The 288,358-nt window shown below is 29.0% G+C and overlaps 1 protein-coding gene across 4 annotated transcripts; it reads right to left on the reverse strand.

Moving 5' to 3' along the window:
* Positions 1-26,164: 26,164 nt before the first annotated feature.
* LOC129958936 (leucine-rich repeat-containing protein 24-like) lies at positions 26,165-240,961 on the reverse strand. Of its 4 annotated transcripts, XM_056071685.1 has the most exons (5): positions 240,714-240,961; positions 177,888-177,968; positions 94,386-94,457; positions 33,690-33,791; positions 26,165-30,492 (listed from the first exon to the last, which is right to left on the reverse strand). In XM_056071685.1, exon 5 carries the CDS (start codon positions 30,361-30,363, stop codon positions 28,438-28,440), a length of 1,926 nt encoding a protein of 641 aa, XP_055927660.1. In that variant the 5' UTR covers positions 30,364-30,492; positions 33,690-33,791; positions 94,386-94,457; positions 177,888-177,968; positions 240,714-240,961; the 3' UTR covers positions 26,165-28,437. The 4 variants fall into 4 exon arrangements, with proteins under 4 accessions (XP_055927660.1, XP_055927661.1, XP_055927659.1 ...); XM_056071686.1 differs by lacking the exon at positions 177,888-177,968; XM_056071684.1 differs by lacking the exon at positions 33,690-33,791.
* Between the last annotated feature and the right edge of the window lie 47,397 nt (positions 240,962-288,358).

The raw sequence follows: 288,358 nt of genomic DNA on the forward strand, positions 1-288,358 counted from the left end.
CGGATTCTCCTATTAAAACGAAAAGAATCACCAATACGGAAACCATTTCAAAAGTTTATAACACCTAGTCTAGCACAGCGAAAGAACGTTTCAACAATGAAGCAAGCATTGAAAGCTACAACATTTATCCTTGCTCACATTAAAGTACCTCTTTCTACTGGACTCTTCCTTAAGCCATGGTTGTTAACTGAAAAAAAAATAGACATTTTTCCGATGAAATATAAAAACATGCAACAGCTTTGCTTTCATTTTCTTCAACATGGTTTGTTTTCCTTTTTTCATTATTTGTCTCCAAAATACCCTAAATCTTTTCAGATTTAAAACTGACTTTTTCATTTGTTTATTCATGCATTTGTTTCAGCATTTTATACTTGGTTTACTTTCTTGTTACTAAACTTGTCTTTTGCACCAGAACCAGCATTTTAGATAGGTTTTACATCTAACATTTTAACTTGTGTTAACCTTCTTTAACCGTTTATTCCCTTTCATTTTGACAACATGCGTTTATACACTTTATGCGTCACTATGAGCAATTGCAAAATAATCTTAATCACATTTTATAACTCTATCCCTACATATTTTATCACAGTCCTTCTCTTTACTCACATAAGTTTGGTGATGCAAAGGAAAACATGGCATTTGTTATTATTAAAGCAAGCAAACAACTTTTGTAAAATTGTAGCTAACTGTCTTAACCCCTTAACTGTTTTATTTTCTTTACTATCTAATAAGATGACACCTTCTATTTTTTGAATATTTTCTTATTTTGATTCAAATGGAAATCCATTGAATACTTGACTTATCTATGTATTCTAAGTAATTTTAATATTGAATTATAATCGTTATGAATGGTTTATTTTTTGCTTACAACTATCAAAATTCGATAAATCGATGCACGTATGGCACTCGGGCAAAACAGTTAAGCGGTTAATAATGAAATGTAGATGAAATAATTAACTGATCAATTAAAAACAAATCATGAAAATTCTACCCTAATTTGTAGAATTCGGATGGAATTTTCAAAGGAAGAATAACTGTTATATTCAAAAGCTGCATGTCTTCTGGAGTTTGTAATTTTTTTATACATTTTTCTTCAATGTATTTTTGTTAGTTTTTAAAATACTCTTTTAAAACCTGCTAAAAGTGTGCTAGAAAGTAGAATTTATTTAATGATTTTAGCTATGTTACATATAAAATTTGCATTCATACATATACAACCATTCTATGCATATGAGATATTGAATTGCATTGAAAGTTATTAATATAAGTTATTAATATAAAAAGTTAATTAAAGTTAAAGTTATTAATATAAAATTCATTATGAAAAATAAGATGAAGTATTGAAGCCAATTTTTCTCAAACTATGCCACTAATAAGAAATCAAAATTTAACTAATTATTAATATGGTTCTGAAAATACTAAAATGGCGCTTTTTCATCTAGAATACATAAATTTAGCATACCAGGAGCTGAGTGAAAAATTATTACAAAATTTCCCTTTTATAAATATTAAAAAAGATTATTTAAAAAAATAATTTATTCATAATACTAGAAACAAAAATGAAACTCTTTTGTACACACAAGAATGTAAAATGACAATAGTCACGAAGCTGCGAGGAACCGATTTTAAAGGTCCATATTAACTAACATGATGCATGAGAAGTTAAATAAAAGTAAATAAAAATATCTTAGTAAACTTAGTATACGTTATATTCGAGCCATTTACAGTCAGCTTTCCAAATGAAGCCTTTTTAAGATATTCTATTGCAAAAATTTAATGTGAGGACACACAAAAAAAGTTAATGTATCAAAGCATAAAAAATCCTCGAAACAATTCTAATTTTCATGATGTGCCATGGGTGAATAACTAATTGGATTTTAAAATTTGAAAAATAAAAATGAAATAATTACTGACAAACGTGGAAACCATTTTTTTTTATTTAAAACCTAAATCCAAAGTGTCTGCTGCAGACAAAAATAATGCTTCAAAACTTCATTTTAGTGCACAGGAACATGCTATTGTTTTGGTGTTGCTTACGTATTGTTATGAATCTTTAATACCATTTGCGTTCAATATGAGTCTTATCTTTCGGAAGATAGCGAATTTCGCTACAAAAATGAAGTTTCAGGAAAATGGAAGTATTATGGATCTTTCTCTATGAAGAACCGAGGTGTGATGATCCTTCAGTCTGACATCGTGGCCTTTCAGTTGACTACATAAAGGAATGCACTCACACGAGGAATAATTCTCTCGCTGGCATGTTGATCGCAGAGGGAACTCTATTGTTCTCACTGAGCACTATTATTACTTCTATATGTCTGTATTTCTGTTAATTGTGCTCTGTGATTTCTGAATTATTTATGGAATAAAGTGCCATTTCTCATGATGCGGCGTGTTGAACTTCCTTAAACTTACATCCACAGGATTATTTACGTAACAATATATGCGTATATGCAAGTCAGCATAAAAAATGAAATTAATTAATATTGAAGAAAATCTTGTATTTTTTTTAATTATGTAATATATACAATTTCGTTTGAAGAATTCTGTTTCAAAGATTTAATTTACTGCAATTCTCAAAATTATGATTTATTTTCTTCACAAATGTAACTCTTTAGGTGATTCTCGTAGAGATGAAAGCATTATTAGTCTTCCAGTTTTGAGGAATTATAAATATAAATAAGAAATTATAAATTTGCAAGTATGCATCACATTTATCTATTCAGAATAATCAATAAATCTACTTCTGGAATTGTAGTTTTTAGAATTAATTTATTTAATTCCTTGTTAAATCAATGGTTAGTTGACAAAATCTTTAATTAATAATATAAGTGAGTAGCAATCTGTAATTACTTTCCAACTTCAGCAAACGAATAGAAATTTAGTGGCGAAAACGTAATGAATCATTTTCACAAAGGGTCAGACTACGTATTCGTCTCGAAACTGCTATCGCCGCATTAATATCAATATTGCAAGCTCTATGCAGCTCTCTTAGTAGAAACTATTCGGATAATTATATATGTGTTCGCATAAATGAAAATTGGAAGATATTGATTAATTTCGAAATGTGAGCAATAACTGGAAGCATGTGACATCAAACCATTATTCTCGATATTAAAATTCCGTTTTCTAGATACAATTTGACAAAAAGATCATAAAATTTTGTGGCTACCTGTCGAACAGAAAATCGATCCTTTTGCTGATATTCATTATAGAAGACGAATTTAACAAACGCAATTTCTTCGTTGTTTTAAATATTGTTTAAAGTTTAGTCCAAGAAAATCTATGACGTTAAATAATAATTTTTTAAGGACAGTTGTGATTTAATAACATATAATTATTACAGTTGTTAGGATGAACTTCTCGTTTTTAAACTATTATCCAGTTTTGAAAGAAAAAATAAACTTTTTAGATATGAGCTTTTAATATTTCCCAAGATTTCCTAATTTGATGTTTGCCCTAAACTTTAATAATTTCAAAAATAAACCAGTACAGAAAAAAAATCGAAGATCTGAAACCTGTTTTCTAGCAGTAATATTAATTTACTTAGATTTTTTAAAATAATAATGATACATTTTATTTTTTTTTTTAATTTCAGATGATCATACCAGTTCTATCAGAGAACCAAAGTTCAACAAAACTAAATTTGGTATATGACGATACGTCTAATGATATATTATTTTGAATAATATATCATCATTCAATCAATTTCTTATCCTTAACCGTGCAGAAAAGAAACATTAATTATATCATACATAAATAGGGATAGAGTAAAATCTTCCATGGATAGTAAAGAAATATACTATAAAGATGTTTACATTTTCTCCATTGATAGCTAGGATTTTCTGTAAGAATTTATTACAATGCCTTACTTACAGAGATTAATTTTATTTATAAATGCGCCTAATTTTAAGCCACAGGATAACTTTTAAGGTATGAATAGTGTAATTGTGAGAAACAGTGAGATACCGGGAGTAACAATAGAACCACGCGTTCCAAACTACTACGCCATAATAACGGGAGGACTTTTGATCGGAATTAACGCACAACGACATGCATCAGATCTTCGACTGCAGTGAGTTTGCTTGAATTTTCGTCTTTCTTTCCTTGTCTTCTGATGCCAAGGACCTATTATAATACTGCCACAAAATTTACAGAAAAGACACTAATGTGTTATTTGCAAACCAAATTCTTAAAAGAAAATATTATTTTTTTTATTTTCTGAAGGAGGATACATGATAACATGCGTTCGAATGATAAATCGTTTCCTTCAAGGGAAAGTAAAATTTTAATGATTTCCTTTCTATTCAATGTGATTTATATCTTTCATTCTGTTAATGTTACTTCAGCATTTTGAATCGCTGTTCACTAATATGATAACTAAATCTTTTCAGAAGATTGCTTGAATTTTCACTATTTCTTTCATTTTTTTTGTGTTAAAATAAAGTTGCTGAAAGGTGGAGCTATAAAGTTTTGATTAAAACTTAAAAATTCTAATTCATAATCTTATAATCAAATTCATATTGCCGATTAAACTATAATTTAACTAATTACTTTAAGCCAGACATTATGAACATGCTTAGAGGGAACATCATTCCTTAAGATGTTGAATAATACCTCCATTTCTTAAAATGGTTTACCCCTTCATGCGGGAACAACAACTTCCCATTCTGCATTCCAAATATTCATGAAAATCCAAATTCGCTCAGATATTTGCTTGTTTCTCATTCTTGTAATATAACTCCGAATCATTAAGAATGTTTAATGAACGTTTCGGATTTAAATAAAGAACCAGAATTCGAAAATATATTAATCGAGATGAGAATTCAACCTCATAAAAACTAGCGGATTTTCAAATTACTTTACAAGCCTCAACCAATCGATCCCTTTTGGAAATATAAATTCAGCGATCACATAAATACATGCAGTTCAAACTTAATTTTTACCTTCCATAAGTCCAGAAATTGAGGTTATTCCAATGCTCTTACGACGTACTTCAATATCTTTTGATCAGTGGGGAAATTGCCTCACAATTGAACAAGAAAATTTCTCCACTCTTCAAACATCAATGCAATATATATGAAAATAGGCTTCATTACATTAACACATTCAACTATGCAAAAAGGTACGGAATATTCGTTCATTTCAACTGAGCATTTTAACACGTTCATCTTCGCATGTTACATAATTAATAAAAAATAATTTATTCATTTACTAAGTTATTCATTTTTAATAATTTTACGGCAAGATTCAACTTTCATCATATTTTCATGGCATCAGCACCAAATTCTATTCTTTGTTCCAAGAAGAATGTATTTTTAGTTGTTAAAGTGGGACGAATTTTAGAAAACATAATCAATATGTAAAATGATGGTCCCTTTACATTAGCAATAAGTATGTTAATAATAAGTAATTGCAATATTAGTATCTGTGATTCTCTTCGGGAAGCTGCAAGAGAATTTAAGAATGTAGGGTATAATTTAGCCTGAATATAACAAAATAACAATCATGGTGTCACAATTTAATGGATAGTTAATACAAGTGGATTATTTCGCAGACCACATAATGTATATTAGAGTGTTGAAGTGAAAAGTGACTAACGAATGAATAACAAAGTAATACATAATAGCTAGCATTAATTTACGTTGATTATTGAGAATGCGCTCATTTTGATCTCACAATTTCTGTTTGGTTCAAAGAGTTTAAAGGAATAATACGGAGTATTATCAGCTGTACCTTCAGGAATGCTCTAGAAGAAGATACAGAAAATAAGATTCTTTTTTTTTTCAGTGGAAGCGAGGGGAGTACACTGGCATTTTAGATATATTTTACATAATGGCTATTACAGACTGCGGAAGCCTACAGCAGTGCTTGTCTTGCGAGAGTTCCCGCGGGTGGCGAAAACGATGATTTCTCAATTTGAACAAATCGCATTTTGTATTTGAGGAACAATTTATTGGTATGAGAAAAATATTCATGTATTAAGGGTGACATTGTTTTTTATTCGGAAGGAAAGCAATATAAAGAGAACCAAGGGGCATTCTGACCCAAATTATTAGACATTTTTGGGTCAGAAGGCTTCTGCAAGCGTTAATGTGCCAAAAATGAATGCATATGCTGAAAGACTGAATAATAAGATTTAGAATAAATTTTTGGGCTCATTAATCAAAAGGGTTTCTATTTTAAAGTAACGCAAAGAAATCTTAAATTAAATTCATTGAATCAAATATGCTGTATTAAATACAAAACTTAAGACTGGACAAAAACTTCACTTTTTCCTATATTTGAGCCATTCGTGCACTAAATTTTGATTGGAACAAATTGGAAGATTATTCGTATTATGCTGGAGACTGTTTTCACAAAGTTTTTATGATATTAATTAAATCACTCTTCTTGTAGATACTCTATGGAATCTAATTCAAGGAATTTCAAAAATTGGTTTAATTATATTCCCTAATTGTGAAATTAAAAAAAATTTCAAGAATTTATCCTATACATGAATACACTTTTTAGTAAAGAGCTCAAGGCTTTCACTACTAATCAAAAGGAAACAAAATTTATTCTAATGTATTGTTAAACCTTTCAAGTTGATTAGCATCCTTAAATTCATGCACTAAAATACAATTTTATTCCTCTAAACTTAATAAAAGTAAGCAGGAAAATAAATTAATTAAAAAGATTTTTGCTACTTGTAAGATCATACTAGAGTTTATACGCAAAAGACCTTGCAGGGAATTTTAAACAATGCAATGCAATAATGATTGCGCAATTTTTGCCACTTCAATAAAACACATAATTAGTCATTCGGTTGGCATCATGGAAGTTACATTCTTTTCTACACAGTTCTGCTTTTAATTTCAGCTTGAAAGAACCCAGATGGCAACATAAATAATTACAATTTGTTAATGAAAAAATTATCAATGGAAATTTCGAAGTATTTCTAAGCATTTTTTCATTTTTATAAAAAATAATAATTTGAGACAGAAAAGATTAAAACGGTTCTTTTTTTACAATAATTATTTCTACCGATTTTCAGTCTTAAGTTGCCATTAAAAATTATGCTTTAATTACAAATAACATTTGTATTTATAATTTGTAGAAGGCTATTATTTTAAATTTTCTGAAAATGAATTTTCTATTTCGTGAACTATTTCTATTAATGAACGTGGGAAAAACTAAGAAATCGATACATTAAAGACAAAATAAATATCATTATTGATACTAAAGGAAAACACTTAAAATTATGATGTCTACTGAAAAGGGAACTTTCGGAAACGTATTTAAATGTAGTAAAAAATATGTTTATTAACGTAAGGGAGATGAAAAAATGCAAAACTTTGAGTAGATGAATTTTACGAATTTGATCAATGGTTGTTGACGATTTCCCTTATAAATGGAAAATTAAACACTTGGAGATAAAAATTGTATAAATAAATTCAATTTCTAAAAAAATCAAATTTTTTAATATTGTAAAAAAAAATATCAACTTTTCATCTGCACTCCATCAAACAGTGAATTACAATAAAAGAAAGCGATAACGATATAACAAAATCCAACGTCAAATTATTGAGAAAAAAAAGTAAAACTAGAAACTGGTATCAATACTGTAAATTTTATTTACATTACTGCTAAATCACTTGATGGATTTTTCTTCTTTCTGCCCTATTCCAAAGAGCAATGAAAAAACGCAAACCTAAAACCATTAATGGAGTAGGTGGAAGCTCAGGGATGTGAATATAGAGAAACAACGTACGTTAGATTTGAAGAAAAAGCAATATTACTCTGGAAATTCTTTATCAGAATGATAAAAAAGAATAACAGTAATTAGATAAAAGATTCAAAGCGCAAGAATTTGTTTTTAAATATCTGATGCAAAGTTTATGATAATATGCAGTCTTTAAAAATTCTTGAAATAGACTTCACATATCGTTATTCAGGACTTTTTATAAATTATGAACTATCACGTGTAATACAAACAACAAAAATTCTTCTAACCGTAGTTGATATATAGATATGGGAAAAATCGCTTTTTGGAAATATAATCTCTTTATTACTAAAGTGTATTCAAAATAATATATTTTGAAAAGAAGTCGATTCATAAGATACTTAAGTCATACCAGATTTAAATATAATTATCCCTTAAAAAGTTTATATGACCGAAAGGAAGACAATGTTTCGTGTGTCACTATTCTGTTTAATTATGGGATACTTATCGAATTCCTCATGTTTATGAGAAAATTTTATTGACTTATTGAAGTGTAATCGAATAAATTACCCTAGTATTTTAAAAGTAATATCTTCTATGGGCAAGAATTAAATAAAGCCTTAAAACCCTATTAGCCTAAATTTTAATTGCACTATTTAATTCTGTTTTACTGTAAAGTAATTTTTGAAGAATATTTAAATGATTATTATTATTCACATTATTAGTTATTCTTTTTTTCAATCATTTCTTTGAATCTTTATTTCTATAATTTGTTATTTCATCTGTTTTTAATTGCCGAACAGTCTCACAATTAAAATTCATTTTATATTTAATGTAATTGTAGGTTCTATTCATTTTTAAAGTAATGGATACTTTTAAAATAATGGAAAATAAATAACATTTTTATTTTTCATGAGTTGAGAAGCAAGCGAACAATTAAGACTCAACTTGGCATTAGATAATATAAAAATAATCAAATTTCCACTTGAGCTGGAAGTAAAGGAAAACATGCATGGTAATATTATATACCCATCCAAATATTTGTAATTAGAAAATTATCGGAGCATAAGTATTTTATAAAAAAACTTTGTTTTCAATTTATAGGTGATTTAAAATTTACGCATTATGCGAACTTAGCAATATATCTATATTATGCAATTGTAATCATTCTTATTAAATTATTCTTTTATAACCGTTCATTTTGTATGGAACCACTTTTTGAATGAATTTTATGATCTGAACTATTTCTTTAATGTAAAACGAAAATAACTGTTCATTTTTTCTTCAAAATACAATTTTAAAAGGTAATTCTTATTCTCTAAATTCACAGAAAAGTAGAAAAATACTAAATGTATATCCCCGTTGCTTTAGTTCTCCATTCCAAATTATTTTAAAATATTTTTTTTTAAATTCCTATATGATCATAATTGCAATTTAAAAAAAAAAAAAACCTTTATGGAGACTTTATGTAACAAAAAGCTGTGAGAAGCTTGCGAATGATATCTTAGCTACGAAAATCTTATAGAATTTAACGTAATCAATTTTTATAGCTCGGAATTTTCGGTTCAAAAAGCCTTCACTAATGCTTAAGTTCGTTTCCTATTGCGCGGTCTTCAATCAAACACCAATGAAGGAACACTGAAAGATGAATCACATTTACAGTAAGAAGTTGCAGAATGCATTATTAGTGCGCAAAACGTGATGCTTTCTCACAACAAGCATAATCCAAATTATTCCAAGTGAATTTTTTAAGATTCTATCAGTAATGTAGCCATCATTGAAAGTTCATGAAATTTACGATTTGAATTATATCAATCAAAGTACAGCTTCATATAAAACAAGAATTATTTATAAATGTCTTTGACGGTGCAAAGAAAAGAAATTTCAATGGGAAAAAAATGTTTAGAGAGGGTCGAAAGCAAAACCCTCTTTACTCAGTGTAATATTTAATTTGTATGAATGTTGTGAGTACCCTAGCTATCTTCAGACTTCCCTCTCCCTAAAACCTTATAAGTGGAAAAATCTCAGCTTATATTACAGGTGTATAAAAACTCCAAATAAAACCTGGATTGTAGGAGAGGATTAAGAAGATTGTTTTGCCCAGAAAGTAAGAACCGAGTCGCTTTCGTTCGTCCGTGTAATTATTTCTTTGTACTCTCACATTATTATTGCATCTGGTAATCAAACAGCACATGAAACCGTCCATATGATTAAAACAGTATGTTTTGTGCTTAAAAGAACAATAGATTGAATCGGCAGGAAGTGGCAGAAATTCTGGAATTCTAATAGGCAGAGGCTCTCTGCCAGTGCAGTAGTAGCACCAGTAATTAGATAAAAACTAACGACTAGAAGACCGGTGAGAGTAAATTGAACTCTAGTTTTAACGTTCTTTATTAAGTAAAGAAGTTCCTTAACTGTGAACACAAATGTAACTCCCTTAGAAGAAAACCATCTATTGTCTTTTACGCTTTCCATATCCCTCAGCATCAGGTCATTAGATTAGACAACGAAACATGTCTTATTTAATTGAAATTAAATAATTAATGATGCAGGTTAATAATGAAATATTAATTCTGCTCATTTAAAGTATTAATTTTGTATGTTAATAATATTATGTAAATAATTATTAATATACTTACTTCGATTTCAGTTTTACCTGAAAGACTATATAATGCACTACGACTTCCACAAAGTAAGCTGCAATTATTTAAATAAATAAAGAAATAATAATAAATTCGTTATCTTTTGAATAATTTCTCATATTCTCTCGAATTCGTGACGAAACTCTAGTTGATTCATAGTTAATTTATTTGTAACGAAGGTATTCCTATACATATGTATTACTTTCAATGAAAGGTTAGCAAGGCAAAAAAGAAAGAAAACTCATGGATGTCATTTAAATTCAGAATCACAAATTATCTCTAAGATTACCCAATGAAGCAGAAATGCAAAAATACATGAAAAATGATAACTATGTTTTGAATTAAAAATCGGTTAAAATTTTGTGTGACTTTTTAAAATAGCACTTTCTAATTAAATTATATTCTCAATGATAGCCTATATCTCATCCGGCTGCTTCACAATAAAAAAAAACATAAGTAGAAAAATATAGATGTTAAGTTGAAAAACGGATTTCTAGGTTTTATTATACGAAACATTCCTATAAAGATCCCACCTTCCAAAATGTAACATTAAATTTACTTTTTCAATCTAAATTTTAAGACTTCGAGATTTTAAAATTTCCGACTATAGAAATTGTACTTTTGTTTATTGCATATCTCTACAGTTAAAATAAATTTACAATCAGTGAATTCTTATGGTTTTTCCTACTCTGCTTTCCTGTACACTCCTCCCTTCAGAGGTATGGAGTATTCTCAGCGAAAGAGTCAGGAATATTTTGAAAAGCTACGTCCCCTGAAGCCCTTTTCAACATATCAACTTCATTTGCCGCCAATACTTGGGATGTATAAAGGAAGTTCTTAACCCCATAATTCTATAAACACCACCTTTTCCGGGGTAGAATACTAAAACAAATCCCTTTAACCCATCGGTCATTGCGATGTCCTTGCCCGTGGCACAGAAAGAGCACGAGACTAATTTCAAAATTTAATTTCAGATTTCACGCAATTTTTGAAAATATTTGAGCATGAGCACTGCAAGCATGGGAAGTACGCAATTAATTTCGATCATTTTGTATATTATATACTATGTGGTCTTCAGTATCAGGATATTTTCATATTTTTTCGAGCATCTTTATAAATGCAGGATGAACTGTCTTTGAAATTCAAATAAGTAAAAAAAAACATGCTCGAACTTATATTTTACCATAATATTTCGGTCACGGTGCATTTAGGAGACACATCAGGAAATGACGAAGAAAAAAAAGTATTTTTCCTGAAACCCGTTTTACAGAAAGCAGATAATGATTTGATACTTGAAAAATTTTTTTTTTTGGAGTGAGCAAAGTTTACGTATACGCTTTGTAAAACGCTTGTTTGTAGGCTTTGTATGTTCAGGAAGATAAAAAGTTTTTTTTTTTTTTTTTTTTTACGCGAATATTTTTCCGAATGTTTCTTTTTTATAAAATTAAAAGATGTGCCCATCCAGATAAGCTTTTATCTCTGAATTGACGAGAACTGTAATAGGAAATCACGTGGATATTTGGAGAATCAAACAAAAAAGGAAAAAAATACAGCATATGTGTATAATATGTATAAAATTTATATTTGTAGTACACTTCAGTTGTAAATATACACTAATATGAAAATCCAACAATAAAAATATGGAATTCTATGAATTAAATAACTTCATTATAAACAACATTCTTTGTTAAATATCTGCTGTCATTTACCAATATTCCTTGCTGTGTGGATTTCGTAATTCGATCTTTAACGTACGTTATCTACAGAAAGAAATTCTGTTTAATGCCTCTTAATTTTGGCTCGCCTTTCATCCTGCAATTCTCTCTCTGTCTAACCTTTGAGATCATCTGGTTTTGCATTGTGATCATCTGTATACATACTGTTCAGTTAATTAAATTAAATTAAAACTAATAACTTCAATTGAATTGAAACAAATGGCAATTCATTAATAGAAAATATAATGCATTATGAAATTCAGAATCAATACAGTTGATGTGTGGAAGAAAAGAAAGAAATATCTTCCAACTGTCCTGCGAAAAAAGAATCGAATGTAAATTGCAGTTCATTGATCTTTAATAAATTCCGACATCAAAAGGCTAATTAAACATGAAGCAATAACTAATTATTATTCATGCTTTGTTTCATTCACATGCATAAAAAAACTTGCTTGATGTTAAAATAGAAGTCGGTTAGAAGCCCAAATAGCATTACAGATTTCGGCAGGCAATTTTATGTACTCATGTTAAGTTTTCAACCAAATTAGAATGGATATAACAAGAGCTTGTTTTTTTTTATAGTAGTTTTATTTTCAAGGGTTGAAGGAGCATCCTTGGGATGTAAGTGTTGTTCAGATACTTATTTCAGAAACGGGCATTTTCCAACGTACCAAATACTCTAAAAAGTAAATGTCTAAAAGTTTGCAGTTGTGAGTTGCATGCCGTGAAATCGTATACATTAAACAAAACTGTTCATTTTTCTAAATACACCGTTTCTAAACTCAACTCATCATTCGAACAGAATAATATGTACATTTTTTTTAAACAACATACTTTTATCAGAGAATTAAAAAGCAAATATATATATATATTTAATGAAAAAGATGGATGTAAAACAAATGCGAGATTGATACTAAGATGCTTTAAGTCAATTAAATAGCAATGACATTTATATGTATTTTTGTATAATAAATGTTTATTAATATTTTTTTTTAATATTCATTGGGCTATATATCGTTCTACTATTGTTTTCTATTTTTCCCACTCTTACTAATTTTGTTTTCATACCCAGACTTTTAATAAAAATAATATTTTTACTTCCCAATATGCTGCTGAAAGTGTTTTTGCCGATTTGATTTTTACGGAGACCACTTAATAAAAGCCGCTAAAAGAGATAGTAGTTTCCTATTTCGAGCTTCCTAACAACATAATTATTTACTCTTATAATTATTTATTAATACTCTAACAAAAACTACTATGGCTGTACTGGATGTAGGCAGCAATGGAATCCACTTCCATCAAATTCGCATAGCTCCTTGTTTGGGCAGTCATTTTGTTGTTTGTTTACCATCTGAGAAACTATTATCGATATCTGCATTCAGTGCATGAACTATTTGCAGGACTCGGATACTGTCCTATTGTATACAAAGTTTTCATTATTGTGCAGACTCATTTTTGTGAATTTTTTGCAAATTTTAAATTCAAATTTATGGAAATTATCCATAATCGTGTTGAATACTAAATGATAACAAAATTGTTTGGAAATTTTTAGTTCTCGTAGGTGCATCAATTTAGAAGAAATTCTTCTTATACTTAGATAGTTTTATGTTTTAAAAATGATTCAGATATTATTTGGACATTTTTAAAATGTATTTTAAATTATTCAAATCTGAAATTGGGAAAGCTTCCCAAATATTTCGCTAAAGGCTTGTTAAAGCTTTACTTTCTGTTGCACTAGAAATTTTGACTTTGTGAATAAAAAAATGGAATCAGACAAAACAAGACGAATAGGGAAAACTATGCGGATGATAGGACATTTTAACTGATGAGGAGAGTTTATTTCACTTGCCAAAAGGAGCGGAAATGACTGTCTCTGGTACATCATTAAAAGGATTTAAAGAAATGACGTATAAAGACTTTTTAAAAATGAACGGTTTCTGATTCAAATAAGAAAATTGAACCTTCAATTCAGACGGAAAGCAAAGTACAAATGGCTGAAAAACAGAAAAAAAAAAAAAAAAAAAAAAACCTGAAAATTGAAAACAGGGGAAAATCGCCCTAAAGAAAAAAGACCGTGTATTCCTAGTAAGGACAAGGTGAAAGAAATGAGTGACAGGATTGCAAATGTTAAGAAGGCGAAAAATGTAGGTGCATGTGATAACGAAATAATACGAGAAGAAAATAAACAACCTTTTGGATCATTGGGAATAATGGAAACATTTGAAAATATTATTAATAAATATAGGATTGAGGGTAACGCGGTTGAAGATCTGAGAGACTCAGTTTTGAATATTTTGTCAAATTTTTCAGGAGACAAAATAAATTCAACCGATGATAATAATGTACCAACGTTCGAAAATGTGGTTTAAAAGCAAAACAGTGATGGTATAAAGGAAGATAAAAACTAATAACCTAGTTTTAATTCCATTAAAACCAGGTCTAACTTTTATTAGAAGAAACTAAGTCTCCAAAAATTTTTGATTCGGCCACAACAAATCCTGTCAATACTGCTACGTTCAGTGGTGGCGGGGTGGTCGGCTGTACGTAAGAAGAAGAAGAAGTCTAAAAAAAATTTCGATGGGGAAAGAAAGGAATCAAATACAACAAAAAATGATAAACCCGAATGGAAAAGATAATAAATAAAACTAAAGATAATAATAAATAACACTATTGCTAAGACCTAAAGCAAATCTGCCTACACTGGTGGTTAGACCCATTACGGGGACAATATTTCTGATGCTACAGGAACCATATGCAATGAGAGGGAAAATAATGGGACTTCCCCTGGGATGTAGAATAATTACTTATCCTTACGGGAAAGTGATAATAGCAGTAAGAAATCAGAATATTTCCGTATTGAAAGTGGCTGAAAAGTATGCAAATATAAAATAAATAATGCAAAGGATAGAAACCAAGAAGGATTTAGAATCATAGGTTAAAGAATTTACGGAATTCATCCAAGGACGTAGCCAAAGATCAAACATGTAAAGAGACACATCACCTCAGGGTCCCTTGGTGAAACGTAGATCTGGAGAAAGAACGAATATTGACAACAACCTTGCGTCATAGATACCAATGATGTAAAAGCACTGAAGAAAGAATGAAGAGAAGACACATTTATAAAAAAAAGAATTAATAAGCAGAGGAATGTTTAGAAAGAAAAGTAGAGAAGGCTTTGAAAAGTTATACAGAGAAATAACGAGAGTGAACCCTTTTGAGCTCCCATATAAATTAGCGGCAGATAAAATGAAAAGGAAAACATTATTGTATGGTGTCTAGTAATAAGATGGGGGGAAAAAATAAAAATACAAAATAAACTATTGAAACTATTGTGAGATGCCTTTTCAAAGAGGAACAATCCCAACAAGAAAATAAAACACGGAAGAAAATAATTAAAAGTATATAAGTTATACAACAAATGCTTAGAATTAGGTGCGTTTCCAAATAGTGGAAGGTAGTAAAATTGATTTTAATTTCTAAAACTAATAGAGGTCTAGAGGACCCTTAATCCTATAGACCAATTAGTTTGTTTACAGCAGCAAGTAAACTCCTGGATAAATTGATAACTCAAAGAATACAACACTTATTAAATGCACAAAATAGACTATATCATGATCAACATGGTTTTAGATACAATCACTCTTGTGAAACTTCCCCAAAGGCACTCTGGTGTAAAATAAAAGGTGGGATGAATGAAAAACTAAAAAGAACAATTATATCTTTCAATATAACTGGATCATTTGATTCAGTATGGAGAAACGCGTTTTATATGTCCTAATAAAAATGAATTGCCCGAGGAACCTTTTTGAAGTGCTTAAATATTACGTGCTTGAAGTGCTTAAATATAAAGTGAAATATTATGTATTTACCAAGATGGAGAGAATAATTGGGAATTTAGAATAGATAGAGGAGTGCCACAGGGCGCATGTAGCGGGAAGTTATTCTGGAACTTGGTTATGAATTCTGCATTTAAAATCAATCTTCCAGAGAACTGCTTTATACAGTCTTATGTCGATTATGTGTTAATAATAATCTCGGGAAGAACAATGGGCAATAACAATATAAATGTGCATAATCAGATTAAATACTTGGGAATTACATGGGATAGTAAATTTGCATTTACGTCGTATTTTAGTATGGTCAAGAAAAAAAGTGGATTTATTAACTTATAAAATAGTGACAGTTGCTGATAAATTTTATAGAAAGAGGAAATACCATTTTAGAAGAATCTATACTGGGTCATTGGGTCATTTGTTCTCTTCAGGCCCGGTGCATGGGGACATAGACTAAATCTGAAGAAAATCAACGAAGCGTTAAATGCAATCCAAAGGCGCCGTCTCATGATTATGTCTGGGGTATATAAAACAATTTCTATCGAAATCCTTCAAGTGATAACCGGATTTTGCCAATGGGTCTCAGAGAAACAGAAATGTTCAATAAATTTCAAATAAGAAGTACTAGTAATAAAGTAAGAATAGGAAACAAATGCGGCGGCAGTAATGATTATGAGAGGTATTTTGACAAGTTCGAACAACATCCTGCAGAATGGTTTATTTTCACAGGTGGCTCGAAAGATGATAATAAAGTAGGAGCTGCAATAGTAGTTTACTTCTATGGGAAAAAGATCGATAAAAGTCTTCTGAAATTATCGAACCATACCACAAGTTTCCAGACAAAAGTGCAAGATGGCCGTTGAATATTTTGAAAGGACGGAGGATGGATAGGAATGCTCAATTTTTTCAGATTCTCAGTCTTCTACAAGCTATACAATCATCTTACAATTGTAATAGAGAAATATGGACGATAAAAGACGAAAGAAAAAGAAGTAAAAATTAACAAGTGGATGGAGTTGAATTCGGTTAAGGCCCATATTGGAATATATAGTAATGAAAAGACGGATCAATGTGCAAAGTTGGCGGCACAGAAAGAGAGTGCTGATATAACTGCCCCCCCCAAATCAAGTAGTGCCTTAAAATAGGAATTAAGAGAATAAATAGATTTACAATGCTTTGACAAATGGTGTATGTCGAAAAAAGTAAGAGTACCTTATGAATTTATTCCTAACCCAGAAATAAAAATAAGAAAATACCATCCACTGATAATCCAAATTATATCCGGACATGGGGGATTTCTCGCATATTTCCAAAGATTTGGAATTGAAGATTGGAATAATGCATGAAAATAAATGCATCTGTGGAGGAATCGGTAATAAGAAATAATCTAAAAATAGAAAATAATGACTCAGTACTAATGGTGCAAGAAATACTTAAAATACTGAAAGACATGATGTTGAAAATTGACATTTTTTTGCCAAAAATTTAAAGTTTAAAAGTGCTTACCTTTCTTCTGTTATGGGACGCACATTTGGAGAAATGTAAAGAATTTTGAGAAGGTTTTCTGAAAGTGTTGACCTGCTGCTTGTAAAGCAGGATGTCAAATGTAGGGGAAGATGAGGAGGAAGGTCAGAGATTGACCACCTGTGGTTTAGGGTAAATCGTCTCGGATGCCAGTTCGGAGAATTTGTCAGTAATATGGATGGATTAGGTTAAAAACAGCAGTCGGCCACAGCAAATCTTGTCGATACTGCCTTATTCAATGGTGGCGGGGTGGTCGGCTGTACAGAAGAAGAAAAAGTTTCCTAATGCTTTATGAAACATAACTGATTCGTTTTTGTTAAAACTGTTCCGATTTTTAATTTTATGAACAATACTTCAACAGCAGTTAAGTGTACGTTTAGCGCGATTTGTATGTATCGTAGGTTTTTTTCTAAGCAATATTGCAATGTCTTCTATATACACGCAGAGGAGAGTGTTGAACTGTTTGGGAATATCATTTGTGAAACAGCAGAAAAGTACTGTTTCTATTTGGTGCCTGAAGGGATTCTTGATTTTATTGCTTTGATTTGTAACAACTAAAATTTGTTGTTTGAAAATTTCAATTTGGTAGATATGAATTAAAAATTTTATTGAGATATGCTGATTGAAGGAATTTTTAACTCATCAATTTGCGAATCTATCTTGAAATCATCTACCAATTCTTTTCAGACTCTGTTGAATGCTTTCTGAACAGCGAGGGGGGGAAGTTACTGTTTTTTGTCAATTATTTAATTTTTCTGAAATATATTGTTACTCTAAAAAGTTGATGGGAAGTGTATAGAATGAACCAGAAGTTCAACTGTTGGCATATCATGTTAATAATATCAAGATTTTTACTAAACCTTGTTAAAATAATGTTTTATCAATTTTGAGAGAAATGAGATTGGACCAAAGCTTGTTAAGTCATTAAGATATTTTTTTGCAATAGAATAATAACAGCAGTAGTTGTTTCCTATCTTCTAGAAAAGTGACGAATTAATGATATTTTATTTATAAAGACGTTCAAATGAACTATTATGGTTTTCATCAATTTGTTTGAAACATTATTAGTAGCAATATTTAATCGTAGGTTTGATATAACAGCAAAGGCAGTATCAGCCATGACAATTCTTTCATGAAAGATGTCTAAAAGCAAGGTGTGCTTTCGGCTTACCTTCTCCCACAGAAAGAGGCAATTCAATTGAGAACGTAGTCGTCTAAAATGATCTGAAAGGCATTGGAGGTCTATTCTGTTCACTGATGAGTTACGATTTACTTTATAAAGTTATTTTCAAAGTATCTACATATGGAGAGAAGCCCTTACTTGATATTTTTCATGTAACATACGGGAAAAGGATATCTGTGTAGGAGGTATTACTTTTGTTTAGGAAGATCTTTAGGTGGGTGTACTGTTGTACCCTACCTAATGTGTTGTACCCTACTTAATGTTGGGGTATTTGTTGCCACATGGAACTGCCTGTGTTCGAATGTATGAAGATGGCATATGTACTGGATCTTGCTGTCCGTCTGTATGCTATATATTCATATGTTTAAATTTGTAAGCGGATAATATTTGAACATGCATTGTTCGCCTTGTGTAAAGATTTCCTGAAGAAAAACTATAGTTTTAATGGAATAACCAGCCCTCCTTTCTGATCATAATCTCTTTGAGCATATATGTGACGTTCTCGGACTGGATCTTGCTGGCTTTCAGCTCCTCCTCAAATCCTATATGTGTTTATAAATGCTTTACGTGAAGAATGGGCATTTCTAATCATGCAACTCATTAACGACATCATAAAAAATATGAGATACTGCTGCCTGACCTGTATTACTTTACAGAGTAACCAGACTCTCTTTTTAGAAATTTCTTTGTATTTCATTTTATCTCCGAATTTTAGTCTTTTAATTTTCTTGATTGATATCACAAAACGTAACAACCATGTATAACAGCGATTCTCAACCTGTGGGGCACGCCCCCTTAGGGGGGCGCGAGCACACTAGAGGGAGGGCGCGAGAATATCCAAGAGAAAATATTATTAAAAAAAAATTGATTAACTGACTGAAAGGAAAGCACATATACACATAGAAAACAAAATACATTTCGACATATTTAATAACATATTATAGTAAAACAACTTACTAAATCAAAACTTACTTAATCAAAACATACTAAATTAAAACAAATTTAATAATTATTAGTGACTTCCTGGGACTATTAGTGACTTCCATTTCGGCAGAGCAAAGTTATTCGAAGGAAGGCTTAATTTTAGAAATAGCCACTCTCAATTCTGCCGAGGTTTATATTTTGTCTTCACGTAGCCACAGCAGAAAATCCAGTTTCACAAAGGTAGAATGTTGAAAATGGTAATAGAATGGGAAATGCCTTGTCTTTAGTGCAATTAAAATCATCCTCTACTCCTGCCCAAAATTCAAAGAGTGATTTGTTACTAAATTTTCTTCTAGTTTCTCCACTTGTCGTGAGGTCTATGAATTTTTCTTCCTCATCAATTGAGAGTCCTTCAGGAATCTTATGAAATGGATTCCTAACTCACACGTAACTTGCTATCAGTTTGTCGTTAGCAAGAAAATACATTTTAAAATTCTTTGCCAGCATGGCTAAATGATTTTCAGTGGTTACAAAAGCAACTTTTAAGTGTTCTTCTTCAGCCTTGTAAGTTTCAGTACAATCATCCACATTTGCAAACATTGTTAGATTTCTTTGCTTAAAATTTTTGCTCCCTAATTCCACTTTTCCACAAAAAGCATTAACTTTATCACTCGTATATAATTTATGTGTATTTGCTCCTTGGAGTTGAAGATTCAAGTTTATTGAAATTGAGCTATTTGGTAAGTCGACCAAGTAGCTCAATTTAATCACAAATACACCATCGCGAAAATTCTTGGCCTCAGGTCTGTTTTCTTATAGGAAAATGGCGATTTCTTCTCTTAATTCATAAACACGTTGAAAAAATTTTCCACGTGATAACCATCTTGCCTCGCAATAAAATAGTAAAGCTGAATGTACTGAACCCATGTCTTTATAAAGTGCGGAAAAGATTCTCGGAAAGGTCTCATTTTTATATAATTTACTATGGTTACAACCGTAGTTAACACAATATTCAGAGCAGGACTCATTTCTTTCGAAGCCAAAGCTTCTCTGTGAATCATGCAATGTGTCCAGACGCACTGAGGCGATTTTTGTTTTACAAGTGCTTGCATTTCTTGGAATCTTCCGGACATTGAACGAGCACCATCGGTGCATATTACGACGCAATTTTTCCATTCTAAGTTTGCCTAGTTCATAAAATTATTTAAAATAGCAAATAATGCGAGGGGACTTTTCTTTTGAGTTCTATGGTTTGCAGAAAAGTAGTTCTTCTACTACTGACACATCACAAAATCGAACATAGGCAATTAAATGAGCATCTTTATTACTATCTGCTGTTTCATCAAGCTGTATTGAAAACAATTTATCGAAACTTCGAGAAAAGCTGACACTGTACATCTTCAGCTATATCACCAATTTGACGAGCAGTACTATCATTTGAAACAGGTATGGACTGCAATTGTTTTGAAAAATTATCTCCAAACATTTCTACCAAACATTATCATAGTTTCTACAATCTCAATTGCTGTAGGCAAAATAAGCTCTTCACCAATGGTGTGAGGTTTTTTACATCTAGCTATTTTATATGAAACTTTGTAAGATGCAATTAAAGCTTTTTTATTCACAGACAAAATTTCTTTAAAACGTTATTTTTGCTTTTTATATGATTTTAATTTCAATTTGAAGAATTCTCTGGGTTTATTGACGTACTCACTATGAAACGTTTCCAAATGTCGTTTAAGTTTATTAGGTTTCATGCTGTCTGCGGCCAAAATTTTGAGCAAATGATACACATGGGCCGTTCTGCTTCATTTACTTCAGTACTGGTAAACCCAAAATTTAAGCATTCTTGAGAATATTTTCTTGATTTTATTTTTAGAACTATGCTCGTCTGTGTACTTGTTGATGCTTGACTGTCGTCTAATGCTCGCTTACTTCTGCTAAAAAAATTTATCCATGAGTCTGCATAAATCTGCTGCCGTAAATATTTAATATGGTGAATTGCAATTAACACAAAAACATATATAACATACACATTCACGACATATTCGATAGAGATAGAAGGATCGACTCGAATGAGACTGGCTGGAATTGAAACTTGCGTTATCAAACATTTTCCTTCTTCCTGTGAGAAAACATCTGCGCATGCTCTAGACGGTATCGGTCGTGTGGATTCTCTTCCACAAACATTATTTATTTTTTTCTCTTTTGTTTAGTCATGCTTCTGTTTTATTTCTTTTATTATTCGAAAAAATGTATTTCCAGTTTCTAAATTTAGCTCACCCCGTCTAAGTTAACTTTAACTTAACGAACTTAACTAAGTAAGTTAACTTAACGAATTTTCCTACTTTCTTATTCTTTTAACGTTGTTACTCCCTGTTTGGCTGTCATTTCAAATATAATATTTAAATTTTCCCAGCTTTCATTCGCTTTGTCTGTTCACTGCCCGCTATGCAAAATGCCAGATGTGGTTTCTCGCCAATGCTGGCTCGCTTTTACTCTTTTTTTGGCAGTTAGTTAAAAATAATTTAAAAACAGAATACAAAATACACAATATACATTATTGTTGTATACTTTTTATTGTAAGCGGGGGGGGGGGCAAATGAAAATTATGACTGAAAACTGGGCCACGAATACTGAAAGGTTGAGAAACGCTGGTGTATAATATTTTTTTGTGTTTCAGTTACGCGTGATATAATAAATAATGTCACCAAATTTCGTTCAATTTGATTGCATACTTTTTGAGTTACTAACAGCTTTCAATTCGTTATTTAACTTTTTTATGAATGTCCAGAATTGTTTCCCATGTTTTCATTGTGTTTTAATTTCTTTATAATAGAAATTTTTTGTTTCCTACTTTTTACAACGCTAATAAAGGCATGCGTGAAACTTTATTATTATTATATTTTACGTTTCAGTCTTTAATATATTTTTTTTAATTTTAACATTATGAATTTAAAAACCGACATTTCTCAAAGTAATTTCTAGATGGTTCCACATCTGTGAATTAAATTTTTAGCTAAATAATATGTTAATTCAGACTTTAGTTCTAAAAAGATAAAAATATTCTATAATCATTGAGTGCAAATTATACAAAATTTACCAATACAGATATATGAAGAAATGAATGAAAAACCGATTATAAAATTCTATGCTTAAAAACATGAAACATGCAAAGGTCAGCAAAAACTTTTAAAAATACTTCATTCAATGAATTCAAGGGCCTTTAAGAATAAAAAGCAACAGCAATAACACAAAAACACAATTTTTTGTATCCTTGAACGTTATAGCTAATAAAATGAGAAGTGTATTCACTCTCACCGGAGGGAAATTTATTTCCTTCTTTTTTTTTCTTAAATAATAATCGATTTTCACCAGCACTAACCTAAAACTAACATAGCTAACATGATTCCTTTTCTTCAGTTTTTGGCTTAAGTAAAACTATCAATTCTCTGTTCTTAGTATCCTTTGATGTTATTAAAAAAACACTTGTTTTCCAGGTTTTCAAGAACTCTTCTTGAAAACAAAACTACTCTTTGGGGTTTGAATCGAAGTACATCCGTCTCTAATCACCCCTAACATTTCTAATGCTCAGATGAGATTCGAGTTTATCATGGAAAAATGTCATTGATATTCTTTAATGATTCTAAACTGAAATTAACAGTTTTAATAACTCCTTAAATCATGCTTCCGCCAAATGGTGATTTCTTTCGAATCGTGTTTTTAAGTTACTAACCGCCTTAATTGGCTGGGAGATTTATCATACCAAAGATTTATTTATACAGTCGCATGAAGAAAGTATTGAAATTAATTTTCAGGTGCAATGTATTCGCGATTAAGAATGTGCTGAAACTGATTTCAAAACAGGGAACAATAATCACTTCTAAATTCCAATTTTCGGTAGATATCTTTCAGCACTTAAGGGACTCATTTATTTAAATCTCGGTAGTGTCACTTAAATACAAGTCGTTAGCTTACTTTCCCCTATTATTATACTGTCTTATTTACTTTCAAATTGTCTTAGTTCCTCCTGATGTTTACATTTTCTTTGAGTTAGCATTTCATCTTGTTTTTGTTTCCATTTAATGATAGCCATTGCCATAATACTTGCAACAGATAATGGATCACTCAAATATCCCTTCCTCTTTAGAATGTTTTCTTTAAATTCTGAAATTTCGCAGTAATGTCTTACCAATGTCTTCGATGACGAACAATGTCTTGTTTTTAATCTTCTTGCTCCTTAAATCATATTTACGATTTGAAGTAATGACCTGATAATAGACATAAGAAATGTAAAAACAAACAAAAAATCAAGGACGTCTTTTGATTTTAGAAACATTCAAATGATTTAAAAGTTCTCAAGATGAATGAGAAGTAGAAATTCTAGATTTAAAAAGAACACGGTTTAAGTTTAATAATGTTAAATATTAAATAATGCCAACCGATTGCATTAAAAGTTTCTACAGTACATCACAAAAGATTCTCAATTGAAATGAAATAAAAAATTGATTTGAAACAAGATTTCTAAAAAAACCAGCATAATGTTTAGAATTCTATAAAACACATTTTAGGAAAATAAACGATTGTGGAGAAAGATGTAAATTATATAAAGGAAGGTACGGTACCATGTAACTAAACATCTCTGCACAGTTTCGTTGTATTAATGTAGATATATTTACCTTCGAACCTCTCAAGTAGAACTAATTAAATGTGCAACAAGGACCTATAATTAATGGAAAACGGTCTTCGCGCCGTTACAATCAAATATGCAAAATCGGGTTGAAAGACTAGTTAATGAACCGCGATTTACGGAACTAATTAACTAGAGAATGAACTTCATTTGAAAAGTTCACGTGCTAACTAAAGATGTTCATTTTTCGAAGAAATAGGGCATCAACTTTTTACTTCCTTAAAGCGTTTTTTGAAGTTAAAATGCAATTTCTCTCCAATAATTTCACTATAAAAGTTACTTGTCTTCTATCTAAATCCTATCATTCGAATTTAATAAGAAATACATATATTTCAAACAGTGAATTTAATGCTACTATTGTTATCATTTCACTGAATGTAGAAACATTACTGAAAACAATTACATAATTAAATCCATGAAAAGCTAGTATTCTATGCGTCCAGCATTAAAAAAAATGTTTTGCATTCATGTTCGTATGCAATTGTAGCTAAAATATAACTGCTAAATTTTCCGTAAGTTCTATAATGCACGAATTTATATTCAGCGAGCATGCACGCACACTTCCAAATGAAACATAGAATAAATAATGAGAAATACATAATTAATTGTTGAACTGACACTTTACTTTTATGCGTCGATTTCGATACTATTCTAAAAAGGAAAAAGCGCATTTCACATTTATAATGTTATGCAGTACTTTTAATTTTGGTTTAAAGTTTATTTTGAAATCAAATGTGTTTATTAAAGGACGAGAACAAAACTTTAAATACAAATTACTTGCAGTAAACAATCTTCTATCTTTTATAATAGAAAGAAAAATACCAGAAAATTCTATGAAGTCTTAAATGAGGCTTTCATTTTCATTTTCGGATTAATATTAATTGTAAGATTTGAAATGTAACATAATCCATCAAGAAAATGTAATGTAATCTCAAATCTCTCTTCATTGTCTGATAAAAAAATGTATTTTAAAGTAAAAATTCAAGATTAAAAAGGGGAAACATAGTAAGTGTCAAAATGTAAATTTTATGGGAAATTGAAAAATAAGTTCAGAATAATTTTGCCATTTATGCCGTGTTCCAGGTCAGTATACTTACTTTTAGATACATTTTCTTCCTCACCATCCCATTTTTTTATCGTCTAAGAATAAATTAAACCTACCTTCTTTTAATAAGATTCATATTCATTCATATCCTTTGAATCAGATTCATATTCATTCATATCCTTTGAATCAGATTCATATTCATTCATATCCTTTGAATCAGATTCATATTCATTCATATCCTTTGAATCAGATTCATATTCATTCATATCCTTTGAATCAGATTCATATTCATTCATATCCTTTGAATCAGATTCATATTCATTCATATCCTTTGAATAAGATTCATATTCATTCATATCCTTTGAATAATATTCATATTCAGGCATATCCTTTCAATAAGAATCTTATTCATTCATCTTAATTCATATGCATTGTAAGTATTTGAAGATACATTTTGAAATATACTGGACGAACAATAAAAGAAAATAACAAACTAAGAAATGATAATGGTCCCCAATCTTACTACATTCTGAAAGCACTCATCGTGGAAATGATAATAGCGTAGCAAAGCTTTTTTTCAAGTAGTGTGTTTGACATATCGTTTTCCAAGTTTATGCTTTCACGGAAAATTTTATCAATTCGTTTTCTATTTCAATCTGTGCATAATAATTTTTTCTCTGTCTTTTTTGACATAATCTGTTTAGAGTAAGAATCAGTTCTCACATTTGGTATATGCTTATTTTGAAAATCAAAATTCTTTGAATTTTTAGGTAAGATGACGCTGATCAAAATAAAGATGAACCATCTAAATTATTTGGCACTTCCACTGCAAGGCATTAATTCTATATAGAAAATGTTTGTATTAAAATGAAGAAGCAATAATAAAAATTCAAGAACTGAGACTCAGCTTGAGCATTTTTGTATTTCAGTTACCAATCACTTGTACACATTAACAAAATGATTTCGTTCGACAGACACTTAAACATACATAAATATAATGCGATTAATCATGATTCAGCAATACAAGTGGAGTACAACTACTACAAGTTTCTTCTCAAAATGCTCTAAAAATGAAATCGCTACATGGATTGATAGAACCAAATGAATATCTTGTCACAGGAATAAGAATATTCATTAAAACAGGCAAAGATAACCACTCTGTTAGTGTCTTTACATTGAAATCGGCATATACACAGAAAGACACCATAAAAAGATTTTTACAAATGAAGAATATTTCACATGTAAGATTAAAGTAGGGACTCGGAAATTAATTTACTACATACACTGGAACGTAAGATTCATGAAAATGACGCTTGGTTACTGAGAACACTCCAAACTGGTAATTCCGATTAATAGTAAAATCTCAAATACGATATAAGCTCCGTGTGTAGAATTTCAAATATTATTTTTAATATCTCAACAGTTAATAAGAATCAAACAGGAAACGCTTATTTAAATCTAGAAATTATTTTTCTTGTATGGATATAGATGTACTTTCAAAAATATTAGCAAAATTCAAGGAACGTTATGATCCAAATGCCGTTCCCTAAGAACATAAAAGTTACAATGAGTTTCAAGACAGCGCTTCATTAATGTACAATTAAAACAATTCATAGTAACTGAGAGTAACTTAAACTCCAAGTACAAATGAGAATTTGATGTTAATAATTTATTATTTTGTGCATTATATAGACATTAGTTCGTGCGTAGTTTTTATTTAAATAATTAAGTTATATTTGGCTTCAGTTTAAATAAACTTTGCTTTGCCAAGTAATTTTTTTTACTCTTAGAATGCAGATAAATGAATGATAAAAATTAAGATTAAGCTGAACTTCGCATGATTTGAACTTCAGAATTTAGAACTGCAACTTGAACGTTAGCTGACAAAACATAAAATATGAACTTTAAATAAATGAGGGAAATAAATTCTCAGCACCAATTTTTTAAGCAGAAGCTTATATAACTCAGTGATCAGGAAATACAAGGAAAATCACAAAAGGAAGTTCAAATAAAAATGTACAGAAATAACAATGAGTTTTAAAAAGTATAAATAAAATATCATGAATGTTCAATTAATTTAGCACCATGGGTAAAGGCATTTTAAATGTCCATAAAATAAATATTTATAGTTTCTTGTTGCAAATATAAAAATCTGTTTGTATTATAAAATAGAAAAAACAAACAAACATAAACAGTGATAAATTAATATCATCAAAACACAGAAAAAGTATAAAAGACAAAACTGATTGAAATTCATTTAAAATTTACATAAAGTACAAAACAAACAAATTAATGGTGATCTATTTGTATTTAAAAAAACTGAGTCCATTCAACTAAGCAAACTCCATTCAACTGATCAATTAAAATTTGAAATAACACAAACTGTTTTTTCAAGGTATTGGTCAAGAATTTCTTTATTGAAAAATTTTGATCTTCTTTCCTATAATTGTTTCTTTTTTCAAAAGTGTTTATTTAATAAAAAACTGCAGTGGAAATCAAAATTTATCACTTTTTTGCTCTTGTTCTCAGATTTCAAATGAAGTTTCTAGATAGCATCACTTAACATTTCCGGCCATAAAAATATCTTTACAGAGCATTACTGCTTGATACATGAAGAATATTGGGCTGTTTCTACAAATTTTTACATAGCAAACAACAAATATATTTTTATGCCACTTTCCATACAAAATATCAATGATTTTTCATGAAAACAATGCTTTAGTTTCAAGGGGAGGAAAAGGTTCACAGTGAAAACACCAATCAACAAAACCACGACTACACAATTAATATTTTTATTCACTTGCATTATTAGAAATGCATCAGTTACGTTCTCGGGGGAAAACGAAATTTCTTTCCGCTTAGTTCAGGGATGTTCTGATCAGGTTGTAATGGAATAATTTCGAGGTATAAATATTTTGGAATATTTTCCATGGTTTTATCAAAGTAAAAATGATGCATGCACAAAGGGTTTTAAAATTCCTCCATTATTTTGATTAAAAAAAATCTGTATTGAAATTTCTGCTTCAGACTACTTTTCAAATTCAGAGCAATGGAGGTTAATACTGCGAAAAATGTTATTTGTCTTTCAAGGGCAAGGAATTTTCACCATAACGTATCATATATGGAATAATGTTTCGGATTTTCACATGAAAGAAAATGAAGAAAATTGTACGAATTTATACCTCGGTGCCTTCCAAGCCTTCTTCAGCATAACCTTCATCAGGTGAAAATCTAACCTTTGCTGGCAGAGTGTAGTGACCACTAGAATTTGCGACAACCAAAGGATATCTCTTCGACGATTCATCGTGACCAGAATTAGAGAACAGCTCATCTCTGCTAGAATCTCCAGAAGCGCAATTGTAGCCTCCTCGCAAGGTTCGCACTCTATCGTTTTGAGGTATATATCTGTCTCCAGGGCAATCAGGTAACTGGTGTATTCCAGATGACTGCAGAGCATAGTTGTAAGGATCCTCATCTTTACCATAGCAAGGATTCAAATAGATTTCCGAATAGATATTATTCCGAATAGGAGATCCATCGTATCTTATAGCCTTAGATTTCCCAAGCGGCCAGTGGTCGATTGTTGATCCATAGCCATCAATAAGAACCGGATTGTCGGAATCAAGATGATTGCAGCTGACTGTGGAGGTCGATAACGATGGCCCATTATTCATATCTGCTATTTTGCTCACCAGATCGGGTGTCAGTTGATCAGATCCATATCCGCTGCTGCCAGTCTCGTGACGGGGTTGTTTATCAGTAGTTTTGAGATCTTTCTCTTCTTTCTCTTCGCCTAAGTCGTTCATTTCCACGGCATCTTGTTTCTTGGATGACAGGTGCTGTATCACATTACTTCGATTTATCTTTGATCCAAAAGGAAGCGAAACAGGATGATAGACCAGAAAGCATATTGCGGCAGCAGCTAATAAAATAACAAAGATAACTCCAACAAGAAGCAATGTTATTGATGCTCCACTCCATGCTCCACCTAAATGGTTCGGACATACAACTAGTAAGGTGAAATTAATTGATGAGATCCCAGCTTTATTTTCGGCCACGCACACATATGTATCGCTATCACTTTCAATAGCATTGTAGATGGTTAAAATACTCGACTGTTTCGACGAATCTTCTGTTTCGACATTATATTTTGCCCGTAGTTCTGGAATACTGCTTATATTCTTTAAACTTTTGCCAGTCATTTCCCAATAAATTGAAGCTTTGGGTGTAGCATCGACTTGACAAAGGATGGATGCGTTGTGATCGACAATGACAGTAGTTTCGGCGGAGACGCGAATCATAACAGGAGGGCAGGCAAAATCATCTAAAGACATAGCTTTCCATGACATACCCTTTACTACAGATGGTGCCTCACAGTATGGAGGTATCGATAGAGGTATTTTTCGCTCAATCATCCATAACCTGATTTCCTGAATTTTGCAATCACAATACCAAGGATTATTATGAAGATTAAGTTCGTGCAGCTCAGTAAGAGGTTTCAAAACCTCAGTGGACAAAGTAGTGAGCTGATTACCATTTAGCTCAATCGATTCGAGATTGCTCAATCCATCTAAAGCCCCAGGTTGCAAATGCTTAATACGACAGTTCGCAAGACCCAGGTTAGTTAAATGCGGCAGAGACGGGAATACACCACTCCCTATTTGACCAATAGGGTTTTGCGCAAGTTGCAGACGTCGTAAATTTGGGCAATCTTGAAGAGCAGCAGTTGGGATAGTTTTTAATTTATTACCACTCAAATCCAACTCTACCAAATTTCGAAGTTGGAAAAATGCACCAGAAACAATATTCTTTATTCCACACTCTGATATAAATATCTTTTGCAGATTGACTAATCCTTTTTGTTGGAAAGATCGGCTTGGAATTTCGGTGAAACTGTTTCTACTAATATCAATTACCTGCGTCGCCGCATTCAAATCCGAAGGTATGACTGTCAATCCTTTTCCAGTGCATTCTGCTGTCTGTTTTCCATTTTTCCATTTACAGGAACAAACACTTGGACATTCAGAGTAGCTGTAAACAGATACCATGAGAGCAAAGGTGACGCATATTACGGCTCGTAAAATAATGACTGAATTCATCATATTTCAAATTAGCGGAAATTCAATGCACACACATGCTACTTGTAGTTAAGTATGCAATGTCGTGTACGACAGGGCTCAACTCCGCTTCAAACAGGTCACCTTCAGCTGCAAACAACTAGAATCTGGAACCTAGAATAGAATTTTAAAAAGCATTTCAGATTATTTTTGAAATTAAAATTTAGATTTAAAATACATACACATTGTTATTTGATATAGTGCGAAATTATGTTGAACATAAAAATGCACTAAACACATATGAACTATTTTAAAGAAATTAGTAAAGGTAAGAAATAAAACAAGTGTTGAAAACTCGTATAAAAAGAATTTTTTTTTTTTTTTTTTTTTTTTTTTTTTTTTTTTTTTTTTGCAATTTAAAAAACATCAGTCGATAAGAATTTGTCATAGAAAAATGATATATTTATAATAAACATTTCAAAACTTTAAAGATTGAAAAGTTGAGTTATTAATATAGTAGATTAAAAATATTAAAATGTAACATATTATTAAAACGTAGCACTTTACTTACAATGTAACAAAAGAAATCACAGTTTAATATATATTAAGACTAAAATATTGATTATTAATTAAAGCATATTTCCTACAAATAATCATTTAGTATCACATTTAAATAGTGTACCATTTAGAAAATAATTATGATTGAAAAATAAAATCCACAATCCTTATTAGGATGATAACTAGTAAGTTAGGCGAAAGCGTTATGTATCTTACTGTTAGCAATCTAAAGTTTATAACATATATCTTGCCATTGAAAGGAAAGATAAAAGACCCGGAGTCAACAAAAGCACGATGTTTACGTTACTCGAAAGTTTGTGACAAAATGCACGAAAATGAGTTTATTTCTTTTGTTGCTTCTTAAAAGTAATCTTATCGAATGTTAAAAAAAATGAACGAAATAGTATTGTGTGATAACGGAGAGAAAAAAAGAAAGCGCATGAATTGTCCATTAATTTATAATAATAACAATCATTATCTTCTTCACATATAAAATTAAATCATTAGAAATACCATTGTTCTATTTATACAAAGAGGCTAACGTGTTAGCCCTCATGATACTTCATAAATCTGAAATGACAATCTTCATTTTAGAAAAAGAAACCCACAACTTGAATCGTCAGTATTCTTTTTTTTTTAATGCGATAGAAGCAGAAACTGCTCGTGCAATATGAATCCTAGGATATTCGTGCAAAAATGCATGTAAGTTACCCGAGAATATAATTTCCAAAATGCGTAGTGCTTATTGCATTAGCCTCTTTATCGATGTTGCTAAGATTTATCATTCACTAGAATTTTTCATAGGCATGGTATTTCTGTAGGGTATCTAGGAATGCATCGAGACGACACAGCCACCATTTGATTCATTCGACAAAGTTTGTCTATCAGTGTTTTCACTATAAATTCCAAGCGCTCATGAATCGAGAGATGTTTATTCATTTACATTAAAATAAACACTGATGTGCTCTGTTCCTTAATGATGGGGACAATTCATTCCTTAAATATATACTTGTAATTTATCCATTAAATCGACAATGATTATCATTTCTCCACAAATAATTAACTAATAAGCATTTCTTTTCCTGTTTAGCTTAATGCTTTTATATCTCCCTTGAATTTGCATATTACAAACGGACACATTTTCCTCATTAGGTTTTTATTGAAATGAAATATTCTGAAACTACAGGAGGTGAAAATAAATGGCAAAATCCAAAGTGGATTTACCCATGTTGTTGACATGCAACAATGTCAGAAATATATTATACTGTTCTGCATCAAATAAATGTAAGCTATCATAAACGTTGGGAGATATACTGTACATCTGAAAGTATTCGTACACATTCGGATTTCCACATTTTTTAGAATTTCCCCTGAATAGCTGAACCAACTGCCCTTGAATTTCGATCATGTGCAGATATACATTTTGCAATGAATATTCGGTTAAGAGGGTACTTAGGGGAGTGGTCAAAAATTCATGAAAAAGAAAAGAAAAGAATTTCAGTTCATGAGCATATTCTGAACATGACCGAAGTTTAAGGGCATTTCATCAAGCCTTTCATGAGAAATTCGAAACACACAGATTCCAAATGTCCGGATACAATTGGATTTATAGTGTAACTCAGAATGAGAAAACTCTACTTATTTTTCTTCTCCTTAACATACTTAACATATCCCCCCCCCCTCCATCCATCAACTTATATCAATAGGTAGTTCTTCAGAAATTAAAAGTCAAGGAAATGAAAATCAAACAAAAACTATTGCGTTATACTTATTAAGATTCGTTGCTTATTTTATATATACATAATTCATTCTGATTTGTGCTACAGTACTAAGCGCGTAGTTCCAAAATTTGTGGATTTAATTTCTTTTCCATCTCGTTTTTTCAGCTAATTCTAATTTTAAATATAAATGCTCATAAAATTATGCAAGAAAATAATTTGATGCAGTTTCACAGGGTAGAAAGTACACCTTATAAGTAGAGAACAGAACAAAACAAATTGTAAATTTTTTTAATTTCTTCCTTTTATCTTAATATTAGAATTTTATGATTTCAAAATGAAAAATTTCTGCTCTTTAAGTCATAAAGTGTTTATTTTCGATAATTAAAATGAAAGAAATTGCATATAAAGTTTAAAAGCTTATCTATTTTGATAAATTTGGAAATTTTAAATAAATATTTAAACATTTAATATTGTACTTCATATATTAATAAAGGAGAAAAATAATAGTCGTGAATACACAATAATTCTACTAAAAATAAATAAGAAAAGATTAATGAAAAGCAAAATATATTGTAATTTAGATTTCTTTGAAAACCAATTCACTGATAGAGTTTTGAATTTATTTTAGTAATAAGATTGTGTCTCAATTTTTACTTCTTCCGTTAACGAAATTTGGAAAAAAAATCACTATAAAAGAAACTTGGTGAATGACATTAGTTTTTAAATACATATTCAAACTCAGAATAAAATAAATGAAGTGAAATTAAAAATACATTCGCTTCATATAATGTCAAATGCAGAACAATCCAGAAAAATGATTATTCTGTAACTGCATTTTCCGCCGATTTTCTTTATTATTTCTTCAGCTAAAATTATGTTTTTCTTTTATTGCTACTATTTACATACGGATACAACCTACGAAGGAAATATCATTACTTTAATGCAATATAGAATGGCCTTGCTTAACATTCTGAACGAACCATTTCCTTTCTGGAATAGGTTCATTACGGTGATTGTTCATTAAAAAAAAATAGATTTCATGATACGAATTTCTGACAGAAACATATGATTATATTTTAAATTTAAACATACCTGTATTATCTTGTGAAAATGTAAGTAAACAGGAAGAATAATTCACAATTTCAATTCAAGTAGAAATGTTATGCAGCAGATATTATGATCATTTTTAGAAAACTGAAAAAAAAAAAAAAAAAAAATAGAGCTTAATCGTAACTCTACAAACGTTTCCTTTAAGAAACATTTTTCATCAAAATTGATCCTTTCACATTAATAGGGAATTTATAATGCGGTATTGATAAAGCAAGAATAAAAATGAAACGAGAGTCATTAACCGTCACAACTTTCAAGTCACGCACGGATCATACAAAATCATCAGAAGAATTTGTAAATGAGCATGTTAACGGAAGATGTTTCGTAAATTTATCGGATTCCTTACTTTGCCACATTTATCATATCAAGAAAGTAAAACGGTCATTAATTTTGGATGGATGCAGCAAAACATGTTTGTAAACATAAATATTAACCAGGATTTCTGCATTGTTTTTCATTTCAGTGTTCTGATAAAATTTAAATTTAACAGAGTGATGCAAAGATTATTTGCATGCTAATATAATTTAGATTAAGAAAGTCTCAGTTTATGGAAATGTGAGTGAGATATGGCGAGATAAAGTTTTGAACTGACACTTCAATATAAAAATAAATTTAATAAAAATGTATTTTAGAAGTACAATAAGCAATTAAATCACGCTTATCATTAAAAAATATACATTTCCTTTAATTTAATTATTTTTCACTTTTAATTTTTAAATTTATAATTCATTTATGAAAACATTATCAACTCATTTCCCCCAAGATTCACTATCAACTGTCACCAATAGTTTGGTATTGAAATTTAATACGAATTGAAAATTTTCGAAAATTTCAAAATTGCATAGTGACATCAAAAACACAGAAAAAAGCTAATCTGAAAATTATATCACATAAAGAATTGAGTAAAATATATCTAAAAAATTTCATATATACAAACATAAAAAAAGACAATTTAAAAAAAATGTGTTAGAAAATATTTTTGAGTTCTTTAAAAAAGTGGTAATAACACGTGTATAAGGTTTATTTCTAAATTGCTAAATTGTTCATAAGCTCATTCGTAAATACAGAGATAATATACGACGGAAATATTTTTACCGCCATAATTACATATATATATAATTGTCGAAGAAAGGGTATTAAAAATCACATAACTCTTGGGTTTCAAACTTTAACACAAAAAGAAAATGAATTGTTATTTATCATCGTAATCATGTGTTGCTTCTAGTAGAATCCTTTGCGTATCTGAACTAATTCTGCATTTCTTTGCCTACCCTTTGTTATTAAGAATGCATTAATGTACCAATTTTCTTATAGTAACATCTCACTGTGAAAATCTGTCCTAAAATCGTGTTATTTCTATTTGTTTTATTCATATTATATAAGCAGGGTGTTGTCGAATCCGATCGACAGATTCAGAGGGGTGATAATAGACATCAAAAGGATAAAAAAAATACCATACAACATAAAAAAAATATAGGGATAATTCGGGAAAATATAGGGAGTACAAGAATATAGGGTGTACAAGAAATATAGGGTGTTTCGAAACTGTAAAAAATGAATAAAAAAATAACAACTGATGTTTCAACTATGAATATTTTTTCAAGTGAAAGCACACTCTTAAAAGTTTTGTTTTTCATGTGGTTGGCATGAGAATTTGATGAAACAGTAGGGTGTAAATTATAGAAAACGAAAAATTAATTTGGAACCCTTATCTGCAAAAATATTAAAACTTGAAGAAAAATAAAATCATGAAAATATAAGGAATTTTATACTCTTTCATTTGATATAAGAATACAATGTAGAAACTGAAGATTTTTCAAGATATACAAGAAAAACTAAAACGGCCACGAGAAAAAATTGCTGCAACATTGATGCCGATGCTTGCAGAAGGTGTTGTCAAATTCGAAAGATAATTGATATTAGGGAGTTTATAGTAGACATTAAGGAGATGAAATATTACCATAGAATTTAAGATCGCAGATGAGGTTTATTTAGTGAAAATCGTCCAAAAGACAAAGAGCTTGACGAACAGGATGACCCTATGAATACGATGATTAGGAACAAGGTAGTCGAGAAGAAGTCTTCTCGTATGTACATTTTCCATGAGTTCGAGGAATATGAAAGCAGCGAACAAGTATTTATTAATGAGCATTGCATAATTGATGGTCGCTAAACTTCATTCGCAAACAACATGTCAGATTTCACGAATGCAACTAAAATGTGCCGGTGCACCATCATGCATTAACCAAATGTTCTGCAGTAAAATGTTCGGTATTCCCTGCAATAAAGAGACGGAGGAACATGCTGGAAGAAAACAGGGAGTTGCGTAACTTTGTGCCATTGAGGCAGAAGATACTCCAAATAGATGATATCCGAGAATCCGTGCCATGTTAATATTAAACTTGTGTTGTACGTTCGACGAAATAGTGATGAGGGGATTTTCGAATGACCAAATATGTTCATTGTATGTGTTCAAGATGCTTCCTCTCGTAAAGCAGGCTTCGTCTGAGAATAAAGTCTCTACTTTTTTAGTCTCTCGCAGAAATGTGTATCTTATAGTGTGGTATCAAGCATACAGCATGCGAACTTCATCCGACGTGAGTAATCACCTTCGCATAGGAGTTGGACTTTCTGCAAGTAGAAGGGATACATTTTTCAGCATCCATAACCTCACCGTTTCGTGTCGAATACCCAGTTCAGCTACAACTGATCGTGTGCTTGTTGATAGAGTATCGACAAATCTCTGCAAATCTCTGTTTTCTGTGCCAGGTGTGCGCACACTACGTTCGAACCTTGTATTTGGCCTCATTATTTTTATGATCTTGTCTTTCGCAGCCATCAATCGATGTTTAAAAAAAAGGTATAATGCGAACAATGCCTCTCGGATATTGCTCTTGGTACATTCTTTGTGCTAGGCGTCCATTGCTATCCACTCGGCCGTGAGATAAATGCATGTCCGCATATTCAACATTCGTGATATTGGACATATTGTTTGCGAATGAAGTTTAACGACCATCAATTCTGAAATGCTCATTCATAAATACTTGTTCGCTGCTCTTATCTTCCTCAAACGCATGGAAAATTTACATAAGAGAAGGCTTCTTCTTCCCGGCTACCTTGTTCCTAATCCTCGCATTCATAGGGCCATTGTCTTCGCCAGGCTCATTGATTTCTCGATGTCTGTTTTTGCGATTTTCACTAAATGAACGCCACCTGCGACCCTATATTTTATGGTAATTTTTAATCTCCAGAATGCTTACTATAAACTCTCTGAATTTATCTTTCGAAGTTGGCAACACCCTCTGCAAACATCGGTACCGATTATGCAGCGATATTTTCTGGTTCCCGTTTTAGTTTTTCTTGAATATCTTAAAAATTCTTCAGTTTTTACACTGCATTCTTATATCAAATTAAAGTGTACAAAATCCCTTGCATTTTTATGTTTTTATTTTTCATCAAGTTTTAATATTTTTGCAGACAAGGATTCCATGCTACTTTTTCGTTTTCGATAATTTACGCCCCACTGTTTCATCGAATTATCATGTTACCTACATGAAAAAAAAAAATGTTATGAATGTGCTTTCACTTAGAAAAAAATCACAGTTGAAGTATTATTTGTCATTTTTTTATTAATTTTTTAACGTTTCCAACAATTATCGTACACCCTATATTTTTGCAATTTTCACCTACTAAACGATATTTGGGATCCTATATTATATGGTCATTTTTTATTCTCTTAATGTCTACTATCATCTCTCTGAATTTGTCGGTCGAATTCGGCAACATCTTGTATACATATGTGTGTGTGTATAAATGCCTAGGTTTTTTTTTTATAATGCTGAGCTAAGTTGAAAAATATATCAGGTGAAATCCTAATTTTTTTTTTTTTTTGGATTTCAGAGATTCGGAAAGGTTTTCTTTTTATGAGTAACACTAAGTATAAATAAAAAGTATAGGATCGTAAACTTAATATTTAATTTACATTTTTATGGTGGATTGTACCAAAGATCTATGTGCTAAGGCCTGCAATTTTTATCATGCTCATTCCTTATGTTCTCCTTTCACATGACAGTTGGAAGACATTTCTATTATTTTATTTCATTTTGAATTTGAAGACTCATTTTTTTTTCTACTAGTGAATCATTATTTCCATAGTTCCAATTTTAATGATTAGTTTTGATTTGAGTGTTTGTGAAGCTTCTAAGTTCATAGAATAGCGGGCCTTTATTTCTTACTTTTAATATTACAGTAAATTAACATCTAAACTACATAACAAATTATATAATTTTTATTTTATAAGCATTCTACTGATGTGAAGGAAATTTTCTATAGCACAATTCATTAGTTAATCAGATCTGAGATATTGTTAACACCCCGTGTAGACAGGCACATCTTGTAGCGTTTGCACATAATTGCACGCCCGCGTTCTTTATAAAAATGGAAATTCATTGCTCTATTGATAAGAGATTTGGACGAAATATTTTTCATATGCTTTGATATAACAACTGAATTATATGGAAAGTTTTTTTTCTCAGTTCTTCTGTTTTAGGAGAAGGCAACGTCATTTCCACACAAAATTTTCAAATATATATTATATAAAATATAATCAATGATGCATTAAAAATATTATTTAATTGAAGGAGTGTTTATCTGGTTCCAATATTATTTAATTGAATGAGTGTTTATTTGGTTCCTTAGAATTCATTGCACACTCTCTAAATGCACTGTCTCATTTCAATAATTTCTCAACAGACGATCTGAAACAAGGCTTGAAATCCAAATTTATAATAACAAATTCTTAAAAAGAAGCAATTTATCTTCTGAAGTAGTGAAAATGTTGATTATAAATATTGTATGCTCATTTTGCATGTTACACCCATAAAGAGATACTTCACGATATTCGCAAGTTTTTTACCGAAAAAAAAAGAGATTTGTTTCTAAGAAAATAATCAAATGCAAGAACCACTGCCTGATTGATGTCTAGAAAGAAAATATCTTTCGCAAGACTGAAAACTAACTCCCTGGCGGCACGTGAATCTCATACTGTTTTCTGAACACGTAAAATAAATACGCCTTTGTCTAAAAGTTAAAAAAGTTGAGCAATAGCTTTCAGTGCCTTATGGATTTTTAGGTTGAGAAAAGTCCTTACTTGACCATTTCTTGCCGTTTCTTTTTATGCATTAGCTAATATATTGATACTGCAGAGCAAGAAAAACTTGTATACGATATTCTGTCACCACAAGGTAAGTAGACAAGGAATGGAATGAACTTTCATTACATGACAGGAGATTTTACGCCAGGAAAAGATTATCCTCATGTTAAGGATTGTTTAAGACTAAAATCTAGTCATGTTGATAACATTTTATGTTATGTTCACAAAATAAAACTTTTCGGGAAAACTGATGCAATTTCACAAGTATAGATTATTGGCATTCAGAAATAATTCAAATAGTTAATGAATTTTATATAGTGTCCCTTATCAAATTCACGTGATTATATAAATATTAGCTTCTCCCTGTCATTTGAATAGGTGTCCGTGGCGTTTTGTATTAATGGCCTGAAGCAGTGAAAGAGCACCAGCCAGTTCAATTATATGCCCGAAACTTTAGTCTAATTAATAATATATTCAATTATTTAAATTATTTTTAAAACACTCTTTTATTAAGCTTGAAAGTCAATTTTTGAAATAAAAAAATACGGAGATCAAAATAAAATCAGAGAAGTTTCATGTTCTCATAGAAATATTGTTGCAATCACATTCCTAAGTTTCATTCATAAGTTTTAATCACACTGATAAAACATTTTTAAATTTTTAATGATTATTTAAAAATTTTCTTTTATTTCAAATTTATTACAGCATATTGTTCTCAAAGTATTGCTTTTCAGTTTTTATGGCTTTGTTGACCTCTAAATATTTTAAAAAATATCCATTTTAAATGATGAATGCAGTAATAAAATCGTGTATTTAAAATATCATTTATGTTTTGTTTTTTTTTTTAAATATGAAGCGCATTTCATAAATTATTATAAATTTTATGGTACTTTGGGGCAAATTTCTGAAATTCACTTCAAGATGGCGCCTGCAATATGGCATGAAAATTCAAATTATATTAATCAACAAATTGATGCTTATGTTCTGAAAATATTAATAAATTGCTCTCTCACCAAGAACACAGAAAACTAGAGCAGAACTTCAGAAAGCTAATACATAAGAAACTGAGATAAATATCGATTACAAAAAATTGATATTTATAAATATGAAACGAGTCAAGTTAAATAAAAGCTTATAAATACAATAATAATTACAAAAATGAAAACGGCCGAAAAAAAAACTTCAGTTTGTGATGACAAGCAGGATAACATCCTCATGAATGCAACCCATTCAATTTAGTAGAGCATTTTTGCAGTTGGTGAACGCAAATCAAAATGCATTATTTATAAAAATTTTAGTTCAAAGGTTTTGTTTTTCATTATTTACAAAACAACAAATTAAAGTATATATTATTATTCCTTACAAATAATTTCATAAGTGCTGAATGATTCGAAGTTACTTTAAACATTACAAATATTCGGAATTTATGAACACATTAAATACAATGACTTACATTAAGTATTTTTCATTTCGACTTACATTTCTAATTTCTAAGAAAAAATAATACATATCAGAACAAAATTCTAGTGCTTTTCTTTATGGTAGCTTTTTCATAGTGCATTAAATACTTGCATGCTTCTTGACAAAAAAATCATTATGTTGCAAAATATTCTTGCATTGAAAAATGAAATTTCATAGAAGAATTTAAAATCTTTTGCTACTTAAATATTAGTCTTTCAGACATTTTGCCCAACTAAAGCGAAAGTTATCCTTTCCGAGTTATATGGAGACTGCGCTAATGAAAGCCAATATGCTTGACACAATTGAAACAGGGAAGGTGTTAATTCTTTCAGAATATCGTTTTGCCCGTAGATGTACGAAATTTCAAACTGTCATATATGGAAAACTTGTTATTAGAACACAGCAATGTGAAAAAAAGATAGGTTGTTTTGATATAAAATTTGCTAATTTGAGGAAAATAGTCAGCAATTTTCTGTTAATAAGCTGGTACACTTTGCTTTTCGTTTTACGATCTATGCATAAAGACTATTAATTGTCAAAAATATACAATTTTAGTCCACCCAAACTGAGCCATTTTACTTCGAAGAAACGTGCATGAAGAAGTAGCGCTGATGTATATCTGAAATAAATTTTTCATGCCTTTTATGCAAAAAATATTGTTAATTTCGACAAGAGATTATAAGTAATAAAATGAAATAGATTAATTGTCAACTAATTAAATATTATGCATTCTTTAAAAATGCATTTTGTACAAAACATTAATTAATTAAGATCCAAAATTATTCAACCGCCACTTTATAATACGCTGGAAGAATTAATTACCGATTTACTAAAAATTTAGTGAATATTATTTTAATATTAACCACTTAAACGAAAATTTAATGATACCTCCGAATACCTTTATAGAGTATTTGTAAAATAATTAAGTATTTTTCTGATTATCAATTAAAAAAACATAATTATTTACTAAGTCACCAATGATCTCAAACAAAGACATTTTATATTTCTGAGATAAGGATATCAACTCTTTAGACAAAAACCTTGCTTCCCAGAAGTTGCTTTTGCCAATGATGATGATAATTATAGTGAAAGGAAGTATTGTCTTTTCGTTCTTAGAAAAGGAGATTAATTGAATAATTTAGAGCCCATAACAATTATGCTTATTTTTTATTGTAAGGGATTTTGTTAGTTATGAAATTTATTGACGTTTTTCAACATATCAACATTCAAACAACATTTTCTATGAAATGCACTCATTTTGTTGACTAGCCCAGTGTTGTATTTGACGATGCAATAGAATAAAGATGGAAAATGAAAATCCATTAGTAAAAAAAAATCAGAAAAAGTCATGCTAAGAGAGGAGAAGTTTAAACATAATCCCCTTTCCTCCAAATAAAAATAATAACTGTCGTTTGTAAGGACAATGATTTTAAATTATATTAATGATAACTGTATTTATTACATTTGGTGAAGATAAAGTTAACATCATCTCTTATTTTGAAATGAATAGTTTTTTATATTCATTTCAATAAGGTTAAGGTTATTTAGGTTCTAGAAAATATAAAGTTTGCAAAATTATATGTTTTAATAAATTTTTGTCAATATTTACTATAAATGTTTAAATGGAAGAAACGATTCTGACATTTGTTTCTAAGGCAGAGTAATAATTTACATTATAGGCATTCAGTATTTTTTTAAAGAAAGCCTTTATACATATATCAGGTTTATAAGGCAGTAATTTAATCTGGAAACATAATATTTCAAAATGTTACATCCTTAAAAACTTGAGGATGAAGTATGAAAGTAAGTTCATTACAAATGGGCAACATTTGAACAGCTCCAAAAAATTTTTTCGAATTCCAGGTATTTATTATTTAAATATGAAATATATTTGTCTTATTAAAAATGAATGATTAAATGTTTTAAATAAAACTGAAAGTATTTGCAATTTTATATAACATTAATCTTAGTTCATACTGGTTTTAAAAAAAGAGAGTATTGAAAATTAATTTTTGGTTCATACATCTTAATGATGAAAAAATGTATCTTATTCTCTAAGACTAGAAAGCTGATTTGCATTAACACCCAGAAATCAACATTATACCATTGAGTACTAAAAATATTCATAGAAATCTACGTTGAGGTGTAAACGAATAGAGTTCAGAAATACATGTGGCTGTGCTCTTCCATTTTCGCTCATTAATACCGGGTGACTAAAGAGGGAAATTTGAGTGTTTCTTAAATTCATCCAGGAACAACTAACTTTTAGAACGATTGGAAAACTTGAGAAGCGGAGTTTAAACGCCTTTGAGGACGTATCGACAGGAGGAAATGGTCTAATTATAATTCCTCTAAGTTCTGGTAATTCTTTTTTGGCTTCATAAACATCCCGATTAATGACACATTTTTGGTCACTGCCAAAAAACTATTTCGAGATAGGATATAAATCAATTAAATATGAATAATTGAATTTTGCAGAGTTTTCATGTAATAGATTGATAATAAAAACGAGTATTAGAAATATAAAGAAAATCTAAATTATATTTGAAAAATGTAAGAAATTTATACATCATTAAATACGATAAAATTTAAAATAAATCGCTCTCAATGAAGGTTTGCAAAAAATACTATAACTATTGTATATTAATCGGAATACGAACAGAATTATTTGATATATGGAAGCTGACGAATGTTCCACGTTGCTTTTATACACGCATTTATTAAGTTTTCTTTTTCAAACTCTAAAAATAATAAAACTCTTTATCAATTATTATCTTTCGTGCTACATACTAATTAATCCACAGTACTTTACATATTAACGAAATTTATCTCAGTTTCTAGGAAATAAAAAGAACGAAGCATGATTAATTACAATTTCCGTTACATATTTCGTTTTCATCAAAGTTTTGCATCTATCGCTAAGCATTTAAATGTATTCAGAAAGCTACTTTTCTTGGCCAAAGCCATTAAGATGGTTGCTTTACATCGTAAACAAATGCACTGTCACAAGAACGATTCATGATAAAACCTTTTGACACGAGGGCCATCACAACACTATCAGAAATGCATCAAACCAGAGTGAGAAATGTCAGGCACACGAATGTAATTAACGCATTTTATTCAATTACAAAACAAAATATTCGTTTCTCGAGGATAAGTGAGACAAGACAGTATCGCGTGTAGCGATACTGTAAAGAGGGAAACAAAAACCGATCCGTCACGAAGACGTCCCTTCCCCCAGTTGGGCAAACTTTCTGCTCAGAAGCTGATAAATGGGAAATGCTGCCTTGAAGTAGTAGCGTGTTCGAAAGAACCCCACCAAATCGATCAGTACATTGGCCAAACTATCAATATATCGACAAATACCCAACACTCGAAGCAAAAAGAAAATTCAGTCTACATCTCATTATTCTTTCGATCAATGTATTTTCTAAATGACATAGTGAACACTCATTCCAACAGCGTGTCGTGGACGCACGCTAACAGGAGGCCCTCCCCATAGGAAGACATGGACCTATTTCATTTGGAAGAGATCCGTGAAAAAGGGGTTGTTTTGATTTGTATGTTGTCAAAAGAAGTGTTAGAACAAAATGTATTACTTATAATCTTGTAAACACATTCGAAAGCATTAGCGAAGTGTACATAATCATATGCTTAAAAAGTAAAACGCTGTCTTCTGAAGCAAAGATACTTTCATATGCAAGTATCAATAATTTATGCCCAGAATTTAAGCAATCAATTAACTTCTAAGATGAATATTAACATCGTCAATCTAACTTTAATTTATTCTTAAAATATACCAGGACTGAATTAAATGTCTCTTTTTAAGGAAGATATTACACAATAGAAATTATAGACCAGCTGGCTTATTCTATTTTTTGCTGATTATCTAGAATTCATAAATCAGGATTTTTTAAATTTATACATGAAAAATGACATGATTCAATAGGTTCCTTTATTACAGCGAAAAGTTAAGTCAGCAGCTGTAAAAATATGGAAAGATAACTATTAGTATATTGAACTAGAAAATAGAGCTTTAAATCGAATTCTTTCCGAAAAAGTCTTGAATTGTCACACGGAACAAATAAAAATGTTTTTTTTGTTATCTTACTCATGCTAAAAAGATAAAAATTCCATTATCCAAAAAAAAAAAAAAAAGTGAAATTTCAGTCTAATTGCCATTTTCTATCCCCATTCCTTTCTTTTAAAAGGAATATTAACATGCTATGTTTATACTTCTTTGTTCCTGAAAAACAGAACAGTGTTGTTCGAAAAAAATTATTATTGATAGTTATATATCTATGAAATTTTTTAAGATAAAACACATTGAAACTGTTAAAGGCTCTATAAAAGTATTACATAGTGAAATAATAAAATGATACAAAAATGGCCAAAATGGTAAATGAACAAAATATTTCTTACAAAACAAGGGAAAAAACCAATTGAAAATGTTCCCAATTTTTGAAAAACAACTTAATTGGAAATAAAAGGAAAAATAAAATTTCAACAAAACCTTTTTCTTTTGTGTTGGTACTATTGACGTGATACCCAAGCAGCAAAAGATCGTTGGCCAACCATTGGCCAAGCATCGCCCCACGGAACGAGCGAGATTGGAGGCGATCTCGCCCCGACATTGGTCATGTCCCTCGGCGGTTCGCCGCGCGATGGTCGCCCCGACTTGTTTTCGACGAATTTGCCGATCCTTTGGCGACTTGTTATTATCACGGGCGACGTTATACCAAGCATTTCGCGACCTGTTTTATCAATGGGCGACCCAATACCAATCATTTCCCGATGTATTTTAACAATCGGCGACCCAATACCAATCATTTCCCCATGTGTTTTAACAATCGGCGACCCAATACCAATCATTTCCCCATGTGTTTTAACAATGGGCGACCCAATACCAATCATTTCCCCATGTGTTTTAGCAATGGGCGACCCAATACCAATCATTTCCCCATGTATTTTAGCAATGGGCAACCAAATGCCAATCATTAGGCAATTTATTTCTGAACACTTGCTGGTGTCAAATTGAAATATTAGTTTAATGGTTATTCAATTTTCTCAAACTCTAGAAACTAGTGTCATAATATTTAAAACTATCATACTTTCAAAATTTTGTCAAAAGACTGAAAATACGAGATATTTTGAATAGTTTACTTTTCTTTTTTACCTATTAATAATAGTGTTTGTTATTTATTTTGATAAATTTAAAATTCCATAAAATACTTGTTTTCGTTAAAAATTCAAGGAAAATGTCATTCTAACAATTCTTCCAACTTTTTTTAACTATTATTATAGCATAGATTTTACCACAATCTTACCCTATAAAATGTTTAAATGACATTTTTTTACTGCTCTTTAAAAAAAATAAACAAATGTTAAAATTATCTGAAATAATTTTAAATTTGATCCCCTGAACATCTATCTACATATAAGATTTATTTCCTTCATTGATATTTCCTATTTATTTTCATTGTTTAATGCATGGGAAGAAATGTTAACATAATCATAGTTTCAATTATATAATTAATCAGTATGATTTTAATTGATATTAGAAATTTAAAAGTAGATGTATTATATATATTGCCTATATCATTTGTTTTTAAAAGCTATTTTATAAAAATTCGAAACAAAAAAATATATAATTCTTATTAAAAAAAATTTTTTTTTTACTATTCACACTTTTATATTGCTTAATGTGAGCAATAAACAAATAATTCCTAAAGAATAATGAATAAAACACAAACTCCTATTTTAACACCCTAAAATTTAATGCATTGGTTAAAAATAGTTTCAAACACTAAATTATATAATTCCTATTATATGTTTCTTCAATAGAAAATATTTTACAAGCACAAATTAATAAGTTACTTCAAATTTCTAATATTTTCATAATTTATGTTTAGTGAGGTTTAGATTCGTAGCAAAATAACCAAATTTGATCAATGTTAAACCCCGAATATTTCACAAATATGTTTCATAAAAATTCCATATACAAAAATGTAACGCTTCTTTCAATTTTACTGATTCTATTTACTATTGATTTTACAAAATTACTTCATGAAGAAATTTTATACCTCATTATAAATTTTAGTGTTAGCTAATGTCCAATTGATAACATTTTACAAGCTCAAATTAACAATTTACTTCAAATTTCTACTTTTTTTAAAAATCTATGATTAGTTTGGTTTTGTTTCATGGCACAAGAACCAAATTTGATCTATGATTAACTCTGAATATTTCACAAAAACTCCATACCTAAAAATGTAAACACTACTTTCAATTATACAAAATTTCTTTAGACAAATATTTTTTTAATTATTATTTTCCCCTCTTTATTTTTAGGAGAAAAGAAAAACAACTATGCAAAACAATTTATTTACAAAGACCTTCATTAAATAATATTTTAGAAATACAAAGTAAAATAATAATTTACTTGAAATCTTTTACTGAATTTTCTGTAATGACTTATACACCCAAGCAAAATCCTGAAACTATGACTTATAATTTAGAAGAATAAATAATATTGACACAAAGTAATTTATAAAAAATTTATTTAAACTTTATTTATTATGTAATACTTGAAGAGTTTGAAATTTCTAAAAATCCACACACATTTATATAAATATTATATATATGTATAACTGAATCTTCAGCTACAAAAAAATATACATTTCCTTTTTGCTGAACCTAGAAAACAATTATAATAGTAATTGAGATTTCACTTCATTTAAAAGTACAAATAAAACATTTGTTGACAATTGGAGATGAGTAATTAACAAGCAAAAGTCTTATAGAACTTCATAAGCATAATATTTTTGTTCTGATACTGGACTGAGTAAGCAAACTTTATAATAATGTTTAGGATAATAATAAAAAAAAAAAAAACTCAAACTAATAGGAGTAAAATTTATGTTACTGAAATGTGAAATACTTTGAAACTATTCATATAAGAGAACTCAAAAGTGCCTGCATAATCTCAAGTTTTAAAGATTTTTTTTTTTTTTGAAGTTTAAAATAAATACATTCTGCTAAACTTTTTTTTAGCCTCATGTCAAAATAAAAATAATTACACAAATGTTATTTCAATACCAAAATATAAAAATGTTATTTAATACTTTATTAAACTTCTTTCATAGAAAAATTGTAAATGAAAAGGAAAATTAACTAAGCTAAATAGAATTAAAATCACTTGAATTGTCAGTCTGAAAAATTAATGAGGTTGCCATTAAAAAAAATTATTCAAATTATATAGAAAAATAAAATTTGTACAAAACAAAATTTATGCCTTTCTAATTAAGGCAAATAAGTTTTCAGATAAAAAAATCAGAAATTAAAATTTACCTACTTGTCATTCAAGCCTATCACATTGCAACATTTTGAAGTTTTACTACATTTTTCACGAAAAGACATTACATATTTTGGCACTTAAACACATACATCTGATAAATCCTTGATTGCTTCCACTGCTCTGAGTAATTGCAACTGAACAGAGAGAAATTTTGTGATTTGGAATATCTTCAATTCTAAACAAGTTCTTAGGATATTAAGTGAATTGGGACATATAATTGTCTCGCATATAATTGTTTTAAATTTCCTTCTGATGTTCCAAGTCGGTAGAAACCATACTCCGTCACATTAATTGTAACTTCCAATATTTTGCTCTTTTTTGAAGTCAGGAATAGAAACTTGCACAGTAGTTTCCAAACAAATAGTGATAAATTTTTTTTTGTTTATATTTATAGATCAATTTTAAAATTTATTTTATCTTTAATTGCATTTTCAGTTTTGAAACAAAGGTTGCATAAAATTTTTATTTCATTGAATGAGAGATGTATTTCATACTTTGCCAGGTTGTCATTTGGCATTCTATAGAATGCTTAGAAAATGTATGAAATACAAATTGTTTCATGCATTACTGGCTTGTTTTAGGCATTATATACAATGCTTGGCCATTCTATAGAATACTGGATTTCATATTTTGCTGGTAATACATATAAAGAATTATACATATACTTTTCTTCAAGTTCACTCTTCTTTTTGCAGATTTGATGAACCTAAAAAACATATTCCTTAATTAGAATAATAATTGAGCTTTCACTTCTTTTAAAAGTACAAATAAAATATTTGTTGACAATTGGAGATATATAATTAAGGAGTAAAATAGATATATAGAACTTCATAAGCTTGATAATGTTTTCAATCTGATAATGAAGTATATAGGCAAATATTATAATAATGTTTAGAACAATAGAGAAAAATAATATAAACTAATGGGTGTAAAATTTATGTTACTATTTTATGAAAGGTGAAATAATTATAAACTATTCACATAAGAGTATTGAAATATAACTACATAATTGCAAGTTTTAAAGATTTTTTTTTTTTTTTTTTTGAAATTTACAATAAATATATTCTGCCAATCTATTTTTTTAGCCTTATGTCGAAATAAAAATAATAACACAAATGTTAGTGCAAAACCAAAACATAAGAACGCAATTTAATATTTTTTAAAAAACTTTTTTCATTAGAAATTGTTGTTAACAAAAGGAAAGGCATTGTAAATGAAATGGAAAAATATCTGCAATAATTTAAGAACAGACACACAAAAAAAAGATAGGAAATAAAATCACTTGAAAAGAATACAAACAAGAAAAGAAATGATAATCGTCGCTTACGCCTAACGCTAATAATACCACGTGCAACTCCATGTTAAGCAATGAGTTCGAACGGCTTCAACAAAAATAATCTTTTTTATTCACTATTTAGAATAAATAATATATTATTTACAAATATATAATAATAAAAACTTTACACTTACCAAGTTTCTTGAAATGACAGTATGCGTTGCTGGTTGAATTTCAAAATCCAATACACGCCAGGTGATTCATGGGAAATTTCTAAAATATGTTCGCATAGCGCCACCTAGGAAAAGCAACTTTCTCGACATCGAGGCGACTACGGGCCGATTGCTTTGAGCCGGTCTTTTTCACTAAGTCGCCGTAGGAGTTCGCCCCGATGAAAAAGCGATCTTCAGAGGCGACAGAAAAAAATATGGTCAAAATCCGATGTCGCGCCAATGCAAAGGTGACATTGGCAAAATACGGGCGGCGTATATCAGATGGCTGCGATGCTTGGCCAATCGTTTAGCGACTTCAATTGCTGCTTGGGTATCCTACAACTAAATTTTAAAATAGCAATGAAAGCGAAAAATCACTATTTTTATATCGTCACCATCTTCTAAACAAACGTATATTGACGAAAAATTCAAATAATTATAATGTACAAAATGTCAACCATTCGAAAGATTGAAAACAAGGAAAGATGGCAAATTAATCATGTTGCTAGTTAAAGCCAACCGCAAATAACTGTATAAATTTTAACCTTTACCAAAGAACGCTAAAGAATATCATCCAGTATAATATATTTGATGATATTTTTTATATATATATATAATTATTTCATAAGTGTCATTTCGCAACAAATACTTTTTATGATGAAAATCAATCTCCTATATAATTGTACTTCTAGGATGAACTTTTGGCAAATGTTTCAGAATACTTTTTAACGCCGATTGAAACCTCTAAAGGAGAAAAACGATATGAAATCAATTATTCAAGGGTTAAAGAAACAACAAAATATGAGCATCTTTTATATGACTAATAAGGAGGAGTTGAGTTTGAAGAATTCAGAACTCGCTAATTAAGTTGAATAATCCACTAGACAAAAGCTTAATCAGTGGACCTTGCGTTTTAATCACTTGGACACAATGGAAAGTTTCAAGAGAAAGGACTCCGTATGATTTTAAGAAATGTCTTCAGAAAACAATGACACTAGCTATTCCGTTGTTTCTCGAAGATTTTCCGACGTAGCAGCCTTGTTAAGCAATCCCATAATAACAGAGGCTCCCTTGATCTCTGGTTGCCCGAGGTAACATAATTAAGAGACATTTTTTCCCCGTCCTTTTCTAAGTATATACCCTGTTCTGGATTGTTTAACACCAGAGATATTTCGTCCTTCTTTTCGTTGTTGCGCTTGCTTTCACGGTCGATAAACAAGCTGAGATTGTTATAATGAAAAAATAAACACTAGACAAAACACGCTTCGGTAACTTCTTTTGTTGCAACAGCTATTGGGATGGTGTCTCATTCAGTATTCGCTACGGTTTCTGAAAAAAAGACTCTTACTTTGTTCATTTATGTCTAAAAGTATATACAAAACAAGTACTTTTTTGAGGCAGTAGGAAAATAAAAGTGAAGTGAAACGTAAAATGCTCATCTTACCAAACAAAAGATCTCTCATTTCGACTCATATTTTTATCTATTTATAAAATATTTTTTGTCCTTCAATGAACGCTGATATGAATAATCTAAAATAGATCCATTTTAGAGAAACAAAATTTCCCATGCACCAAATTCCACGAAAGCAACTTAAGTGAAAAGTTTAAACAACTGACGATAATGTGCTTTGGCCAAATACTAGTAAAACAGTTAACATACAAATTGAAACAATATTAGTTTTATCGTTAGAAATAATCTTAAGTAAATAAATACGCAAACGTTTTAATTTTCAATCGAAGCTCTTTTTATTTTAATACACTTCTCAATAATTGAACTAAATATTTACAACTGACTTTACGAAGCGGAAAGCAGACATCCTAAATAATCTTCTAAATGCCAATAAAATAAAACTAGAACTGAAAATAAAAAGATGAACAACTTAATTTTATTCAAATTCATATCAAATTAGCCAGAGTAAGTATAAGAATTATTATCGAAATTGCAGTTGGTATTGAAATCAGTTACTATATCAGAAAAACATTTAATTTTATAGGAAGCAAATTACAGAATAGTACATAGTAAAGATTAGTTCTGCTTAACTTTGTTAAAATCCGTTTTGATGCACCTACAAGGTGGTCAAAATTAAAACACCCCTACTCTGAGCTCTCTATACAGCGAACTATTCAGTATAAACGCTCCAAAATTGTTGGAGCGTTTATACTGAAAGCGTTTATACTAGACATGGGTAAAAGGATCACGGGGGGGGGGGGGAATAGTTCCAGAAACATCGGCAGATGGCGCTGTACAACCGATATGCTGAAAAGACAAAAAATATATATTTGTAACTCGTTTTGTTCGAACGTATCAAACATTGAATCATAAAAGCCTTACCGATGCAGGGGAAATTGCTCAATATAGTTCCCTTCTTCAAGATGTAAAATCTGCATTCTGTAGACAACATGTTCTAATGTAGACCGTAATTGTTAGATCGAGATGCTTCCCACATGCAGAGTGGTACTGTCTTTCAAATCTGCCGATATTACCGTAAAGAAGATTTTTTAAGTGTCTCCAAAGCCCAAAATCACAAAATCAAGTTTAAGATGTGTAGAACAAGATGGTTAGGTTGCAAGAAACGTGCGACTAATTACTCTATCATTAATAAAATGTTGCCGCAAGAACTGCTGAACACAAAGTTCAATGAGTGGAGGGGCTCCATCTTGCATGAAGGTAATTGATCAAGGCACTGGCGCTGTTGCATTCAGACTACAAAATAATTTTCGAGCATGTTTTGGTACCTCCTGGTCCTTTAAAAAAATTTCAAGTCGACGAAACTCTCGAAGTGCAGCTGCAGCATTTCCTTTGTTTTCATAAAATAACTTTACAAGTAAAGCACGAATCTATCGCTGATAAGAATTTTCCCAGCTTTATCCCATTTTATGCTAAGAACAGTTGCAGCAAAACAAGGGTTTATGCAAATGTTTGAGCTTACAGTGCTAAATTGCAGTTACAATGACAGTTTAAGTTTCCTCACTTTTTTTTTCATATCTGCAACAGAAATTAGAAAGGAAAAAAATCCATATATATATATTTTTTTTTTGTGATTATTTGTGTCTTTTCAACATATTTTCTGTTGTACAGCGCCATCTATTGATGTTTCCGGAACTAGCTGTTTTTTTCTCCTAATCCGTTTCCCCATGTCTTGAATAATATGTTCAATAATTTTGGAGCTTTTACACTGAGTAGCTCGCTGTATAAAGAGCTCAGAGTAAGGGTGTTTTAATTTTGACCACCTTGTATTTTAGGATAACCTTCAGGCCACTCTAATCTTCAAACTCCCCCAGCGAACCAGTTAGAGAGACAAACATTCCAGATAATTTAGTTTCGTTTCTGTTGGAGTAAGAAGTTTTAAGTAATGGAAATGTAGTGCAATCAAGTGTATGTAGACGACGCACGTGAAGCAGAAGAAAAGACTTTCAACCAGGAATATCTTATACCTCGCATGGACTCGCAGTTTTCTTCATAAAAAGGGATTATGTGCCATTTTGCGAACCGTATAATTTTGGAAATTGAGATTGCTAATGGAGTCTTATAATGCCGTATATTATTTATTATTAGGAACCAAAAATATGAAATACTTGTAAATGTAATCGTTTGGATTTATTTAACATATATAAATTCCATGGTCATAAGCAAGTACAAATAGTTTATATAAGTATATATAATTTATATAATAGTTTGTTAAAAATTATAAAAAAAAATACTTTATTTATTTTCATACAAATACCCCATTGTTGGTTAGATAAAGTGGAAAGAATTAGAGTAACATCTGTAAAATATTCTTTAAATCGAAAACCATATTGTATAATTTATAAAAAAGATTTGGTTATTATTTTTTAATTTTACAGTTTTTTTGATGGAATAAAGAAAAATAAAAAGCAGAAATTCATTGTTGAGAACGAAATGAAAAGGTTAGGAACTGAACTTGCACTTAACCAAGAGCACTTTATCAGACAGGAATTGGAATGATTTGAATGAATAAATGTAACAAATAATAAAAAGAATGCCTAGTTATGATTTGATTTTTATTATCATATCATTTTTCATTTAAATCATATTTCAAATTTTCAGACAATAAAAAATATATAGATTATAAAGTAACAATAAAATGTATTTGTAAGACATACATATCTATATCTATGCCTAAGAAAATGGATTTGGAAATACATTTCGGTTTAATTAACAAGCTGACTTTACTGCAATCTTTGGAGCTGTTACAGCGCAATTAAAATTGAATAATTAATCAGAATCTCATTTATTAGTTTATATTAGTTTTTAGAATATCATGAATGACATGCGATAGAAACTTTTAATGAAAAAAATAATATTTGAATCTTCATGAATGGAATATAAAAAAGGCAAACAGCAGAAATGAAATAGGGTGAAATATCTAAGAATCTAAGAAAATCTTACAAACAGAAATAAAAGAACATATATATCGCAAGAAACATACGTTTTAAAACCATGTATTCTAAGTTTCAAATCAATTATAAAGTTATAAGGATGGCTTACAAAAAGAAATCAATTTGGAGTGTTAAAAGTTTAAATTCCAAAAATTTCGTTCATCCGAAAAGCAAATAAGAAAGATCAAAAAGCGTGACGACTACAAATCGAACTACATATTAGTCATTAAGAAAAAGTTTGTCGTGAAAACAAAAAGGTCGATTAATAACTATTTCTAATGGACTGGACGTGGGTGTATGGCAATTAAGTAAAGTGGAAAATTTCTGTCTGTCAAACAAAAACGACAGATTGCCATAAGGGAAACATTGCTTAGAAATACAAATGACAGGGTGACTTATAAAGCTCGCAGGCTTTTCGGGGCGTTTTCATTTACTTTACTGAAAATTCTTTAAATATACAAACGAGCTTTATTTTCTAAATATTATATTGAGGAATATTAGAAGTGCTTTTGTGAACAACCCATTGAAGAAAATATACGAAGTTTCTTTCTCTTTCTATTCTAAAATGAGAGGCTTCGTAACGTCAGCTATAAAATGCATAAAAATTGTCAAAAGGAAAAGGTGAAATAAAAAAAATAATCATTTTGGTGTGATATTTATTAAAATTTATCAATTCACATCCTTTTATTATTCAATATATAAATAAAAAAAATCTTGATTCTGGTTGCTCTGATTTTTATCATAGTACACCAGAGACGAATGGAAATTTATCGGTTACATACATACAAGATGTTTGACTGGAAAAATTATTAAGATTTATGAGATATACAATTTGCATAGGATAATCAATAACATCTTTCATTTTTGGAATGAAATGTTAAAGACGCTGAAGGTGTTCTGAATTTGAGATTCTAAGCGAGTCTCCTAAAAATCTAGTTTCCATTCCAATCTATAATGCTGAAAATGAAAGACAATTTGTCACAAATCATATCAAAAATAAATTATTCAAAATCCCAATCATTACGAAAGAACCGATCTCATAATGGATTTAATAATGATTCTGTACATCGATACAGAAAAATAAACTTAAGACAGAGAGCCAACATTCATCGAAGTTTGCTTCCAGCATGGCATCGATTCAATTTAGAGTGAAGAATGAAGCATTCCTCATTTGTTATCCAAATAAGAATATATTTTATAAGTTAGGAAACAATATCGTTCACTCTCCATTTAAACATTCATAGCTCATTCTCAAGGAAACCGAGTAGTAATCAACACGAAAATCAACTGAATGACTCAAAAAAACAGCTTGCAGAATAAACTATGTAGCAAGGAAAGAGTAAGGGAAAAACTCCCCACTCCTGGGATCTAGGATATTTCAAATACTACACAGAAAGGAGAATAAAGCTTTATACATGTGTAGTACCTACTCTTTTTTTATAACTGTTTGAAACGAGATGGATATATTAAATCTTTCACAAGTAGGAAAAACAGAAACGCAATTTTTCCTCTTTCGGAATGAAAGGGTTTCCAACACAAAGCCCGCTTTTCTTCTCTATGTCTATGATTAATAACTTTTCATAACCTGAGTCTTCAGGGAAAAGTAAAAGGAAGATTAGAATGCCATCAAAAAGTCGAATAAAAAATGTGTTAGGAAATATTTGAAATGGTTTTACTTCAAAAAACCCATCTTTAATATATATATATATATATATATATATATATATATATATATATATATATATATATATATACTAAGGATACACAATTCTGATAAAAGAGAACTTTCTTTACTTCCGAAGTATTTTTGTAGAGTGAATTCAGTTTTTTTTCATTAATTATAAATATATGCTAATTAATAACTGTTAATTAAAAGTATTTTTAACTAAGATTTTTTTGCTTAAATTATATGATTTTTTTTTTATTTGGAGTTATGAGAATTCTGTATATATTTCATTTTAAATAAAAAAAAGTTCGAATATTAAAAGAAAAAGAAGGATTATGCCTGTATTTGAACATTTTACGAAGGAGCTTTCGTTTCATTAGAATGTTTTATTATCTGAAAATGCTCGGAAATACATTTAATCTATGTGGAATTTTTCCGCTTTTCATAACTTTTTATATATGTATGTTAAATATTTTTTTTTTAAACTTTTGAGGATTTTTAAGACTTAAGCCAAATTCTTTTAACAGTATAAGGCAACGAAATCTAATTTTAAAGTTTCTCTCCCCCATCTATAAATGATTCATGCATGCAGATATTTTATTAAAATAGACTCATGGTTATTCTCATATCACCTTTATGATGTAGGGACTTAAAATAAAAACGAAAATGAGATGCGACGATTCAAACTCAGTTTTCGAATTTTGTGACGGAAATAGGTGAAACTGAATAAAATAATAACGAAACATGAGTGTATTCTTATTATTTTACCTCTTTCACTTCTAGATACAGTGTTTTTCTGCCGTTTTATATTTGTCTTTAATGCATATGAGACCGCTATTAATACATTCGTATTTTTATCTTATCTTGAAATAATGGGTTTACAGTTATTTGATCTGTACAGTACGCAAGAGCGGCACGTGGGTTACTTAAGTAAATACGGATAAAAAATAACAGTATTTAAAACAAAATGTTCCTTTTTTTCAGTCATAATAATATCTACGTAATTAGAGAACTTCTAGAGCCTTCTGTTTTCTTATCATTTGATATAACTTCAAATCTATTTAGAGTGATCTCCCACTTCGGTAAGATTTACGGTTACCGTCCATGTGATCTAATTGGGATAGGTGCATAACTTTCGATACGGGTGATATTGATCAAGTGATATTACAAACAAGAAGGAATGCAGAACCAAACAATTTATTTCAAGATATTCTTTGACGGTTACTTTCCTCACATAAATTAATATTTAAATCTATGCCGCTAATGGGTTCAAAATTCCATATTCACTTTCTTTGTTGATGTTTAATGAGTTGGTTATGTGAAAGTCATTTGAAAATCAATAATAATTTGAAAATATACTGACTTAAAGTTAGGTTTGAATGATAGATTAATCTCCCCAGTTAACTTTGAAAATCAGACCGACTTATGCAAATAAATTACTTATAAATAAATAAATTACATAAATTTCTAGCTAATAAGCGTCAACTTCATTTTAGTTGTTCACTAACCCTTGCAAAATTGAATAATTTTTACAGACTAAGAAAAACACTGAGTAATAAATTTTAAAAACAATGAAATTTATTTTGTAAATATAAAATATTCGGCCCAATTGCGAAAAAAGAGTGAACAATCTAATTATGATCAAACAGATGATTTTTAAACTATCAGAGATAAGCATATATTTCCAATTGAAAAAACATTTTCAAATGATATAAACAATTATATTTTATTCAGTTTTACCAATAAATGCACAATTGAAGAATTACGAATTCTTCATTTGTAAACATTCTCACGGTTCTTTTGGCCATAGTTTTCAGTCCTTTGTGAGTAGTGAAAAGGACAAGAAAAAAAAGCGACTCAGGATGAATCAATTCATATCCCAATGAAATATCCAATAATTTTATTTATGTGACTGTGAATTCAGGTGAATTGATTCGATCATAATTATATTCGTATACAACTAATTTATCCTGAATCGCCGGAAAAATTGTATAATGAAGAAAAAACACCATTTAGTAATATAGTCTCTAATACAATTTTTGTTGCATTTAATCAAAATAATCATTCCTCTTGATTTTAATATAGTTGAGAATTGAAATGAATTTTTCTATTATTACTTAAATTTTTCAAAGAAATATAATTAATTGCCTACTTTATACTATTGAATTTAAAACCTACTATTTTCGAATATACTGGGAAAAAAATTGTTCGAAATGTTTCACTCCGAATGTTTGCAAACAAATCAAAACCTTTTTTGCCATATATGCTACCTTAAAAAGAAAAACGGAGTTGTATCTGAGGTATTTGGGTTATTTAAAAATTTTTAACTGATAAACCACTTTTTCTTACATTTTTATCAATACAAGCTATTACAATAGTGTTAAAATATTGGAAACAGCTCCTTTATTTTTAAATATATAATGAAAAACATCAACATTATTCAACAAACAACTCATTTATTCAAACAAGACAAAGTGGGGAAAGGGCCATTCGCGGTTAATTTTGTTCAATTCTTAAAAATGATACTAAACAGAAAGCTTAAACTAATAACAGAAAGCTATCATTTCATATTTTATGAATTTTGGAATGTGAATATCATGCTCCCACTTGAGCCCCAAAATATTTTTCAACAAAAAATTCACTAAATATGGAATATAAAATGAATAATGAATAAAATGAATGAATTTTAATGAAATTAAATTAACAAGTCACTTAAAGGAACAAACAAAATTTATAAAGGGATTGAATATTTTGAATAATATCTGATTATCTCTGCTTCCTTCATCAAGTTGGCTTCATTATAAATAATGCCAACAAAAGCTTTCATTCAGCCCATTCCACTTTTAGAAAAAATTAAGAAGTTTCTTTTTGCCTTTAAAACACGTATTTTTTAAGAATTCATTAAAAATCAAATGTTGAAAATATATAAAAGATGTTAGATATAAAACATGTCACATTATTATAATGTTTGCAACATATGTCACTAACATAATTCTCTGAATTCTTCAGTCAACAATAACTCCAAATTCCCATCAATGACTCTACTTTAGAGGGTCAATAACTGCGCATGTTATTAATTTTGATGGCAACGCCTCAGTTGCAGCAAAAAAATTATTCTTTCCACTTTAACTGATCTTATCATGTTAGCAATAAAATTAAAAGGCATAAATAAAAATTATTGAATATGCGAAATCTATGAAAATTTACTTAAATTCTCATAGATTCCCTGTTGTGAGATAATTTTAAAAATTTGAAACAAATATTGTTGGAAAACCCGTTTATCTCCATTTAAAAATACAAACTTCTACGAAAAGTAGAGCTTAATCATTTTTAAAAAAATCAGAAAATAAGCCCTACACAAAAATTAACTATTTCTCAATGCTTTTTCTGAATACTTATAAATTAGATAATATTAATTCGATAAGTAGATATATCAATGGAAGGAAACTATTATTCTCATTACTGCTCTTTCTTAATAAAAATACAATATAAACTACATGAAATGGAAAGTAAATATATTAAAAGAAACTAACGCATTTTGCCGTGACAAACAAATTCAGAAATTTATGAGCACACCGTTAAGGGAAATAGAGGATCCAGAACATTTTAACATAAATACCCTGAACTGAAAAGGGAGAAGAAAAATTCTTTTTCTGATTTAGAAAAAAACATTCATTCAAATCCAAGGAGAAATAAGTGGCAGAAGAGTAATTTCTATTATATATTTTGCTCTCTGAAGCATTATTATGTTACAAAAAGTATGATGAACATGGAAATTATGTTTCCTGTTCAACATTTAATAATGAAAAAGCATGAATTCAGATAAAATCGAATTCAGAAATAGTTTATAATAATAATAGCAGAAAACTATCCTTTTTAATGCTATCTTTTGAAAAAAGGAATTTTAAGTATTGTTCTGTTGATATTAAAGTGTTACAGTGAGATACAGTGTCATTCATTTCGGTTTCAATGATGAATTCAAAGGGCTAATTCTGAACTGTAAACTATTTTATTATTTTCTATATAAATTATTTTATTTATTATTTTTTAAACTATTTTATTTGGAGCATTTGAATTCTGCCCGTTCCATCTCTCATTCTAAAACAGCGTGTATTTGTGCTGATTCGCAATGTTTTGAAATCGATCAAAATTAAAAATAAAACAATAAATTGTATTAAAGCCTTCATCAAAACTGATTTTTTTTTTAAAAAAAATATTCAAATCTTAGAAAAGAAATGAACACAGACAGTTTAGTCAGATTATAAAAAATCACGAATAAACTGCGAGTAAGACAAAAAAGTTTTCAATAAAGTCTTTTGCTTCACTTCCTATTCAAAAATGAGATTGTTTACCAGTTCAATCGTAAAGTAAACAGTCGAAAAGAGTATGACTCGTGTCTGTAAAAATGACTTCGGATCTCTCAAAATATTTCACCTATCATTTTAAAACTTTCAGAGAAATTAATCAAATGCTCAGATATAATTTTCATCTTATAATCCAGGAATATATATTTTTATCGGTTTTAAGGTACCAAGTTCCTTTGATTAATCTTAAGAGAAAGGGTATAAGCTGTGTTTAGTTGATGCAGTCTTGAAAGGATGCCTTGTATATTGATTCACAAAATCCAACAAATTAAGTAACAACAATTAACAAGAAATTTATTATTCATGCATATGCTTATAAACTGAAATCCTTTAAACACAGAATTACTTCAATTTTTTGCAGCACAAATGATTTGCTGCGAAAACTTCGTGGTTTAGCAGCTCATTTTTAACATGCCTTTATGTTATTTAAAGCATTTTTCGAATTGGAAATATACATATTTTAAACCATTTAGAAGATCGCGATTAGAATGGACACTTTGTATATAACGCACTAAAGAACCATACATACAAATAGAATTAAAAAAATGCTAAATATAACCAATTTTCTTTTGATTTATGCTGTATTACATATTTATTTTTTACTGACATTTGCATCCATTTTAAAATTTTAAAGATAAATTATATATGCAATGAATTTCAGTGTAACGGATAACGCAAATAATGCATTTCAGCGCAACAATTTTCTATAGCGAATTCAGCATTTTCTAAGTACTATTTCTAAAATTAAAGAGAACAAAGAAAATGGAAATAGGATAAAATTTCACAGCAAGGAAATGAATTACAAGAGACCATGTCGTCCAGACAGATGTTTTTCACAACAGTGAAAAGGCAACAACAAGGGCATTTAGAACACTTTTCATTTTTAAGAATGTAAAAAAAAAAAAAAAAAAAAAAAAAAATCTTTTAGAAATTGGCCAACAAATTCCGAAAGGCAAATAGTTTCACAGAATTTAAGATTTTTGTACCCTCTAGTTTAGTAAGTTTGGAAAACAAATCCAGATAACTTCAGAAAAAAACCTAGACTGTGAAAATTGTAAGTTTTGTGCTTGTTTTTTACTCTCTGAGATGATATCCTCCTTCAAATACTTTTCCGTTTTTGAAGGCGAGTTCATTCTAGACTCTGAGAAATGTCGACTTTTCTACATGACACATTTCACTGAGATGTTGACGTGTTTTAAAGTAACAATGGAGGAAACTGAAAGTGGTTGGATAAAAAATTAAATGACAACTGAAGACACAGATGTTCAGAAATAGCCCTTTCAGATTTCATTTTATTTCACTTTCTACAGAAAGACCTTTTTGTTGCAGATATAGAATAAATTTATCGGAGACAAAGTAAATTCTATTGAAGAGAGAATTATATAAAAAGGAATAAATAAATAATAAAAAAAAATACGAAATCTCTCTTCACCAGATTTAGTCTCCAAAAGTTTTAAAAACCAATTAACTGCTGTAGTGAGCTTTAAAAGAAGTTTTCAATTCCTTTTAAAGAGCAAAATTGACCTAAGGAAGATAAAATAATATCGTAGAAAATAATTCCTGACAAACAGAGCATCTAAATTTAATTCATCTGCGAGGAACTAAAAGGGGAAAGATAGATTAAGTATAATAGAGAATTTCAAAACACGCAAGACTGATTTGGATATTCTAACGCCAAGATAATCAGAAACAAGAATGGTTTTTTTCTCCTAACGAAAAGAGGAATTTTTACATAAAAATTCAAACAGTTCGTTTTGATTTGTTGTGCTAAAAGATTTTTAATATTTTTACAGAAAATACTTGCCCAAGTAAATTTTTATTATTAATTTTGGAATTCTAAAATTGCATATTTTAGACGAACATATTAATTTAAGACAAAAGATTGTTTTTCTTATTAAATTCCTATGAAAGTTGTAAAAACGGGTTTCACTCATTAAGAATCTTTATATAAAATGTAAAAAATAAATAAATAAAAAGTGTTTAAAAATAAAAACTGAAGTTTCGAAGTTTGAAATTGAAACAATTTTTAAAGGAAATGAATATAATAGTGTAAAATAAAATATAATAGTGCTTTTATAGGAAAATTGGGAAACACATTTTGAATAAAAATAAAATAAAATAAAGATTTTTCAGAAAAGTTGTTGCTGAAAAACTAAAAGTAAAAGTTCAAGTTCCCAGGAAATAAAAGAAAAAAAACCCACCATTCTTAAAGTTTGATAAATATGTTTAATTTATGCCGTATTGATAATGAATGTAAGTGTTGAAATTTTTGGTCTAAGGGAATAATTCAATGAATATTGCACAGTATTAAACTGACTTTCAAGGCATGTTTACACATTAAAACTTTTTAATGCATAGTTTAGAATTAAGATTAAATAGGTGATATTAATTCTAACTGTCTAAATAGTGACGTTAAAAGAGATATCAAAAGATATTCCTTACGATTCAATAATCAGATATTTTGCATGATATAGAGTCTTTAGGTAAATAGGTATTTGGTTAAACAAATAAATAATAATAATAATATATAAAGGTTATTCACGTGCAGATTTGAACTATGATAATGACTTGAATGCAATCGAGTTTCGTTATTTTGATACTTTAGAATACTGTAATTCTTTAATTCAAGTGGTTATTTCAAACAAGAAGAAAAAGAATGAAAAAAATACTTTATTTTCAAGCAAGAAAAATTATTCTACTTCTATTCCTATTAACTTTGATAGAATTTAATAATTATCTTTTCAGATAATTTATATTTACAGCAGAATGATTCCTTTTAATCTTCGCATATTAATGAAAACATCGAGAACATCGACACTATGGAGGGAATATCAGAGATCCGATTTCACTAAATATTTGCTATGCGCATATATATATATATATATATATATATATATATATATATATATATATATATATATATATAACTGCTTGACATTTACCTGAAATGAAGTTTTTATCCATGACCTTTCGCTATTATGTTATTAAAGCCATACACGACAAATGCCCAAGCCCAATTGTGCAAAGGTTTGAAGTGATCATGCATCTTTGTTATTTGAGCTCCTTTAAAAATTTAGGCAATCGATATGGAATGTTAGATCAAATTACCGGAATAGACATCGATGAGTCTATTGAATCTGTGCCCAATGGCCTTCTGTCTGTTACTAAGAGCTTTGCGTTTCATAAAAGCCACTATTGTTCAGACGAGCAAAATACTATCAATCATGTCTGTAAAAACGATAATTTAAAAATGAAAAAAGTCAAATGAATGACTTTGATGAATGACAAATGAATGATGTTTTGTAACCTTAATATCAATATTATCGATTTCGGCATAATCCGCCAGCAGAAAATCTGGTTGATGGTCAGTCCATATCCATATGAACACGAGAACTCAAAAACGCAAATAACAAGATAGATGAAATTTAGCATAACAACTTAACAATAAAGTTACAATTTAATACAAAATTTCGGTGACAAAGCCATCAAAGGATTGATATTTGCGTTCAGTATATCGTCTGTAGCCAACGATGTGCTTCGTGCACGGTGTTGGGGTGGAGTGCCGTATTAAAAGTATATCGTCTGCACGTGGTCCGTATATTTGCGTAAATGGGAGACGGCGATAGCTTGGGGATGGGAATGATACAAGTAAAATGAATTCTTATTCTGTCTTCCACCTAAACTGTTGATATGAAATTAATCCATGAAAAGGAAAAATCCCAAAATCCATACACGAGTTTTTCTTTTATTCTATATTCTATGAGCACAAAACTCGCCATATCATGATAACATACGAATTAATAGAGAGGAGAACATTCCAATTGGTTTGCTGAAGCTGTTTCTTGGTTATTTTGTCCTTTAATTATTCATTGCACATAAAATACAATAATGCAGTTCTCAAGACGTTACAGCATTTCATTGCCTGCTTTCCGAAAAGCGTTTTGTCCAGCAGGTTTTCGCCGTAACTGGCATGATGGCATGTGCAAAAGGATTTTAATGAAACAATGAAGAAAAAAGGTGCCAATAGTAAGACCTGGATACCTTGACGGTCACCAAAAAAGGGTATTCACTATATCGGTCAATACAGCCTGAAAACGAGGTTGAAATCTGAACCTGTGACTACTGTTGAAAGGTGAAAGTATGAGAATAAAACATCTGCTTCTTCTTATTTCAAAGCACGAGAAGAGTTTCGTAAATTTCGGGAAGAGCAGTTTTAAATTTTCGAAACATTCTAAAAAATTAAAGAATAAAATGAAAATAAAAAACAAATTTTAACATTGTAATTTTCACAGTATTTTCAATTCTGTCTAATTTCAATCCAGGCAACATAAAATCAAATGGGTCTTATAAATAAGCATGCGCGTAAGCTGCAATGGATATATTTCTTCTGCCACCGAATGTGTAGGAAACGAACTCGTGATACATGAGAAAATATTTCTCTCGATGCAGCCACACATAACTGCTAACTAGTCAGATGACAAACAGAGAAACGATACAAGCGGAAATTTCTTAAAAATCAAGTGTTAAATATGCAATTAGTGTCAGAAAGATCGAAAACAAAGCGAAGGTACTAGCACAAAATAATTATTTTTCGGTTGGAAGTGCAAACAAATAAAAAATAAACATGAGACGAAGATCGGATTTGGCAAAGATTTATAATACCTCTTGCCGACGTCAGATTAAAGCAAAATGGAACAAATCTCGCCTTATTTTGACGGGAAGAAACTCTTCATATTTAATTTCCGTGAGCAATTGATATACGACATTTGCGATTTAAATTATACATTTAACGTAATATTTTCTTTTCCCTGAAATTCCGCATCATTAACGCAAGGGATAAATTTTAATTTCCCCAAAGGATTACACTTTAAATGATGAAATAACGGAATTGGCAATTACCTCTCTTCCTTTGGCCATAACTCATGCACTAAGGTATTCTAAAGTTTCCAAATAAGCTTATTAAAGCAGTTTCTCATCCTTTCCCGCAGTTATAAATCTTAAAAATATTAGCCGTACCAAGCTCAGCAATGTTAAGATGCAAAGTATACTGTTGCTCTTTCTTATTCTTGAGCTTCAGTAGTTTTCTTAGCTATTTAGCAAAGTCATTCTACTATATTTATTTTCTATACTTAAGATAGTTTTCCCTTTAAATATCGATAAACTATGCATTTTTATGGAAAATATGAGATGAATGAATTAATGTCACAATTTTCTTTACTGTTATTTCATTTTAATGCATTAACAGTCTTTAATCTTAGTATCACGATCCAATAATCTGCTGGATCAAATATGAAATGAAATATGAAAAATTCTCAGAAGAAATGAATAATATTATATTCCACTTTTTTAACGAAAATCAAAGAAAAAAATTATTTTTAATCTGCTACATAATGTCTCAAAAGTGAGAGGGAGAGATATAGATATTCTTGACTTGACACGAAGCCAACCAACTATGTTTGTAAATACATGTACAAGCAGAATCATCTTGTAAGACATGACAGTCTGAGTACGATGAAAGTAATAACGTTTCGGTCAGGAATCATCAAATATGTTGCACTCCAGAACATATTTTTTTAATAATATGAAATATAAAAAAAACGACTCCATGTTAGGATAATATGGAGACATAAATGATTTCATAAAAGGATGAAAAGGATTAGAATGACAGTCAATATTTTTCACTTGTTTCAGTTCAAGGGTATTTTTAAGCTTCCGATGAGAGAAAAAAGAGATTATGAATGGAAATTCTAAACATGAAACAATTTTATATTTTTGTATTACAAATCATTCCCATCTCGCGGCAAATAGGTTCTTTAAAAATAATTATATTTATGCTATTTTTTCGCTTTGCTAATATAAAACGCTTTGTTTGCGAGGTTTCATTCATTCCATTAGGGGTTATTTTATATTAATTCCTTTCTTAGAATTGTTTCAAAAGCACCAGCAAATCATATCAGACATAAAGAAACTTTCATAAATCTGTAACTAAAAATTGGAATTTATATGTGCTTATGGATATGTAAAGAAGCTTTTATAAATTAGAAATTTTTCTTTAAAAGTGGGATTTATAAGTGCATGAATGTAAATGAAATTTGTCACCTGATGAAAGGCCCATAGGACTCAATTTCTCAAATAAATGTATTCGTTTACACCCAATCTATGGTAATCAAAATCACAATGCATATTAATTTTAAAGTTAATGGAACATTTTCTCATGTAAGAAAAGTACCAAGAAATTAAAATATTTTTTACGAGAATTTTAATTTTATTCCTTAAAATCAATCTCCTTTGGAGACTTAAAATGTATATTTAGTTATTATTCCTGGATGTTTCGGTAGGAAATAAACGTTAAGAAATCACCTTTTAAAACGGGTATTATAGAATTAAAGTTAATCATACCTAAGCTGTGTTTTTTTAATAATTGGCAAAATAAAATGCAAATGATGATATAAAAGAAATTGCAGGATTGCATTAATAAAATAAATGTTTTGCAATAAAAACAGAATATAACAAAAGAAATTTATTTTCTATAAAAAAACACACTTCAAAATAAAGGATTCAGTAATTTGTACCAAATATAATTCTTGAAACAAAAATTGCAGCAGTACAGAATATTTGCAATAAAATGTTTTGTTAAAGAAAGACATATTTAAAAAAAGAGATAAAAAATGCTGTTGAAAAAACAAAATTTAGCAATTTTTATTTGAGTAGTACAAATTCTAGGGTTTATTTACCACTCTTAAGGATAAAATTAATGGATTTCGCTTTTTATACTGGCCACGCAGTTTGCAGCTTAATTCATAAAAGTTGAATAAAAATTTAACCTTTTACCAATTTGAGATAAGTAAAGATTGTAAAAAAATGAAAGTTTCAGAAAAGGTAGAAGATTAGGATCTATTTGAGAAATATGAATAGCTAAAAATTCGCATTTTCATACAATTTCCCTTGAAAAAAATGCATTCGAAAGAAATTTCCATTTTAAACTTTTTATTAGAAATTTGTACTTGCATTTTTTACTGCCTCCCTAGACAAAAATGTATTTTGAAATAAATTTTAAACTATTTTCGATAATAATATTATCAGTAATATTATAAATTTAATTGTATTTTAGACTATCCTTTTTGAATAAAATTTTTAAAAAATTAAATTTAAAAAAAACGCAAAGGAAATACAGGAATAACAGAAAATGATAATCATATAGTTTATACTCCTATCCATTTCAAATATTTTTCTTAGGTTTATCTATCACTAAACAACATGCAAAAAATGGAACAAAAGGAACAATTAATTCTTCCCGACAATCTCCCTTTTAGGAAACCTTATTTGTTTAATCAAAATTTCCAGAAAAGCCAGATGGTTCCCATCTCGGGAAGCACTTTAGTGGGAACAAAAAAGTAAAGCAAGTTGACTGAAATCGAATGAAATTTAAAATCTGGCATAAAAACACATACGACACAGAAAAAAAAAAAGACGAAAAATTTGCAAAAATTGAAGGCCGTGATGAAATTGAAACGGCAATTCGTTTCCTCTTTTTCATGCATGGGACTTGTGACTGCAATTAAAAGAGATCTGGAGGAGAGAAAGTGGAAAGAAGAAAAAGATATCTCTTTTCCGCCACATTTTCAGATATTTTTTCCTCTCACGATCTCAGCTCACTTCACGCATCTGTAGACTTTACCACTCTTACTGCATCCTATCAGACGATTCATTAATTAAAGAACGCGGAAAGTAATACTGTGTTTAAACGCTTATCCTCTTTCAATATGTGTTGAATTTAAAAGGAGGAAAAAAGAACCCCAAAAGAAATCTTTCATCAACTTCGGGGAAAAAAAGGAAACTTTTAGTTCCTTTAAGACAGACAAATTTAGATTTCGGTCGAAAAAACGAATAAAAGGTTTTGTAATATAAATAAATTTGGACTTCCTAAGGATTTGATACCGAAGGATTAAGGAAAGATTTTTTTAAAAACGTAAGCTTAGTAAAATAGCTGGATCTTATAAAAGTTATTTATTAAAGAAATATTTCCCAATTTTGAGTATTCAGAAGTTACTAAATGCATCATGCAAATTTAATAAGAATAAAAAAAGAATCCGCAAAACATAATTTTATACTTTCTCTCTTTTTTTTCGATTTAAAATGGATCCCAATTATTGATATCCAAATCTCATAATGATTTTTTTTTCTCGTAATCAATACCAAATTTTGCAAGTTCTCTGTTTTTTCGGTTTCATACGGATCATAATTATTGATATCATGAAATCTCATAATGAATTTTTTCTCGTAATCATTACCAAATGGCAATTTTACATACAATTAAATTCCAATTAGAGTTAATCAATTTACAAAATATAACTGTACACCAATTCTGAACAGTTGTAGTTGAATGAAAAATCGGTGATAAAATTCCTTAAAATCCGACTCGTTAATTAAAAGTATATAAAATTTATGCCAGTTGATATGCAGTGAAGAATGATATCGAACACAGAACTCTATAAAATATTCCCCGAAACATAGTTCATATGTTATGCACATTCAAACATTAATGTATAATGCTTGATCTTTGCAGACAGTAGGATAAACTGAAATTGCAGAAGACACTTCCTGCAAACACATTTTCACCTGATACAATCATCATGATCATTACCTGTTTGATAATGAGACATTTTCATTTGTGCGAAACACCCCTCCAATAATTCATGCAAAGAAATCAATTGAAAAATGCTTTTCATCTCTTTGAACAGATGGAGTCGAGCAGATTGACACAAAGTAACCGTTTACAAAAAAAAGCAATTTTAAAATCAGTCAAAGTGATTATGTTATTAAACAAGCAAAAATCTATGAACCGTTTAAAAATAATGCAATTATATCAATAACCTCAACCTTATCTAGCATGAAGATGCAATTGTCGGCACTTCATGAATGGTTGATTGGTTTTAAAGACAATTTATCACCAAGTATCTTGCAGAATTTACCTCGTAAGCCTAATAACATTCTCTGTATTTCTCTTAAGCATAGGTAACATGTATTACGCAATCATACCGCAGTTTCTTCCTAATTACAAGGAAATATTCTCCGAAAATAAAAGTATGAAATAAAGGCAAATTATGAATTTTTCATTACACCTCTTCTTTTAAACTAGAATGCAAGAATAGAAACTAACCATATCCAGCGACCATGTCATTATCAAAATAAGGAATAATTTACGTAAAGGAAATGAATATTATGTGTCAGTTTTAAAGCAGATTGTTGGACATGACCACAGGATAAATATATTCCTATCTTTCTTCATATCTGTTTCAGTAGAACAGTGCATTGTTTGCAAAAGTGAGCTTTTTCTAAACGGATATTTTAAAACAAAATATTGAAAAATAGTATTATATCAAATATTTGAAAATAGATGCTATATTTATATTTTCTCTCGGGGCAAATACCACTGCTAAAAAAAATTCTTTGCCTTACCAAATATTTTCAAAATGTATTCGATCAAATTTCAGCATAACATAAAAAAAGAGAGAATTTTCATCTCTGCTGCCCCCTTCCTTAAAAATATAGTCCAATAAATCTCAATGGGAAGTTAGAACATTTCTAGCTAGAAAATTTTAGAAAGATTAAAAATTTTGGAAAGAAAAATAAGCGATTGAATATTGTAGAGTTTATGAGCTACTAAAGAACATTATTCTAAATTTTTTATAACCCTCAATAACAGTTTAGAACTCTCAATAACTGTAAAAAATATTCCTTTAAAAAATAAATTTTGCAAAATATTTAGGTGAGAAAAATCAGATGACACTTTTAGTACTAAAAGATTTAATTGAAACTATCTAAAATCCTTAATATTAAAAAAAACACAGCGAAACTATAAATCAAAATATAATGTATACTATATTGTACTGTATGTCAATGTGCATTTTAGGAATTTGTAGTTTGAAAGTAAAAATGAGGGTGCTTTGTTGATATTATAGCTGAAAATATAAATGTATTTTATACTTTAAAAAGTATTCATATTTTGTTTATGCTAATGAAATGACAAGCGAATTTAGATATTTATTTTTAAGTGTTTCTTAGGGATTCATTGCAGGAAACAATGAATCTAATTTTGAAACGTAAGTACCAAAAATTGTACCAGATAAATCGTCATATTTTTAGGCATTAATATTTTACTCTCAATTATTCTATTTAAAATCATTTCAAAAAACTTGCTCCCTGATTTCAAAAGAAAATTCTTTCGACGAAGATGAGAAATCTCCAATAATTTTCATTTAAGAGATTACAAAATTTTTTACGAAGCTCATATTCTTTAATAAGCAAAGTAAAAAAAAAAAGACTTTCACTTCATTAATCAAGTTATTATAATCTCACAAATTTTAACAATAACTCGATTGAAATTAAAAGTTTAATAAACCAGGTGTTTGACAGAAAACTCTGGAAAGAAGCGAGGAAAATAGCCTCATTATGAGCCAAGGAAATTGAAGATTAAAATCGCAAACTTAATGGAATTAATATTAAAAGACTCGTTTTTTTCAGTGCCCTTAAATTTAAAAGAAACATTAATTGATGCGGTATCATTAAAGAACGCGCTCAAGTGCCCAATTGTCTAAAGGTTCAAAAAATTCCTGGGTAATAAAATTTATTGAATCGTAAATTTTACGAAACGGGATACTGATTCCTATCATTGGACGGGAAGAGAAAAACGTTTCATTACAGTTAGTCGGAAGTGCTTACAAAATTGGATAGAAAATATTTTATCACATGTTTCAAAGTTAAGAATACAGAAATAGAATGTAAAAACTCAATTTCAAGAGCCCACAGTTTATAATGACTTTTGTGTTTTAAAGCAATCCAAAAGTAAAATCTAAATAGGAATTTTTGTTCTCAATGTTTACTTTATCAGCAAAATAACTAGTTCTATCACAATTCAGAGTGCAACAATCTTCTAACACCGAATCATTACAAGCCTGGTTATCTAATAAATAATTAGAGACGGATTGAACATAGATTAGATGAAGATTTTATTGTACACCTGTTTTTTTTTATATGAATTCGATTAAAAATAATAACTGATAAATGTTAACGACATTTGCAAAATTGAAAATTCACAAAGTTTGGGCTATTTTTTCCAATTAGACTTTAAGACCTTTTTATTTAGTTATATACTTAAAGGATGCATTACTATTATGAATGAGTGAAAATTGTTGAAGAACATAAAATGTAAAATTAAAATATAAATTAATTAAAATGTTCAAACTCAGCTGAGCAAATTTTTTATAATATTAAATAGCTACAATAACTCTTTTTCAGAAATAGTCTGTAATATAACTGGTAATTATATTTTCATTTTGTTTAAATTCGATCCAAAAAATCTGGTGAAAATGAATCAATAACTCTTATATTCCTATTTAGATGGGAACTACAATTCCCTAATAAAACCTTCATTTAGATGGAAACAGGGTATCTTTTTTCTACACTATGCATGATGTGCAATGAAATAACTTTGATAATAGAAACTTGCAACGATAATTTTATAAAAATTCCAAGGGAAGGAATGATGAATAGTTTTAAAAGCTTAAAACAGTTTGTTGTTGCTATGGATTGTTGTAGCATTATTTTAATAAATATAAAAGTTATTCCTTTTGATATAAAATAAGAATTAAATTATATGTATTAGGAGATTAGTTTACAACTGATATCGCATTTTTCAAGAAAAAAGATAAATTAACAAAATTAGTTTGTTTATGATTGGGTGATTTTGTAATTTATTCAAATAATTTTTGATAAAGATTGATTTCCATATCATATTTGTTTCACAAGAAATTTTTTCTGAAACTATTATAAATGGAGCTTATTTCCCGATACTTTTAACTGACGTCTATTTTTAAATATGAATTGCATTTATATATACACAAATGAGTGTTGGAGTGACCATTACCATGATAAATACCCAAGTGAGATGGTCAAAGGGAGTGACCATTACCATGATAAATACCCAAGTGAGATGGTCAAAAGGAGTGACCATTACCATGATAAATACCCAAGTGAGATGGTCAAAGGGAGTGACCATTACCATGATAAATACCCAAGTGAGATGGTCAAAGGGAATGACCATTACCATGATAAATACCCAAGTGAGATGGTCAAAGGGAGTGACCATTACCATGGAAATAAATTCGCAATTCTTCTTGACCTCTGAAAACCTATGCTACAAAAGATATCCAAGAATCTAAGTATTTATATTTTTGGTGAAAACATCAAATCCTTGCATAACATTAAAATTTCAATAAAGAATAGCAAAAATATGTCTAAAGACCTCATAAAATATTAATATAACTATCTATTCTAATATATATATATATTTCTTCCGAAAAACAAGCTCCAAAAATGGTTGTCTGAATCAAATGCCGAATTGTCACTGTGAGAAAAAGTAGTTTATCAAAACAAATCAAAATAAAAATGCCAATTTTATAACTCTTCCATGAAAAAATAAATGCCTGATTCCAATGCCAATTATGAAATTTCATTTCCATACTTTGAAATCCGCATCAATGATCAACTTCCTGCGTTTAATGAGCTAAATGCGACTACAATGTACGGAAATGAAAGTTTTGATTCAAATTCTTTCCCTGATGTCACTTTTTAAAACAATCTAATTTGACAAGATGGTGAAAAAAAATTTCAGAAAACGTGGCATAAACAAATGCACCATTACTGTTTAAGACCAGACATTTGGAGTCGATTTCTCGAAAGCTCAGAAAAGTTTGAGAGAAACAAAGAATGAAAGAATGATATTCCATAGTAGATCACCAGCTTGGAAACAAATAGAAATATCCTAGTAAATCAAAACCGATGGAAATTTACGTTGAAATCTTATATATTTGTGAGTTTCGAGAAGCATTGAAGATGTGATTAATCCTTACGTCTTTTCTGCTTTCCCTTTTCAGCTCTATCTCTGTATACATATTACTTTTGTTTTTCCTCTCAATTTAGATATTTTGTCCTTTTTTCATCTCACTCGAGATCTTGTTGATCCCCCACAAAGTGTGCCACGTGAAAAGGTGTAAGATGAGCACTCGTGTTGCTATGACGACCGAGAGAAAATCCGCACCTCAATATCCTATGTCAAGTTCTAGTAAGAGATAATCAAGTAGGGAATTTCACGTAGGGACATGTCACCAGATACTGGCCAGAGGTTTTGTTTATTCCGTAGCAGAAGTGCTAATCCTCTTGTCAGCGTTCTACGAAGCTCTACTGTAATTTCAAAAGAAGAGCTAAATCCAGAGTATCTAAAAAATAATCTAGAAAACAACATGATGCATGAAACAAAATAGTTCTCGGCTTCGATTTCATATCGGGAAAGAAAGTAATTACGTAAACAAAGAACAAAAAATTTTCAATATCTTTTTGACGGAAAATATTTTTTTAAGACTAAAGAGAATTTAAATCTCAGAATTTTCTATTTATACTTATGTCCAGTATTAAAGTGGTTGTAAGAATTCGTTAAAAGACTTGTTATATTTTAAAAACAATACTTTTAACATGGCTGTATACGGAAAAAATTTCAACTTTTAATTAGTTTACTTAATTTAATATAATCAAATTACACAAGTTATCTTAATGTTAGCTAATATTTTCTAATAATTAAAATATACATTTTTATATATTACTATATAATTAATTTTGTTAAGGGAAATTTCTGTTCAGTTACTGAGGGTTAAATATTTGCCGAAGATTTAATTACATTTGACATTTTTAAATTTAAAGGGTAAAAAGGAAGAAATTAAATAATATTATAGGCAAACAATTAGTTCTCATTAATAAGTTAAATGCACTTATGTTAGGAAAGAGAACATATAAGAGATCTCAAAGATCTAATTTTTTTCATCGTTCATGTCTTTTTCACAACTATATAAACATGAATATGTAAACGAAACTTTTAGGATAATTAATATTTACTTGGAAAATAATAATAATGAAGTTAAGAAAGTGGTTCTGATATATTTAAATTTATAGTTAAATGTAGTAAATATTAAAGTTTAAGAATGAATAATAAATGAAAGGTCTTCATAGTCTACATAAACATTATTTCTTCTTTCTCATACACTTCAAATTCTTTAATCCGTAAGAACCCAAAAAAATGAGATGAAATTAAAGAATCAGACATCATATCTATTAATTTATTCAAATAAAGAGGAAAAAACGTTATTTTTGAGAAATACAAAAAAACATTTCTATAACAAAGCGAACAATTTTATTTCTGAACCATCTATTCCATAACTTGAAATGTACGTCTGAACTTCAGATGAAAAAATTCGTCCCTTTTTTTTGTAGACAAAAAATGTAGTCCAATAAAAATGAATGAGGATGTAAACACGTAAAAAATTGACATTTAAGCAAAATAGGGAGAATATCACTATTTTTTGCATGAGACGTTTGAATAAATATATTGCTGTTAGATGAAAGGCACAAGCTTTTTCACCATCTAAAGCATATCAAGAATATATTTTGGTGAAGACCTCCCACTTTAAAAGTTTTCAAAAGATTAAGGTAATACCGAAAAATGCTACGTAGCATTATATGGTGAAACTAAATCAAGATATCTGCAAGGCTACCGATAAAAATACACTATATTTCTTACTGCGTAGGGCAGACAAATACAAATTTTAGGAAACTGCAACTTAAAAAAGCCCACAGCAAAGAGAATTTCATATTTTCTTATCTAGAAAACACTAGATATCGATCCTATGTAAATAAGCAGTAATCAAAAAAATTCCTACATTTTATTTATGAACTTTAGTATACAAGGAGAGAAATGATGAATAAAAATAGAGACTCTTGGAAAGTGGTAAAAGAATCAAATTTACAACACACATAAATGTTTCATTAAGTCATTGATGATCACATTTTATCCTTTATGCAGCAGAAAATAAGAAACGTCTTAAATGTTGCCCACGTTCATTTAAAGTTCACTTTTTAAATTCTTCTTGATTCAAAAATTATGCGAAAGAAGTAAAATCGAATGCTTACCAAACAAAAAGCAAGCTGAAAAAGAAGGCAAAATATGATATTTCAATGCAAAAAAAAATGTTATGACAACTGAAAATTTTTTCATTAAAAATGCAAAAATAAAATAATATATTCATCTTCACGTTAGCTTAAGAAGGAACAAAAATTGAATTTGAAAACGCATCTGTAATGCGACCAGAAATATGAAAATATTTTTCTACGAAATTTATATTACATAAAAAAATATCTACCTAAATACTCACAACTACTTAACATTTCTACTAATACTAATTCAGAGGAAAATTCAAATGCTGCGTATAATTTGTTTTTACTCCAAACCATATTAAGCTGCTTATATATATCTCTAGAACTAAAACAATAAGAAACAGCCTCCCTGAGTTATAAATATTCATTAAACCAGCCACTCATGACAATACTTCTTGCCTAATGTCTGCCCATTACGCAGTTGATCCATTGAGAGTCGAGTCACACATAGAAATATATTTGAAGCCTAGTTTATATATTTAAAACGGTAAGTATTGCAGTCGAAACCATATACTATTCAAAATATATATAAAATTATTTCTTTCAAAATGATAGAAGTAAATGAATTTCGGAAAGTAGGATGCATATTTCAGCTTCGGAATGCAAAAGACAAGTAAGATTCATTTAAAATTATTTATCGCCATTGCTGCTTAATACCGGCATTTTTCAGTATATTCGTGATACATCCTATTAAGAACTTTCTATTTATTAAACTAATTCGAATAAAAATATAGTTCTACATTTTTCAGAAAATAATATTTATTTGAAAAGTAATTTATAAAATACAGTTTATAAGTTGAGAAAAAATATTTTTCTAAAATAATAAAAGCTAATTGTAGATTAAAGAAAAAAACATCCGCGTTCAGCTGGCGCAGTTCTATCTAATTTTATGTATAAAGGAATAACAACCCAGATTACAAATTTCTATTCTTTGTTCTCTCCTTTCGAAGAAAATTTGGATATTGACACAAAATTAAATTTTACAATGTTATTGAAATATCTGATGAAAAAATGATCACTTGCAGACAGTAAACTAATAATCCCAGATCGAATGTTGTTCCACAATATTCAGTCTATTTAATTTTATTTTCGAAAATTTATTTCTGTAATCAGTTATGAATACGAATTACTATATTCTAAACATATTATTTGTATATTAGATTATTTGTATTGCACTTATTTTCATTATTAAAGCACATATTTTGAATTAATATTATAGAAAACGGTGATTCATGTTGCGATTATAGTAATTAATAAAATTCATAGTTTTTTCCAGTATTTTTTACTAGAGGACTGCATAAAAAATGTGAATACTTTGCATTATTATATTTTTAATAAGTCTGTCAAGCATATAAAATTTACTATATAAGATTAAATTACAGAAGACAGGTAAAAAAATTGGATTGAAACAGAAAACGAAGATTTCTGTTTCTGGAGTAGAGCTGCTCGATGGTACTAACGAATTCTGTAACAGCTAAATGTGTCAGAATATCCAAAAGAGTCACTGATGAGACACAATTTAAAAGAAATGCATGGATTTTTCAACATTCGGTTTATTAGTACTTACACTTAGCTTCATACATTGGAGTGCCACACTTACAAAGAAATAAAAGTCATTTATGTTTTTGTGGTATGCAGGTAGATCACATACAAATTAGTTTAATTATATGAAAAATTCATTTTGAACCAAGGCAATATGATGGGAACGACTACAGAGGCACTTTCCTAGCAATAATCTCGAAGGATGATTTAAAAACACCCTCAAAACCATTTAATATATCTATGTTTATGCAATTTGATGTTTTATTGTCTCTTATCCCAGAGTTTATAAGTAATATAAATAAAATATCGTCTGTAAAAAATGTACATAGGCTTTTCTTTTGCTTAAAAATTATTTTAAGAAATGAAATTCGAAATTCTGTTTCCTAAGTGTTTATTTCAAAAAATTGGAAATTGAAATTCCTGATTATTTTTTGAAATAAAACATATAAACTATATAAGTATTTTTTAAATACCATCTTATACCATTTATGTAGCAGATAGATAAATTATATCATTAATTACATGCATAAGACAATAACGAAACCAAATAAAACTGATTAGTTCATAGGTAACAAAATAACTTTCTTTTTTAATTCTTTAAAACAATTTTCTCTACAATTTAGAAATACAGAACTTAGAATTTTAGATCTGCCAACAGAAAAAATTATAAGTTTAATTGATTTTGGTTGCTTCCTTATGAAAGAAATAGATTTTTCAGAGTTATAATTCATAAGTAATTAAAATAATAAAAAGTATTTTAATTGAATTGCACAAAATATAAGAGAAATTGTTCAGCTACATGCACAGAAATGCTTCTGTGGTCGCTTACATATTTAAAGTAAAGATAAGGAAAGAAAAGCTCTCCTCTGTGGAAAAATTTGGGTCGGTTAGAGGGGAGGGGAGTTTGAAAAGTAGGCAATTAAATTATTTAACCATCACGAGAATTGTAGAGAGATAACATATAAGCATAAAACATAAAGAGGTTATCTTTTAACTTTTCTCATTTTTAATTAAAATAAACATTTGATATCAGTTGTAGTTAGTTTGTAATCAGATAAACCTGATTAAATTAAAAAAAATAATGTATCATAAATTGATGCAAAAATCCCGCGTGAAGAGCTGCTTTAATACATGTTTTCTTGAAAAATATTATGCTAAATAACAAAAGAACCCATTTTAGGAAGAATACGAAGCAACGAAGAGTATTCATACTTCTTTCACTTTCAATGTTTCATCTCATAGATAACATCTAATCAGACAAAGTACGGAATCCTGGCAAAACAATTTTGTTTACAATCATCTTTTGCCACATAAACACACATTATTACAGAATATTTATTTATTCCCTCATCGAAAAAATAAAAACTCTCTCATTTAATCTCGGAGGCTAAAATCATGAGGCAAGAGCCTGATAACTTCAATGTAATCTTCATTTGCTGTAAAAAAACCTACCCGCAGATCGATGTGATCCTCCATGTTCTTGCCTATATTAAAGACAGCCTTCCATGCAGAACATCTAAGAAAGTGCAATCAATTAGGCAGTATCCGAAGTTTCGTGATGACTGGCGAATTTATTTCAGTTCCTGCTCATTTGTTGGCCATAGTAAATAACATGGAACATTTATTCATTAGCACAACTAATTAGCTCGGATGGCATTCAAAGGTCATTAACAAGCGCAATTTTCTATCAAACGGGTAAGTTTTAAAACTGCCCCAATAATTGGCATCTCTTCCAGAATGCAAATTTGATTCCTCAGGAAAGTGTTGGAAATTTCAAATCAAAATATTTAAACGGAAGAAATGTATTTTACAGATAATTTCCGCTTTACCTTTCAAAATAGAATGTCCAATGGCATTGCTTTGGATTTTTTAATTAATATTCATTTTCTCATTAGATGATTGATAACAATGCAAAAGGATTTAAAAATGAAAAATTATTATCGTTGGAGAACATTAATCATAGCATTTTCTTAAGTAAAGCATTGCTAATTAAATCCGATAAAAGAATTTACATCTCTATTATTTTGATAACTGCTTTAACTGAGGCATTACAAGGCTAAAACATGATATACATCGAAATAATAATGGGTCTCAAAGATTACACAGTGGCAAAATAATTTAAATTGATTTGTAGGATTTATAGAGTCCTTTTTAACTTCTAAATGATTTCAATATAAAAATTCAGATACAATGCATTATCTATGTATATGAATGTTAAAATATCATTATACTTTTGCAAGGAATCTGAGCGAAACAGAGGAATTGAGAAATACCAAGATTTTCAATTAGGAAGTAAGGCCTGTGATTGGCGCCAAGGACACTTTCAAGAAGATTGTTATGCATCCTGAAGTGGTTGATGACAACAGAAAAAATATAGAAGTAATTGAAACTAAATTTTTATGAATATTTCATTTTTAAACAAATTCCCTTCCTATCATTGCTTTGTATTTAATAATAAGACACCCCAGTAAACACTACACAATTACTTTTTCTTAATCTTAACAAATTCGAAAATGTATGCATTTGGAATGTACTAAATTAGAGTCCATGGTTGTAAACATAATTTTTTTCCACAAAATTACACGACAGTAGAAATATGAAATATCCAATTAACATATTATAAGAATTTTATAAACACACTTTTGGAACAAAAGACAGATAACTCTTAGTTGCTATTCATTTGTGCTTCGCTTTATGCCTACTTTGACTGTGGAACAAAAATGTTGAGTTGTCTGAAATATAATCTGAATTTAACAAATAATTCACAGTATGTATCAAACCGAAACTTGAACATTCAGTTGGCTCATTCCGTCTAGAGTTATTTGATAATGATGAATTTTAGCAGTTAGTTCAGTGCGTCACAACTGAAGAATATTAGTTACAAATATAATACAATAAGAAGAAATCACACTCAAAATCCAAATTTGTAAACAGCTTTTCTGAGAACCGCAAAAAAAAAAAAATATAGAAGATGATACAGTTCTGCAAAATAATAAAACATGTACAAGCTATGACAGATATAGTATAATAAAAAATATTCGGAATAAAACAAAATGAATGAATTGTACAAACATTTTACGCATTAGCAAACGCATTATAAATAAGCATAACGAATAACAAAATTAGAGAATTCAGCTCATTACTTGAGCAATTTAATATCCATTTCCATATCATTCCAAATGCAGAACAATCAGTTTGATTTCCGAGAAATTTATAGTAACAGTTACAAAAGAGTTATCAATTGAAAACGAAGTGAAATAGAGTAATAATGATTAATATTAGAAATTCATTACGAAATAAAATTTAGAAAATATATATCACGTAATTATCAGTCGAATGAAAAAGCAGTAAACAAAGATTAAAAAAGAAATTCAAACTATGGCCGACAAAAGAGCGTTTAAAGTTTCCACAGCAAAAGATGTTATAACCGAAGGATTCCGAATTGAGGGCATTCATCTCACCCTTTTCATCACTGCACTTAGAATCTACAAGACAATACAGCTGGGGCGCTGAGAAAAGTTTTAAAAAGTAAAAAAGGTAAGGGAAAAAAGCATGTTAAAAGGGAAAAATGCTTGGGGAAGAAAAGACGACAGCTGAAGATTTCCCGTGATTGCTGCATTTCTCTATCCGGAACTGCCATTCTCAGATCCCATAAGACCTTAATTCAAACGGAGAGGAAAGGGGAAAAAATATATTTCTTTCTTTTGAAGTGAAACTTCAAGTGCTGTTGAACTAAGCGGGCATAAATTATGCTAAAGAATTTCTTTTCTAAAGCTTAAGCAGGGAAAAGACAAAACTTCGAGCAATATTTACGAATCTGTAGGTCCAAGTATGTGCTTCAAAGATCACCAAAAGAAAAATATGCACATAATTTTGCTTATTGTAAATAGTAACCAGTTTATACATTCGTAGGATAATTTAAACAAATGTTCTATTCCGAATGTGAAGGAAAAAATAAAATAGAAATTGCTTTTAAAGCTACAAGTCTTCAGAATGGTATGCTTTAAATGGAGTTTAATATCTTGGTAAAATGATTCACTATCGAAAGAAACACTTCGTTCACAAAAAATAAATATATGAAATAAAGTAAAAGGTCTTTCCAAATCGATGATTTTTATTTTATCAAGGTTATTTGCAAGCAAACGTATCTTTCAAACGTAAATTGCTCTTTAAAAACTCAAATCATTGCCAATATTCCAAGATTCTTTGGATAAATTCCCCTGCTTTCCAATTTTTCACAAAGATATATAGCATTCGAATTGTTTGCATGGACATTATTTGTTATATTTTCAACATATTGTTCCCGATACTACTCATTGCAAGAAATACGTATCCTGAAATTCGTTACTAGAGATTTTTTTCAGCAAAAAGGAGCCTAGCTAAAGCAGAAAATATAATGTTATGAATACTTTATGCACTGAAAATAAATACATGGTATTCTCCTGTTCACTTGTAGTTAAAACGAGTTTTCTTAGTTTGAATAAGACGAATCAAATGAAGCTGGGAGAAGAACAAATCAGCTTATTCAATAAGCATGAATTCAACAAACACAAAATTTAAAGAATAAACTAAAGCTATCCTAACATTATTTTAAGAGTATCGTGAAAATTGCTTTGTTAAGTATACACGAATTCTTTCGAAATGTAAATGTACTCGAAAATAAAGTATAGAAAGTAATGCGATATAACGAAATAATCGTAACACTTTAAATAATAAAAATTCTACCAATATGTTTGAAAATTTACAATCGACATATATAAGTTAACACGGAGCATTGAAATTTCTTCCGGTTTACTTTCAGAAATTTATGTATATTTACAGTTATGTTTTGAGAATACAGGTTGAAAAAGAATTCTATAATAACTCCTAATAAGCAGGAAAATTTTGCAATATCCGTTACTATGATCGTAGTGCACATGTGCCCTCTCATAAAGATTTAGGTAGAAATGCTAAAAACTTTGAATTCATTCAGTATTATATTAAAGAATATCATACTTATAGGCTGTAACATTATTTTAACGTCGAGAATGTCTCAAGTTGCACGAAATTTGAAATGATTCATCATATAATACACCTCATGAATATTTTTACCCTATATGCTGAACATTGAATGACTGAGAGGGTAAAAAAAATCCAAGAATCTCCGAAGAGTATAAATGCGCGGATCATGTAACATATTTCGGAAAAGTTTCATCTCAACTGCTCATGAGTTCATTTTTTGCCCATTTGGGAAAACAGTTTAGTTAAAAGGATGGCCATTCCAGTTGATGGAAGAAGTGTTTTCAGATGATTGATTATGATGATGATAAGTAGGTGACCAGCAAGAGTTGAAACCATCTAATTTAACAATGGTAAATCTAGCTACAGTTAATAGCCTGATTCAGACGCAACATTTATCGAAAATAGTTAATTATGAAATAGAATAGAAACTATGTAGATTGTGAAAATGGGCATCTTTGACATACTGAAGATTTTAAAAACGCGTCATTGCCATTCAGATTCAAAATTACAAAATAGACTGTAAAAAGAAATCTCAAGACTCAATATATCTAACGTCAAGAGATTTGATCCCATTAATGTTACTATTAATCCATTCAAAATAGGTTATTATACTAAAACAGTTTTTTTAATAATTTAAATAAAATTGTAATTACTAGGCCAATGTCTGCAGTTACAGCAGATTCAAAGAATGTTAAACACACTATCATATTTATATTTGGTGAAGAGAACCCTGCACTTTCACAAAATGCCCTTCAGTGAACTTCAGCTAATTAAAGTCATAGTTTTTGAATAATAGACTCCCTTAATGATTCCTAGCAACAACGAATTCAAACAAACAATATTAATGAATATGCACAAAATCATATACAAGCATAGAGATCTGAAATCCTATGATGATCTGCCATAACCACATTAAGAAATAGTGCAAACCATTTCTTGAAGGCTCAGGCATCAGGATAATACTAATATTATGCAAAAAAAAAAATCAATTCATGTGATAATAAATTTCAAAATAAATCAACCTTTCTTACGAAGAAAATTATCAGTAGGTGATAATGAATTTCCCTCTAATGGAAATTCAGAATAACAACCATGAGCACATATACACAATTACTTCTTTTTAAATGTGCTCCAGAATTTTAGACAATCGCTCCACAAAACTATTAGCTATTTAAATTGTGCCATGGCAGAGTTTGAAAGGTAGATAAATTGAATGTTTTCTCATCATCTTGCTTATTGCTCTTTGCATTCAATCAGAAGTATAAGGTTAAAAATTAAAATATATTTCTTATGAAGGAATTATGAAAATGCAAAACCAAATTTCAATAATTAATTAATATTATGAATTGAATTCAACAAAAATCGTTGAATGAAGAATGGTATTATATCAAATATCATATTTCGCCTTTACCTCACGGATTTTAATGCGTTCTATTCTGCTAAAAAAAAAAAAAAAAAAACACTTAAGAATTTTTGATACTTCTGATTTAGACAAAAAGAAGTTCCACAGGGAAACACGATTTCGAAGTCTCAGTTAATAACTAATCAGACGAACTCTAGAAGAATCAGGTTTCTACATTGATATATAGAAATATATAAAATACTAAAAATACAAACTATTAATGCTGTGATAATCTAAAGAACTAAAGTTAAAAAAAAAAAAAAAAAAAAAAAAAAGCTGCATTTTATTCAATCAAACCTTATGAAACCTGCAGAAGTCCTTTTTAATTCCTGAGGCAAGACAAAAATTAATTCCATCTCTTCTGATATTTATTTAACGGCACAATTCAATTTCGATCTAGAATTAAGATAAGAAAAACAAAGACGGTAATTAAACTCGGGATGGACGATGAGAATTTGACGCGAAAGTACGTTAATCGACGTCTTTTCGCATTCAGTTGTCTTTTAATTAAAATTCAGACTGACGAGCTGTCCAAGCTGATTTTTCGCTAAACTTATTTTTCAGTAACAAAGCTGACAGCGTGCTGCAAGAGACCAAAAGGTGCATACCTCTTTGGGCCAATACTTGTCACTTGACTGCGCAAAAAGAAATTGCAATTGCAAACAACGCTCGGTTTTCAAAATGGCAAAAGAGTTTTACTAAGAAAAGTGACCATGAATTTTCCAAATTTTATACAGAGCCTGAAAAAAATTGCATCACTGACATCTGAAGTATTTCAATTTTAACGAAAATATTCCGAAATGAATGCATTTTTTTCCTAGACGTGTTTAACGAATTATAATTTATGGATAGAATTTTTCCTTAAAAATTTCGAGAATTTATTTGGAAACAAACAAAAAAAAAATAATAAAGCGCAAATGTTTCATAAAGAATAAGAATGAATATATATATATATATATATATATATTCTAAATGAAGGTTCCGTGTGCAGAAATTTATTAAAATTTGCTATTAATTTATTTAATCTTTTTTACAAACTAACATTAAAATATTTTTAGAAAAAAATTTTTTTTATGAAGTGTCTCATTTAAGTTCAGGAAAATAATTGGAATAAGTTAAATAATTCATATCAGCTCAATCGATAAAATTCAGTGTTTAAAATACAGGTGATAGTCCAAATGATGGAAATATCATAAAAAAGTATCACATAACTTTATTAATAAGGCGTGGGAATACCATTCAAATGGAAAATGATTTAAGTGAGTTTTTGAATTGAAAACACAAATCTTTTGCGACGTTTAAAGCTACATTATGCCACGGCTGACTGAGGAATCCGATTAGTTTAATTTAGTCATGTTTACATTCCGTGCTAATGCAACACAAGAGATATTTTAGGATGGACCTCGAAATTCTGAACCATGCTCAGATGACGTGGACGACACCGGAGCCAGTATCCCCACTCTCCAAATTTCCTCGCCATATTGGCGGAGGAAAAATCTAAAATAATGCCGTAGAAATGGTGGTTGAGGATTCTTAACAGGTAAACAAACGATAATAACTCAATAATATTAAGAACGAGGAAACATCCATAGCGAAAGGAGATGAATGATTTCCTCTTCAAAATCTTCAAATGATGCTCAGATAGTTCTAACTCAATGGATTGAGAGCTATCGACTTGGAGGTTGGCATCTTTTGAAGAAAACAGCAATATGTTATAATAAAGCATTTGGAAGACTCAAAATTTCTTACAGTCATTCTTAATGACTATTTTCACTCATTTGAAACAGCGGTCAGCAGAAAACCAAGAGATCGCTGCGCATCACAGAGGGGCATCATACTTCTCAATTGAACGGATGCAATTTCTATATAAGCTAGGCAAAGTATTATTCATACGTTCACATAATCAGTTGTGGGGAGCAAGATGAAAGACAATTCTTCTGATCCAATTCCTTTCTAACATGTATCGTTTCACCAAACTTTATTATCGTGACATCAATTGAAAGGAAAAAGCCTTGGAATTGCTGCTCTAGATTTGTTGTTTTGTTACGCAGTATTATTCAAAGTGATTTCATGGATATCTAAGTTTGCGATGTGATTTGGGTTTCCTTCCTCATTTGGATATTTACTTTTCTTTCTTTTTTTACTTCTTGTCTTTAAATAATAATCAATTGGCATGTCGTTCTTACTCCGTACTGGAAGTCTGAGAAGACTCATTACTTCAGCGGTTTCAGCAACAGATCTTACGACCAACCAATTATCAAAACTCCGATTTCTCGAAAGTCTGCGGTATCAAACATTCTATACTGCAAATAGTAAACTCCAGGGGAATCTATCACTGATAAAATTTAAAATACCACTTTTCTATGATCATATATAAAGCCGTTTCGAAAAGAAATTTATATTAGCTGTTCCCATGATAACGGATTTCAGACAATCCTTTAGATTTGGCATAAATGTACAACAAGAAACAAATGTTCCAGTGCGTATGTACATAAACTTTCCATTTATATATTAATGAACTCCGATAATTAATACTATGTATTATTAATACTATTATTATTTTATTCACAATCAAGTATTTTTTTCTTATTTCTTCAAATTATTCTGTTTTATTTGTGCTGAATGAAGTATGATGGTTTCTAAAGGATATCATTATTCAGTCTCTTCAACTTACTTCGATGTCATGCTAAGCAAATTAATTTTTCTAAAAATCAAGGAATTATCGCTTCTCATTTTTGTTTAGTTGAATGGATGTTTTTAGTTTGTTTAGTAACGAGTTGTGCTGTAAGAAATGCTTCTAAAAGGCATTAAATATAAACTCGCACAAAAAAAATAATCTTTCAGTTTTTTTTTTTTTTTTAATTATTTATTGAAATGAGATGAACACGAATCACAAATCTAGTCAAGTGATGAGCCTATATCATCAGGCTGCTCAAATTTTCGTTTCAGTATGACTTTCTGGTGGCTTCAAGCCTTTTGCTTGCTATTCGATGATCGAATCATAATTTATCTAAAGTACAATAGCTGAAAATCTTCTGTATACAAACCTTGGTTGATTAACATTATAATTATAAATTCGCGTATTCGGCTAAACTAGAGTTTTCTTCTGAATGATTTCTATTTATTTGAAAAATAGAATGTCAAGCCTATTGTTTTCAAAAACCTATCAGTAATTTAGTGTAATTCTTTGTAACAAAAATCATCTAATAACTAATTGCTGATCTGCTTAATAACTTCAACTTATGAATGAAGTATACCAATAGGCAAACTTCTTCACAGCATATTGGACATGCTGTTTCAAAGTTTATTTCATTTAAGTTTGTAACACAACGTAAACGCAAATTTCATATAATCGTGAACTCTTTTCATGACAGGCAGTTTATGAATGTGATACAAAAAAATCGAGAAAAAAGAATCATGCGTTGAATCTCCGATGTTTAGTTCCAAAATTTTCCAATGTCGACATTTAATTTGTTTTTTCCTAATACTTTTTTTCACAATTGCACAGATGATTTTTGGATACCCTGTACATGTACAAGCAATTATTATTTGATTTTAATGGACTTAATGTACTAATTAAAATCTTGCTTGATATATAAAAATGAATGAGATGTGAAAATTCGCAGTGTACACTCAGAGAATCAAATTTTGCCATCGGTTAAAATAATTAATGCACTTCATAAAATGCTTTATATTATTTCAAATCGCTGCATATAAATTCCAGAGCTTACTTGATGCTCACATTTATTTTTGAATTTCTACATTTTGGACTGCACACTGAGATACACAGGAAGTACGTCAATCCAATTTCGGAATTTTATTCCCCGAAAGAGTATTGGAATATCTCGTAATAGCACAGCGTAATAATTTGAAAGTCTACAGGGAAATAAGATGAGAGTGTTAACCATGTGACTTTGCCTTCGCAAGAGTCGACATCATCTTGTAAACAGTACAATTTATTTTTAAATTGCCTCGAAATTAATCAATTTTGAAATAAATCTTCATTTAATTTCCGCATTATATTATAATGTAATCATATCATTCAGCCGTATGCTTTAGATAGTTAGTCAGCTGTCTTTCTAGTCTATTGAGGCAGAAAAAAAAATAAATTAAGTATCTGAATGGCCGAACTCCCTTTTATGCTTTTCATATTCAGTTATAAAATATTCGAATGTTTCTATCAATACTTTCTGGCAACTCCAGCAATAGTCTTCAGATTTCAGATATTTGATTGAATACAAATTAACTGAACGACTAGAGAGTTAAAAATTATTTTAAGTAAGATCAGAAGTTTCACGGCTTCGGGATATTTTATTACATTATTTCTTGCAGAGAAGGGTTTTGTCAAAGTTAAAATGACCTATGATTAGCATTAAAACTTATGATTAATATGCTAATTCAAAAATTTTCAAGTAAAAACAGATTTAAAAAAATTATGCCAAAGAAAGAATACCAAAAGAGATATAATCGTTTTTTATTGATCAGTAGATCTGCGTGTTTTTCAAACTTTTTATTCACTTTCCTGATGAAATGAAACAAAAAGGAAAGGATAAAATACCCTTTCACTTGCTGGCAATCTGATAAATAACAAAACTGAAAGCCCAAAGAATAATACCCCATGAATGAATTTTATACAATGTGTACTTTTAAAAAGATTTCGAGAGCATTCTCTGTTATGTCTGGATGAATCTTTTATTACGTTGTAAATTTTTCGTCGGCATTAAGGGAGTCTCTGAAATTAATGAAGTCATTTGGATTCAGTTTAAACGCGTGCTATTCATTTCCCCATTGTTATTTTCATTTAAATTCACCTTAGTGAATCAGCTTTGAATCTATGCATGCTAATTCAAATACCGTCTTAAAATCTTCTCTTTTGCATTGTTCAGAAATCAATATACATGAAAATAAACTTAGTAAAAGTAAAATAAGAATATTTCTAAATCTAAATTTCTTTATTTATGCAAATATAAATAACTTTAAGTTTTTAAAGAAGAATTTCTATATATGTTATTGAATCTTAATTGCAATTGAGACTTTTTAACTATTAAATTTAGTTTATGAGAAACAATAACATGATTTTCAGAAAACTTTAAAAACATAATTTTTTTTTTAATTTTATGAATATAGGGCGTGAAAGTTTAATAAACTTAATTTTGAGCAAATAAATTTATATTTAATAACGTCGAAGGATTGTAAACCAGGACAAAGAAATTAGTTTATGGAGTGGAAGACTACGAAAATTATCCTTCTCAAATTCTAATTTGCTGTCAACGGAGAAAAAAATTGAAATGAAAATAAGAAATATATTAAATGATCATAATTTTTTAGCTTATAAATATCTAGAGAAACAATTTCATAATTATTAGCCGTGTCATTTGACGAGTCAATATGCAAGGATGTAAATACTAAGAGAATAGCTTTGCATCATTACTTTCTGATTCCGGATTGACGCGCCTCTTAGAATAAGTTGTTCACTTCGACGAACTGCTTTTTTTCATTATAAATTGTCTAGTTTTCGTTAAAATGTCGTTCTTTGTTTTCAACAACATTTAATGAAGCAATCTGCCGCAACAACATAATTATTATTTGTTTTATTTTTGATTAGAGAAAGAATAAATTTTTTTAAACGGAGACTTTCTTTATCTTCAGACACTCAAAGATTCATATTCATAGTACGACTGTAATACAGCTAACTTTGAAAACAGAACTGTCGTTTTAAAACAATTTTTCAAAATGCAGAAGGAATTGCAAATAGTTTTTATATCTGATACCAACTGGTATAATTTTCAGAGAAGAAATTCTTAATTATATCACTTGTAGCGATTTGCAATAAACGTACATTTCGAGGACACTGAATGGATAAAATAGAATGTTGTTCTTCTGGGTTTCAGTATTAAATGAAGCTTCAATAAATCAATAAAAGTGAATCCTCGTTTCCAATTTTTTTTCAGCAATGGTATTTCTTAAATAAGTAAATTAATTTTTTTTTTAAATTCTTGTTTCCATCAAACACACACGAAATTATTTACTTACCAAAAGCTAGCAAAATATTGCCTTTTATGAACTTTTCACCTCTTAGAGAGCCGCGATATCAAATGTTGGGAAACGGATAAATACGAGAAAAGAAATTGCGACCGAAAGGGAAAGAATGGCTCCATAATATTGCACTTTAATGTGAAATAGAAATTCTATTTTAAAGCCCAAAAGAAATTGTTTCCCTCCAGAATCGCTGTTTTTTTTTTTTTTTTTTTTTTTTTTGCTAACTTATTCTGTATTTACCCAGATAATCACTTGAAACTCAATACATAGTGGCGGACACACGATCAAATAAACTGAACCTCCCCTGGCTTCAATAAGCTAAAAAGATCATTGCTAATTCATTTATCATTCTTCCAATTAATAATACTACTAAATAATTCCTTCTCTAATCTTCAGGTGTGTGTGTGTGTTGGCGCTCTACAGGCCAGATCGTTCGACCTACAGCTACCAAATTTGACACATGCATACCTTGGAAGTTGGGAATGTGCACCTGGGGTCCCTTTTTTGAGTTTTTAATTAGAATTTTAATTATTAATTAAAAACTAACTTTCCCGCCAAAAAAGCTTTTCATTTCCCCACCGCCAAATGAGTAAGGCGTCAGTTTTTTCCCCACGCTAATGAGGATAGGCTTAACATATTTCCGGTCGATTATTTCAAACGATTCTGTTTAATTCCTTAGTGTTTGATGCATTTAAAATTAAAAATTGTTAATTAATGGATCTTTCCTATTCATTCTGAAGTACTTTTGAATTAAAATAAAACAGAATAAAGGAAATTAAAAATTTCTAATCTGCGTAGCGTTATCCCAACTGGCGTAGAAAATTCACGCATTTGCGTTACCATAGCTTGCGTTGAAAATTAACGCATGCGCATTGTGTTCTGATTGTTGACAACTATTTTCAACGGATGCTGACTTGATTAAAATTATTTTTAGGTTAGTTTTATGCTTTTGTAATTAAATTCTATTTATGTTAGTCATATATTTTTGTATATGCTTATAGTTTCAAGTATATCGTTTTTTAAGTAGTTTTTTAGCCTGTTTTCGACCGATTATTTTAAACGATTCTGCTTATTTTCTTATTGTTTGATGCATTTAAAATTAAACATTGTTAATTAATCGATCTGCTCATGATGAATCTGAGAAAATTTTGTTGACAAATTCTTTAGATATTACATAAATCAAGAAAGATATTCTTTAGTGTTCATAAGGTTTAAATGCTCAGTGACTCTGTTTTCAGTAATCATATTAAAAAAAAATGCCTTGTTTCAGTAAAAAATATTATTATATTTATTGAAGATTCATCATTTCCACTTTAGTTGAAAGCATACATTCTACGGGAGCTAACAGAAAGTTAGAGAGATACATATTACGTTATGACTGAAGGCCTATATAATATTATGACTGAATTATATGACTATCAAAATTTGAAGTTTTGAAAATGAAGAAGAATATTATAGAAGGAATTGCATAAAATATTTAATTATTAAAATTTTAACGAGCATTAAGATTGGCGAACCGGCTAGTCGCCAAATGCGGCTAGTAAATAATAAATTCTAAATATGAATTTTAAAATGATGCAATATAATCCATTGTTAAGAGAAGAAGATTCGCGTTCATGTAACGATAATGCTAAAAATAATGTAATAAGAATACGCTCGTACAAAATCAAAATCGATTAATAATAATGAAAAGCCTGGATTAAAAGTTCAAGCAAATCTTTCATTTTTTTATTATTTTTTTTTTAAATTTCAAGCTGAACTTAACCATGACCAAACCAAACGAATATTTTTCAAGCATTCGTATTCACACAAATAAAGCTTTTCACACATGTCAAGAATTTTTATTAGTTTTTAGAAATTTCTGGTAAAGCATATATTTAAGATCTGACGCCACTTTGACAAATTTCTTTTGTGATAAAAGATAGATGACTGAAACGGAAACATACCGTGCAAGCATTCTTACTGATTTTTCGATAACGAAATTAATTTTTCCTCGTGAAACATTCCATGTGTTGAAAAATATTTTTTTCTGAAAAATCTACATTTTCAAATATTACGAATATATTTTACCAAACAATTCAAGAAGAAAGAGCGATCCTGGAATTTTAGATGAAAATGATAACGCTTATAAACGATTCCCATCATTTATCATAAATAAAACTTCTTTCAAAAAATTCTACCCTATATTCTTATTATATTTGTTTTTATATATATAATCATATATAAGGAATTAACGAAAATATCACATATCAATAGCATAATAAATGGCAGTTTAAATTGGAAATGAAAAATACTTCACGAAGAATCGATAAATCTTTAAAATGTCAGCTTCATAGAAATAAACTCAACTTTTTATAAAATATCATACTGATATTCAGGCAGTTAGAGAATTTTCATAATATATATAATAAAATATTTTCTAAAAGAATATTGCATCTCCAGCTGAAACATTTTTATTAGTGTTTATTAGTGTAAAAAAAACTTATAGCATTATTTAATAACTATATGCCAAAGAAAGTTCCAGTTTCTAGCAATTATCTTAAATGTAGCCATCGATTACGAAAAACTGATTATTGTACAGCAAATTACCACTTAAGTTTTGGTGCATCAACACAAAATATTGGAAACATTATCATGAATACGTATTTGGTGTAAAATGAAGTGGTTAAAGACGTTGTTGGAGTGTTCGTCGTCATGGATAAAATAAGATTTCTTCAGAAAGCAGAAAGACTCTTTAGTACTGAATCAACTCAGTTAAACATACTACTGAGAGAATGAATATGCGATTCCAGCGTAGTAAAATTTGGGATATTCAATGCAATTTACGAATTGCATCAATGAAGAAAATTAATTATATCGCAGATAAAAGACAAACAGAAGTATTAAGATACTCCTTTAAAAAGCGTTAGAGGAAAAATGTTATTTTACTAAACCGTAGTAACAAAATTTCCGTTTTAAGAATAATTTGATATTTTATAAAAATTTAGCCGCAATTTTATCATTCTTGACCAAAATTTTATTTGGTATAAAGGATGTGTGCTTGATTGTGAGGATCCAGATTCCAATTTCTTTGAAAAACAGTTCAGGAGTATTATAATATTAAAGTTTTTTTTATCATTAAATACTATACTTAAACGTCTTTAGGTAATAAAGAAATAATTTCAACATTAAAAAAGCAATAGGCAAATGAATGTCTTATATATATATATATATGCCTTATATATATATAAGACTTAAATAATTTAATTTAAATACTGAAGAAAATCAATAGTTACGCAAAAATAAATGCATAATTTTGTACCAGAAAATTCAAGATATTTGCAAATATAAAATTTCATTCTTAAAAAAAGGGAATCAAGTAGTAATAATAGGTTTAAATATTATCGAATTTTATATTATTTGGTGGCTGCCTTCGGCGATTAACTGGTTAATTGGAATAAATTGTCGCTAAAATTTTCAGTTATAAATTTCAAATTTTGTAGTCATATATTTCAAACCATTTTAAAAACCTTACAGCGTACTATGCATCTCGCTATTTTTTTTTAATTTTTTTTTTTTTTTTTTTTTTTTTTTTGTTGTCAGCGCTAAAATTTGAACCTAAATTTGAAACGGAAATAATTATACTTCAACCAATACAAAAAGCTTTTTTTCTTCTTTTTCTAAAATTAAACATGTGTTTTAAAGATGTTTGATTGCAGAAAAGGGAATCATTCAGCCCTGAAATCTTATATGTACTAAAGATTATTATTATGTTGTTGTTTTTAATTTATGCACTTTCTCAAAAGAGTACGATTTCTATATGAGGAGTCACAAATTTCTCTGACTCACCCTAAAATTCAGCTTTCATTTCAAAAGGATTTAAATGAACGTAAATAATAATAATTTATTTTGTTTCAGTCAATAAATATACTTCTAAAGAAATAATGTAGATTCAATTTTAAGCAGTCCATCTGTCCTTTGAAACATATACAGTAAAATATTCTCGACACAAAACTTTTAAATCAAAAAAAGCTTCAGTCTTTTCGACCAATTCAGATCAAGTTATGAGGAATATCATTAATTTAGGACAATTAAGATTTTCATTATTTTAGGCTAATCAGACTTGGGGAAACTCTGGGAGCCTATCGGCTTATCTGCTTGAAAACTGTCAATGGAGTGGTTTAAAATCGCGCGCTTTTATAAACTAATGATATCCAGGTTTCATAATTCAAATAAATTTTTGTCACGAAAAACAGAAGCTTTTTTTTCTTATTAGAGTCTCAAGATCATTTCATTAAATATGACTCATAGAGCCTGTATAAAAAATGGAATTCTGTAATTCATCAAAATAATTATTGATTTAAACTACATAAAATATAATAATTTAGATGGCATATTAAATACCAAAATCCTTCAGATATTCTGGTGTCTACTACTAACGGTTCAGAAGTTCGATGTTGAATCCTGATGAACGTGGATATCCTTTACATATTAAACCATGCTTGCCAGGAATAACACTGAATTATTTAAGTATTATACAAATGTTTTAAAAGTCACAAGAACTTTTTTTCTCTTTTTAAGAAAATATCATGCTTCATATTTATTACTATTTCATACACACGTGTGCTAAAAATCAAACGTTTTTAGGTTTAGTATACAGTAAGAATTAACTTTTTAATCTTTTAATTTTAGCTTCATCAGCGTAATGACAACATGTTTATAAAAGCCAATTCTTTCATGTAAATATAACGTGCTCCTTTAGGTTAATTTTTATAATTTCGTGTGAAATATATTTTGCAGAATTATACTTAAAATATTTTTAAGAATTTAATTAAACATTAAAAACATAAATTACAGCGCATAATGATAGATATCATTAAAAATTCAATTTCTTGAAATTTAAGGTGATATAAATTCATCGTCATACTGTAATGATTTTGGAACTTACCTCGGAAAAACGCCAACATTTTATTTATTTTTTAATTAAATTTCTAATGAGAATTTCCGAAATAAAATTCCTTGATGCACATTTCTAAAATATATATGTGCCAAGTTTGGTAGCTCTAGCTGAAACGGTCAAACGCCAAAAACACGTTAACTTAAATATGTCTTCAGATTTCTTATAAGCGAATCGGCTTACTTTTGAGTAATCGTGCTAAAATAAAATTGCAATCCTCACTCAATTTTGCTGATTGTTGTGAGGTTAAGAATTAAATTCCTCCAGCCACGACAACTTTAAGGCGCTTTCGACGAATTTCAATAAATTGAAAAGACAATTAGAATAGGGTTTACAGTTTCTTCTCCTTCTAATTGTTTACAGAAAATAAATTTCTCAGTACTAAGACTACAACTACAAACGTAAATTTCTTAAACTTAAGTTCCTTGAACTCTTTTTTCAACAATGTGTATTTTGATATAATCAATTAATCCTTTACAAAACGAGTTTTATTACCTCGTAAAATAATGTATTATTTTACGAGCAAGTAATTTGTAAAAGCAAGTATTTTTTTTTTTTATTGAAATATGCATGATTATTGAGATATGTGGTTTCTGAAAAAAATATATATATATATTGATCTAAAAGGTTATAGAGCCTAACTTATATTCTTAGTAAAGCAAATAAATAATCAAATATAAAACATTGATTTTCAATAAATACTTGAAAACTTTTTCAGAAATGGTTTTTTAATGAAAAGAAAATAACCACACACACTTCGAGAAAAGGAGAGATAATATATAAATAATTTTAATTTTTTGAAGAAAATAATTTTAAACTTTACTTACGTCAAACAACGATGTATTTGCGACGACGCCTGCCAGGCGATTCTTATTTATCACTTGTTCCCGAAATGTCACCTGTAAAAAATAAAATACAAGTTTAATGTTTTTTGTAACAATAAGTAGGTAAACACCTTTAAGCATGCAAATTTTTATAACAGTAAACCGATTCTACTTTTTAGCACACAGATAAAAGTGTGTATAAAAGTACATACACGCACATTGAAAAAAGTGTGTTATGAATTTTTTTTAGAAAACAGCCTAGTTAATTAGAGATAGTTTTTCTAATACAAAAGATGATGAATTTTTATGCTAGATAATACTCAACTTTTTCAGGTAATTCTTAGACAATGGTGTAAAAATTCTCAGAGAGATTTCAATGATTAAAATCAGAAGGTAACAAAACTGGTACATAACAAACATTTAAATTAAAAAGGAACCGCAGGTGAATATAACCACTCTAATTCTAGACACAGCTGGGAAAAACCTCTAATAATAATTTTTAAAAAAAGCTTTAGAAGAAAAGAGGTGCATAAGATCGCTTGTTCATCTTTGGGACGTTTACTCCAGCCAGTATTACTAAATTTGTGTCGAAAATTTCAATACCTTGAAGATTTGGATATCTGAGAGAAGAATTAGTTAATGTGTAAATACTGCTCAATGAGGTGTTTCTTGACATAACCAGAACAAAAAAAAAAAAAAAAAAAAAAAAAAAACCCTTCTATTCAGAAGAGAATAATGTAAAAGATGAATAGAGGTAGGTGTAATTAATCACTACTTAGTCAAATGAGATCATTTGTCAGCAACTGTTTCCAAAAGTATAAAAATAAAAATCTCTTAAAAGTTAGTTTTATTATGATAGTCTGTATTTGCATGAAAAGGAAACAATGTGAACCCAACTAATATACAAAGCACAATACACTATATGGCCATAATGCGTACGGAAGAAAATCTTTTAAAAGATAAACTGCAAGGTTTGGACATATTTCATAACTCTTATTCAAGTTCAAAATACAGTCCTCGCAAAATAATTAACTATTAATCAACCTTCTCATACTATACAGATGAAATCTTTATTGCTAATTAAAAATTTTATGTAGATTATCTGATGTCTAGACTATATACACATGCATTGAAATAATACTGAGCATAGAGAGATAAGCTTTACCCTCAAAATATAATGCGAGGAATAAGTGGTATTTATTTTTAAAGTATAAGAAATAAGCACAAGACACCAAAAAGTATAAAGTTTTAAATTTAATGATAAAAAAACATGCCCCCAAGTGAAATTGTTACAGTTTCTTTTTATTTATTTAAGAAAACATTTCATAATTTAATAAAAAAAAATTTTACGTCATGATGTAAATGATGTGCAAGTTAGAATGCTTATTTGTACAGTACGGAATGCATAATATTTAAGAAGTCGTATATATTTTCGAAAATGCATATATAATAAGTTGCAAAATTTTTTGCACAACTCAAAGTCTAAAACCGAATACAGAATATAATTTTTAAGATTATACAGCTGAAGTAAACATTTAAATAAATACTACTCATCAGTTTGACTTTTCGCACATTTGCTTACAACATAAATTTATAATTTACATTATTATTTTCCAAGTAAAAGTGATCAAAATAAAGTTGCAACTGATATTTTTAAATACGTATATGCATTTCTAGTGAAAGGAAGACATTTTAAGTGTCCAAAATTCTTGCTAACATTCTAGGAAAAGAAAAACAGACAGTATATATTACCCCCAACTTAGTCCACTTGATTTTCCTTTTTTTTTCCCTGTTGATGTCTGACTTCCTATTCATTTCCTAACCCAAAAAAAAGCCATTCTTTCCTTTTTGCTTCTTCTCTTAGATCTTTTTCCATTCTATATCTTGAATGATTCCTGACCAGAATTTTCACCGTTTCGATACTTTGTTCCGATGAATTTCCTACAATGTTAGCATCATTTCGAACAAACACATAGATTTAGATGTCGCACAGGACAAAAAAACGAGAAGAGAAATCTAAATTTTATCTGCAGAAGGACATTCGAGAATGGATTTCGTTCATGTTTTGTTTGGATGTTGACCTACTTGACGACAATGTATTTTTCTCTAGGAAGCCATTTGCGAAGCATTCCTTTCAGCATGAAAGCCATTTGCGAGGCATGAATTTCAGTTAAGTAAAAGATATCAATTTCTTTTAAATCTGAATTAAACTCTCTATCTAAAGGCCAGAAAATAAAGTTCTACACTATAATATATATATATATATATATATATATATATATATATATATATATATATATATATATATATATATACTAGGCACCCGGCACGTTGCTGCCTCAGAAGAAATAATTTTGGAAACATCATTTGAAATTGGAAATAGCTATGTTGTTTAATTAGGAATGACAGAAAGAATGATATTTATATAAAGGAGAAGTATATATGATATTAATACAATGTCTTTGACTTTATTATTCAAGTAGTTTAGGGTAGATAATATGTTTTGTTTTTCCGTCTTCTTGGCTGTCCGACTCGTGGCATTCAACATGTAACTGGCCATGTGAAAAACATGGATTTTCTATGTTTAAAGCAATAAGTTGACAAAGTTTTAACGCAATCGGATAAACGGTACTGCAGCGCAAGAACACTGCAATAAGTTTTGTAGGTAATTTGGTCGGCATTTTTCAGTTTCAAAAACAAACTGAAAAACTTTCCATGGCTTTTTGCAGAATATATTTAAGAAAAATGACCAATTGCATGCGTTAATAGGACTAATATGCAGCATACATTCTTCTAGAAAACAAGTAATAATCCATCGAAAACAGAACGCAGGTTAATCTGATGAAATTCCATTCCTCAGATTTTAGAAATCTTTTTCGTTTCTGTAGACGCCTGCATCAGGTTTAGTAACCAAAATAAATTCACATCACATGGACACAAATGGAAAATAAAATGATCCTTTTCAATTCTAAATTAATCATAAAAATTAATTTAGAATACTATAAATTATCTATTCTAAAATTAACAATGAAGGATTATATACTTTTTGCTAAACAAGTAATTAATAATCAGTTAATCCATTCGTTAAGACCATGTTTAAAAAGTCTAAATTTAAATGTGCATGCAAAAAATACAGATTTTTTCTTGATGTTCCTCAGAGATATGACAAAACAAGAAAAGAATTAAGAAAAATTACAGAATACTTCAACTTATAGAAGATATTTCGAAAGTTTAAATAAATATATTGAAAATTATTTTGAATTGTACATTTTTGAAAATGAAATACGAATATTGAAACATATTTATGCATATAATTCAAGTCATATTTTCAGCATTAAATTTATAATTTATGTTTTGCCACTTAAGCTAGAATATTGTATTTTAGTATAATAGCAAAACATACATTTCTCAGAATAATCACAAATTATCATTTATATTACAATATTAATAATAAATTCGCATTAAAAAAGTTGCAGTTAATGAAATGAATTTATATACTAAATACATTTTAGATCTAAGTTGTTTGTTTTTATGTAAAATATTTCCAAACAGACTAATAATTTTAGAAAACAGCTAGCGAAAAATAAATACATATTATGAACCGAATTTAATTAAATACACTCTTCAGTGATTCTTTCTTCTTTTGAAATGCTTCCTTCCCGAAAACTATTTCAGGTATGGTTTGAAGGATTTCACCCATTGCTTTTCTTCCCTCTCTTTACTTTGAACAATGAATGCGGATTTTATTATTACGGATCATAATAAATCAGAAACGGAATTTTTTTGATGTGTTGATTTTTTTTTTTTTTTTTTTCCTTTCTCGGGAACCATTTCCGAAAAACTAAAAATCATTGATCTTAGCTTCGGTAAGTAACTTAAAAGTTCAGATTCCTTACGTTTGTTTTTCGTTTTCAATAACGTTTTCTTTCCCTTTTAATGATTTCCACAGTTTTCTTCGTATAAATTTATCGGAAGGCTGATGTACGTCATTACGATATATCACAGAGGATCTTCTAATAGATAAAATACTTGAGTCTTTCTTTCGTGGACAGATTTTCCATTAGCCGCTTTCTCTTAGGTTTCGATTAAAGATTACAGAGTAATGGAATTTTCCAAAAATGCTTATTTTCCTAAGTTCTTGACTCCGAAGTATAGGTGAAGTTACTTAATAACTTTACGAAGAAATATTTTATTTATTTCTAAAGCTCAGCTTTAAAATACATATCAAATGGGAATGTTAAAATACAACTTTATTTTTTTTTTTCGCGATATAACCATTTCTAACATAGTTACATTTTTGTGTCAAACACTTCAAAAACTTTTTCTTCCATCTTTAAAAAAAAAAAAAAAAAAAAAAATGAATCTCTTTATTTAGCCGATTTTAATCCAAAATATGTCGTTAGAATAAAAATTACAAAGCAAAATAATTCGTACTTGCATTTTGTTTTCTTTCCCAATTAATTTTGAATAAATTATATAAATATAATAACTAAAAATAAGAAAATTATTTAATAGAAAATATTATTTATAGGAGATGCACTTTAGCTAAACAATTACAGTAATTTCAGAACTAATTAAAAATCAAAAATCAAAATCAAAATTTATTTTTGTTTTATTTTATACTAGCCGCCTTTGGCGACCAGCCGGTTCGCCAATCTTAATGTTCGTTAAAATTTTAATAATTAAATATTTTATGCAATTTCTACTTTAATAGCTTCTTCATCAAAATATTTTAAAACTTCAAATTTTGATTATCATATAATTCATTCATAATATTATAAAGGCCTTCAGTCATAACGTAATATGTATCTCTCTCATTTTCTGTTAGCACCCGTAGAATTTATGCTTTAAATTAAAGTGGAAAGAATTTATCTTCAATTAATATAATAATATTTTTTACTGAAACAAAGCATTTTTTTATAATCTGATTACTGAAAATAGAGTCACTCAGCGTTTAAACTTTATGGGCACTAAAGAATATCTTTTTTAATTTATGTAATATCTCAAGAGTTGGTCAACAAAATTTTCTTAGATTCATTATGAGCAGATCGATTAATTAACAATGTTTAAATTTAAAAGAATCAAACACTAAGAAAATAAAACGAATCGTTTAAAATAAACGGTTGAAAACAGGTTTTAAAAAAACTACTTAAAAAACGATGTACTTAAAACTATAAGCATATACAAAAAATATATAACTAACATAAATACAATTTACTTACAAAAGCATGCAACTAACCCAAAAATAATTTAAATCATCCATTGATAACGTTGTCATGGCAACAATCAGAACAGAATGCGCATGCGTGAATTTTCTTCGCCGGTTACGTAACGCAAATACGTGATTTTTTCTAGGCCAGTTGGGATAACGCTATGCGGATTAGAAATTTTTAATTTCCTTTATTCTGTTTTATTTTAATTCAAAAGTACTTCAGAATGAATCTGAAAGATTGATTCATTAACAATGTTTAATTTTAAATGCATCAAACATTAAGAAAATAAACAGAACCGATTGAAATAATCCGCCGAAAAATTTTAACCCTAGCCTCATTACTGTTGGGAGAAAAAAAACTGAAGACTTTCTCGTTTGGCGCTGGGGATAATGGAAGATTTTTTTGGCGGAAAAGTTGGCGGTGGGGAAAATGGAAGATTTTTTTGGCGGGAAAGTTAGTTTTTAATTAATAATTAAAATTCTAATTAAAAATTCGAAAAAAGAAACCCCAGGTATACATGTACCAAATTTGGTAGCTGTATGTCAAACGGTCTGGCCTGTAGAGCGCCAACACACACACACACACACACACACACATTGAGCTTTATTATAAGTATAGATATCATGGACTTGTTTTCATTTATGTATACTAACACAATTTTTGTTTTAAAAATTCCGCTGGATTCAAATCACTATGAATTTATACTTGAAATTTATTGTGAATACATATGATTGACAATCTTAAAGTAATTAGTTAAAAATAAATAAAAATTCAGTATCATTAAAAAAGATTTTTGAAAACTTACGAGTTGTACAAGATTGAAAGAGTTAAAGTACAAGATTGAAAGAGAGTACAAGATTGAAAGAGAGAAAAAAAAGAATGAAAATACGTTGAAATTGAATAATTAAAATCCGAGTGCTCGACAATATTTTTAAGTCTCGACATTAAAAACGAATTTCTCTTTGAAATCCGTTTTGAGCATTACAAAAACAGTCGCAATAATAATTCATTATCTGAAGTTGGCAAATAAACAAGGAGGAAAAAATAAGCGAAATGAAAAATTGATTAAATAAAAAGAATAGAATGAAACGCAACACAGTTTATTAGGTAATTCTTAACAAAACGCCATAAATAAAGAACTTTTATTCAGTTACTTTTGCTATATTAGGTTAGAAGAATATGTCAAACTAAGCCATTTCCATTCATCGTTGCTTAATAATTAGCTCCTAGTGCATCGTTAAATATTTTGATTTAAATCAGTTTTTATATTCAACTCCAGACAAACATAAATCTGTACCGGAAATAAGCTGGAGAAGAGATAATATGTCTGTCTAAGGCTGCAAGAATAAAAATAAAAAATAATAAATAAATAAAAAATAGGAGGAGAGAAAAGAAAGAACTTTCGTATTCTTTATAGGGAGAGGCCCTTCAGTGTACGTGTTTTTTCTTTTATTTTGTTAAAATTAATGAAATATGTTGGAAAAAAAAAGAAAGCTGGGCGAATTCAATTTTATCTAACATACTCAATTACTTCCGATGCATAATCGTTATGAACAACAATAAAAAAAAAAAATGTAAATACGTTCTTCCAAAAAATTTGCCCTGCAAAAGGTGAGATTTCTGTTACTAGTAGACTTAGAAAAAGCGGAAATCAAATGCGACTCAGAAATGGTATGTGTGAAATTTCTGGTTTCTTATTTAAGCATGAACGGGTTGTTAAAAAGAAAATTACAAAAAATTATAACTGATCATCTGCTCATGAGACAGAAATTTCAACTTCCTTGCCGTTTCATTTTTAATTTTTAGCATTATTTTATACAAAAAATAAATCTAATTTGGTAAATTTTTTTCTGGATAATGGTATGTGATCAATTCCTAACAGTGCCCATATCGACTAGCGACCAAATGATACTTTTGATTGATTAAATACTTTCACAGCAAAACATGAAAACTGGAAATGATGTCCTGACGATCTAAAAAACGCTGAAATGTTATGCAGATTTCATATCAATGAATAATGATATATTCTTTTAAGCAGACTTTTTTACATACAAGATATGTAGAGAGCCAACAAGAAAAAACGAGAACAGGATTTAAAAGAAGTTGCAAAGAGTCAAAGAAGATCTGATTTATGAACTTCTTCAAATCAATACTTGAGATTATTCATATTTTAAATGCAAACAACGATATATAAAAGAGCAATTATCTACAGACATTTAAAGACTTAACTTATTTATAATTTCGAAACAGCTTTTGTTTGCAGGAGAAGTGAAACCAAAAAGGAGTTTTAAAAAGAGTGGAAGCAAATAGGATGCTTCTTTTTCTCACAAATGCGATGGCTAGAATAAAACAATTATTTCCAAAAACAAGAAAAACAACAAATTAAAATGGCAAATGCCTGATTTTCCGAAATCAACATTAGAGACGAGACATTAAAAAAAAGTTTTATCTGCACATGAAAGACACATGGAACTTTAGTCCGATGCTTTTCATGCAAGATATTTTCGATCACAGAATTTTTGAAAAAGCATGTTCGAAGAGCAAATATTTTTTGAAGAAAATTGCAGATAGATTTGCAAAATATTTTTTTTAAAAAAACGTATTTCTCTTTGTCGCTCTAACGTTTTTTTAATAATGCTATAAATTTTGAATTTAAGAACTATGCAATAAAAATAATATTCGTTTTCTCTAATTTCCGCTCAGAATACAACATTCCTTTTAAAAGACTCAAAACATAATTTCAATCTAACTCAGAGGCAATCAAAAAAATATGCAGAGTGGATGAGGAATAATAAGCCTCATAAGACAATGAACTCTGGGGAGAAAAATGCCCCCTTTTTCATCAATTTCATTATTCTTTAAAGTGGGATTAAATACTCTTTCCTCTCTGACATGTATGCGAATTTTCCTAATTTGACTTTCTTAGTTTTCTTTTTGAAAGACTTATTTCAGATCTACTGAGTAGGAGTAGCTTCTTCATCATAATCTGAATAAAATTTATATTTAATAAACATTTTAATTTTCGAAATTCATTAATATCAATGCTTGCATGGGGGAGAAACTTATGTATACAGTTTCTTTTCTCTTTTACTGACTTTCTAGATGGAAACTTTGTTTAAAGCGTGATTGCAAGTGTATTTGACACATTCTTCAGCGAAAAAAAAAAATACTTTCGAAACCAAATTTACTCTTAATCTCCACGCAAATGCTTTCGCTTTCAGGGATAAGTGTGTTTTTTTTCATTCAATGCACATTTTATGAGCATTAAAAATTTATTCCAGGCATTTGAAGCTCTAAAGAAAATTTAAATAAAAGTACGGCACAGAAAACATTTTAGGAAAAAGGAAAGAAATTTGTTGAACATATATAACTATTATAAAATATACATGCATTGAAATGTAGAAATATCCTATTTTTTTCAAGTTACTATTTTACCGAGCAGTATAAAGCGATGAAATATTTAATAATAGCTGGAGCAACGTTTCGACTTAAAAAAAATGTGTCTTTCAATTAAATGCATTTAAAAAATGAAATGTGAAACTAAGCGGTTTAAAAACTACTTTTTATTTCTAACTTTATATGCATTCGCTATTAAAAAAAATTAGTTCCATGACATGAAATGAAATGTGCAATTAATAATTAAACCATATGCAGTTAGATACCATGTAATAGCGAGTGGCAACTTGTCAAATTTTTTTCTCATTCCTAAAACTATATAACGCTTTTCGAAATTTCTGAAATTGATCACGAATGTCTAAAATAAATAAATCATACCGTAAAAGATTTTTTTTCATCTTTTATCTTTTTCTTATAGACCGACCTTGAAACCTATATATCAACCGATCTACTAAAATAGAGTTGGTGTATATGAGCTAGATGTTCAATTAAAATTTATAAAAATCACCATTTAAAATATTTTTACTTACATAATAAGCTGAAGCACATCTTTCTAAAATTTATAGAAAAAATGTATTGAAATATTTTTATAAAAATTTGGTATACATTCGTAACAGATATTGCAATAAAATTACTTTGCGATTACATACGTATCCCATACAATTATACTCGCAATTTTGAATTTTTAGAATGATTTATAAAAAACATGCAATGCATATCAGGAAAAAAATGAATTTTCATCTTTTTGTTTTCAAGAAATCTGGGAATTTCCATTTTATTTTCAACAATTGTATTAGAAAAACAATTACACATTTTATTCAAATTAGAAAAAATGTCAAATACTCTTAAGATTATAATATGAATAAATGAATTCATTTGGAAAGAAAGTATTGAAAAGTCATCGATGTCTAACTAACAAAAACTACTATTTCTGTCATTTCAGCTTCTTAGCTTGTGTAATAATTTTTACGAAATTATCACCTCAAAATATTTCAACAAGTATCTAAAAATAGCCAAGCTGGAAACGCCCTTGTTCTCGAGAATGTTAATAGTTTCTCATTACCCACCACGCAGAAATGAAAAAAAGACAGTGGGGTTTGATATACAGGAGCGTTTGTTTTAGAAACTGTTGAACATTCGACTGTTCACGTAATTATATGGTTGACCTAAAAACACTTTCTTTTTGAAAGCATGAAAAAAAAATAAGTAAGAAAAAATTGGTTGAAACTTTTTTCCACGTCTAATACAGTAATCGTATTATAAATAAATCCAAAACAAAAAAGCATTAAACTTTAAAAATAAAATTTAAAAAAAAGATTTTTTTTTGTTTGTTTGTTAACGAAACTATTTCATTAGACTCAGTTTTTAATTAAATATTAAGAACTACTAAGAAGTTAAACCTCTACTGGCACCTCCCAATTTTACAAAATTGACTTTTTTTAATTAAATATTGCCAACTGCTGAAAACTATATCTATCAACTTCAAAATTTTGTTTTTCTAAGGTAATTTAAAACATACAATTAATTTTCTGTGTTTTCATTACGGTTTCACGAACAACTCAATTATGAATCGTTTTTTTAAGATATGATGTTTTCTTTTTTTAAAAAAATGTTAATAAAATTTGATTTGCAGAGGTCCAATTCAAAATCTGGCGAAGATTACTATTTTAATTATAGCATATAATGCCTTCAAAAAATGAGATATTTGGAATCTTATATAAGTTAATTAATCTATTTGAATATTTTAGATTAAGTTTTTACAAAATTCAAATACAACGCATACAAAACGCACCTAATTATAACACCTCCACAAAATATAGTACCAGAATACTGTCAATTTCTTGATTACAAGTGCTTCTTAACACAGTAGACAATATTCACAGAATATATACGCGTGGTCAATAAAATAGATTGAATAAGCAGAAGTTTAAGATTTTTATGAGATATTCTATTACACATGTTCTAGATAAATCGACCGAATAAATGAATAAAAGGAAAGAAAGAATATCTATATGTTTAAATAATTGCTTCTTAATAGTAGAAAGTTTATACAGCATGCTGCATTGTTGAATTCAGTGACAAGATGACGGCTAATGAGCAAGTACATATATCCAATTAGAATGCCAGTAGGTTGCGGCCAATAGTTCAATGAAAAGTAATCTTTACACCTGATTGGCATTGCAATATCAATATGAAGCAAATTACAGCTTTTATAACTGACCTTACTGAATGCAACTTGCAAGCTGCATTCATGTAACAAAGCCCTTTAAATATGTTTAATAATATTTTCTTCAGCGTGGAATGCTTTGCCGTCAAGTACCTACTGGATTTAGAAATTTTCTTTTCGGTAACTTACATGACAAGAAACTTCTTTGTATATCCTTAAAAATTATTAAAAATCTTTAATATCTTTCGAATATGTTTCAATTTCCAATTAAACTTTTGTTAAGTTTTAGTACGTGATAAAATAGCAATATCTAAGATTAAAATCTTTTACACATTTTAGATAACTTTAGTAAAAGGTTTAGATAACTATTGGATTTGTATACCGGTATAGTTTAACAAAATCTGTCCCAAATAGTCCAAATGGATATGTACATATAATATAACTACACATTACATCCATTTAATAATTTGGAAAAATTGAATGACATCATCTAATCTCTGTAAATTCCTATTCGCCATCATAAAATATCCCATTTCCTTGGCTGCCAAAGGAAATTTAAGAGAATTTTCAACATTTAAAAATATTTTAAATATTTAAGAGAATTTTTGACAGAGAAAGAAAGAATGCAACAACTTTCATGTGCGCAACAACATCTCTATTACTTTTTTGTCTAAATATTTTTATTCACTTAATTTAAATAAATATTTGGGTTAAAAAAATAAGATTAATATTAATAAAAATTTCAATTTATATTTTTAAGCTAAATTAGTTCTTCTAGCGATATCTATTCTAAGTGAAAATAACAAATTTTTCAATTTCTGAAACATTTATTAAAAAGAAAATGTCCAATATATATATATATATATATATATATATATATATATATATATATGTGTGTGTGTGTGTGTGTGTGTGTGTGTGTGTGCGTGTGCATAAAATGTATTAATAAAAAATGAAAAAAAAAAAAAAAACGTAGATTTTTTTTTACTTATATGACAGTTTTGAATCAAATTAACTCGATATTTTGACTTTCATTTTGAATAAATCACCAAAAATTAATCAACCAGGAGCCTAAAATTCTTTCTTCAAAAAGGCAAGAATACTTTAACTGGTTATTCTTTAACTTACGATATTTCCAACAAGGCTTGTGAAAATGAAATTATCTTTCGGCATGTTTAATAATCCAGTAAATATTTAAGCAACAGCCTGGGAAGATTATATTAAAATGTTTATCATGTCTTTGTAAACATAAAACTACATTTGCCTAGAAAGATACTTGCAAATCACCTCCTCACTGATATTGAAGTGGAGGTGTAGGAGGAATCGGGAATTCCTTCAGGGCTTCGGTTTTATGTAGCTCGATTCAGATTTACTTTTGTCAACTTAGGAAAGACAAACAATGTTTTCGATTTCGTAATTAAAAAAAAAACAAAAGCTTGTTAGCTTATTGCCAAAAGTAGAATATCTTCTTTTTATTTTTAGGCATAGTCTCTCGATTCTTTTTATCATGTACATAAATTTTACTTGATAATATTTGAAATAGGGAAAAGAATTTCTATAGGGAAAAGAATTGCATTTCCTAATATGAAAGAATACACAAATATCTCTAAATATGTAAAAAAATGAAAGAAAATTTCATATTTATAATTTAGTTTATCTACATTACAAATTTATGAAAGATGAAATTAAATCATTCATGAAAGAATCCCCGATTATTTGTAAATAAGATTATGGGAGGAATAAACTGAAAACTCATTGTCAGTTTATGTTTTAAGATAATTTCAAAAGTCAAGTCAAAAGGAAAAAGCACAAAAAGAGTCATTATAAATTATTTAAGAAAATTGAAGCACATATTTTTTTTGATGTGCAAATAATTAAATTTTTTGAACGCTTTTACATTCTGCATAAAAACGTTTCGATATTAATCATAAAGATTGTTGTTTAATAAAGTAAAAGTTATTTAGAATTGAAATGAGAATGCTTCATTTTAATAATTGCTATTCTTACTACAAATAGGATGATTGTACACAAATGCGTGCTTACGTATAAATATTAATTTGAAATTTAAAGACTCATTAAATAGCAAAGGAAACAGAAATATTATTTTCAAATCTAATAAAATGATTGCCCCTAAATAAATTGGAATGAAATAAAAACAAACTTTCAGATAAGTTAATCCAGTTAACTCAATGAAAATACTAAAAACTAATATTTTTCTAATGATAAAGCAAAATGGAACTTATTTTGAAGCACTGAACTATATGTATATATTGTCTATGATAAAAATTAATAATGCTCTTTGCATGCAAAAATAACTGTTATAGCATGAAATGACCAGATACTACACATAATGACCAATAGGTATTATTATAATTCGCCTTTACAAATATGTGTTAAAAATGTTGTTTCAGCAATTTAATTTTATTCTAAGATTATACCATATTAATATCTGGGATTTAAAACTATTAAAATTGTTTAGTTTCTATAGCAATTATTAAATGATATTTGAATACGGCGACACGTTTAATGCCTAGAAGTTATTTATTGAAGAAAACTCACTTTCAACGACCATTCGAATTTTTTCGCGATAACATTTTTTTAATCTCAATATTTCACTTCCATTTTTCGAGCTTCATTTTATTAAATGACATCCCACTTTTCTGACAACCTACATAAAATATTATATTATAACGAAAATGCGCATCTCTACATTAAGTGAAACGACAAGTTTCGGAAATCAAACTTATCGATAAGACGATACTCATGAACTAAGGAAAAAATGATTAAGATTTTGCTGCACGTACTGAGTAAAGTGAGTTTTAATATATATAGAAGTATTGCGTTTATCTTTAAACATTTAATGGTTAATATAATAAGTATCATAATTTTCAGCCAATAATTTAAATTAAAGAACAGATTTTAGTTAGAAAAAGTTTCTAAAGTTGACTCTCTGTAATCTTCAAAAAATGTTTTACACAAAAAGCTTGCCCGATTTACTCATTTCTAAGGATTTTCTTTTGTGCGTAGAAAAGTATTTACTTCTCTATTTAAAGAAGAAATCAATCCAATTAAAAAAAGTATATATATTAAAATGGTTTTTCCTCCCTGTTCCTCTTTTTGAAAGCATTGGAATTTAATTCAAAAACATGTCATTGTCTGGGATATCAATGATAAGACGACAGAAAAAGGTAAAAAGAAAAGGAGAAAGATTTTTTATAAAGTTTTTTGCTTTGTTACTTCTAAAATAATCGAAATCAAACTAAAATATTGAGGAACGGTGAAGTCGTGTTTGGCAAAATGTCAGAATTTATTAACTGCAATATTTCAGTATAAAAACAAATCCTCAGTGTCATTTCTTTTGGATGAATGAGGTACTATATATAATAACTAACTATTGCAAAACTATTATACTTAATTACATTGCCAAGCAATAGACTCTACGATTTTGATTCGCTCTCATCAATAAAAAATTTTTTCAGTCATCGATTGATTGTTTTATAAAGGCACAAGGACCATTAATGATCAAGCTGCGCTTTTCTTTTAATATAAATAAAATATTAAAATAAAAATTATAAAATTTAAAATTAATAAAAATATCTGGTTATTATTTCTGAATGAATAAAAGCGTTCAAGTAAGCAAAAAAAAAAAAAAAAAAAAAAAAAAAAAAACATCATGAGTGTAACGGAAATATCTTAAAGGTTTTCAGTAAAAAGTATCTTTGCAAATTTTCAATTATTTTGGAAAAAATATCATAAATAAGTTTCCTGACTAAACATTTACGAAAATCTTAATATAAATTTCTACGGGATCATAAATCGTAAAGTTAACAGGAGATTTTTGAGTTGTTGCATCTTTATGTCAGTTTGTATTGCGTTAGCACAAGGAATCGAATCAGAAGTGAAGATATTTCCAACTCCCTGTATAATAATTACATTTTCTCTTTTGATTCATTCAGAGTTTTTAACGACTCTGCGTCATTGCAGAGAAAATTTTATATTTAATATGATCATTTTAAATGCAAATGCCTTTCTATTCCGATTTGTTGGGTCCTTCCTCCAGTCAGAATTTTCGGAAACGAGATGAAAAAGATGTGAAAAACGCAGCTAATTTTTTAAGCACTGCAATTTTTTTAATTGATAATTTTACGAGAATTTCAGACAGTGTGCCAAACAACAAATCAATGAAACTAATTATAAACTCCACGATATTCCTTTAATTAGGATTGACTGATATTTGGCCTAATAAAACCTAAAAGGAAAATTAATACAGTTATTATTCAATGAAAAACCGGCCAAACATGATAAGCATACACAGATTGAAAAAAAAAATGTAAAAAGAAAGTGTTTCCCTGTGTCCAGAGCATTGTTGCTCCATTTCTACTAAACATGTCCTTAAAGAATGTTACTATTCACTCACTATTCTATGCATAAACTTATTTATTATTTCCACACAACTTCTTTCCCAATTTTTTTAAATTTTTTGATTATTCAAGGGATATATAAATCCCATATGTAGTTGACATCCGTAATCAAAGGGTTAATATTCTTCATAAATTTTACAAAACCCATCTGATTTCATTTTACTCATTTCGTTTACATATTTGATGTGATGTAACAAGCTTTTAAGAAATTAAATATTCACCGTTATCTATATCTCAAATACTGGCAATACATATCTTGCGCTTGATATAACTGAGGGGTATTATGTATTGCGATTTGAGAGCATTTTTGTGAGAGCTGTCAGGTGGGAATTAATAACTCTCGGCTGCAATGAAGATACCGGTAGAAAGAAAATGTGAGATGTAAAAAATCATAAAGCAAATAATAATTTTTTTTTTTAGCTTAAAGAATCCGGAAACGTAGTGAAAGAGAAATATTAGTTTTAAATAAATAAATTTTGCCACTCATTTTGCGCATTCGTTTCGCATGTATTTATCTTATCTCTCCTCTGTGTTTGAAGCATTTTGTGTCTTTTCTCATTATGTTTTATTTTGTATTTTTGTTCTTTATTTTTATTTTATTTATGCGTTATCTTGTGTTTTAAATTGCTTTAGTTTGATTTGTTTATATAATACCTTGCAATTCTGTACATCATTTTGAGAAAGAGAGAGAGAGACGCGAGAGTGTAAGTGTGAAGTTTGCATTTAAATAAAACTTTTTTTGCAGTTAATAAGAGAGTTTATTTCTCTTTTTTATTCATAGATGGCATTGCACATTTATCCGCCGTTAGGGCTACTTTTGCTTCTTGTAAGATGCGATGATCACTCTTTATTTACTAAGTCTTAATGTTATTTTTTAAAAATAAATTGCCTCATATGTGTTTATTTTCGAGTGAATGATTTATATTACTAGAATCTTGCATAAAATTATAGATAAGTAAGTCAGTCATAAAATGCATAAAGCTACCTCATTATAACTAGTAAATGTTATCTGGATATTTATTCCTGCATATTAGAATATATAGGATTGCGTAAAAAATCGCTTCGGTTGAACTTTTTCTTTGAAGTCATTCCTTGTGCTTAATATACTGGATGAGTTCAGTTTGGAAACTTGGCAGGTTCAATAATCTTCCAAAATTTAAAGTATAGCCTGTTTATTGAAGCTCACAATTCAAATTGACTGAACACAACTGAAATGAAACCATATAATCTCATATTTTAATCGAAGATAGAAAAAAAACTATAAATATCCTGCTTTTGTAATTCAAAAATATTTTGGATAAATAAAACCTAGTCGTCACTTATATATTTGAAGATATTGGTGGCATTTGAAAAAGCACGCTTCGTTCATATGGTGGGTAATCAGGTGTATCTGGTTGCCATAAGCTATGGTGTCTCACAGTAAAATAATATGACACTGGGATCATTTGGAATCCAAAAACTCAGTTCTGTTTTGGTTCAAGGCCGGCCACATGTTACAATTGTAAAAGATAGCTTTCTAGCATCTTTGGTCCAAGAAGGAGAGCAATCACTGTGCCTCGTTTTAAATCATTCCCCTGAAACAGAAACGAAAATATCGGTTACTACTGTCTCACTTGGTCTTCATAAATAGGGGTTGTATGCCTCAAGGTCCTGCGCATGCATGTCCCTATTAATTGACAGCAGAGTAATGCCAATTTACTTCGGGCTAGAGAGCGCGCTATATGGACTAAATAGCAATAACTGTATGTACACTTCAAAGATGAGGTCTAGAATTCGTCAGAAGAGTGATTCAGATCGCGGTGCTGATACGAAGAGAGCAAGACACCAGATACCTTCAATTTAAAGATGTTGAAAGACACAGTTATGGAGGAGATAGGATAATATTTCGGGCTGGAATATCTTTGGTTCGTCACGCTGATTAGTGAACCTTAATCCGAGGAATCATCGAACAGATCTTTCGAACTACTTCCGGTGACAGATGGCTGCGGTCCCTACGAGTTGGTAAAATGAGCTTGAACAAGCATTGCTCAAAGAATGTTCTTTGCTTGCTCTTTAAATGTCCGAAAATTCAGTTGAAGGTATACAAAAACGATGTTACTAAAACACTACTGCTAGGTAAGGAGATGAATTACAGCTCATTTCATTCATTTCAACAGGCACAGGTAAAGGAGCAAAATAGGCGTTCTGTAAAAGGCGGATTTATACTTCATAATTTAAGTAAAATCACTATTTTAAACAGCTTTTAAAAGTTCTTTATAAAATCCTGCGACAAAGTATTGAAGCGACACACCAGCAAAGCAAGATATAAGGAAAGTCCATATGAACGCATTCATAGCTTATATAACTTCAGAAAGAGATTTTCCCAACAATTTAGCCGAGAAACCTTTTTTTTAGGCACATGATTTTCACAAGATATTAATACTTCATATTTAATAGCTAAAGTCACACAAATTAAATTCTGAAAGGCATGGAAAGCCAAAATACCGCGTCATTCAGAAATGAATTTTCAATCAAAGTGAATAAAAATAATTTTAAAAACAGAAATAAATTATGACACATTCAATTAACTTAATTCTATCACACATGCAATATACGAATCATCTCTCTAAATTAAACAACAAAATAAATAAATTAAAATAAATTTTACAGCTTACTTTTAACAAAATGCTTTGCGAAATTTGGCTGTTGAGCTTTTTAACCTGAATGCTATTACAGCAATCTAAATAAAAATAAAACATTATTTATTAAATTTTTACTTCATAATTCATATATTTAGGCTCATTAAAATTCCCATTTCATTAAAAAATCTCGGCTCATTATCATATTAATTAGCTAATGAAATTGAAGAAAAAATTATTTTAAGCATTCTAATGAAATTTGTGATAAGTATTCATTCAATAGAATAGATTTCAAACGTAATAAGCTCAGCCACATAAGGACGGATGTTTTATATAAAATTAACTATTATTTCAAAATATATATTATAACCCTTTTATTACAATTACACAAAACAAAATATTAGATTTTGATTCCGTGCAAAATAACAACTCTTGGACTGAGAAAAATACCAGTTTACAGGCTTGACTTAAGAACTCCGTTCGGTTAAGCCAGAGAAGTCTGTGAAAGAAATAGAAGAGAATTGTACGTTCAAAGAAAATTCTATGAGAAAAATTGATTTATAGAGAAATTGTGTAACAGAATATTATCTATCAGGTGAGTGGGCCGGTAAGAACAAATTAAAGGGAGATTTGGGATATTTAAAAAAATCCCAGATAAAGTGGCATTTTTTATTTAAAGCAACTATTCAATTTACATTTAAATTTATTTTTGTAAAGAAAACAAAATAAGGAAGAATAAAAAAATAAGTATCTGAGTTTATATTGCATTAAATCATGAAAACACTCATTTGGTACTTTTTTAAGCTGAATTTTAGAAAAAAGTAAATGCGCACATTTCTGAATGAAACTGAATAAAAGAATAAAATTAGATTTTTTACTATTGACAGAGAAAAAATAGTCAACTAGTTTTTTAATTAAATGAAAAAAAACATGGGGGTAAGGATTCATTATTCTTTAGTTTATGAGCAAAAAAAGGGGTTCGAAATATAACAGCAATGGCAGAAACTCCACACCACCTTAAAGAAGAAGAATTTCAGTCCAGAAAAATCTGACGTGTATCAGTCCCAAAGAAAGAACAACTTTTCAGTTCAAAATGTCATGAACGCACAGATTGAGGACAAGAATCCGATACTCTCTGTTGAGAGACTGCAGTCCAATAAGCAAATACATTTTTCAAGGAAAAAATTTTTGAAGCAAACTGTATGTCGATTCAAGCAAGGAAATAGTAGGAGAAAAACAAGAAAATGTTGAACTCACTCCTTAGTGTTTCAACTAGAATAGGTCTGGAATAGGAGCAAGCTGGAAAAGCAATCTATCTTACCAAGAGGTTTGTTTCTCTCTAGACTCCGGGATGCCTAAAACAATGGTATTCATCATAATTTTAGAGTCTTTTTCTTTGTATACTTGGTATACAAAGTATACATGGAAGTTCAAATTATTCATTATTATTCACGGGCTTGAAACATACACAGGCTCATTATGGATATATTTCAGAAAATCTGCTTCGTATTAATAAAGAATGTGCTAAGCCAGAACAGATGGCTTCCAGCTTTTATAACCTCAGGCTGCATCGCGATGTTTTTAAATTCATTGCCTGTAAAGTTAGGGCTGCTTCTTTCTATAGATATTTCAATTCCATATAATATCCAGTGATGTAATTTTCAGGTCGGGAAAATAGTAACGGCAAATATTTGATTTAGTGTTTTCTATAGAGAACAGCAAAAACAGTTAGGAGACCATCTGCATTTAAAACATTTCAGACATATTTAAATAGATTTCTTTTAGATTTCATTTTTGAATCTTTGTTTATCGTATTTAGGTTACTTCAATAGTTCTACAGTGAAACTTTTTTCGCCAAAATGAAGATTTATAATTTATACAGGAAATGGAGCAGTGAGTTAAAAATTCCTCTTTCAGCTTAAGACATGTTTCATTGTGGATCAGAATCGTACTTGAATCTTCTAGCTTTCGAACATCTGTAACAGAAGTAGTTAAGAAAATCACCTAGACTTAAATGTTTTATTACAATTTGCTTAATAGCTATTAATACATATATCTCTTTGCTTTCATTAATGTTTCCTTTATCTTATTTATTTTCGAATTACGAGATTCTTTTGAATAAACTAGGGTCGCAATAGCATTTTCAATCCAAAAAATATCAGAAGTTGAAAAAATATTTCAATTCTAAACAAGTTATGTAGTTAAAGAATCAGTTCACAGCACAAAAATGTCAAACTTTCAAAACTAAAATAAAAAATATGATCCTTTTTGTCACCCTTCTTTTCTTAGTTTAGAAAAGAAAAATCAGATGCTAGACGAAATATGAAATGAACATGCATTTGTTTGTCATACAGATCTGCAAAGTAAATACTGTTGACCAAAATTTCATGTCAGGCCTAGCGAATAGAAAGGATTTAAAATTAAGGTGAATAATTTCTACTTAAATAAAACTAAGCACATTATATAGGACATTAATAAAATTTCATTTGAAAACTTTTTTCGGCTACGATGTAGTTTTTTATAATACTTAATTTCGGTTTATTTCAATGCGAAGTCAAATATTGTAATACAGAAAATGTAATGGACCAGGTTTCAGCATAGAAAATTATGCTGGAGAATTTGAACTGAGTCGAAATGAAAAGTAAAGCATTATATACGAAGATTATTCTAGTTTACAAGCATTTGTTCTTCATTCTTGGAAGTTTGAAAACTAATATCTTAATCAATAAAATCAATTTAGGATTTAGTTTAATTTAAATATATATTTATTAAAAGATTCGAATTTCAAAATAAATATAATAACAGCAAATGTATATGCAGGTAGTTTTATAAGAAAGAATTTTATGCCAATATAAAACATTCTTTTTATTGAGGAATGTTTTTCATTGGCAATAAATTCATTCGTATAAAACTACCTTTATATACAATTAACGCTTAGCAGTTTTTATCGGTTCTACAATATAAAAACAATGATAGAAAAATGTTTTGAATAACATTATTACAAGCAAAAACATATTAAAAGTTCTGAATTTTTTTCCCTATTAATATTTTTATATGCAGTTTATGTGCCATTATATTTGCACATCCAACTAATGCTTAGCAGTTTTTATCGGTTCTACAATATAAAAACAATGATAGAAAAATGTTTTGAATAACATTATTACAAGCAAAAACATATTAAAAGTTCTGAATTTTTTTCCCTATTAATATTTTTATATGCAGTTTATGTGCCATTATATTTGCACATCCAACTAATGCTTAGCAGTTTTTATCGGTTCTACAATATAAAAACAATGATAGAAAAATGTTTTGAATAACATTATTACAAGCAAAAACATATTAAAAGTTCTGAATTTTTTTCCCTATTAATATTTTTATATGCAGTTTATGTGCCATTATATTTGCACATCCAACTAATGCTTAGCAGTTTTTATCGGTTCTACGCTATTTAAAAAATACTAGTACCAAGTTACGAATAATATTATTACAAGCAAAACCATATTGAAAATTGTGAATTTTCTTTTCTTACTAATGTATATTTGCACATAACATTAAGAAAAACACTTAATATACATTACAAACAACGCCATTTACAATTATGGGATTCTATAATTACAATTAACTACAATGATTTATTAGAAATATTTAGTCATACGATACAGAGAACTTAAAAACTGATTCGGACAAAAATTAAAATAAACGTGATTCAAAAATGTGTATAGCTTAAATTCTACATAGATTACAGAATTATTACTTTGCTAATAACAGTACAGTAATAATAATAATAAGCATTCTGCACATACATATTTATATTAGCAATATACCTAATAGAATAATCAACTTAACTGGCAAGAATTTATTTTTTGCGAAAAGTTTCGAAAAACTAAAACAACAAAGAAAAAAAATTAAGCAATAAATCAAAAATTTCATTTTTGATAATTCTAGTCTTTCTGTAACTATATATTTTTTGAGGCAATTGATTCTAAACAACCAGTTACCTCAAAAATTCCAACTTTATTCCATTACAAGAAACATATTGAGGAACTGTTATTCTATAATAAAGAAAGTTTACTTGCATTTCAGTAATGAACATCTATCAATAGAAAATGACGTTAAAAATATTTCTTACTTGAGTAATTTCCCAAGAGATCAAAGAGTATCAATATATTACTTTTTATACGTCATAACCTCTCTCTTTTGATACCGATTGGCCCCTTTTATTAAACTGTGCGAGCTTATTTTTGCGACAGCATGATTCCTCCCCCTCCTAGAGTTTTTTTTTTTTTTTTTTCTTTTCTTTCTTTCTTTCTTTTAGATTTACAAAACAGGAATTTAAAATAAAGATTTTCTGTTTGCGATGAATACAGTTTTAGTTTATTCTTATCTATTATTTCCACTTTCAATTTAAAGAAGGAAAAAAAACAAGTAGCAACCAAATTAAATTGAGTTTATTACATTAAATGCAATATATTTAAGCAGCATTGGCAGCATTTTCTTGGAGAAAGTGAATGTTTCTTTTTAGTTCTTAAAAAAAGAAAATATTTCTTTTAAAAGTTTTATAATTCAAAAATCTTTCTTTCACACGATTATTTAGTTTCTGTAATAAAATCTATATGTACAAACATTTTTAAATGATATTACTGCTTCACTCTTTTGAAAACATTTTTGAAAGAAAATATTTTAGGTTATAAATTTTCATACATAATAAATGATAATTTTCCCCTAGAATACTTATACAAATATCAAAAGGCTTGTATAGAGGATTTTTTTCCCAATAAAAATCTGCTTGAATTTCAGCTATTTTTATGTGATTCTGTAACACCGCTTAGCTTATTTAATGCTTTATGACAACCTAAGCAATATATAACAGAAACAAGCACTAACCAACTTTCTTTTGACTTGGAAAAAATATGCATGGTCAGGTATAAAGGAAATGTTGCTTTATCGTTAAGTGGATACCCGTATGCATTTCTGAAATCGATGTGTTTTATCTTGCATTAAAACGTAGCCTAAAATATCTGAAGTTATTATATAATATTTTTAGTCCCGTTGCTGAATTAAAAATAACCTGTTAATATTTAATTGAACACATGCAAAATTATATTTGTGATCGTGTAAGTTTTCTTTAATGTAAAATTTGAGTTATGAAAACAATGCAGATAATGATTTTCTCAAAATGAATGAATAACTTCAGAAGTAGAAATTTCAGTTTTATTCAACAGGAATTTACAATTTTGAAATCTGAAAAAGTTTTTAAAAAATCTCGAAATATAAATTATTTATAAAAAATGAGTTTAATTATATAAGTAAAGCTAAAAATTGTTATCCTTTCTATCTTAAAAAGAAACGAGCAAACAAATTTTTCCGTAATAAATAGCATTGACGATACAACTCTATATGTCTTTTATCTTTAAAAAAATATGGTTCCAAATGTATATCCTTCAGATACGACCCACTCTAATCTTACACAAATATTTAAAATACATCACGTCTATGAAGAGATTCTCGAAATTTCCTTGAACGACACAGACAGAGAGGGATTGGACTGAGTGTGCATTAGATGCAACTCCTTTTCTCCTTAAGCACCTGTTCTTGTTTTTATATTAAAATAGTTCTAATTCTAGTTCGAAAATAAATATAATAAAGCTAGATTTTAAAATAATATTAAAACATTTCAAATTCTTGTTCTAAAATAAATATAGTTAAGTTAGATTTAAAATACCATTATTAATATGTTAATAAGTAAAACGTATTTCCATTTTAATTATTTTCTATTTTTAAATTTTCCATTTAGAATTCATTATTATAAATATTTAAAGTGACTCTTTGCAGGTACTATAATTCCGAATAAAACGTTATTTGGTTCTACTTAATTTTATTCATGACATTTTAACTTTTTTTTCGTCAATTTTCCCATTTACTTATTTGTAGGACACTTTTTTATATTTCATTTTGTGAAATTTAATTTTATTTCGCGAAATTCAGTATTTCGATGCCTTTGGTTTTATTACAATTTTTAAATGTTGGTTTCTCATGAATTTGATTTAATCTTCTGGTGACAAAATATTTACTGAGGCGTTTAGAGAAGAAATTGCGTCCCAGTTTTTTAATTAGAAATTAAATTTTCATTCCACACTCCCTCATTAGTCTAAAAAGATTTTCTTTTCAAGAATTTGAAATTACTTGTAGTTTAGGGAAGTCAATAGAGCACCACTGAGAAAATGGAAATTTTCACTGAAAAATAAAATATTAACTGAAATTATAAATTACTACAAACAACAAAATAAAATTAAGAAGAAAAAAAAAAAGACTCGTAAACGAAAATAACGGTTCCTTTGCGCCCGATTCGGAGTGTCTTCCTTCGTAGGTAGAACGCACGCTAGCCATCCTGAAGGCAATGAGTTCGATCTCGATCCGTCTTCACGATCATCTTTCCTCCTCGCCACATCTTTACCATTCTTTTCGAAAACAAGAATTTCCTTTAATAGTTTTGTTGGAAATACAATATTTAATTAAATTTGATTCTTCTTTTCTAAACCTTTTATTACTTAATAAACTGAAATAACTTTTAATTTCTTTCAGTTCATATGTAAAGAAGGAACAATTTCCATAAATGCATTTTTATTATAAAAACACATTTGTGTCATAAAAAGAAGAATTTTTTTTTAATTCAGGTTATCTTCTAACGTTCAGTTTTTAGTTCATAATTGATCATTATAATTATTAAGGAATCCTGTAATCAATCATTTCCAACTTTTCTACCAAGTAAGGGCACGCGTATAGAATCAATTTATTTACTGATAACTTTCAAAGGTAGGTTTTTTAAGAATGCAAAATGTAGAGAATTTCAAAACTCAATTTGATAAGGAAATAACTGAAATATGGATTATTTTTATTTATTTTTTTGCGAACATTAAATAAGTCAAATAAATATATGTATATGATACATTTATTATTCGGGGACCTTAAAATTACACTTATAGAAAACAGATTAAATCGAAAAGAATGTCAAATACTTGTAAAGAATGTTTTATTCATGGGCACAAAACTTGCAAATAACGTTACAGAAATTAGGCGAGAAATGCGTGGCATTTTAATTATTTAATCTTACTCTTAGCCTACAAATAATGTTTTACGAACAAATATTGTTATTTTGACAAACCCCATTTGATCTATTGTTGAGTCCTCGACCCTTAAGCTAGACAGAATTAAGAGTCAAAGGCTCAAAAAAAGAAAAGGAAAAAAAAAGAAAAAAGATACTTCTATACAGTCACTCTTTTAAGCACTGACCATTACCGATTTCCCTTAACTATAGTGATTGTGCGAGAAGAATGCAAGGCTGTAGGCGTGCTGTCCTAACAGAAGAAAATAAGCACGCTTTACTCTCGTAGAGTAAAAGTACCGTAACTGCAAATAACGTTTTATTCACAAGTACAGTACAAATAACATCATCTAGTATTTATCGTGCCTTCTTAAAGTCAAATTTTTCGCCATTGACAATCAAATGCGGTGATGCACATAGATTTAAAAAATAATTTCCTCAGTCGATTTCGGTATAATTAAGTTCTGAAAATATTAGAATTACAAACTCTCATCAAAAATGCAATATAGTATGAAATTTCAAAACTATATGACAGTAGGGATTGAGCAAAAAATATATTACAAAATATAATCACGACAAACATGAAATAAATGAAGTGGAATAAAAGTACACAACAAAAAAAAACTAAATAAGCAATGTGTTTAGTGATGACAGGAAAGCGGTGCATGATTTCCCACCCTCAGTCGCTTTGAACAGTTTTCATAAAACTAGAAACGGGATGCTGGATTTCTGTTATGTGTTGTAAATATATATTAATGCTCTTTTCTTGTGTGTAGATGCCTGGGGATTTTCAGATTTCCTGATTTTTCATAATAGCCTGATGCAACATTTATCTGAAAGATGACCTCTAGCGAGATCGTCCACCATGAATTTGATTAAATAAATGATCAGTTCATTTAATTATATGTCTTTGTGAATCTAATAATATATTATTAAAATAAAATGACAGTATAATATAAGAATATAATGCAATTTAAGAAAGAAAATCGAAACAAAATAAGTAAATTATATATGATCTAATTATGTTTTGCAAAATATTAAGGTAAGATATCATTCATGAAACGTAAAAAACATTTATTACTAAAATTCAACAGCGTGAAAGGGCGAAAAGGAAAGAATCATTTGAAAATAAAATATTAATAATACTTTTCATAGTTGAACGTTTTTGAAAATACATACATCAGAACACACAGTCCTACTTCATGCATTTCCCTGGGGAGAAGCAGAATAATGAGAGGAAGCTTCCATTTGAAATGCTGTTAACAATATTTCAATGATATTAAGAATAGGCTGCACTTGCTCGTCAGAGATTTTATCCATCCATCATCTTGAATCGTATCATAAAATTCAGAAAATAGTTACTATCGCAACGACCTGGCGATTGTCATTATTTTGTGAGAGCAGTTCATTAGGGAGTTGAAAACGGTAGTGGAGTAACAATAGTATATCTTGATTTCTCTTTCCTTTTCGGATACATAGATTGAAAATGAGAATACTCCATATTATAAATACTTTGAGTTTGCATTTCAAAGTGTTACATTATCACAAAGCAAGTCCCGCTTCAGCAGATATCGATTATTCTCGAATATATAAAAGAGTAAATGAATACAGAGAGAGGTTTCTTCCCTCACAACAGGGTGCAAAAAGCCAATCATTAGATACAGACATCAAATAATTGTGAATAAGTAGAAAACAATGCCATGATTACAATTAGAATGATATTGACACATTGCTTGGTTATCAATAGTAATAATTTTCAAATATTTTTAAAAAATCCATTTCATAATTATATTCAGTTCAAAGTCAAATCGCATCATAATGATTAGGATGTTGGTAAATAATTTGGAATCATCACCGGAAAGATATTAGTTCTATTAATAAAGATTAGCCAAACAAATCGTAGAAAATTTGATAATATCTTGAATTTCATTTTCGATCTGACTGCTAAATTATTAAGAATTCAACTCTGTTCATCATAGGGTTTCTGGTTTGAAGCCACTTCTTATTTGAGGCATATCTGAAATAAAAATTTGCTCAATTTGCATTGATATGAGTTGCTTTTTTATCCATAAGCATCATCGGCAAGCTATTTCTTCTGATACATAAGCCGGAGGAATATTTTGTGAAGAAAGCCGGAGCAAAAATGCCGTTATTATTGCTTCAAAACACAATCATTCTAACACTGTGCTTAGACAAGGAAGAAAATAAATTTGAAGAACATACCAAACGTGTTGCCATTCTATGCTTAGTGAAAGGGAAAGAGAAGATTGGTTTGAATCCGAGGGTCATTAATAATTAGCAACACATCGACGTTAGTAGAGATTTATTTTTGTTGTTTGTCCCGGACACTACGAAAATGTGGGAGTAGCCCTTTTGCGGTCATTATTAAGGGACGTACAACTGAAATGATTCTTTGAAGTAGCAAAATAAAAGAGTAAAAATGTCACTCTTGACAATCCATTACAAAAACGATAGTATGAAACTGCAAAACCATAACGAATGAATAGACAGTTGGATGGCAATTGAAATCATATAATCAACAGATAAATGGAATAAAGCTTTTTACCAAGCAAAATATATACGGAAAAAGGCTATTCCAGAATGGGACTATTTCTACGATGACAACAACTTCATATAAAAATAACAGCTTTCATTAATATTTTCTAGATTGAACAAAGTTTTAGAAGCTTTAAAGTGGCTCCGTGAATAATATCCATTTTGAAGTATGGAAGTTCTGACAGTGACAAGGGGATACTGAAACACCACCACTCATTTGAGAAACTACTGCTTTGCTTTGCATTTCATTTGAAACATTTATTTTTCTAATTTTTTTGAAAAGTAAATCACATGAAATGATAGAATTTTTGGAACGAATGATAATATTATTGTTACCAAATGATATTGAAAAATCAATTATCTTGATAAAAATGAAAGTCATTGTGGTCACAGTTCCTCCGAGTTAAACAGAATTCAATCAAATTTTCCACACTTTTTATTGAAGAATATCATCAAATTTCCAAAGTATAAAAAGAAATGAACTAATAAATTCATTAGAAATAGTTAACGACCTGCCACAACAGTATTGAAGGAAATAATACTACAAAAAATATTTTTACAACACTTTAAAATTCAAATTTGCTATCTTTTCAACGATATGTATTTCATTTCTAAGCAATTTTTCCTTCATTTTTTACCAATATTTAAAATAAAATTAAAGCAGGTGATTTTGAAAAAAAGTAATATGTAGGCAATCCTTTGCTCAGCTAAGACTTTGAGCCAATCTACTTCTATTTATAAAGTTTTTCTTTCAATTCAATACATATAATTTGATAATGTCTTTAAAGTGCATTAAGTAATAATTTTACTGCCACAAAGTGTTTTTTAATATCTTTTTTCTACTTTGGCATTTGTGAGCAAAGTTTACAGTATTAATAAAAAAAAAGAATGAATTATTAAATATAATATAGTTTTTTTCTTTAAAGATATCGTTTAAGTCACATCTACCTTCGTTATCCGAATAACAATAGAATCAATTAAAAACATCCTGATTGAGATTCTAAGTTTCTTGTCCCAGCAAAAAGAAAACATTACTCCCTTTTCCATCTCAATCGAAGAATCTATAAAAAACTTTTTGAGACGGCACAGCTCGAACTAAAAGAATAATCTATTAAAAGATGAGTGAAATAACCATATGTCGATCATCGAAAGACAGTTCTCTTTCTATGATGTTCACAATATTCAATATTTTTCGTCGAATTCCGTAATTACATAAGAGACAAAAAAAAGAGGGGGGAGGGGGAGAAGGAAGTTCATATATCAAAACTGCTCCAGATAATCGGATTATCTTTTTCAAAAAATGACATTTCTGACATTAAATTCTTCATTTGCTTTGTCTCGCGGCAACAAAAAAACGTTAGGCGTGAAATTTAATGCTATAGGAAACAGTTTTTTACCCGTCTCTGTTCTACTTATCTGCATAATGTATCAGAAGGATCGCTCGATAACCGTTTGCTCTTCAACAGATGCAGCACCTTTCTTCCAGTGAACTGAACATTGCGGTGTAAAGAGTTATTTATTTAAAGAGAATTTTATTTTCCTTATATTAAATACGCTTTAGCTCAATTTTTGTCAGACTCGATGGCAGTTTGATCGTTTAAGATTGGTTGGAAGAGGCGGATGTTACTCACATATCACTATGTGCGGGGGGAAAATGTTTTTCATAATAAATTCACTTGCCATTTTTCCAGGATGTGCATAAATTTGTAAAACTCCGCAATAGGAGTAAAAGTGGAATAGCGTTCAAACAAAGCAAAATTAAGAATTGAATTCCTGTGCTGCAAGCTGAACCGGTGAAACAATGGCTTTTATTTGCTTATCATGAAGAAACAAAAAGTCTAACTAATTTATCTCTAAGCATCAATGATAAAGAAAGTGCCTTTGTTATTAAATAAAAAGTTTAGCATTTGAAAGAACTTACTATATTTCTTTCTAGAAGTATTGATAAAACTCCTTAAGTAAAGATTATGCATAGTCATGAAGAATTAACCCAACATTTTATCTAAGTTTTACTTCTAAATTTAAAAGTAAAAAAGTTATTATTTTAATGGTGAAAGTCCTGAATATTAATTTCAACAAAATTGAATATCATAATTAAATATCTGTTTTCAGGAGTGGTCTATAAAAACATTTACATTTATTTTTATTAGCAAGGCCTTATATACTGAAATTGTGATAGCAATACTATCGAAAAGAAGACAATTTTAATCGATTTCCAACAGTAAGAGTCACCATTTGTGCTACTGCATCACCCTTTAAATGATTATGTCGGTCTAGTATGCAAAATACAGCAACGTCTAGGTGGATGTGTTTTCATTGGCAACTATTCTTGTATCTAAATAAATTTCACTAAGATTTATCTCTAAAAGCTGACGCGCGAGAGAGTTTCTCATGAGTTCCTCGAATATTCAAGAAAATTCCTAATCATTCATTTGAAAAGTGAGTATCTCTTGTAAACTATGCGCATGAGTTAGATTCTTTCAGCATACATGAAAGCAGATAGATAAAAACAAATGGCAGGGAAACCATTTGTTTGAAAGAACTGCTCTAAAATTATCTAGTCTGTGAAATTAAAAAGATAATAATTATTAGAAAAAATCAACAGAAAGATGCCTAAATGAAGGCGAAAAAAATTCTTGTTAATTACATCGAGTGCTAATGTTAATTAACATGCTAATTTTATATCATTAGGATGTTAATTAATTTTATGAAATTAGTATGTTAAATATAATGTTAACATGTTATTAAAAACATTATTTAAAAATATTAAGTGCAGATTTTTATACTCAAAATGTAGCAAATAAAGAATTGCATACCAAACAGAAATTGAAGCGTAAGTTTTCACAAAGATACTCTTTATAGCTCCTACATAGAAAATGACAATCATAAAACATCTCCTGTAGCGTTTATAATATGTGGTGGCTATTAGTAACAATAAGTTATGAAATCCTGTTTCACTGACATTCTTTTAAATTTGAAATAAGATCTGATAAATTATTAACATGTTTGTGGTTGTCTTTAAGGATAACAGCCTATCGAATTCTAACAGTTATGCAGCAAATTACTGCTAAAAACGTCATAACATCGGTTACTTAAAGCATTGAAATTAGACGACACTCTTTCTAAAGTAGATTTCTTATGATTCATTTGTTTCGATAATAAAAATGCTCTCAAAAGTAAAAATAAATGTAAATGAGTTTAGAAACCAAACCTCTCCAAACAATGAAAACACGCTTTGAATTTAAAAAAAGGAAAATTCTTACAACTGGCTCCCCAAAAAAAGCGTCTCATAACATGTTGGCAGAATGAAAAATCGAGCTTCTTTTTTGCAACAAACCTATCATTTCTGACCTTTTCTCAAAAGGAAATTTTATTTGCATTCTCATTTCCACATTCATAGATATATTTACAACAACAGCCTTTTTGTGAATAATATGCCCCTGCTTTCGCATAAAAAAATTTGCTAGGCATTTTGTACAATGTTTACGCAAAGAATGCAGCATATTACAATTCAGCCTTTTTTTAATGTTTTGTTTCAAAACATTTCATTTCCCTCTCTGTTATGTGCGTATATATCCAATAAAAGGGATTTTCAAAAATGAGAATTTATTAATTCGAGTAAAATAGATACAGTTTTCTTTTGAAACATATACTTTGAAGAATTCGAGAATTTTGAGAATACTTGTATGAAATGCCTAAATATTTATATATAAAAGAAAAAACTCTGAATTTGCATTGAAATTGATTCTGAATTTTTCTTCAGTAGAGCTGAATCGCTATTTCAATATTATGTCAGATTATATCAATCGCTCATAGTTTTAAAATAAAAATATACCCCCAAATCGCATTATAAAATATCAAGATACTTTTGAACATTCATAAATGATATTTTAAAATTTTGAATTAAAAATATAATATTGTGTTTTTTCTCAAGTCTGTTTAACTAAAAGAGGCGTTTGCTCATAATGACTTTTAGACGCTTCAACAACGAATGGCTATGTTTTCCTAATTATAAAACGAAAAATGTAAATATTAACACCTTACACATAGTGTTCATGTGACATAATGATATCTAATTATTACATGTTAAATTTATTCGAATACATAACATACGTGTATCGAAAAAACTTAAATTCGATTTTAATAATTTACATATAATCCACAAGTACTTGAAATGCTCTACGGATTTTATGTTGAATCAGTACGATAGCAAATTTACAAAATGAAGAAGTGAAAACAATAAAAAAAATCAATATCAGATATTTATGAAGGAAAAAAAATATCGCACTAATTGAGATGTACTAAATTAGTTGACACAAAGTATTGTAAATTGAAACATTATCTAATTTTCACTCCAAGTTTTGGAATAAGAATCAAGATCAACGGCATTGCTAACGAAACAATTGCGATTTCATGTAGTTAAGAGAAAAAAAAAAATAGTTATCCTGCAACCATCTATAGAAATCGAATATATGCATATGCAAGGCTATACCAAAGGATTTAAATATCACTCCTATTTTTTAGATTCGCAATCAAAGCAAAGGGGAAAAATAACAGCAATTGTTTCCACGGTTTTTAAAACAATAGCATTACGTATTTAAATTCCCCCTTTTTTCCATTGAAATGTTATTATATGTCTCAGAATAAGAATCGCTGCAAAGGAAATATTCTGAACATATGTTAGACTCCATGTGTTTCGATGATTTTCAAGCAAAACTATTATGATCAGTTTAAAATAAAAATTGCTTTGTCAATTTAGAAGCTCGAAAAAAAAAATCAAAAATTACATGAAGCTGTTATTTTTTTTCTAAGTAGCTACACCACTTTACAGATAAGCAGCCTCTTATGTTTTTTTATAAATTAACAATTAATTATAATTAATAAACAGCCTTTTAATAATTTTTAAAGCAAAAACTGTTCTGCTTTTTACATAACAAAAAATCGGTCGCTCTTCCGGGGATGAGGCTCCAATGAAGTTTATTGACGAGATGGAACATTTACGAAAATTTTAAAATCAAAACAAAGACGCAAAAGTGCCCATTCGATTAGGGATTATTCATAAGTTTTTTAATGTATCGAATCGAATCGTATTGGTTGTTTGTAATTCTCGATTTCTGAGAAATGTAAATGACTGCCAGGACCACATTCCGTGAGAAATACGGTCAGACTAAGCCACAGTTATCCAGATAATTTTTCCTTTTATTAAATAATACAATATTCATTGAGAGGATATTTTTTGAAAAGTATTTATACATGAAATGAAAATACAACATCGAACTTGAAAGTAGTCTTGTTTATTTTAACAAACCTTTCTTCCGAATGCGAAACAAGCTTCGATTGTTAAATCGTTATTACTTACTGATGAGAAGTATCACGCAATCTGCAAATTTAGGTTTCCTTTGAAAGCAGAAAAACATTCAGTTCGAAAGGAAATAGAGTAACTTGTGTTACGGAAATTTTGAATTAACAATTAGTCACCAAAATAAGCTTTTCGTATACATACGTGATGAATTGTACAAATGTTAGCTCAGAAAGAAACATTGGGATACGTGAAATTTTTTTATTGGATTCACATTCAATCACTTGTGAATACAATAAAGTGGGAAAATGGTAACAAATATGAAAGAATAATAAATATAAGAGAATATAAAAAAATCGTAAAATATAAGAGAATGCTTACGTTGTATTTTTAAGAAGAAACGAGAATGAAAGGGAAAAACTGTTTTGAAATTTCTATAATGTATATTATTAATTTATATATTAATTTACAACAGAATTTCAATTGAATTGTAATAGTCGTCAATTTCATAATCAAAAATAGTTATTTATATATATACGGATGGGTAATGTTTCGTGATATATTTCGATATTGTATTTTCTCCTGATTTTTTTTCTTTTCTTTTTGTGGGTTAGCACATTCACAAATAGTTTGAAAATGTGCTAGCAATATCTTATTTTTATCTTTAGGGTAAAGCTGACTTTTTTTTTCAAATATTTATAGAGCACTTTCCTAATGGGTGTGATAACTAAAAAAACGCATTTTCGTCATTTTTTTTCATTGACGGTTTTACCCATCATTCGCATTTATGGTGCAGTTAAATTACATATATGCAAATGACGATTGTTATTGTACTGTGTGTGAATGTGTTAACAGTTGTTATGATTATTACATATGTATACATTCACAAATATTAATCTTATCAACAGTTCAGAAAATTGTTAATATAATAGTACCTATAAGTAATCACATCATCATAAATTCCAATCAGTCATAAATATAAAGTAAAATTAAAAAGATAATGATAAGCTGATTTTCAAAAATGTCTTTATTATATGTGATTTCAACATTTAGATCTTCTTCAAACTTGAATGCTTGAAGGAAGCACAAAACCATAAAACTGTTTCTGAAAAGCTATTCCATACTTTGATATATCAGATATTGCTAAAGGAGACAAAATACTTTGCAACAGTAAGAACAAAGTTAAAACTTTGTAAAGAGCCAGACAAATCTTTCATACTGTCAAATAGTCTTAACAAATAACAGAAAACATTTGTAATGACACATCAATCTAGTAATAAATTCAGAAGTAACTCATAATTTACTGAAGAAAAGAAAATATTCAATGGAAATTATTTGCAAGTTAACAAAGAAGCAAATAAAATTATTAATAAATAAGAAAGGATGAATTTGTAGTGAATACACAATGCATATTTGACACAACTTTTATGATGTTTAATAATCAAAGATATTTTTAATCAATAACATAGTTATTGATTAAAAGTACCTTTGAATAAATTAGCCCCCATTTGATCATTTACTGTGTCAAAAATTATGGGTCAAAAATGTACTTTTCCAAAGAAACAGCTTTTACAAAACCGTATAATTGTTTACAAGTTTAATAATAGCTCTTTTGCAACCAAACATTTTCATCGCAAAAATTAGAGAAGTGAAAAAAGGATGATACTTAAAGGAGGATCAATTAGGATTAAAAGCTGTTTTTAAACTCCAACAACTTTTAATTTCCAATTCATCTACGAAGATGTAACGGTAAAAGCTGTCCGTCTCATATAGTTAATTCCCTTTTGAGTAGGGATGGCGGTTAATAACTGAATGCCACCTTAAATTAAAATGTTCACTTATTTATGTTTATTCGTTCAATCTAAAGAAAATGTGTCAATATCTGCAATGATACTATCAATATAATAACCGATAGTTCTTCAACAGATGTGACAGAGATTGGTCGTTTCCAGAAAGGATAACTCAAATTATGCATTTGGAAATAAAAACGTTTCTTGGTTTGTTATTTTTCACTACTTTTTTTTAAATGAAACCCTTTAAATGAAAAATCTCTGCACAGAAGGCTGGGAGACGATCGATTTTGAACGTCAATCTGTCAGGCGTCGAATGGCAGCACCCTGATTTTCTTCCCAGTTTTGCTGAAGTAATTTAGGCATACAAAAGAAGAATGGCGACAAAGTAATAGTGAAAAGCAGAAGAAAAGCATAATCGATGCAAGGACTCCCAAAACGAAACTTCACATTTTACCTATTTTTAACTCTTACTGAAATCTACACTCATTTGAAATGTAAATTAACTTGTTTCAATAACTTTTCAACATGAAATAACAGACACAAATAATAAATGAATCTATAACAAGGTTTCATAAACAATGATTCCTAAACTCTGTTGGGGTCATGTATGTGAATTTAAGTTCTTTAAAAAGTGACAGTACTTGCTTTTGCAGGATTTCAAAAAGAAATATATTTTAGTCTTTTTTTATATGTTAATTTGTTTAAAATATTTTTTCATCTCATATTGAACCTATTTTTAACATGTTCTTCTATTGCCAATTTATTATTCTGCTTTTAAACCTAAAAAGATTCGAGAAGTGAAAATCACGTAACCAGTAACGTTGGAATGAAATTTGTTGAATTAGATTCACAAGGCATTTGTAATGGGAAGAAACTCTTTATTTTGCATCACCATAGAAAAAAGAAATCTACATCAGTTGTAGGTTGTTTCATCGACAACGGATTTAATGTGCAAATATTTCTCGTATATTGTAAGGTATCATATATAGCACACCTATAAAGTGAAATTCATTCATTGAATGATCAGACGGTTCTGGGAAAGTACGAAAGAAGGTGTCAAAAACTACAAAATTATTTTCATATTTATATTAATGCACAGAAAAACTGAAGGAACACTAGAAACGGGAAGCATATAAAATAGGCAAATATGATGTTAATAATTGTCTTTACAAAAAATGCGTATTAATAAATAAATAATAATTTCATTACAATCTAAAAATAAGAGACAAAAAAGCGATTTTCTTGAGATGTGCAGCATTAAGAAACAGTAGAACAAAAACAAAACCATTGCACCTAACGAACCAGTTTCATTAATTTTCATTACATTCCAATGGAAGAGGAGCAAAGCTTCATTTAACAGATCTGGGTGGACAGACAACTCCATGAATTCACTTCATCATTTCGAACAAGTTCTAATCACCAACACATAAACAATGATTTACGGTAATGGAAAAGCAACACTAAAGGCTTTGGTAGATTTCAGATGTATTCCCAAAGCTTCAAGCTCAGCAAGAAGCGACTTTTGAAGCAGCAAGGGAAAAGAGGATTTTGAGAAAATCCATAGGGAAATCAAACGTAAAAGAAAATCGGTATAAATGGAAAAACGGAGACATGTGGAATCTCTAATTTAGGTAAGGTTAGCAAGGAAGTCGAATGATCGGAACCTATTGAAGGAGTTTTTTATTTTCAAAACTCTGAGCATAATTTGTAAAGCAGTTGGATTTCTTTATTAAAAATCGATTATTCTTTAATTATATTAACAAATTCTTACTCTGGTGATCGTAGAAAATCAAAATATGTAGCTCAAAGTTAAAATGTATTAGAATAAAAAGAGGAGAATTCTCCTCAATAAAAATTAAAATAATAGTAATAATATATTCCAACTATTTAAAACAAATTTCAGCTTTTTTCGGGAAATAAATATTTTTAAAAAACTACAATAAATATTAAAATAAAATATTTTAATTAAAGGTGGGTCTTAAATATCGTTTCATTCAACACACCATTATATCTGACGTGAAATCTGAATACCATTTTTCGATCATTATGGAGATGGCGCTATTAGGCATGCATATTGTTGTATGGGAGTAGGTAGCTTCATTTCTTGGATAGAAACTCTATGAATATAATATTTGCTACCTAAACATTATATTGTATTAAAGAATCAAATTTAGTTGATTTTTTTCTTTTTTTCATTTTTATTGACGATTTATGCGCTATATCATAATGCGATATGTATTGACGACTTTCTTTTAAGAAAACAAATTATTCAAACAATAGTACTAAATCTGCCAGATTTTTTTTTTAGTTGGGTACACATTCTAAAAATAAATATAAAATTACGTCTTGGAAAAAAAATACTTTACATTAGTTTTTTAAGGATTTCTAACAATAAATATTCTAATATGTGCATAATATATGCATTTAATATTCAACTAGAATATTAAACATTCTGCTTCGCATTTGTCATATTCCTATTTAAAGAATATTTTTCTTATATTTTTAAATTCTTTAATTATTTTCTTTATCAAAAATATGGATGATAAATGAAGATGGGAATGTATCAGATTCCAATAAAATTATTTTGTAGAATTATAATCATATTTGTATTTTATATGAATTTGCAATTATTCAATTTTTTATTAACTTCTATCTCTTCATAATATTGCTTGATTTTCAATAAAGAAACATTGTTTGCTACTTTTGCTACAGTAAAGCGTTTTCATTTTCAATAATTCCAACATTTTGCTTTTACTAAAGTTCATTTTACAAATATTATGAAATCTAAAAATTAATATTTTTCAAAGTAAAGTTCTACAATTATTAAAATGTTCCACAGTGCATAAATTTTTTAGAACTAGCATATGAAGTAGCGAGAGAAACAAACTCCTGCTTTATACACATGAAACATGTGAACTTAACTAATAAAAATTCCTGTTTTAAGCGCATGTATAGCGTTAAATAATAAAAAGATAAATTTTATGCATAATGCATACATATAATTTTTTTACGTTGCCATATTTCACATTTTATCCTCCGCTTTGTTTTATTTGGTCTGCCAAACGGTTAAAGATATTTGCACATTCATCAAATAATCGATCTTTCCACATTAAGTTATTACTTCAGTTTCGCTTTGATTTTTATTTTACAAGAAGAACATTAAAAGTAATAGAATAGAAAACGTCCCTAACAGGATCATATAATATAACAACACTCAAAAGAATCTAAATAAATTGGGTGAAAAATTATTGTTTATTTAATTTATCGATATCTGAATTTTCAAGAACTGAGATGTGCTACAGAGATAGATATCAATTATTAAAGAAACACAAAAGACATATTAGCCCTTTTGAAATACGAAAAATAATAACATTTATAACTATACATGTATGAATTTAAGGATTCATTTAGTGCTTAGGAAGCACAAAGATATAGCTATAGATTTGTTATAATTTCTGATCATTGTGAGAGTTTTACTATTATACAGTTTTTAGGACAATCATTATCTAGCAAGAATCTGAAAAAGATGCATACTTCAGAATGTCGATTCAGTCTCGCCGTTGGACCCCAAAGCATGGCTAAAGGTTTGGATGTATCGAATTTACCCACATATATTATTTGATATTTGAATTTAAAAAAGATAGTGACTTTTAAAGCCATTTCATTCCCTCAAAAACAAATTTTTAAGTAAATCCTGTAAAAACACCTCTTTTTAAAATAAATATGGTCTAAGCCCTTGAATGGCGAATCTCAGTACGAAAATAAAACCTTTAAATAACTTAAATCTTTAACTTCCGCTGAACCATCAATGTGTCAAACATTGAAAGTTCACATCAACCATTTCCCACTAATGTCCTTGGCCGAAGTTGAAAAGGAAAGTCAAAATGGTAATAGAAATAAGAAAGTGGAAATGAGCAAAAATAAGCATCCTTTCAACAACCGAGATTATTTAAGAGACTATGAAATGTACAACTTTGATATATCTGAGAAGGGAAAATTTCAGCCTTAAAAAAGATTAACGGCCGTATTCACCAACCGTTGTTAAACATCAGCTGATGATTAAACGCTGATCAGCAGTCAAATCGGTATTCACCACACCAAATCGGTTGACGATTTCCCCCTGTTTTGCCCCATTTTTTGATTCATGGACTTCCGATGATCAAATTTGATCAACGGTTTTCCGCATGCGCAGTTCTCAAGAAGGACAACTGTTACATTAGTTTTCAAACAAACATGGAGGATTTAGATACATTGGAATTATTGCAGTTGATATCAGATTGGAGGTGAATAATTTACATTGACAGAGTTTCTGATGTGGATTTCTTAGATGAATGTGATTTTGTTTCCAATGCATTTTATCTTTGAGAAGGAGAAATTAAGCACCAATATCTTACGAAACAGTGCTGTAACTACTGAAAGAAATTGTGTATTGCCTTACGTTTTTTTGCTTCAGGAAGTCATCAACAAATAATTGGTGATTTCAATCAAACTAGCCAGTCATCATGTTGCCGGGCTATAAATGAAGTATCTAGATGTATAGCTGAAATGAGGCCAAGATTCATTTACCTACCAAATAATGAATCTGAGCGACTTGAGGTATGTTTACATTTATCCCTTTTACATCGTTCATATGGGAATCCCTTTTTATTGTTATTATATCCTAGTTGATTTTTGATTATTATTTTCTGGAATTAAAATTAGAATCTGTCATTTGTATAATTCCGTGAACATTCAAATTTTTGAAGCAAAGGAATTATAATTAAAAGAATTTTCTAAACTTATTAATACCTTTTAGAAAACTCATCAAGTTTAGTACGATTATACTGTTTTTTGTCAATACTGTTTTACAGTTTTTTGTTCCTTAACCCTTCAACCGGCTGGAACGTAGAAAGTCGCTCCAACGTGTCTCTTGAAAACCGGTTGGAACGTAGGAAGTTGCTTTCCAAAAACTGCTTTAAACCCGGCTGGAACGTAGGAAGTTGCTTTCCGCAAACTGCTATTAACCCGGCTCCAACGTAGAAAGTCGTCAATGCTTTCCCCCTTAAATGCAATAAACGCGGTGGGTCATCTGCTTGTTAAGGTCATTTTATGGTTTTCGCTGACAGTTAGAATTTGGGTGGTCTCTCTAATTAGGGGAATGAACTCCCGAGAAGAGGAAACAACGTTTTCCGTAAGAATTCACGATTGCAGGATCGATTGGTGATATGAGCTGTATACTTCATTCCTGATTTCAATATTTCATTATTTAAATTTAATATCCAAATGAAAACTATTATACTTATTAAAGGTAGGGAATCCCTCATATCTACATGTCATAATCATGCATAACAGTTAATGATTGTGATTAGTTCACAAAAAAGTACGTTTGAACTTTTAATAATACTTTTATTAAAATGCAATAAAATATAAAAAAAAATCCTTATATAAAATTTTTAAATTTATTTTCATCCCGATTATTTAGCGAGACAAATATTAATTTATAAATATAATTTTAACTATTGCTTAAGCTTTGCATATAGATTTTGGCCAAGCATTTAATACGTAATGAAAGGCAAATTTGAAAATTTTTTGGATATAATTATTTATTTTTTACTGTTTAGAGTGAGTTTTTAGTAAAAGCGTTTTTAATTATTTTTATAGACGTTTTTATTTAAAGTATGTTGATAAATGTAGTTACTATTATTCTTTTTTACTGCTTAATATTGTATTTTATTTCATTATTTAAATACAAGCGTTCTTTACTGCTTTTTCAAATCATATTTGTCTTTTTTTTTCGGGGGGGGGAGGCTCAGGTAGGAAAAAAAACCCGCTTCTTTTATAAATATAAAAAATATTTTTTAGAAATTATATATTTAAAATATATAATTATATTATTAATATATATTTAAAATCTCTATAAAAAATCAATGCACATTCAAATGGGAGGAAGATTTGTGTCTTGTGACGAGCTGCGAAAAGCGTAAATGAAAAAAAAATGACTTAGTAATAATAAAAACTATTAAAAAAATATTTAGCATATGAAAGAAAGAAAATATATTTAATAAATGGAAAACATTTATTTATATTCAACAAAAGTAGATGATGAGTATGATATTGCTTTGTAGAATAGAATTAATAAATGTATCTGTGCAATTATAATTATTGCTTTGCATTAAAACAGCATTAGCTATTTAATGAAATTAAATAAATGCATTAAAGGCTGATACGATTTCTAACTGTTGAAACGTATCACAAGGGTGTGGATTCAGAACTTTTTTTTTTTTATCTTTGGATCTCGGTTCCTTTCAATTGCTAGTATTCGGTAAGAAAATCCATGTGTTTCTGTATGTGAAAGTAGTTTTTCGGCTTGTCCACATTGTTAATAGAAGTTTTACGATCAAATCAAGCAGTAAAATGTCAGTAGGTTTAGTGCTTAAAATTGGCCAAGTTACGTTACAAAGGGAAGTGTTACATCTGGTGACAACGGCCTATTCAATAAAAATTAGTGTCTCAAAATGGGTTATATAGAACATGCACCAGGCAGATTGTACAACAGAAGTACTTTTAATACGAATCTCGCATTGAAAGGGAGGGTATTTTCCCTTGCTAGGCATTCAGCAAGACAAGAATGAATTCTTGAAAGATGTCTGAGTAGTTCTTTTAATCTTTACCATTTTTGAAATTTATGAGTCTTGGATGTAAAAGATTAATTCAGCACTCCTGAAAACGCAGTTCTTTTTATAAAATTAACGTGGGTATTATGGCAATAATCTCTGAAAAAAAGTTTTTAAGCTTTGCTCTTTAATCAGTTTTAGATTTTATGTCAAACAAAGTGTGTGCTCTACTATTGATTTGATTTTCATATCCATTAAATTTTTTTTTCATAGAACATTCAAAGACGTACTTCTTAATATATTTAATAATAATTAATGACTAAAAAGTAAAATAAAAAATTCGATTTCTCTGTTCATTAATACAAGGCAAGTTGGTTTTCTTACTAAATTCGTTTATATTCTGGTTGAAATTCGGCTATTGATCAGATACTACTGAATATTGTTTCCATTAAAAAAATTGCTTCCTTTAGGAAATTTATTTGTAAAGCACCTCCTAAGGCCAATCCTAATAGCAATTTTCAAAACTGAGCTAAAAATTTTTCACCAATGCTTGATTCTGCACTTGAACTTTATCTAAAATAAAACAAAATTTTTAACAAAAGCATACCACTGAAACATACTCAACATTAAACAATTAGTTGGATCATATCTTGATATCAACAATGGAAAAAAATTAGGTTGAAATGATAGAAGCAACAATGAAGACAATTTAATTTCACTTCCATCATGAAATATATTGATGTAAAATATACTTAAATTCGATAAATTAATATACAAATGTCAAATTAATTAATTTACTTTCCTTCGAAATACCACGGGAAAATTTTAATTAAAATTTTTATTATGCTTTAAAAATTAATAATTTACGAAAATATTAGCTTTTGCATTTTTTAAAAACTATTTATGAATATTATTTTTGCTTTGATAAGAAATGGTTACAGATGCTAAGAAGATTTTAACATCCTGAGACCCCGATGAGTCATCTGTGACTAGACCACCAATAACTCGCTGCTTTACCACACCAACATGATTCTCCGACCCAGTCTTTGCTAATTAATTCTATGACATAAAAATTCACACTTCTCTCTATTTTTCTTATATATATAAAATAAATTATACATATATTATTTCTGATTTAGCACAACCTTCTTAATATGTAATGTCATTGTTAAGCCACTTTTCTTCCATCCAATTTTTGTGACCGGAGGATAAGATCATTTAAATGAAAAACTCTGCCCTTCCTCCACAAACTGACAAAATTATTACAGGTTCATTAATATCTATAATTTGTTTTATTTTAATTAATTTGCCAAAATTTGTAGCAAGTATTTTTATTGTTGCAATGAAATAAAAACCTTATTTTTCACTTACGGGTTTTAAACGTTGCTGAAATTATGATTACTTACTCTAGATTGTTTTTCTTTTCTTTTATTGTGCATCCATCTTTTGAAATTCACATGCAGTGAAATATCTTATAAATATTTCCAATGAAATTCATTTGAATTGTTCAGAAATGAAGAGCATGGAAGCAACGTTCTGAAAGGGTAATTGTTAATTGTTGGACAAATGCAGCTAAGTCTCGTTTTTATCTACGAGATAATTTACGAATTTTCATTAAAAAAATCATAATGTTGTAACTTCATAAAATGGGTACAATTGAAATTTTGATTTCATTGATGGAGTAAGATGAAGCAAAGATTCTTCGCAATATTTGACAACAGAGAAATGCATGGATTTATGAAAATATTTCTGCACTGACTATGAGTCCTTTTTATCAAGATTTGTGACAAGATTAGGAATGATATAAGAAATTGACATTCAAAATATTCACTTATTAAAAATATGAATGAAATGATGATTTTTATCAGATATACGCCTCGTGAGTAAATGGATACATTAATATGTTATCTTATTTTAGTATTAAAATTAACTTTAAAAATTTATTATTTCAACTTATTTTTTTAATTATTTCAAAATAAGATAATAAGTTAAAAATATTCAAGTTAATAATATTTTCATCAACATATTATCAATAAAATATTCACCCACTATATATTGACAAAGGATTGCTTTATTATTTTCAGAACTTAAAAAAATGGGATGAAAAACAAAAATCTAAAAACAAACAAAAAAAATAATACAAATATTTATTTATAATTTTCAATAACAGATTTATATCCGAAATGAATGTAGTATTTTTAAATTATTAATAATAAATTTTTATAATTTATTTTAATCAGAGAACTATATATTCATCCATTATATATATAATATGCGAGTAAAATGCTTACAACTAAAAATTAGAAAAAACTTAATTAAAATTCACTGAATGTCAGTAAAAAGAATGTATTATATTCGTAATGAAATTTGATGAATGATAATTCCTTTTAAATAATTTATTAAACAAATTTTTGTATTACTAATAAAAATTTATAAAATCATATTGAGAATTTTTTTTATATTTATTTTTGAACAAATTCTATTTTCTGTAAACATTGCAGATTAAAAGACAAGTTCTTAGTTCTCAGAGCGAAAACCAACTTCTTAGTTGAAAAACCGCATGGCAATTGCCCTGCCTCGACAGATTTATTACTTGATTGATCAGTCAGTACTATTCAAAATCCCCGGTGTTTAGGGGGGGGGTGATGGTCAAGACGCGGGAAAGTTTACCCCCTGTTGTTAATGGTCAGGGGAAAGCAAAAACATACCAGGCCGGTTTACGAACGTTCTGCCGATTTCTTATCTAGTAAATTCATCTGTAACAGTTTTTGCATTTGTTATGCTATAAGAAAATTTTCCCATTCTTTAGATAGACAGTGTACATGTTAATCAATTTTAACCTTGCTCCTTTTATTTTTCAATTTTGTAAATCTGTAAAAATATAATAAAGAATTCAAGTATTAAAGATTATTTGCAATATAAACTTAACATTTTAATTATGCTTTATTCCATATTGAAAAATCTTATTCTTCTACCCCTACCATTATACCACTGTATATCAAAGATTATGGCAGATTTTTGTATGAATAAAGCAAGAAGGGTTTTTGAGAAACAACCACCTAAATAATAAATATGTTTTCGTTGAACAAATAATATTTTAAGATTAAGAAAAAAAAAATATTCTTTCTGTAGAATATTTTCCAAAGTTATCTGAAATCACTTACAAATATTTTAGAATGCACATTTCTAGTGATTGAGAATAGAATATCTTATGTCTTTTTTTTATATATATATAAAAAAGTTTTAAAAAGTACTGTATAAATAAATTCTAAATTTAGTTACAAAAAATGGAATTTTTGACTTATATCAAATCTTATAATATTTAAAATATTTAATATTATAATCAAATAAATTATAATATTTGTGTTTATACTATCAATTTTTAAGTATGTCATGTAAGTATTATTGTTAAATTAGCAATTTTTTTCATTAGTTATTTATAATATTATAATTAATTCTTATTTCACATTTCTCAGATTAAAGACTTGCAAAGATATGGAAGAAATAAAGAGTCAGCCTTTTTCTCCTGAAAAAAAAAAAGAAAAGAAAAGAAAGAAAGAAAAGCAACAAACAAAAAAATCTTTTTCATCTGTCTGGTGATGATTATACAGGATTGCTTTTTGTATTTTTGAAACTTTCCTGTATGACTCATTTCCATGATTGTACACTGTTTTCACATGGGTATATAAGTTTTTTTTTTTTTTTTTTTAGTAAATTGATTTTTTATGTTATTATTTATTTTATAGAAAAAGAATTATTGCAGTTTTTATTATGATTAATAATTAGAAATTTAAAGAAATTACTTTTGTTACTTATAAATTGTGTGATATAATAATGTGCTTAGTCACTCAATATAGCTAATCTCTTTTACAATATCAGTTTACTTCAGCTTTAATCTTCAACAATGTGTATAAAATTAACATTTTTTAAAGAAATCAAATTTTGATCTTTGTTATCTGCTGAAAATGATTCCCAATTTTTATTAATGTTTTCCTTCTCATTACATAACAAATTTTAACATTATTTCTAATGTATTCTCTACCTGATTATTTTTTGAATTTATCTGTATAGAAATGACTAAATAATTCCTTATTCCCATCTTTGAAAATCAAATGTATTTTTAATTTGATGTTGTTCTTTTTATGATTTATAGAAAATGACATGCATGTATGGCTCATATCAGTGTAGTTATTTTTTAGTGGTTTTATGTGCTCATTATCTTATTACAATATGTATATGTATTAGAGAAATAAAAAGACACATATAGAAGAATTTTGTATTAAGAATCAGCATTAATGTTGCACCTCTATTGACACTTTCTTGTAATTCTTGTAGAAGAATTTTGAATTAATATTCAGCATGAATGTTATATTTTAAAGTACCTTTAATGGAACTTTGTTTTAATGCTTGTAGAAGCTGTAACTTCTCTGTCAGAATTTTCTTTTGTAATTCATATATGTTACTTTTCGAGTCAAATTTGAATAAAATAGATTTTTGTATACAGAAGTCCTTTTTTAATTTTGCATATTTTAAGACATTCTGAGAAGTGTGTGAAAAACAAAGAAAATAGATTAATTGGGATTTGAAAATTTTGGAATTTGAAAAACAAGTATAGATAATAACTTATCCGAGTTCATTCAAATTTCTACAAATTATGATGCAAATATAAAATTTTAAAAAAGAGGTTTTTATTTTAAAAATTCAACTTAACTTAACTGACAGTTTAATGTAACCTATTAGAATAATATTTAAGATGATTTCAAGAAAAAAAATTTTGTGAAAAATTCTTTTATTTTTTTGAAACATTTCAATTTGGATCATCTTTCATCAAATTTAAATATAGAAAGAGATTCCTTGTTTAAATACACAAGATCCTGAGTTGAAAAATTTGACAATTAAACAAATGAAATTATGCTGACTTAACAGTATTTAGTTAGATGTTGTGCTCATAGGTTTATGATTTCAGGAAGTAATGATTGTCATGAAGATATGAATAATTAAAAACATCATTGGAAATTAATATAATAAAGTGACAGATATTATTCAAGTATGAGTAGAAACTAAATGTTTAAATATCAAAAAATTAATAACTTTTTTGGTGCAAAATCCTGGGAATAAAAAAAAAGAAAAAGAAAAAGGTAAAAACTTGTTGAAACACATGGAATTTCACATTTACTTGAAAGAATTAAAATATCATTACTAGTTTCTGACAGGCTAATCAAGTTAACCTGTGTTGCTTTTTGATTAAGTTTGAATCATGAAGCAGAAAGTGTTAAAAAATGTATTGTTAATTGTCGATGTTTTGCCACTCAATTTATTTGAACAAAAGTGAATGCTTATGATGTGCAAATTAATCATTTATTTCATTCAGGGATATCAATTCTAAAAAAAGTATGGTTTTCATCAATATTTACATTATTTTTATACTGATTTGTAATGTCAAGTACATGTTGTCAAGCTAACAATTAGCTCATTCAAATTTAAAGAGTTGTTAAATTCATTGTTTACAAAAAGTTTTAGATATGAGGTATAAATGAGCTTCTTCACTTCCACAATAACTATATACTATACAAATTTATTGCATGAATATTTATTTTGGTGAAATAGCTGTTGGTCTTCAATATTCATATACAATTTTCACTGACTTTTGTTTATAATTTGAATCTTCTGATTTGCAGCATATATTCTGAATGTATATATTCTGACATTTATAACTATAAATTTATATCTTTTTTAACAAAAGATATGTAAAAATTTAATATTCTGATAGTTAATAAAAGAAAATGTTTCCATATTTGCTTTTCGATAGAAATAAAAGCATACCACAGAATAAGTATTTTTTACTTTTATTCAGCTTTGAGGGAAAAAAATTATCTCAAAAACTACTGAATATGTAGACAGCTAACACATATTTAAATATTGACACCAAAAACAATCTTAGTATTTTTTAAAAATATAATATATTGTGGAAGTTTAAAACCTATTTGATTAAAAATAAATGCTGAAAGTCTAATAACAATCTTAAAGAGAAGTTTGTAATATATGTTATAAATTTCATGCAAACAATTATATGGGATTGCCAGAGATATCATTGCTTTTCATTACAATTTAAATAACCTTTGGAAATTGAAATATTTTGTGTAAATGAAAATTATTTACTAATATGAAAGTCATAATACTTGTAAGCAAGATTTTATACACTACATTTCCTCCTCTTTTATTATATTAAAAATACAGGATACTACAATTTTTGTTAAATTCATTGTTTAGAAGAAACTTCAATGAACTCCTCACTTGCGAAATCAGTTTGCAGCAGTTTGTTATTTCTATTGTTTATGTATATACTCTATAATTATATAAAAAATGTTTAAATATTTCCATAAGTAAATTAACTAATTTAAGGTTAATATGCATTTTTTTCAAAAATTTAATTCAGATAGACCTTTTGTAAAAGTTTAATTCATTGGAAAACTATTCAAAGCACAGCTAATATGCATATTCTCAATTCAAAAGAGAGCAAATGCTCAAATGTTTTATTACATAATAATACAGTGGAAATTTAAAATATACTTGGTTAATAATGTATAGTCAGAGAAACAATCCTACGAAAAGCTATAATATCATGTAAGCAAATCGGTGAGATTGTCACTAGGCAATATCACCTTTGTTTTCTCGTTTGATCTTACCACATTCCTTGTACACATCTGGGAAAGAAACAAAATAACAACAAAAACACGAAACAACGCCACCCATCAGCTGATAATCATGTGATATATATAGACCAATGAAGATCCATTTCCGGTTGAAAAAGGCAGAGAAAGCTGCTTGTCGTAACCTTGATGCTTAGTCGTAAAATTAAAGTTCGTGAATACCAATGATCATTGGTTGATGATTTGTCGTTGATCATGGGTTGAACGATCCGATGTTTAGCAACCGGTTTGGTGAATACGGCCATAAATATGTTTAAAATCATATCGCAATTGTTTTGCTTGAGATGCTTTGAGAATATTTTCATTTATTTTGTCACTAATTGTATGGATGATTTCAAAATACACTTTCAAGATAAAAGGAGATTTCTTATTTTATTTCTTTCTTATTCGAGCTGTTGTTGCCAGAAATAAATTCAGTTTAGATGAATATGTTTCCAGCGACTGAAAATAAAAAATATAGGCCAGATGTGCAACAGATTTTAATGAAATAAAAAATATTATTTGAAATGTTCATTTCTTAAAATGTAAGAACCAAAATAAGAAGCATTGGCATGAAACTTAAAATAAATTTTCAGTCATAAACGCAAAAGTCTTAATACACAAAATATTCAAATGACCCAATAATTTCTCCTTTTCCAAAATGAATTTGAAAACCGAAAATTAATATGTTATTCAGTTTTACGAATCATTTAAAGCTAATGTAACCAAAATCGATAATTTAAGTATTTTTACAAATGGTGCATCACTTTTTTGAAACCTTCATTAAGTATTACGGAATTCACAGAAGTAAGGATTTATATTTTCTATTTAAAAAAATAATAATGGAGAAAAAAGCTCAAATGCGATAACTTTTAGAATCAGAAGACAGGGACAGAGGAAAAGTAGTCAATATAATTAAACTTAAAGATGTTGAACTCAATATTATAAAAATGAAAATTATATTACATATTTTGCATATTACTAAATATACATATATTAAAGAACAGATTTTATCATTTTTTTATTCAAATTCACAGAAAAAAATTGAATGAGCTAAATTTCTATACACAATAAACCTGAATCATTTTAAAGTTGGAATACTTTTTCAATTAACATGTTATAACAAATATGTTTTTAAAAATTATGTTAATTTTTTATTAAATCGTCTGCTATTTTAATTTGTCTGTGAAGACAAATTCTTTTAAATATTTACTTTTCATATTTTGCTGTTTAAAAACATTAATATCAAAAACACAGCTGGAAAAATAAAAATGCATTTATTTCCAAAATAATGTATTTCAAATTTTGCATTCTTTACTCGAGCCAAAATTTTGAGAAGGACGAGTTGCTATTTTGCGTTTAAAAAAATCCTTTTTGATTGATCGTTAGAACAAAATGCAATTAAAGTGCAAGAAAAATTTGGTCTTCGCAAAAATTATATATTTCCGTGCAAAATCCGTGCACGGAAAATGTCTAAATCTGTTAGTTTTGTCGCACTACTGCAAATTAACATGATAGTTCATGTACTCAAAAAGCAAACAAGTAGGAATAGGATTTTATCCCTACGGTTCTGGATAATTACCTTTGTAAAAAAAAAAAAAAATGTTGCGCAAAAACGTTTTCATAAGTTATGGAGGAAAAACGTCAACATCTTCATTAATATTTAATTAATTAAAATTATGATGAAAATATCAAAAATTCACTCCGAGAGGCCCAGTTTCACATTCCAAAGTATATATGTACAAGGTTGGGTACCTCTATATCTGATCTGTAAAACTTCAACACACACTTTCATCATTATTATAAGTAGAGAAGAAATGATATTCAAAAAGTTATGCACCAACAAAGATAAAAAATAAAAAAAAAATAGTTCGCTACTCTTCCAGATCTAAAATTGTTGTTCTATTAAAACAATTAATAATAAATTGGTTTCAAGAAATACTGTCTCCAGTTACATTACATTTTCAACTAATGTGAAAGTAAAGCCTTTCAAAAAATGCAGAATCTTAATGGAAAACTTCAAATGACAGATTCTGGTAAGGGGAAAAAATCGATTCAGGATGATTTAAAGGCTGTAAGCGAGAAAAAGATTCCATCTGAAAAAATTATCTTTCAAAAACGTAGCAAAGGACATGTAAAAAGATACGGAAGAATCTGAAAAGCACGTTTAGATGATAACCTAGTGGATCGTGCACCGTGTTCTAGATTTTGTTTCAAATAAAGTCCTAGTATATTGACCAGCGAGGGAGAAAATGTGAGCACCGGAATCAAACGAGCTGGTTACTTTAATGATCAAAAGAAGAGAGAGGAGGGAAAAACAGGATTGATGGTGGAGAATTGAGAAATAAAAGTTTTATGTTTAAAGTGAGCTCAAAAGCAAAGCTGTAGAGCCGAAAGAATTGACAGTAAACTAAGAGATTTTCAATATTTCAAGAGTAATGCGCATTCTTGGATCTTGATAATACGATTTCCGTTGTACTTCAATATTTAAAGAATGCTTTTGCAGAATAAAAGTCCAAGTATGTTTACATTTAGAATATAAGGCACTATTTTTGAAATCCCAGTGGTAATTTTTTCCCCCTTCTTCAATTTTTTTCCCCGCCTGAAACTGAAAGGCAAATAATACGACTTCAAAGTCAGATTTAGGCTTAACCAAGACGGCGAAATCAAAATTTAAAAATAATAAAGGTTTAAAGTAAAGGTTTAAAGACATAATACATTGTTATTTTTAAAAAAATCCCCTGAATCAAGTTTAAATAATAATAAAAATGATCATTTTCTTTAAAAAATGTTTTAAAATAATAAATAATCCTTTTTCTATACATACATTATAAATACTGGTTTCAAAATTAGTTTCTTACGATTCAAATTTTTCTGGAATATTTAAAATAATTCCACTTTTCTTTATTCTTCCAAATAGTCTACTCCACTCTTCTTCATGAAATGAAGCAACCGATCATCAATGACGAAACCAGAATATTGTATTAATTATTCACCGGCCATGACCACGGCCAGTGCAATTAAAATATATTAAGTTGTTGAGAAAATACGGGAAGAAATGCAATTATTTCAGATAATGAATAGGGCGCAAAATATTGATTCTAATTTTTATTTCTAAGGAATAATGTGAATGCTTCCACTCATCTCATGGAGAAAAGTTAAAATATTAGGTACTATAATTACAAATATTATCTATAAGCTAAAACCAATGTGAATTAAATGTGGCAACATTCAGAAAATAAACCTCAAAAATAGCTAAAATATTAATGATGCTCATCAATCCTCATTATAATTGCAGCAGCAAATGAATGGAAATTTTTTTCATTGCCTTCTGAAAGAGAAGGGGTTTTCAAGCTATTTCATTTTTAAAAGATATTTCCCACCAAACAAAACATGGCAGAAAAAGTTTTACAAAGATCGTCATAATTCACGTCTTAATGAAATATCGCCAAGCTATATGCTGTTCTTGCAATCATCTGTCTTATCGCCAAATTCAACAGAAATTCAACAAATGGTAGTCAGATGTGTCGCCAAAGTTGGTGGTCATTGACTCGGAAACAATGAAGGAGTCATTACTATTTCTATAAAACGGCTTTCCTTAATAAGAGACATGCTGATCTGGGAAGCAATATTACAAATCGGTAATAACATATTAAACAACAATAATATAACATATTAAATATAACCTATTTTAAAGCTTAACACAGTTTTATAGCAAGTTACCTCACACTTTCATTTAATTGGCTTTGATTCATGCTTGTATGTTTCAAGTTTCCATTCATTGCCCGAAGGATCTAGAATTTTGAAATTTTGTACACTTAATGTTTTATTTCATTATTTTCCGAAAATATTATTAGTAATTCGGTTAAATTAATTACATTTTAATTCCATAAAATCAATGCAACATGGTAGATAATTTAAGAAAATTTATTGCCTTGACCAACTTTATTTAAAATAATGAAATAAATTTAAAAATGAATATATAATTAAAAAAAATTAAAAAAGTATTTTCAATATACGAATGCATGAGTGTTTTAAAAAATCATTACATTGTTACTTCCTTGTAATAAAATTCTATAAAGTATTTCTTTTCCGTCACTTAGTTTTTTGAGGCTTTTTTTCGCAGCCAAACGCACAAAAAAAAAAAAAAAAGCCACATCATTTTAGCTATATGGAGGTTGTTAGTAGCTTTCTGTATAATTCCTCATACCACTAATTATGGTAAGGAACATCTTATATTCCCAAATGAAAATTACCTTCTGAAATTATTTCGAAAACCACAGAAACAAAGAGAAGATCGAACATGGCCAACTACGTAAACAATGCATTGTAATTAAACTTGATTCCACACAAGTGGCGGTACCTGGTACTGATTTTGTGAGGTAAAATTGATTTCAAGAGTCCCTAATATTTGGAATAATGAATTACAACTTAAATTTAAAAAATAAGATAATAAATAAAATAAAATAATCAAATCTCAGCTAATGAAATAATAATGGAAAATGTATTTTTAAAACTTTTGATTAAATTTTTTGAATGTGCAATACTACCCTTCAAAATACGAACACTGATTTTTAATTTTTATAAATTATATCTAAATTTTTTTTTTCGATATACGCTCCATATATAATTAAAATTGATATTTCCTATATATACATGCAGAATTAGACATTGTGCACTAACATTTATCTCAATAATTTATCTCTAAAAAAATAGCGATCTTTAAAATAAGATATGAATATTCAAATAAAACAAAATAAATGGAATGCTGCAGAAAAATGTTTCAATATTTTGAAAAATATTCTGTGTGTTAAAGAATTTGTAAGAAGCAATGGAAATCTTAAAACAAAGCATTTTTTTTGGAGGGGGGGGATTTAAACCTTCCTTGGCACTCAATGTATCACCAGTTTTAACACTCCATATATCTCAGAAGTTTATCATTTTGCACAGATAGATTTTCAAAAATGATGATGTGCAAATAACATAAAGAAATGGGAAATACAAATGCAACAAGTAAAAAGGAGTTTAGAGAAAAGAATGAATACATTTAAAATTATTTCTTCTAATAATTGCATAATGCTTTGTTAGAAATGTTTTGTAAATTAAAGAATTTGTAAAAATATAAGGAAATTTCAGAACAATGCATTTTTTTTGATAAATAAGTTTAAACACTCCATGACAGTTCTGAATAAAAAAAAAAAAGAAAGAAATGTATTCAAAGGAAAGTAGACCTATTTCGTACATCGTAGATTCTAAGTGAAAAAAATTCTAATCCACGACAAAAGTCCAAAGTCTTAGGTAAAGCATAAAATAACAACCAAAGAATGTTTTTCTGAAACTGGACTAAGCTTGTGTCAATCACAAAATTTCTAAAGAAAAAGATCTCAATAATCACAAAAGAAGTCTAGCAAACAGGTGAAGTTTCTTTAGAGAACCACAATGAAAAAAAAAAGAATTTCTCCTCTTTTCTGAACGGGAGAATAAAAAGGACAAAAAGAGACAATCTTTTACTGCTGGTATATAATATAAAATATAAAGTTTAAAACGACGGTTTCACGCATATATTATAGAGTGCTAAGAAAAAAGATAAGTTCTAAGAAGAAAATTAAAGTTCTGATCATTCGAGGAAATTTTTATCACATTATAACAAAACAATGTGCAGGGACATAGTTCATTTCCGAAAAATGGAAGAAAAATAGGATATAAAATTTTCTATTGTCCAGTATAAAATTAATTTTTTATATAAGAACCTATTTTTATTGTAGAAAATAGAGGAAACAATGAAAGAAGAAACTTTTATAAAGTTTAAATGTTCTTCGATATTCAACTTATTTTTAAAATACTTAATAATCAATACTAAAACTCTGAAGAAAATTTCGAGATGAAATGTAAAACATACTGACACTGCACAGCATATTCTTTCGAATCTTTATATAGCTATTCAAATCCTTTATACACTTGGAACATTTGGGGAGAAAGAAAGAAAAATATTATTGCTAAAAGACCAACCCTAATCAATTTAAAGTACGGAGATTATGATGCATCTATCACAAAATTAATAGCAGATAGTCTATAAATCGAGAAATAGTCCTTCCATCGATTTTAACTTCTGAACATACTAATTGTTTAAATTTCGTTTAGACCACATAAATGATGGAACCTTTATAATTGCAGAATCCCATTTCCGTACGCAAACCTCACAATCAAAGAAATGAGAGTTGTTTTCGCCTATAAAGGTGAAGTCAAATGAAACCACAGAAAGCCCTTTTCAAAAACCTTCTTTTTCAGAAGATTTCACTTTGAATGTGGAAAATCAAAGAAATTCTCCTCTCAAAGCGAGGGAAACTCTCTGCTGACATGATTACATCCTTTAGTTGTTCCTCTTAACTGTAAATATGTCATTGGAAGAATATGCCACATAAACGTGGTCAGGTTATTCGAGAATTTTTTATAAAGCAAGAAGGAATGGATGTACAGTTTTAAGGAATAAATGGGAGAACAAATATAAAAATTTCAAAAGCCTTCATATCGTACTGGAGAAATGAAGCGCTATGTAGCAACATAAAAGAATCGAGAAAGTTCGTTTTTAGGCGTTTATAACATGTTTTATTACTTCAAAATTAATACAAAAAATTTGAAAAAAAAAAAAAAAAAAAAAAAACGGGAAAATGAGAAATTTAAATTGCACCCTCTTTCTATTTCGAGTTTAACAGTTCTTAATATGTGTGTGATAAATTATCATGAAGCTTGTAATTAAAGTAACAACAAAATTCAGTAAGCCAAATAGAGAATCACGTTAAAAGGAAACAATATGAATAAGAAAACTAATGAATGATTGAAATGAACGAACAGTAAGCGAATAATGAAAGAACAGTAAGCGCAAATAAAAATAAAATACCCGTTCATTTCAAAAATTTAGTCAATAAATATACGAAATGCATAAATAGATGTTTTCTTTTTTTCAGAAAAGAAAAAAAAAAACGTTTAAAAAATACTATTTTACTAAACTATTTACAAAAAAAAAAAAAAAAAAAAAATAAAGTTTTAAATATTCATGCATTATACAAAACATTATGAAGAAATATTAATAAATAAATATTTCATTATGAAGAAATATTAATAAATAAATATTTCATTATGAAGAAATATTAATAAATAAATATTTCATTATGAAGAAATATTAATAAAGGTATTTAAAATTAATGTTTTCTTTTTTTATTTTTAATTTCAATCAAATGCTTCATAAATGTATAATAGACTTAGAAATATAAAATTTTATGAATCAGGAAAATAAATTATAAAAATATTGAATGTATCTTAACTATTTTAATATTATTTAAAAAAAGTTTCTTTTGTGATAAATAACTAAAAAGTAATTTTCTAGCAAATTGTTATTCATTATTCATTTGAATGTTTTTCAATGGATATAAATAAGAATTTTTTCATGCAAAAAGTCATTGAAATATTTCGTAATTAATAGTATGAACACTTTTAATGAAATTATTATAACTTACTCATAATTACTCGGATAAAATAGTTTTCATTTTTATAAATATTGGATTAAAGGTGTTGACGCCATTCAATTTTCAAATTACTGAATTATACAACATCCTTTTTTTCAATCAAATGAATTATTTTTATGAAATTAGAAATTTCTCCAAAAACTATATGATTGTTCTGAAACTATTAATACCCGCAATTTTATAATAATTTTTAGAAAAATTGAACTGCAATATAGATAAAGTTTTCTGATTTTTATAATTAATGCAATTTATAAATAAAGCTTGGGTGAACTCACAAATCATTAGACAATGAAAATCATAAATTGAAATAGAATGAGTAATAAAATTTGTGAAGATAATTTTTATTGGCTTGGAATAGAAAGGAATGGTAAATTGTCATTTTTGCTACTGTGCCATCGTTATGTGATTGGACCAGTCTCGTTTGAAAACTATGACAAAATCTAGGGTCGTGTGATAGGGTTGTTTTATTGGCCACTATTGTATATACTTCAAACTACAAAACTTTCGAAAAACTTTGCAAAAAAAAACACTGCAGTTTGAAGGCTCGGTATACATAAACAAAAAATCCTACCTTCATTTTAACTATGCATAATATGCTTCGCACACGCCTTTATAAGCGATCTGTATACCTTAGTAAGTTGAAGTCTCAAATGGAAAATAACAAATAGATTTTCTAATAAGAAAATCTTCAGATAAATTTGAATTATTGTGATTAATTATTTACCAAGCCAATAGTAAGAAACTCCTGAAATGTCATGCTTTTAAACAGATTTTCAAAAATATCGTTTTATTACCCTATGTGATAAATTTAATTCTAATTAAGAAAGTGACTTATTTTTTTCATATAAACCTAGAATGATATTTATTTTTTCAAATTTTAGAAAATTATTCAAATTTCATTCAGTGAATTTACACTTCTTCAATTTTCTACTCAAGTAAAAGGTAAAAAATCTCTTTCATAATTTTCCGGTTAACGCATTAATTAGAAGTTTATTACAAAACCTCTTTCTCTTTGGGAATGAATATTAGTTGCATGTTTATTACAAAATTCATTTGAAAGAACATCCTCAGTAATATTATGAAAGAAAGTTGATTACCAAAAGTCCATACTTCAGCAATTAAGAGTCTGTAGGGATTTAATTGAAGTAAGTAATTATTTAATAAGCATTTCCAACAAAACACATTAAAACTCTAGATTGAAACTGCGACTAAAATAATTATGCACGCAGAAATATTTCCATAAAAAATCTGTAGATATTACTCAAAGTATAATGACCGCAATTTGAAACTTCTTTCACAGAGCATATTTTATTCACTTAATTGGATATTATATAAATTATGCACACTTTTTATTTTTTTTTTAATTAAGAAAAATTTCTGTCCACTCTTAAAGAAAATTATGGTAATTGTATGATAAAAAAAGGAAGAAATAGATTGTATACGTGGGGCATTTGTATTTGAAATCTTCAGCTATTTATTTCGAGGAAATAATCAAGAGAATCACTGCATAAGAAATGGTTCTGAGTGTTTATAAAAAACAAAAGTTCTGCAATTATTGTGGAATAAATGTACATCGTAGAAAAATAGTCACCTGCATAACATTCTTCAGATCACTTATTTCTTCTGGATAAATTTTGTTGGCTGAAAGAACAAAGTGATTGGTAGAAAACACAAAGAAATAAATTATTACTTTTTTTTAATCGAATGAAAGAGTTTTGGAGAACAGTTAATCAGTGAAACGATTTAAATTTTTCATTTTATTAAGATTCCATTTTCCGAAGCTATTTGGCATTTAAAATAATTTCATTTTAATTATATTTAATATAAATAGTTAATATAAATTATTTATTCATCTGAAATAAATGGAAATATTCGAGTTGAATAACAAAATGAAATCAATATTCAGAAAATGCATTTTCTGTCTTCGTCATTCACATCTGCGCCAAACTTAAATTATGAATATGTTTTTGTGTATGATTTTACTAATTTATATTTTTATAATAAAACGATACACATTGAATGTCAACGATTGAAATTTTGGAACTACTTTGTTTATTTAGTAGAGAAAATATAGAGGGTCAAGGGTTTAAAAAAATGCTCTCCTTGTTAAAACTAAACAGTTCTACGCATTATTAGTGATATTTCGATTTGTCAGATACACTTATTCTTGCATTTTCTGATACTGGTGGATGCTTACTAAACACCTGCATCCATTTTGAGTATATCTCAAATGATTCCAAAAAAATCTTTGATTATTATAGGATAGTTCAGAAATGAGATACATGCATTCAGTCTATATACTATAACCATAGGAACTAATATCTTAAGAAATATTAAACACTTCAATGGGCATCATTGGGATCCATCCTAACAAAGGTCAATAGCTTTTCCAAACAAATCAAATCGCAGTTTTTCGAGTGAAATTATAAATGGTTTTTCACAAATTTAATTTTGGAAAATGAATAAACTACCACTCTTTATCAATCAAATGTTTACTGATGGCTCACGCAGCTCCAAAGCCACAAGGTATGAAGATAGACTTAATAGAATATTCTCTTAAGAATTATTCCTTTACCTCGAGCAGCGACGATTAATATAATCAATTCGACGCGTGTAAGGAGAAACATCGCTGGTCAAAAATGGAGACAGGAGAAAACAGCAGTCCTTTTAAAACTATAATTAGGAGCGTAAATCTCATAAACTAACAAGTCGTCAAGTGGCGTCTCGTTCATTTTAGCATTTCTATCTAATATAAAAGATCGATATTTAGACTAAATAAATGTCTGAGCCTATCAATTCCTTCCTTCCGCATTTGTAATCAAGCGCTGCTGAAAATGGCAGGTGAGAATAATAGACAGTTCTTATCTTCAGAAAATAAAAACTGAATATTATATAGAGTGACAGTTTTAATATAAAAAGCTTCCTAATGTGTCAGTTTCTATTGAATAAAAATTAGAAAACATGTTAAAAATGGCATTCAATCCTTATGATCTACTGAAGGTATGAAAAGAGAGCTTCTTTATAGGGTATTTAAAAATGAGGTAAAATCGTTATTAGACTAACATAAAAAAGTTATTTATAAAAATATTATATTATTTTAATAAGCTTCAGCACATTTTCTTCTTTCAGAAACTAAATGACATACATCTAGGGCGAAATTTAAGTCACCGACGAACACTAAACCACACTATAAAATCTATAATTATTCACTAACAGAAATCGAAATGATCCAATATTTTCTGACATATGCGACTTGAAAAAGTCAGAATTGGACACATTTTCTTCTTGTAACAGAAGAAAAAGATAAAAAAGAATAGTTATTCTAACTACAACTTGCAAGGTTTCTGATGAGTGTCAATAATAATTCCGCCGTGTTAACTGATGAAATGGTTTCCTTCCCATCAAATGTATTTTTGCCCATCTGTGTCATTAAGTTAATAGTTATAAAAGTAGAGATTTTTTTGAAAGATCATTGCACATATGATGCTTTGTAACATTATATTTAATGCATTCGAAATTAATTTTAAATAAAAATGGAAGAAAAGTTTCACTAATTATTTCTTTTTAATGTTTCTATAATGCGCTTTCGGGGAAAAAAAATTTAAAAAATAAATAAATAAAACGTTCCAGAAATTGAGCAATTGATCATTTTTTTTCATTTCTAATTTATTTACTGATTTATTTTTCCTTACCATGATGTCTTAGCCGCGGAGATTAGTATGAATGAACTGATATGATGAAAATTATTGCTTTTACATTTTTTTGGCCTTTGGAAAATCAGAATGTCATGGCTCTACGATAAAACCTTTTAAAGAAACGTCTTTTTGAAACTTTCCTTAAGAAACCAATACATTGAGCAAAGAATTTAATTTTTTTATACGCTTTCAGAGTAGACAAGAAAAGAAGGCTTTAAAATGTTATTAGGAACACAATCTTATCAGTACACTAAAAAAACAGAGCTTTTGTTATTATTACCTTCTAATCTACAATTTAATATTCATTAATGTTAATATAATGATATCTTTAAATCATTTTTTTTTCAAATTCATGATCAAGTAGTGTCACACAGTCTCAATCATAATTTCATAAAACAAATCGTTTAACTTTCAGCTAAATTCTGAAAATATAAAATAATGTATTGGCATCGGGAACACACATATTTACAGAATCGCAAAATTCTAGAGCACAAGGAACTAAGTAAAAATCCAATATCGAAATTCCAACATTAAAAAAATCAACTTAAATAAAAGCGCATAAAAATGATATGAAGGGATTAAAATGCCAAAAAAATGAAAGGAAATAGCAAGTATAAATTTGGTGTAAAGTTGACAGTTGAGATATTAAATTGTGGCAATTTTGGTAATACCTTTGCATTTTAAATTCCTATCAAAAATATTTAATAAAATGACAGCTGAAAAAACATTAAATTCTAATATAGTGAAAAACAGGAAATGATGATGAAATTCAATTTTAATCCAGATTTCAGAATGTATCCCACTTTGAAATGAAAAAGAATAATGAATGACTAATCGGAAACAGTGCTATAACGAGAGACGTTAGTCTTTCCTAAAAATGTTTTTTCTCTACATCTTGTCAAGTTTTCTTCTTTTATGATAAGCAGCCATCTTATTCCAAATTGTCCTTTCAAAAAAAAGTAAGCAATCTACCAAACCCCATCAAATCTATTTTTACTCGGTGACCGAATTTCAGCCTTTCCAATTTATAAAAAAAGCGAAAAATCCTTTAATCCTTCGTAACATCTAAGTCGTGAAGAAAATCACTCTTTTTAATTAAAGAGAACGATCAAAGCTTTTTTTAAAAAAAGACGAAAGCATGCCAGCCTCTTTTATTCTGTTTTGACAATATTGTCGGTTGATTAAATATGCATTAAAGTATTTCAATAAACCTCTACCAATGTTCAATAACCCTCTGCTGTTGGTTATCAATCCTCGTCTTATAATTCTTCTAAATTAGACTCCTTCTGCTCAATACTGAGTGAGCAACGATTACGATTTCATGCAGCTCTCGAAAAGTTTATGTAAAGATCTTTCGAAGCGCGAAATACAGGTATTAGATTTAATTAGACGGGACGGTTCTCTAAACCAAGACAAATCGCCGGTAGCTACAAATGCCGAAGCTCAGGAAAAGAAATCAGACGGCAAGCACAAAAGACGCCATGCAACATTTACTGAGGTATATCAAAAGACTCTCAACCTTCGTTATAATATTATTAGAGAGAAACAGGTATCTGGAATGAATTGCACTAACACGGACTGGTGATCACGATAATCACTGGCTTTAGAAATGAGAACTTGCTTCTTTACGAGGACAATTGAGATAGAACATAACAGATTCGTCCTCAAAGGTTATGTACACTGACTTAGATGCAGTTTCCTTTAGCTATGATTTCCTCAAATTAGCTTCATTTTACGAGGAGCATTTCTGTCTTGAAGACGGAAGCAGTATCTACATTAATCTTCTCCACTGAACAATATTTTAGAATGTATGTTTGGGATAAAGTAGAGAAAATTAAAAATTAAACTGTCCAGAATTAAATAAAAGTTCTGGAATATAATTTTTAATTACCGTATTTTTTTCAAGTGCATTTCTTGAATATCAAACTTATTTTTAAATATTTCAAACTGTTACACATCATAATGAATAAAAACAAAATAAACTTTACTAAGAAGCATAAGCATTTAGGAGAAGAACCCCAAATGTGGAATAGGTCAGTTTATCTTTTGTTGAGAGTTGCAGCCTGTTGGAAACAAGACGAGCAATTTCCGTATGAGCCGCTATTCATTACTTAGTGTTTGTTATCTGTACTGTTTCCACTGTTTCATAACGAATATATATTTTGGGGAGGGTAGGATAAAATTTTTGTGTGTCATTTTCTCCTTGTAAATTTCGCATTTAAATTTAATTTTCTACATTTGTGAAAACCATATAATCTAATAGAAAACATTTTGAGTATAGTTTGATCTATAATCAATTTAACTTCCGATTCTAAATCCATATTTATAGCATTCTAGAACAAATATTAGCAGCAGATAAATATGGAATACTATTGTAATCCACATTAACAAATATGAATTATTACTTATGGATAATATCCCATATTACTGGCTTTAAACAGTCTCCTAGACCCCAAAACAAATGTTTTAAATACCATGAAATCACGACAAAAAAGGTTTTGATATAAATCAAACAAAGACTGTCACGACTCAGGCCGAAATCAAAATCAATGTGATACAATAAACATTTGTGAAACAAAAATCCTAGATTCTTACGAAACATTTTCTCACAGAAACGCTATTGAAGACTGAAGTGAGAAATAGTTTCAAGGTTCATAAAGCGACAAATGAATTAACACAAATTATGTTAACTACTTTAGTGAAAGTAACATGTACAACACTTTAAAATTCAGATAGTATTTTTAATATATTCCAAAGACTTCTATTTCAATCGAACATTTTTTCATTGTAGATATTTATTCAATCAAGCATATTATATAATAGTACAATTCAAAAACATCTGATTATATAGATATTTTTATTTTTGTCAAATATTTTTCATTATTCTTGATTTGTCTAGATATATAAGAATTTTGCACTGAAAAGTATTTTAATTATTGTTGATGTTTTCCAATTTGTCAAAAAATATTCGGTGTGCAGCTAAAAAACAGTTGATTGAAGAATTTAACATTGAAAATTTTCAAATATCAACTTTTCCTGTCATAAACTTTTTACCAAATGTAAATGGTATTCTGTATTTGCCCCTCTTACTCTATAAATATTTGACATGAGGGGCTGGCAACAATACCTACCTACAGAGATAAAAAGAAATATTTACTGTATGGAAAAAAGGAGTAAACGAAACGTTTTAATTGCATATTAAAAATAAATAAACAAGGTTAAAAAAGGACTTTCTATATTATTTAGTAAAGAAAATAACCCTTTTAATGATAGAATATCGATAATATTAATTCAATAAAATTTTAATAAATACTTATATAAAATTAGAATTGTTGCAAAACATTGTTTCTTAAGAAATTCAAACTATATCCCCGAGTTTCTAACATAATATATGATAAAATAAATATATGTTTTCCAAAATTTCTTTTCACCATTATAAAATGATGTCAACTATAAAAGTAAAAACCAAATTAGCAAGCATTTTCGGCATTTTACTCTTATTCATTTATTTTCATTCGGTAATAAATATCAACATGTATCAAGGGTAGACAGAGAATGTTGCAATCCCATACCCTGTAACATTTCCTTTCCGTAATTTAGTTGAATATTGAGAATCATCGAAATACTTCTCAAGAATAATGGGGATAATCAATCTGTATTAGGTTCACGTCAGATCAATCCCACTTTCGAATAAACAAAACATTCACATTCAAGCCATATTATTAAAATGTAGCTTTTGCGCAGAAAAAATGCATAATTCAGGGTTGGACAAAAAATTGAAAATGTATTATTATCTTACAAGTGGCAACAAACGTCACTGAATAGAGGATAATAAATGCATAACAGATAAAGTAATTTGGATTGCAAAGATGCTATTAACAAAAGAGGAAGTTTGGCTTCCTTATCTTGTTACTCAACAAATACTATCTAAAATTTTTAAAGAGGCAGCTCTCGGATGAGAGTAAAAATTGATTGATTTCAAATATAAAATAACCTAAATACCTTTTATGACAAAAGAAACATATTATGAAAGAAGGTAAAACAAGTGCATTCTCCACAAGAAAATTAGCCTCAAGATGAAAATAAGGAAACATATACAAATTTACTATGAAACAAAATTATATTTGCTAAGATTCTTCGCCCTGTCTATGAGGTTGTATTACGTACATACTTAAGTAATATATGAATAGTAAGTCTATAAAAATACATCTTAGAATCAAATCATTCACCGAGACTTTAATCTTCTCAATTTAGAGAATGAGATATTAGATCGTTAATGCAATCAATATGACTTGAACGTGCGCTGAAGAATTTTGTGCAGAACTTTGATCTTGAAAAGATCATTTTGAATCAATAAAAATCCTAGGAAGATTCTAATCCACGTAACCATTTATTTCAGATTATATCTGATACTAATTAAATACTGCGATTAAGCATTGCGACTTTAATTTATTTTCATTGATTTTGCATCAAGGATCATCAAACTTTATGATAACTTAAATTACAACGTGCTTGTATATATGCCTTTTTTCTTATACATATCCAAAGTTCTTTAAAATAAAAATCAACATATTTTGAGTTGAAATCCTGTTGCGATTAGATTAAACATTTTTTACTCACAAACATTAGGAAATAAAAGTTCTGAAAGAAAATTAATCTATAAGCTATACAAGGAAAGTATTAAGGTACAAATAAAATTTTTCAATCTAAAAATTTCCCCATTTTTAATGATTTTTTTTTCCATCCATTTAAATGTACAAACGACCTAATATATCATGGTTTTTCTTTAAAAAATAGTCTAGTTCCATGTCAGCAAATTAATTTAACAAAGGTTAAAGTAATTATTTATTCAAATTAAGGCTTTTATTAGAAAATCATCGAATGAAAGAAGGTAGATTTCGAAACAATATGGCTATAAGTATTTAAAACCTTTTAAATGTATGCCAGTCAAATTTGTAAAACTAGCAATGTTCATTCGTGCAACATAAAAAAAATGTAATTATAAAAGCAAAGTTACACTTTTCAGTAAAAGAAGACAAAAAAGAAATTTAATGTAAATATAGGAAAACTGCTTAATAAGAAACATTGTTTAAAGTTAAAGATTGCATACATATAACAAATAGTTTTCAGAAACAGATACATCATTTCTTCCCTTAACAGGCAATGACAGAATTGTTTTCATTTTGTTCTTAATCCGGAGTGCTGTTTATAGGAATAAGTGCGTTACAATTACAGAGATAACTGCAGAAAAAGTGCCATCCCTAATTCTAATGAAAGAAATCTAAAAGAAATAGATTATGATTTATTCTTTATTGAATATCATCTCTTGTTAATTAACACGCATTCATAGAATCAAAAATTTAGACAAAAAAATGTCCGTAAAATAAATTTTTATTCAGTTAAAAAAAGAGTAAATGCGTTAAAATTTTTCTCCGTATTGAAAGCCTGAAAAAAAAAAAGACACATTTACTGCTCCATATTGAAATTTTAAAAGAAAAAAAGCCACGCTAATTAGGCTCAGGTTGATTCTTTTTTTTTTTTTTTTTTTTTAAATTTACGAAAAAAAAGGGAAATAATTATAATAATTCTTGTACAAGCTGCTTCTCAGAAATCTGACACCTTTTTTCAGAGAATTAATACTTTTCTTATTCCTTTCACAGCGTAGTTGAAAAAAAATTAGGAAGAAGTGTAAAATTGTATTTAAAAATTTTTTTTTTTTTTTGTTCCTACATAGTTTTACAATTTCCGTTTTTGTATAAACTATCTGACTTGTATTTTTGTGCTATAGTACTGAAAATTAAATAAATATTACAACAAGAAATCGTTTTATTGATTTCTCTGTATAAATGAAATAAAAAATCTGCTATATTTACAAGAATAAAAGAATATTTGACGAATTTATTCATTTTTCACTTCATCTTCGGCTGTAATAAGTTTCTAATGACAGGGAGAAAAATGTTGCAAGAACTTTTTCATGGTTTAAGATATTTAATATCAAGATATCTGTAATACGTTTTAACTAATTCAACGAGCGAATTACAACGAAATAAAAGGAAATGCACTCAAGACATGAAATGATGATTAAAATTTACTATTATTTTAATTTTTAAAAAACTCATTTTATCCCCTTTTTTTTAATGTATTGCATTTACAACCTTCTTTTCACGCTAATTACATTATTTCTTGTACCATATGTGCATAGTAATTTCAAATAAAACTTTTATATAAAAACATTTTCAGTTTCATACAAAAAAAAAATGATTACCTAAGTTCCAAATCGCCATAATATCATTTTAAAATTATGTTGAATGAAACAGTCAAATGAAGTTCATTTAAAAAAATTAACTAAGTAGTTTGTAAAGGCTATGCTTCATTAAATTTATGAAAATGAATATATTCTTAAAGAATGTGAGAAATATTTATTTCGCACTTTCTTCGTTTCACCATAACGCCTGTTTTCATTCATTAGCGTTATTTTTAAAAAAATAACTTTTTTGATACGTATTCACTATGAGTGATAAATACAGATCATCAACATAATCTTAAAGATCAACAAAATAATTTTGTCTTCAGATTAATGAGATAAGTAATCAAAAACCCACACAAAAACTTCAAATTGATATCCCAATCAACAAATAAAGCGCATTCATCCATGTCAAATTTCAACAGTTATTTTTTCTGCTCCTTTCGTATGAATGATTCTGAAGATAACATGCAAAAATAAATTACCATATTTCGAATAATTTATGATTTCATGTTATCACAAAACTTCCATACTGGTAGGTAAAACAATAATTAATACGTTATTTAAGAGACAGAGCAAATCAATTCGAATAACCCAGGAATAAAAGTAGAAATTTTGTGTTAGTTCAAGTAAACGTGATCAATGTCGGGAAGATAAACACACGCTTCTTCAGATCTTCTATAACGATTTAATTGTGCCACTTATTTAAAAAATTTACAATTATGCGAAAGGCCAGTAAATGATTTCCTTTCTATTTTGAATTCGTTCGGCTTTAAAAACGGAAATACCCCAGATACATTTAAAGCAACGATTTTAGTAACAGGAAAATTATCTTACATAATTAACTCTTTCAAATATATCCGAACTCAAATTCTTAGTTTTCAAACCCCTTTTGACTAAAAGAATTTCTCCACTTAATAACTGAGATATAAATGGCTTTCTTTCTCTCACACTTTCATATCAATCAGACACTATCTGAATTATTGCAGATAACAAGAATTCGAAACGGATTGTTTTATTCATGGAAATAAACACAATGAAAGTGTTATCTTGCATAACAACGTTTCAAATTCTATAATCATCTAGAGCAAGTTGTAAAATAAGTTATTAATGCATTTTATTAGCATTAGCATTATTCTTATATATATTATAAACCGCTACTAACGAGGATGCTCTAAAACCCTAAACCAATATTCCTTTTTGCTCTTCAATAGAAACATCTTCAACGTCTTATATAAGTAAGTAAATAGTTCCTTTTTGAAAAAATGCTACAGAATAAAATTTCAAATTCTGATAAGATAATACTGAGAGAAGTTTACAATTTAAGGCTTTTAAAATTTGCCCTTGGAGTAGAAGCCCAAAAAATAGGTGTATTTTTTCTATTTTGCAATAGAGAAAAAATCATTCTTATACATATCCAATAATTCCAATTTTTTTTTGAAATAAATATTTTTTTTACTATGAAAATGCTTGCTATTTATTTCCTTACAATAAAATTCCAATATACGGAATTTATTTAGATGGCAAAAAAAAAAATTATTTAAAAATTAAAATTTCCTCATCCTTTAAAGAAACCGAATTTTAAAAATATGCTTGAAAAAGTGCGTATTATTTGAAATGTCAACAGTATAAAATAGCAGTTTCAGGTATAAAAAATGTCGAAATCATAATTAATAAAAGAATTCGAATAAGTGTTCGCTACAAAACATAAGCTAAGGGAAATTTCCCTGCATTATTAAATACATGATTTAAAAAACCAATTTATAGTTTTTCTGAATAACTTAATTGCAATTTCAAAACCTTTCACAAAAGATGATTTTTCTTAATCACTATGTCTCGCCTATCATCCAAATACTGTTCAATTACGGCCATTATTTTAACTGGTGACCAAAACTTGCGCATCCAATTGTAAACATAGTAACTCGAAAGAAGCAACTTATTTCTTTCACAGATTTTATTTAGTTTCCACAGACATTTATCAGTCTGTGAAAATCCTAAAGATCCACATGTCTCTTTGAAGGGAAAAAATAATTTTAGAAATTATTTTCTTTTCAGATTGCAGCAAATAAGCTAAGATTTTTAGAAAAGACAACTATTCAATTTTTCCTGAGAACCCGTTCTCACTATGGACATTTAGGATTTGCGAGAAAAAAAAATGTTTATCCTCCTTAACAATGTGTTGTATTTAATTTAAAAGAAATCGCCATTAGGGCCTTTTTAATTGTTGGAAAGAAATATAATTTTTCATTTCTTAAAAATAATAAACGCATATTTTAAGTATAACGAAAAATATCCTTTCAATTTCCGTTCTTAAATGATGACAAGTGAAAGAAACTAAATCAAATGAATGCGAATATTTCAAATGAATGAAAGAGCTGAATAGCTCACAAACCAGAAAAAAATAAAGGCAATAAAAATTACAATTTTATAAGTTTTCATAAATACTTTGATTACTTTTCGAAATATAATTAAGTGGGAAAAAATGTGGGGAATTTTCTAGGAAGAAATCTGAAAGTGAACAAATGTTGTAGAAACAATAAGAAGAGACAGTACAAAAATAATGAAAGAGATATATGTACAGTTAAATATTAAATTAATAATGAAAATTAATCCCAAGTAAAGATACTCCATTTTCAAAATGAGGCAGAATATATACCTATGATTCATTCATGCTAAGAAATACTCGCAAGCATTTTAAAGTTAAAAATAAATTGTTCGTTTTTTTTTTTTTTTTTTTTTTTTTTTTTTTTTCTGCATAAGAAAGATATGAAACAAGAAATGTGGCTTATATTATTTCACAACTAATTACTAAAGCAGCTCTTCGATAAATGTTGTGCTTCTGTGTAAGCGTCATTAGGATGCGTTGATTAGGTTTCGAATACTGTAGTGTGAAACAGCAAGTCTTCTTTCGAAAACAATCGATTCAATACTTTCAATTAAGGACCCAGAAATATACGATGTACTGTGTTAGTCAAATGACATAAATTATCACATAAATTTCAGATACTTATTTGCTGCGATCGACGTTGCTAAGTAATAAAAATCACCTATGCTTCTTGTTAAAAATATATCTCAAAAGACAATAGACAAAAGCAAACAACTTTGCTTTTGTCTATATACAATAGACAAAAGCAAACAACTGCATGCGATATAACTGAACACTTAAAACAGACTCATGAATGATTATATTTTTCCAATTGCCTTGTCAATGTGTACCACAAGAAATGAAGCAATTCGCGCTTGTCAAGTATGATAACTAATTTGTATAAAATCAGGTATACCATATTCTTGATCGAGTTACAAAAAATATACAACAATCTTTTAATGTGATTTATTACTAAAGTATAGTAATTGTTTTTACCATAAAATTATAACTATTTAAAAAAATTATTATCAGAAAAGCAAAGGTCTTTTTCTATAATATAAACGCAGAAAAATTTCAAATCGTCTATATATATACATATTGCAGAGCTTAATGTTTTAAAACATGTTTCGCCTAGTTATCATTCTAGAACTTCTATTATTTATATCACCAGCAGAATATCATAGCAATTAAAAATAATTCTAATTTTCTATCCCACTCTTTCTAAGTTATACACATGAGGGTGCTAAAAAGAATGTCATTTACGTCATTTTAACCAATTATTCTATTCGGTTTAATAAGCGGTTTAACTTATTCTTCTAAAATGATTTCCTTATTATTATTTTGTTTACCTCACATGCAATAATTTTGTAAAAAGCAAAAAATTCCTTACTTCTAACGAACACTGGATACTTTAAATAGTTAACATAGTAAAGAAAATTTGTGAAAGGTTACGAATAATATCTAGCGCCTTTCATTAGAGTTTGGATATGAACAAGATTGATTTCATTGCATTTATGCTGCTACAATTATGATACAGTAGAAGCCGCAAAATTCCATCATTAATTACTGTAACCTTATTATAAATCAGAATAAATTAATGAGGTTTTCTATCGTATATGGCTTCGAAGAGATAAATTTCTTTTATGCAAGTGAAAATATTGAAATTGGGACCAAATTCAAATACAATATTTCTATCTTTAAAATATGTTTTAGGAAAAAATAATGGTTCATCTTTTTTGAACACAACTAATAGGATACAGATTAAATTAAAATGAAATTGCTGGATGCTTGAAAGAATTATTAAATTAAAGTACAGCATTATTTATTATATATGGAAATTACAAGCTTTGAAATTAATTTCTTTTAAAGTCATTTTTGGAGGGGGGCGGGAATAATATATTTGAGTTTATCAGTCATGAACTTTTTCGACACCATTAACATTTAACAATTATGAAAACAATTATAAAAAATAAGATTAAACATGAAAGACTATCTAAAATTATTAATTAAGCGTAGATTCATGTAACAGAAAAATAAATAAGAAGACAAAATAAATAAAAAGCAGAACAGCAGAATATTTAACAAACTGATGACAATGCCTGCAACACAGATTTATAAATCATACAATAAAATAGCTATAGCATGAAATGTCACAAGACAAGAATTACTTCTTCCATCTCTAACATTAATGATGGAAGACGCAGACTGGAGTCCCCCGCCAACAATGGGAATTACCAAAGAATTCAGAATGAATTTAATGGAATTTTTATTGGAAGGAATAGAATTATGAAATGATTTTTATGACTTTAGACATTTTAGATTCCACAAGAATTTTTTAATAAAATAATAGTGGAATCTGCAATGAAATATTCCAGTAATCGTTCATTGTTTAATATTACTAGTTAAACTGCCATTTTCACTAAAGAACATAGAGCAAGAAATCTCTCAATGTTTTCATTTCCAGAACAAAATATATTGAACTTAAAACATTGTCAGACAGAAGTATAAACGTTTATATTATCTTATTAGGTGATTAAATTAAAATAATATTTTATTTCATTTTCTTAAATTGTTATTATTATTTAAATATTTTCAATACGATTTCAAACGACAGGTTTTATTTTAAAACGTATATTAATTAAAAAAAGGGCATTCCTAATTTATTTAAAATTAATTCTTTAAAAAAAAATTTAAAAAAAGACTCCAAAAGTTTTGTTATTTTGTTTGAAGAGAGAAGACAAGTTAAATAAACAACTGTGCGCTAGTGTCATTCATAAAATAAAGTATTTATCAAATCGCCCCAAAAGTGTCGAGAAAATTTTACATAAAACGCACGCAATCACACATACACATACATAAACAAATCGGAAATTTTTATGAAATGTTTTATGTTTTCATCCTCTAGAGCACTCGCGGCACTCAATATTTAATTTCATACTATCGTCTGAAAATAAATTTATTTTTAATGCGATAAGAATGTTTATTAATTTCACAAAATGGCAAAAGTAATTCAGCAAACAATATATATTAAAATTTTTCTGCAATTGGAAATTCTGCAACAAAACCATTTAAAATGTTACAAAAAGCTTTTAAAAGCAATTATTGAATAAAAACAATAGTCTTTAGAAGTTAGAAACCTTTATAGAAATTATAAAATATATCAAAAAAGAATCACGCTCTGGTAAATCACCCGTTTTGTTTCATCAACAAAATATCGGAGAGATCAGAGAACTAATTCTTAGTGTTTACCGTATAACAATTAGAGACTTTATTGAAGACGTAGGGAGAAATCTGAACTGTTGTGAGATAACATATATTTTTCACTGATTTTCATAGTGCCATTATATTTAACAATTACGTTTCTTCTAGCTCTGCATGTCCCAAATCACTTCTGATGACTTTTGACATAGTATGGCTTTTCCTAATTTCCACTTTCCGTGGCCAACCATTTTGAATCCAATTATGCAACGACACTACGAAGGATTTCGAGGAAATGAAATTGAAACAATCGTTGGAGTGTATTATTGCAATCGATTACTTTAAAGAGTTGAAATGCACACTGATGAAACTCCTTTATTTTATAACAACATTTTCGATACTTTTTAAACGCTGTAATATATTGCTGTTATAAAAAATAAAGAAAAGGCCTTTTTATTATATAAAATAAATGAATTTTCTATCAATTAAAGTAGCCGTTGAAAGTTGATTATCTTATATTTTATATAATTATTTCGCTAAAATGTGAAATATTCAAATGAATAAAATGACGAGAACTGTTTTCAAATGTTCCGTATTCTCAGACAAAAACTAATCTGATTTTATTCTTATCTAGCGAAGCAGCCTTGTTTTCGAAGAGATACAACTAGAAGGTGCCATTTTCTTTCAGGTAAAAATTGTCCATTGAAAACATTTTTAGAAATACCTTTTTTTCGATGATGGTACAATGAAGTTATTGTACTTAGAGTTGAAACCACCAGAATAATTCCTGGAATTCCCCGAAATGAAAAATTATCAAAAGAATGTCAGTACAATATGTATAGAATTATACGGAATAATAATAAAACTTAAATTCTAAAAGAATGTTCATGTTCCTAAAAAATTGCATGGTTATAATTTTATCAAAGAATTCTTTTTTTTAACCTAATAAAACTAAGAGATATTTTATTTCTAAGAAATTTAACTAGTTCACTTAATCTTTTTTTTCTTTATATTTGGATACTATACTTTGGATTATATATTTTCATGTTTGCAAAATATAAAACTGCAAAGCATTAGAGTGTGGGTGTTTCTACAAGTGATTCTTATTGTTTCTACAAGATATTTAAAACAACAAAATAAAAATACATGTTAATTAAAAAATATATTTTTTTAAATCATTATTTTAAAATGCAAAAGTTCCACAACTTCTTTAATCTATGCTGAATATTATAATCATGTTGAAGACCATGAGGCATTGAGCCAAAATCCATCTAATGTGTCCAAAAAATGTTCCTTTGTTCCCAGTTTTATTTTAAATAAAAAAAAAGGCATTTGTCATGTTCTCAAACATGATGTAAAGACTAAATGACTCTTTAAGTTAATAACTAAATGAATAAATTAACAGTAGATTTGCATTAAAATCAAAATTAACAAAACGTATTTATAATAAATGAATACTTACATTGATGTTACAATAAATCAGCAAATTCGAAATTACTTTCTACAACATTTTTTGAAACTTGCTTAACTGTCCAATTACCGAAAATCTGAGTGTTTCAAGTAAAAATGTCTAATTTATTAACAACCTTATTCTCAAGAAACTGTGATAAGTTAAACAAATAAAAGTAAAGAAATCAGCTTTTAATTCTGATTATAATTAAATATTCACTAAAATTACAACCCAGTGCGAAAAGAATTGTTATCTTCATTTATTTGTAAACCGTTAGGATATAAACTCCTTTAAAGTAAAAGGGAAAGCAAAGGAAAATATTTTGTGAGGAATGATTTGCCTGTAGTTTACCACAATCTATCAATATACAACAAGTCAGGATCTTAATGTATGGAAGCTCAGCAGGTAGGCTTTAAATTACGAAATAAAGCTCCGATTTACTCGTCGTAATTTCTATGCAAATTTCGATGTGGCTGATGGGAGGAGTTATGTGCTGCCCATATATAAAGGGATGGGGGGTTACAAACACCATCAATTCCTAGCTGACAGCAACAGGTTTCCTTGATGTCAAATCCCAAATTCCAGATAGTTGATTTCAATAATGATTAAAAATCTTTAATGTCTTCATAAAATGATACGATTAGTACCAGAATCTATGCCAATAGTTTAACATTGATTCTTTCCTCTAAAGGATATAGATGAAAATAAAAAGCAGAAACCACTAGACTTAAACAACCCATTTTGAATAAGACTTGCCATCTAACAATATCGAGTAATAATAATATCGATAAAGTTATTAGTAATATCGAGTCGTTTTCAAACGCTATATTACATTACTATAATAAATATTCAAATTTTCTGTGATCGTAAAAAAATAATAATAAGTTTTGTTACTAATGAATGAAATTTTAATTATTATTGTATTAAGATCTGATATAGATGTAAAAATATTAAACGGTATTAGAAATACAGATGTTATATTAATTTGGAGATTAAAAATAATTATTATTAGTCTTATATATTTTCAAGAGAAATAGCAAAACAAAAAATAACTTTTTGAAAAGAAACATTTTAAAATTTCAAAACACTTACAGACTAAAGATATGTCTTTCTCGTAAGAATTCAAAACTTGATTATGAATTTAATATCAATTTAAAATTGGATATTTTGGTTTTCTATTTTTGGATATTCGTAGGAGAAATTGTTCAACTGATTTAAAAATGTAAAATATCGAGCCTTCCTAAAAAAGTACTCCATAAAGATAACGCTCACTATGAATAATATGAATATGAAACTTTTCCTTCCACTCAAAGCTCTGAATTTTGATGAAATTCCAGTCGAAGGCAATCAATATGAAGTATTTATCTGAACAAATTAAGAAAAATAGAATTCATAGACCTCCAGATTACTTTTATGCCCACGGAGTATACTTGTTTGTTTATTGTTTGCACAGTTTTTTCATGCTTTTGAATATCACCAAATTTAATTTACAGGGTATGAATTTTTAAACTAACGGTATTCAGAGACCTCTGTAGCTTGAACTATCAGCCGCAAAGCCACCAAACTTTGTACGGGGACTATTGACGACATGGAAAAAAGGAATACATGAAAAAAAAGTTCCAGAAGTTGCCGATAGGGGAAAATGCGGTACTTTACACTTTAAGACAGCTAAAATTTTGCATAAAACACGGGGAAAAATTGCAAAATGCAACATCCCGATTACGTAGTCGACACCGGCACTAGTGTTTTGAGTTATAAAAACGGAGCGGGGCATTGAAAATCATTTCAAGGGTCAGTTGACTTTTAAAATGCGTCTCACTTTAGCAAAGCGTGCATTACTTGTGAAGCTCTTTTCTCTTAATCAAGCCGATGCAGCTGCCGCTCTTCGCCAATTTAGAAGTCGAAACAATTTACGTAAAGGACCTCTATCAATTAATGTAGTGAAAACAATGATTAAAAAATTTGAAAAAACAGGTTCTCTCGCAACTCGGCTAAGTAGAGGACGGAAACCGGTATCGGAGAATACGATCACAGATGTTGCGACAGCAATCGTTGAAAGAAATCCTACGAGCACTGCTGGTAATAGTAGCACATGTGGAGTTGCCCAATAACTGCATGTTAGTGCTTCAACAGTATGGAAAGTTTTAAGAAAAATTCTTCAATTTTATCCATATAAAATTAGCCTTTTGCATGAATTAAAAACTACGGATTATGATTTTCGATTAACCTTTGCTTTGACATTTCTTGCCACGATGGAGGTCGACGAGGCGTGGTCTTGGACAATTCTCAGGAGTGATGAGGCACATTTTTATTTTAACGGGACTACTAACACTCAGAATTCTAGCATTTGGCATCTGAATAACCCCATGCAATTCAAGAAATCCCACTCCATTCTCAAAAAGTCATCATCGGTCCATACTTTTTTGAGACTATTACCAAGAAGACCTGTTCCGTAAACGCTCAAAGGTATCATGATATGCTGAGTAATTTTGTTATCAAACAACATCAGCAAAAGCAATGCTTAGATAAAATTATCTTTATGCAGGATGGAGCACACCAAATATTGGTACATCCGTACAGCAACTGTTACAGAAAAAAAAGTTATTATTCGCTGTTTTCGTGTTGCATGGCTACCTCGCTCCCCGGATCTAATCCCATGGGACTTTTTTTTCTGTTGAGTTATTTAAAATCGAAGGTTTTTCTTGGTGGAGTCTCAAACTTACCAGTTTTAAAGGAAAACATAACACGGACTGTTAAGAACATGCCTCCTGAAATTTTGCATTCAGCTGTAGAGAGTACGATGTACAGAAGGCAATATTTAGTCTAAGAAAATGGAGGTCATATTGAAAATAACCGATTTCTTCCCAGGGAAAGAGATTCTACGGAATAAAAGCTTAAGAACAAAGAATAAAAGGAAGTCGAATAGAATCTCTTTCCCTTTTATTTTTCTTTTTTTTTTTTAAATTTGTAACTATTAACAGAAGTTATTTTTTTTTTTTTGAATAAAGCATATTTGTGGAAAAAATAATTATTTTTTATTCATTTATCTGTTTACTAGAGCTTTTTAAAATTTTATCGTGCAGTTATACTTAAAATTTAAATCAAAAGTGCCACATTCCCCTTATCGGCAACTTTTCAAACTATTTTTTTTTTTTTCTCACTGATTCATTTTTCCAATGTCGTCAATAGTCTCTGTACAAAAGTTGGTGGCTTTGCGGCTGATAGTTCTAGCTACAGAGGTTTCTCACTACCGTCAGTTTAAAATAAAAACACCCTATATATTACAAATATTCGGAAAGATAACTTGCTTACAAGAAGTCAGCTAAATATGTAGTGGAAAGAATTATTAATAATGTTATTTGAGAAATAATCTTAAAAAGATTTCAGAGTACAGCCCACTCTTTTGTGTTGCATGGAACATTTCAAAACTGCCATACATGCAAAATGGAAGAGGGATAAATAAGAATATATTTATAATTCGCCAAAGTAAAAACTGAACCCAATCGAAAGGTGACTAAAAATAAATAATTATAAAAGAAGCAATATTTATTATAAGGAAAAGATAATTGAATTGAAAATATATATTTGTGCTTTGGCTAGATCCCATTAAAAACCAAAATCCTGTTCAGAGGAAACTATCAAAAAAATTTCTATAACCAAAAAATAAAAATCATAATCGAATATATTCTTAAAGGGTACATGTATTTAAGACAGTAAATGTGCACTAAGGAATTTAAAATCCAATGTATATGCATGGTTGAAATCAAAAGTTTAGAAGAATTATTTAGTGAAGAAAGATCATGAATGCAACGACGATATATTTAGAATTTATTTCATAATTAAGTAAACAAGCCTAAACTCAATGTTCAAATGCAGAGTTGAAATTCATATCTAAAAGATGAAAGGTTTAATCCCTCAACCAACAACGTTAAAAAAAAAACTAGAAAAAATAATCTTTTCAAATCAACGTACGTTTTGACTTTCAACTTGCGATTAAAAAGCACATTTTGAGCCTCAAGTACTATTTTTTGAAAGAAAATCATTTACTTTTTAGTATGTAATGACTAATGAATTGCGTACAAGAAATGTTAATCAGGTCTATTGCAACGAAATTTTAACGCAAATCACTAATTGCTAGAAAAATAAAGCTCCGCACATGCAGGTCCACCTCCAACAACCTCCAGAGAGTACGACGGTTAATAACCTATTTGATAACAATAACTGTAAAAGTTCCAAAGGGCTTCCCGTCTGTCACTTAATGCATGAGTTAACACTCTACGACTGAAAGAAACGAATCAATTTCGTTGCCTAGGCTTACTTTTGAAATTTTTTTCGTTATTGTCATAGCTGTTATTCTTTTATTACGCACAACGTAACAAAAAAGCTTCCATCAGCTTATGTATGCACTTTAGAAAGCAAACACATAACGTTGCAACAGTCTAAAAATTGTTTATATCTGGAGAGAATTCAAAGGAAATATTTACGTATATTCATCCCTACAGTAAATTTTCTTAGTGCTTGAAGAATCTTAATAACAAACAATACGCTTTGTTTATTCGGATAATGGATCGATGATTTATAAGAAGCATGATCCTTTTGTATGTGAAATCACTGCCATTCACATGGAAAGTACTCACTTTACACACACAATGTTATATGAGCAAATTCATGCAAAGAAATGCATAAAATGATTTTTTTCTAAATACGAGAACCCATTGGAATCACTGAGAGATAATTAATATAAGTCCTACAATTCATTGTAGACAAGGCAACAATTATTGCTCAAACAATTCTTGTAACCTGTTGATTTCGACGAAAATAATGTCACAGAAGAGTATTTAACTGAACAAAGTGAATATGAGCGCCAACTCTTCAGAATGATAGATTCGCTTATTATCCAGTGTGACTTAGTTATAAAAGAATTTTCAAAAAATCTTGAAATTTCAGTAAATATTTAGTAAATTAATAGAATTAACTTCTTCATAACTGATCACAATCTTTTTGTAACTAGATTTCATTTTTTTTTTTTACTTACATACGTTTACGTTTTTATAGTGCAATAAAAGCTTAATTAGTGCTATTTTATTTCGAAAAAGCTTTCGATTCAGAACATAAACGATTCTATAAATTACAAATGAGATAAATGAATTATTTTCATCACTTCAGACATGAACTACATCAATAACTGAAAAACCAATTAAATGGTCTGACCTTAAAAGTCAGTGATTTGAACTAATTTTTTAGAGATTATATTATTACTTTTTTCAAAAAAAAAAAAAAAAAAAAAAAAGAACTAAGTGTCACACAGGTTTACGGAATGTTTGAATAAATTTTACTTTTAAATTCCCCAGTTTAGTAATTTGTATTAAATTACTAAACGTTTGCAGAGTCAATAGACCTTTATTTAAAGAAAAAAATATGACTAAATTACTTTTTAAACTGTTCCCGATTTTGATAATGGCCTTTCAACTTTAAAGAGGAAAACTGCGAAAATAATTAAAATTGAGATCAACCCCTTTTATTCAGTTCATTACCAAAAGAATAGGCTCAATTTATTTGAAGCAAACTCAAAGAAATTAATATTTTATTCAACAAGTCAAAATACTTCTTCAGTTGCGCCCATGAGTAACGGTGTCTACTAAGTGGAGGCTTATGCCAGCGTCACTCCTTTCGGACGGTGATTAGAAATATACAACTGAAATCTTTCAAAATAAGAAAAATTTAGCAGAGATCTCATAAGTAATTATTAAAGATTTAAGGAATTTTCTGGCTGATAAGTATGACCTGGATGGAGTTTTTATAAATACTCATCTCGTCAACTGTTTTTGATGCTTAGGAATCGAATACGCAATCATAGTATGAATTTTATATTTTATGATAATTTTCTCATTCTTCATCTATACAAATGGAATCTTTATTCACAAACTTTACAGAAAGGAGAAATTTCTGCTTTCAGAATCAATAGGATAAAAGTGTAAGATTTAAACAGCATGATGACATTAGGAAAATGACACATTCCAAATATACCAACTGAAAGCAACGGGAATCTATTAGTTTAGGGATGCATTAAAAATTCAATATATTTTCAATATATATAAAAAATTTAATATATTTTTGTTAGTGAAATAAAGTGATGATCTTACTTATTCTTTCTTATTGTTTATTGCTTAATTTATAATTATTACAATAATATTTAATTTATAACACAAATGCATTTAATCAGCAATACATTATAATTATAATATTAATTATTTATGACTTCCAGTTATATATAATAAGTATATTTTATGAAATCTCTAAATCAATTTTTTTTTTAAATTCATCACCAAGTAGCATCATGGATATGGAACCAAAACGTAATTATATTAATCGATTCATTGATAATTAAGTTCAGAAAATAATAATTTATTGCGAATGAAAACACGCATGTGTACAAATGTTCAAAACGGCAGCACAGAAGGAAGAAATAAAAAAATTATTACAAAATTCTAACTTCATAAAAATGAAAAATTCAAGTAAATATAAAAGAACGGGAGAAAATAGCTGACATTTGTATGAATTTTACAGAGTTCTTTGTTTAATAACATATATTCCCTAATTTATGCTTGAACTGACTTGGAACGTAAATTAGTAATGAAGTTTCACCACTTTTTAAAAACAGATATTGTAAAAACTCTTAATATATTTCGTACAAATGAGTTCAAATATCGGAATGTATTGGAAATACTTAGCAAGAGCAATAAATCAATAACTTCGTTCAAATGAAAACCTTCACATTGTTTTCGAACGATACTTCATTTGATTTAATTGTATTGTAGACAAGGATACGAGCAAGAAATCTGAGAAATCGTCTCATGGAAAGTTAAATTTCATTCAGGTCCATTTCCTTCCGAACTGCACAGTATTTAAGCAATTCGGAAGATTCATTCATAATGAAGAATCCGAACTGCATAATATTAAGGCAATTGAAATTTCTTAAATGACAGTAGCGAATTCAGAAATCACAACTTTTTTCAAGGTATGAGATTCCCCCTTTCGGCTAAGAATCCACCTCCTTTTCAAATGATTTGAATATTTGTATAAAAGCATCATATAAAATCGCAAACGATGTATATTTTATTCTTAAAGCAGCAATAAAAACTTTTGTGATTTATAAATAAGGTTGTTAGCGTCTGGTACTTATTCACATCGTTAGCCATGCTTCAGCGTCCATTCATTAAATAATTTGACATATTTAAAGTCATTATTTGTCTACTTGGTCCCACACATCATTGTCCTTCCCTAAAATGATATGGAGACATACTTTGTTAAGAGTCATGGACTAATTTATATTACAAAATGATACAAACGATTACTATTACAATTATTATATTATATTATATTATATTATATATATATATATATATATATATATATATATATATATATATATATATATATATATATATATATATATATATATATAATCACATTTTTCAATGTAGATATTTAAAAAAAGGAAAAAATAAGTCTATTGCTTCCCTATCAGCTGAAATGGTTACACATTTAAGTCAATAAATAAAAGAGTCAATTGTACATTTATTTCTGAAGGCAGATTATTATCAAATTAATTAATTTGGGAAGAAATCAAAGCAATTCAAAAATATGATTTGAATGTGATGCTAATGGGAATAATCACGAGAATGCAGCTGAAGAAATGTATGTTTGAATTTTTGGTTCATTTATCTCTAGGATGAATAAAAGCAGAATAAATACTTTTCTAAAAAAAGCTGACTTGCGCAATAAACGACTGTCGAAAAGATAAATGTTGAGAAGATACTCATTTTATTTGCTTTTCCATGCCTTAAACAAAAATAGAACATAAAAATTGAATGTTCACTGAATCAACCATTATATATAAAAGGGATATATTGCGAAATGTATTGAAAGAAATAAATTTATATTAAGTGACGCTCCTCCAACACTATTTTTTACAGCGAAACTGGGAATAATTATGAAATACTGACTGAATAAAATTGTCCACAAAATCCAAAAAGAATGCATTAGGCGGAAAGAGAAATACAATTCTTAGTTTCTTTCCTTTGATGGATGGACAGCTCCAATGCATTGTCCGATGTTCATCGACCCAAATGGAAAGTAATCCAATGTCTTTTCCGTTGTATGACAGACAGAGAGGAATATTTTTCACAAAGCTCTCATCATCTGATAATAATTATATATATAAAAAATTGAAATAGGCATGAATGTTTTGTTTCTTTGAAATCACAGCGAGTGAAGGGAAAAAATATTATTAGCAATACGAGGGTGTTAAAAATCGCGAAAGGCACTTTAGGTGAACAGGTTGGAGTTTCATGTCGCGGAAAATAATTATTTCGCATGGGGCAGTTGGGAACTCTTATCAGGAATTCTACAGCCATTCCCTTCCGCGAAGCGAATTACGACCCTGGGCTTCCTGTTAGAAGATATTTTTCGTGAAAAAATATGACCGTCGAAGACTCGTTTTCTGCATTTCCCTTTTTACCCGCCGTAGGTACGACCGAAAAGTAGTATTCTAAACATTAAGCGCTCTCGGCAAGTTACGGCAAAAAACGTGAAAAACTACGCCTCAAAAGAAAAATGTATGAAAAATATGAAATGAAAAATAGCTGTAAAAATATCCCGTCAACAAGTTCACTGCAATGTAGCAAAATATCAGAAAAGCAATAAGTATACTGATCCTGATTAAGCAAGGTAGAAAAAGGGGGAGGAGCATACCGAGGGAAAGAGTTCCAGATATATTAAATTGGGTGGGAAAAATAATTTAGTATCCCACTCTCAGGTTCTTTGAAATCGAGAAGCAAACTAAAATAAAATTGACTATCCAGTTCCGTTTTATGGATGGAAGCTCCATGAAATGCCCTGTCATATAAATACATTCTTTCATGCTTAAATGTTCACTTTTTTTGTACAAATAACATTTAGCTTTAGAAAGTCAAGTGCATTGGACACTATTCCTGTATTTAAACCATGGTAATAAATAATGCATTTATAAGGAGAACAATTTTAACGAAGTGATTCAAAATTCATGGCAAAAGTGATAGTGAATGCTAACAAGCATATTTTTTTTTTTTTATGTAATGTTTGGGCATACACATAAAAATGAGAGAGAAAAAAAGATTATTTTCTAACTTCTTCAATGCACGAAAATAATTTCACACATGAAATAACTTCAGACAGTTTTAAATTCTTGGAAAAACCGATGGAATGCTTCATAAAAAATATGTCAATTTGGAAATGCAACTAAACACTCCAATGAAGGCATTTATTAAAGTGAATTGGTATATTCAATTTTGAGTTATTATATTGAAAATTATTGTTAACAAAGGCTTGTCTATGACGCTACTAGTTAACAAGTTTCCGAATCCTTTTCATTTGTAGTGTTTATACATAAAAGGAGTCATTTTACTCATACATTATTGCACAAAAAAGGATGTTGTAATGTAGTCAGTTAGACCTATACGATTTGTCCATTAGTTCTAAATCACCCAGTATAGTTAAAATATGTTTCAAACATACTCTGAAAATATGCTATGATATACAAAAAAATTGCGTGAAAAAATATTAACATCACTTACCTTAATCTAAAAAGCCTACTTGCAAAATATTCATTAGGTTCGAGTTACTTGTTTACATCTTTCCGTGCTTAAGACACTTACCTTTTAAATCAGAAGACTTACCGTTTTCCATCAAAGCAGGTAATTCATTTATTTAGCACTGTATTTTTAACAATTAAAATTTGAAGTTAAAAAAAATAGAATAATAGATATTTTAAGTCATCATTTAAATACATCTTTTTTTAAAATTCATTAAAAAAACTCAAGAAATATGTAAAATATTACTGATTATAATTACGGTATGCTTAATTCATCAGCAATTTTTTTCAAGAAAAGGAAAATTGCAGCTTAATACTACATTACTCTTTGTCCTCTTCTTATTTATTTATTTATGATAGATTTCAATTGGATCTACTCTCCTGCGTCTTACTTTTATGTAACAATTCTCCGAATTACTTAAAAGAAGAAACAGTGCGAATCAAAATGAATAATTAAATGACTAAAAATAAATAAAAACAAATTAAAAGCATCGACTCGAAAAGATCCTCTATTATTTTTTAATGAAGACATTTAAAGAAATAAATTATCTGTAAATATTTTTATTCATACTAAATTTATGCGAAGCCAGACACTCTAAATTAAATGAGCTTTTAAATTTCCTTTTTTTAAATTTGAATATGACTTAAACACAATTTAATATACATTTAGATTATTTCAGTCATGGTAATTTAAAAAAAAAATCTTGGGAAAATTCTTCAAATAAATACATCGAAAGATTATTTTTCCGGGAATGCCAAACCAATTAGTGTTGGGAAACAAAACTAAAACATCTTTGCCACACGCATTTCTGAGTTAATGCCTTTTTATTATAGATCTGTCCCGAAACTGCTGTTTGTTGAAATGCTTCGAAAGCACAAAGCAGAAAAAAACGTATTTGCAGGATGCTTCAAATTTATGCTGCAACTCTAAATCAACTTAGAAAAGAAAACAGGATTATTATCTTCAACAATAACACATTTTAGAGACGCAAATACCTCATCCAAACAAAGAAATCACATTTTTATTGCGAATCATCGCTCAAAGTTTATATTAAATTAGAACTTAATTACGTGATTCCCAATTAGCTGTAAGATTCAGACGTAAAAAATGCCCATAACCCCTAACTTTATATATAGGAAATCGGGGTATAAAATATATGAATCAAATAGTTTAAAAGCTCAGAAACTATTCCTACAGCATTAGTTTCCACTTCAAAAATTATGTTTGGTTAAAAAGAAAACATTTTTAAGAAAATAATAATTGAAGCTAATTTAATATGATTGTTGTATTGTTGTATACCATAAAATTTCTTTAAAAATTAGAATTTTAAATAATAGCTCCATAAGTAAATAATAAATGGTGTTTTCAATTAATTTATTTTTTTCTGCCACTGAAACTTTAAAATAGCGATAACAGTTATAATTATAAAAACAAATGACAAATAAAACTTTAAAATTCTAAGAAGACTGGCGATGTTTTCTCTTTATTTGAAAACGAATGACAGAGATTGATATTTTTTTTTATTATATTTATAACAAAATTCACACTTACCTTGTTCACAGGTACACACAAAAGTGGTATATTGACTAGAGCTGGAATGTCAAGAAATGTGGGATGAAAGGGCTCCAAACACTGCAATATGAAGAAATGTATCACAGTTCTGATAACTTTTAGAATTATTTTTAAAATAATTAATTACCAAGTCTTTGTATTAAGTAAAAAATTATTTCTGAAAGAAAAATAAATAATAGGCATAGCAATACAATAACATCTTTAAAAATTTCACCTAAATAAAAATAATTTGTCACATATGTAGATTTAAGTAATTTTTAACCCTTTTCAATTGCAAACACTCAATATCACAAACATTTTGAGGAACATTAGCCACACATAGATTATTAAAAAATAAATACAATGATCTTTTAATAAAATTAATTTATTGCAGTATGTAATAATCAGTAAAAAAGAATTGCTTAGGAAGTAAAACCCGAAATGAATAGAGGAAAACATATTAATAGTGCTATTAAATAATTTAAAACATTTATGTAATAAATTAATCAAAATTATCTTGTGATACCCAAAGTGAAGCTTCTACCGATAATTTGAATGTATTACAAAATTATTATTGTTCTCTTATTGTAATATTTTAAGAAATGAGATGAATTTTTTTGGTTAAGCTGTAAAGTACATCAAAAGACTAGATAGAAAACTTATTAATTATCCTATAAAGGAAAGAAATATAAAATGATAATGATAATTTCTAGTTAGGATCATTCTTTATAACAAATCTCAATCTAGTATTCAGAAAGGTACTTCGAAACAAATTCCCAATACTAAGACTAAATTGTTCTTAACATTCATGCGTGAGTGACAATCTTAAGAGACAGCGATATTGAACGTGAAAAATGTCAACATCTACTATTCTGGATTGTGAACATAAATGATGATTTTTTTTTTACTTTACGATATGCAACAATGTAACTGAAAAATACAGGAAGAAGTATAACTTATATTCGTTAAATAATTCGAAGCAATACAATATATAGAGAGATAGTGACAGACGGAAGCAATTGGCAAATTTTTAAATGATTTAAACACCAGCAATGGACATTCCGAATAATGATACACTATATTTAAAACATAATTCCACATAAGCATTTCTGTATTCCTAAGACATGTAGAAAGACGTCTTCAATAAATCGCAGACGTTGCTGCCAACTTGAGTTTTCACAGACTAGAGTATTTTCCGCTAGAACTGAACGTATCTTTCTTAAAAATACTGAAGCGACGTACCTATCAATACTTGCGGCATTGCGATGAATATTTATCTTGGCCTTAACAATTGTTTACCTAAAAATATTAATAGTTATATTTACCAAGACGATCATAAGGTGTAGTCATAAAAAGAAGAGCTCTACGAAGTATTCGTAAATGGGCATATTTTTGGAAAGGAAAAGAACTTTACAGAAAAAAAGAAGAAGAAAACCAGTTTGTGCGTTTCTCAATAAAAGTTTTTTTAAAAAAAAAATATCTTGAAATGAAATATATTTATAATTTTTAGAATGAAAGGAGATGAGTTTTAACTAAACACATCAAATGAACATTCTTTACGGTGCATAGATGGTAAGTTCAAACAAAGAATATAAATAACGGTGCTGACTTTTAAGCATCTTTTGTCAAGAAATCATAGAGCCTTATTATTATTGTTTTATCGTATCAATGATAACATTAAAAAAGATCCCGCGAAATGTAGAGGTGAAAAACACATCACTTCCCAAATTATTTATTTCCTTTAGCGAACAATTTAATAAGGGAAAAAGAGTTTCCAATATCGTATACAAAATTATTTATTATATAAATTTCAAAAAAAAAATCAAAAACGGAAAAGTTTAATTATGAACTAAAAAAGTATCTCAATTCGAAGTCAAACTACTTACCATTTTATGGTTTCAAACAGTCGTTCGATATGAGTAGGTAAGAACCCATTTCTTTCCCCAGAATTTCAAAAATAATATGAATACTCGGCTTTAAACATTAAGGATAATTTCCAGAAAAATATTCATTTGTAAACGAAAAGTAAAATAAAAAAGTTTGTAAGCTTCCTTTTCGCATATTTAATCTCCGAAAATAAAAGAAACGTTATTCTTGAAAGACACAAATAAAACTAATCTGCTTTATGGTTACAAATATTGTATTAATAGTTGCGAACAATGGCTACTTCAGAATTCAGCTTCTTCAACGAAAGAAATTCCTGTTGACATCACATTAATATCACAAAATTCATTTTCAGGAGATTCACCGTGAGGGCTTTAAATATTTAACATACATTTCGTTTCAGAAAACCCTAAAATAGATGTTTTCGATTGAGAGGAATGAAGTGCGTGAAAATCTGTTATTGCCAGAATGGTCTTTCCAGTAAAGATACAGCGACGTAACAGATGACAAAACACTTACGGGGAAAGAAAAGAACTCTCGTTTGGTCTAGGCGAACAAGGGTCCTTAGAGCCTTGAAATCTCCTCAGGCCATCAGCGAGAGACCGTGAGGGCCCCAATGGTCTATGGGGACTATAAATTACGCACTCACGAACATCTCCATCCACTTAAATGAAACAGAAAGTGGGTGAAAGAAATACGATGTGGTAAAGACAATTTTTAATTAAGACGAGTGGTAACGCAGGAGAGTAAATTAGAATTAAGAATTCTACTCAGATGAGCAATTCAACGTTTTAGGTAATCGATAGATTTCATTTTTTATGTGAATTTCTGTTTTCGGAAATGTTTAATAATGTATCTACTTTTAAATTAGTAATATGAAAGAAAAAAATTTCTGAAGATCAGATTTAGATCACAAGCTTATACGGCATATCCGCAGCTTTATATAAGCTTTATACAGCTTTATATAAGCGGCATATAAGCTTTTTCCAGGTGGAGGTTAAACTTGATGTAAAAATTCAACAATCAACTTGTTAAAAGAAAACTACCAATTTTTTTTTCGTAATGTGCCTTAGCATATAGGATAAAGAATTGAAATCAATGAATCTACAAAAATTTTCGAATTATAAATGCAAGCGTAGTTAAAATTTCCGAATTTTCTTCCAAGTAAATCTTGACATGTGTTCATATTCTCTTGGAAACCTACACAACGCTCTTAGGAAGTATCCAAATAAATATACAGAATGTTTGAAACATTGTGGAAGCAAAACAAATCTACTAAATGTGAAGGATCTATCGAGAAAAAAGAAGATTAAAAACCTAATTACTAGTTGCACCAAATACTTCGAGAACATCTTTCATCAGTGTTTCGGGATACATGAGTTGTCTTGGGAGTTGTATTTAATTCAAGTTATTTCCGATAGCAAGGGATCATATCTAACTTACACATCTTTTTATTTAAATTACATCTTACACATCTTTTTTCAAGAAAAAATGACACGGTACCATGAGAAATTTTTTTGTAGTATAAAACGTTCCCTAGTTGATGTTTCTGATATATTGGGGATAATGCGCCGCGTCAAAATTAACAATTATTTCTGTATGATTTTTATTATGTATATTTAAAAGGTATTATTAACTCAGTGAGAATTAACAATCCTCTTTAAAAATCTATTGCTATAAGATGCAAAATATTTAATGCTATTATTGCTAAATTGTATTCAAATGTATCAATTATTGCTAAATGCATTAAGATAATAACCTGGGTCATTTAAATATGAATACTATTAGCTTTATTAGCTTCCTCGATAGAATCAGTTTAATCTGAATTAACCTGTAACAAAGATATAAGGCAATTCACCACATATACCCCTATCATGTTTCACACAGATTTACTAACGCCAGTGTAACCAATTGGAATAATTACCATGCACATTGAAAATATTTTCTTCAACTATAACTCATTTTCCAAGAAAGTAAAAAAAAAAAAAAATCTAAATAAGTTTACAAAATTTGAACAAAATACTTTTCGACCAATGAATTGTTATGCTTATTTTAAATCATTTCAGTAAATATTTAAGAAAGATAAAACTTTTCAGGCAAAATGAGTCTTTCAGAAGTCCAATTATTAAAATTCTATTAGAGCAAATACAGGAATATTTTGCATTAACTTTCAGAAGTCAGAAATCTAATCATTTTTATCTTCATTGCTCAAACGGGAAAAAAATAGTAATTACACTGAGAAAGTAATAGAAAGTATAAATAATATACTAGCAAAGTTGTAAAAGATTCAAAGTAAATAACAATTTTAGAAGACGTTTAGTTTTACAAAAATTCCATATAATTTTGCACAAAAATTATTTCATCTTAATTTATAGCGCAGTCGATGCTCAGAATGATTCAATATTTTCAGAAATAAACTTTCCGATCACTCAATATATTCTGAAATCAAATTATTTTATCTTCAAATACTATAAAAAAAGGGACAAAAAATTCGGATCCATCCGGACGTACACATTTCTTTGTAGAATAGCCCTTGTACTCCAATACTATGAACAATATGCCGGCGGTCACATTTGACAATTAGAATTTCGAACTATCAATAACAAAGCTTGTCAGTTCTCTTTTGCAAAAATAACTTTGAACTCCAGCAGAAGTCGTCCTTACAAAATAGCAGCCGTCAATGCAATAAAAGCGAGCCTTATTTAATAATAATTATCGACACATATCCAGGAAGCATGTAAATATCCAAGTAAAGATTCAAGATCACCAAGTATCTATATATCCAAGTAAAGCATATAAAGATTCGAATGTTGTTAAACATATAGAGTCCGTAAAGTTACATAATATTATAATTAAAATGTTTAAAAGACTATATGACTGATGTAATACTTGTTATTATAATGTCTAATTTACAATTTCAATTATGAACTTGATATATAAGTGTGTAGGAGTCATTTGCATCTTTTGAACCTTTATAATATTCAATATAACTATTCAAAAATTCAAATTTAAAAAATATCAGTTTGTAGAAAATCATCATTCTTTTGCTGTATTTAGTGAGGAACAGAAAATGAACTCACGGCAATGCCTATATCTTTCTGAATATTAATGAGATCAAAGGGTACTTTTATAAGAACTGCTCTATATGTCAGACTTAGAAATTATGAAAGAAGAAATATAATAAGCATTCAAAATTATTTACTACAATGCTTATTTTTCTTCGGATACTCAGAATATTTACTCCAAATTTTAATATAAAGCTAAGCTGCCACGCATTTCGTAAGTTACCTATATTTTTTTCAAAAATTTACATGTTATAAGCAATAGACATGAATGATCCAAAATCATTTTTTTTTCTTCAGCAATTTCTTATCAGACTCCAAACTCTTAATCTGATCTAATGTCCCTGTAGTCGAAATAGAAGTACAGTTTTTCTAACCTATGAGGAGAAGTTCAGAAAATTGTACACATCTATTTGTTTCTATCATGCAGTGTACCAGTAAAAGAAGACAAATTTCGCAGAAAATATATGCTTCAAAATTTTAGTAGTAATTCGATGGAGAAATAAAATGCTCTTAAATAAATATTTCAAAAATAAACGAAGCAAATAATTTTGATGAATTCATAAATTTATCTTATAATACAGCTATTGACGGTCCTATGGTACGAATAAATTGTTTGCTTAATTTATTCACATCGAAGGAATAAGTTCAAATTTGACCACTTTGATGCGATTTTAATATCAATCAATATTATTTGATATTCGGTATCAGATAATATTATTTTATATAGTTAATATCAAATAATATTACTGCATATATTTATTATTAAATAATATTATAAATCTATTTTATCTACCAAAATAAACTCGTTTATAATGTTTATCAATGACAGAATCAATGCTTATTTTAAATTGCAGCCTAAAGATACAACATTCGGCTGTTATTTTTACCAGCGGGTTTGTATCAGAGAGATGTTTCAATTTACACAGCAGAATAATATTTCTATCTGCTTAAATACACAATCTAGTTGCAAAAATTCAGTAAACATATCAAAAATCAATGAGCTCCAAAATGTTCTAACCACCAGTGACCTGGAAACAAGACTTTCCATGAGATCGCACTTCGGAAGTCGATTGCAGTGCTAGAACGCCAAGTATGTGCTCGAAACTAATACACTTTTCTGATTCACTTAGTGACTGAAACTTCGAGAATGGTACACAGGATTACTCTCACCGCACCGGACTGCGAAATAACATGAGTTCTAATTCGGATTTATGGAAATTTGTTAATGCAGGAACGTACAACAAGCACGAAATGATAAAAGAAACAGAAATATAAGTTTCTGAAATTCAGCAAGTTTGATTTCATGAGATATAAAAGAAACAGAATAGTAAAATGTCGTCTCTCATTCAGTTAGACTAGAAATGTAAGAATTATTGTGAAAAGATACAAAGAAAACAATTTTAAATGAATTTCAAACAACTTGAATTCGAATAATAATTTGTTTTGTAGAAAGCTAGTCTTCATTTTGCCAGCATTATAGCTGTCACTAGACAACGAGATGACCAAAAAAAAAAAAAAAAAAAAAAAATGCAGGAATCTAAATTATTTCAAACTGGAATAACTTATAATTAGGTGTCAGAGTCAATTTCTAATTTTGAATACTTCTTATCAGCCCTTCTTAGGCAAATAAAAGTAAAAGAAACTTTACAAAAGTAGTCAGAATTTCAAGATTTCAATTCAAGAAACCAGAAACTAACCCTGCCTGAGAAACCAGCAAATAATCCGGTGAAAATCTAATTAATTAATCAATAAAATACAAATGTGGAAACATCTGAAACGACAAAAAGTATTAATTGTTGAAATAGTTTCAAAGTAACGCAAGAAGAAACAAACAAAAAGTACAAAAAAATATTTCATTGCTTTCATTTTTTTTATTCTGGTTGAACCGACAATGTTATGTTAGAATGTCCCATTCTATGCAAAATAATAGTTGAGAAAAATAATCCTTAGAATCTATGATTTTAATAAATAATATTAAAAATAGGTTTCTGTAGGAAAGATTTATCAATAAGTAGAAAGAGGAATATCTTATAGAATGGCTGAAGAAATCAGTCTAATGCGTTCTCGCTCACATTTCTCGAAAAGGTAAATTTAGAACAATCTCATTCTATTCCATGTACCAATCTAGAAAACCTTCTTAAAATAAATGTTTTTATATTTATATAGAAAAGAGTAAATTAATATAAAGATATAAGATTGCCTAAGGATAAATTCTTTAAGAACCATACCGTTCAAAAGACAGGGAAACAGCTACAAATAAAAAACTTGTAACATAACTTGGTTCTTTGTAAACATCCCATCTAGGCATAACAAAATCCCAGTTTGTATAAATCCTAAATACAGGGCAATAAAACAACGGAAGTAACAACACTAGACTCAAACATCGCGAGTTTTTCAATGGATAAACAACTTGAGTAAGCCTAGTTATATTTCAAGGGGATTTGCTAAGGAGCAAAGAATGTCAACTTAGAAAGTTTGCAGTGAGTTCTTCAATGCTTCATAACTTTATATTTGAAATCAAACCAAACATGAAACACAAATTTAAAAGAAAATGTATTCAGTGTTTCTTTCTGACAGAATAATTTTATATGCGGATGGAAATAAAACCAGCTATCAATCGGATATATTATTTTCGGTAAAAGAGCAACCTTTAAATAAAAATTGATACACACAATTTTCCAGATTTGGTGAAAATTTTTTTTTTTTTTTTTTCCGAAATAGAATAGCTCATATTTATTTTGATATTGTATAATAAGTTTTTAAAAAATGACATCTAAAAAGTCAAACATTTATTCACATTTTTAGATGCCAATCGGAAATATAAGAATTCTGACATCAAGTTCATTTGAATGAATAAATATATAAAGTGAATGGGACTAGTATAACAATAGAGGAAGTCAAAAAATGCGACTTCGAAATTCTGACGAATGTCCAGATTTCTTCCTCGCTCAGAAAAACAAATTTTTAGCTTTTTCTCTGTTTGTCTATCCGTCAACACGATAATACAAGAACGATTTGAAATAGAAAGATGAAATTTGGTATATAGACTTAAATCAAATTTCTAGATTTCTGACAAATGTTGGACAAATCCATTCACATGAAGTTTGGCTGTTCGATTACAAATGAACTGGAAACATTAAGAGCTAAGTAGATATAGAATATCCAAAATATAAATTACTATCAAATTTTAAATAAATGTGTCAAAGAGTTCACCTCTGTCGATCTACAGTTTCCCTTGCATTAACTCATAAACGGAATGACATAAATCAATGAAATTTGGTATATTATCTTTGACTAAAACTGTAATGCTGTGTCAAATTTTGGTTTCATTTAGTCAGCAAAATAGTGTACAAAATACATATTCGCACGACAGATTTCGTAAAGATATTAGATTCAGACCAAAGATTTATATTTCATAACTATGGTTCACTAATGCGATGCAAGGCATTTCCGGCTTTATCGGAGGTAATATAATTTGATGTGAAATGGGAAATAAGACCTTTACTGGAGAGCATTTTGGGAAGACCAACCCAGCAGTTGGTTCATTCATGCTATCCAACTGGCGAAAATTTTGACATTCAACTTCTTAAATTAATATTTTAAGATCCAGGTGAGATTTTAAATTTTATTTAAAGCTAATTAAAAATAAACTAAGCCAACAAGAATAAAGTTAATTAATAGAAAAAATTATTTAGTAATATAATCTAATTGGGGATTTTAAAAAACTAAAAATTGCAAAATATGTAAGTATGAGTATATTTTACAACTTCTCTAATCTGCTGATTTTTTTTATTTTATTTTATTTATTTATTATTATTATTTTTTTTTTGCAATTAAATCATGTTTTGGACAGATAATAAATTTTCAATTTATGATTTATTTTGAAATTGGGCTTGGTAAAAAGTAATTCATTCTTGCATAAATTTTAGTTTAAAATTCATATGAAAATTCATTAAATTTATATTTATTCAGCCTTATCAAAAACAAAAATGAAATTTCATATAAAGGTATTCCATATTAATAATTTAGATTCAGGAAAGCCATTATTCTTGTTAAATAGGCTGGTTGCCAAAGGTGGCCAGTCCTCGATTTAAACAGACAAAGAAAGAAAGAAAGAGAAAAAAAAACCTGAAATAATTATTTTTTTGCCAAATATCACGAAATCTGAAAAGCCTTTGAATTAGAATAGACAGTACTTCGAAATTCCTGGGATAAATAACATTTCAGAGTCTCGCTGCTGTTTTAGATGTTTATAATTTTTTCTTAATTTACTAAGACACTCTAAACGATAAAAAAAAAAAAATCGAGAATAGAAATTATAAAATTTTACATTATGAAAATTATAGGTTAGCAATAAATTCATAATGGTTAAAATTTCACTTAATTAGCTTATCAGTGTATTTTTTTTTAATATTAACTAGATAAGAGGAAGAACAAATGAATAAAAGTAATTCAGAAACCTTAGTACTTTCTTATTTTTAAACTTGATCCCTTATTCATGATAACAGGTTTTACAGAAATCAACAATATTAACAATTCGCTAAAGTTAATAATACACAAATGAAACTGACAGAATGGAAAATGATGCATCCCCTCCATTAAATTATCTGCAAGCACACGACACCTGTACCAACTGTTGAAAAAATAAAGACTTCAAATAATTTAAAAAACCGGACAATTGCAAGCAATAATCGACGTGTTGACTACTTAAAAACCCTTTGATATGTGAAAATCCTCACTCCAAGATTAATTCAACCACTTACGGAGATTTCATTGTATATTTTATGACTCCAATTATGCGCCCATTGTGTGCAGTATGCGCCGTCTATTTAGAAATGTTTCTGACCTCAGAGGTCAAGGCCTTATGTGCGATAAAGGGATAATAGCCACTTTTCACCCAGCTGAACAGAACCATTCATTCAAGGTATAAAGCGGAGAACTGCTTTTGGTTTAAGGCAGAACTTCTGGCTTCATGCCAACTGTAGTAATTTAAAACGTAGGTGTAACACGATTTTCAGAAACCTAAATAAAAACTGAGTCCAAGAGAGAGGACTAAGTAAAATATAACAAATAAAAAGGGGGGGGAAGAAGGTATGTGGAAGCTAGTGAAAGCCTTGTTTACGATGTTATCTCTCCTTTTTATAACGTAAACGTTATTCTGCTTCTTTGAGTCGGTGATCTTAACAAGAACCCAAATTTTCTTCTACGATTTGGATTTCACAATTGGATCCTGCCCAATAGCAAAGATTGAAAAACTATCAGCGATGTAAGATATTTTCAGCCATTAATTTCTATTTAATAAAGGGATAGATTAATAAGATAAAATAAATTAAATAAATAAAACTTAGTTGTTCGCGTTTTGTTATATATTCTTGCGACGCAGAATATATAACAAAAAAATTTACAACTTATTTTTTCGGAAAAATTCCGAATAAAATTTACTGCTAATAATAATTCTTTTAGAATTATGTCCATTGATCCTTTTCTCAAATAGAATAATAATAATAATAAATAATCAATTGTAACTGAAAATATTAATACTTGTATTTAAGAATAAATGCAACTATTAAGTATAAAAATCATAATCTCATGTAATATTAAAAGAGAATGTGTGTGCGAATATGTGCTGGTGCTCTACAGACCAGCAATTTGAATTAGAGCTAGCAAAATACACTATGTCAACTCTAATTCAAATACACTTTAAATTCAAATGTTCATCACAAATAGATTTGTTTTCCTTAATGAAATAAAAATGAAACCATTTACGATGGATTTTTTTTTTCCAATAACACTTTTCATCGGTTTTTATAATTCAAACGATTTTTATCGTTTCATCAGATATTTAATGATGTGATATTTCCACTCAAGAAGAAATATATTGTTTATTATCTATGCAGTTTAATGAAGAGCGTGTTCCCAGTATCCTTAAAGGAACGTGAAATTAGAAAACTAATTACCCGGAGAGTTACATTTTTAATGTGATTGAAAACATTTCAAATATTAACGCTCTTAACATTAAAATTAACAAGTGTGTTAAAATTAAACGGTGTCAATGTTTGTCACGATATTGGCATTAATTAGCAAGCACATTTTTTCAGCGAGTCTGTATATTTACTATGAATACTTATTATTGATATTTCCACTAACTAGGTTCGTAGTTTAGGTAAAACTTAAAATCACACATTTATTATAGAAATATGGCTCAAGTATTATTTGTTAAAATCTAAAATAAAAGTCCCGTTTTTTTTATATGGATTGTATAGCGCTACAAAACAGATTCTAATATCTTTAAATTTACTGCATTAAACAAACTTTGTCGGAAACCTTCTGAAAGCTGCAATACATAAAGAAATCAAGGGAAAACCAAAATTTAATCAAACTTCTTGACATTTCTCGGGAAGAATGGGTTACTTTAACTCAGGAAAAATGGCAGTGAATTCCGAGAGTGATTTATGATTTCTATCAGGCAGCAAGAAAGAACCATTCGGGGTGGTCATTAAGAAGACGTGATGTGTAAGATGACCCTTTCAAAAAACAAGAGGAAAAGTAAAATAAGAATGTGATATCCAATAAACGATACACTTCAGCATTCTGTAACAGTAGAATGAGAATGCTTTCGGAAATAGGCCAGGATTCCAATATTTATATAAATTAAGTTTTCAGCTTCTATAATTTTTTAATTCCTGCTATTGAAATGGCTTCGCAGCAAGCACCACGGAAAAAGATGTTGCATTTTTAAGTAAAAATAATACATTGTTATTTCTACATGACTGTATTCTATATGTGTCTGAAACTATATATTTCGGATATACAACTGACTTAGCCATGTTCATAAATAATTACATCTGTAGTATCACCAATTCAATAACTCAACCCCTATCTAGTTCAACTGGCCACATATTGGAGCCAAGGAAAAGGAGGAAATCGTCCAGTGATATTATCTGTAACTGACTCTCCCAGGCACATCAAGCAGTAGTAAAATGTTAGTGAAGTTAGTTCAACTGGCCACATATTGGAGCCAAGGAAAAGTAGGAAATCGTCCAGTGATATTATCTGTAACTGACTCTCCCAGGCACATCAAGCAGTAGTAAAATGTTAGTGAATAGAATGAAGCAAAAGAACCCTCAATATAATTGCGCTCTTCTGTATCTTTTTTTTTTTGTATAGTTTTGAAATAATTGTTGTAAACTTGCCTATGCTTAGCATAAGCTTAATGAATGATACTCAACGATCCTCATCCTCTCTAAAGCTAAATGCTTGAATATATTTTCACTGCACGAAACGTGTGGTGAAACATGAACTGAGAGATTGTTTCTTTTAAACATATGTATATAACTCTTATGATTATTAACAAATATCTAAAAATTTCTTTTCAATAATTCTGTTAATCGGGAGCGTTGCATTTCTTTGTTTATGATCACTTTAAGAGATTTAACTTTTCTGGCCATTTTGAACATCATACCTCTGGTGGATGAACGAGCTCCTACTTATTCTCACGATCGACGAGAAATGCCATTTCGACACATGCTCATTGACATCTTCTAAAACAGCCTTTATGACCTTTCAATTCGACTTCAGATCCATGGGTCGCATTCATTGATCAACATCCTTGTGCTTTATCTTTTTAAATTTTTAGAAGAATCACATTTAAATAATTTTAGATCATTTTATTCCTTGTTCTAATACATCTTGTCATAATAAGCATTTTTAAATTTTAAGTTTTTGAATAAAAATCTTACCATCTATTTTAACAACATCAGAGCAATACTTCTCAGAACTTGTTTGGTGCTACTTAGTACCATATAATGGCTCTTCATCCACAGATCCCAAGCATAAGCATCTTTGAAATGTTATTCAAGCTGACGAATGGTTTTACAAATCCATAATTTTCAATTTTATTAAATTTGATATAACTGACTTGTTTGATATCCATCAAAGTAAAAAATGAGTATTATTGCCTCTTATCTATCGTTTCATAAATCTATACTATCCAAATTTACGCTGTCTAAGGAAAAGGCTAAACATAAAACTGATTCACTTGTGACTGAAGAGCCATTAAATGCAGCCATTAAGAACAGCTCCAAACAAATAATTCTTCCACCGTTGCTTCATAAATCTATGTCACAGTATCAATATAACGTAAAGAACTAACAATTTTATGTCGGGAACGAATGCAAAATCTAAATAATGCACAAAAAATGGGAAGGAGAAAATATAAATAGTGAATAAAATTAAAAACTGTAAAAGAATTCTGAGTAAAAAAAAAATTCTGAATAAAATAACAATTATACTTCAATCTGTGATAACTATCATTTGCGGAAGATCATCTCAATAATAATAACAACTTGAAACGCCTTAAGCAGTAGTGTTGTTAGATAATGCTAAATTTGGGAAACAATTTTCAAAATCAATTTTAAACAATCAACAGAAAGATTTGTGTGAAATATTTAAAATACAGTCTATCACATCTATTAAAAAGTGAAAGTAAAATATTTTTAATTGCCTTTGTTATGCCATTGTCTTCCATTTTTCCAACAGGCATATTTTATTAGATTTATTTCATTCAGGCAAATATAATAAATAGCTTGATTCTGTCTTACCAACAAGTTTCATCGAATGCTTTAAAGTTACTGTAAGAATATTTCAATACTCAGTACTTATATACTGTTGCCACTAAATATTCTCGTTAGAATGTCACAATTCCTAAAAGTGAGGCTTCAGAAATAATGAGAGGGTGGAAAAGTAGGGTCAAGAACGAAACAACATTGGAAAATTTGGCTCATCACCAAGGGAGGAGGCTCGTCTTGGCATAAAGAGGTACCGCTCTCCAGTCTACTAACATAAAGATGTTCACCGAGATCATACGTACGACAATAAATAAAGCTATTTTCAATTGAAAAACAGATAGAAATGATTTACAGACTCCTCTTCTTTGTTTGATTTCACAAATGTGTTGATTTTCAACATTGGGAAACCTGCATTTAATGAAATCTAAACAGTTCACGAAACATCACTGAATAAATAATAAGATAGTCAGGAAAAATGTTGTTGAGCGAATATAAAAATCTATCTAACGCCGAAGTATTATTAAAAGCAGTGAATGAAGTGTGGATTCTATAGTACGGATTCTCCGGTACAGAATACATTTTTCTTGGTGGGGTTTTTAAAGCTTTCGTGTACTGCAAATTTTACTAAGAACAGATCAATATAGGCATTATGTATCTCTATGGCAAAAGTGCCATCAAATATATACTATCTAGGAAATGGTGTTACTAAAATAAGATGACAATCAGGTTTGCAAACGCTTAAAGCAGCCTTTTTCCTACGAGTTTCAAATGAAACTCACATTAAGGTACTAAAAATTGAGAAAACCTTCCGTTCCGAATTTCTGGGCAAGAAGACGACTGGCAATAATAGTAATGTGCGAAGTTTTAAATTTCTGGAATATTTCCAACTTCCTATTCAGGCTTACTCACGTACTTATCCAAAAAAAAAAAACTAACAAATGAAATTAATTCATGTCTGTCAGTCTTGCATAGTATCTTGCATAAAATGAGATTAAGAGATATTTAAATAGTTAATCAAGAAAATAACTTGTAGCAAAAAATCAAACACTTTTCCAATTCTTTTTCAAGAAAATATCTCTAGAATTTAATCCTAAAGACAATGACAATAATGTCTCCCCAATTTAAAGATTTCGAAAGCAAAATGTTAAAAAGTTATAGCAGAAAATAAAATTTATAGCAAAACACTACTTTCAGCGAAAGGCGCATTATAAATTAAATATGTTCCATCAAAAAATAAATGTAGCGATTAAATTTTCTAAAAAATTTTAAAAATTACATTAATATACAGATTGTTAATGCTACATTAAATAAAAATCGCATTCATGGATTAAAATACCTATAAATTAATGAAGATTTTTGCTTTGTATCTCTGCAAAATAATAATAATATCCACTCAACAAAAGCCTATGGAAAACAAATCATTATAAGAAGGCACTGACTGATTCATTTAAAAGAATTTAAAAAAGAAATAGAAAACTATTATAAACTTAACATGATGATACTACAGATGAAATGTTATTTTTTGCCGAAAATAATGCAGCATCTATTATGAACTAAAGCATATAAAAACAAATCCGTTGCTTTACGCATGAATACGATATATGATCAAATTTAATAGAAAAAATCGATGAAAAATATTCTAAGGAATATGTTATTATGATACACACTACCCCTTTATGAATAACTACTACTTGTGACTGCCTTTGGGGCTTGGCCTCTACTATAAATCAGTTTTTAAAAATCCTAAAGACATGAAATAGAAACTTAAAAAAAAAAAAAAAAAAAAAAAGTCTTACAGTAGCTGCGAGTTTTACTGTCGTCTTATTTTAAACTCGTCTGCTTTAAATTTTAAAAGAATTAATGGTAATTGAAGAAAAAAATACAATAAAAAGGAATTAGGCATCACTGAAAACATCAAATTTTCAATTTTAAGATAGCATTAAAATATTTCTTGTTAGATAACTTACTCCGAAGTCCGAAGTTACTGAAAAATTTCGGTTAATTTCTAAATAATGAAAGATTTAATTAGCTTTTGCATTATGAAAAGTCGAAAAAAGTATGTATGTTGTTTTGTCAATAAAGTGAGATATATATTGGAAAAAAGGAACTTTTTCAAATCAATTCTTTGAAAAAATCATGGTATCTATAGAAAATAAATAAAAGCTATATACCTCAGCGTATCTTATAATCCTCCAAAAAATAATAAATCCGATTTTTATACATTTTTGCATAGACAAAGAGAGAGCACTAGCAAATTTTTAGTTAAAATATTTGAAAAGGAAATAGATGTTTTTAAAAATCAAGCATTCAATTTGGTACTTTTGATATAATCTCTGATTGAAAAATATTGCATGACGAAAGTAAATAACTTGCTGATATACCATCTTTCCTATTACGAAAGTTCTGAAAGGCATGAGCATAACAATATATGTTGTGACAGTAACCACGTTTAAAGGTACAGCCCAAAAGAGATTTCTGGATTCATTAGGTGTTAAACAGAATCATATGAACCTTTATTTTATGTTAAGGGAGAAAATTTGAAGTAAAATAGAAATGCCTTGATTTAAAGATGATATTTTTTATATTATATTTTAAAGGTACTGGAAAATACTTGCATTTTTAGCATTCTTTATTAACAAGCAAATTTATATTAAATTTCAATTCAAAAGGAAAACAGAGGTGACATTCAATAGACACAATAAAAGAGTACAGTTATCATAGCTTTTAAAAAGAGCAGTAATGCTCTTCGTTCCTGAAGTTCAACTGAATAATGTTTTGATATTAATATTTATTGGCGTATTACAATATATTTAATTTTCTGTTCGTGACAAAATTCAAGAGTTTCAAAGAGTTTGGGAGAAATTTATAGTAGATGGGAAAATACCTTCTAATTGCATAATCAATGTAATTAATTGATTTTTAAATACAACTATTCAATTATTTAATGCATTTTATTGTTAAATGAGATTGTAGTACAATCTGTGTACATGAGACATACAAGATCACTCGGAGTTTGGAAAATTAAATTGCTTCCATAGAAATGGCTCAAGATTTTGAAGATTTGATTTTAACATATTCTTTTTGATGTCTTTAAATTAATTTCTATATTAAAATTTAAAAAAAATGTAAAACAGCCACTCTGTTAACATTCGTAATTCTCAGCAGTGTTTTATCCGTAGCTTAAGATATCTCTCCTTGACATAAGTGAAAGAATCAATATAACATATACAGGTGAAAATTGTTAGAAATCTAAAATTTGTTTCTGTCAGCTGAGAATTCAACTGTTTCTAATAAGGAAAAAGAGCAACTTGTCAGTAAAGTCAATAAATCTTTCCATCATTCGGAACCTTATCGCATCACACTTTTAAATAATCACACACTTTTATGTAAAATATGATGACAGTAAACGAAACTTCCAATTGGTTGGAATCGATATTTCATCCAGTGACGATTTTCAAGTGATGATCTAATGCACACTACCTCTATGGTCTAAAACAAAACGAATGAAATGAAAAGAAAGAGGGAGCGGAAAGAAAAGAAATAAACACACATTCTGTCTAGAAATAAAACTTTCGAGTATTGATTGCGCTTCAGAAAAGTACGGATCATAAATCTGCACTCTCCCAGATGAAATACCTATGGATAGGAACAGAATGGAGGAATCAAAATGGAAGGTTTAACGGGATTTCATTTTGAATCTAGAATTACATTCCATGATAGAAAAAATTCTCAAATGGCACGGGAAACCACATGGTATTTTTCCAACGCTGGACAATATTGTGTTATAATCCGTGTAACGCAAGGCCTTCAACTGCATGGCCATCGATAGTAAGAATATTGTGCTGCTAAATATTCAGTTTAACAATGAATGATTGACTAGCAATATTAAACAAGTACCCTCATATTAGATTCCAGTTGGAGGAATCAGCATAAACTAATCAGAGGAAGCGAATGAGATTTGATAAAAAATTAGGAACTGAGTAATCGCTGGTTAAACAACCATGTATTAATTGAATTACAGAGCATAAATGTACATTCAATGTAAGATATTTCTATTTAAATAAATAATTATTTGTAAATAATTACTCACCAACAGACATTAAAATGAAATTGATTTATAAACTTTCACATTTAATAAACCTATTTAACTGAATAGCACACTTTCTATTGAACTCCGTGAGTGAATTTCATATTTTTGGTTAAATACTTCACTGATTCCAAGCAGGACAGGAATAAAACATTTGACGTAAAGCACATTCATCTTTCCGAAACATAACTTTGATGCATATGTCCAAATGTATAAATTATTCAGGGCATGCAATCATTCTCCAAAAAACGGGATTCAACTAAGTTGCCATGATTCAACCAAAAGAATTTGTTCTCAAACAAATGAATGTGCAATGAATAAATCAACAAAACAATCTTATTTTAAATATCTATATATCCTGGAAATATTTATTGTGAAGCTAGAAATTTGTAAAGAGTGCTATATAACATGTACTTCCAATTTTATAGTTACTGCTTCATATTTTATTTCTTTCGAAATTCCGTGCTTAAAAATGCTATCAATTTTAAATTAGCTGAGAAAGGATATCTACGGACTCTACCAACATAGCTTTGGAATTTTTGCCATGAAACCTGCTGATTTTTTTTTCGGGTAAATCTCTATTTCGATAACGAAACGACCCCCCTCCCCTTTCACCTTCTCTCAAAAAATCGTTTTCGTATGCATGATAAAAATGAAAAGAAATCCAAACGCCTTTACAATTTCCCACAGTAACTATTTTTAGTAAAAAAGTTATTATAAAAATGTATGAGAGAATCAAACAATTATTAGCAGTTCCATTCATTGTAAAATCTCATCTTTTTTTCACATTGAATAAACATAGTTTTTTGTAATAAAAAATAATCTGTGAAATCTAAAAACGATAAAGTGAATGTATTTAAATTCAAACATAAGTGTCCACGAAGGAAAGAATAAGCAGCTCCCAATTCCACAAGGATTCATTGATTAAATGATATAGAAAACGCTAACTGACGCATAACTTTAAAATAAAATTTTCAAAGATACTTCATCTAGGTACATATGTATAGTGTGCAAAGAAAGTTTTGGATAACATCGCAGAAATACATCTAACAAAACATAAGATATTGATTTAAAAGAATTTCAGTCCATTCTCCCCTAACATTAACCTTTTCAAACTGTGAACTAAAATCCCAAAAACCATCGAATCGATGTAACTTTTTCAAAATTTGAATTCTATACAGAAGATAAATCATTTGATTTTTGCATGTCCCCCTCTATTCTCAAAAATTTTATTAGTAAAGCATTCTTGAAGAGGCCATGATTTGATCCCATCTACTCGAATATCTTTATGAAGTCAAATCCATTTTGAATGAAACAACTTTATATTTATCACTGTCTCCCTTTTACTTTCCAAGACATGTTATTCAAGAGAAGAGACAGGTTGGAGGATGGCATTTCAGAGTAACTAAAATAAATGAATCAATTTCAAAATTAACTGCAGAATTAAAATATACAAAACTTACATGACCCAGTTTCAAAATATTTTTTGGAATAAAATAATTTTCCGCAGCGGAATGAAACAGAAAAGATGAACGGTATTATTAAAGATAGTTAGAGATGACAGAGAGGGTCAGATTACCCTGGTGGCTGAAAAATTGCTCAGTGCGTTAAAAATTTAAAGCCAAAAATTCTGCGAATAAGAAAATTGCATAACTGTGGGCATTTTCAACTAACGTTTACAAGGAACACTAATATTTATAATTCCAGTGAATTGTATCAAACACATCATTTTTGAAAATGCTAACGCACGTCGAAATGCACGGTAAATGTCATACAGACAAATAATAATAAACTAAAAGAATCTTTTAAGAAGTTTATCAAGAAATAAAAGCAGCTGATGAAACAAGACATTTTTTTCAGTCAAAAAAGTGCTATTATCTTTCAATTGAAAGTTAACTTATCTACAATAAAAAATCATGAGTGAATTTACAATAACTTTGCAATTTTTTTGTACATATTGCCACAAAATATGATTGTCTCACTGTAATATAAATATTTAGGTTATCATGATCTTATTGAAAAATCTTTGATTTGAAGAATTTCTAAAGCAATAATCACAAACGATATTCGAATTGGACAATTGTATAATCTAATTAAAATGGTTCTATTGAAACTTCATCAATTTATTTATCTTTATTTTCACTATTAGAATAATACCTTTGCTATTATTTAAATTCGAGTATGATGTTGTGATTTTCATTGACAAGGTAAGTTTATCATGTCGGAATAGCTCCAATGGAGTCCATGTTCACGTGATACACATCAAATTCCTGGAGCCAATTCAATTTTCGAATTATTTGCATATCTTACAAAGTAATAGGAATGTAACATTAAAACACAGAAAAAAAGAAAAAAAATCTATTGAGAATTTGATTTAAGTTTTGTAAATTACGCATATCTCAAAAAACGGAAGCGACGTCACAACAAAATGAGCGATACTCACATGGTGGATAAGCTCAATTGCGTTAGTTATGTGGCTGTAATGTCATATGTAATGACTCACCTAAAACACAAAACACCAAATTTCGGCATTTATAAGAACGATTAATACTGGCTATTTAAAATTCGAATCAAATATGTTATGTAACTATCATATACCATATATTCCTAAATATGGATTCCAAACTCTAAACTTTTATTTTTAAAACAAAATAAGTCTGGAGCAATACTATTTGCTTCTATTGATGAAACTCCGCAGAAGTTTCATTTTTAAAAAGTATTTTTGTTTATACTCTACAAGAGGTTAAGATCAATTTATTGAAAATTGCGTCTTCCCAAAACGAAATAGATTGTATTTCGGAGTATATCTAAACAAATCTGATATTGGAACCAATCGAAATTACCAACCTCTCGTTCACATATTCGTTGAGTAATATCACATATTTATAACTACGGGAAATATCAATTATCGAAAAAAATATGTTACGCCAGTTTGTGAAACGCATACATGAATTGCTCTCCTGTAGCCTTCACGGTCGGATCACGGGCCCCTTTCTCGGAAACGGCTGTTACTGATATATCTATCGAGATGCGTACCTAGATAAGTTGCAAACTCATGCATTCCCAAGCTAGAACTTCAGTCAAATGCTATTTTTCATTACAACGGCGCACCTCCTCATTCAGTATCGATAGTCCGACATTTGTTTCATCATTTCTTACCCACTGTTGGATCGGCGTCGATGGTCCCATACCATGGAAACCGCAGAAGTCAGATATTACTCTATTAGACCTTTTTTTTCCTTCTAAGGTTTAGGAAAAGTGTTGCATTCTGAACAAAATTTCACAACCTTATGGAATTGAGACAAAGGATCCAAGCATTTTGAGCCTACTTTTATTGTAAACTTTTTCTTTCTTTCAGTAATAACAATTGACAAAGAAAACTGTTAAGATTTTTTTCGAGTAACTGCATCTGCTTAAATCGACTATTCAGAAACCATTTACTTCAGAATATATTCACTGATGCCAAAAAATATCATAAAAAGATTCTTTAATTTCACAGAAATATAGTGAGTTTTTAAAGCAAATTATTTTAAATGAAGAAAAGAAACAAACAAAATTCTTTAAAAGAAATACATTTATATTTTAAGATAAACATTTTGCATTTCATTCATAAGGCTACAGGTTACAAGTGTTAATTAGAGAGATAAGTTCTAAATGTATTTTAATTTCTAGAAACGCTGTCTTAAATTAAAGTATTAAATAAGTATTGGAAGAAATGCTCGTTCTATTACAGGCTAAATAAAATGATTTGTTTCACTGATATTCATACATTAATACTGCTAAATGGTATTCGGTAATAAAAATACTATTCTATTTTCAAACAGAAAAGAGATATTTACTCTTAATACAATAATTGTCAGTAATTTTGACATAGTTTGTATTATATTTTCATAAAAATTGACATTTTTTTTTACATATTTAGAACGTAATACATCATTGGATATACCAACTAAAAGCATTAGAAATATAAGTGAATATAGTTAAATTGCTCCAGATTTATCACGTTGAATGAAATTTCAACCAACAACAAAAAAAGAATGCATTTTTCCTTTTTTATTTCATTTCGCAAGGCTAACAAATTACTGCAGGAAATTGGATAGCAAAGAGAAACAGCCACTGTCAAGGTAAATTAATGAAAGCAAGATACGAATATACTTCACCAAAAGGAAAATACGTTGTTTCTTTCATGGTGGAGTTTAGAACATGATTCACACAATACGAAATAATTTTACCGATAAAAAAAAAGAAATTAGGACATTTAATAAGTTGGATTTCCTCAAAAACAATATACTCAAGTTCACTGGCACTTATGTCAAATGGATTTACTTTTATAGACGAGAGTGAATGTTCGTGTACAAGTCAATTTCTGTAATATGGCATTCAAAAATAAAAGCTTCCTGGAATATACAAATTTGTTTTGAATCTATAACCTCTATTAAAATAAAAATATGAAACAATACATTGATGAATACGGAGAAGCCACTATTGTTTTGGAAATTAGCAATTTTAGAAAAATCTGCGCACATCAAAAGAAAAAAAAATCTTTTTTTCCCCTCAATAAAGTGAGACATATGCTTATTTTGTGATATTATGTATGCTGTGGTAAAATTAAATAATGTTTCAAAGCAAAAATCACCGATAATTCTTTTTTTCTTAATTTTAAAAGGAAAACATTCCCTTATTAGAAGCACAATTTTTTTAAACCACTGTCTTGTAATTGAAATAAAGCTAATCTTTTAATAAAATGCATTAATAAATTAGGATGTCATTATATAATTATGATATTTAGGAAATGTCTTCTTTTGAAGTATAATCAACATATACACTTAAGCGGATAAAATGTGAATATTTTTCAATCTCACCATAACTTAATATTTTTCAATCAGTAAATAGATATGCAAAATAATACTTCAAGATATTTAATATATTTGGTTAGAAGAAAAGTTAAAGAATTTTTTGTATGATTTATAAGTAAGAACGCAAAACCTATTGAAATCATTTGATAGCATCAGTTGCAGAATCCGAATGATTTCTCAGTGCCAAAATGAATATGAATAAATTGCATTCGAAATATTTCAATTGGAATATAATAAATTTAAAGAAATGATCGCTCAAGAAAGATGATGTTAGAAACAAAAAGAACTTTTTCTCTACATTTTTGATTACGCTAAGAAAAACTTATTTCAGCCATTGCTACAAAATGAGAAGAATATCTTTCAATATAACCTTATAATAGTAATATATGGGCAAATAAAAAAGAAATTATCATATACAAACTGCTTTATACCACAAAAACTGGATTTTCAGTATTCCATTACCTGTTACAATATAAATGGATATATATATTGTTGTTCTGTGCTGAATACCCGACTCAATCCATTTCTGAATGATTTCGAATTATAGAAATAAATATGTGTCATATATATCAATTAGTTAAAGAAATAATATGAATATATCTTAACAATAACAGGAAAATTAATAATAATCAACATTGAGACCAAAGTACTTTATTTACAATCAGTCCTCTTCAAATAATTGAATGCCTCTGATTTCGAACGAAAATATTCCGAAAATCTCATTTCTCTAATTCTTATTTTTCCTTTCATAGCAATTTAATATCTGTTAGATTACAACATTCACGTCCGGGTTCATTGACTCCATTCGATTTGCAAATGCAACAAAAGAAAAAAAAGGAGAGTTCATACAAAAAACTCTCTCAAAGATTTGCTCTAAATCCTACAAACAAGTAATTTCTTATTTTTTTAAATGAAAATATTTTACTGGCCTAATGAAATAATGTAGCGAAATCGATTTGACAAAACTGATTCAATTTACATTTACAATAATTATTACTTATTCGTTTATTCGCCTTTTTCTATAAACGAATATATTTCCAACCTTCAAAATTTTTCAGACTAAAAAGAAATAATGTTCCGATATTATTAATGCAATGAACTTTAAAAAGTAAATTAAATTTATTCATAAAGTATAAATCATTTAGCAAAAATAACTGATATGATGGAGATGAAACAAAATATCCCAGGCGATAACGCAATAAAAAAAAAGATTAACTCGAAAAATAGTTTATTTTATTAATTATTTATTAGTCATAATCGGTCATTGCTATTTCAGAATGGTATAATTTGCATATGTTTTCAGGAACAAAACTGAGCAAAAATTTCTATTTGTAGCATTCCGATTTGCAAAATGTTCTAGAGCAATATTTTTTTTTGAAAAAAAAAAATACTTACTGCAGTGGCCATCGCTTGTAGTAATCACAGATATATAGATCATGATATAATGAAAGTATATATATATATATATATATATATATATATATATATATATATATATATATATATATATATATCCTTGCACTCAGCGAACAGCAAAACAGTAATGAGCAAACGTCGCGTGTTGAGCACGGAGGGAAAACATGATCTTCTAAAAGAGTATGAGCAACTTCCCAGACAAATTTAGCAATTTGCTGAAACCCATTTCTTAATTCATTGCTGAAATGTACTGCAGAAGAATGACAATTTGAAAGCAATGAGGGAATGTGGAATAAGCGCTGAAGGAAGGATTTATCAAAGTGTGAGAAAAAGATGGAGTGAATGATTGCTTCGTAAGAAGACTTTAAAATCATTCAAATAATGAATTGAATCTTTAAATGAGCATTATTCATGTAAACGATTTATTCCAAGAATGCTTGAAAATAGGGTAGTCTATCTAACTTTAAAAAATGAAATATGTATAAAATTTTTTCAATACATTGTGTCAATTCTTCTCATTAAAACGAATGAATAACAGGTCTTTTTATCTGCAAATCTGAAGTACTTTTAAGGCATTTCGGGTGTACTGATCATTCGAATGTCGTGTTGTTGGCTTGAACCCAAAGCGGCGTCTACTGCATCATTATTCTTCATGACTTCTTTCCATTTCTAGGACGCTCTCTTTTGATTCTGAATCCATTCCATTGAATAAGCTTTTACTAAAGAACATTAGTGTGTTAAAATCGATTTAATATCAATTATTTATCAATGTATAAAAATTCAAACTTCCATCATTTCTACTGAAAAAGGATGTTTTACCTTCATCTTTTCTATTAAAAATGATTTTTTTTCATATTCATCAAGCTGAATCTAAGAGTTATTTAGCCCCATTATTCCTTAAGTATATCTTAGCACTGATTTTTTGAAATGGCAAATAATTGGCTGATTTTTTTACTTCAATTTTCTGCCACAGAAAGGTGAATTTTTATGGATGGAAATAGAAAAAAAAATTGCTGCTGGGGGGAAATCAGTCGTCTAAATTCAAATCTAAATACAAAATTATAATAAACTGAAAACAATATAAATTCTTGGTATATTCCATAAATTTATCTATTAATAATCAAGTCTATAATGGATTGAATCTATCAACAGATTTTCGACAATGAATCAACCCTTTTCAAACCTTACAAATATATTAGTAGAAGAGTCATTGAAATGTAACTAACAATTTAAGTAAATGTGGAATTTCTTTTGTTAAATAGACGTATAAGCTTGCAACGAAAATACATTTTTTAACATTTTCAAAACAAACGTATGAATATTATTTTGTTTATTTTATAAATTTGCTTAAAATTAAGATACCACAAAGAGAAAAGAATTAGACAGTTCAGGAAATTGCAGATGCAGTCATTCAGTTCTGAATATTTAGAATATTATCTTTAAATTTTATTTATGTAGTTATTTCATATAACTGAATAAGATTGAATGACATTAAAAAAATGCCAGAATAATGAGATCCACATTAGCATAGAAATTTTAACTAAGAATATATATTATATTTTGCAGGTGAAATTTCATACGCATCCTTCTATCTGTACAGCTTGCTGATTATTTGCTTCCATTCTAGACTTTTGAATGCAACATTTTCGGTAGTCAACCCTCTTTCTTTTGCTTTTAGAATTTAATCTTCAAATGTAGTGCTTCTTAAGATTCAAATTTTGTCTCTTTTCTTTTCCTTAAATATTCATTACAAATAGTACACAGATTTTATCAATAATTAGAAAAGAAACTACCAATGAGAATGGAAGCTAGGGGAAAGATTGCAAATATGCTGAAAATATATAACCACGCTTTTATTCAGTCACCCTAAACGGAAAAATGAATCAAGCTTTAAAACCACTTTTGGTTAATATTATAATTTCCTTGTAATGGCACTTTTTGCATTATTCCCGAGAATTCTACTTATTTACAAGCAATCAAAATATGATTTGATTCAACTGTTTAATCATGCAAGCATTTTTCAATAACTTAAAAAAAAACATCTTAACGAATGATTCCGTCACATTACAGAATACTCATTTCTACAAATCCGTTTTATAAATCCACTGTGAAAATTTCAGGATCATTCTATTGTATGCGTAAAGCGCCTTTAGGATCCCAGCAGGTTTGAAACGAGCATTAACAGTAGCTATATTTCCATCCAGATGCACCTATGGGGACAATATCAAGCGATGTGAAAATGTACTTAGTTTAGAAATGTTCTAGCTAACTTTTACACCACACAGAATCAAAAACAGAAATAATAAATGAAGGTAATTACTATTATTAAGCTGAAGCACTTTTCCGCTGAATTGTTAGAGATGACCTCAGAAGATAGTATTCTCTACAGAATATTTACTGATGTTTCTTTGCAGAAAGAAACATTTAAAACTGTAGGAGGAACGAAATAATGACTTTATTCAGCATAAATAATAATAATCAAATTCAGACTTTCTTTCTTTATTAATATAATTTTATTCTTTAAAACTAACGTGCCAATTTTATTAAGCTCTTGGAAGCTATAAAATAATTAAATGAGCTACCATCACTGTTTTACAGAGGTAAACAGTGAATTAAACTCTGCAATTAAACAGCAAATTTGAATTAAACTCTTATATGATATTGATTAGATTTGAGAACATAATTTAAAATCCAAGGATAAGTTCAGGAGACAATCAAAGGATGAAATTAAATGATAACCAAGACAATATAACATATTTCCATAACAAAAGCAGATATATTATGTTGATAATCTTGGCCTACTGGTGACAGGGTGATACAAAAATGACAGGATGATACAAAAATAATTAAATAAAGGGTAAATCAGGCTGGCAGAAAGATTAAATGATTTTTAAAATAAAACATAGATGGCAATAAATTACATGTAAAAAAAAGAATATATCAGATAAAGTGTGCAATACAGGTATAATGGAATGGAAATTCCAAATAGCTGGATAGAACAGTTGTGTACAAATACCAATACTGAAAGTTGTAGATATCACGGCAAAGAGAATGACAAATAAGACGCAATACCAATTCCAAACATTTGAAATAAAGTAAATGCTTAAAGGTCTTGTGGGTGAAAGTATTGCAAGCTTCTAGTGCTGTTATTCACACAACAATTTTATTGAGATCGATCGAATCTGCTTTCAATTACACCTGTGTTTTATTCTTTAACTATCCGTCCCTTCTTTTGCCTTTTTACATATTTTTTTCACTTCATGGACTGGTCTTTTCTGTCCCGTTTTAAAAATAAGTTATTTTAGTTTACTTAACCTGCACTTAAACTTTATCTAAGGACTTTGAAATCTTTCTGTAATCAGTATAAAGTTGGACTTGTTTCATAAAAAAAGAATATGTAAAAAAATGCCTTCAGAGAAAGAACATAAAATCTAAAAAATATGATCAACGACTTCACTATGTAATTACTTCTATGAACATCATCAAATTTTCATTTGATAATAGAGTAGCAATCAGAGAATTAAAAATATCCTTACCAATAATGGTGCAGTTAAAGTTAGAAAAGGGCGGTTTGGATACCTAGGTTGCCTCCATAAATATATGTGTTCGCAATTTTTAAAGACAGATAAGATTGGATGGAAGAGGGAATCATATTATGCCGAGTGATATTGCGGCATTTTTTTGCAAAATATATGTATTTTTTTAAATACAGTAGTCTCCATCACGAGAAGCAGTTGCAATCACAGTTGAACTACCAAAATGATGGAACAACCCAAATTCATCCTTGAATCGTATTTTCATTTCTCAGACAACTGCATGTGACGACCATTACAAATATTGCAGCATTCGTTAGTAACATCTTATGAAACTTTGAAGCACAATCTATTGGCTCGAATAAAAAAGGAGTAACTTATCATTATCGGAGAAATTTCTAAAATATAAAAAAGTCTTGTGAATGCAGAGACGCGTTTTGTCAGTCTCCGCTTTCGTTTAAAATAGGAGGGATCTCCATTTCACATATTTTCTTTTCTGAGATTTCTAATCGTCGATTCCAAGATGCCAAAGTTCCGGATAATCCGTTTTCCAAATGAATCAAACAATAGGGTAGCACGATCATTCCGTTTTATCTTACAGTGAAATTAAGTCTACAATGCTGGACATCACAAAGATGAATGGAATAGAGAATATTCGATTGGAGCACGTTATATGCATACAGATCATCAATGCTCATTCTGTTCTTTCATTAGAGTCTGAATACGATTTAATATTATATGGTGTAGTCTTCTGCTAACGGAAGGATGTTTCAAATAATAATAATAATAATAATAAAAAAATAAAAAAAAAATAAAAAAAAAAAAAACAATTCTCAAACTGCCAGAGGAAGCTATTTAAAGGTCGAGAGATTAACAACAGACGCTTTTGAAAAGGACAAAACGATAACAGAAAATTCTAGAAAGAAATTTATTTTATGTCATTCGAAAATAAATAAAATAAAATTACTTTAAATAAATAAAATAAAAGTTCATTATTAAATTTACTTTAAGTATTCAATAATTCTTATATAAGACAAATGAATCTTCTACAAATATACATTATGAACTCCTACATATATAAATGCAGTAATTTAAATTGCGATTACTGCGATATTATTTCCTCATCAAGATTCAGTGAATTATAAAAAAATAATTAATCGCATTAAATTCTACAAATTTGTGTCTAGAAATACTAAGAATCCATTCAAAATTGTTCAACCACATAAAAAAAGCGAAATGAAGGATTAAAAACAAAAAAAGAGATTTAATGAAGATTTCGTATTTTTAATGGTGAGACATTAGAAAAAAATGAGTACAAGTGATAAAGCGAAATTAATTATACTCCAAATCACTGAAACACGAAACCGACGCCTTTATCAGAAAATAAGTTACAAAAGGTACCGAAATTTCATCAAATAATGCAATGCATCATAAAACTACAACCTAAATTCTTTTTACTGAAATATATGGAACAGAACACATTCTTTAGTTTTGTTAGGAACATCTTTTGTCTAAAGCGGAAATTCGAAAGCTAAAATATTCATTGAGAATTTCAATGAGGATTAAAGCACAGGGGAAAATCAAACATAAAAGGCCAAAATACCCTATTTGGAAGAGCTGTAAAGCCAGCTTAAGATTAAATACCCTCACTTTCACGCGTCCATTAGAGCTTTCGATAAGCCTCTGGGAAAACAAATAGAATCCTTCAAGTATAAGTATGACTTTCTAAGACTTCCAAAAACAAGAGGATATTTTTTAGATATTTTGATGCGTCAGCAGAATATAATGTTTGTGCAGCATTATTTGAAGTATAATTCTCTCAGATTTAGAATTACAACAATACATATTAAACAAATGACACGGCACTTTTTGGTTAAAAAAATTAAAAATAATTTAACAATAAAACACTTTTTAGTATTCACGAATTATTTGAAAGCAAATTCTTAAAAATATGTTCCCGGAATATAATTCCTCCATAGTGCGCTTGTTAGTCAAATTCCAATTTTATATTTAATTTTATTTTTATTATTATAAAAAAATGTTCACAAAAATACTCATTCAAAAACGTTGCTTTTAATTCTGGAAGACACTATTCTAGGATAACATGTTTGATTATTTGTACATTATCAAAAATACTACAAATTTATGAATTTAATGAATTGCAATTCTAGTTGCTTCAAATAATATTCCCTACATATAGATTGCTGGAGATCCTCTATTAAAGAATCACTTACTCTTTTGTTCAGTATTCAGCTTTATGAAATCCAAAAAGTTTAGATAACAGCGAAAGAGCATTACAATTCAAACTTATATCAAGAAATGCTGAAATGCACAACACGCGAATGTAATTACGATATTCGCGAAGTTTCTTCAAATTCGATTTGTCTCAGTGACGCCGTAGCAAGAGCTTTTGAGATCTTATTTAACGAGACATAAATCAATTACATTTAGGAGTTTACAGTCAAATTTAGTTATATTATTTCATTCTGATTTCAAAATCAGAATTTTATCTTAAATGAAATCAAGAATTGAATAAATGCATAAAAAATTGATGGGCAATAAGAATGCATGAATTTCTTTCAAAAGCAAACACGATTGAATTAATAAATAATATGAACGTCTAATATTATTCAGATTAAATATACTGAAAAATGAATGGCTAAAATAAAATAAAGTGCAAAGAGGAAATTAGAAACAAAGGAGACATGCTATAAAAATGTGAAGATTTTAAGGAAATTATTTTACATATTTCACAAGAATTCGTTTTCCGACATTTTAAAAGTAGCATTAAGAAGAACAAAAATGACATTTAAAAACACACAACTTAGTTATCTAAATAATAAATAAAGAATCTATGAATAAAATATTCTAAAATGATAAAAATTGCACAATTTCATGAATTAGTAAAAAAACTATTCATTTTTTTATTATAATTCTCCAAGAAATGCTGCTAACGAGCAAAATAAATAATTGTGTTGTACTTGTTTACTTGATTAATGGCCCTTGTTTAATGGTAATTAAGGTACTTGTTTAATGAACTTGCTAAAACGTTCTAAATAACGGTTTATAAAAACATATACTCATCAAACATATTTTCCACTCATAAAATTCAGCATTTAACTTAAAAATATATAAAAGTTGTCATGCAAATCCCCATTTTCAGTAATTGAATTAGCCGACACTAATCCTATTCGAAGAGAATAAGGCATGAAAAATAATAGACGGTAACTATTTTTGCTTAAAGTTTACAGAAGTAATGAATTAACCAGAAGTTTGATTCGCCACAAAAATATATTAAACCTATTACATTAAAAGTTTATTCTTAAGTTCAAAAAGTCGTTATTATCTTTTGGAAGTGAAATTCGTCTGGTTTTATTAAGCTACAGATACCCTAATGCTGCTGTTATTTATTCTTGCCTCATTTTGAAATTTCACTAAGGGTTTTCCATTCTTAGTGAAATCTCTGAAGACGTTCAACTTCTCTAAGAACCAGAAGTTGCGATGGAAAATCAAACCTCGATTTCCAAGAATTTACTTAAACTCAATTTCTCCAAGTACCGAAGTTATCGCACGTATTTAAAGCGCAAAAAGACTCAAATTTGACCCCAAGGAGGAATTAAAGGAGGCGGATTTTACGGTATTAAAGTCCTCGGGTGGAGAATTGCCGTCGAAACGCAACACTGCAATATCGGATTTCAGTTACTTTCATCTCCAGATAAAAGTCCATGTACATTCCGATTAGATATCTCTTCACAAGATACATTTTTCTTCGTAATATAGCTGCTGAGTCCGATTCAATGGAAAGCACATGTAGAAAAAAAAGGAACCAAAAGAGAGGTTCAAGACAGCTATGCGCTTTCGTGCTGCAGAGCTAAAGAAAAGCAGAATTGAAGAAGGAAAAAAATGCATAATAGGTAAACTAATCGTTTTGAATTAACTGCGTAGGAGAAAAAAAAGGTAAATATACAAAGAATTATGTTTAGAATAATTATATTTTTTTTATAAAGAAAATTTAAAACACTACATTGACTTCAGAAAATCATATATATAATTCTATTATAAAATCAACAGAATAAATCAAAATACAAAAGAGTTACATTTTCTAATGAAATTTAGCTAAAAATACAGATTAATTCATTTTTGCTAATAGCCGCATTCTTCATTTCAACCGGGAATAATTTTGGCTTTTTTAATTACATTTTCATTCGATGCTTCTACAGATTAAAAATAGTACGTCGTCTAATCTTCTTACTACACCTATGGTATTAGAAAAGAAAGCATCAAATTTCTATGTAATACATTTCAAAAAATAATAATATTGAAAATAAGATGGATTAAAAACCGACATTCTTTTATATCCGCTCAATTATTTTTATAAAAGTCTAGCAATCTATCAGGAAAAAAATAGCATTAGCATTCCGTCATGTATTCAAAACTTATTTAGCACCGGAAAAATATTTTTGAAACATATCGTTAACTTCCTAAAATAAATGAAATTATTTGTACCATAAAATAGGTAATAAGAATTTAAATTTAAAATCATACACTTTTTTCAATATGTATTTTTTACAAGTAACAATCGCGCTGTCATAGTGATGATCAAGCAAAAATTAAAAACAAATAAATAAAAAACGGAAATAACTGTACCACTTAATAAAATTGATAGAAATGTGTATTGAAAATTCTTCATGTAACTGAAAGACAATATTCTAAATGATTTTAAGCTAGTTTTCAAAAAGTTATACATTAATAAGATAAATTAGTAATACCTTTATTAACACTTTACTTTTTTCTTAATTATTTTCAGATAATTTATTCAAGAACAACATAATTTAATGAAGCATCATTTCAAATTCAGTTCATAAAAAAATCACAATTATTCTTTAAAATATATCTAATAAAACGCATAATAATAAAATATTGCTTATCTGTGACATCAGATGTTTTTCTTACAAACGAATATGAATTTGCAGTATAAAATTTTGTGCTTTTAATTATTTATCGGTGAAGGTAGGAGGGGAAATTCCTTTCTTCTATGACTAAGGGAACAATCTTCTTGAAAAGGTTAGGAAATCAATGGCTTGAATGAATGAAATCATTGATTGACACAACCTATTTGTAGTCGGTTTCAAAGACACGCGTATGGCATTGAAGACCATTCACAAAAGGAAGCCATCAGAAAACTGGAAGCGAAGCGCCTGTTATCTAAAGGGAAGCCCTTAAACAACGCATTTAATCCTACTTCAAATTCCACTTATCATATCAATGCCCATGAAAAAGTCTTCCTTTGTTGCAACTCAATTCAGACTCATTGGACAAAAATGCCATTCGGATGATTGTTAAGTAGTTATTTTACTCCCCTCAAACAATTTTCTGGTACCTAAAGCAGATTTGTTAGTAGGTCCCTGAGAAAACTGAGGAAGCAGCTGACAGAAAGCGTAGAAGGGATTTCCTTTCAATTTGTGTTACTCAAAACATAGTGATACTTTCAAGTCAAAGAACTGTTGTAATGTTCAAACAACTGACGGTCTGATTCCCGAAAAATAAAATCCTACAACAAAAATACTGAATATTAACATTTTTAATGTTTCCATGCTCAAACAACTTTTGCGTGCTCCGAATGAATTTCCTATCGAAAAATTTCAAGGGTGATAAAATACCGTTTCCTTAGATCACATGCTAAAATACTAATTCAATTAAAAGCTATTTGACACGAAATTTTCTCTGTAGCGAATGTCATGATAGATTATAATTCTATCCAGATCAAAGATTAGCCATTTCATTTTAGTCTGTTTATTGAATCCATTTAATCTACAATTCTCACACATATTTTAAAATTTTGCGCTCAACGATATCAGCTGCTTATTTAGCTCCTTTCTTTGCATATAATTTTCCTCCTTGCACATAATGTTATTTGTTAGATATTTGTTCTTTGTTTTCCTATTTTTAAGAATCGAAGATCTGGATTTCATTACATAAATTGAGAACATCCTTTTTTAAAAGAAAGTATTCCATATGTAACGAACTTTTCTTAGAAAGAGAAATTCACTAACTAACAAAGTATTATTTAACTGCGTTCCCTGTTTCGAAAGGGTAATATTAACATTCAAAAACAGTTTCACTTTTTAAGAAATCCTCAACACGTTGAGAACTCCTTAAACGGAAGAATTTGTTTAGTAAATTTTTAATATAGATTACACGAAAAAATTTTTACAGATCTTTTTTTTTATCCACATTTAAAAAAAAAAATTTACAAAATTTATTATTAAATGAACCATATTTAAATAACCGATTTCTCAAATATATATATTTAGAGCATGAAAGCACAGGCAAAGATGTTTTGCATGTTTTTTTCACTTTCTTTTTGATGAATGATCATTTCGGTTTAACCAAATAAATTTTAGGACCCTTAGAATTCCATGGCACAGTAATGCGTTCTTTACCATCAAAATATTATTTTGCGAAGTTTCCTTCCAAACTGTTCCATAAATTTGAAGAAAAAAAAGTAATCTGCGGTAGAATAGAAGTTTACGTCAAGAAAAAGAGTAAGATGAAAAAAATAAAACGAAAAAGAAAAGAAATAGGATCGCGGCCTGCGGTTCTAAATTTGACTTTACCCCAGAAGAAGAATTCAGATATTTAACATCACAAAGAATAAGTAAATCGTGCCTGTGAAATATGCATATTCGAAATATTCTTTTCGATAAAAGCAAGCTCGAATCCTAAATCTGCCACAGTAATACAGACAGCAGAAATTCTTGAATGTTATTAATACAGGCACCATTTAATGATATATATACAGAAAATGGATAGTACTAAATTTAAACCATTGGGTGCTATGAAATTTCGGATGAATAATATGTACAAGCTGTATAGAATTCCTATTGAAAAACTGCATTAAATTTTCATTTTTCCTGTATCTGTTTTCAGAACTGCTGAGCATTTATTCTCATCCGATATTTTTTTTTCCCTTTTGGAAAATACAATCGTCTTCTTATCTTTAAAACTGATACACTATGATTCACACTAGAAATAAAACAAATTTTATCTATGTGGAAATAAAATTGTCTGAATTTTCGCACTAACAAATAAATTGCTGAATAATACAAATGTTTGAGAACTATTGAACAAAATTATCAAAGTTGAATACAGCTGTTAAAAATAAAAATGAATTTTCAAAAAGTGGCATTTTAGGAGTTTCAGATACAAAGCAAAATAAAATTTGATAAAATAAATCACTATGTTTAAATATTAAAAAGTGATTTAAAAAGCTCTAATACAAAACATTCTTTCTAATCACAATGATTATTTAATGACTCACTATATAATGCAGAGAAAAGAAAAATCAAAGATTTGAATATAAAAATAAGAAATTGAAATTAATTACGGAGTGTATCAATACGAACATATTTTTTCTCAATCATTCTTTACAACTCTTTTTAATTACCTCCGTATATTCTGTAATGTTTAATTAAGATTCAAACGATAGCCACTGCAAAGGTAAAAATTCCATTAAAGGAAGAATCTATTTTAACATAGTAAAATATATTTCACAGAAAATATTAATTATATTTTTAAAAATTTTATGATGTAAAATTAAATTCTGTAAAAGAAAACATTTTGCAAAATATTGGAAAGAGACTGAAAGCTACCTTTAAAAATAATTTTAGATCAAATTTATATCCAGTTTTTTGCTTCATTCACCTTATATATACAAATTTCATGAAAAAAATCCTGCAATTCTCGATTCATGCAAGAAAATGAAAAGACGACTTTCTCCAATATTTCCGTGCTTACTTTGCAGATTGTATCAGTTATAAATCGCATTTTATAGTAAAATTCTTAATCTTATCTCTGAGTTGATACAGTCCCAGTTGGGAAATTATTTTCCTATTCATTTATAAAAATAATTTTATGATACAGCTAAATTATCAAACTTAATTAAATGCTATTTATTGTCATAATTAAAATCTCCTTAGAGATCAAATCCATCCATAATAAATATGGGATAAATTAGAGATCTTGTCTTGTTCCAGCGAAAATAATTTTTAACTTGAAGTTAGAGTAAAACTAATAAAAAAATGATGCAATTATATTAATCTGCCCTATTTCTTAGGCCTCTCATGAGGTATTTATTGTTTTTAATATTTCTCTGATGTAGTCACAAAAAATACCAAGAAGAAAAACACTCTATAGGCGTCTAATGATGGTTTTAAAAGTGAGTACAGTTTTTGATATACTTTTCTTCAAGTTGTCAAAGCTTCGTTCTAAATCAGGGCTTAAACAACTGAAAAAAAAGGTTATTGCACATTCCCACAAAGTCTTTTTTTCTCAAAGGTAAAGGTATTTGAAAATAAAAATTACAGAAATGATTACCTGGATTTGGAAAAAATCAACTCAGAAAAATTTCACCCGAATTTTGGCAATATTAAGTACATAAAGAAAAAATCACAAATATGGACAATGTTTTTTGACGGAATAATATTCTAAAGGTTTAAAACTTTTTAAATATTAGTCATAAATTAAAGATCATGGATAAAAAAAGCAAATGCTATTTTATCATCCATGAAAATATTTAAAAAGAATATTATCATTACGCATTCATTACTCTCTAACATACACTTTAGTTTTCTTTTTACGTTAAAATATATGTTATACGGAACAAAATGTTTCAGGAAAAATTGCATATAAACAGATCATAAATCATTATCATCAGAATGAGAGAAAAGTAATTGAACTAATTAAGAACAAAAACCAACTCATTCGCTCTATTTTCCACATGTATGTAAAGCAAATGAAAATAAATTTTCCTTAAGCATCTAAAGATAGTATACTCCTTACATATATTTTTTAAACATTTGAAATATAACAGCAAATTTATATATCCGAAATTAGAGGATAAAATTTACTCATTAATTTAAATTTCTCCATAGCAATTCTTAGCTTTGCAGTTTCTTTTTCGCACTATTATTTAAATTCCATAAAATGCATTAGCATTAGATGGCATTTTTTTCCTAGAATTTCATAAGCTAGACAGGAAACTAAAATTTTATTTTTGAGCAAGTGGCTTAAAATTTCTGAAAAGTAATCTATTATATTCAAAGGAAAATCATTTTTAAAGTTAATATTAGTTAATAAAAGACAAATTTCAACAATGTTTCAAAGGAATTGTATCTGAATAAAAACTATTCTGGAGGAAATTCAAAATTTTTAACTTCACTTTCAATTTTTATTTATTTATTTTTTTAGAGCATGGAAAGCAGACTGTAAAAGGAAGTTTTCCTTTTAGTAAGAAAATTGAAGGATGTATTATTACTAAAAAGCATACGCAGTAACAAAATACGTAAGGATTATTGCGGAGAATTCTATGAGTCAATATGAGAAAATTAAAATTCCTGTTTGAACAGCTACTGTACCTGCAGATTTATTTCCTCACTATGCGAGCATAGCTACCAAATCACATTCCCCATGAGAGGATTATCTCAGGGGTTTTTAATAAACTTGGCCTCATTTCAAGTGGCGCCACAATCTGGGAGCAAATGTATTTTAAACTTAACCACAGCGACACACATATTTATTAACTAAATTTAAAAATTTAAAGTAATATAATCATTATTATTTAAGCAAAAGCAATCACATATATCATTTTTTATATATATTATTATAAATATTATATATACAATTATATATATTAAGGCCAAAAACACTTTTTTTCCCTCGTTGTCTGGAATTTTGTAACCTGCAATAATTATAATATGCGTTTGCTAGTTTCAAAAATGAATACGGTTTTTCTCTGTCAATGTCGTTTTTGACACTCAAAGTAAATGAAAAATTCAAAAGTTTAAGAAACAGGTTATTTTTTGAAAAGGTAAATTACACGAAAAGAAAAAAAAATTATTAGTATATGTTCTTACTCAGAAAATCGTGGGATGATTGAAAGAAGAATCGGATACTGAAACTTTGGTCATGGAGAAGATTAACGAACATAAACGAGTCATTTGTAGACTCAAAAACAGGTAACTCACTTCTTGATCCAGAAAGAAGATGGCATGAATTATCAGCATTTCTTTTGTGCCTTCAATAGCAGAGTTAAACCTCACCACTAGATAAATAATAATAATAATAATGGCCTACTGGAGGAAGCACAGTTGTTGGAGAAAGAAATAGTAGGAAATAAACTTTTACTCGGAAGAGACAGAATTATCTTGCTTCCGTTACATACAAAGCTTAGAGTTCTTGAAAGACTTTGATGAGGAAAGTCTTTGCTTTGCATTCATAAAACGAAAACAAAACAAAATGAATGCAATAAGATAAGCATACAGAGGGATTTTTGATGGTCCTAAAATTAGAGAGTTCATAAATGATCCTAATTGCGTAGTTTCTATGTATAAGAAAGGATGAATAACGTAGTTATCACTATCCTTATTCTCAAGAGCCTTCTGAACAACCATAAAACAAAACAAAAAAAAAAACTGTGCTGATTTAGTTAATAATATGTTTTAGTAATTTAATTTAATAGTTTTAGTAATTTAAATTGCAATGTCAGTACAAAAGAGGCCTTTTAGCCCTAAAAACTGAGATATAGATGATGTATGCAATGTAGTAATATGAATATAAAGGTTCATTACATACATAAGCATTTAGACTGTTTCCTTAAAGACTCGCGGTGATAATTGTTACGAATAAGATTAATAGCTTCATCAGGAGAAAGAAACACTGGAAGATGGATACCAGTGCAAATGGGATATTTATATGATGCTAGATCATGCTGGAATTTGCAAGGATGCAAACATACAATGTCAACGGTATTAACTCAAGAATCCAAACAGAAGATTTTGGTACAAAACAAAATAACTTTTCCTTTTATTTTTATTTGATTCTTTTTGTTTAACATATTTAATTAAGCTATAATAAATTGTGAGAAGTGTTCTATATGTTTTATCCAATTGATTAAAATGTTTTACAATATTTATAAAGGAAAATATTTTTAATTTAATGTAGAACTTAAGCTTACTACAATGCGTTAACATAAAAAAGGCTACTGTCATATCTTACAAATAAAAGCTGATGTACTTAAACTTACGTCGTATTTGTTTTCAGAGCATGAAATATACATAAAATCAACTTTTTAAAAATCCCAAGCATCAAAATGCAGGGTGATCAAGAAATAGCAGGAGGTGTTCGGAGCCTTGTAGCATGTTATGTACTGGACGAAATGTAACAAAGTTTGGCCTCCATACACATTAAAGTATGCGGTTTCGATTTATCAAGGAAAACAATTAGTATCAAAAAACACCGATTGGGGAAATCCTGGCGCTTCAAACGCATAATGTGTGAAAAAAGAATGCACAGCTGCCAATGGAAACAGTAAATAGCAACACACCAAATACCAATGAAAAACGTTTATTATTGCAACTTACAAATTTGGCTCAAGGTGACCATCAACTTGATGTTTCAATAATTGCATGTTGTACACGAGGTTTTCGACGGTGGCTCGCAGCATACCGGCATTTATTCGTCTGCCATGTAACGTTATTTTATCAATTAAAGTAGGAATGTCAGGAACATGTCCTTGATACACAACGCCTTTCAAGTGAACCAGAGCCGCCCCACAACCAGAAATTGCCAAGATTCAGATCAGTGTCATCAGCTATTGGGTGTTATCTTATACGGATAAAATTTGAGGATCTTGCGCAATATCTTCTGCACCGTCAAGAGCGGGATATCTGTTTGCCGTGAACTGAACGTGCACTGCTGGTACACTGCTTATTAGTTCTCGTCTGATCCATAACGGCAGTTGCAACTTCAACTTGTTCCTGTTTGATACCTTTTCGTCCTCGGCCTGGTTGCACACCAAGAATTCCTGTTATTTCAAATTTTTCAACCATTCTTCTTAAGTTATTTATGGTCATCGGCCTTCTACGTAACTACGTTGCTGTTTTAACAACCGGTATTCACGAGGAGAGCAGCACTGGCATGTTCATCTCACTCATAAAACAGCTTGACTAATAAGGCGCGTTCACGTGATGACAATGCAATCGACAGACGAATTCTTGCAGAATGACTTACATCCCAGCAACCCTTCCTTTTATCTTCTATGCCATCTCACAAAATACACGTATAAGCAAATGACATAATAAAGTTTTCGATCGCAGAACTAGGATTTCCCCTATCTAAATTTTTTGGTACTAATTTTTTTTCTTGATAAATCGAAACTTTAATGTGTATGGTGACCAAATTTTGTTATTTCGTCCAGTACATATCACGCTACAGGGCTCTGAACACCTCCTGTTATTTCTTGATCACCCTGTAAGCGCTCGCTTGAGTTATAGATTCGAAAAATGCCAATATAATTTAAATTTATACTTTCTTCCGTAATGCTACCGAGGGTGAACGATTCGAAAAGAAAATAATCGAATTCGAACGACAGCAATCTTAAATAAATCAGGCAAACCTTAAAAGTAATAAGAATAGTAATAAAAATTTATTTAACTTCTTTTGTAAGAAGTAGAATTATCTTTCATATGAATATATGGAGTAAAAAGTTAACAGTTATTTTAAATGGCAAAATAATTCTTCTTAAGATTTCGAGAAGCAATTTCACTTTCTATTTATCAAGTAATTTTTAAATGATCTCATTATGTTACCATATGTTGATAACTAATGAGGAATGGCAAGAATTGTAACACTCATGACAGTTGAAAGGTCTTTTCTTCTAATGATAGCATTATTTCAGCTTCCTCTTCCAAATCTCAACCTTTGAAATTGTACTGAAATGTTGTAAACCCGCAATCCAAGGTTAACTAATGAAAGCATTAACGTAGGAAGAAATAAGTAAAATTCTTTGGTTTTTACACGATTGTGAAAAGGGCATTATAGACCAATGAACGAGTTTTTCCCCTAATTGCGACTTCTGAGGAAAATGTATAACTTAAAAGAAATGGATTACAATATCCGAGTCTTTATAATTTGACAAAAAAAAAAATCATTCAGTTTGAATATTAGTTCAGGTGTTTATGAGAAATAAAACAGATAAAATTAATTTTTACCGAAAAAAATAAGCTTGTCTAATGTTGAAAATCCTCTTAATTTAAAATAAGTCCGATAATTAAATTTTCTTAAGTAGAAAAAAAATCATCTTTTTCTTTTCAAAACTATTTATTTCATGATTTTAATAATTAAAACTAATATCTTTTATTTTTTTTATTTTTTATTTATTTATTTATTTTTTTTTGTTCACGCTTGAATGTTGCGGAACTTTCATGTAGAATATTATTATAAAAGTTATTCGATTTTTAGTAAAAATTATTAATTTTTATAAACGCATAATAAAAGAGTATATGTTCGTGCTCAAAAGCTATGAATGTGTTCAAACAATGCAAAATCATCTAACCAAACATTGATTTCAAAAAGGTTTAAACACCTTGTGGTGAGAATATGATAATGGAAAAAAAATATGCATAAATATTAAGTTGACGACTAAATATACAAAGAATCCGCATTAGTTATGAACCGGCCACAAATTTATTTAGTTGCTAAATGGATATGTTTGTGAAAGGTAAATTCAATGTGTGTGTGTGTGTGTGTGATAATGCTTTAGATATATAATCACAAGTAAATTAAGCATGAGAGCGTTCAAATAAATACCGAAAGAAAAGGAAAAAATTCTTAGTTTTCACAATCAACTTTGCTGCATATATGGGTTGAATCGTAACTTGTTATTATTTTATTTCTTTCTAAACAGTTTTCAGTAAAATTGCGTTCATCCTTGAATAATCTTGAAAACAACTGTCTTTGCTCTTTTTGTCTCTGTTCCAAACAGCATAAACCCTACCTATTCCATCCTAGATATTTCATTGTTTCTGAATTCATTCGTCTAAGACAAGACTAATCTGGTAAGAGGCATAAATATTAAAATGATGCTATTTATAATTGATGTGACTCAATTGCACTAGAACAGATACTCCGTGACTCAGTTACAGTTTTATCGAACTCAGAATAAATAAGATATCAGCCTAGGAAAAAAAATGTTACATCAGTTTAGATGTTAATGAACTTTGGAGACCGTATCCCAATAAACTGGTGTTAATATCTAATGATTCTTACGGGGCTTATAAAACTACATCAATCAGAATAAAACATAATTATGTTTTATTTTCCAACCTGTTTTGGATTCGTAATAAATTATGTTGTCTTCGTCGAAGTAAAAGATTGTTTTGAAACGAGGTTTCAATCTAAAGATGTAGCATAAAATGTTTTAATTCTCCAGCTCTGCAAGAGGAAAAATATCTTACTTTTATAACATGAGCATATTACAAAAATTTCGCCTGAAGCTCAATCTCATATAAAAATAAGAATATTTGAACAAACAAAACTGCCAACAGAATCAATTTTCGACAATATTATGATCTGAATCCAAGATTCTTCGGTCATGAATCGAAAACTTTATAACCATGATTCTAAAGCTAAAATTTTATGGGAGTTACTGCGACGGCGAAATAATAGTCCAAAACTCTACACCGATATCTTTAAAACTGACTTAGTTATGCTTTATTGAAAATTACGGAAACTGCATATTAAATTCGAAATATAGGTATCTCAAGAACTGGAAACAAAGGTGATAAGACGTAACAAAATTTTGAGAACTCCGCCTAGACTCTAAACGTGATTATTTTTTTCACCCTCAGCCATGCATTTTTGAAATGGGAGAAAATATATGTTAGCCTTTGTGTTGAAATTCATCAAATATTCACTCAGTTGAGTTCTTAAAGAATGGTTTCATAGGCAATTTTAGTGTTATTTTAAATATAATGGAATCTAATCATGCTCATACGATAAACACAAAACGCCTGGCGAAGATTTCAATTTCATGACTACTACGAATTATTTAAAATGTCATTTTGTTATCAAGAAATGTTTCACTCATTGAAATAATTATTTAATTTTTTCTTTCTTCAGCAATTTAATTTTTAAGTTTCATTTAGAATTTTATTTGTTCATTAAACAAATATTTTTAATATGGTTTATGTTTATGTGTTGAATCATTTGTTTCATTTTGATTATTAGAGTAAATATGATTTAAACTGTAATGGTAATTCTAGTTAATAATATATTTAATTAGTTTACTGCAGTTTATCGCAGATTAATTTCTATTTTTATAAATCAAATTCTCACCATGTATGAAAACAGTAATGCTACAAGGGCACCACAATTCACACTCTAATGAAGGTTTAAGACTTTTTCTTCGAATTTTCACAATCCGTGTCAAGCCAGGGTTAATGGAAAATGTAAAGATTTTTCGTAATACAATCCTTTTCCTTTCACATTATTATAATTCACATGAGAAAAGATAATGCAACTCAAAAAGTTTCTTCCAAATGTAAATAAAACGTAGGATATTTTTGACAAACACTAAATAATGTGGATGCAAAATTCTGTCACCAATAAAATAATTGACAGAAATAAATTTGAGAACTCATTTGATAAAAATAATTGAAAAAATGGAAAGGCAAGTTGATGCAAGATGTGAAACGCAGTATCAAACACTGTCTATCATTATCCTCTCAATGATACACTTTGCTTCGAATATTTTAAAACAGTATACTTGTTGGAAATCAAATGAAATAAACTTAAAATGTTAAAAAGAATCTCTTTCAAAAATCGAGTGTAATTGAAAGTCAAAATTTATATTTTAAATTTTAAAAAATATATGGACGAAATACACAGCAGATTTAGGAATAGTATTTTTGATTGAGCAGAAATATTAGCATGACTGTAAGAATGAACTTTTGGGTAATTTACATCTAATTCTTAATGGCAATCTTGTGCTATAAAATTGACGTGAAATGGATTATGTTGATGCCCAGTTTATTCAAATTCACAATCAAATAACTATGGTTTTTTTCAAATTTTAGCACCTTTTTTAATTAATTAATGAGTTTAGTAAAATATTACAATAATTCCCATACTTGTGATGAATCATCAAAGTTTTCATGTTCAACTGAAAAGACATTAGTAAATTAACAAGCATCATTTAATGCAGTGAAATATGCAGTTTCAGATAATAGCGATTCAAATGGTTTTACTTGATTGTGTGTATTGCTTGATAATTTCAAGGGAATTTCTGTCTGACATTATTAAGATTATAAAATATAGAATAGTTATTTGACTATAAATATGGAAGAACTGTAAAAAAATTGAAATAGCAGAAGAATATGAATTGACAAATCGAAATTTAAAACGAAAAAAAAAAAAAAAAAAAAAGAGAGAGAGAGAGAGAGAGAAAGAAACGTAAAACTAAAACGTACTTTGAAAATGTAAAACCCAAACAAACTTTTATAATACTATACGAACCTTCTTAAATGATGCATTAAAATCTGGATAAAATATGAAAAGTCTTGCAATTATAGAAAGGGAAATGCTACAGGACTTTTAACAAACCAAACATGTGTTCTGAAATGAAAAGTAAGATTATATGAAATGAGACAGAAAACTAAATATAAACGGAAATCATTTTATACTTCAATTCGTCTGTTCGGACATGTATTTTTAGCGCCGCCTGTATTACGAGCGCATCTTGCTACTAAAAATTGTGAGTTTAAAGCGAACAGAATGTAAGTTGAGCGAAGCAATACACGTCCGCAAGAGAATAAATGTTGAAAGTAAAATATATTTCGCCTGAAGTCTAAATTTCTCTCCTTTCATTTGATATGTGCATATAACAGGTAAACGCAAGTTATACTTTAGAGTGTAAAATAGTTGATGAAACCAAAAATTTCAGCAATCGTAAATATCTGAACAGATGAAACTGGACAGAACTTGATTGAGATCTAGTGAAACAGGTGAAGCAATATCAAATATTTTACTATTCATTTACCCCCAAACTGAATGATTACGAGCACAATGATAAAAGATTAAAAAATATGTGTTTTTTCAGATTATGATAACAGAGTTAGATGAAACTGTTGATCAAAAAAGTACTATTATTCAAACAAAACTGCTTCTCAAAGCCAACAAATATTACTCAGCAGCAACTGAATACGTGACAATTTTTGTCAGATCTATGATCGAAGAGCATAAGAGTAAGAATAAAGAACTGATTAATTTGGAGCAAATTAAATTAGCAAATCTAAAAGAAACGCTTGAACTTGCCAGAATACGAATTGAATCAAAAGAAGAAAAAATTATATTGGAACTCTTTAGTAGTTAGTAAAATGCATAAGAATTCTAGAGTTGAAAATACCTAACGGTCAAGATGGTTAAGCTTTTTTCTTCCCTGCCGTTAGAAAGAAGATTTGCGTCCAAAATTATTCACAAAGCAGACATTCTGTTTTAATTTACTGGACGAAAAAAGCTTAAATGTAATATTATACTTTAAAGAGGGTAAGAAAATGAATTCTGCCATTATAAAAAGTTTAATCGATTATCGAGTATTTCAATCCGTCACTCAATGTCTTTGGAAAATTTTAGGAAAGTCCTAAACCAACAAAAAGAAGCAATGACACCGTTTACTTCTCGCTGAATGACAAATTGCAACATTATTTGAGCTTAAAAATGCATCATATTTCAATATATTAAATGAACTTACTAATCCAATAATATTGTCAGTTTACTTTAGAAAAATGTAGTATCGCATTTAGCTGGCTGTTCGGGCATAAAATCCTTGGCTTCATTCAAAAGAAATATTAAAAGTAACTGCGAGAAGAAACCCATTTTGAAATGACAAAATCGAGACTTCCCAAGAAACAAAAAGTGCTTTTGATTAATGGTAAAACTCCTAATTATACAAAGTGATCCGAAAATCATGTCCTGTAATAAAGGTTTCAATTATAAAAAAGTACCCGTGAATAATAGAAACGGCTTTATAAAGAGACATGATCTTGGTTTCAACTTCATTTCCTCTTCCAACTGCAGTGTTAAAAATTTTAAATCAAAATATTCTTGCTTTGAGTGTGGGAAAAGACACTCTTCACTATCGGTTGGATTCTTCTTAGTCAAAACATTCTAAACATCTAGCGTAGGAACTAATCTTTCCCCTAATAAGCAAGCGTTTATATCCAATCAAGAAAATAATTGGTTGGACACGATGAGAATGAGCAAAAGTCCGAGCGTTTTATTAATACGTTAATAATACGATCATTTGTTTCCTTACCGATGAGACGAGAAATGTATAGTCCGTCAAAATATTGTTAATTCACATCTTGCTTCATAACTGCGTTGATACCCTAAAATGGAAAGAAAACATGAACAATGGTGTTTCAGCTCTAAACGACCCGTTATTTATCATTCGAACGAGAGTGTCTGCATTTATGAGCAATAAAGATATCAGAAAACACTTACTAGATGTTCCAAAGATCATGGAAGATTTGGTTCTATCAAACAAAATAGGAATACATATAGATAATATTTGCAATGAAAGGTTAACAGATGAGAAATTTAATGTTCCTTAACGTATGCAAATGCTATAAGGAACTGAAGTGTTCGACGAATTGTTGAAATAAGAACTTCGGATAGAAAATCCCGAGTTTTATTTTTCAAAATACAATTTTGGATATATATTGTATCCGAAAAAGAAAATAAAGTACACTGAACTATCCACAGAAAACTTTAATCATTCTATAAGGATATTCTTGGAAATGGTGTGGAAGAATCTGAAATAAATAAAAGTAGTAAAGTCTTCATTTGCAAAGAAGACTTTCAAAAAATTCACAGTAAAGAGGAATACGGTACATATACCTCAACATTGCCTTTCAAACAAGATTCATTTTGCCTTGGAGAATCTAAGCATATCACTCTGCAGAGATAAAATTACTTAATGGAAAAAATGCAATACTCCTTCCATTGAATTCCAGTGTACTCCTTGTACAAGTTATACAAGGAGCTCAGAGTTTTATGTTGCTTACCGCATCATAGTGCAAAACGTCCTGAGAAGTCAACTACTAAATTAAGAACAGTATTTAACACTTCGAGCGCTACAACAAATCGTAAAATATTAAATTCCATTCAGAATAATGGATGAGTAATTCATGATGAATTCTTTGCCACTGTATTATCTTTATGGATGAAAAAAAAAAATGAAAAACCTAATATCCCAACTATCGCATTAAAATCTTATTAAAAATTTGAAATATTTCACAACATAAAAAATGCAAAACTGAGAGGCCTTGATTTTGTCCCATATCTTGTCCCATATTGTTTGAGATATCATTTAAATGGTATACATATCTTTCAGCCGCCATAAAATACAAACACACACGATATTATAATGATGAATATTACTAACAAATGTTAACATGAGATGTTCCTTTTCATTTGTGCTGTGTGTAAAAATATTAAGGTTAATTAACATCATACTAAAGAAATTTCAAACTTTACACGTCAAATATTCAAGGTTTAAACAAATTCGAATATTCATCATCAATGAAGTTGCTGAAAAAAAATATAAGAATCGGACAGAATGGTTCTCAACAAATAAAGCTTTGCCGACAAAGAAATTATAAAAAGCGCAAAAAATGTAATTGTGCAATACATCTCCTGAAAAACCGGAAACGTTCGGAAAAAAATACTTTTCTTGATAAAATCGATTGCTAAGTATAATAAATTTATTTCCACGCACTCTCTTTATCTTTTGCTCTGCAAAAAAAGAAGGGGGGTGGGAACTCTTTAAACCCAAACTGTATGGGCAATTTGAAAAAGGGGGAAACAGCAAAGAAAAACCGGTTCGCGAAATCAATTATCAGCAACACCTCTTCACACTTGTGATTTTCGGTATCTCCGTAGATTTTTCGCCCTCCAAGAAAGCAGGGTAGGTCCATAAGGGCAATATGGTGACAGATAACGACACCGTGCATATTCCCAACGAAGTGGGAAAGCGAACATGTGCAGGCGGAAGGCAATCAACATAGAAGCAAACGATCGAGCACCGAGGCAATTTACTTTCTACAACAAGAAGCGGAAAAATGACAACTTCAGTCGAACCATGAATTGCGAGCCAAACACAAATGAATCAATACCCCCTCTGTCCGGGTGTTCTGAGAGGAGATAGGGGAAGCTGATAACAGGTAATGTGCCCCAGTGAATCATGGTTTCTACTCCGCTTAGCATGCGGATTCCTCATAGCTTCACCAAGAACAAGAAAGATTTATCTAGACATATATTTGAGGTGACAGCTAGAACGTGTAAATGCATGGAGGGAACTTGCCAGACTTTTCCCTCATTGTTATGAAGAAGTAATCGCTTTGCTTCTTTCGATTTCTTTGTTTCTCAAATACTACCGGAACAATCTACTATTTGTTTTTCAGAATTATAGTTTGCGAAGAAGTTTCTTCATCAATTCACTGGCAATTTTGTTTCCGCTTTGGGAAGGAAGGGGGGCTTGTCCAATTTCGTATGTACAACAAGAATTCGTACGAATGCGAGAAAATACGTTTCTACTGCATTTAAAAAAGAATCACTTTTGTAACATTTAAATCGAAATGCGATAAGCAGTTTTTGCTTCCCATTTTATGCTCAAAATATAAGAACGTTTTTGAGGGAAACTATTCAGGCATTCTCATGATTCTTTGATAATGCTGCAAATTAAAACATTTTTTTTTATATACAGCATACGTCTGATATGATGATGCAGTATAAAGAATTGAATTACGTGAAAGCCCTGACCTGCCAGATATTTCTTTCTTTTTCTTTTACTTTTCTTTCTTTCTTTACTTTTTTTTTTTTTTTTTTGCTATATAATTCCCTTGTCAAATAACAGTATATAAAATCATTTAGATCCTAGCAATTTAAATAAAAAATACATCCATATTTCTTTAGAAAATAAATCATCACACAAAAAGTAGAATGGAGCTTCTTGGAATCATGAGGGCATTCTTACTTATAATAGTGGAATATTAAAACACATTAAACATTTTTAGACTAACATAATGAATTTGTTGAAGTGAATGAAGCACACAATGAATCTTTCTGGTGATAAGCCAATGGTGCCGAGTACATTGTAGCTAAGAGGATGCTGCAATTTATATTGCACTGAAAAGGGATGCATTTCGACATAAATTTTGTATTTTTGATAATTTTTAATAATTTAATAATCAAGTAATACAAAATAAGAATTAGATTTTCAATTAGAACCAAACAATTTTTTCAAGAAATTGTAATTTACAGATAATAAATTTGTAGTTAATTTTAATTAAAATTTTAATTTGAAAATAAACAATTTTTTATTTTATTTTCTGCAAACCCCATTCTCATTTCTAACAAAAAAATATTCATGCTGGAATGTTATTTTCATCTTTATTTACGAGAAACATTTATAGTACAATACTGTTTAATAAATTTTTATTCATTATTAATTATTTTTATTTTTTAATTTATTTCTAAATCTGAAACACGAGAAAAACGTTTAAAACCCCACTTCTAACATCTTTTGAACAGTATTATCATCAACATCTTCATGCCTTCATGAACAGAATATTATAAACATTTCATTACTGCGCATGTGCAGCAATTTTAAAATCAGTACAGAATTCAAATGCAGTAATTTTCGCAGATTCTTCTCGAAATTCCAATTCTTTGAGAAGCATCCCGTATTACCTTACATTTCCTTGAAGCCTGAAAGCACAATTAATTTAGATTATTCCTGAGTTTAATTAGTGCATGCAAAACTAAATAAAAATTTACGGCCACTACAGTTTCAAAGTGGCTCTGATGAGAATAACTATTTGAATACAGTGGGATGACAAACTCCTTTGTAAATATATTAAGCCGAATTAATAAACGAAGGAATCAATCTAAGTCGAAGGGTTCTCTGAATTTGCGAACGTAAATACCATTTCCATTGAATTTGTGAATATAGATTGATTAATTGAATATAAATTTTATATAAATTAATTCTACCTATTTCAAACTAAATGCATTAAAATACACAGAGAAATAAAAATGACTCTTCACTAAAATTTAATGAATTAGAATAAAGCAATTTTATATAATGAGTACAATTAGACTTTCATGAAAAAAAGTATTTTTATAAGGAAAATTCGTCCATTTTTTAAAAATTTTATTATAATTCCGTTTCTTTCTTGTTCATATTAGAAACAAAGTTAAAGAAGAGTCTTTTATCTGTTTTTTTATCATTTAAAAAAAGTCTTTTATAAATTTCCATTTATACTTATATTTTCAGAGGTAGTTTAAACAAAATGGATTAGAATTCTTTGAAATTAAATTACAGCGTTTAAAACTTTCTATTACCTTCTTATCAAAGTGCCTATTTTCTCTCCAACAGCTATAAAAATTAATGCAAAAGAAATTCATAGTTTTTTAAATGATACTAACGATAAAAGAGGAAGGGTCCATATATATTACCAACAAGTAGAACACTTATGATTTTCATATCTCAATACTATTCATATAGATTAACAAATCTTAATTAAGTTTTAAAGCTGTCAATATATTTGAAATAAAAGAATGTTCTCCTTTATACTGAAAACTAATTTCAAAATAAATAATTATTTATAAATAATTATAATTAATGGATTCAAAATAAATAATAATTATTATTAATTACAATTATAAAATAAATAATAAAAAACGCATTAATCCATAAAAATTGGCTAATGTATAAATAACGAACGATTTGAAACTTCCATTAATTCAGTAAGCAGAAATCTCAAAAGGAAAAAAGGAAATCCCAAAATAAAATAAGTTAAGTTTATGAGTGAAGATTTTGTACAGATTTCATTTCCTTACTTTTCTACCATTCAAAACGTTATTATTTGTATTCATTTAATCGGATGTATTATGAGTTAATTTAAAACAATTCTGTTGAAAAGAAGACAAGAGAAAATTTTAATTAGTACGGAGAATGTGATAATGGAATTCAAAATATTGTTTCAAAGCAGTTCGATGCTTCAATCATTGTCACATTTTCATAGCATAAAAATATATGTATTCATTCATTCTCATTAGATAAATAAAATAATTAAGAAAAATGCATTCGTTTAACAAGCAGCAATATTAACAAGAAGTGAAATATTAGACACGCATCAATTTATCAAAGATGGCTACAATAAAATACTTGAGCAAGGAGGATATATATATATATAAAAAAAAAATTGCTTTCAAAAAGTTTGAAGACGATGACAAATACCTACTTTTTGTTTATAATAGTGATATTAAAAATTAAACAGAGACAAACTAAACGTAGGAGCTACTGGAATAACAGCAATCGGATATACCTAGCGTAATTCGAATAATAAGAACATCAAAATTCCTGGAGGAAAAAATCTCAAGAATTTGTTTAAACCCAGCATTCGACTATAAACACAGCCAATATCACATCTGTCTTATATGAATTCCAAGACACCCCCCAAAAAATCCCCCCCCAAAAAAAAAGGAAAAGAAAAGAAAAGAAAGAAAAAAAGCAAAACACACACACACACAAAAAAAAGCAACCCCAGACTTGAATCGCGCTTGCATCATACCCTTCCCCCTTCCCCGGATACGGACAGAAGAACGCTTCCTGCCTGCTTTTATCGCACGAAAAACCACTCAAAGAGTATCTCAAAGGTCACATACCTCTTCAACAACCAACGTTACTTCACCCACAAACAGAGCTGGGTTAACAGTAATTCGGGTCAGTGAATTTGAATGCCATAGCATTAACTCGATTAAATACGTCTACAGTCCAGTTGAATATTAGAAATTTAATTGCGATCTGTGAAGTTTAGTAAGAGGTCAATAATGTTTACACTTTTTTTTTTTTTTTTGCTTTTGTTTGATTTTCCCGTTTGACTAACAGAAGCATGGCTAAACCAGCCTTGATAGCTAATACATTTAAGAGTAGGCCAAGAAAAACAGGGAGAGACGAGATTTTATTAATTGCACTTGGAAGTCCAGTTTCATAATACACATTGAACTACGATCTCCGACAGTCGATGTTTGCGCTCTAATAAACTTCCCCTCTCGGAAAAAATCCCTTCACTTCACAGTTGAGGGTAGAAAGCTCAAGAATAGGCCAATCACACAACTAATGAAAAAAGCAGAGAAATTTATTAATTGCTGTAGTTTCGCTTTGTAAGCGAACAAACCTTTTAATCCTTGTAACAACAGAAAATTGATAAATGAGGGGAGAAAGGGAGTCAAAGAGTTTGGAGGAGAAAAAACAAATAATAAGCTTCGGTGGGTTGATTAAAATCCACGTAATGGATGAATGAAGTGGACTTCTGAACCTTCCTTTTGTTCATGTCATCCAATTTAATTAACCGATTCTATTATGCTCATTTTTATCTGGAGGTACCCATACCACAGCAGTTCAAAGATTCCAAAAGTGTAATCAATAAATACTCTCCAGTTTCTATGTTAATCTTCAGCTGCAATAATTGATATGCATAAAAAAATTAAAGAGTAAGCTCATCGTTGATTGAGGACATTGTATTTAAAGGTGTTTGAAGATCCACATTTTTCAGTACTGTTCCTGAAAGATAATGAATGTTGGAATATTTATCATCAAAAATTAGAAGCGATTTCTAGAACACAATAAACCAAGGATAGGATGCATTTTGTAAAATACAATTTTAATCAATAGAATCGTAAAATCATACGTTTAAAAAAAGATAAAATTAATGACAAATGTATTTTGTCATATATTTTAAACTAGGAACATTTGTCTTTTTAAAATTGGGGAAAAATATTCAGATATTAACAGGAAGGATTCTGAATCTGGATTTAACTGCTTTATAAAGGGGAAGAAGTTAATTATGCATACAAGTAAAATGATATAATATATCGAAATAATATTATTCATTAATGTTTAACTAGTGATTTCACTGCTAATTTGGAATAACGAAAATACTATTGCACAGATTAAAATTCAAGAATAATGGGAACTATTAAAGAAGAATAAAAAATTAATAATATGGATTTTTTTATGCCCTTTAAATGGGGAAGTCAGGAAATACTTTAATTCCATTCCTTTTGAAGCCCCAGGTTATCATGAAAAATAATCTTATCTAACGCATTATTTAACTTTATTAAGGTAGGTAGTAAACTCATTTTAACCAGTTAGCATTAGAAGGTTCAATATTAATAATACAATAAAGTTTAATTGATATATATATATATATATATATATATATATATATATATATATATATATATATATATATATATATATATATTCTATCTTTCTATTCCTCAAAACCTTTTTATTATATTCAAACTGGAACAAAATATATGGCCGAGTTGTATTTTCTCCTTAAACTAGACAAATATTAACTGCAATACAGTCAGATGCACTACGTAAAATATCCAGTACTTGTGTTATGACGAAAATTATTATAACAGATAAATTAATCTAATTTTAACTTTTTACAAAAAGAAAGTCAAAGAGATAAAACCCAATAGTTTGAAAACTAAAGTTTTAGTTATCAGTATTAGCAGTTAAATTATTAGTTAAAGTTAATTTTAGTTTTATTTTTCCATGGTTTAGGCATTTAAAGGGTATAAAAACTTAATTGAAATATAACAAATCATATGAATGCTAAAAACAAAGTAAGGCTTGTAAAATATACATTTCATTTTTGTAAACTGCCCGATGAACAAATGATTGCAATCGATCATTAATTGTAAAGGAACATTTCAACCTTGAAGTAGATGCTGAATAAAAGAAGCGTTGTTGTTGCTTCGAATGGCACTTGCCGTGGACAGGATTGCTGACAAAGTCTGCGATTTTTAACCTTTGGGAGTGTCTCTTGTTTTTAGTAGCGCCAACAAGCGCCAAGAGCACGTCTTAGTTACGCACGCATCACATTCACTTGCACAATCCCCTTTTACAAGGCGGCACATTCAAACATCTCACAGAGAAAACAGATGAAGAACAACCATGCCCGAACCGGGAGTCGAACCCAGGACACGGGTGATGACGCGCTACCCCTATGCCACGACGCTGTAAAAGAAACGTAATAATAAACATGATATTCTATTCATTTGTTTCCCTCACAAATCTAAAAATTTTTTTAAAAAGTAAAAAACAGCCCCGAGAGTCAAATTCCAGACGCCTGAAAATTAACTTCTTTTATCGAAAGTGAAGAAGTGATGTAACAATATAATATTAGTAGTACTGTTTAAAAGACCAAATAGCTAGTGAAATTAAAGTGATCTGTCAGTTCTTCGAAAAAAATTATGATTAACTAATTATTGAAATTTGCATCGAAGCATGTTCTAACTTATGCCCCAAAAAAGCAATACATGTTAATCATTTTGAAAGACAAAAAAAAAAAAAAAAAAAAAAAGTAATAAAGATTTGGATATTAAAAAAATATTTAATCAAATTCGCCGCATTTTCTCTCAAAATCATTCAGGCTGAAAATATCAATAAGTTTTATCACAAGCGGATCTACTTTCATACATATTAACAGATCACGTTTCATTTATTGAATGTCTAGAATGAATTAAAAAGAAATAAAGATACAAATTACTCAGAAAGTGCTTACACTTTTGAAAAATATTATATATATATATATCCGCTTGTGATATATATAAATATATATATATATATATAGAGAGAGAGAGAGAGAGAGAGAAACAGAAAAAAAAATGTATTTGATGTCATTGCTGTTTTAATCCACGGCCGAAATAATATTGTATAGAGACTAATTAGCTAGTATTTATGAAAACTTGGATGCGTGAACTTGTAAAACTTGAATGCATGTTCGATATGTAATTTCTTAATTTATATTATTGGAAATTAATTAATGAAATGTATGAAAATTATGCAGTTATAAACAAAAACAACAAAAAAAAAATCTCTAAAACTTTCTAAAACAGTCATTGAGGTGTTTTTTATTTTTTGTATTCAATTCCCTTAACGAATTCATTTATTTTTAGATGGCGTTATGGCGAAAAAAAAATGTTTGCTATTTCATTATTTGAGACGATTTGATAAAAACATTTCCAATGCTTGCCTCAATCAAAAACATTCATTCTCATTCATTGATTTTAATCACAAATATCGAGAGAAAGGGAGGAACCACGATTGCAATTATTGCAGGGAGGAAATGACGCATTATCATTAACATCTCAATGCGTACATTATAGAAACACGGTCTTGTATACTTGAAGCCTTGTTTGATAATTAACTCTGCATTAATAAACTATAAGAGTTCTAAGGATGTAGTTTCGAGGTCTCTTAGAGTCCATTTACAATCTAGGAGATTCTCAGACTAACTGTATGAACCGGGGCGAATCAAACTCAATCAACAACGCACGATTAAATACTGAAGATACAAGGCCAAATTGGTCTCAGATTTTGAGCAATCTAAAATTATTTTCATTCCATATCAAAATATAGGAAGATGAAAAAAGGCTAAGCATGTGCGTGTGTGTGTGTAGAAAGCTTGATTTTGAAGGAGGAATAAATATTGATACACATGTAAAGAGCATTAAATGAAAACAACAATTCACACAAAAAGAAAACTTTTACTAGCAACTTCAAGAACAAGAAAAAAGACCATGATCTACATACAAGATGCCGGATCTGAGAAGTCAAAAGAAAGAGGTTATTTTACTTCTTAATCTTAATAACATGGATGAATATTGTCTACTTCAAATCAATCATACTTTAATTCAATTTTCAGTTCTACAATTAGAACAAATTCTTCCGTCAACAACAATTGACATTTTCGGATTTACAAACAAACTAATTTTGATTTCTCAAATGATTCAAATTTAAATGTGATCAATAACAAACTCATTACATAAAGGATAGATTTTACCAAATTTATGCTATTTAAATTTTGCATAATTTTGAAAAGAAAATTCTTCAAAAATATGAGCCTATATAAATCTAGATGTATGTCATTTTTCATTTTTATCAAAAATATTTAATATCACAGTTAAAAAAATGTTTTCAAAAAAAAAAAGATTCCAGGCTATCTTTCCCAGATGGGAGGGAATTTCAAGACATATAATTTGCTATTTTTAAAAAAAATAACAGAATTCACAACAAAAATCAAAGTTATTGTTAAATTCAACAAACATGAAATCAAAAACTTATTTATTTCTTGAAAATTTCAGAAACATTAACAAATGCCATTTAAATAAATCATCCAGGCAGAAACTGTAATGACAATGTTACAAATGACTCTATCAAATGAAACAAAATTCTTTCAATGTGTAATTTCCATGTCCTTTAACGCTGACGAATACTACGATGCAACAATCTCATTTAGAGAATATCTCCCTGACTATCGTTTGACGGCGAAATGATGCAATGCAAGAACCAAGGAAAAATAAATTAGGAACGCAATCAAAGGGAGTGTTGTCCATAATATGCTAAATGGATCCACCTTACTCTGCTAACGCCCAGCTCTTGCTTTGTCCACTGTCGTAAAACGTCGTGACTGTTTCATTTTCCAGATGTCATTGTTCTGCTTACTTCCTCTCTCCTTTACACCAGACAGTTCTTCAGAAGTCAGTCTTTCTCCATGTCAGGGACATTGCACAACTCCACAGCACAGACTAACAGTTTCCGGAAGATTAACATTCTTTGAATTCTACTTGAAACAACTGACGTTCACTCTCGAGGAGAATAAAGTACGAGTGATATACTTCGGATTAATGGAAATACTTGACGCTTGAACAGAGGCAAAGGTAAATGGAAATTGACTCCACTTCACTAGTGGAAAATATGAAAGTAGTGGAAATAGAACTTCTGACGAAGGGCGTGCATCATCAAGTTGGGGACTTCCGGCAATTCAAAACTATTCTAAAGAGCTTTGTTGTAAATGCGCATACATTTTGGGGTACATGCATTCGAGTGTGATATTACTTATAATATCATAAGTGAATTATATTCAGTCCCAAAGAGAGAATCAGAAAAGAAAAAGACTTCATAGGAAGAAGTGTTAGAGGGTCCGGAAAATATTTCCTGATTGGTAATACATATCAAATTCTTGAGAAAGGAGTCCATTTGCAACATTTTCCCAATTGTATAAAATATAGTCTTGGGCTGTCAGCATAACTTATAATCATAAAATGGGCCATTTTGAGAGAAAGGAGATTTTTAAAGCATACCTGAATTTAATGTAGGTCGAAAAAAGAAACGTGATCATAAATTACTGTTTATTTAAAATTGTATGGATGAGATATCAATAATTTTTCCCAGCAGATAAGTACTGGGTAAATGCTTCAACATTGAACCACAAAGATTTTAATAAATCCATGAAAAAATATCTCTTCATTTTAATGAGCCAGTAGATAATTATAAATACCTATTTTTATGTATGAAACTGTGTAAGATAAATAAATTTATTGTGAATGCGGGAAGATAAATAAACGTGTTACATTTGGAAGTAGAAAGACATCACGCATGCCATCACTTATAAATAAGAAAGAGCGGAAAACGCTTTTCTATTTCGCAATATTAGATGGATCGCTTATTCACAGTTTAAAGGTTAAATTACGTTAAAAGCTCCTTAAGAGTTTTTTTGATTAGAACTAATTAACAAACTAAATGTGAAACTTTTTGACCCCTACTGTGATAAAAAATGATCCGGAATGTTTCATTTTAAATATATCTCTACTATATATTGTCTGCAAACTTTTATCAAACATTTTTACAACTTTTATAAGCATATGGAAATAGTCAGGAATTTATTTCACTTTATCGTCTAAAAATAGTTTGTCTTCAATGAAATAAGAATTTTAATTCAGTTGATTTTCCGAAACAGCGAATATTATTGAGAAAAGACATGCATTAAATTTCAACACGCAATGAAATTGCTGCTACAAAAACATTTGAAATATTGAGAAAGCTTTTAAAGACGACTGTTTTATCAATAAAAATCAGTATTTGATTGGTATAAAGAGTGTAAGATAGAAGAGAGTCCATTGTAGATGATTCTTGATCTGATAGACCATCCACTTCGATTAATAATCAAGATATCGATAGGATGAGAAAATCTGTGCTTAGTGATAGTCGTTTGACATTAAGAAACATTACTGAAGAAATTCATGAGATTCACGAAATTTTTACCAATAGATTAATACATTCTGTATTACACCACCATTCCAAGTACATTTGATCACAATAGTAAATTAAAAATACCGAAGGAATGAGAAAACATGCTTTTAGTAAACTATAGTATGCTTTTACAAGAAAGGATGGGTTCCCTCAAGCAACAATGTATTCTTATACCGAAATAATTAATTTTGAAAAGAATACATTATATCAGCACAAACATGTTTTCAAGAGCTTAAGATAAATCTTTATCAAACAATTTCTCATTTTAGAGCCTCACTGGAGTCACTAAACCATTGTTTATGATTTCTTAAATTCGAAAACTTTGAAATACGATAATTGAACTTCAAAAATGTACAAATAAATTTGTATGATTAGATTTCAAAAAATAGATTTCTGGAAGTATAGGACACAATCGAATTGGAATTGGAATATTGAGTGACTTAATATACAGTGTCTGATTAAAAGCATTCGGACAACTACACATTTCTGAACAGAAATTTGATTCATCTGCTAAAAGATCGGATTTCTTTTCTATAAAGTATCTGAGGGTTCAACTGGAACGTCTTATTTTATATAGATCATATCACCCGACATTGATGACAGAGCTTTCTAATATTCTTTAAGAACAATGATGTACAATTCTCGCAGAAACCTTTCAAGTCTTTAGAGGATAGCCTTTCTCATATAGAAGATGCTTTCATTGCGGTAAATGGTGGTTCCACTTCATATTAGTACCTAAAGCATTTGAAGCAAAGCAAAGCATAAAGGTGTCCGAATTTTAATCAGGCAGTTAAGCAATATTACAGTTCCAATATTAGTACTAATAATATCAATAACGAAGTAAAATTTTCTTTATTCATATATAATGTCTAATTTATTAAATTTAAGTTCTTAAGTAATTTTTTTAAATTTAAGTTCTTATTAAAAAAATTATAAAATATGAACTATATTGATTTTTTCCACATATTTGCATCTTTATGAAGCTACAGTTATTATCTCTTTGAGATAATAAATGTAACTGCCAACAATTTAAAGGCTTGTTTAAGCTCTTTTATAGTTGGAATTTTTAGTTTCATTTCATAAGTAAATACCTTCAAACTCAACGGACTCAGGTTTTTCTGCTTTAGCATCCCAAACCATTTTGAGAAAATGGCAAAGACACTCGAAATCTATGTGAAATTTTAGGATACCCCAAGTAGAATGAAAACATAATGTCTTCCAATAAAGTGCTAGAGCAATCCCTTAGTAAGAGTGTGATTAATTAACCATTGCTAGGATATCAAGAGCAGTTATAGAAATACAGAGAACGTTACAAAAAATTCATCGAAAGTTTCCAGCATCTCATTTGAAAAATACTTTTTTATGAGCAAGTGTTACTTTAATAGAGCTTAATGGCCCAAGATATTTTACTCTCACTTTTTTTTATTTTAATCTTTTTATAAAAGGTGCTCAAATTATCGGCACTTTTTCTCCTTATGGATGAGAGGGAAAAAATGCATTTACTGGTTGTTAACAGGTGAAAATTTACAGCCGCCTTTGGAAATTCAGTCTTTAAAATTCGATGTCAAATTGATTTTTAAAGGAGATAGAAAAAGAAAAGAATTATTAAATAAATTTTCCGAGTCTATATTAAAATTTTTTAATGTTGAACTGCCATATTTGTGAAAGAAGTCTGATACTTTTCACCGTAAATCATTAACGATGCTGATGAAGTACGCTTTATATGTCGGACTTCATCCAATACAGTAACTAATACACTTATTTTTTTATGTATATAAAAATTTCGCTTGCATGAAATAATCCCGAATTTCTGATATTTACCCAGTTTCCGGAATTGGAATTTTTGGAGTAATATTTGCTTTCGTTGATGTGAAACAGTGTCGATAGATGCTTTCTTAGAAAAGTTCACCTTTATTCAGCGACTCGATTGAAACACGCTTGCTTATTTCTTTCTAAAATGACATCCTTCCTTCATCCATCATCACATTCCATATTCTTACAATAAACCTTTACGAACGCAGACTGAAATTTTGAATCAAACTAAAATATATCATTGGATTTTTTTCCCTCTCCTGAGAACTAATATTCGGAATAAGAAACAATTACTTAAAGGAAAAGGTAATCAATAGGCACTATCATTTGTGCGCGAGAGAAAAAAAATAGCTATCCAATGTTTTCAAGAGTAAGACATAATTTTTTGCTAGTTTAAAAAATTACGTGACTGTAGATAAATTATTTATAAAGTTTTGTTTTATTTTATGAAAAACTGGTTTCTGAACATTTTGCTTTCTATTTTCTGTCGAATATTATTTTTATTGTCATAGAAAAAAAATTTTTTTTAAATAATATATCTTTAGAAATTACACAAATACAATGATTCCTTGTTTTATGCGACACAATTCAAATCGATGCAATAAAAAAAATTATTACCAAAATAAATATGCACATCGAATTATCACGATTCATTATAAAAATAGATACCAAGGAGTTAAATTAAATGGTTACTTTCATACAGTAAGGACTTAAACTTACTGATTTTTATAAAATATGATCAGGAAAATGCTATTGCATATTCAGAAACATAATTTAAGACATGCTTACTTCGAATGACTTACATAAGGACCACATAATACGTGAAAAATCATAATACAGTATATTGTCTTCCTTTTTTCTTGTCAACGTTTTTGAGTAAGATACGAAAATATATTACTTAAAATAAGAATTTAATTTTGTCTTTAAAGCAATTACAATAAAAATTAAAATAAAACCGCCTCGTGATGAAATTTTTAACATTTACATTCCAGTGATTCTATTTAATATTTTTGCGTTTAAAAGAATAAAAATAATGAATAAAAACATAAAGCTTTTTTATTAGTAACACATACTAAAATAAATCTTCCACTTAAAGTTTGCGCCTTTTTCCGACAAAAGTAAATATAATTAGTCTAGAGCCCATTTAATCGCATGATTGAAGATACATTTTTTTTTTTTTTTTTTTTTACTACATAAAATCTTAAAGTTACAAAATAATACTTTGCCTTCGTCATTTGAGTTCATCCATTTCTTAATTAAACTTAGAAGATAAAATTTTATCAAAAAGTACATTTACATTAAAAAAAACATCTTTAGAGGCGTGGGAGGCATTACTTTAACATAAAACAACATTTACATTGAGCTAAAAAATGATTATTCAAATGAGAGCAAAAGTAATTGAATTGTCATTCTCGCGAGAGTGCCGAAAGCGAAACGTTCCTATCATCTCCGATTTAATACAAACAACAGGTATATTTCATTTAAGAAAAGGTCATTAGCAGACTATCTAAGGTCATTTTTATAAGGCATATCAAATACTATAATGCTCATAAGCCCTTCTTTCGAGGAGAATTCATTTTTGGCTCTTTATTCATCTCGAATTTAAAAAAGAAACTCGAAAGAGATAACGAATCACTCTAACTAAATAGAAAGACTTTCTTTAACTAACACTCTTTTTGAATTTATCCAATCGAATAATAGGTAATGATCAATTTCAAGGAAACCTTAGCGAATACGCTTTGTTTACTTACTAATTATCATTTAGTCCTATGATGATGGGAGCAAAAGTGGAAAAAAAAAAGAATGAAGATGTTTAAGAATGAAGTTCTTTTCATATTATTGATATTTCAGCTATCGTATTCATTATTTTTAGAGTTCTTCAGATGAAAATAATTATTACAGATCTTCCAAATTCCTTCTACATTTAGTTATTTAATCTTGTGATATCTTAGAGGAATGTCATAGGTCAGCATAAATTACTAATATACCTATGGATATGTTGAGCTCATTAAATTGCGGAAAAAAAAAAAAAGGGTTTCAGAAATAATGCATTTTTAGAAAGCATTTGCAACTTAATTCCTCCTTCCAGATAAGAATAAAACAATATATTTACAAAAATCAGAATGTCCTGAAATGAATTCCGAAATTAACTCTCAAAATAATTTTTTGATAAATTTATCATTTTAATTTTCATATTTAGGAAAAATTATGATCGAATTCAAAAATAATCATTACAAACTGAGATTTTACCTGTAGTCTTCTCCCTTACTTCATGCGGTTGCGATCTTGTAGCCTAAATGCACAATAGACATTTTAATTCTATGAAAATTGCCCCGAAATTATGATTGTTAACTGAAAAGGGTGCGTATAATGCCAGTAACGCGAGATTATTTTGTTATGAACTCAAAGCATGTTTGTTGCAACGGCATGTACTGAATTCATAACAAAATAATCATCAAAAGAAAAATAAATTATGCCTATATCAAATTTATATAACGAAAATACTAGAAACTCTTAAACATCTCAAGGACCTTCATCCAAAATAAGGCAAATGATATTTTTAGATAAAACTTTATAGGAAAACTTCCAATAAAAATATGATGCAAGAAGTATAAAAGCAAGTAATAAGGAAACCATTGAAATATGACTCTTTTTTTTGCTTAAAATTTAATGAACATACAAAAAGTAAATGTTGGATTAGACTACATAAATGAAATTCTATATGTTGAATATAACGGACTCTAAAGGCTAATTGGAAATTTATTATTTGAAGATATTATTATTAATAAGGTAGAGTGAATTAAGACTCCATAAAGAAACGTTATTATCCTAATTATAAGTACTGCAGAAAAACAAGACCTTTAATAATGGGAATTATGTTTAGAAAAATTTTAAATAAATTTAAATAACTCCTATTGTATTTGTTCAAATAATAATCACTTTATGTTATTAAATAATAACAATCACTTTTTTTTTTATTTTTTGTACACTGAAAACTCAAAGAACATTATATAGCTTGTGTATGCATAATATATATATATATATATATATATATATATATATATATATATATATATATATATATATATATTTCATAACAAAGCATAATATGCTTAAGGTTGAAATCAGTATGTCATATAGCATAGAAAAAAAAAATGGAGGTTATAGTAAGTACCTTAACTCCCAACTAATGGGCAAGAAACACCTCATGGAGAAAAGTTATGTTTAACATTTAAAATGCGCATTCTTTCAATTTTTAACTCGCGCCGGACAAACCGACGATTTCAATTCAATTACATTCAATTCAATTCAATTAGAAAGAGAGGAAAAAAAAAATGCGCGTAAAAATTAAAGGTGCGAGCAAGAAATATAAATAACAAAAACCAGAAAGCGATCGGCTCGAAGAAAACGATGCAGCCAGTGAAAGACGAAAATAACCCGTTTTTAGATTTTATAAAATGAAATATTTTTAAGCAAATCAGATTTCAAAAATTAAATGACCACAAAAAATAAAATTAATTGTATCGTGCACATGAAAATCAGGTAAAAAAAGTTTTACTTTGCAAAATTTTTATTGTATGAAAAAAACTTACATTTTGCTGAGAGGAACTAACTTCCGATATTCTTCTCAAATCTAATCCAGTAATGAAGCAAGGCGCGAGATTTGTCCCGCATGTCAAAGTAGCCAAAACGAGTTCAGCCTTTTAACAAATCGTCGAAAGAAACATCAGTCACCATAGCTCGGCACGTACGAGGATTAAAAGAGCTGCCTTCACCAGAGCTAGCACACGCTCTTATTATTCGTAACACCAAAAACGTTTCGCCACGGCCACCTACGTTCACGGCCCACCCAAATCTGGCGTTCTTTCCGCCAATAGCTACTACCCGAGAACACGGTTGCAACCCTAGCCGTCGCACTTTTGGCGACTTTCTCTTCCGTTAGGCGGAATCACGGCATTGTTTTTTTCCCTCTCCTTATTTTTGTTTCGAGTGTTAGGGAAGAAAACGAAATGATAACATCTACTATTCTCATATGGCCGACTGGTTTTGATTTCAGATCGAAAAAAATGTGAAATATGTTGCTCTCAGACCGAAATGCGCTCTATAAATGAATGTGTATTATTTTACAATGCTTGATGAAAAACAAAAGGCAACTAACAGCCCTTTACTGTAAGATGAAATAGTCTAGCGTTGAAATGGGTGATACTTTTTCAAAAAGGTACATTTCATTCAGACATTGTTAGTAAGCACTCGGCACTGAGATGACAATTTTTAGCCAAGAAAATTTGTTGCACTCGTTTCATAAATATTTTACTGCAATTATTTTTTGAGAAATAATCTACCGCTCTCCTTATTCTAATGAGGATGATGACGTCTTATATTACACATACGGTAAAAGTTGCATCGGATGCAAGTCCGTAAAATTCCTGAGAAAAATTCATGATGGGTAATAAATATCAAATTCTTGAGAAATGAGTCCATATGCAGCATTTTCCCAATTGTTGAATAAAATGTATTCTTGGACTGTCAGCATAACTTATGACTTAAACTCATAATCATAAAATGGGCCATTTTGAGAGAAAGGAGATTTTTAAAGGATATCTGAATATAATGTAGGTCGAAAAGAGAAATGTGATCATTAATTAGTGTTTTTTTAATTCTATAGATGAGATATCAATAATTTTTCCCTATAGATCAGCCAAGTTTTTAACAAATCCCTGAAACAAAACTATCTTTCTTCTAATGACCCAATAGATAATATTAAACACCTATTTTTATGTATGAAACCGTTTAAGATAAATAAATTTATTGCAAATGCGGGAAGATAAATAAACGTGTTACATGTGGAAGAAGAAAGAGATCACGCATGTCATCACTAATAAATAAGAATGACCGAGAAACGCTTTTCTATTTCACAATATTAGATGAACCACCTATTCACAGTTTAAAGGTTAAATGACATTAAAAGCTCTATAATTTTTTTGAATAAGATTAATTACTTACTTGAATACTTAATTACTTGAATAAGATTAAACTTTTTGAAGCCTACTGCGATCAAATTCATTTTAAATATATCTATAGTAGATATTAACTGTAAACTTTTTTCAAACATTTTTACAAATTTTATAAGCATCTGGCAATACTCAGGAATTTATTTCACTTTATCTTCTAAAAATTAATGTGTCTTCAATGAAATAAGAATTTTCATTCAACTGATTTTTCGAAACATTGAATATTATTGAGAAAAAACCCGCATTCTACCCGCAATGAAATTGCTGCTGCAAAAACTGTTGAGATATTAGGGAAAACTTTTAAAGACGACTGTTTTATCAAAAATATTAGCATTGATTCGTATAAAAAGTTTAAAATTGAAGAGAGTCCATTGTAGATGATTCTTGATCTGATAGACCATCCACTTCGATTAATAATCAAGATATCGATAGGATGAGAAAATCTGTGCTTAGTGATAGTCGTTTGACATTAAGAAACATTACTGAAGAAATTCATGAGATTCACGAAATTTTTACCAATAGATTAATACATTCTGTATCACACCACCATTCCAAGTACATTTGATCACAATAGTAAATTAAAAATACCGAAGGAATGAGAAAGCATGCTTTTAGTAAACTGTAGTATGCTTTTACAAGAAAGGATGGGTTCCCTCATGCAACAATGTATTTCAATTCTATGATGCATCTGTGGGTTGAACGTCAAATTTTATGTAGATCTTCTCACCCCACATCGAACACAGTGCTTTCCAGTATTCTTTAAGAACAATGATGCACATACCGAACTCGCAGAAACATTTCAAAAACTAGCTGATAGCCTTTCTCCTAGTTCAACTTCATATTAGTAACTAAAGCCTCTGTTGCAAAGCAAAGCATCAAGTTCTCCGGATTTTAATTAAGCCATAGAACATTTCCTTTGTATCATTCATTTGTATAGAATTTATATTTGTCATTTTATAAGGTTAAGCAATATTGCAAGTTACAATTTATTGGTGCTAATAATATCAATAACGTTGTAAAATTTACTTTATTCATATATAATGTCCAATTTATTAAATTTAAGTTTTTAACTTAAATTATATGTACGCAGATGCATTTAGTTTATTTTGAGAATTTATACAATTCAATGTAACTATTCGAATATTGAAGTTCAATAAATATAAATTTTGGATAATCCTCATCATCTTGCTTCTTTCAGCGAGGAATTGAAAATCACCTCTCTCTAATGTTTATATTTCATCTTATCTAAAGAATTTTTAGCTGGACCTTTTGTATAAATTACCCCATAAATTTGGCTTTGAAATTACCTTAAGCCCAGCCCTTCTGAAGTAATACAAAGAAAGATGCAAATCCGAAAGTGTCCGGATACTTTGGGCCATGTACATACATTTTATGCATGTATACATCGATGCATATATGTACGCATGGATTTTGCTGAATTTACTTCGCTTTGTAGGAAATGCTTAATTTGTAAAAGTCAAATAATTTAATGCACATTTTCGGTATAAGCGTTAAGACACACAAAAGGTAATTTTCAAGAAAAATTTCATTTTTTATTCGAAAGAATTTTTATTCTGATCTGGCACTGAAACGTCGCATAAGTTGCATTCTAAATAAAATGGCATTTGTCAAGTAATAACATTTGAGATGTAGATGTAATTCAGAACTGTCTTTGACCTCCGTTGTTCTATGACGCCATGTCATTTAACCACTTGCATTAATGCTCTGCATCTGACGTGTAACAGATGAGCCCCCAAGCAGATCATAAAATTTTTTGCATTTACATATATCCTATTGGGGGGGGGAGAGGCAGTATTTAAAAAATTTTCAAGCTTTTAAGTGCCCAGGAAGAAATGATTTGGCGAAGCACATACTTACATATATCAGGACATCTAACAGATCGTTAAGTGGGTCGAAATATGGAAATAAGAAAAATTAAAAAATACTACCATCATTCAGAATATCGAATACATACCTTAATATGTTTGAAAGATTTTTCGATAGATTCCACATTCCTCACCTCCCCCCCCCCAAAAAAAATGAAAAGAATGATCAATATCTTCATTCGTTCCACAAGTAAAAGAAAAGTTGCGCGATAAAATATTTGATGAAACAATGAAAACAGATTAAATTTCATTGGAACCATCAAATGTATTGTCGCAAATATTACATAATAATGTTTTATTTATTTTTTTCTAATTCAGGGAAAATTGTATACCAATTAAATTGGTAACATTAGAAATGTAATTTTTTTAAAATTTTAAAATCCTGCAAGACTCAGTTTTCTTGATATATCACGAAAATACAGACGAAAACAGGCAAAACGTTGCTTATTTTATAATAAATTTTAATTCTTTAAAAATTTCAAAACTAATTGCTCCCAAGAGCTTATTTTCATTCTTCAAAGTATTTCTGTGCGACGTTTTTTAGTTTCAGATTCAACACCAGTCTGCCCTATCAAGAACAAACACACAAAAGGGCACATATTTTGTTTCATTATGTTTATTAAGAAGGACTGAGAAAAAAATGAGAATTGAGAAAAAAAATGAGAAGAAAAAATATAAAGAGGAAAAGAATCAAATAAATTGATTGACACCATCAACTCTCACGGGGAGTTTAAAAATCGTAAATAGCGTTAAAAATCGACACATTTTTTTTTATTGATATTTACAATTTTTGAACAAACCCGTGCAATTCTATCGATAATTTTCCATTCTTTATAATTTCCAAAATCTTTAATTACATACATATAGCAAAATGATATAATAGTTCTAAAAATTATATCAACCTCATTCTTATTTCGCTTATAATAACAAGTTGCAAAATTAAGCTCTACAAGGAGAATATTATTAGACAGCAAAAATAGAAAAATGGAAGGTCCTTTAATAAAAAACTTCATATATAAAAAAAAATAATGATATTTTGCTTCTTTTACACTTCAGATCCTACTTGGATGCTTGATTTCTGACAAGGAATGGGACTGTTTCTGAATTCATTTGAGCAAATGCTTCCAATCATCGCTGGCCTTTAAATATTTGGATACATATACGGAGGCGAACTTTTCCTCCCCTCCAGAATATATATATATGTAATGATATCTAATTTAAATCCTAATTAATTTTTTTTATATTTTATCTTAATTTAACCCTTATTAACTTCATTCTAAATTGGTCTCTTATTTCTTGATTCAATTCCTACATTTTTATTTTATTTCTTTAAAAACGCGCTCTATAAAACTGCTAGTCTCAGCAAGTTCCCACTCTCTGAGGGAAGAGATAAAAATCCTTAATGATTCTTAAGAATTAATAATTCTTTTAAAGATACCTAATTTTCCCTATCCTAAATCTAAACATGTCAAAGAAATCCCTATCAAAATCTCATGGTAAAACCACTAAAGGGAAAAATTTCGGTCCATTTTACTTTTGTATCGCGATGTAAACAGATGTCAGTTTCATCATCGCTTCTTGTACATAATATGCGTCCCAAATGAAATAAATCGAAATTTTAAAATTTTCAAATGTTTCTTCTATTCAGTAACGCCACTGCAAAAATATGTTTGCACATATATAAATATATATTTTATTCTTTGAAGAGTATAATTTCTCCAAGATGATGAAACATCGGGATATCAATGTAGGAATGAACCTTTTGTTTAAAGAAAAACTTGCATTAAAATTACTTTAAGGCGAAAAAAAAAATTATTATTGTTAATAGGTAAAAATAAATAGGTTGAACCTTATTCGCAATTTGACTATGGCCTGGAACTTCTGGTAGTCGTTTTTAAATTTTTGTAAAATTTTGTAATTAAAAAAAAATTGTAATTTTTGTAATTTTGTTTGTTTTTAAAATTTTGTAACAGCTTGTTTCAATGGCTTTAAACACTTCTTTTGAGCTTTGTAAATTATTTATATTTAACAGCTATTGCATAAATTACTTTAAAATAATTTTTTTTTCACTTTAATATCATTTGAATACAGCATTTTCTGCTGTTAACCACCTGAAAAATTGAAAGTTTGCCAAAATAGCATTTGGACAGTTCATCAATACATTATTTATTTTTTTTATTTTTTATTTTAGGATAATCAAAATATTTAAAGATACATTTGACCCCTATTGATTTTTTTGGTCGTCATAGACAGTCAAGTTTGCAATGCGCTAATTCTCTCAAAAATCAAACTTAAATCAGATATTTTAATAATTGAAGTTATTTTGCAAACAATTCTTAATTTTTTTTTCTTTTTACCTCCTATGTTCTTGTTTCTCATTATTTGTTAAACGATATCTTTTCTGGTTTTGAAGCTTAATTTTGCAAACAGTTACTACAAACAAAAAGATAAATAGATTAAGCTTATCTTAAAATTCCATCTTCATGCCCTTTTGCCACACATTTAGGCTGAACTATTGTAATTCATGGGAAAGATGATATGTGAAGATTATATCGATTTCATATTGATGGAATTTTATATATTTTTGCTTACTATCGAGGAAATGAGCGGTTGGGAGTTATTAGTCGATTTTCATGCAATACATTTTTACTGCTATTAAAAAGACGAGTACTCGGAGCAAATGCAGGAATAAATCGATTAGAGAACATTTAAAATTTAAAAATAAATAAAAAAAGAGCAGCAGATTTCTGCCATTTTTCTTACCACTTTTAAGTTCTATACAGGAATGGCAGAAATCATATAATTGTATTCATTTCTTTACTCATTTCATTTCTCATCAATTTGCAACTTTTCCAAAGCTATAGTGACATGAAAAATAATTTTTCGTCCCACCCTAATATACATATAATAAAAAAATATCAGTGTTGTTCTTGATAGTCTTCTTGAAAAAAATATATGCAATTGTGAGGGATAAATTAAATTATTTTGATCTTTCTCTTTAAACATTATCGTGCCGGCGCCCTGGCATAGGGGTAGAGCGTCTTCCCCTTGAGCCGGGCGTGCTGGGTTCGAGTCCCGGTTCGGGCGTGGTTGTTCTTCATGTGTTTTATCTGTGCGATGTGTAAATGTGCCTCCCTGTAAAAAGGGTTGTGCAAGCGAATGTGTTGCGAGAGTAGCTAAGACGTACTCTTGGCACTAGTTGGCGCTACTGAAACAAGAGACGCCCTTGGCCTAAAATCACTGACTGCGTCAGCGAGCTTGTCTATGGCAAGTACCATTATAAACAACAACCACAAATGTTATTATTACTGGATCCGAACCATCACCGTAAGCGATAATACTTGACAAGTGAGAACTGGATAACAAGAAAAGAGTATGGAGAAAGTTTGCGATTTTTAAGAGCTCAGATGGGGAAATTCCCATTTCCATATGGAACATAAACTAAATCACTACTTTCGCTGTAATATGAAACAGTTAAAGTTATAACTCTTAGATTCCGAAAGGTGTAGAAAATGAGCTCATGTGAAATGAGGAAATACTTCCATGTGTAAATTTAAATGTTAAGAAAAAAAAATAATTTTAAGAACTCTAATAATTTGAATTTATATAAAGCGAAACAGAACAAGAAAAAGGAAATACAAAAGTGTAGTATTTTTCCAAAAGTTTTGTCAATTGAGGAAACAAAAGCAAATATTTATCTCATCATTCAAAAATTATTAAAATACTAAATTTCAGACAAAAAATTCTAAAATAAAAGTATAATTAATGAAAAACAATAGATTCAATTATACTTATCTTCAATTTTCTTGGATTATAGGTTTAATAGTAGTTTAATAGTACTCTTAATAGTAGTTTTTATTGACACTTTGTTTTTATTTCTGCCCTGCTCTTTTAATTTTGGTGTCTTAGGTAAAGAAACTTCACTAGACAATATATAGTTTCTACAATATACAATCGTTTAACATGCTCCATGAAGCAGTTTCCTGGAAGGTTTGTTATCTATTTTTTTTTCTATTTTTCTGCTTATATTCTCAAAATATTTAATTATCAGTAAAGTTTTTGAAATAATATTATTTATTCTTAGAAGGCAAACAAGTCGGAAAACAGGAACAGACGGATGTTGATGAATTCCAAATTAATAGTAAACGATTTCTATAAGGGCAACAAATTCTATTTAAATTTTTTTACACAACTTCCTCAGATGCAACTATGCATTGAGGAATAAAAATTAGCTCGAGCTACATAAGATGAAATTTAATGACAACTTAAGCTGCTGTATCATAGTGAGGATGACTGATATAAGAGGCATATTATTATGATATTTATTCTTCAGTGTAATTCGTCATCACTTATTTAGCAAACTTAAATGGCGCTCGGGACATGGTATTATTCTTCACCCCTCATCATAAAAAAGGGGCAGAAACTCTTTATCTCCAGGTTTGATCCTAAGTCTGACACCTGAGACGTCGCTTCACTCACCCCTTGTCTAAGGATAATTAGACAAGAATAAAGTCGAACAGAATTCAATTGTTAATCGGTATTCTACGTGATATAATTCTATCTTTTATCATGAAATGGTGATGCGGGCTTTTGGCGTGTTGTCAATTGAGCTATTATTGATAAAAAAAATTCGATGCAAGAGGCCGAGTGAAAATCTTTATATACTTTCAGATAAAAAAAATGTTTTGTGTCCCAATTCCATCAAAAAAATGATGCTGTGATTTCAAATACAGGAAATGAAATTTTCAGTTAATGCTAAATCTGATGAAATTATATTGAAATAATTATTTGAGAAATTTCGATGAAAGCATTTAGAACAAATTTATTCCATTAATTATTTTTGTTCATAAATGCTGAAAAATTTGAACAAAGTTGTGAGAATTTTTGTGACAATATTTTTGCTTATAAATAAAAAATTCCTAACACATGGTGTAAACAACGGCAGAAAAAAATATCGTGGCGGGCACCTTTTCTATTACAATTCTCTCAAATGATCAAAAGATCCCCTGATATATTCACCATAGAGGTCACAATATATCTTCTCTCTTTATTCACTTATTCCTCACTGACATCTACTACCACATCACTAACATACCATTCATGAGGAGAAAGATACAACCAACTGGACCCACCCTTTCGAACTGCAAAGCTGCTTCGCTGAACACCCTCTACTCGGACAATCGGCAGGATTCAGTGATCCAGGAACGTGTCTCCAGGCTTTGACTGGTATCAGCTTTCGAATTTCCTGAACGTGGTTGTAAATAAATACACCCATGGTTCTCTCTTCAGCCAAGCTAGTACTGTAGTACAGTCTGTCCAGAAATAAGCATTGTCTGTTGGAAACTCTTTCAAGACAGTGGAAGAAATACGATCAGATATAGCAGCATCAAGAAGTTCCAGCCTTGCAATAGTTGCTTTTTTTTCCACAAGGTGCAATTCCAGTTTTACTCTGCACCAGTTGTATGTGTTTAGTACTTCCAATATCAACTCGTAGGAAAACAACAGCAGAATAGGCTAGTTTCCTTGAGTCGAAAAAAATTCAATGAATTATGCTCAAATCCGCTATTACAGTGTAACCATCTTGGTACTTTAATATACTTCAAATAATCCAGCTCCATTAGCTACTTCAAAAGATATTGACGTGTTTTTAGATATTCTTCTTCATTGCAACTGATTTTAGATTTTCACAAATTTTGTAGCCAGATTTTTAGTAGTAGCATCACTGGACTAGTGATCCCCAAGGGATCAAAGACTTTGTGTGAATCAGCTAGAACATTTCTTTTCATGAGTACCTCTTCCATTAGTTCTCTCAAACCAGGGATATTTATTGAAAGAGTATCTGAATGTCTGTCCCAAATCATTTCCCAGGATGATTGTAGGACTTATTATTGGATCAGATGAGCTAGAGTGCTTCCTCCGTAAGTCGAATTTTCTTTCAGCCATGATTTCCGTGGCTACGTCAATAAATTGTTCTCTCTTCGACTGGGTTTCGACTCTTGCCAAACAATTGTCCACGAAAAGCTGTTCATCAAATTTTGAATTATGCACTCAAGGTATCTTCCACGGCCTTGCTTCGCTTCTTCCAACTTTCTCTCCAAGTGGTATTGGATTGTTGATCCAAGCAAGAATGGGCTGCTGGAAACTCCAAACACCATTCGGCAATGTCGGTAATGTATGTGCTCTCCTTCTTTACTGTGCCACGAAAATCGCAGGAAATTTCGATCCTCCTTATATAAACTTATTTGTAAGAAGGTCTACTGTATATCAGCCGAAACGCCAAATCTATACAGTCGAAAATTTGTTAACATGAAAGGTATCAATTCAATCAAGTTTAATCCCTTTTTCAAACAGTCATTGAGGCTGACCGCTCCCTTTTGTTTTGACGAAGCGTTAAAGACGGGTCTAATTTTCGTAGTGCTCTTCGGCTTCACCACATGTCGATGGGGCAAGTATTGACAAGCAGACTTTATTTCTTCTTGGTGAACTTCTTCGCTTATGCCTTCTCGTTCTCATTCTTTAAAGACATCACCGTATTCTTGAAATAAGTTTCCTTCTTCAGCTTATGGGTTGTCACTTGCAACCCTTTGAGTTTCAAATTAAAGTTGTTTGGAAGAAGCAAATGACCGTCAAGCCATGGTTGGGAGACAAGGAATCGCTCTTCTTCATCGACCTTGACAGTTCTTAAGAAGTGCTCTATCGAAGCTTTATGAAGCTCCATTTTGTTTTTTTGTTCTGAAGGATCTTGGATCCCCAAGGAATTCAATCTCCATAACTGGGAGATATCCATCTCTTTCACAAATAGGGAGACCACCAGCATAGCATTGTATGACGACATCTCACTCTCAGGAACTTTACCTGATAGAGTCCAGCAAAGTAATGTCTCCATGGCAACAAGCCCACAGGATAAAACTCTGCGCTGGCCAGTCATGAGCTTTCTTATTGCTTCTGATCCAAGAAGAATTTGTACAGATTGTGACTCCTCCCCTAAATCTGATAACCTGATCTTCATTTCATGAAGTTCTGAAATCTAAGAACCTGGAGTGACTGATGCAGTGTTGTCGCATATATGTCTGATCTAATGCTTCCAGGTTGCATGTAACTCTGTTGTCTTGATTTCTTAATTTTATCTTATAGCAAATATGTTCATACTTGTCAGATTTAATCCCCCCAAGAGATGTGAATCCGAATTTCTTTTCTGAGTTTGATATATCCTATTTTCTCAACTATATTCTTTAATACATAAGTCTTTTGTGACCCAGAATCTAGAATTGCTCTAACTGGGATTGAACTAACCTAATTTCTTTGTTACGACACACCATTTTTAACTTGAACGTTTGGAGGAACACCCTGGAACTAGAAGTGTTGTTGGCCATATTAACTTCAACATTTGAACTCTTAATATCACTCTTGTATGAATCTTGATTCTTAGCTTCTAGAGACTCACACATAAGTGGGACATGCTTTTTCCCACATATTACACATCTTAAAAATGCCTTACAAGGACGAGATGTATGCTTTGGTGTTAAGCAAGCAAAACAACATTGCTTCTCTCTTAAAATATTATGCATTGAAGCCAAACTCTTCTTCTGAGCTTGAAAAAGTCTGGGCTCGAGTGTTTCCCAGTACAAAAAACACATTCTTTCTTCACTTCTTTGAAGCTGTAGTCAATAAATTTGCAGTTGTAGGTACCCTTTTCATTGGAAAATCTCTTACTTTTTTCTTGAGTGATTGGCGATTTTCATCTGCACCCAAGCCAAAACCAGCCATATCCAAATAAATTATTTCTTCGCCCTCCGTTCCTGCTTTAAGGAAAGTCATTAAATTGGTTAAACGTTCTTTAGCCTCAGTTGAGGTTACTGAAGAAGAACTTGTATTCCATGCTTTCAAAAAGTCCTCTTGGAAACAAGACTCCACCATGTGATTAAGAATTCAAGCACATTTATCATTAGTCACTCCTAAAGCTTCTAAGGCTCTCAGATAAGATTCGAGTTTATCATACTGGGATGTCATCGGTATTTTCTCATGTTTCTAAACCGAAATTATCAGCTTTAATAATTTTAGAATATAAACCTCTACTAATAGTTCATATCTACCAAATCGCGCTTTTAAATTTTCAACTGCATTTGGCATAATTGGCTGCTATTGTCAGGAAGCTTTCTACTACTTTTCGGACTCGTGATCTGTTTCGAGTAGCTTGCACAAGATATTGAAATTTGTTCTCAGGCGCGATTCCATCATCGTCATGAATATGTTGAAATTGGCTGCAAAATTGTAACCAATCTTTAATATTGCCATTAAACTGAATAAATTCTAATTTTGGCAGATTAAATTTCTTTTTAGCGCCAGATATAACAGTATTTGAGAACTCAACTGTAATTGGCAATGTTGCTCTGATTCTCGCCAACTCCAGTTCGTGTTCTCTTATTTTTCCACTTCTTTCGTATTGTAGCTGTTTTAATCTTTCCGCTTTTTCAAATTCCGTTTGCTTTTGTTTTTGTTCTTCTCTTAGTTTTCGCTGTCTCACGGCCGTTACTAAAATATTTGTCACAAAGTCTGGATCATCCAAATACTATTTGCTTTTCAAAATAATATCTTTCAGTTCAGAAACTTTTACCTTATCAGTCAATGAATGTCTCTCCGATTTCTTCTGCTACAAACAACAAGTCCTCCTTAAAGAAGCCTTTAGCTGTTTTAAACATGTTTATATTCAAAAACAGTGTCCTGTCGCGTAACGCCAGAAATGTAACAACGGCAGTAAAAAATATCGTTGCGGACGCTTTTTCTATTACAATTAACTCAGATGATCAAAAGATCCCCAGATGAGTGGTATACTCACGAAAACGTGTATTAATCAGTGTTCTTAATTGCAATTAATGATCTTGATTTCATATCACAGCTCTTTTATTAACGGAAAACAACATTAAAAATAAACTACATTCTATAAGATATTGCCATACAGCACAAGCTAAATCAAAACAAAATAAATAATTCATAGATTATAGGTGGACGTTTTAAATTCAGATATTGAAAATAATATTGTTCAATCATAAATTTAACACATACATAAAACAAAAAATTAACAGAGGGAAATATTTTATAACATGTTACAAATGGGATTTCAGCAAATCAGGACTCGTTATAATTGACGGCGAGGCGAAGATTTGCGATTTGAGCCTGGCTCCCCTTAATTAGTGTTATTTAAAAGTTTAGCATACTAGATGTTACAAAAACTGTCATGATTCTTTCAGATTACATTCCTTACCTAAAGTTTAGAGTAGTAACATGAAACATGGAGACAAGCAGGTATGCGGGACGAATTTCGTTCAATTAGTAACTGCTATCTACTTAAAAATGTGAGAATATTCTCTGGATGCTAATATCAAAAGGGGCGAATATTTAGTTAAAAATTTAAGAGACCCATTTGGGAATAACACCCCGTCACACAAATTTATTCTTCCATTTTCATGGAACTTGGGATATTAGTGATTCACTCTGGTAAGTCTCTCTATATAAAGTCTTACGTCGGTATGATTTATTATAAATTGAAATAACTCAAATCATGCATAATGTTGATGCACCGTTTTGACTTATATATGGAAAGATCTCATCCGACCCGACCAGCAGCAAAAAACCTAGACCAGCAACATCAAAATAAAGATACTTTATTATAAATTTGAATCCAAAATTTAAGTTGTTGAGTTAAAAAAAGTGGATATATACAATAATTCTTATTCCAGCTATACTCTCCCTTCATGATAAAGAAAAACGAAATAGTCGAACGTGAACAGGAGAAGAAAAAATAAAAATGAAAGATGGTATTTTGAAGAAAACGATGCGCATGCCAAGAAAATTACACAGGATTACAGATTTTCATCAAATTGTGCCGAGCAATTAAAATTTAGAAAAACTCAATGAACCAGCCCAATCTAATTTAGTAGTTTTTGCAAGCAATGATGTTATAAAGCTTCGTTCCATATGCAGTGAACTTTTAAAACTCATGCAACAATTTCTAAGCAGACAGTCATTATATGCTATAATACTAACTAACTGAATATAATATAATACTAACTAAAGTGAGGCAAGCAGCATTTATCAGGGGGGCAAAAGTGAGGAATAAATTATTTGAATTTAATAAAAAGTATTTTTTTTAACTCTTACTCTAAAGAACTGAAATAAAACTTCTAAAAAATGAAGATTTTTTTCTCATTTTCATAGCTCTATATGGTTAGTTATCTCGATTAATTCCTAAATTCAAAACTAATATTTAAGTTCGATATTCAAACATCGTTTCCGAGATAGATAAGTGAATCATAAATAATAATTTTTGGATTAATAAGCAAAGGCAAATATATCTCCATAATACAAGCGAATCATGCGAAGATAAACTAGGTACAACCTGAAATCGGCCTCAGTAGTTATATATAAACCTCGAAGGGCCATCGAACTTTCCTATCAATCAGCAAAATATCGTTAGTGTTTTTAGTTTTAATCATAAGAAAAAAATGTTTATATGAGAAATAGGCGTGGATAGAGTAACGAGCTATTACTGAATATTTTTGCATCTTTTTGAGACTGACATGAATTTATTTTGAGGTAAATTCGTACAAGAACCAATGAGTAAAAACCCCTTGACATTTTTTTTTTGCCTTAATATTAGCGAGGCTTTTGGAAACAAATCTTTCAAAAGAGGTTTGAGATGAGTTATTTTTAAAGAAAACATGATTTAAATATTCGGAAACTTGTTTTTTTTTAATTTAAAAAATAACTCAGTAATCAATGCTACAGTCATTAAAATAATAAGATAATATTGTTTGAAATCTCTACTTTAATAAGAAATTACCAGAATTTAAAAATTCAAAAATATTACTTAGATGTTAAATGATAACAATGAGTTAATATGCATCATTTAAAAAATTAAAACTAAGAATTCGGCACTGAGCTTTATTTAATGAAAATATTTTGAATTTTTATGAAATTTATATCTTTTCTGGAATTTAATAAGTTTATGTAACTGTAGAAGAGTTATTTTATTTATTATTCAACGTCAAATACAGTATATGTATAGATACAAATAAGAATAAGCTTTAGAAATTATGAAAATCTAAATAATTTATGCTCCCTTAATAAATATGAAATGAAAAACATATTCCTGAAATAAAAGTTACTTTATACTTAGGATCATATAAAGAGAGAATCTAAAATTCGAAAGTTGTAGAATCTCTTACTATTTTTTAATTGCTTAAGAGAGAAATAAAATTCCTGATTGAAAAAGTTACCTCAGGCGGCATAATATTCTTTTTCAATAGAAAAAAAAGATTTAAAGGTTGAGTGAAGTGAAAAATGATGCTTGACAAAAATCTCAATAAATGAGACTACTGTTACAAATCTTACCGAGAAATATTTTTAAAAACTTGTTGAATTTGGGGAAAAATTGCAAAACTCAATATATCATTGGAAAGACGAGGTTTTAATTTAAATTAATTTCTTTTGTTAATTTTAAGTATGATAATATTTTGAGAAGTTATCAATAAAACCATGGAAATTTCACTTCATTTTTTATTAATTTATGATTAAGCCAAGTGTAGAAAAATTTATCTGAGGTGCACTTTCTCTTTATCAAAAGTAATCTGTGTCAAGTTTTCTAACTTTTCTAACAGTTAGACCAAAACAGTAATGCGCCAAAGAACAGAAAAAAAAAATCACATTTTTTCTTTTAGAATTAATAGATATCTCTGCATAACGAACGTTAAATACAGAACCGCTATTTCATATAAAGGGCGTAATAATGAACATGACAAAAATATCTTTAAAAATTTTTTTAATGGTTTCGAAAGATTTTAGGAAATTTAGCTAGATTTGCTCAAGCAATGCTTGATATATTGATGGTTTAAAACACTAAAAAATATTTAAATAAAAATTCAAACAAAATATTTGTGCAATAATTTTGATATATTATAAAAATATATAATGAAATTGCATTCCATTATACTCGTCAAATTTGGTGCTGATGTATTTTTTTTTTGGGGGGGGGGGCACTGAAATAATCACATATAATGCACATTTTGATTTGTCTGTTATTACGTTTTAAAATCTAATTTCATATGCATTTACACACTTTAACTATATTTTTGTTAATATTTGACTTTATAATTGATATGTTACATATTTATATGTAATTAATCTGTTACGTAGTCATTATTAACTCAAAAGTTCGCATAACATTTTTTGGGGGGAGGAGCATGAGGGTTGTAGTTTAAAAATTGGGATTTGGCGCTGTTTTTGGTATTTCCTCTGGGCGCCATTTTATGTAGGTACGTCTCTGTGTTACATTAAGAAATGCTTAACTTCCATGAGGTAATATATTTGTTAATTTTAAAATGCTGTTTTACTTTTTTTCTGAAATGCAAAAGAACGGAATGGATTGAATGAAAACTAAGCGATTTTTAACATATATCATTATTATTTGAAATACCGTCCAATGTGTTAGAGAAACTAAATTCATAAAACAGATGGAAACGATAGAATTTGGCAAAAATTATCGTTAATATATCCATAGCCAAAAACTATAAAAATCTTCGTGTTCAGTTTACTTACATTCAAAACTTTTGTAACTGATAGACATATGCCGAGCTTTTCGAGTAACTTACCAGTGCCGTTTAAGTAGAAAAAAAAAATCATTGTTTTTCATTTATTTACCAATAAAATAAAATTTATCATCTGAAATTGAAAGTTAATAATAAAAAAGTATTTTAGGTTTCTTTTTAAAAAGCTTGGGAAACTGTTTAGAAATTTATTAAAATTCAAGAATGAATTTATTCGAAGGTTATAAAGTTCAAAATAAGGAAAAATATAAGATCTGTTGTTTTGTGCTTTGTGAAATTAACTATAAGAACGCTTAATTTCTAACAAAAAATATATATATTCGACGCTACAATAATTTTAAATTCTTATGTTACGCATAAGCAATATGTTTAAAGCACAGCATATTCAAATAAGAATTCTTTTTTTAAATTTTATGGCGAGGAGACCTAAAGAACGAACTCTAATGAAATTTTATTTATTTATTTCATATCATCCGGAAGGACTTTAAAGATTTTACATTTCTTTGAAAATAGAGAAATCTGTTAAAATACCCACGAAAATCAGACATAATAATAATAAAAGAAAAGAGATCTTTTGATTAAAACCCATCCTTTTGAATATAATAAATAAAAATAAAGCAAAGACATTGTCAAGATAGAATTGAATACCTGTAATGCATTCTGATCAATAAAGGGATATGATTAAATGCAATTTATGTACTAAAAATCATTTGTTTTAAACTTTTAAATAGTTTATGTCAACGCAATTGAAATAAAGAATATCTATAAGGAATTAATTGCCAAATAACAGTATCTATTTGTAAAACGATCTTTTCTTTCATGAAATATGCGTAACTGATTATTACAAGATGGTGAAAAGAAGTGTGCTAAAAGGATGATAAATAATATACTCGAAGAAAATATTTATAATACAGCAAGCTTACACATTTCGGCTAACACCTGCTAAATGTGCGTGAATGACACTGTGCGCTAATTGTTACAACCGGCCTTTAAAGGCAAAAGAGAAATTAGAAGCTTAAGTATGCATTATTAATCAGGAACTTCTTTTCTTCATAGAACCATTGGTTTATCGTTGGAAAAATTTTCGCAATTGGCGATTTTTTCTTTCTCTGAGTAAGCGAGGTCTCTTTTATTTTTCTGTTGATAATATACAAGTGTATAATAAAAATATTAATTTAATATTTTCAAAGTAAAAGGAATTTTTTTCCCCATACAACTAGTAGAAAAGGTTTTCGGATATTTTTAGAGGCTTAAATATTGATTATAAATAATTAAGTATACTCATGTGGTTAAAAGTCGAGAATTTCTTTAACCCATCATGTGTTAGTTGTGCTAAGTTTTTCAACAATCAGTTTTCTAAAATTTAACGTCTGCATTTCATTTTGATGAAGATTGATGATTCCCAACAAAATGTTTGATGAAATGTACAATTTCTTTTGTCATAAATTGATTTCATTTAGTAGTATTACGCAAAGAAAAACACATTTATATATATTTGGTTATTCCTGCTCGCTTACTAACGCGGGGAAAATATCTACTTAAATCTTATATATGCCTTCTGAAAGTAATGAATTATTTTAAAATGTTTATTTGTTTTTAAATATGATTGAAAGAGAGAATAAATTTCACAAAGTTTTTATAAATATGCCGGAGTGGTCTCCATGAAAGTTTCTCGCATACTCTTCAATAAGAAAATATATACTATCCTACTTTCTCCGCATAAAAATGTGGACTTCGGATGAGCTTGCGAATGTCTTTCATGGAAATGGTGAACGATAGTTACGAAACTTAGTCTTTAACCTGAATCTAGCATTTTTATTGAATCTCGAGAATATATATTTTGGATGCATTTTTGCCTGGCAATTGACTCCAAAATGTGACACAAAACTGTCGTTGTAGTCACACAATAACATATCATTGATTTAAGTCTGCGTTTACATGCATTCGGAAGTACAGAAAGACAGACGGTCAAACTTTTGACGAATTTAGTTTAAAATTTGATAATTATCTATATTTTAAATGCTAAACAAATGTAACAATTGTTTTTACCTAGTTTTTGAGTTCACATGTACTCGAACTACCAGTTAGAAAGACTTTCTGTAAATGGTTTCTTTCCAAATTTGATAGAAATATAAGCAAATTTGGTCGTAATTTTATATACCAAATTTCAACCCTCTAGGCCAAAGCGTTTTTGAGTTCACAGTCAAACAGACATATTGTTAAAAATGTTTTTTTGGGAGTTAGAAACGTGGAAATTCGTTAAAATATCGTGTTCGACGATTATAAAACTTCCTCTATACTTCGCACACAAGAAAGTAAAAATGCTCTGAAAATCATTTAATCTTATTCAGCATAAAGTCATCTGATTATCATGAAAAATTAAAGGAATCTTTGCTTTAGAATAATAGTAAAATTATTTTGAAAAAATTAAGACAACATACTACCTACCTACTTACCTATTGCAGTTAATATAGATAAAAATATAATTTTTCTAAGAGTAAAGGAAGTGGATAAATGCATTTAATGTTATAAGGAAACAAGTGAGTGCTTGTAAATTAGTGAAGGACGAACCAATTCTGAATGATGTCATAAGCTTTTCTAAGTACTGTGAGGAGACCCTTCTGAATTGAACTAAGCCTTGTTTCAATATTGAAATGAATGACGCAGAATATCATCTCTTGCAATTTATCACTAAATTCTTTTTAACTACATTTAAATAAATGAAAGCTCTATTCCAGACTAAATAATAATTATCTTCCCATCTTCGATCTTACTGACAAAATCAGAAAAGGAATACGTCTAAGTTTTGAAAGTCACCAGAGGGTACAAATTCAATATACGAGTAATTGCAGGAAGGGGTGTCGGAAACACGGAACTTTTGTTTGCGTTCCAGAATGCAGTAGCTTTCAAAACTGCTGCAGGCTAAAGGAGTTCTGAATTGTAAAGATCAGGTGTATTCAGTCTTAAACCAAGTTTGCGTTTCTTATGGAAAATTTCCAGGTAGACGATTTCAAAAGCTATTTCGTGATAAAAATGTAATATTTGTCTTATTTGTTGTATTAACAGTATTTTCCGAGTTCAAATGTTTGCTTGAAGAAGGAATATTGGGTAACATGTGTTATTATATAGTACAAGGTTAATTATTAAATTATTAATTGCGAAAAATGAGATGATGTAAATAAAATCTATAATATCAAACCATTTAATAGAATATTTGCTTAAAATGCATTTCATTAAAATTCGATAAATAATTGTTATTTCGTTTATTCCAAATATTTTACAAAAGAAAATGAGCCCGGAAGTAAAAAAATGATGCATGCATCTTTCATATTATATAAAATTTATATTAATATGCTAGCTGGCAATATGCTATATTAAGACAACATTTAAATAGCAGCTTGTTCTCTTGTCCGACACTGAAATTTCCTTGGTTATAAAATAACATCGAAACTGTTTTTGTCCATTAAACTGAAAATAGACAGAAAGTGAATGATTTCAGTAAACCAATTCTCTTCTCTAAACCTTAATGTCATATTTTTAATATTTCTTGTAAAAATGCATTTCTCTATTAGAAACTGTGGAATTTTAACACAGTACTTTTTAAAAATGTTTTAATGCCATTTTTCTAGCTTAAGAGTATTTTTATATCACAATATTTGAATGAATATATGATAGATTTGAAAAATTCTCATGCAGTGCAAATTTCAAAACAAGAAAAAAAAACTCCTTACTTTGATTCAAATGTTACTTAGTGATTTAAACTCTGTCAACGAAAATATTTCTTCCATACCAGTTATTCAATATTTTGCTACATTTTCTAGATTGCTATTGAAAAATAGCAGGATTCATTAGCGTTACCTGGTTTAATTAAAATTTATTAATAATTCGCGAGTTGAGTACATTTTTACATACACTATTTTTTGTTCCTTTGTAAAAAAATTGGAATTAAAAATCTTTGTTTTTATATATTCCATGAATGATTATTTTATGAATTCTTTTTATGTCTTTTTTTATAATTTCATTTAATATTTTCTCACTCAAAATGAAGTTTCGATTCGTGTTCTTTGAATTTCCATTTGTAATTTTATAAGGTTCTGTACATTTGAATTCTGTCTCAACGTAAAGTGATTTTCAAATTACAAAAAATGAAACATGAATTAATATTAGACAGAAGATAAATATTAAATTGCAAAGAAAAAAATCCCAATTTTTCTTTATAATGATTAATTATTTCAGGATTGACTTTAAAAAAACATAGTTTCATTTTCTTTTCTAATTGCATTTCTTCATTACGTTTCTTAATATCTCACATAAAAAAAGAGCTTTTATCTTTGTCTCTTCCAAGATGCCACTGATTATTTATTTAAACTTAATATGACTTTGTGGAATAAAATTTTTTAATTTAAAATTCTTCTTATTAGCGCTTTTATAATCGACGGACTTCTTATGGCATCCCACAGCTGTCTCCATAACAGAGAAATTATTCGTTATAATTTTTTGTCAACTTATTAATAATCGAAATAAAAATAAATTGAAAATATCCAAACATAAAAAAGAAGGGAAATAAAACAGACAGAAAAAAAATGGATCTACTTATTTTTCAGTATCTCTCTACGGTCTGTTTTGCGTCTATATGATTATGGATTGGATGCAGCCACTAAATTCTAATCTAAATTGCTTTTTTTTATTTTTGAACTGTTTATATCTGAAATTTTGAATAATTTCTATTAAAATATAGATTTATTATGTCATTTGAAGAAAAATTATTTTCTCATGAATCATTAAAAGTCTGATCGAACTCATTTTAAAATTTGTCTTAACTTGCACGTCTTTTTAAATCTTTCTTTCGGTTGTCTTTCGAGGAGATGGAACTTTAATTTAAAATAATACTATGAGCGAAAATAGTATATGTTCTCAGAATTTATCTTGAATGCATGCATGAGAAATAAATGATAGATATGTGTACAATCTCACAAGTATATACGAAATTGTACGAGATCAATATTACATATATATGCGCATAAATTAATGATGAAATGACAATCATTTCTTATTCTGGCATCTACGCAAGAATCATTGAAATTGTCTGAACCCAAAAATTTTCAAAATATGATCATTTGAGGTTTTTACAATTACAAATTCCCTACATTTTTATCATTCTAAAACTGCTTATAATTAGAATTGCCAAAAACTTAATTTCAAATTAAATTCATGCTGAACAAAAAATTGAATGGTCGACAAATACAGGCACATTTATACCTTTTTAAAATGGTATAAATGCTTGAGCAAAATTATCTTTATGGAAATAGTTTACCCATTGGAATTCCGCGATATATGGGATCCGATTTTTTGAGATTTATCCAATTCAGAGTTTTTGTAGAAATGGCTGCTTGGATAATGTACAAAAATCAAGTCAAGAACTTAAAGAAATGGCTGCATGATATTCAAAAATCCAGTCAAGAACACAGATATCATATTCCAAAGATAGCCTTCGATCAATATATTTCTTTAGGTACACAATATGCCACATTACCATTTAACAAAAAAAAAAAAAAAAAATGTAGAAAAAGTAAATTTTATAGAAAATTAAATTTAGAGCCTAGAGATTGTAATAAAATTGAAATGAAACTCTTCGATAAGGAAACATTTGTATAATTAATAGATTTTCTAATTTACAAATAAAATAAATAGAAGCAAGGAAGGAAATAGAAGAAAATACTGATAATGATATTAAAATAATGTTTATCGTCTAAAGTGCGATAGAAAAAAGGTTCTAATTTTAATGAATATTTTTACATTAAAAGAAGTATTTCTAAAAATGTAAAGTTTTCATCTACGCTTCAGCTTTTCTCAGAAACTATCTTTTATATGCATAATTATTATTATGTGGAATACTCTTTATGTTTAATATGTACAAAAATGAGCTTTTTCTAAAAAATTAAAAATTATATTTTTTAGAATTTTTTTTAGGTTTTTTTTTAGAAAATTTAAGCAAGGTTGAATTTTACTAAAACTAAAGCAATATTTTCCAAAAAATTAAGAAATAAATTAAACCTTTATATTTACTTTAATGGTATAAGAAACTTCAAAAGTACAAAGGATTCTATCTAAGAATTCTAAGATTCTAAGAACAGATTTTTAGAAAAGGTGTATTTCATGTTTCAGTATGGAACATATATTCAGTATAAGCATATCCTTCAAAAACATTTACTATGTCTAAAAAATGTTGTCGCATTTTAGAAATTATCGTCAAATTTTATGCAAATGCCAGCGAAATAATTAAGATGCTCTGAGTATTTGATCACATTCATTATCAATTTCATTAATTTGATGTCTGGTGTAAAAATGAATTGATTTTGAACATTTAATGTGTCGAATTGTGCTCATTTAATGTGTGTGCTAGAAATACGAATCTTTTTTATAAAGAGGAGGGGAAAATCTCTAGAATAACTGGTAGTTTAAAATTGAACTAATTTGTGATATTTAGAAAAGAGCTAAATTGAAAGCGATTTCAATCAAATTCCTCTTTTAGGATTCGTTTAGAGAAACTCATTTGTCAAGAACAGGAGAGGTTTTTCCTATGCAACTATTGCTCCATGAAATTTCAAAAACTACGAAAAAATATTGCCTAGTTTTTATAAAAGCAAGTACAATGAAATGATGTATCTCACGAGGATTGAGAACAACAGCTGGAGATTATTTCAAAAAGTGTAATGAGTAAAATGAATTGGGGTAGAAGACTCTCAGGGTAAATATAATTATCTAAAACTAAAAATGACTTCAACATTTGTATATAAACCAAAGTGTCCTTTTTTCATAAAAATGTCTTGTTAAACTCAAATTTTTGTTATCTTTCCTCCGAAACAGTGATACAAATGCTATTGCGAAATGACTAAAGATTTCCTTCATTCATTTGTACAACTGAGAATGGTTTTAAAATTTATTGTGAATACGAAAAAACAGCTTTGTAATAACTCCTTTTAACAACTGAGTTTTCGTTAACGTTACTGGAAACGCCATTATGCAATCATATCAATTATTACGATTCTCTAGTTTATCTTATAATGTTAGAAGTCTCAAAAACACGAATTCTCTCATTCTAAAGCTTTTCTTCATATTTAAAAAAATCATTTTTAATTACTAAGGAGTATTTTAAGTAATCGTTACGAATGACTATCGTTGATTTGCAGAGTTTATTATTTCATAATGTTATTTTTAATTCATTTCTTAAAAACTCCATAAGTAAATTTAATCTATTGAAATTGCAAACGCCTGCTAAAATTTAGATTTCAATATTTATTATATAAGAACACAAAATAAATTTATTTGACAAACGGTGAACTAATTCCAAAGGTTCTATCCAAAAATACTATCAAATCTTTATTTAAGCAAACATTTAGTAAAAGTACGAGTATTTTTATTAAACTAATAATAGCTCAAAAAAGGCTTTTGTAATCTACAATTCTAAATACCTCGTGGACACAAAATTTAACAAAACATCAATAACAATTGATAAAAAAATAATTTAGATCAGATTCAAATTATTATATCAACCATGCAGACATATTTAAAGAAAGTCAAGACTGATAATAAATTACATTTTGTGAATCAATAACAAATATTTTGCCTTAGTTATAGTGGAATATATTGGTGAAGACTTGGAATGAAGGACATGGTATGGTTTTTTGGCACAAGGTCCAATTTAGGACAAGCTGCGGGAATGAAGGACATGATCGCAACGATTATAAGGCTTTTGATTAATTATTAATACACTTAATGTGATCACGATGAATGTTATCATTTATTTTATATCATCAAAATCCTGCGGTGTCGAATCAAAGTATTCAAATGGACTCACAAATATTCCTTTAATGTTGTCACTACAGAGATTACGGCTATCAGTTTTGAAGTAGAAAATTGACTGATTTTTCATTATCAACCAGAAACTTATATTAGTCGAATTTCTTGCTGCAGTCTTAAAGAAACATCTGAGAGTCCTTTTTTATTCATGGAAGGAGCTTATTTTTTTTTGTCTGGATTGGTTTAAAATTTTTGCCATGCTGACAAGTCTTTCTTCAAATTCATACTGAAAGCCATAAACCTCTATTACATGCTACTGAATCCCGAACAAAAAGAATGGATAACAAAAAAAGGTTGAGCTTTGACAAAACTGAAATTCTAAAAAAGTATGGAAGTTACTTAAAATGAGTCAACGCAACGCTGAGAGGTAGTTGAAAAGTTCAGAGCCTTTTCTTTTTAAAATTTTGAAAAATCTTTTTTTGAGCAAGACCTGGAAATATATATCGATGATGATCGGGACGAATGAGCAAAAGAAAACCATAAAACAATTGCCGAGATGAATCAAGCACTTGTTATTTTGAAATGCGATATGTAACATCGTTTATCAAAGTTTTAAAAAATGATACAAGTACGAACAGTATACAAGTTATCTGTTAAAAAATAACTGCTTAGGAGAAGAAATGGAAGTTTTTTCAACTATTATTTTTAAAATAAATTATATATAGCTCAAAGGCCATGGTTTTTTCTTGTCTTTTCCATAATATGATAAAAATATAGTTGATTTTTATCCAATTCGGTTATTGTTATCAATCGGTTGATGTTATCAAAATTCATAGGGCCGGACATGATCACATTAAACGGCAGCTACTGTGTAGATAATTTTTTACGCATTTAATTAAATTTAACAGCAATAATTGTATAAGGAAAATGGCTATGAGAGAGTTAAACTAGCTTTAATTTAAAATACCTGAAAATTTTTCTTAAACCTTAGGTACCAACCTAGGATGGAGGAGGGGGGCTAAAATCCTGCCGATACATGTCAGGGAAATCTATTTTTATTTTCATGAAGTGGGTGGTAAGTGTGTATATACCGGTGCTCTTTTCAGTGCCGATTCTGTTCTTGGCAACTGTATAATTTTTGCGTACGGAACATATCCGTATTGGTTATGAGATTATCAATCAATGGTCTTTTGACAACCGGATATATTGCAGATAAGAATTAGTTCTGGAAAACGTTACGGCCTTTTAAACGTTATTTACAAAAGTGAGATTTGGAGGAATTTGACACGGATTTTAAAACAAGTTAAATCGGACTGAATAATTTCTATAATTGGTTTTATGAGAATTAAATCGTTTATCAATGAATTTATAGAAAAAAGGCGCGAAAAAATCAAGGACGAATGATATTTCTTCGCATATAAATTGCTGTAGCTGGGTCCTATATAAGTATTTTTTCTATGTTTTTAATAGCAAGCATTGAAACTATCAATTATTTACTTTACTGACATATAGTTATAGAAATAAATACTTTCACTGAGACTTTCATCAATCGAATACTGCTGGGTTTTATTAGCTTTTGCCATAATTCTTCTAAATTTGTTCACATACTTCAATTACCAAGCAAAAAAATGTATGATATTTTACTATTTTCACTTAAAAGAGAGTTGATTCTTAATCTTGGGGAATAATTGACTCACGCTTGAAATTTAACAAGTACGCTTGAAGTACAAGTAAGTTGGATTTCTTATAAGGAAGGAGTAGAATCTAATCTTGAAACGCAATAAATAGAAAATGTAAGTACTCAAATAAAAGTAAGGACTTCTCAAGTACGAAAGGTCTCAAAAGAAAAAGTCACGTTATATTTTCATGAGATGACGTGTTATATTAGTTCCAAAGCGTCAATTTACGGAGTAGAAATGTGCTATCACAAATTGAAACCTTTTTGGTTCACATTATAGATTGAATTTCAACGTTGTTGCATTTTTTTTCTCGTTTGGTTTTTCAAATATGGACCCTAATAGAGATAGATTATTTGTTAATGATATAATTTCTCATTACATATATAAAATATAGTATGTACGGGGTGAGAGCCGACATATACATAATTACATTAATAAATGAATGGATTATTTGCTGATATGAAAATCTATGAGATATATTAGCTCAATTCAAGTTGAATTTTTTTTCCTAGCTGCACTATCAAAAGATAACCGATACATATTGCTGAAAAATAAAACAGAATAAAAAAATATAGTTATACATTAATGCATATGCTATATATATATATATATATATATCATGAATTTAAAAAATTCTTTAATGACTTTTCTTATGTATAAATTATGTTAATTCATGTTCTTATTATGTTAATTCATTAAAAATCATCATGAATCGAGTTCTGGTTATATACTCTTCAACGATACAAATTTACACTTTTACTGTAATCTGTTAGACATTAGCTATATTTTTTTCTCTCATAAACCCTTACAAAACAAGAGTCCTGAGGAAAAGTGAAGTTAATCTCTCGCTTTCTGCAATTCAAACAATGTAATTATTTCCAACTTTAAAAGAGTTTTCTAATTTGGCAGTTATTTATCATTTCTCGTTGCTTTCCTTCAATTAAAATGATTTAAATAATTGTCTATGTAATCTATTGAGTGATTTTAGATATTTTTAGTGATACATTCTGAAACTATTAATGCTCAAAAATAATTTTTTACATTTTTTTAAACTTTAAAAAAATCATTAATTTTATTGTTTTATCATTCTTTAAATTGCATATCTTCATTGTGAAAAAAATTTTAAATCTCATATACATATTTTTATTCCATTTATATTTACTTATGAAAAAGTAAAACTTTCATACATAAATGTACGCTTGAAGGCTCCATTTTTAAGTACGAGATTTTTTTTTTATATATCTATATTCGGTTTGTTAAGGGGTTTATTTTACGTGTACATGAATTATTTATTTGATTACTGGAAATTCTAAAGCTATGGATGTATTTAAATAATTGTTTAATAAGAAATTCATTAGCATTTAAATTCTGTTATTTATTTAATGTTTTATTACTAAATGATCTAGCTAAGTGACCTAGTTATCTTAAAACCATTAGAATTATCTATGGCTGTGATAATAAAATTCAGATGTTAATTAAGAATAGAATTTTGAATTTTGGATTTTTCTTTGCAGTTTATTAATTTTTATTCTAGAATATTTTTGATATATTAATTGTGAATAAATGATTCAGAGAGACTTTTATGACTTGCAAATATGATTGATATAGTAAGCCATGTATTTGAAAAGAAAAGAACAGTTATTAAAGAAAGAAAAGAACAGTTATGAAAAGAACAGAACCATGTATTTTAAGACAAAAACAGTTTTCTTTAATTTGAGCACTAAAATTTAGTTCAAATACCAATGCATTTTCTCGTTGCATTCGCTCACCAAATATTGTTGCTAATAGCTAATACGTTTAGCAAACCGTCTCTTCAATGAGCTATGGATGATTTATTGGCAGTTTAGGGCGCAAGAACCACAACACCGATTTTGATTAACTTGGTTCCAACTGGATTTTGTTTTATAATTTCATACTTTCAAGGTAGATACAAAACCTGACTTCAATTTTAGAAAGTGTGAAATTTCTATTACTGAAAAATCGCTTTCAAGTCCTTTAAAAAGAACTAACAAAGTTAGGATAGATAGAAATCTTCAACGAATCTCTTCAAAAGGTAAAGCGTAGCTGTGGTCCATTCACAATTGTATGCAGCCCACTCTTTCCTTTCTTGCTAAGAAAGTCAAAGGTGTAACTACGCTCGGGGTGAGGATTGTCCAAAAGGTTTCTTCTGTTGGTCAGGCAAGTAGCCCTTGTCGTGATGACTACCGCCCACAGCGACAGTTACTTTGGTTGCAGAAATTCTTTGTGATGCCGCCATTCATTCATAAGAAGAGGTGACGTTTGATTCACTGCTTTTCAAACTTTTAGAAATGCTTTTCATCTAGAAAACATACCTACGAAAGCCGAAGAAGGGCCCAACTCATTGCTGTATTTCAAAAGTTTGTGAATGAAGAGAAAAAATGAGTAAGAAATAGAAAATTGTCAAATTCTCAAAAACCCAAAGAAATAGAATGAACCAAAATTTTTTATTGTAATTTTAATGTCAAAAGACATATCGTTAAATAAATAAAGGAACTCACGAAGCTAAGAAAATGAATTTCATATTCGATTCTATAGGAAAGAGGAGGAGAGAGAAAAAATCGATTCTACAAATAAAGTTTATGTCACGAAAAATTCTGAAACACTATTCATTTTTTTTTGTTACTAATTAATCAAGAAAGGAAAAAAAAATTTCGAAAAACTTGAAATTGCACTAAAAATCGGAATTAATATTTTTCTTATGGTATATTTTTATTGACAGAAATTGACTGAATAATTAGCATATAATAAAGCAATGACAATATCAGAAGAAATGTTCATAATTGGTTTGAAGCTTTTTAAGATGAGCTGATTTTATAAGAAATGAATGTACCTGCTTTTCAGAAATGCTTTTGATTTCATAAAATTAAGGAAAAGAAACGGGCAGTGACATTTTTACTTTCGCGCATACGAAAGTATTGTAATCATCAAAAAATTGGAACTCGAAAGTTTGACCAATTTCCTCATTTCAGACCTACCCTAAGTTCAAAAAACGTATTTTTGGCATTATTTCTGCCGGTCTCTCCTTATCTTATGTGAACATAATGTCTCAAAACGCTTTAACCAAACGAATGAAATTTGGTAACTGATTTTTACACCAAATGTGTAGATTTCTTCCAAATTTTGAGTGAAATCCATTCAGAGGAAGTCTGTCTGCCCAGCTGTCCGAATATAAGTTAATACGATAACTAAAAACTGCAGAGAGTTAAAAAAATGAAATTTAGTATATTGGTTTAACATCTACATTGTATAAAGCATAAATCCCTCAAGTGGTTGACATTCTGGCGGGATCACAAGTTGGCAAACGCTAGAACTCAATGACTTTAATATATGGAATTTGTGTTTACAATTATAGTTTTGTATCAAATTTTGGTTTCAATCTATTGAAATAATGCATCTAAAACCCAATTGCGTTACTCTTCACTGCATAATCACCAAAAGAAAATCGCCAAGAATCACACGATAAATTCAGTCGGAAACACGAGACTCAGGGCTACTTTCAAACTATTATTCGCCAATTCCATGCAATGATTACGGCCTTACCCACAGTTCTTTGTGGGAAGGGAATAATAGCTTTATTAAAGAGTTCTATTATTGGTTGACTATTGGTTGCAGTTAGGATGAAATGAACTGTCTTTTTTTTAATTTGACGTCCTATTTTATACAAATCGGAAACTGCTGGCATTTTTTCTCATTAACTCGAAATTAATTTATCTTAATAATTATTATTAATTTATTATAATAATTATTTCTTTATAGTTTTTCTTGACTTTTCTTGCCAAGACGAGACTGAAAATGAAACGAGCCATATTTAACTCTTTTTGCAATCTCATTAGCTACATGAAATTTAATATTTAAAAAAATGACATTGTGCACAAAAACGAATGAGATTCAAGGTTTTAAAAATTTAGAAAACAAAACAATTCAGTGGAAACACCAGAACTGATATTGAATTTGAAAGAAGATTCTAATGTTTTATTTGGCGTGTGTTTTAATAGTTTAACATAAAGCAGAATAAAATAAAAATTCAACTTAAATGTTAAAATTTTTTTCATTGTGATTAAGTTTTGTTTCGCTTATGAACTAAGATTTTTGTAGGAATAAATCAGATTATTTTTAAATGGATGTTTCCTATCTCCACAAATGTCTTTTAACAAAATTATAGAAAGATAGAGATTCTAAACGTTTGCTATAATTTTATTTGATTTTATCCAACATTTATCAAAATGTGGGTTTTAAGAAATCATTAAATTTCAGCTTGAGGGATGAAGGTTTGTGGTTTCTCAAACGAACCAACCAGTTGTTAATTCTCACAGAAATCCATGGAGAGGTGTTTTGCCCCCTGTCAAGAGCAAACCTTTTTCATAAAAGGGGTTTATGACCATAAACATTTTATTTGTATATATTCATATTCATAGCAAATAAAAAAATGAGATTCATAAACCCCTTACCATAGACTTCACCCTCTCCCTGTTAATCAATGAAGAAAAGTGTCTTTGGGAACAGGTCCTTCATCATTTTTTTTCAAAATCATTCGAACCGCTCCATCGTTACATTGCTGATACATGGCTTTCTTCATTTGTAGAAAATAATGAACGATTTTTCTCTCGATTAACATTAGTTTATGTTACTTAACTGTTCTTGGAAAAAATGAGGGCTAATAGAAGCGCAAACGAAAGTATCTTTGAAATTTGGATCTCATTATAGCCATTCTTTTCATTTTGAGTTGTGTACTGATCTTCTCCCCTCCATTCCCCGAGATGGAGCACTCCAAATTCAATCATCTCACTGTTATGGATCTTCCGCCGCAATGTGCATTCAAGTCTTGATTCCAATGAATATGTTCGTTATATATTGAAGGTTGCACTCTTCATCTGACCGTGAATTGTGTTGGATTTAGATACTATTCTTGCCAATTACGAAAATCCATTTTCATAAAGCCTGATTTATCTTTAATATGAGAGGCTAGGTTAATGACTCAAACCAAACATGTCTTCTTCTCTTTTATGAAACAGATTTAGGAAAGTAGTCGTAAAGCAATATTCCTTGCTCAAATAGAAGTGAGAGGTTATAATGCACACGTTTTTCAAAAGTAATTAAAATCAAACTATCACGATAATTAAAGTAGAATTGCAAAATTGTTATATTTCGAAACATTGTTGAAAATTAATTAATAAAAATTAAATTAAATTAAATTAATAAAAAAAATTAATTATACCAAGCTGAAGACAAAACAGCTAATGAATGATACATTTTATTATTGAAGTAAATTTCTTCCCTTGAGTAATTCATTCTTAATTTGTTACTAATATGATTACCAAATATGCACCAAATACTTCAAAGGAAAGAAATGCAGTGAAATAATCCAATGAAAATCTAATTAACTTAATTATTTTCCCCCGATTATATAATTACCTTTCTTTTTAATGCATTAAACTTAAAGATTAATTTAAAGGCTTCAGTAACAGTTTAAATCTCAAACTGTTCATGATTCATCTCCTCGCTTCTTCATAAAATTTTATATATATATATATATATATATATATATATATATATATATATATATATATATATCTGTGTGTGTGTGTGTGTGTGTTTCTTTCTTACTAAATTGATATTATTATTTCGGCAGTAATAAGAAGTGACTGATCGAATAAGAATTTTAAGTAGAGCAATTTTAGATATCTGAAAGTAATATTTTAGAATTCTCCAAGGAATGATGAACAATTTTAAGATGTTTTCTGCTTTCTTTTCTAGATATGTGTTAAGCTAACGTGTTAATTACTGCACAACCTGTAAATGTATATATATATATATATATATATATATATATATATATATATATATATATATATATATATATATGTGGGAAGCGCTGACAGATCCCGTATCCTGTATGGCACCATGCTGGCCATGTTGCGTCACGTCATTAATCACGTGATGCTTTCCCGCCATTATTGGCAGACGAGAGTGAGGCAGTGAGACTGCAAGACGTGCAGCTCACGCTCATGTATCTTTTATGTTCTATGTAGTAATGTTTTGTCCTTTGTACTTTAATCTTAATAAATATATTTCAAATATTAATGCTGGTCGTTGCCTTTTCCCACATTTTTGGGGGCTCGGCCTTTCTCGTGAATACCCCTAGCATATCCCGCCAAATTGTTGAAAAGCTGTGGACGTTAGTACAATTTAAGACGTTAAATTGATGCTAAGAATTTTGATAAGAGTGGATTTTTGCCGTGGATATTTTAATGGACGTTAGTGCACGTTTTGGATGGATATGATTCAAGTGGAAACGTTAAAGGTTCAATTACTTCGTGTTCTTGTGCAACTGTGCTGACATATACTGGCTGCTTTAAAAAAAAGGAACTTTTAAGAGTGAATAATTCGACTGCTCCCAACCAGGTAGGCGCAATTTTTTCCCAAGTTTGTAATTTATAGTATAGTACGTTACTTTATTCCATTCTCCCTTTAAATTTTAATCCCGAGTGAATGTGCATTAGTTCTGTTTTAATTCATTACAATGTCTTTAAAACTAGGCGATATTGAATTAATCGCTAACTCCCTTAAATATGCAAAAACTAATTCCGTAAAATTGCTTAACTCTGTGTTAGGTTACAGTAATTTTGACCATTCTTCTCGAAAAAGAATGAGAAATTTTGAAAGATTTGAAAATTTAGATGTAGAAAAACATAAACAAGAATTGCTGAAGATTTTTTCTTTATCTGATTTTATCTCCGTTTCTAATTTATTACACTTAGAAGTAACTGAGACCGACAAAGATGCTATGTGTGAAAATATTTTTAAAGCCCTAACAAATTTAAATGAATTTCAGAACTCGCTAGATATTAGTTTTTTATCGGAAACAGAAGAAAAACCTTTGTCTCCTCAAAAGGTTTCTCAAACCGAAACTTCATCTATTAATAACAGCTCTATGAGTAATACGGGTAAAAATTCTTCCTTCCCCATCCCCGTAACTTCAGACGAAACATTAATAAATAACAGTCAGGCATTAATTACTGGCGCCAAAAGGGAATCACTCGAAAATGATCCCTCGAATAAACAAACGATGAATGAAATAAACCTTCAGTTTTGTTTTTTATTACGCGATCTCTGTGGTAGTAGCAGAAACTTCACAGGAAATGATTCCTATTCGATTAAAAGTTTTTTTATGATGTTGAAGAGAATTTTTCTCTTTTTCCTTCTTTAAGCGAACAACAAAAATTAATCTTTGTAAAGAGATTAGTTTCCGGCGCAGCTAAATCTTTTTTATTCTCTCAAAGAAATCTAAATTCCTATCATGCTTTTAAAAGTGCATTCATTAATGAATTTTCCGATAAAGTAACTTTGATTGAAATACATAAACAACTAGAAAGACGTAAAATGCGCTCGAATGAAACTTTTATGCAATATTTTATTGCCATGCGTGAAATTGCGAATCAGTCTGAAACCCTTATTGATGAATGTTCTGTTATTCAATACACAATAAATGGGATACAGGGTTCTCCTTCTGATAAAATTATTCTTTATGGTGCAAAATGTTATTCTGAGTTTAAAGAAAAATTACGAATTTTCGAAACTATCGTAAGTGCAATGAACGCAAATAATTCAAAGATGCAAAACAACAAATCCTCAAAATCCAAGAAGAAAATCGCCATACCTACAATCTGCGTAGGAAACATGCTCAAAAATTTCAATTGAATGATCTCGTCGCAATCAAGCGCACTCAATTTGGCCCTGGTCTGAAATTGAAACAAAAATTTCTCGGACCATATAAAGTGATCAAAATTAAAGCAAACGACACATACGATGTTGAAAAGTATGATTTCTTCGATGAACCATCAAAAACTTCAACTTGTGCAGAATATATGAAACCATGGTCCAGCAATATAGAACATATCACTTGAATTGTGTTTCAAAAGAAAACACTGAACACTACTTAAAGAGAAAGAGAACTATTTTCCTTCTTTTTGTGTGTGTATATTTGGACGATATAGACTTTGATTTTTTTTCTCTGTTTATTTTGTGTTTTTATATTTTTATATGTTCAACACTAATATTATTTTTATTTTTAGTTAGTTATTCGATATTTCTAGTGCACGCTATTGTATTGCTATATACTTATGCTGTCACGGATGGTATGACTATTTTATTTGTTTTATCTTGTGAATATTTCAATTTTACAAATTATTTTCCTGTATTTGCTGTTTGTTTTATATATTTACTTCATTGTACTGTATACCATAAGGCGAGGTCGCCTATCCTGTCATGATGGCCGATGTGGGAAGCGCTGACAGATCCCGTATCCTGTATGGCGCCATGCTGGCCATGTTGCGTCACGTCATTAATCACGTGATGCTTTCCCGCCATTATTGGCAGACGAGAGTGAGGCAGTGAGACTGCAAGACGTGCAGCTCACGCTCATGTATCTTTTATGTTCTATGTAGTAATGTTTTGTCCTTTGTACTTTAATCTTAATAAATATATTTCAAATATTAATGCTGGTCGTTGCCTTTTCCCACATATATATATATATATATATATATATATATATATATATATATATATATATATATATATATATATATATATGCATCTTCTATTCTTCAGAATACAATAAATGGCTCAGGATTTAAATAAATAAATACTTTTTTTTAAATCTGTGCTACGTTTTATATTCATAACACCTTCAAAACTAAATTAAGAGTGAACACATTTAGTTCTTCAAAAGAAAACGAGGAAAAACACCAATGTAGAAAATATTATACAACGTTCAAGTGGAAGAAAAAAATGTTCCAAAATGTTCGGTTTATACGAAAAAAGGAATGATAATAGACATGTAAATTTTACATATTTAAAAGGATGCAAAATATGTTTACTTAATGTTTTACAACGTTTGTATATGCAAAACGAGCTTACCAGTCTTTCTATTATTACAAATTTTGTGTGTTATGCTTAAGAAATATCTTTCTTTCACTTATTACGGGCCGTGGTGGCTTGGTGATAAGGTCTCGGCTTCGCGGCCGGGGAGGCTCAGGTTCGAGACCCGGTTTCACTGAAGAAGCACAGTGTAAGCGGGCCTGGTGCGTGCCAAATCCGCCTCTCGATGGTACGGCGCGGTGCGGAGTGGGGGGTACCAGCTCAGGCGCCACCCTCGTCATTTGATCTCGGTTCAAAATTGCCTGTATTACCCCAGAAGAGCCCTCGTGCTGCTTTAAAACGGGACGTTAATATAATTAAACTGAGCTAATCTTTTACTTACCTAGATTAACATAATTTTTTAAACACTTTTTTTCTGTTATAACAAAAGCAGTGCTTATGGATTTTGTTTTCATATTAGGCATTTTTATCCATGTATTAAATCCATCAATGTTTTTTTCATTGTGATAGATAACTTGCCTTTTTTATACATGAGAATAGAATATGAAAATAAGCATGCTGGTAGAAAGATGAAAGAACTGAAAGGTGAATAATTGAAGATTACATGAAAATGAGTCTCATCCGGAAATTTAATAAAATTAGATTTATAGCGTTAACTTATGCTCCATTACAGAATCATATCAATTTGACCTTTTTTTTGCAAGATGTTAGAGTACTCTTTGTTAAGGTTCACTCCTGTTATAAATTGCCGAAATTTGCATTTCCAAGGTTTATTTATTTATTATTTTATTATTTTTTTTTGAACTCATGCGTTAAAATAAAAAGAGATTAAATGCTTAGCAAAGTGGTTGTCTTGTAAAAAAGTTGTGGATGGATGATTTAAAACTTCCGTCATTCATAAATTAAAATGAAAAACTGTAAGTATTTAGACATGGAAGAATTTCTATATTCATTCTATATTAAGAATTTCATGAAAAAAATATCATAAATAAAATTTTTATTCCAATATTAATTGTACTGAAGAAGTTGAATAACTTCCATGAGGCAAAGATGGTGCAAACAAAACAAAAGCCCTATTGCTATGCCTTATTCAGCTGACAGTCCTTTTGGAATGATTACTGCTTACAAAGAAAGCCGATTCTTCTTCTAATAATATGAGTGCCGATATCAACACCCAGTAGCGAGCTCCTGAATTTCCATCCTCGTACTCAATGGGGCTCTGAAGTGATGTCATTGATAAACATAAAAAGATGTAATCTGTTACCATAATATAGATCTTTTATTGAAAAAGATGTAAAAGATATATGTTTATCAAAAGTTCTGTAAATATGTATCAGATTAGCATTTGCCTATATATATATTTCCCTTACTTTACATATTATTTAGCAACTTGAACCTTTCCAAAGTTTGAAATAAATGAGGGCAAGTTTTTTTAAACGATCGAGAATCTTAGATACAAATATGCTAGATTATTTTCACTGCAAATTTTATACTTCTCTGATTCCTCATCAATGTAATGATTAAATCTTACGTTTTGTTGCATGCTCATCTTTCAAAGTAGAGTATTCAGCTTACATTTTCAAAACTAACTCCAGATTTTCATATTGTCAACTTTTCTTATTCTATTGAAATGTGAGGTACTTTTATAGATACTAGAACATTACATTATTTCCATAGTGTCAAAGAACAAAGAAATTTATGGAATGGCAATGATTCAATACTTTCATTTCAGTTTTCATTCCGAGTATTCTCATTACAAATGACTGGTTATTATAGATAACGGGCTCAGTAAAATCTAATATAAATTTCCTCTATTCTTTAACTGCAAAAACATAAAAAAGTTATATAATCGAAAAAGATGGATTGCAAATTAAGAGGAAGTGTTTATTTGCAATTAATTTCCTGAAACTGGGTGGAATTCCTTTTCTAAAGATGCTATGAAACTACCAAATACCAAATTGTCTTGCTTACTGATAGCAAATTGTTTTCATGATGTTGAAGTCATCCTTTTGAAAGGATTGAATGATATTTTTTTCTTTTGACTTCTGCTTTCTAATTGCTTAGGGATAATTTTTCATCAGTTTGCGTTTTCCCCGAGGGCTTACAGAGAACAGCAAAAAGCATGAAAGGAATATTGTAGCTATAGAATTATTTTGGGCATTGATATTAAGATGAGTCGAGACACAGTGAGCAAGAGTATACAGATGCCCCTAACGCTCATCTTCGAGGATTTCAAGGAGACAAAACATAGTGTATTTGTACTGCTTATTAAAACCAAACAGGATAAGGATTCAAAAGTTATTACCCTGCCTCCAGCGCTGCAAAACCCTGATGACGACTGAGGGCGATATTATGCCCTGGACGCCCCTTATCTTCTCTTTGCCAGTGATATTGAACGAATTGTTTGGTAAATCTTTTCTGAAATTTCTTTGCTAAACTAGATATGTTACATGTTCCTTTGTGAAATTTGTATTTCCGAATTAAATTTGTATTTTGTTCTGGAAAATGCAAGTTTGTGTATATAGATCACATGCAGGAAATATAAATAATTTTCTTATACTGAATTGTATATTTCTAGAATTCCAATGCATTTATAAACAGGAACAGATCAAAAATTCAGGGAGTTGAAAATTTTTGAAATACGTAACTCTAGTAATAGTTGATACTGATGATCTGTTTTATATAATAGAGCTAGTTTTTTTATGTAATTTCAAATGATTTGATGATGATGATGTAAATGATTCATTTGTTTGTAAATATAGAAATTTGCAATCGATTTTTCTTTTACTTCTAGATTGTCCAAGTTTTAAAAATTTTTGCAAGTTGTTTTCACGAATGTAATGCATAATTTTATAATTTTCAGAGTTTAATTTCGTAAATCAATTAATTTAATTTAATTCGCATTCAATACAAGCGGTCCCCTTTATCAGTGAATTTAAGACAAAAATTATATCGAACTTCAAAAATATTTGTGATGATACTTTGCTAATTAACGACTCAGAAAATAATATAAATTTTTCTGTATGTTGACAAAGTGGGTTTTAAAATTCTTTTATTAAACTTATTATTCATTCGTTTTTATATAAAGCTTTAATTCAATTTCCAAAATATGTGTTTGCTTTCGCTTCAGTTATTTATTTAATATATTTTAAATGAATTTGTATTATTTTTAAATTGGTCATTGCTTGCGAGAAAATTTCTAGAATTGCAATTTAATAAATTTAAAAAAATGGCGATAGTGTCATTTTGCTATACATGATAATTAGGGTTGAACGAAACTAGCCTTAATTTTTTTTTCGATATTAGTTTGGTAATAGTGCGGAAAAATTCTCTTTTAGGTTCAAAAACAATTTTTAAAAATGTGTTTGCAATATTACATTACCTTAAGGTGCTGCAAAAAGCTTGAAATTTGTAAAAAATAATTGAAAAAAAAAATGGAAATTTTTAAAAAGAGCCTTTAAATTTGTTTTCTAAAATTTTAGTTTGGAAAGAGTTAAGAAAAGTTAGCTTTTAGGTTCAAAAAGAACTTTAAAAAAATTCCGGTTGCAATACAACAATATCTCGAGATGCCGCAAAGTGCTTAAAATTTGTAAAAAAATATTGGAAAATTACAAATTTCGACAAAATATTTTTATGAATTTTTTGTTCATATAATGTTACAAAAGACAATTTTAAATATGTATATAAGCATTACAATTGGAAAAAATTATTAATTACTAAGTATAAAAATAATAAAAAAATATTTTTATGCAAAATTTCGCGTTTCTTATTTCTTTATCCTTAATGATTACAAATGGTGCAGATAAAAAATATTTGTTTTGACTCCATTGCCACATTAAACTGTTCTTTAAATTAAAATTTGGCATATTCAAACATGAATCAATTTTTGCTCTTATATATCCTTCTCTTACGATTGAACCACAGACATTTTGAGCCGATTCGTTCACCAGTTTCTGAGCTCTTTCCATTGCTTGCATATAACAAGGAAGCCGGAAAAAGTCGATAACCTAGTCCCTATACTATTTCGTTCAGCTTCAAATGCCTTCTGAGAGTCTCTGAGAGAGTCACTGGAAACATGTTGCAGCAAGGAGGGTTCAGTTACGTCATTTTCAAGCCATGAGATCATGCCAATGTAAGCCTTTGAATCGAAGTTTATCTTTGGAACTTTAAACTTCCTGGCTCTGTCTTTACTATCTGTTCTTGCCTTTAAAACACATATCTTAAAACAAGTTCTTTCAATTTTACGTTTATCACTTAGCATGGACAAAGGATATTTTCTGAAGCAGCAAAGTAGCAATTTCTTTGAACAATCTAGTATATAACATTCTTGAGATCGTCAGAGAGATAGCGTGAATATGAGATAAGGTTAAAAAGATGTTTGGAACCATAAGTACACGAAAGCTTTAACTTGATATTACACCCCACAGGCACCTAGTTGTTTTATCTCGTCTTGTTTAATTGATGGATCTGTTTGACTAGCCTCTTTTTGTAAAGAACACTGTTGTTCTTCAGCGTTGTCATCGGCATTTGTAATCGTTTCTGACACACTAGTATTTTTTGTCCGTTCTTGATTAAATTTAACTATTAACTGTAGGTCTTTGCTCTTTCTTGCTTCTTTCTTCCTCAAATTGCTTGTGGTAGCAATATCAATATTACATATAACCATTTTCCTGTTAGAGCGTTGATCGTTTAGAACCGTTTATTTCAAAACTAGCACTTCTTTGAAATAAGTCAGCAATATCAAATAAACGTCGAACTTCTCTAAATTATGTGATTTTGGAATCAAACTTATCTAAACATTTTCTGCTTTCAGACTTTAATAGCTTCCTGTATTTAGCATGATAAACTTTTATCATTTGTGAAATTCTTTTGTTAAAAGCTATGAGAATAGAAACTCTTGACCATATTTCTTCTATTATGGGAACTAAAGTGTCACATATTTTGTTTACAGAAGGATCCTTCTCTGAAGCAATTTCGAGGTTATCTCTAATAGAACAATAGCACTAGATTCTTAAGTATCGAGTTCACCTTCAGGCAAAACAATAAATTTCCCAAGAACAGAACACTCCGATATTTGTCTTGTCTTCACTAATTTAGACTGTGCCATTTTTACTCACAGCAAAGTACACAGGCGCACAAACTAACAACTCAATTACACAATAGATGGAGAGGAGACGGCAACACAACTGAACTCGGCAATGCTACTGATTTGAAACCAGCTCTGTCTTTGTCAGAGGACGCAGACAAATCTCTGCTTTACCTCAATAAGAACCGCTCTAGTGACAACTCTGTCCATCCCAGTGCAATAGAAAAACTGTTTTTATACTTTTATTCATATAACAACGCCTTTTTAAAGCTTTTTATTTCATAATCGAGGCATGCAAAAATCTTTAAAAAGTTGCAAAAAGTCTGTTTTTATGAAATTTTAAAATCCTTGTGGCCCCTCAAGATGTGTTTTAATATTTTTAATAATTTTTATTTATCTTATCTAAATCAAAAGGCAAATTTTCCGCTCAGTTACAAATTAAAAATCAAAAGTTGATTATTTCATAAAAAATTTAAAATGTAGCAAAAATTTCAATGATATGAAAATTTAATGTCCTTGCGGCATCTGAAGACCTACTCCAATATTTTTCATATTTATAATTTATTTTATCTACACCAAAAGGCAACTTTTTCGCCCTATTACAAATTAAAAATCAATAATTTATTTTTTCCTCCCACCGTAATGTTAATTTTTATTTTCTAATATTTTCAAAAAATCTATATATATGTATGCTAGAAAAAAATATGTATACTAGATGAAATTTTAAAATTTCCAGAACACAAAATGCCATAATTATAATATTAATTGAAATACACGTTTTGAAAAATGAATGCTAAAGAAATTTTCTTCTCATTTATTTTCAGTATAGTGATGATAAACATTAAAGTATCCTAAATTAATGGCATTCAAATATTTTGCGACATAATTATTTTTGGTTAAACTGAATAATTTTGACTAAATAATTTTTACAGACAAAAACTACCGTGATTATTAATGACATGAAACTTTTTTGATTATCTTTTTCATTTGAAAAAATCGATTATGATGGATTGGAATTCAGCCTCAGCATTAAAAATGTATAACATAATACATATAATTTGTTGAAACTGTTAGTTCTTGTAAAATGTAAATCTTATCGAATGAAATATCTGCTTTAAATTCACATATATAAAAACAGATTTTATTTATCTAAGATGTTCAGAAAACTATAGATTTTTTTTCTAAAATGTAAATATTTTTTCCCCGAGTTTTTTTTTTTTTTTTGCTTAATACTTAATTCTCGAAAGTACAGGGCTGGCAAGACATAAGATTCGAACTTCACAGGGCTTTAAAATGCTGTTTAGTAGCCCAAATGAGATAAAATTTGAACTAAATATAATTTAAACGATATGCTTGGCATTTATTAAATAAAAAAATTTAGTATGAAAATTAGCCAGTAGATAGGGCTATAATGCAAATTGTATTTATTTCTATATATTTGAAATAAAAAATATTATTTGCACTACAGTGCATGCCTATTAGCATTATTTAGATAAAAACAAGGCGTCTTCTGCGCGAACATTAGTCACTTCTTTCCATGTTATGCCTACCTAGCAAGAAAAACCGCTGTTAGTAAAATTGTTCGATCAAAATCAGCAGAGCTTCATTGCAGCTGTAAAAGAATCCCCTTAATGAAGCGGATTCGAACAGGTCCATATGTCGTAAGCAAGTTGATAAGGAATTTGGAATTAATGGACAACTTGGCCAGTGCATCTATTACAGAGAGGGGTTGAGAGGTTCGTAAGACTTTTCCCCTTCAGTTCCTTGCTGGAACGATGGTTGACGTCATTTAGTCATGGATCATTCTGAGGAGTGAGTGTTCTTCAATGGGTAAGTTAATGCATACAATTGTCGAATTTGGGCAGCGAAAAATAATTTCGCTTCTCCAGGAATAGCTTTTGTATCCTGAAAAAGTGACAATATGTTCTAGTTTGATGGCTACATTTAATATTGGACCACATTTTTTTTGAAAAGATAATTGCAAATAAAACCAAAACTTGTTTCGTCATAGGGCAACGGCACTGTGATATGCGGAGGGACCACAACTTCAACTATGTAATTCCACAACTTCAACAATGTGAATGCCTTCAGGATATCATTTTCATGCAGGATGGCCTATTTCTTTACATTGATTGTCTTGTAAAGTAATTGCTAAGACAGCATTCACAGATGCAGGGGTGATTAGCCGTCATTTTCCAATAGCATGGCCTACTGGTTTGCCTGATAATATTTTCGGAGACATCAGGTTGTTGAGTTTCCAAAATGAAGATATCTACCGTCAAACGTCAGAATCTGTGTCAGATCTGAAGGAGACCATTCGAAGCGATGTTCTTGATATTCCGGCAGGCTTACTTCAATCAGCTGTGGAAAATATGGTCCAGCGATTTGAGTAAATGAACCCTGAAGGGAGGGGGGCATATTTAACACAGTTTTAATGCGACTTTTTATATTGTTTAATATTTATAAAGTACACTGAATATTTTTATGCGCATTTATGCACCTATTGATTGAATTTCATGCTATTTTTCTGTTTAATAGATATCAAATACATAATTTGAATTATCTGTATTTCACATGTTATCTCATTTGTATCAATAGAATATATTCTAAAGTAATCTGAAGCGGAAAACTTATTTCGGGCTAATCTTGAATATTAAATTTCTCTCGTTAAAATGACTTCTAGTTTCAATCTGTGCTTATGATAAATTCTTTTTTTTTTACTTTTCGCTATCATTCTGCGAATGCTCTCTACCAAGTCTGATGATCTTTTAAATCTTGACAATGCATTTAAAACTTGTAATGTATTAGTATAACCACAAACTGGCTACTCCGACCCGCTGGAAGGCACACGGAAAAATCTGAAAGACCGGACCACTGCAACAGCAACACTGCCGGGAACTGTGGTTGAGTCTTAAGGACCATCACTGGCCACGGTACAACCCTTCCGTTGGGAAGTACGTCCCGACATCGATGGGAGGAGCCAGATCCCCACCTTTTACTTTACCCATCAGGGGGGCGAAATCCCACCACTATGCTGGAAATTTCTCCTCCTCAGTTACGAAGTACCCCCACTCCCGCGTGGGATAATGAATTAGTATAGATGTATTTCAAAATATGTTGGTATGAAAAGCACTCGGTTAAAGTCACAGAAGCGAACTCTTTCTATGAGAAATAAAATATACATACTAATGAAAATGCAATGCAGAAATCACCACTGCAAAAGTAGAAAGTCAAGGATTTATTTTTGATTTGAATTCAATCAATAAATTGAAAGGAAATTGTTAAATTTCAACATAATCAATTAAGATAAAATTATCGAATTCGATTTTGATTTGTGTTTTATTGGCGTACGTTTTCACACAACACAATATATATTAATTAAATGCAAAAGCAAGAGTTTTAAAATTGTTTATTAGAAACCTCTGATATACTTTATCAAAGAGAATTAAAAAAAAAAACTAACTTGTTTAAAATATTTAATTGAAAATTACTCAAAAACGTGCATAAAAAACCCTTCTTTATTTATTATTTATTAACTCTTTATCTATTTATTTTATCTTCTAACAGCTACGCATGCATAAAATCGCCAGTGAGAATTTCCATCCCAAACCCGTTACGAATCCTTCCTTGCGAAACCCGTCCAAACTAGCCTTTTCTCTGTACTGAAACATGAAAGGCGCTTATTTACAACCTTCTTTTCTGTTGAATAGAAAGATGAATAGTCCAAAGAACAGTTAGAATTCGAAACAATTTCATAAAATGTTTTTCAGTACAATGGAATTTTAAATTGACGTAAAAAGAGGAAAATGAGTATATTTTTGCTGTTAACTTCAAAGAATTCTCTTTTCTTTAAGATCCTAAGAAGTGGCAGAATTTCTTATGCTTGTTACCTGTAATATTCCTAATAAATGGAAAATGATGTATCAGCAAACAATTCTTTCGTGAGGATATAATGCAAAAAAATCTCCTGTCCAATCACATTTTAGAGCTACAAATGCTTTTTTAAAACAGATATATAGATTTCCAGGAAAAAGTTATTCATTTTTAATTTTTAAATTTATTTTTAAACTTAAATTTATTGCAAAAAAGAGAAAATATATCATATATTGTAAGAGAAGACTGTAAAAAACTGTTTTAATTTTTTAAGCTAATATATACGTTCATCAAATTTATTAATGTATTTATCAATGACAGAAATATGATTACTTGAAAAATTATAACAATGAAAATAGCCGCATTATTTAAAATATAAAGTGCTCAAATTAAAGTAATTTCTGAAAAAAATTTAATTTTGAGTTTCTTTCGTTTTGTAAATCATTTCGATAAAATTATGAAACAGTCGTAATAATGATTTCGCTTTTATATTTTCATTTGATTAAAAAAAAATGTTCTTAATAGTCGGTTCATTTTATTCTTAGAATGCCTGTCGTTCCTTTTTCATACATTTCCTATAATGTAAGCTAAAATAAAATTTTGTTTCCTTTTTTTGCTTTAATCATCAAATTCAGTTACTTTTTAGATTTATTAACCTTCCACATGTGCCTTCCAAGTGAATAAGATTTCGACATTATATAAGAATGTCAAAACATATATATTTTTTGCCGCAAATTTTTAACGGTAAGATTGGGTGTAAATCTGGTCCGTTTCTCACGTATACTTTTGAATTTTTCAAATATGGATTAAGGCATTTTCGAAACGTTATATTGACAACACAAGTTATTTACTCTCCAAATGAACGGTCACTCATACTAGATAAATTGTTGACAGAGTTTATTTAAAAAAAGTAAAGAATTTAGTTGCTTACAATTTGAGATTCTCCTCGATTCAAGCAATTCTAAGAGATTGTAAATTCATAATCACAATAAAAAATCACCACTTAGACTTAAAAACAATAATGTATTTACAATTGTCTTAGACTAAAGCATTACTTAGACTAAAGACAACTTTCTTTACAATGAGCAATAATGTATTTAGTATAATATACTAAATACATTATTGCTCATTGTAAAGAAATTATTATGCATTTTCAGGAATGAGAGACAACGGAACATTACCATTTGAGGAGTTAAAAACTGAGACACCTTTTCATAAAACACAATCCAATTTCGGCTAGAAAAAGAGTGAATCATGTATTTTGATAAAATATTTGCAAAGTTCATTATTCGAAATTGCAAAAGAATGGACCACTATATGGAAAAAATGCAAGCCAAATTCATCTGATATTTTTCAAATCAAAAGACAATTAACTCCTTCCTCTCATATCATGTGCCTAACGAATCCTCATTTCAAGTCGGTGTGTATAGAGACGTAATGATCGTTTGAGACAAAACTCTTGGAAGATGATAGTCAGCAAAATCCAAGGAAGAGAAAGAGATCTCCCACCTAAAAGTAATTCTGTCGAAATGATAAATGAAGTGCTTGATACAAACTCCAAACACTGAAGTAGTTTTAAATCAAGTAAAATTCGTTGTAGCGAAACTGGAGTGTTATCTATGAAAATGTATTCAGACCAGATGTTTGAGCAAATCAGTGGAAAAACCAACATGGTTGCACATAAAATAATTGAAAAAATTTATATCAGTTTGAATTAGTATCTAACTACAAATATTATGAAGTATCTGTGATACCCTCAGTCTACTTCTGAGGTAAGAACCTGTATTGAAATATATATTTTTGAACCATGAAACCGGCTCTTACATACTCTTAAATAATAAAATGACAATGCAGAGATTAAAATAAAATTTTTCACTTTTTCTGAGTTCAGAGGAATGGATGCCCAGTTACCACAAAGACAGGGGTTACTGGATACCTTCGATAATATATATGATTAAATTAGTTTTATAATTAAATTCAAGATCAGGCTCGAAAATGTTTTGTATCGGTAAAAAGAGCTGAACGCTTTAATTTATACAATAGTATGAAGGAGAAAAAATATGGCTAAAAAACTTTTTTCAATAATTTTTTACGTTAAAAAAATCGTAATCGTAATTTAATCGGCTTTGTAAATTTAATACAAAATAAATAAAATACCTCGTCTTATCTTATATTATTCGCGAAATCAGTAAATGCCAGTTTAACAGTCACTTCCTCCTCCTTAATTCATGTGATTATTTTTTTATTTTGCTTCAATTTCAATGTTTTTTTATTTCCATTTTAACATGTCATTAGCATATTCCGAGTTAGCTAAGAAATAAGTTTTACAGATCGTATAATATTCTTACAATTTCTGCTAAATAATGCATGCATTTCTTCTTGCTACAAAGCTCTTTACTCTTCTTTTCTTAAGATTTCTTTATCTATTTCTGCAATATTTATCAATAAATTATTTTGTCTCATCATTAAAAGTAGGTAATTTATTTCAAATTAAAGAGATCAGCTAATTGCAATTTATCTGTGTTAGCAAGCTCTCCAATTATAATTATTGTTACTCTTATTTATGATTAAATACTTTATTTTAAATTAATTTAAAAGATGTTCTCGCTTTTATTTTCTTTTTCTCTATTTTTTTTCCAAATTTTCATATATATATATTTATATTTCCTTTAAATGTATCCTCAAGAATCCTTGCTCATGAAGATTTTTCTTCATTCTTAATTTAAATAACTGTAAAGTATTCGAATTTTTTCCAAATTTAAATTACAAACACCATCAATATGCTCCTCATTTCTTCTTCCCATGCATTTCTACGCCGTTTCATCAGTGTCCCGATTTAATTGTCATAATAAAGTACTCTGTTTATCCGATGAAAAGTTTTCTCCCACTGTCAATTTCGCTAACTTTCTTCTTCAGACGTTATTTCTATCATTAACTGGGAAACTTTTCATACAAAGTGGGTGAGATATCCCTTACCTTTTATAATTTTTGCACAAATGACGCAGAACAGAAAGAACGTTTGGGCGCATATCATTGCTGAAGTGTGCGGACGGGCTATGGAATGTTTCGTGCACGGTCATTTCACTGTTCTACTGGTCACTGACACTTCATTCTCGAATTCCTAGTGAGGGTCTTTCAACACTCACGTTTTTTCTATGTTGCTGCTCCGGTTGCTTTTTGAAACTTAAAATGTCTCGAAATTGTAAAACACTTTCATAGGGAAATTAATTTTTTTAAGAATTTGACTGAAGTACAAAACCTAGAATTCGTGAACAAAAGTGGGGATTCAATAAACTCGGAAAACGATTATCAATGACAGAAAAATTGCTGAGGATAGGATAGAAGCTTGAAGAATCTCTACTTCGAAGAAATGGTTTGAAGAAGAAAACAGAATATTTAAAACAGAAGACATTTTGAATAAACTGTTAACTCAAAGTCTCCCAGTGAGTGGACTCATGCTTATAGAAAAAGCAAAAGATATTAATGAAAGATTGAATACAAAAGATCCATTTCTTCAAATGGACGACTTCATAAGTCACAAATGTGGCATGAGATTTCAAGTCAAGTTTTAAAGCGAATAATCTAAAGATGTTCCAACTGAAAAGTCGACTAATGATTCAAAAATGTGTGAAGCAAGGTTGATGCAATCCTTTAAAGTACAATTATAATCGTGACCCTTATATTACAAAAATTCTTGTATTCAAAGGTGACACAATATTGAATTCTAAAGAATTCAAACATCATCTCACTCTTTTTCAATTTGCGCCGTCACTGGGCAATGTGATGGGATGACAGTGGCGGATTTTGGCAACATGAGGCCACAGGCGCTAAATTATTTTGAGGCCCCCAACTAGGAAAATTCTATTCATAACAAGAAAGTAACATGAAATAAATTTATTTTAGCTTTTAATTTTAATTTTGTGCTTAATTTAGCAATTCCTACATTATATGCGCAGGTGGTTATCAAAATAATGGAAACACTTGTAAGTAAAAGCGAGATTTTGGAATACGCTCAGTAAGCCTTAAAATATAATAATAGCCACCAGTTTTTTTTATAAATAGCATGGTATGATAGTATATATTAGCTTTATTAAAGTTCTGTAATTCATAGATTTTTTTCAAAAAATAAAAAGTCGGTGCTCTCAGAATTTCAAAAAGACGAAATTGTTGGAGCCCGTCTAGCTGGAGCAAGTGTGACCGAAACACCCCAACTTTTAGGCGTTTCTAGAAGTATGTCTAAAGTCATGACATCATACAAGCGGTAAGACAAGCTCGGCAAAGCAAAATAGTGGGCGGAAAGAGAAGCGCAGTGCAATAGACCGACGGGTATCGAAGCGGATTGTAATGTCTAATAAGCGAACAACTGCAGCAAAAGGGTCTGCAGAAGTCAATACCCATCTGG

This window comes from Argiope bruennichi, chromosome X1 (assembly GCF_947563725.1).
Source record: "Argiope bruennichi chromosome X1, qqArgBrue1.1, whole genome shotgun sequence".
NCBI lineage: Eukaryota > Metazoa > Arthropoda > Arachnida > Araneae > Araneidae > Argiope > Argiope bruennichi.

Bases quoted from the DNA above. Each gene is read 5' to 3' on its own strand.
- LOC129958936 (XM_056071683.1), bottom strand. From the start codon at position 30,363: ATGATGAATTCAGTCATTATTTTACGAGCCGTAATATGCGTCACCTTT.